Source organism: Mixophyes fleayi, chromosome 6 (genome assembly GCF_038048845.1).
Source record: "Mixophyes fleayi isolate aMixFle1 chromosome 6, aMixFle1.hap1, whole genome shotgun sequence".
Taxonomy (NCBI): domain Eukaryota; kingdom Metazoa; phylum Chordata; class Amphibia; order Anura; family Limnodynastidae; genus Mixophyes; species Mixophyes fleayi.
Genome location: NC_134407.1, coordinates 2569785 through 2828127, shown reverse-complemented (window position 1 = coordinate 2828127; position 258343 = coordinate 2569785). Strand labels below are relative to the sequence as shown.

At 41.7% G+C, this 258343-nt stretch overlaps 5 protein-coding genes across 8 annotated transcripts in view; 3 read left to right on the top strand and 2 right to left on the bottom strand.

Annotated features, from left to right (window-relative positions):
- The first annotated feature begins 8534 nt into the window (after positions 1–8534).
- Positions 8535–26544, top strand: LOC142160665 (pancreatic triacylglycerol lipase-like). Its single transcript, XM_075215525.1, has 10 exons — positions 8535–8623; positions 11248–11407; positions 11998–12123; positions 12465–12599; positions 19258–19366; positions 20366–20485; positions 22845–22961; positions 23839–23957; positions 25900–26016; positions 26435–26544. The coding sequence occupies exons 1-9, from the start codon at positions 8535–8537 to the stop codon at positions 26008–26010; spliced, it is 1086 nt and encodes a 361-aa protein (XP_075071626.1). The 3' UTR covers positions 26011–26016; positions 26435–26544.
- A 12029-nt stretch (positions 26545–38573) lies between these two features.
- On the top strand, positions 38574–64153 carry LOC142160149 (pancreatic triacylglycerol lipase-like). Its single transcript, XM_075215109.1, has 10 exons — positions 38574–38622; positions 41302–41456; positions 42731–42856; positions 43808–43942; positions 48230–48338; positions 49050–49169; positions 52456–52575; positions 54850–54968; positions 61120–61236; positions 64044–64153. The coding sequence occupies exons 1-9, from the start codon at positions 38574–38576 to the stop codon at positions 61228–61230; spliced, it is 1044 nt and encodes a 347-aa protein (XP_075071210.1). The 3' UTR covers positions 61231–61236; positions 64044–64153.
- A 12429-nt stretch (positions 64154–76582) lies between these two features.
- LOC142160148 (pancreatic triacylglycerol lipase-like) lies at positions 76583–96312 on the top strand. The gene is made up of 12 exons (XM_075215108.1): positions 76583–76631; positions 78302–78456; positions 78870–78995; positions 79066–79200; positions 79521–79629; positions 82905–83024; positions 89594–89713; positions 92661–92779; positions 93262–93388; positions 93996–94107; positions 94204–94371; positions 96230–96312. The coding sequence occupies exons 1-12, from the start codon at positions 76583–76585 to the stop codon at positions 96291–96293; spliced, it is 1404 nt and encodes a 467-aa protein (XP_075071209.1). The 3' UTR covers positions 96294–96312.
- Positions 96313–97778: 1466 nt separating this feature from the next.
- On the bottom strand, positions 97779–236017 carry LOC142160711 (alpha-2-macroglobulin-like protein 1). Of its 4 annotated transcripts, none has more exons than XM_075215594.1 (39): positions 235944–236017; positions 224751–224826; positions 223369–223461; positions 210634–210814; positions 208969–209134; positions 205743–205795; positions 205051–205071; positions 196134–196287; positions 193109–193193; positions 191277–191415; positions 189951–190065; positions 189048–189160; positions 180836–181003; positions 176510–176722; positions 168777–168840; positions 168549–168691; positions 164847–164996; positions 160884–161069; positions 153312–153375; positions 152558–152605; positions 122754–122889; positions 120312–120537; positions 119842–119968; positions 118729–118850; positions 117986–118037; positions 116106–116189; positions 115447–115623; positions 114001–114082; positions 113476–113632; positions 111493–111567; positions 111181–111343; positions 109961–110175; positions 107944–108159; positions 107202–107320; positions 104670–104760; positions 104280–104348; positions 102851–102953; positions 102119–102160; positions 97779–97981 (listed from the first exon to the last, which is right to left on the bottom strand). In XM_075215594.1, the coding sequence occupies exons 1-38, from the start codon at positions 235951–235953 to the stop codon at positions 102120–102122; spliced, it is 4497 nt and encodes a 1498-aa protein (XP_075071695.1). In that variant the 5' UTR covers positions 235954–236017; the 3' UTR covers positions 97779–97981; position 102119. The 4 variants fall into 4 exon arrangements, with proteins under 4 accessions (XP_075071695.1, XP_075071693.1, XP_075071694.1 ...); XM_075215592.1 differs by lacking the exon at positions 152558–152605 and adding an exon at positions 140714–140776; XM_075215593.1 differs by lacking the exon at positions 152558–152605 and adding an exon at positions 135295–135357.
- Positions 236018–247738: 11721 nt separating this feature from the next.
- The window catches only part of LOC142160664 (pancreatic lipase-related protein 2-like), an 11004-nt gene continuing 399 nt past the window's right edge, over positions 247739–258343 (bottom strand). The window contains exons 2-10 of the mRNA XM_075215524.1: positions 257953–258107; positions 253901–254017; positions 253478–253612; positions 252437–252545; positions 251088–251207; positions 250336–250461; positions 250132–250250; positions 249430–249556; positions 247739–247878 (exon numbers count right to left, since the gene is read on the bottom strand). Coding sequence (XP_075071625.1) covers positions 247739–247878; positions 249430–249556; positions 250132–250250; positions 250336–250461; positions 251088–251207; positions 252437–252545; positions 253478–253612; positions 253901–254017; positions 257953–258107 — 1148 coding nt within the window. The remainder of the gene's footprint in view (positions 247879–249429; positions 249557–250131; positions 250251–250335; positions 250462–251087; positions 251208–252436; positions 252546–253477; positions 253613–253900; positions 254018–257952; positions 258108–258343) is intronic.

Below are 258343 nucleotides of genomic sequence, written 5' to 3'. Positions count from 1 at the left end.
GTTTAGGACGATAATTCTGTACAACTCGGAAAATGTTCTTAAAAACATCTTTTCACCACTATGTGATTTTACATTATATTTTATTAAAATCCTTTATTTAGGATTTATCCTGTTTTAGTCCTTAAAGTAGTTTTTCCCCTGTTCTTTCTTAATGAATAGTCGTTTTGTAGGTGTCCTCTTAAGACTTGATATTTTTCTAAGTCGGAGACACAAAAATATGTATAAGAACGAAGACGTGACGCTGATTCTATAAAAGTAACTGTGGTGTTAACGAATCAACGCCCACCGTTTACTCGTTAGCATAAGGAGAAGTGGACATACAATATAACATTATAGAACATGGAGGATGACCCTATAGACAAATTAATGCAAAACTTCCATCTTCCTCTTATATAAAATATCCCTCTAAAAACCACACTCAGCCCCCAGTAAGTCCCAGACCCCCCCCCCGCCAAATTTGACTACACAGATAAAACACAGTTTATTGCTACCTAAAAATTGTGTGAGCTGCGACAATGTGTTATAGTGCTCTCACATGACGATGGATATAACCTGTCCTCGGACCTCCCTAATGGGACACATTCTCAATATCTTCCACACTCGGCATCACAGGTATTTCACTGACTACCATAAACATTTGGATGGGAGAATGTCACCTTGAGCTCGAGTACATTGATGAGTAGTGACCAGTGTGAACTAGGGGGGTTAAGCGTGGTGAGCGGGTGATTACTGGGTGAGCATATATGGTGCACAGGAGTATACAGTAATAGCAATAATAAGCAATAATGAACAGTAAACAGTATAACACAGTTGTACACAGTTGTATAGTGTTAAACAATGCAGGACAGTATCCATTTACCTGCTCAGCATTCATTTGGAATACTGTCCTGCATTGCTTAACACTATACAACTGTGTACAACTGTCTTATACTGTTTACTGTTCATTATTGCTTATTATTGCTATTACTGTATACTCCTGTGCACCATATATGCTCACCCAGTAATCACCCGCTCACCACGCTTAACCCCCAGTTCACACTGGTCACTACTCATCAATGTACTCGAGCGCAAGGTGACATCCCCCCTTCCATTAGTAAATTATGAGTGTGGTTAACTGCCTTTCACCCAGCAGCTCATACATCTCCATTGCCATAGTGCATCCACCTCCTCCACACCTCTTACCATAAACATTTGTATGACTGGGGTGTAGACTGTTTGGAAATGATTCATATTATCAGTGGTAGATCTATGGGGAAGACTTTTCATAATCACATTTCCAGTTCGGTCTTTATTTGTAAGAGTTGCACAAAGTGCAACAAAACACAATAAAATACCCCAAAAATACAGACATGAGGAACCATGAGAACCAACAAATATACATTTGATAAATACAAGACAAGGGATAATAACCAGGTGTCATCAAAATTCCATCACAAGGCGTCATTCGTAGTACTCCCCCCCCCATTATCTTTATCTCTATTGTCCTCAATATCAAACCTTTGCAGTTTCATAGATCACCTGCACATCCATGTGAAGGAAAAACACTATTCACTACACTGATGACGCCGCCGCATCGCGTGTCATGTGATGCGGCCTCCTGGTTATATATAGGTATATATATGCATCCGGGGGGGAAAGGGGGGGGAAGGGAGGCCAGCCCTAACAGGGGTTAGACTGAGCGGCCCGGGGGGGCCGATGTCCCCCTGCCCCCAAGCCCAGCCCTCCCCTGGTTCCCTTTCTTCTCCACCAAATTCATTTAGACTTCCCGGAACCTCTCACTGTAGGGTGTTTGCTTCAACTCGAGGACTTGGGGGAAGTTCAGTGGTCTCCCTCCTGCATACAGGTACCCAATCTAAAAGTCTAATCTAAAACCAGCCCCACCAAGGTCACACGAACAGTATGTGATTTGTAAATTCATACATCTATTTTTAATTTAAAATACATTTACATTTGTACTTTCCCAGTTGTTTGCCTAAGTGAGTCTGAACTGTAAGCAGTGCTGAGTGGGTAAAAGGGCTGTATATAAGCCCGGTATCCTCACTAGTACAATGATCTTTTGTTATTACAATATTTGATATAGTCATGTGCCTTGTACCAAAAGGAATTTATCTCTGGACAGTCGTACAACAAATGGTCAACAGTCCCACACCTCAAACATGGACTCCGGGCACATCTAACAAAGGAAGTCGGGTGTCTAGTACCGTCACACTAGAAAGGTATAGTTCATTTCTGTGACCTCTACCCTTAATATGTTTGTCCAATGCTATTATTAGGATATTGTGATGGCCCCTTTACTATGGTGAGCGTGACTCTGTTGACATTAACTTATCAGCTGTGGTGAGTATGAGCCATTGCACAATGTCTCATTAAATATGGTTTTGATTCTCTCCTGACCTGATTGGACCTTTGGAGTTTTAAACCCCCTCCTGTTCTGTGCAATTTTTGTCAGTTACTGAAGTTACTCTGGACTACTAAAAAACCTGCTCTCTGATATTCTTCAGTTTACCGGTTTCTGCTTCAACTCAGGCTCCACAACCTTGGCAAACAGCATACAAAGACTTCATACTCTGTACTTTGACAAAACAGCATTACTACTCCAACTCAGCATTCCAGGAATCCAGGTTACTTTAAATTCCCTTTGTGAGTACTGCAGCTTGAACATAGAACTGCATATTTAGAACAGTAGTCTGCTGGCTAGGAAGAATATCTTTCTATATCACTCTGCCTGCTGATACTGCACTGAAGGGCTCTGGGCTCGTTTCAGTTGCGCTTGGAATATTGCTGCCTTTAGGTGATCAGGAATATTGGATACTCTCCATTAACAAGATTGCATCATGTGGGTACTGTGTCTGCTTCTACTATCTGAACTTTTATTATTCTGTGTGATGTACCACAGACTGCCTACATCTCTGGAGATCTTTAATTCATTACACCTGTGAGAAACTGTTGTTACTAGAGACTTTGTTCTGTACTTTTCAATCAATAAGCAAGCTGATGTTTTTCTGTATATGATGATTGCTTACTATGGATGTTTTCAATATATTCAAATAAACTTTCAGTTGTTTGAACTTCTCTCCTGGCTCTAACTTTGCAATGAATTACCTAACAGCTATACATTCAGTTCTGCTCTTAATTATTCACTTCCTACCTGTGTGTGTATGTAGGTAGAGATGGGTATTTGAAAATGTATAGTAAATTATAAAGTAACATTATCGCCCCAAAAAACAACACAGAAGATCAAGCTGTTGGCTAAATAAAATGGTCCTTTTAATGTGCTAGAGTTTGGTGTAGAGTACACTATGATATTTGCAGCCTAGCACCCGAAGGGGAAAATGTAATATCTAGGGGCTCATGTAGAGTCGGACATATGTCCAAATTAGAAGCGTTTAACGCGCGTTTCCGTTCTGCACATGCGCAGGAAAATGAATATATATCTTAATCTTTATGCAAACTGAGATGGGGATGGAAGGGGCAGACTGGCATAGCACGAGTACAATGAGAGTGCGTGAACGCCCCTTACTAGCTATGTAGAGTTGGAATCAGGCGCAGATTCACCTATTTGGAGGAATATCTGTTGTGCCTGCTTCCTCCATTGTACAAGGTCTGTGCTCATGATGATGTAAATAACAATAATTAAAAGAAAAATGGCGAGCGGGGACCTCTCAAAAATGGCAAACCAGCTCTAGGTCTGCCAGGGTAGACTGATAAATCTTCAAGACAAAACACGTGGGTCCCCTGGAAGTTACTAATAACCAGCACTAGTCTGTGCCAGCCAGGGCTGGTAGCAGTATAGCAGGGAAACCTGCAGCATGGGCACCCCATGCCCTAGGCCAGTCAGCACAGAGCTGAATTTGCCAGGGTGATCAGACCTGCTAAAAATGCTCCCCCCACCAGGACAAACCAGCCTTGTGTGATAGCACTCTCCCACACACATAGAGCAATAGGTGTGGGGTTATTAAGTGAAAGAGTTAGTTTGTAATTTTGTCCACGGTGCACCTCCACTAGCACACCCATAGCAGCTATGGCTACCCACTTGAGGTAGAACAAGTGCCAGCATGCCAGCATGCCTTAACAAACAGGCCTGGGACTTATGGTGCACCGGGAGAAAAATGTAAAAAAAAGCATACACGCCAAATAAAAAACAAAACTAAATAAAACCACCACAAACTGCCTTTGTTATTTCCTCACCTAATTAGAAGATTGGCACCAGGACCGTTAGCATATTCATCTGTGAACAATGCCTTCTTGGCAAAATAAAAATGCCGTAATGTGCGCCGCATAACTAGCTCCATTAATAGTTTCGCTGCGAATGAGCGGCAGTGCGCTACCATTTATAACCGGGGAATTTCCCATGTTCTGAGGTACGGAAACTTGCACTCAAGGAAAGTTTTCCACAGCACATGACATTTTGGATCTTGTACCAATACGAGCAAGATTGAATTTAGACATACCACCTAGCCTCATTAAAGGGAACTTCAAACATTTGAGAGATAGTTACATTACTAAACATTATTTTACTAATTTTATTAATTAGATACATATTATTGAAACTGTAATGCAGTATCAAAAACCATTATAATCATAAAGGATTTTTTTTGGTTCTGGTAATACCACCACATACCGAAATAGGCATTTGGTAGGCGGTGGTAAAAGTTGGCAATAACCCATTTTGGTTTATAGGGTGCTATAATATTGATCCCTAATGCTAGCGTCATTTTTCCCTGGCAGTAAGATAAGAGACAACACAGTAGACGGCAGCACTCACAAGTCAACATTGCAAGACGTAGAACAGATTGTGATTGGTGAATGCTACCTGAATGATAGACTAATTTTCACATTTGGATATAACACCAATGTCGTTTTTAGATATAACTGCAATATGGAGTATAGAGGTGAGTAAGAACACCTCCCAATAGCACAACACTTCTATATTTGGTCATTTTCTTTGCATGCTCGAAACCATCCCCTAAAACAATTCAATTATGGAGAAATTGTTACTTTTTGGACTTCAGCTTACTAAATAATCGTTTACATATATTTGTATCTTGGATTCTAACTTCCAGCCAATAGAAAAAAACATGCAAAGTTCCATTACACAGCCCCACCAGCCAGTGTGTATAAACATATAACTTATAAGCTGAAGATAAGACAAACCTCCAGTGCCCTTGAGAGATCATTGGTAGTTGCTGCGGTGGAGCTTTTCTTTGTATTAGGTTAGTATTATTCCCATCTGTCAATACTTGGCATTTTCACAGGTCACAAATGCTGGTCTGACTGTCTTAACGTCGTCAAATGCGGAAATGAATGCAATGCTATAGTTTTCTCTGAACAACCTTTATTTTTGTAGAATTAACTTCACATTTACTGTACAACTGACAGCAAAACATTGGGTGAAACTTGAAATAAACAATTCACAGTTCACCCCGTGCTCGATGGGCACACAACTCAGTACTCGATGGGCAGGTATCGCCTCTGCAGCTGTTGTGGAGCTAAAGGCCTACTTGTCTACGCTCCCGGGAGACCAGGGAACCCTCCCACATCCTGCCTACTTCCTTGTGAAGTGGAGGGACAGGGGCCTCGATGTTGCTATTGTTGAAGTCGTATAATTGGATGAACGAAAGTATATTGGTTTAATATTGGTTTGCCGTGCGATTGCGAAGCGTACGCCACGTAACACGTGGCGTGATGCGATTGCACAGTAAAATACGCACGCACACACTCGCATTACAACATTTAGTTATTTATATAATTCATATTTATATTGGTTTCGTCACACTGTAATTTATGAGCAGATAATATTTGGTTTATTAGTAGAATATATATATAAATATATATATAATGATTATATGTACACTTCAGTGATATATATGGTTCAGGTTGTGGCATGTGGCATGTCTGGTATCATACTAAAACCCTATTCATCAGCAGCTGTCCGGTGCAGTCGGCGAAGAGATCGCACATTGCATACTTTAGTTATTGATATTAGGGAATAATCCTTTGTATGATGCTGGCTATGAAAGGAGCAGACCCCCTGGAGAGACGACCCCCACCTTTGGATTCCTTAGATTGAATCAACCTATGACCTGTTTACCCTGGACCCACCCAACGTCTGGACCTATAGAAACAATCTACGTCATCTATATTGTTCAAGTGTAACACTGTACTGTATATAATCATAGCTGCACACCCCCTGGCTCTCAGTCAACTCTGACACAGTATTCTAACAGATATACTGTCCACCGGGTCCCGTGGGTGCGCAGCGAGCGCATGCGATAGCATTGGTATGTACTTATCTTTTGGTATTGGCTGTACTGTACTTTGTCATAATATAATAATGTATTGAATTGTTGACTATTTACATCTGCTAAAATAAATCACTTTGTGCTTTGGAAACACATACAATTGATTGGGCAATGCTTATTTTAAAACTATGAAATTACTTTAATACTATTGTCATCAGAGATATACAATATAAAATGAGTGAAAGTTTTGTACCGTAATTGCATTAACACCAGATGGCATGGACAGAGAGGAAGTAGAGGGTGTGTATATACATGGCTGTCCATAGGTGGGAGAAGTTTTTAAGATGAGAGTGGGAAGTTATGAGAGGAGAAAAGAGTTGAAGATCATAGCCGGAGCAGAGTGGTGGAGCTGGGGTGTATCTCGTGATGAGGACATAGATGTATAAAGGGAGAGAGGGCCTTGTTGGTAAGGAAAGGCAGCTTGAATTCTGAAAGCAATTGGGAGCAAGTGAATGGATTTACAGAGGTGGGCAGCAGCCGAGGAACTGTGGGAGAGGAAGTTAGCCACAGAATTCAGGATGGGTTGTAGAGGGGAAAGGCGGGTGAGGAGCAGGATACAGAAGTCAAGGCGGGAAGTGATGTTATAGTGGATGAGGTTTTTTTTTTACTTCCTGAGTGGGGAATGGACTTATTTTGGCAACAAGATTGCGAAAAAGGACTCAATGTCAGAGGTGAAGCTGAGATAGAGAATGATACGGAGGCAGCTTGTGTAGGGGACAGGGGAGAGAGTGATGTTGACTGAGAGGGAGATGTTGGCAGGGGACAGATAACAAGCTCAGATTTGGATCTGTTGATCTTGACGAAGCATTGGATTATCCAGGTGGAGATGGCGGAGAGATATTTGGACACACATGATAGAAAAGAGGGTGAGAGATCGGAAGAGGAAAGGTAAATTTGGGTGTTATCTGTGTAGAGGTGGTAGTGGATGATGAAGGAGTGTATGAGTTTACTGACACGGGAGGTGTAGATGGAGAAGAGTAGAGGACTAAGAACAGAGCCTTGTCAGAAACAGAGAAACTGAAGAAGCGACCTGGGAGGTTGGATTCAAGCCTGGAGAGTACAGTATTGTGGAGGCCAAAGGAGTAAAGGGTATTAAAAAAGATACAGTGAGCGAGAGTGCCAAAAGTAGGTGAAAGGTCAAGAAGTACAAGAAAGGAGAAGTTGGCACTTTGACTTAGCATAAACTAGGTCATTGATCACTGTTGTTGAGGGCAAATTTGGTAGACTGGAGAGTGTGAAAGCCAGACTGAAGGGAGTCAATGATAGAGTCATGAGAAAGTGAATAAGATGGTTGAAGATAAGTCGTTAAATCATTTTGGAACCTAAGGGGAAATAAGTGCATGTTTGATGGTGGAGGGGAAGACACCAGGGCAAGCATTGAGGGAGAGAGAGCAGTGGAATTCAGAGGGAACTGGGTCAAGGAAGAAGATTGTGGAAGAAAAAGAACAGAGGAGAGTGAGGACCTCGGAGGGAAGGTGCTAAGGGTGGCAAGGTGGCAGACTCAGAGGGTAGGCACAGGGAGATCAATCTAGCGAAAGGAGATTTCATGAGGATGGTGTTAAATTTAACTTTAAATTTGTGGCAAAGTCTTCAGAGATGAGTGCAGAGTATACGAGAGGAGACAGAGGACAGTGTAGTGAATTGACAGTAATGAAGAGGCAGCTGGGATTGCTGGACTGGGGGGAAATGAAAATTTTTAAGTAGGTTTGTTTGGTGAGAGAATGGGTGGTGTAGTAAGAAGAATGGATGAATTTATAGTGGTTGTAGTCAGTGTAAGAGCTGAATTTGGGTTGGGGTTGGGGTTTGGAGTGATGCAGGTGAAGTGGAGTGGCTGGAACTGCAGCGTCAAGGGCATTAAGAGAGTGTGGTAATAAGAGAGAAAGACTTTAATGTTGGGGCAGAACTAAGAAGAAATTGAGCAAGGAGAAGTTCTAGAGTGGTTCGAGAAGAGAATAGGGTTGAGGCCATTAAGGTGCTTTGGAGTACATGCTACTTTGTGCAGGGATGGTGAACAGGAGGTAGGGAAAGGATGAAGGAGAGGAGCTTGTGATTAAAGAGGGGAAAGATTGCAGAAGTTGTAGATGTCACAAAGGTGGGAAAAGATGAGGTGCAGAGAATGACTGTAATGGTGGCCGGGAGATAATGTCCATTGGGAGGAGATGAGTGCGGGGACTTTAAAGATAGCTGTACTGACAGGAGTGTCAAAGGGAATGTTCCATTCCCAGAGAAAGAATGGGAGGTCAGTGGAGAGGAGGTGGGAAAACCAAACAGCAAAGTCACGTAGAACTGGGGGCGGAGATTGGAGCGGTTGGAGGTGCAAGGTGAGTGGGAGGTTATGTGATGGGGGCTGGGGGTGATAGTAAGGATGAGAGGGGCCAGGGGTTGGGGCTGACGTCATCAGTATCCATGATGAGGCTTTAGGAAAGGGATTTATTCATATACTGCCAACATATTCCACAGTGCAGTAACGTTATAATCACCTTTTTTTATTCTACTTTTATTCTACTTCCCTCCATAGGGCCTCATTTACAAAGTGCACTTAATCCACACAAACAAAGCTACTTGTTTTTGCATCAGGATGGACCGCCTGGTGCACAACAAGATTTGTGACTTCTGCGAACCAGATATGTTCCTGGTTGTGCAGAGTCATAGTCAACATGTCATAGTCATTGTTTACAAAATCACACGTATGTGTCTCAGCAGCTGTCACAGAACAACTGTATACATTTAATTTAAAATAATTTATGCAAAATAAACCAAAAATATATGTATTATATATATATATTTTTAAATTTATTATAACATTACCAGTTTTATTTTAGTTTATGATCAGATAAAAGTTATGTGCATTCTGAAGTGAAATTATTGTCCATACACTTGTGCATATACTTCATTCTGCGCTGTGTGTCTACCTACGGAAAGTACTGTTTATACAGAACATCTTTCCACCCAGATACAAATCGTAACGTATCTTAAGAAATGCTTTGAATTGAAGACGAGAAGAACTACGCTCTTTTTAAACAACCGTATTAAGCCCCTGATGTTTTGTGTTTCGTAAATGACCTCCATAAAATTTTTTAACAAATTACACTATTTAGGAATACAGAGAACAGAAAAAAATTATATTTTATTTTATTATTCTACACAATTGTCACTGGTTTCTGTTGTACCAGAGCTGGTAATTTCCCACATTAAAGAATCTCTGCAAAAAACATACAGTGCACTTGTCCAACATCTGCCACAGTAGCAGATATATTAATAGAATGTAGGATAAATGCTCTTAATTATTAATTGTGCTGGAGGACGTATGACCTGACTCCTCCCATCTGTACATGTGTCTATATATACTGACTCCTCCCATCTTTACATGTGTCTATATATATATAGTGTAATGTCCTTATCAATGTGCAGCTGACAGTGAGTCTGCAGGGATGAAGGTGAGTGTGAATAAAGAGCACACACAGTGATATCACACTTAATTCAGTGTAATGTATCAGTGTGATATCAGTGTGTACTGTACTCTATATTTAATGGGATATATTACTGTGTTTCCTCTCTGTTTCCTATAGATGTTGCTTGTCTGGACCATTGGTATTTTCTTCCTTGGTGCTGTGAAAGGTAGAACACTTTTTTCCTGTACAATCCGTCTATGTGTAACTTACACAGAGATGGCAATACAGAAATACATTTTTTAAAAAACAGTATTTTATGTGTTAGAGCTGCAAACAAATGGTACTCCCACTGGATGGAGTACCACAGTTACAAAGGTCCAGGTAATCCCACCCAACATTTTGCATGATATTGAATGAAATGCATAAAATGTTTAGAAACTATATAGGTAGCCAAACAAGGCAATGTCATTTTGAAAACTAGACAACCTAAAGCATCAAATAAGGGTACCGCTGAGTTTAATGTTGCTTGGATGGGGGAGATCTGGGCAATAAACCCCCCCCCCCCCCACACACACATCTCTGGACTTCTCCTGGAATGTCTGGGAGTCTGCCAAAATGTTATCCTGAACTCCCAGGAGAGCAGGCCACCCTACAGCATCCTGCCAAAATGGGCGGGTGGGGGGACTCACATCATTATGGCTCTTCCCCCCCAGCGCAATAACATGATCATTGCATTGCACCACGTCTCCCACCGCAGTAGTGTAATGTTTGCCAGCTTTGTGACAGCAGGTGAGGCAGTTTAGGAGCGAGTTGCGGGCCTCACTTAGAGTGGGTGGGGTTGAGTAGGGACATCATGCCTTTTAACACTCCGAGTTTTGTGTAGCGCCCCTCCTGTCCTGGGGATCCAGGACAGGAGGGGAAGAGGTCCTGGTATTCCTGACAATCCCGGGAGTGAGATTTTGGTGGCTGCCACGTGGTACATGTAGAAAGCGATCCCCATCAGTAGGGATACCCCAAGAAGGAGGCTCCAGAAGGGGCAGGTAATTGGCAGCTGCCATGAGAGGAGATTGTATGGAACAAAAAGGGGAGAAAGAGGGCAGAAAGAGTCCCTAATAACCAAGAGTCCCCACAAACCAAGCGGGTCCACATAAGAATGAAGGCTCTGCACCCTGGGAGTGGGTTCTTAGCCAGATGCCGCATGAAGGCAAGTGGGACTATGCCCTGAATGTGGGAGATGTTTTACATGCAATGTAGTGAGGAGTAATAAGAGGGGAGAGACCCTCATTTAAAGGGCCGCTTGAGAAGTGCCCCATAAAGAGGGTATGTTAAGCCCTGCAATTGGAGGAGAATAACCCTTAAGAGAGGAGAGTGATTTTCGCACTTTCATAAATGTGCCCCTAAAAATTCTTATAAATCACAGCACAGGATTTGAATTCTGAACACTGTCTCCAATAGTGAGGGTGTGAGCTGTGTATGGGCTAAAATAACTTACAGACTTATAATAATATAAGAATTATGATATAGAGTCTATTATTATAATGATTGTCCTGATTTTTAGGTGCCGAGGTTTGCTTCGACAGACTCGGCTGCTTTTCTGATGCCGCACCTTATTCGGGAACTGTAGAACGACCCTTTACAAGATTACCATGGACCCCGGAGCAGATTAACACACGCTTCCTGCTATTCACCAGGGATAATCAGAACCGCTACCAGGTGAGACTCCCCGGATTCAGTGTACTGAAAGCAATTAACATTCTATGTTAATGAGCAGAAGCGGAAATTGACTATAAAATATTTACAAAATAATGTAGAATTGTAAATATTGCATAAAGTAAGCCCCAACATTGAATGATTTACAGACAAAATATCAATTAAAAAAAGAGCAGTAGCGAGCCAATTTCATGTCAAAAGACAATTAAACCCAGACATTTATATTTTCATAGATGAGAGGCATAAAGCTAAAAATACTCTGCAGTGCCCTGTGCTGTCCTTGATGCATCTCCTGCAGTTGTAAGACAAAGGTGGTGCCGATACAGGACAAAAAGCTGAAGTGATCAAGCACAGCATGTCAGTAAAATCACTTCTCTGCCGCAATTTATAGTTTGTCCAGATTGTTCATATTAACGGGACACTGTAAGCTGCCCCAGAGAATGACAACCAGCCCATCTATCTGTTTTATTGGAGTTGGACAGTTTGTCAGCTATTTCCGGCATATAATTTAGTTATGTTAATATCCTAGTTTATTTGTTACCTTATTAAATGAGCCTGTACATAGTTTAACTTGTATAACTCTATTCCTGCAGGTGATCAGCGCTGTTGACCCTTCCACCATCTCCTCATCTAATTTCCGTACATCCAGGAAAACCCGCTTTGTGATCCATGGCTTTACTTCTAGTGGAGATTCCGGTTGGCGGCCCGACATGTGCAGGGTATGAAGAGCTGATTCCTGGTTGTCGTTAGACGTCCGTCTGAGTCTTCACTGCTTCACTGCCTCCCAAATAGACACAACTAAGATCTTTATATATATACAATGGTGTTGTCTTCTAATGTTGCAGTTCTGTGAGTGCGTACTCACTTTTACAGATATTATAATACAACACAATTTATATACAGTCTTGATGATCCCGGGTGAAGAGGCTGCAGACACAACAGGCACAGAAGAAATAGAGGCAGTAACATCCACATATGTGAATCTTTTCCATAATACTGTACATGTCATCACTAAATGTTCATAATATATAATGTTTCATTATATTATGTTTTCTTCCAGACACTGTTACAGGTTGAAGACTCAAACTGCATTAGCGTGGACTGGAGCGGTGGAGCCCATACTCTGTACTCACAGGCGTCTAATAACATCCGTGTGGTGGGGGCAGAAGTGGCCTATTTTGTAGACATTCTATCGGTAATGATAACCTATAAATAGTTCTATGACTAATCTGTCTTCATAGTCTTAGAAAACTGATTAAGCTAGAGTCACAATACAGATCTGTTATCACACAATTGTGCTCATCGCTACAGATACCGGGGCTGTCAGTTCTTCTTGTATGATCGATCAGAGGCTTCCATTCCTGTGTTGTCAGATGTCAGTGTAGGTCAGTACATGGCAGCAGTGGGTAGACATCTATGTAGAATGTTGGTCACACTGCTGGTTATACTACTGGTTACACTGCTGTGTCAGGATACGTGGTTCCCAATTCACTCAAACACGGTATTAGAGGAAAAATAGAAGGATGATTTACTCTGAGCAAATCAGTAGAAATAAATCCAGTGAGATATGTTCCACAAGGGCTCTCTAGCAGAACATCACCTCTTGGCTAAAGACAGCCACTCTCATGTCCAGCTCCCAGGGTAGACGCTTTTATCACTTCATAATCCCACCTTGGGAACTGCCTGCCCAGGGCAGGTGCAAAAGGTCTCGATTGGTGGGCTTCTCACCCTATCCAGCCCCCTTCCCTACCTCCCCCAGGTGTCTTCCCCAGGTGACCCCTGCTGGGTCCGGCTCCTGGATGTCTGTAGAACTCACTAGTTGATAATAGGGAGCAAACAGAAATAACAATGGTACCTTAATTCACTCAACTCCTGAGTGTTCCTTGTGGATGTGGAATTTAACTCCTGAAGTGCTTTTCCAAGGGGATGTTACATTTCAATCACTGGTACTTCCTGAAAACTACAGGGCTAAAAGTGCAGTCTGGGTATGGATTATATTAAGGAGTTGTAACACTGGTACCATACACCAAGCCTGTTGCTTTACATTCCTCCCCCCACTTTTTAGTCTGTGTACCCAGTGGTGAGAAAATCTGGCTGGACGGCTTCAGGGGTACGGTACGCCGAGGCTTGCAGTCTGGTTCCTGCTGATGGGACAGGCCATCCGCTTTCTTGTGATCTGTACCCTTTTCGTGGGAGAAAGAAATACAGTTGTAGGAACAAGCTCCGTCCATTGTCTCCTGCGGTGCGTTGTAGCCAGCAAGAGCTTGTGCCTATATAAGTGTGGCTGCAACTTTTTGAGGGCCTAAGCTAGGGCCTGGTACTCCTTTTCAATAGTTGTGTATGCAAGAAGTTTCCGGGAGAGATAGGCCACTGGGTGTTCATAACCATCCTCCCCTACTTGACTCAAGACAGCTCCTATTCCACAGCCCGAGGCATCTGTTTGCACAATGAACCACCATTGGAAGTCAGGGGCTGCTAATACTGGGAACCGGGACAAGATATCCTTAAGATATGAAAATGCCTGCTCACACTCAGGGGTCTAGTCAATTTGTCGGGTTACTCTTTGGGCGTCAAATCAGTCAGCTGCTTGGCAATGGTGCTGTACTGGGCACAAACTTGTGACAGTACCCCACCGTCCCAAGGAAGGTGCGTACTTCTTTTTAGCTGGTGGGGTGAGGCCAATTCAGAATGGCATCAATTTTTGCCGATTCCGATCAAATATATCTTCCACCAACCTTGTGCCTAAGGTACAATACTTCCGCAATCACCATCTGACATTTGTCAGTTTTGATCGTCAACCCCGCCTGGTTTATCCGGACTAAGACTTGGGCCACATGTTACAGGTGTTTCTCCCAGGTCTCACTACAAATAACTATATCATCCAGGTATGCCTGGGCGAACTCCTCACACCCTGGTCTACTGTACTCTGAAAGGTGGCCGTGGCATTCTTCATTCCAAACAAGGTGATGAACGCGGATTGCTCCTGTGCCCCCCTGGTAAGGGGTATCTGCCAGTACCCCTTACTAAGGTCCAGCATGGACACATAGCTAGTCACCCCCAGCCTGTCTAACAGCTCATCTACCCGGGGCATGGGATACGCGTCTGTCACCGTCACTTCCTATAATTCACGCAGAAGCGTGAACTCCTGTCTTTCTTGGGCAATACCACCACACTGGCCACCCAGGGACTTTTGGATTATATAAGGACCCACAGTGCCAGCATTTCATCTACCTCTTTTTTGATCATGTCAAGAACCTCGGGACTCACGCGTTAAGCTGGTTGCCGAATAGGCCGAGCCTCCTCGGTGTCAACATGATGGGCCTCTATTGAGTGCACTCAGGCCTGCTGGTGAACTGAAGCCGCTCCAATACTCCCTTCATCTGTTGAGCCTGGGCTCCTGTTAACTGCTGGCCTGCAGGCACTGTCTCCACCCCTAAGTTCTTTCTGGTTGCTGCAAGAATGTCAGGGATGGAGTCAGTCTCTGGGTCGTCCATAGGTGGGCAGCAGATTGTCACGGCCCCTATTTCCCTGGTGACGTACTCTTTTAACCGATTAATATGATAGGTACCCACCCGCTGTCCGATTCGATCTAGTGCAATAACGTAATCTACCCAGCCCTGTCTGTCCACTACGGTATAAGGCCCTGCCCAGGTCGCCTGTGATTTGTGCTTCCAGGCAGGTACTAGCACCATCACTTTCTGTACAACTTCTCACTCCCTTTCTCAAACCCCCTGGTTATAATATTGGCGCTGCTGTTCCTGCGCCCCCAGCATATGGTAATGAGCGAGCTGCATCAACCTCTGCAGTCTATCCCTCATTTCTACCACATATTCCAAGACGGAAACCTCCTGGAATAACTCTTCCCAGCTTTCCCAGACTAGGTCCCCGTACCCCTCGAGCATATAATAACTCAAAAGGAGAGATCCCAGTAGAATCCTGCGGCACTTTGCGGTACGCGAATAATAGCTGCTGCAATGACTTCTCCCAGTCTCCCCCCTCCGACTCAGGATATGCCCGCAGCAACTGCTTAAGGGTCCCATTAAATCTCTTGAAAAGCCCGTTAGTTTGGGGATGGTAGGAGTTGTGCGGAAGGGATGGACCCCAAATTTGTCCCATACTGTCTGAAGCAAGTCGCCTTAAAATTGCGTTCCCTGGTCAGTGACTACTTTTTGAGGGAATACTACACAGCTAAAGATATCCATGAGAGCCTGGGCAATATGTTCAGCTTCTATGGATTTCAATGGTGTCTCTTCATATATGCAGGGATTGCCTTCCCGATTGCCGCTACCACCTCCTCCTGATAGACTACTTGCTCCGCCTCGGGTGCATCAGGATAGTAGTACCCCACCCCACCCTCAATTGATGTTCCTTGACACACTGAAACTCGGTGCACAGCTGGTCTCGCTCCAGGAAATAGTCTTCCTCCCTGTGGGCAATCACTTTGTATATGTCCCTGTTGTTGGCAAGTGTAGCACCACCTAGGGTCAGATACTGCTCAACCATGAGGTTTGAGCTCACTAGAATGGGCAGCTGGGGTACCTGACGACATGGGGTGTGATGTAGCCAGTGGTGTATCTTGATCGGGAGGGGTCCTTCAGATAGTTGCCCATTAACCTCTACCAGGTCCTCTCCATCGGGGGCGATTCACCAGGAATTTATGGGCTAATGCTGCTGCTTTCTCTAGGTTGGTGGGATTTCTGTCCACCACCCACTTTTAGTGCCATTTTATTCAATAGCTGCTCCAATATAAATATGTTTTTAATGTCCTTTAAGGTCGTGGCTTGCTTCCCTTCTAGCCACCGATTACAGTTTCTTTGCAATAAACTGCTAAATTCCATTTAAGAAGAGTCACTGTTTCTTGCCATGGTTCTGAACTTAGTGACCGCATATTGAGCCAACAATACATTCCGAATCTCCTGGTAGTCTCTTCCTTGCTCTGGGCTCAGGGCATGGTATGCCTCCTGCCCATCAAAGTAGGTATCAAATATTTCGACCACTTCACCACATATATCATGCATTGACATCATGGATTCAAAAAACTGAAGGTGAATGTCAATGTCCGTGGCTGATTCCACAAAGCGTGGAACATCGTGATATCCTAGTCGCAGGATCTGTCTTCCTTCCAATGCTGACACTGATGCCATTGCAAGTACCATGACCGGTCTACCCAGCGCTGCTCCCAATACTGCTGCCCTCTCATGTGTGGCAGCTCCTGGTCCAAGTACATCCAACCAAATCTGCAGCTGTTCCGTGTTGCTGACGGTTTTTTCAGCTGTCTGAGTTGTCATCCCCCTGGTTCCATTACGAAGGTTCTCTGATGGGTTCTGAACCACGTCCTCCTCTTCCTCAGCAGGGTTTTCTACATCCCACTAAGCCAATTTTTCGATAAGGGAAACCCTGGTATTCGTTGAGTTGATGTAAATTTTTCTTGCCTGACAAATTTCCTGCAGGATTCCTTTCTTGGTGTTTCCATATGTTTGTGCTGCTGCCTCCATTCTGCCGTGCCTTTCCAATTCCGTGCTTGTCACTGAGTGATCCCATTGCTTGCCACCAAATATGAGAAATGTGGTTCCCAAATCATTCAGACACGGTATTAGAGGAGAAATAGAAGGATGATTTATTCTGCAGAACAGGATTAAATACAGCACGGCCCCCTTAACGATAGCAGGTCCAACAAGCGAGGAAATCAGTTCAAATAAATCCAGTGGGATATGTTCCATATCGAATCTCTGGCAGAGCATCACCTTTTGGCCAAAATCAGTCACTCTTATGTCCAGCTCTTAGGGTAGCCTCTTTTAGCCTCCTCACACTATCCAGCCCCCTCCCCTACCTCCCCCCAGGTGTTTCCCCCATGTGACTCCTGCTGGGTTCGGCTCCTGGCTGTCTGTAGAGCTCACTAGTGGACAATAGGGAGCAAACAGAAGGAACAATGGTACCTTAATTCACTCAACTCCTGTGTGTTCCCTGTGGAGGCGGAATTTAATCCCTGAAGTACTTTTCCAAGGAGATGTTACATTTCAATCACTGATACTTCTTGAGAACAACAGGGCTAAAAAGTTTACATATGGCATGTTGCTTCTCCACCAAGGGGCAACATGAAGGTGCGAAATACGTCCCTATAGTGGATGAGACCCGGCACCGCCAGCCCAGAACTGATCCAAAAATAAACTTCTTTTTGCACAAGGAAGATGGCCGTGCACCCCTGCACACAGCAAGGAGCACCCCTTAAATGTTCCCTCTTCAGGTTCCACTAAATGAAATCTTGTTTTTGAATTGAACCACAAACTAGGAGCGCAGGTGTTCCAGCACTAGCATTAGGTGAACCGAGGCTGCCACAGAAGGCGCCAATGTTTAGGAGCTGTCTAAAACTCTGAACCCTCATCGAGTGCTCTTAATGTCCCCGTGGTGCCCCCACATGGCGTGCTGGACAATGGAGGAGGAGCAGGTGACCTGTGAAGCTGTTGATTGCTGCTCCAAAATGTCAGTGATGGGCTGAGAGGGGTCAATTTCATCCACAGTGCATCAGCCAGTCCAGCTCCTGCTCCATAAGTAGCAAGGAAAGTCTTGTCTCCACCCAACTCCTCCCATCAGCCTGTATGAACTTCTCTTCTACAATTTGCACAGATTGAAGCGCACCCTGGTACCAAAGTTGATTTTTGGTCGCTGCTCTGTCATTTTACGCTTCATCAATGACCTCCTGTTAGTACCAGTCACCTCTGCTGGGAGACAGCTCTGTGGATCAGTCACCCTTTCTGTAATTAAATCCTTCCATAGGTCAGGTTTCAGTCTCCGTCTCCAGTTTCACGCGTTGGCCTCTTGTTCTTGGAATGCTCTATAACCTAAATGCTGTTACTAGAAAAAAGTTAAATAGTTGAGGCATTATAGTATGATGTAGATGGAGTCAATCCATGAAACGCGTTGGTTGACTCCAGCTACATCATATGTAGGGGGGGGGGGGGGATTTTCAAAATTGAAACAGATGGGCGGTTGCCTACTCTGGATTAATTTCAAATATAAGTGCAGGATCGCAGGAGATCCAAAATAGGTTGAACTTGATGGACTGGTGTCTTTTTTCAACCTCATCAACTATGTTACTATGTTACTATACTATCATCCACTCGTACGTATTCTTCACATTGTGCCACTACCCACTACTATTTCACAATTGTGGGGCTCCAGCCCGCTAGAATCCTAGCCATTCCGTCTGCACTACAGAAACTGCTTAGAGCATCGGCAAGGTGATAGTCAGCGTCTGGACGCTCGGAGCGCGCATGCGCCACCTCTCCACTGCACATCTTTGCGGGGCCAACGAAAACATCTACCCGTCACTAGGGTATGAAAAGGAACTCCCGACTTGCAGGAGGAGGACATTTCAAACTGACGTGACTTCAATACTACTCAAATGTGAGTTTCATATGTACTTTTGCAGTTCTTCAGATTTATGCCCCTTTATCGTTCGGATATATGTGGGAGTTAGATGGACTTGCAATTGACTTTTTTCAACATCTCCTCGTATGCTCATATTCAACCATTTTTAATACCATTGGACTTATCAGATCTATATCTGCCATTTGTCATCTCTGCACCCACTATTGTATATACTTATACTCAGCATAATATATATACAGTTGCACGCTATATTTCTCTATTATGTTTTTAAACTGTTCTGGCCAGAACGTGCTCATGTTATATAATTTAATAAATTGTTTACTTGTTTATCCATTTTTCAATGTTTATGTACAAAGTTTCATGCGCCCAGGAACCTAATCCACTATTTTATTTACTAAATGCTGTTACTATTTCACTACGGAAACCGGTAATGATATATATTAATACAATATGTTTGTTTCCAGAAAAACTTTGGCTATTCTCCTTCCAACGTCCATCTGATTGGCCACAGCTTGGGGGCACACACGGCTGGGGAGGCTGGAAAGAGGATGAGAGGCATCTCTAGGATAACAGGTGACCAATCAGGACTTAGAATTTATGACATCCACTGGAAGAGTTAAAAAAATGCCCAAAGAAAACTACAGAAGAGCAATGGCTAGCCAATGAGCTGTGGGGAAAAACTGAGAAAAGAAATTAGGCGTGAGAAAGAACAGGAAGTAATGAGCTGTGGGGATTAACTGGAAATAGCCAATGAGGTGTAGGGAGAGCTGGAAATAGCCAATGAGGTGTAGGGAGAGCTGGAAATAGCCAATGAGGTGTAGGGAGAGCTGGAAATAGCCAATGAGGTGTAGGGAGAGCTGGAAATAGCCAATGGGGTCTGGTAAGAACGTGGGATGAGCTGGAAATAGCAGATAAAGGCAGGGAACATCTAATTAGATTTGGGATGACCAGTTAAACTCATGGAAGAGGAGCGCCTGAACAGGAGAATTTTTTAAATTGGAAAATAAATAAACAGAGTGATAGAAAAGATTTATGATGCTATGATAGGAAAACAATTGAGACAATTAGTGTGTATACAAAGATAGGTGAGGACACAGTATATGTAACAATGTATGTAAAACCCGAGCAGATTGGCTTCTCACAGCTAGTTACACCTGCAGAGTGATAGAGCTGATTGGTTACACAGACAGAATGCTACTGCTGATTGGTTACAGCGACAGAACTATACACCAGCTCAATCACACTGCAGAGTAATACACCATTTTAGTTACACCTGCAGAACAAAACACCTGTTTAATTACATCTGCAGAACCAGACCCCACATTACACACCAGCAAAAGGATACACAATTTTAGTTACGTCTGTAAAAGGATACACCTGTCTAGCTACATCTACAGAGGGATACACCTGTTTAGTTGCACCTGCAGAGCGATACACAGATTTGTTACATCTGCAGAAATATACTCTATAGATACAACTGCAGAACAATACACCTGGTTGGTTACACCTGCAGAACGATACTGCTGTGTATGTCTGGTGGATTTATTCCTTCTGTCGGTTCTCACCCATCAGGTCTGGACCCAGCTGAGCCATACTTCCAGAACACACCCACAGAAGTGAGACTGGACTTGTCGGATGCTGCTCTCGTTGATGTGATCCACACAGATGCTGGTCCTCTTCTTCCCAGCTTTGGTTGGTATTTTTGTAGCTGTTTTGCATTTGATGATTGTCTTACTGCTCTGGGCCCTTTTCTGCTTATCTAAAATAACCGTACTACTATTAGAGAGGGTATTAGTACATTATCATATGTTTATTGTCTGATGTAAGAGGAAGTGCTGCCTGGGTTTAATAACAGTGATGTTCTGGTATCATTTGAAACCTTGGTCTAGAGGTCGATCTAAATCAGACGTAAGCATTGTGAAGCGCTCCATCTGCTGTGGAACTACATGTCCCAGGTTACATTGCTAGCCTAATCTTCTCATTGTTTCAGTGAGTCCAAACCATATAAAATGCACTTCTATGTGCAGACTCTTTGCGTCATCGTTGTCTATGCTTGGACTGCGCCTGTCTGTAAATGTAAAAGACTCAAAGTTCTGCCTATTGTTACTTTAGTGTCCAGCGCCCTCCATTCCTAAATACTGTTACCTCATTGTCCAGAACCCTCCATTCCTAAATACTGTTACTTCATTGTCCAGAGCCCTCCATTCCTAAATACTGTTACTTCATTGTCCAGAGCCCTCCTTTCCTAAATACTGGTATATTAGTGTCCAGCGCCCTCCATCCCTAAGTACTGTTACTTTAGTGTCCAGCATCCTACATTCCTAAATACTGTTATATTAGTGTCCAGCACCATCCATTCCTAAATACTGTTATATTAGTGTCCAGCACCATCCATTCCTCAATACTGTTATATTACTGTCCAGCATACTCCATTCCTAAATACTGTTATATTAGTGTCCAGAGCCCTCATTCCTAAATACTGTTATATTAGTGTCCAGCATTCTCCATTCCTAAATACTGTTATATTATTGTGCAGCATTCTCCATTCCTAAATACTGTTATATTAGTGTCCAACGCCCTCCATTCCTAAATACTGTTATATTAGTGTCCAGCACCATTCATTCCTAAATACTGTTATATTAGTGTCCAGCATCCTCCATTCCTAAATACTGTTATATTAGTGTCCAGCATCCTCCATTCCTAAATACTGTTATATTAGTGTCCAGCACCATCCATTCCTAAATACTGTTATATTAGTGTCCAGCATCCTCCATTCCTAAATACTGTTATATTAGTGTCCAGCATCCTCCATTCCTAAATACTGTTATATTAGTGTCCAGCATCCTCCATTCCTAAATACTGTTATATTAGTGTCCAGCATACTCCATTCCTAAATACTGTTATATTAGTGTCCAGCACCATCCATTCCTAAATACTGTTATATTAGTGTCCAGCATTCTCCATTCCTAAATACTGTTATATTAGTGTCCAGCACCATCCATTCCTAAATACTGTTATATTAGTGTCCAGCATACTCCATTCCTAAATACTGTTATATTAGTGTCCAGCACCATCCATTCCTAAATACTGTTATATTAGTGTCCAGCATTCTCCATTCCTAAATACTGTTGTATTAGTGTCCAGCGCCCTCCATTCCTAAATACTGTTATATTAGTGTTCAGCATCCTCCATTCCTAAATACTGTTATATTAGTGTCCAGCACCATCCATTCCTAAATACTGTTATATTAGTGTCCAGCATCCTCCATTCCTAAATACTGGTATATTAGTGTCCAGCATCCTCCATTCCTAAATACTGTTATATTAGTGTCCAGCATACTCCATTTCTAAATACAGTTATATTAGTGTCCAGCATTTTCCATTCCTAAATACTGTTATATTAGTGTCCAGCATCCTCCATTTCTAAATACTGGTATATTAGTGTCCAGCATCCTCCATTCCTAAATACTGTTATATTAGTGTCCAGCATACTCCATTTCTAAATACAGTTATATTAGTGTCCAGCATTTTCCATTCCTAAATACTGTTATATTAGTGTCCAGCATCCTCCATTTCTAAATACTGTTATCTTATTGTCCAGCATCCTCCATTCCTAAATACTGTTATCTTATTGTCCAGTATCCTTCATTCCTAAATACTGTTATCTTATTGTCCAGCGTCCTCCATTCGATCCAATCTGCCCAGCTTCTCCCATCCCAAAGCTACATTTTGCCCCCTGTGGTCTATGTCATCTCTGCCCACATTATGTTACAATAACGCATTGTCGGGCACCTTTTGCAGCTTTGTAAATCACCCTTTGAGTGATTCTTCTGATGGTTATATAAACCATCGTAATATTATGGACCTCTAGATATATTTCTGTGTATTGAGAAAAGAGTCTTAATACAGACTACGGTTCTCCTCCAGTATTATAGGATCTATAGCAATGACTCTGTCCCTGCTCTGTATAATTTTTGTACAATGAACTTAATACATATATAGACCATGTGCTGTAATATATAAAGCTCTAACATAAAATATTTGTCTTCTAGGCCTTGGAATGAGCCAGGTTATTGGTCATTTGGATTTCTTCCCCAATGGCGGTGTCCAAATGCCTGGGTGTCCGGGGTACCGAGAGGTGTCTGACGCTGATGTGGATGTTTGGAGCGGTAAATGATGTCTTTTTATTGCAGTCACATCACCCGTGTCCCTGATTCCATCTACCTGGGTGCTGTGCAGCCTGTACTGAATGTGCGTTGTTTGCTGAAGATCAGGTTATATAGAAGCTAAGAACATTCTTTATCATTGTGCTGTAATAACCGGGCTGTAGTGCGATTCCTGATCTTCTCCTGCCGTAAATACATCAAGGGACGTAAGTGTTGATTTTCTGCTGATCATTCACAAAATGTATCATCACATCCGCTCCTTGTAGAATTTGGGCATACGTGTACCCGATTAACTTGTGTTTTAAAGGAAACGCACATTGTGCTCAGTCCGCGTGTCTTGATGGATCGGGCCCTCAGAGTTATGTCACTATTTCTGGACCTCGACTAGAGGATGACTGAATACACCCAACATGGTTCAAAGGTGCAAATCTTCACTATACCACAGAAGCCACCATACCCCTCATTATCTAACCTGCACTAGACAGAGAGAAGCTGATGGCTGATTAGTTGCTGTGGTGCAGTGCAAATTTACACCTTGGAGCAATGATTGTAAATAAAGCTCATTGATTTTACTCATTTACAACATCCTGACACCCAAACTGTTAGGCCGTGAGCAAGGCTATAAATATACCAGCAGTAACGTATTCTACAGCAGAGTTTTACCTTTAATTTAGCCACACTTGGTCCTTTTATTTCATCTGTGCCCAGAATGAAATCTCTCTCATGAGCAGATCTGCATTTACTTAGTCTACCTTGTATGTCCCTATTTTACGTATGTCCTATTTTCCCAATCGTCCAGCTCTGCAGAACATGGTGGTACCATACAAATCAACAATAATAATGATAATAAGAATAATTGGTGTCTGGATTTTCTTTGCAGAAGCCAGTAACTTTGCCTCATGTAACCACTCGAAAGCTGTTGAGTACTACATGGACAGTATCACCAACGCTAACACCTTCGCCAGCTACCCCTGCACAAACTGGAATACCTACCAATCGGTGAGTGTGATACTTCTTACGCGGGAGTTTGTATTACAGATGTCTCCCGCTACATCTTTCATTATTATGTCGGGTACTAAGGTGTCTGGGACTCATTTCATAGTCCACGGTTTGTACGTTAGGTTATTGTGTTTCATCATTTCACTATTACTCACATTTAAATTCTTTGAGTCCATCTGTCAGACACATTGAACAGATCAACAATGCCAAAAAGACACAACAAAATTAACTGAAAAGGGCGCATGTTTAAATTATTCGAACATTTGAAGTAATCAGCATTCTGCAGTCACATAAAGTACCAGGAACTCAAATATTGGTCATAAAGCTCAATATTAACTTCAAATATCATTATTATTATTTATTCATAAGGTTCCGCAGCGCTGTAGAATGGGAGACATCAAACAGCCTGTATAGTACATACATAGTACATATAGTATTTGATTAATCCGTTGCCGTAACTCCATTTGTGTGCCGTATTTTCCGTGAAATAGCTCTATACAGGCTCAGAAATGGACCTTACGCCAGTGACGCAATTGCACGCAATTCACAACGCAAATGACACTTATGGTTGTCTATTACTTAAAGGGCGGAACAGGGGTAGGAAGGGCCGGATGAATGTAGGTCATGTACATTACGGGAGTGCTGACGTAGATGTGGCCAAGTCAAGTTCCTGGTTTTTCTTAAGTAAATTTTTTTTAGCCGTATCATTTGCACAGGCTACTGGTCAGGTGTAATTGCCGACTGATAATGATGACTGACACAGCACAGTCTTTGTATTAAAAAGCACTCGTATGTGTGTCACTAGAGGAGAAAATGAGCGGACATTTGTTACCGTATTGGCCGGCCATATGCCAGCCGAACATTGAGGCGATGTCCGGTGGCACCTTGTGGCCAATTGAATTCCCTCTCTTCCTCCTGAAATCATTGTCTCCACCCCACTTCCTCTCCAGAGTCCCCTCCCCTCTTTGCCCTCTCTGTTGAATGCACTACACTCTTCCCTGTCTCCTAAGTCAGCTGTCTTGTAGTCACCGAGAGTCTTCTCTCTCCTTCACTCCCCACAATCAGTCCCACACCACTCTAAAGGATTCTGCTACTCTTGACCCGTGTAATGCACTCTCATGTCCTATTAGATTACCCTCTAGTCTCCAAGGCTTCAAACATGCCCTTAAAACTCATTTCTTAATTCAAGTCTATCAGCCGACCTCCTCCTAATTCCTCTGTCTATCTCTCCTCCCCTACTTAATGCCACCTATTTATATCTCCCCTTCCCTCTCGGATGTCAGCCCTCTTTCCTTTTGTTTTCCTTCCTACCATTGAATGTGTCCTCTGTTCACCCCTTACGTACGGCCCTTTATAACAAAAAATGATAATAATAATAATAATAATAATAACAAAAATATAATTTCGTGCACATTGTAGTCTATATTGTAGCGTATTATACAATGTGTAGTTTATATTGTAGTTTGCAATGTAGTGTAGTATATACTCTACAGTATAGTGTAGCTTCTAATTTAGTGTATAGTGTATTATTACCAGGTGAATATACTGTAGCTTATAATTTAGTGTATAGTGTAGTATTACCAGGTGAATATACTGTACTGTAGTTTGACTCCTCAGGGTTTTGTGACCTTGGTAAAAGCTCTGATGTTTTTTTCCCTCTATATTGTCACCGACCTTATTCATAACTTCTAATATCCATATAATCTACAATACAAAATATTTCATCCTCTCCATAATTTACAGGTTTTTCTATATATAGTTGTGTTTCAAGAATGTAGGTTCACAGGGTGCCACCATACACTATAGATTGTAAGCTCTTCAGGACAGGAATTTCTGAATTTTCATGACTTTGTGAACTGAGCTGTTTTGATGATCTATAAAAGTCATATCCATACATTCCTAAAACTGACGCTCTGATGCTATTTTATCTATCATTTAACAGGGCGTCTGCAGTTCCTGCTCAAGTTACGGATGTGCCCAGATGGGTCACTATGCCGATACCTACCAAGGAGTCACCGCTACCAGCCAAGTATTTTACCTCATCACACAGTAATCAATGGTAAATGACAAACCAACAGTACATTCTAACAAGTAGTAGAGACAGGGACTGGCCTCCCAGTAGAAGCAGAATAATAGTAAGAATGTAATCACACGTACAGCTTATCTAAGACTGCAACACAGACAAGATGAACATATTATCTTTGTCTCTTTATCTCATATATAATACACATATAAGACATGCTAATATATATATATACACACATCTGTAAATATTATCAGTATAAGCAGTGACTTCTGATGTCATCACCTCAGTGATCATTAGTGAATACTTGTGTATTATAAGAAATACCTCGGCTTTGTGTGACGTATATAAAAGGTTACTCCTCTGTGACTTACAATATCTGTATCATTTACAGTAGGGAGTGAATAATCACATACTGTATATTATTAATGTTTTTCATTATATTTATTTTTAGTTACATTTACATCTTCAGAAGTCATCGGACACCACATTCCAGCAGCTAAATCCAACCAGGCAATGTGTGAATGTTACATATGACGTATAATAAAGGCTTCATTTGGAAAACCTGTGTCTCTGTTTGTACTAAATGGTTCTTACTCCGCTCACAGACCTCACATATAAATCATTGTACCCAGTACACAATATTATGTTATTCCTGATTGCTGCATATTACAGTTACCTGGGCTTATTACATTATTAAATCCCAATCGTACAAAACACCTTTTACGTCAACTAATATTTTATCCACAGGTGCAAAAAACATTAAGGCTGTACAGTAGCAGAACATTGTGTATCAGGTGAAGTGTTACAATCTAGCTGTAATTCCTTTTTATTATATACAGTCTACATCTTCCAACACTGGTTACAGAATTGAGTTACACGGGTCCAATAAGGTTTAGGACGGTAATTCTGTACAACTCGGAAAATGTTCTTAAAAACATCTTTGCACCACTATGTGATTTTACATTATATTTTATTAAAATCCTTTATTTAGGATTTATCCTGTTTTAGTCCTTAAAGTAGTTTTTCTTCTGTTCTTTCTTAATGAATAGTCGTTTTGTAGGTGTCCTCTTAAGACTGGATATTTTCCTAAGTCGGAGACACAAAAATATGTACAAGAACGACAACGTGACGCTCATTCTATAAATGTAACTGTGGTGTTAACGAATCAACGCCCACCGTTGACTCGTTAGCATAAGGAGAAGTGGACATACAATATAACGTTATAGAACATGGAGGACGACGCTATAGACAAATTAATGCAAAACTCCCATTTTCCTCTTATATAGAATATCCCTCTAAAAACCACACTCAGCCCCCAGTAAGTCCCAGACCTCCCCCCAATTTGACTACACAGATAAAACACAGTTTATTGCTACGTAAAGATTGTGTAAGCTGCGACAATGTGTTATAGTGCTCTCACATGCTGGGTGTTGTATAATGATGGATATAACCCGTCCACGGACCTCCCTAAGGTTATTTCCTTTTTATCTATTCTGTTTTTATTTGTAAGAGATGCACAAAGTGCAACAAAGCACAATAAAATACCCTAAAATACAGACATGAGGAACCATGAGAACCAACAAATATACATTTGATAAATACAAGACAAGGGATAATAACCAGGTGTCACTTATTGAAATTCCATCACAAGGCGTCATTGGTAGTCGCCCCCCCCCCCATTATCTTTATCTCTATTGTCCTCAATATCAAACCTTTGCAGTTTCATAGATTACCTGCACATCCATGTAAAGGAAACACACACTATCCACTACACTAACCAAGAACAGACAAAACACAATGAATAGGTGACAAAGAAAAAGAGCAAAAGCAAAAGCACAAAACTGCTTAAAACCTCTTAATACACTCAGTCCACTCAGATGTGTTTTTAGATCAGACTTTTCTTAAGCCCCTGTCAGCAATCTGGGGGCCGTGTAACTGAATTGTTTTATAAGAACAAGCATTCGTAACCCAATATTTATCTTTAGTATCAGCCCAAGAGTGATTGTTCTCCTCCAGCTCTCTGCCCGCTGAAACCTCTTACTGTGAGGGCGTCTGGCTTTTGCCGTTTAAGACTGATAACAGCTATTAAGTGATTAAGCAGCGAGGATGTATATATTTTATTGTCATTGCTGTTTATCTCCGCAGATAAAAGCTGTGGGTAGAGCAGTCTACCGGGCATGTTGTAATAAAGCTTTAACCCACTTGTCATCCCCTCTCTGCCAGTAAGAGAGTATTGATTAGCCGTCGGCTAAAGACTTTGCTGGACTACCTCCACTACAAGTCGGCCATGTTCGCCTGGAAGTGCTGGTCAACTGGACCACTGTCAGCTAAAAGTATACTCATAGGTTAACTCAGTGGATCCCAAACATTTTCAGTTCAAGGCACCCTTAAGCTCTCCATAATTTTTTCAAGGCACCCCTAAGCCAAAATAATTACCAAGTAGTCCCCCGCCTTGCTTACCACTGGCCCTGGCCGAGGCACCCCTGTGAGATCACTGAGGCACCCCAGGGAGCCTAGGCACACAGTTTGGGAACCACTGGGTTAACTGAAGGTTGGAACAAAGAGTTAAGCTGTCCTTTATGGGTTCCCTTTCTTCTCCACCAAATTCATTTAGACTTCCCGGAGCCTCTCACTGTAGGGTGTTTGCTGAAACCTGAGGACTTGGGGGAAGTTCAATAGTCTCCTTACTTGATACAGGTATCCAATCTAAAAGTCTAATCTAAAACCAGCGACACCAAGGTCACACCACTGGGAACAGAACCAGTACGTGATTTGTAAATACATACATCTATTTTTAATTTAAAATACATTTACATATGTGCATTTCCAGTTGTTTGCCTAAGTGAGTCTGAACTCCAAGCAAACGCTGTGTGGCTATAAGGGCTGTATATAAATCTGGTATCCTCACTAGTACAGTGATCTTTTTTTATTAGAATTATTATTATTATTATCGTAGATTTGTAAGACGCCACAGTGCTTCGCAGCGCCGTACAGAAGGGAAGACAAGGACATACATTAAACAGGACATACTTTAAATAAGAACAGACAAGGCAGACAAAATGAATGGAGACATGAACACAATGGGTATGAAGGACCCTGCTCATTACAGAGCTTACATTCTAAGTGGAAGAGGGCACAGCTGAAACAAGAGCAGTGAGTGTGGCTCAGAGTGTAGATTGGGATAGTTGTGAGGGTGCATTAGTGTGAATAGTGTTATCGGGGATAAGGTTACCTCTAAATAAGAGATAAGTTTGGAGGCATAGGGGAGAACTCTGGACTCCTAAAAAGCCTGCTCTCTGAGATTCTTCAGTTTACCGGTTTCTGCTTCAACTCAGGCTCTACAACCTTGGCAAACAGCATACAAAGACTTCATACTATGTACTTTGGCAATATAGCATTGTTACTCCAACTCAGCATTCTGGCATCCAGCTTCCTTTAAATTCTCTTTGTGAGTACTGCAGCTTGAACATAGAACTGCATATTTAGAACAATAATCTGCTTGCTAAGAAAAATATATATTTCTATATCACTCTGCCTGCTGATACTCTACTGAAGGGCTCTGGGCTCATCTCAGTTGCGCTTGGAATTTTGCTGCCTTTAGGTGATCAGGAATATTGGGTAAGCCCTTGCGGGCAGGGTCTTATCTAACTATTGTCCCACGTCTGTCTCCTGTCCCTTGTACGTCCCGTCCCATCTTTTGCTGCACTCTATGTGAGTCCCCATAGCATTACTAACACTCATCTGTGCTGCTGACATGTATTACCTCATCTATTTGTTACTTGCTTCTGTTTCCGGTGCTACGAAATCTGTGGCGCCTTATAAATAAATAAATAATAATAATAATAATAATACTCTCCATTAACAAGATTGCATCATGTGGGTACTGTGTCTGCTTCTACTATCTGAACTTTTATTATTCTGTGTGAAGTACTATAGACTGCCGATGTATCTGGAGATCTTTAATTCATTACACCTGTGAGAAACTGTTGTTACTTGAGACTCTGTTCTGTACTTTTCAATCAGTAGCAAGTTGTGTTTTTCTGTATATGATCATTGGTTACTGAGGATGTTTCAATATATTCAGATAAACCCTTAGCTCTTTGAACTTCTCTCCTGGCTCTATATTGCATTGAATTATCTAACAGCTATACATTCAGTACTACCCTTAATAATTCTTCCTATCTGTGTGTGTATGTAGGATTGGATGGGTATTTAAAAATTTATGTTAATTATAATAGTAGTAGAACAATTAAGTATTGACCCACCTACGGAGCATCTTTTGACACAATTTTCATTTTCATTATACTGCGTGTTTCCGTTCTGCTCATGCACAGGAAACAGAGTATATTTCAGTCTGAATGCAAACTGAGATGAGGGTAGGGAGGGGAAGGTTGGCATAGCCCGATTACAGTAAGGGTGTATGAATGAACATCACTAGCTATGTAGAGTTGGAAGCAGGCGCAGACTCGCCCTTATCTCTTGTGTCTGCTTCCCAACCTCTCAAAAATGTCCCACCAGCTCTAGTTCTGTCACACCAGTCAGCACAGCGCTGAATTCACTAGGGGGATCAGACCTGCAAATAATGCTGCTCCTCTTCCCCAAGACAACCAACCCTGTGTGTCTGTGTGATTGCACTTTTCCACACACATAGAGCAATAGGTGTGGGGTAATTAAGTAAAAGAAAGGTCCCGCTGGGACCTGTGGTGCAATAGAGAAAAATGTAAATAAAAACATACACGCCAATTAAAAACAAATTTAATAAATAAAAACACTCCCAAACTACTTTTTTAATTTCCTTATCTAATTAGGAGATTGGCACCAGGACCGGTAGCATGTTCATCTGTAAACAATCCGGTCTTGGCAAAATCAAAAATCCGTAATAGACACCACACAACTAGCTCTATTAATAGTTCCGCCGCAAATGAGCTCTTAGTGGCAGTCATGTTCTGTGGTCCAGAAACTTGCACTCAAAACATATTTTGCACAACACATAACATTTTGGATCTTGTACCAATACGAGTAAGAGTGAATTTACTAATATTATTTAGTAATATTTAGTAATGTAGCTATCTCTCAAATGTTTCAATGGAGTTCCCTTTAATGTACCTAGGTGTGACAGGATGGACCGCCTATGCCACCCTGTCTGTTGTGTTGTTGGGACCAGTTGGGCTTGCCTTGCCACCATCCCCTCTCTTTATCCCAATTGAGCCTTCTAAACGCAGTAGGAGAGTCTTAAGCTGCCGCCACCACTGGACTCCTTAGCGTGATCCAGAACCGCGTCCTTCTGGGTAACTGACACTGCTGGTCTACCCCCTCACTGGGCACCTGGACTGATACCCCTGACCTCTTCCTGTAGATCAGGGTTGCTGTGGATGCTTTTCGCCCTGGCCTATCACACTGGCCAGAGCTGCGGGCTAGCAGGAAGAGTGGTGGTACTAAACGCTTGGTCCAAACCTCAGAACAGCGGGAAAGTGAATTAGATTTGGGTCTAATCTGCAGGTCATAGGAATTACAGCATGGAAGAAGTTGTCAAGCAGGATCTTGAAGCAAATTATGTTTATTAGCTCAAGTGTCCTAACAAGGACAGTTCACACTGGTCTATGGTACCAGTGATCAGAAGGTCAGATGGAACATAAATACATTACATGGTCAAACAGGCATTTTATACAGTTTTTGACAAACATGTGGGCAGGGGTTAACTCCGCCCCTTCCTAGCTGGCAATAGAAAGTCTGATCACATAATTTAGCATCAGGATATAATTTAATCTTGCTTGTAACACAATTTAACTTCTTCGTCAACTTGAGTTCATCAGATTTGCTGTCTACATTGTTAGGTTTTCTGTCTGTCTAACAAGACATGCACACAGGTAAAGACCCAATGCCGGGCCTTCAGGCCAAAGCAGGTGTTTGTCACATGAAAAGACTTACTTAGCTATTAGTAAAACACACTTCCTCTATCAAAGTTACAAACCCAAATAGTGACATCCTGTCTCCAAAGTTGCAAATCACTACCTCAGAAATTAATGCATTTCCTATACAGAAATACAACACAATATAATAAAATCAGTACATTTCTAATAGACAGTATCAAAAATCAGTACTTTTGCAAAGATATAATTTGGCACACTGTGCTAATAATCTAAATATATTATTACAATAAGTAATTTATAAGTGATCCAGCCACATTCCTCCCCCCCTTATCCATGCGACAACCAGCGGGTCATATCCCCACAATTTGGCAACTGGTTCAGCAGTTTCTTGGGGTTCTTCCTGCTGAGACAGTCCATCCGCATTGCTGTGAGCCCTTCCTTGCTTGTGAATTATGTGAAAATCATAAATTTGAAGTGCAAGGCTCCAGCGCAACAGTCTGCCATTTTCTCCTGAGGTGTGTTGCAGACACTTTAAAGGATTATGATCAGTCACCACAGTAAAATGTTGTCCATACAAATAAGGCTGTTGTTTTTACTGCCCAAACAATGACCAAACATTCCTTCTCAATTGTGGCATATTCCAGTTCCGGGTTCAGCAGTTTTCTGCTCAAATAGGCTCCTGCCTCCTGCCCATCTGGACCCACCTGGCTAAGTACTGCTCCCAGTCCCAGCTCATCTGTGTCCACATGGTGCATCACCATGAAAATCCGACTGGGCTTCCTACTGAACTGAGTGGCAAAGGCCCACAACACTGCCTCAAGCTGTTCCCTCTTACGGGCATTCAACAGCTCATCCCAACTCACTTCCTCTACACCACCTTCACCTCTGGAATCCGCAAGGAGGTCCAGTTGTGGATCACTTCCTGGTTCTTCAGTTGGTATGTAGCTACCGATTCCACATGTTCGTGGTATGCCTTCAACATATTCATGTGGTAGGTCTGCTGCCACCTACCGTTGCTATCAAATGACACCACGTAAGTGATGTCACTTAGGCATTTCTAGACTGTGTACGGTCCAGCCCAGGCAGCCTGCAGCTTGTTCTGGCGCGTGGGAATCAGAACAAGGACGTCCTGCCCTACCTTAAATATTCTGGCACGTGCGCCCTTTTCATTCCAAGTTTTCTGTTTCACCTGCGCTTCCGCTAAGTTAGCCTGCTCAAGCCCCATGAGGTTCTCTAACCGATCTCTGATCTTTAAAACATACTCCACCACAGAGACATCGTGGGAAGGTAGCTCCACTTCCCAAGACTCCCGTAACAGGTCAAGCGGTCCATGAACTCTGCGGCCATATAATAGTTCAAAGGGTAAAAATCCAGTAGACTCCTGTGGCACTTCCTGATAAGCAAACAGGAGGTGCAGCAGGTAGCATTCCCTGCCTCCCCCCCCCCTTCGAAGTCAAAGTTACAAATGCCCACAGCATATGTTTTGCCATTGATCCGTTCGCACAGTCCGTTCACACTTTGCACAGAGTAACTGGACCAGTTCACTCCTGAACTGTGTCCCTTTATCGATTAGGATCTCGCTAGGGAACCCTACTTTGCTAAATACTCCAAGCAGCGCATCCACTGCCTATTCCGCAGTTATGGAGGACAGAGCTACAGCCTCTGGATACTGGTTAGCGTAGTCCACCACAGTGAGAATGAACCTCTTCCCCAATCTACTGGGCACAGACTGGGGGCCTACTATGTCCACAACCACTCACTGAAAAAGTTCCCCAACTATTGTGACCTGAGGGGAGCACAAGCACCGCGGCACCCAAACCACTGGCACACATCACAGGACTTACAGTATGTCTGGAAGTCAACCGACATTCCTGGCCAGAAAAATGTCTGTTTCAGGAGTTTCAGTGTTCGGTCTCTTCCCTGGTGTCCTTCCATAGGTATTTCGTGGGGAACTGACATCATTTGCACATGAAAGCTCCTTAGTACCACAGTTGCACTTATCCCTGGACTGGTCTATCCCCATCTACCTTCCTAGCTACACGGTACAACAACCCTTTATGCCAGATCACACTTCCCACCTCCATCCCTGGAAGGCTGCTGCCAACTTGGCACCTCATGCCTTACAGTGAGGGATCAGAGAGCTGAGCTCCCGTGAACTCTTTCCTGCGGCCCTCACTATCATCTAAGTCAGGTTATGCTGCAGGGGGGTCTTTGTTGGGGTGACTAGGGTCAGTCAGAGTGGGGTAAATCAAAGGGAGGTCACACTGGTCAGCTATACTCACCACTAGAGCTGACATACTGCTAGGGGCAGGAGCATCACCGGGCACCCCCACAAGATCAGATAGGCCGGAAACAGCATCTTCTGCATTGCTAAGGGACGTAGTCTTTCCAGAAGCAAAGAGGTGACTGGTTCCTGAAGAAATAGCAGCTTGAGACTTTTCACTGGGCTGGTTGATACTGTGGTTGCAGGTGACGGCTGTCATCTAGCAGCTGTGGTCTTCTTCTCTGGCCTGGGTTGTGCAGGTGTAGATCATGAAGAGTTAGTCTGGCAGATTTGCTCCCTGTAACAGAGTTGAGAAATGCAAGAAACACAGTAGCCGGTAGCACTCACAAGTCAACATTGCAAGACGTAGAACAGATTGTGAATGGTGGATGCTACCTGAATGACAGATATAACACCACTATTGTTTTTAGATATAACTGTAATATGGAGTATATAGGTGAGTAAGGACACCTCCCAATAACACAAAACTTCTATATTTGTCTGTGTGTGTGTATGTTGGGGAATTTAGACTGTAAGCTCCAATGGGGCAGGGACTGATGTGAGTGAGTTCTCTCTACAGTGCTGCGGAATCAGTGGCGTAATATAAATAAATGGTGATGATGATGATGATGATGATATATTTGGTTATTTTCTTTGCATGCTTGAAACCATCACCTAAAACAATTCAATTATGGAGAAATTGTTACTTTTTTATATATATTTGTATCTTGGATTCTAACTTCCAGCCAATAGGAAACATGCAAAGTTCCATTACACAGCCCCACCAGCCAGTGTGTATAAACATATAACTTATAAGCTGAAGATAAGACAAACCTCCAGTGCCCTTGAGAGATCACTGGTAGCTGCTACGGAGGAGCTTTCTCTGCATTCAGTTACGTTAGTATTATTCCCATCTGTCCATACGTGGAATTTTCACAGGTCTTAAACTCTGCCTTAAAGTCTTCAAATACTGAAATGAATGCAATGCTATATGATTATCTGAGCAATCTTTATTTTTGTAGAATTAACTTCACATTTACTGTACAACTGACAGCAAAACATTGGGTAAAACTTGAAATAAACAATTCACACTTCACAATTATGCTGGTAAAATACATGAAAACTAAGGTGCACTTTAGAAGTAATTCAGAGACGCTTTTCAGTGCGTTCCGGTTTATTGCGTTCAGTGCGTTGCGATTTACTGTACTTTCAGGGTGCATTACTGCATTAAAAAAGAGGTCACGCCACATTCTAAAATTTATATGCTGCATTAAGATTTTAGAACACAATGGTGGGAACAAGCTAATTAATAAACATCCTATTTTTAATGTGGTTTTCAGGTGTTAGCGTCCCTGCGGTCAGTGTGGAATGTCCAGGAGACTCCTGCAGATCCTTCCTACTTCCAAGTGAACTGGTGGGAACGTGGCCTCAATGACACAATTCTCTGCCAGTCGTGTCACCGTGAGCACACAACCCAGTGCTCGATGGGCAGGTATCGCCTCTGCAGCTGTTGTGGAGCTAAAGGCCTACTTGCCTATGCTCTTGGGGACCGGGGAACCTTCCTACATCCTGCCTACTTCCTTGTGAAGTGGAGGGACAGGGGCCCCAATGTTGCTATTGTCATCAGAGATATACGATAAAAAATAAGTGAACATTTTCATACCGTAATTGTATTAACACCGGATACGATGGACAGAGAGGAACTAGAGGGTGTGTATATACATGGAGGTCCATAGGTGGGAGCATCGAGGGATAAATCTTGGAGACGGGAGTGGGAGGTTTTGAGAGGAGAAAAGAGTTGAAGGTCATAGGTGAAGCAGAGTGGTCGAGCTGGGGTGTATCTCGTGAAGAGGACAGAGATGTAAGAAGAGGATGAGTTAGTTAGCACCTTGTTGGTGAACAAAGGCAGCTTGAATTCTGGAAGCAATTGGAAGCAAGTGAAGGGATTTACAGAGGTGGGCAGCAGCCGAGGAACTGTGAGAGAGGCAGTTAGCCACAGAATTCAAGATGGGTTATAGAGGGGAAAGGTGGGTGAGAAGCAGATTACAGGAGTCAAGGTGGGAAATGATGTGCAAGTGGTTCAGGGTTTTAGTTCCTTCCTGAGAGAGGAATAGGCATGTGTTGGCAACATTACAGTGGAGTATGCAACAAGATTGCAAAAGTAACTGTCAAAGGTGAAGCTGAGGGTGGAGTAGAGAATGACACTGAGGCACCTTGTGTGGGGAACAGGGGAGAAAGTGATGTTGTCGACTGAGAGGTTGGCAGGGGAAAGATTATGAGCTCAGATTTGGATATGCTGAGTACGTGTAAGCATTGGATCATCCAGGTGGAGATGGTGGGGAGACATTTGGATCGGAAAGAGAGAGCACAAGAGTAAAGGTAAATTTGGGTGTTATCTGCGTAGAGGTGAGGTGGTAGTCGTCGATGATGAAGGAGTGTATGAGTTCACTGAGACAGGAGGTGTAGATACAGGACCAAGAGCTTGGTGAGGAGAGATAAGGAGAGATAAGGAGGAGGGAAGCAAGAGAGAGAGAGAGCAAGAGTCAAAAATAGAGACACTGAAGGAGCAACGGGGGGGGGGGGGGCGTGGGGGGCGGGGGGTAGGGGGTAGAAGGCAAACCTGGAGAGTACAGTGCTGTGAAGACTAAAGGAATAAAGGGTGCCAAGAAAGATTTAGTGAGCAACTGTGATGAAAGTGGGTGAAAGGTCAAGAAGTATGAGAAAGGAGAAGTTTGCACTTTGAGCTTTAAGTAGGTCATTGGTTACTGTTGGTGAGGACAGATTTATTAGACTGGACAGTGCAAAAGCCAGACTGAAGGGAGTCAATGACAGAGTCACGAGAAAGTGAATAAGATGGTTGAAGACAAGTCGGTAAATCATTTTTGAACCTGTGGGGAGCAGAGAAATTGTCAGTTGGAGAGAGAGGAATGGTCAATAAAGGTTTCCTGTGAATAGGGGAATTAAGAGCATGTTTGAAGGTGGAGGAGAAGACACTGGTGGAGAAGGAAAGGTTAAAGAGGCAGCAAGGTGCTATCGAGCATTGGGAAGAGAGAGCAGAGGAGAGTGAGGAGCTCAGACTCAGTTACAGGAGGGAAGGTACTGAGGGTGTCAGACTGAGAGGCCGGGGGAGGTGAATCCAGCGAGAGGAGATTTTATGGGGATGCAGTAAATTTTGTCTTTAATACCATACCTTGTTTTCAACCATATATTTTACTCCTGCTACAGGGCAGATGTAAGTAGCAGATGATTGTGATGATCAACATGACATAGTTTATAAATACATACCGTACTTTGTTTACAAAATCACCTGTATGCGTCTCAGCAGCTCTCACAGAACACCTGTATGCTCTGTACTATGCATTGAATATTGAATCATTATTTTTATTATGTAAAATAATTTGTGCAAAATAAACAAAGAAAATACGTATTATATTTAAAAATTAATTTTTTTATATATTGAAATGTTAGAAGTTTTTATTTTATTTTATGATCAAATAAAAGTGCATTCTTAAGTGCAATTTTCCCATACACACGTGTATATATTTCATTCTGCGCTTTGTGTCTGCCGATTATACAGAGCGCGTTTCCAGCCTGATAGAAATCATAATGTCTCTTAAGAAACACTTTGATGTGAATACAAGAGGAACGGGTGATTTACGTCTAAGTTGTGTTCGGACTTGAGTCAGGCCCCTGATGTTTGTGTCACTGACTTCTGTTGTACCAGAGCTGGATCTTTTCCACATTAAAGAATTTCTGCAAAAAACATACAGTGCACTTATCCAACATCTGCCACAGTAACAGATATATTAATAGAATATAGGATAAATGCTCTTAATTATTAATTGTGCTGAAGGACGTACAGCAGTATACTGCCTGACTCCTCCCATCTGTACATGAGTCTATGTATACTGACTCCTCCCATCTGTACATGAGTCTATATACTGACTCCTCCCATCTGCACATGAGTCTATATACTGACTCCTCCCATCTGTACATGAGTCTATATACTGACTCCTCCCATCTGTACATGAGTCTATATACTGACTCCTCCCATCCGTACATGAGTCTATATATACAGTGCAATGTTCTTATTAATGTGCAGCTGACAGTGAGTCTGCAGGGGTGAAGGTGAGTGTGAATAATGAGCACACACAGTGATATCACACTTAATTCAGTATAATGTATCATAGTGTTTACTCTATTCAGTATAATGTATCACTGTGTGTACTCTATTCAGTATAATGTATCAATGTGTGTACTCTATTCAGTGTAATGTATCACAATGTGTACTCTATTCAGCGTAATGTATCATAGTGTTTACTCTATTCAGTATAATGTATCACAGTGTGTACTCTATTCAGTATAATGTATCACAGTGTGTACTCTATTCAGTATAATGTATCACAATGTGTAGTTTATTCCGTGTGATCACTGTGTTTCTATTCTGTTTCCTATAGATGTTACTTATCTGGACGGTTGGTATTTTCTTGCTTGGTGCTGTGAAAGGTAGAACAATATATTTTTTACTTCTGTGCATCTTTTTTTCTTTAAAAACTATGTAAATAGCTTACACAGGGAGGGCAATACAGAAATACATTATTTTAATAAAAGTGTTTTATGTGTTAGAGCCGCAAACAAATGGTACTCCCACTGGATGCAGTACCACAGTTACAAAGTGACTAATCTCAGGTTCCAGGTAATCCCATCCAATACGAGGCACTTCCTGAGTTATTGATAAGTGAACAGTGTTACCTCAGCAGCCGGGAATAAGCTCAAGCCTGTTCCTGAGTATCTATCACAAAATTATATATGGTCAATGGTTATGAGCTTTGCTACATAAACATTAATAATGGTGGAAGTATTTTCTACTTAAGCTTCACTTCCACCTCTAAATATTGGGCCAAATTTGGAAATGAATCTTAATTTGCATGTAGACAATTGAGTGGGAGGCACATGACATTTAATAAATGTCTCGTTGTCTGTAAATTAATTAGATATCTGTACAAAACATAACATTGTTCACTAAGCTGCAGTGTCGTTAATTCCATCTGGTAAATTGTAAGCTCACAGACCAAGGGGCCCATATATCGAGGTAGCGGTGATAAGGATGATTTTTATTATCACTGCTCATATATCCTGCCACAGCAAAAATAATCTACCCAAAGTGGCCAAAATGTGTTTTGCTTTTTTTATTTAAATAAACAAGAAATTGAACTAACAGTAAATGTGTGTATTATTTTTTCTAACCCCCATCTTGAAATACTTTGTGGTTCTGGTTTTGGCACAAATCTACGTCTCCAAACCATCAGAAAGCAGAATTCTACAGACAGGTTTTCATAATAAAATCTGCACTTGAAAATGATAATTCTTTTCTTGCTCTGGCATTTGGCATCATCTGGAATAAAATGCATAAAATGTTTAGAAACTATGTAGGTAGCCAAACAAGGCATGTCATTCTGTATACGAGACAACCTACAGTATCAAATAAGGGTACCGCTGAGTTTAATGATGTCAGGATGGGGTAGATCTGGCCATTATAATCCCCCCCCCTCTCACACACATCTCCGGACTTCTCCTGGAATGTCCGGGAGACTGACAACCAGTTATCCTGAACTCCCAGGAGAGCAGGACGAGGGGACCCTGTGACATTATTCACCACAAATCACATTATTTTGGCTCTAGCACAATGACATAATCATTATAAACATTTTTATTTTTAATTCTCTAAAAGCCCATCTCTTTTTTAAAGCTTTCCTTATCCCTGATAATACTACTCACACTAATACACTCTCACAGCCGCACTCTGAGCCACACTCGCACCTCTTGTCTCAGCTGTGCCCTCTTCTGGGGCAGGCTGGGCTAGGAAGCAGAGGGGCATCTACCCCCTGGGCCGGTCCCATAGTGGGCTACCTTAGGCTGGGTCACTGGGCCATCTTCATTTTTCCTTTAAATTGTTCCTAATAGGCTGCAGAGTCGAGTTTTGCCCCCTGGGCTAAAATTTGCCAGCCCTCCCTGGCCCTCTTCCCTTTAGAATGTAAGTTCTCTAATGAGCAGGGTCCTTCCTACCCTTTGTTTTCATGTCTGCATTTATTTTATCTGCCTTGTTTTATGTATTTCCTCTTTTCTCTACTGTATGGCGCTGTGAAGCACTGTGGAGCTTTACAAATCTACAATCATAATAGTTATAATAATAATAATCATTGCATTGCATCTCGGTGCAGGGCTAAAACGACACAATATAGTGCATCACGTCTTCCACCGCAGTACTGTAACGCTTGCTGGCTTTGTAAAATACACCCCCTTCCAGTGACAGCAGGTGAGGCAGTTTAGGAGCGAGTTGCAGCCTCACTTAGAGTGGACAGGGCTGAGCAGTGCTGGCTCCAGGTATAGAGCCATCACACCTTTTTAAGATTTCGGTTTCCCAAGTTTTGTGTAACGCCATCTTGTCCATGGACCCGGAACAGCAGACGACGCAGTCCCAGGCTTCCTGAGAATCCTGGGAGTGAGATTTGGGTGGTTGTCATGTGGTACATGTACAGAGCGATTCCCACCATTAGGGATACCCCAAGAAGGGAGAAGGAGCAGGTCCATGGCAGCTGCCATGAGAGGATATTGTATGTTAAAAAAGGGGGAGAGAAGAAAGAGAGAGCCCCTAATAACCAAGAGTCCCCACAAGCCAAGAGGGTCTACATAAGAAAGAAGGCTCTGCACCCTGCAAGTGGGTTTAGTGGCTAAAAGCCATGTGAAAGCAAGTGTGACTATAACCTGAATGTGGGAGATGTTTTACAGGCATTAAAGTGAGGAGAAGTAAAAGGGGAGAGACCCTCATTTAACGAGCCCCTTGAGAAATACCCCATAGAGAGGGGAGTCACTGCATGCCTACAGAGGAGTCCTATGGATGGAGTTCCCACAGTTTAAGCCCTGCGATTGGAGGAAAGTAACCCTTAAGTGAGGAGAGTGCTTTTCGCCCTTCCTTAAATGTGCCCCTAAAACTTCTTATAAATTACAGCACAGGATTTGAATTCTGAACACTGTCTCCAATAGTGAGGCTGTGAGCTGAGTATGAGCTTAGCTATCTTACAGACTTATAATAATGCAGGAATAATAACATAGTCTATAATTATAATGTTTTTGCCCTGTTCTCACATGAAACAGGTAATGATTGTGTTTTGTCCTGATTTTAAGGTACCGAGGTTTGCTTCGACAGACTCGGCTGCTTTTCTGATGCCGCACCTTATTCGGGAACTGTAGAACGACCCTTTACAAGATTACCATCGACCCCGGAGCAGATTAACACACGCTTCCTGCTATTCACCAGGGATAATCAGAACAGCTACCAGGTGAGACTCCCCAACACACACACACCCATCAGACACCCCCACAGACACTTACATCCAATTGTCGAACATGTACAAAAACTTTTTATTTTATATGTTGTGAATGCAATTGCTTTGAAGCGTCATTTAAGCCGTTTTTAATTCTTTCCTCTAACACCTGCAAATGAAACTCCTTTTTCAGCCATATCCGTCACTTTGAATCCGTACACAATGGCGGAGAGTGCACAGGGCCAACGTTTGTACAACCTCCCATCACGTCTCTTTATAGCAGCAGCTGCATACATTCACTTTCGCTAAAGTACACAAAGATACACTACGCAAACGAGCATATGTCACTCGGAATCAGGTCCTTCATCATCACATCTGTGTGTCCGACATTATCAGAGAGCAGCAGAATTATTTCTAGGTAACGTGTTTCCCGATAAGATATCAGACAACTGTATGATTCCCTCTATAGATGTATTGTACCCGAACACTGTTCTGCAGAGTTTACAGCCTCACATTCATTATATAACATACACTAAACCTAATTATTGCTGTGTAAAGAGCAGCCTGGGGGTGATTATCATGTGTTGGGAAATAGTGAATAATGCAACAATATCTTAAGTTACAAAAATAGATTCTGCAAATATTGTTCTTATAATTATAGACCAAAAAAAACAAAAAAAAAAACCCCAATCGGTTGTGACAGGGATACCTTCAACATGACGCTCACAATGTAACACTTCTCATTTATTTATCATTGTCAGGATGGCAAACAATGTTCAATCCAGTTATCTGTTATCTTCTAGCACTAATCTACCATAGTTCAACCTCTGTATTAGATCAGCTTAGGTTGTCCAGAATTGAGAGCCCCACCCACAAGCCTTTTAAGCCCTAAGCTCCTCCCCAGCTCTAGCATGACTGACAGATGTCAAGCCCATATCTTCCTCCTCCTGACCCCTCCCACCTCCCCTAGATAACGACAATAAGAACCGGTGCTCCGCTATACCTGTCCACAAGGCCTCATTGCAGCCACAATCTGCAGCCTGCTAGCGGTGAGTCTGCTAAACACAAGAGGTAGGTCACTCACTTTGACACATATTCCTCCCCCTACTGGAACTTAGTCATCTGATGCGGACCCTGCGGGGACGGAGGATATTTAGTGAATGTTTGTCATTATTTCTAAGCTGGGCCGGCTGCTAAGAGTAAAGCTGGACATGTTTGTATCTAGTTTATTTGTTACCTTATTAAATGAGCCTGTACATAGTTTAACTTGTATAACTCTTTTCCTGCAGGTGATCAGCGCTGTTGACCCTTCCACCATCTCCTCATCTAATTTCCGTACATCCAGGAAAACCCGCTTTCTGATCCATGGCTATACGGCCAGTGGAGATTCCGGCTGGCTGCCCGACATGTGCAGGGTATGAAGAGCTTATTCCTGGTTGACGTTAGACGTCCATCTGAGTTTTCACTGCCTTCCAAATAGACACAACTAAAGCTGGGTACACACTGAAGAATTGCTCAGACCGACGTGTCAAAAGATTATACCTATGACTGAAGGTCCGATCAGTCTGACGGTTCATGCATACACACTGACACGATTTACCTTCAGATCTGTGCTCTTCACCTGGTCCTTCATCTGGTCCTCTAGTACGGAGAATGACAGCTCAATATTCATTCATTCACTACTGTCACATTGTCACACTGATTAAAACCGCCTTGTTATAGCTATCCACGTGTCCTAACGTATTTCGTTAGCTTCTGTGACTCTGAAACGAAATATTCTGTCTCAGAACGAACAAATTAATTATTCCTTCTACAGCAATCTCTACATTTATTCACTCGGACATTCATCGCTAACATCGGCTGAAAAGAGCCCGACTCTGTAAACTCTATGGAGATCGTCAGCACGAGTGCATACACACTACATGATCGTTAGGTGATTGGTCGGAAAAAATTGAATGGGACGACCAACCAAATGAGGCGACAATCGTCCATTTGGGCAGACTTTCGACCATCGTGTCACTACACACACTGACGCGACTTTTGAACGAGCAGTCGTATGCCGGCTGGTTGAGCCGATTATTGGACAAAAACCCTGTAGTGTGTACCCAGCTTAAGATCATAACGGCTCTGTCTTCTAATGTTCCAGCTCTGTGAGTGGGCACACATATTGTCATACAACACAGGTTATATACAATCACTAAACTCACAATACAACACAGGTTATATACAGTCTTGACACAGCAGAGAATATGTGAGATAGAGCCAGTGATGTCCACATACATGAAGTTTCTCCATAATACTGTACGTGTCATCACCACGTGTTCATGATATATAACGGTGTATTATTATGTTATGTTTTCCTCCAGACACTGTTCCAGGTTGAAGACTCAAACTGCATTTGCGTGGACTGGAGCGGTGGATCCCGTGTTCTGTACTCACAGGCGTCTAATAACATCCGTGTGGTGGGGGCAGAAGTGGCCTATTTTGTAGACAGTCTATCGGTAATGATAACCGAGAAATAGTTCTCTGACTACTCTGTCTTCATAGTCTTAGAGAACTGATTCCTAAGCTAGAGTCACAATACAGATCTGTTATCACACAATTGTGCTCATCGCTACAAATACCGGGGCTGTCAGTTCTTCTTATATGATCGATGTCGCTCCTACGTAAATGGCAGCAGAGCTACATACACAGGATCACTGTGATTGGCAGGAACTAGAAACAGTGGGTACACATAAATCTATTTAAAGTACATTTTCACACATCTATGTAGGATGTTGGTCACACCGCTATTACTGGTTGTGCAGCTGATTTCTGGCTACTGGTTTCTTGGCTGTTACATACGGTGTCAATGGTTAGGAGATGTCTAAAACACTGAGCTCTCATCCAGTGCTTCTCTCAGTGCTCTCCCCTCGGTGCCACCACATGGAGAGCTGGACACTGGAGGAGAAGCAGCTGACAACCTATTACCTGTGAAGCTCTTAGTTGCTGCATTGATGGACTGGGAGTAGCACTGGGCTGAGAGGTGACACCGTAGTCAATGATGCCCCCTGTGCTTCCGCCAGCCCAACCCCTGCTCCATAAGTAGCAAAGAAAGTCCTATCTCCATCCAGCTCCCCCTATCAACCTGTATAAACTTCTCTTCTACAACTTGCCCAGATTGAAGTGCACATCGGTATCGAACCTGATTTTGTGTTGCTACTCAGTCACTTTGTGCTTTATCAATGACCTCCTGTTAGTACCAGTCACCTCTGCTGGAAGACTTTCTGTAAATAAGTCCTTCCATAGGTCAGCTTTGTCTCCCTGCCTCCAGTTTCACACTGCGGCCTCTTGTTCTAGGATTCCTCTATTTCTTTTTTTTTACATAAACTTTATTTTTGCAAGGTCAAATATCAACATCACCAACAAGCATCAGTAGAGAGAACAAGCATGTACACATCAGTAAAATCATAAAATATAATAAACAAATCGTCGTGAAACAATAATACGGATGGATCATGTTACGTATAAAAAGATTGACCAAGAAATCTTTTTTTTTTAAAGAAGGAAATAAGGGGGAGAACGAAGTGCCAAATGCTACGAGGACGAGGGCAAGAGGCAGAGAGTAGGAAAGAGAGACTATAGCATAGCCGAAAAGAAAAAGAAGAAGAGGAGATGGATTAAAGGGAGAAGGACGGACAAATGGATGTATACTGTCAAGTGAAAGGGGAATAGCGAGAGCCATGGGCTCCACACCTTAGTGAACGGTCTTGACGTCCTATTAATAATGCTGGTCATGTATTCCAGGCGCTGGACCTGCCATACTCTGTTAATAACGGCATGGAGTGATCGTGGAGACTGCTGCCTCCAGTCAGCTGTGATTTGGCAGGTAGCTGCTGACAAGATATGTCTAGCTAGCTTATTCTGATGTCGAGTCGCCGCGGGCGCTCCCAAGGGCAAGAGGAAAAATTTAGGTTCTAATGGTATTGTTATCTGGAGAACCGATTGGATCAAATGTTTAATCTCGGCCCAGAATTTTGTCAATTTGGGACAGGTCCACCATATGTGGATAAAGTTACCCCCGCCAACAACGATCAGAAGAGTCTGGGAGAGTTTTATGACTCCGGGAGGGAACGTAGTACCATCGGTACAATACCTTGTAGACATTCTCTTTTATTTTATCACAAAGTGAACTGGAGGCAGCATTCTCATATATTCTTAGCTCAGAAGGGTTTCCCCCAAGTCACGTTCCCAGGCCTGTTCATGTGAGTCTCTAAGGTCTGGAGAAGGTGGGGCGAGTTCATAGTATAGTGTTGAGATAAGGCCTTTCGTAGAGGACTGGTGGAGACAGAGGTTTTCAAATGTAGTAAGGGGACGAGTAGAGAGGCGAGGTTTAGCTGTGTGGGGAAAATGACGGAGCTGGAGAAGTTGGTAGAAAAATTTAGAGGGAATATCCATTCGAGATTGGATGTCAGTAAACGAGGGGAACACTACCGTGGATGTGAGATCATTTAAGAAACAGACCCCTTGTGAAGTCCACGAGTAAAATACCTTAGGGGAAAGGCCCGGTGCGAAGTCAGAGGAGTTAAATAGAGGTATTAAAGGGGAAGGATGAGGGGAGAGGCCAAATTTCTGAGAGGAAGAGTCCCACACCGCTAGAGAGTGTGTAATGACCGGGTGAAGTGAGACACGCTTTGGACGACGAGCCCGTGGGAGCCATAGGAGAGTGGATAGAGATAGCATATTCAGACTTTCGGCCTCGATCTCGACCCAGACCCTGGAGGGTGTTGAACTACACCACAGAACGCATTGAGCGAAAGGTAGTAGCGTCGGAAATCAGGGATTCCCAGTCCCCCTCCCCGCGGGGCTCTCTGTAAAAGCTTAAAACGGACTCGGGGGCGCTTACCAGACTAGATAAATTTGGATACATGAAAATGGAGAAATTTGAAAACATAGGGGGGAACCCGGATGGGAAGGGTTTGAAAGAGATAAAGGAGCCTAGGGAGTATATTCATCTTGACCGCATTAATACGGCCTATCCAAGAAATGTATAGCTGCGACCACGAGGTAAGATCCAACTTAATTTGATCTAGGGTGCGAGGAAAGTTGGCCTGGAAAAGCTGGTGAAGATGTTTAGTCAAATGTACCCCGAGGTACTTAATTTTTTGAAAACGCCAGTTAAATGGGAAGGAACCTTCTAGTGACACTTTATCTGCTGGGGAAACGTAAAAGTCCAGGACTTCTGTCTTGTCAGTATTGACTTTATATCCCGAAAAGTGGCCATAGAGATCTAGTTCGTCCACGAGAGGGGGAACAGAAAAAAATCGGGTTTGCAATAGTCAACAGGACATCGTCTGCATATAGAGCAATCTTATGAGAAGAACTACCCACCGGAATACCTGATATCTGCTGATTAGCCCGGATTCTAGCTGCTAGTGGCTCTATGATAAGGGCGAAAATGAGCGGAGAGAGGGGGCAGCCCTGTCGTGGGCCATTGGCGATAGCAAAGGGGGCCGAGGTCAGACCATTTGCAGAGACGGGGAGCGGTACAGGACTGAGATGCCAGTCATAAATTTACCAGAGAAGCCCATCGCTCTCAGCACCCCAACCATAAACGACCAGGAGATGCGATCAAACGCTTTCTTAGCATCTAGTGACATAAGAAGGAAGGGGAGCTTACCCTTATGAATAGTGTGGATAAGATCAATTGTTCTCCTAGTGTTGTCCGGGGCTTGACGCCCCGGGATAAATCCCACCTGGTCAGGATGGATGAGGTAAGGGAGGAGGGGATTCAATCTGGAAGCCAGAATTTTTGCATAAATTTTAAGGTCCACATTGAGGAGGGATATTGGTCTATAGCTAGAGTAGAGAGTTGAATCCTTCCCTGGCTTCGGAATGACGATGATGTTAGCTCTGGTAGTGGCCAGATCAAACGTAGCTCCTCCCAAGATTTCATTAAAGAAAGATGTCAAATGTGGATCCAGAGCTGCAACAAACTTCTTATAGTATTGTGGGGTGAAACCGTCAGGGCCTGGAGCTGAGGAGGGTTTCAGGGATTTAATGGCCACGAAAACCTCAGTCAAAGTAATGTCTGCATTTAAGGACTCTAGGTGAGGTAAAGTGAGCTTAGGAAGGGGGGTGGCAGCTAGATATTCGTCTAGAGTCGGCACCAAGTGAGCTCTTTGAGGGGGCGGGACTAAGTTATAAAGAGAGGAATAAAATTCCTGAAACGTCTGAACTATCTCCTTGGGATCATATGTAACTCTGCTCGTTTGTGAGCCATAAATTTTGTCTATGTGACCTAGAGCCATCTTCTTGCGAAGCTTTCTGGCTAACACAGATTCTGCTTTATCTGATTTATCGTAGTACCGTTGCTGTAATTTCTGCATAGTAATAGCAGCCCTATGGGAAAGCAGAGTGCTAAGTTGGCCTTTCAGCGAGGTAATCTGAGTGAGGAGGGCAGGGTCATGAAGAGACTGATGTTGAGAGAGAAGAGATGCAATTTTCCATTCTAAACAAGATACCTCTTCAGTAGCTTTTTTCCTAGAGGCCGCTGTTAGGCTAATCAAGTGACCACGTATAGTGGCTTTGTGTGCTTCCCAAATGATACCTGGGGGGACATCTATAGTTGAGTTATCTTGGAAATAGTTAGAGATTGAGTTGTTGAGATCTAAGAGGGTTGTCTGGTTGAGCAGGAGGGAGTCATCTAGGCGCCACTTTCCCCGGATTCCTCTATTTCTTAAATACTGTTAGTACTTCACCACTGACATCATTAACTATACATATTAATATAATATTTTTGTTACCAGAAAAACTTTGGCTATTCTCCTTCTAATGTCCATCTGATTGGCCACAGTTTGGGGGCACACACGGCTGGAGAGGCTGGAAAGAGGATCAAAGGCCTCGCTAGGATAACAGGTGACTTATCAGGAAAACTACGGAAGGGCAAGGGCTAAATGGGGTGTGGGGAAAAACTGAGAAAAGAAATTAAACATGGGAAATAACAGGAAGTACCCAATGAGCTGAGGGGAACAACTGAAAATAGACAATGAGGTGTAGGGGGAACTGAAAATAGCCAATGAGATGTAGATAGAAATGGAAATAGCCAATGAGATGTAGGGAGAACTGGAAATAGCCAATGAGATGTAGGGAGAACTGGAAATAGCCAATGAGATGTAGGGACAACTGGAAATAGCCAAAGAGATGTGGGGATGATCTGGAAATAGCCAATGAGGGAAGCAGAAGAACTGGAACTACCCGCTGGGTCTGGTAAGAACTTGGGATGAGCTGGAAATAACAGATGATGTCTAGGCAGGGAAGAACCAATTAGATATTGGGAATAAAATTAGGGGTGACCAGTTAAGCCCTTGTAAAGGGAGCTTCTGAATAAGAGAATATCAAGAATGGGAAAAGAAACAAGCAAAGTGATAGAAAAGAGGAATGATGCTTTGAGGAGGGAAATGGAGAAAACTAGTATGGTTACAAAGATAGGTGAGGACACAATATAGGTACTAATGTTTGAGATATAAACTAAAGCTGATTGGCTGCTCACAGCTAGTTACACCTGCAGAGTGATACTGCTGTATATGTCTGGTGGATTCATTCCTTCTGTTGGTTCTCACCCATCAGGTCTGGACCCAGCTGAGCCATACTTCCAGAACACACCCACAGAAGTGAGACTGGATCTGTCGGATGCTGCTCTCGTTGATGTGATCCACACAGACGCTGGTCCTTTCCTTCCTAACTTGGGTTAGTATCTTTTTAGCTATTTTACCTTTGTTGATTGTCTTACTGCTGTGGGGTCCAATTCTGCTTATCTAAAATAACACTAATACTATTATAGAACGGATATTGGTTAACCGCTATGTATGTTATCATATGTTTTATGTAAAATATAAGAGGAAATGCTTCCTGGGCTTAATAAAGTTTTTTTCTGGTATCATTGGAAACTCTCGCCGAGAGGTCGATCTACAGAAGGCTTAGGGCTAGATTTACTAAGCGGCGGGTTTGAAAAAGTGAGGATGTTGCCTATAGAAACCAATCAGATTCTAGCTATCATTTTGTAGAAGGTACTAAATAAATGAAAGCTAGAATGTGATTGGTTGCTATAGGCAACATCCCCACTTTTTCAAACCCGCTGCTTAGTAAATCTAGCCCGTAGTCTCTGTGGAGCTATCCAGCTGCTGTGTCCCAGCTTACGTTGAAAGTCTAAAAGTTCCCATTGTTTCAGTGAGTCTGAACTATATAAACAGCACCTGCAAATTTTAAAGCCTTAAAGATCTGCCTACTGTTACTTTAGTGTCCAGCGCGCACCATTCCTAAATACTGTTACTTTAGTGTCCAGCGCCCTCCATTCCTAAATACTGTTATATTAGTGTCCAGCACCATCCATTCCTAAATACTGATACTTTAGTGTCCAGCGCCCTCCATTCCTAAATACTGTTACTTTAGTGTCCAGCACCCTTCATTCCTAAATACTGTTACTTTAGGTTCCAGCACCCTCCATTCCTAAATACTGTTATATTAGTATCCAGCGCCCACCATTCCTAAATACTGTTACTTTAGGGTCCAGCATCCTCCATTCCTAAATACTGTTTCTTTAGGTTCCAGCACCCTCCATTACTAAATAGTGTTATATTAGTATCCAGCACCCTCCATTCCTAAATACTGATACTTTAGGGTCCAGCATCCTCCATTCTTAAATACTGTTACTTTAGTATCCAGCACCCTCCATTCCTAAATACTGTTATATTAGTATCCAGCACCCTCCATTCCTAAATACTGTTACTTTAGGGTCCAGCATCCTCCATTCCTAAATACTGTTACTTTAGGTTCCAGCACCCTCCATTCCTAAATACTGTTACATTAGTATCCAGCGCCCTCCATTCCTAAATACTGTTATATTAGTATCCAGTGCCCTCCAATCCTAAATACTGTTACTTTAGTGTCCAGCGCCCTCCATTCCTAAATACTGTTATATTAGTGTCCAGCACCCTCCATTCCTAAATACTGATACTTTAGTGTCCAGTGCCCTCCATTCTTAAATACTGTTACTTTAGTGTCCAGCACCCTCCATTCCTAAATACTGTTACTTTAGGTTCCAGCACCCTCCATTCCTAAATACTGTTCTATTAGTATCCAGCGCCCACCATTCCTAAATACTGTTACTTTAGGGTCCAGCATCCTCCATTCCTAAATACTGTTACTTTAGGTTCCAGCACCCTCCATTCCTAAATAGTGTTATATTAGTATCCAGCACCCTCCATTCCTAAATACTAATACTTTAGGGTCCAGCATCCTCCATTCCTAAATACTGTTACTTTAGTATCCAGCACCCTCCATTCCTAAATACTGTTATATTAGTATCCAGCACCCTCCATTCCTAAATACTGTTACTTTAGGGTCCAGCATCCTCCATTCCTAAATACTGTTACTTTAGGGTCCAGCATCCTCCATTCCTAAATACTGTTACTTTAGTGTCCAGCACCCTCCATTCCTAAATACTGTTATATTAGTATCCAGCACCCTCCATTCCTAAATACTGTTACTTTAGGTTCCAGCACCCTCCATTCCTAAATGCTGTTATATTAGTATCCAGCGCACATAATTCCTAAATACTGTTATATTAGTATCCAGCAGCCTCCATTCCTAAATACTGATACTTTAGTGTCCAGTGCCCTTCATTCCTAAATACTGTTACTTTAGTATCCGGCGCGCACCATTCCTAAATACTGTTATATTAGTATCCAGCACCCTCCATTCCTAAATACTGATAGTTTAGTATCCAGCACCCTCCATTCCTAAATACTGTTATATTAGTATGCAGCGCCCTCCATTCCTAAATACTGTTATATTAGTATCCAGCGCCCTCCATTCCTAAATACTGTTACTTTAGGGTCCAGCACCCTCCATTCCTAAATACTGTTACTTTAGGGTCCAGCACCCTCCATTCTTAAAAACTGTTATGTTAGTATCCAGTGCCCTCCATTCCTAAATACCGTTATATTAGTATCCAGCGCCCACCATTCCTAAATACTGTTACTTTAGTGTTCAGCACCCTCCATTCCTAAATACTGTTATGTTAGTATCCAGCGCCCTCCATTCCTAAATACTGTTATATTAGTATCCAGTACCCTCCATTCCTAAATAGTGTTACTTTAGGGTCCAGCACCCTCCATTCTTAAATACTGTTATATTAGTATCCAGCGCCCACCATTCCTAAATACTGTTACTTTAGGGTCCAGCACCCTCCATTCCTAAATACTGTTATATTAGTATCCAGCGTTCACCATTCCTAAATACTGATACTTTAGTGTCCAGCACCCTCCATTCCTAAATACTGATACTTTAGTATCCAGCATCCTCCATTCTTAAATACTGCTATTTTAGTATCTAGCATGCACCATTCCTAAATACTGATACTTTAGTGTCCAGCACCCTCCATTCCTAAGTACTGTTATGTTAGTATCCAGCGCCCTCCATTCCTAAATACTGTTATATTAGTATCCAGCGCCCTCCATTCCTAAATACTGTTATATTAGTATCCAGCGCCCTCCATTCCTAAATACTGTTATATTAGTATCCAGCGTTCTCCATTCCTAAATACTGTTACTTTAGGATCACTTCTTTTCCTTATTTCTATTTGTCTCCTAAAATACTATTGTAGCTCACTCAGCAATATTATGCACAACTTCTCCAATCAGGAAGAGCTAAATTGCCCCCCGTCTATGTCATCTGTGCCCACATTTGTGCAAAATGAGACACATGACTTCTTTTTTGCAACTTTGTAAATGACCCTTTATGTGAATTTCCTGACTGTTATATAAAGCGTCACATTCCCATGGACATCCAGAAATATCTCTGAGGATTGAGCAAAGAGTCTTCATGACTGTGGTTCTCCTTCAGTATAATAGGACTTACAGCAATGGCTCCGTCCTTGCTCTGTATAATACTTGTACAATAAAATCTTCTTTACACATATACAGAACATGTGTCATAATATATAATCTCCTAACATAAAATATGTGTCTTCCAGGCTTTGGAATGAGCCAGGTTATTGGTCATCTGGATTTCTTCCCCAATGGCGGTGTCCAAATGCCTGGATGTGAGCGGAACCGAGAGGTGCCTGACGCTGATGTGGAAGATGTTTGGAGTGGTAAATATTGTCTTTTATTGCAGTCACATCACCCGTGACCCTGATTCTGCCTATATGAGTGCTGTGCAGCCTGTATATACTGCATATATTGGATGATTGTTTTTCCTGAAATTATGGTTGTATAAAAGCTAAGAACATTGTTATCAATGAGCTGTAATAACCGGGCACTAGTGCAATTCCTGAGCTTCTCCTTCAGCAAAGTCTCAGAGTTATGTCACTATCTCTGAACACCAACTGCAAGATGACTGAAACCCCCAACAGGAGGTGCCCAGCAGGGGCGCACGCAGGGGGGGTTTCTGGGTCTCCAGAAACCCCTCCCCTCCGCTAACTAAGTGCCCCACATAGCGGCACTGTACTATACAGTAGCCGCGGCGCTGTCAAAGAAGCGTCCGCGGCGGTGCTGTATAGTCCAGTGTACAGTGTATAGTCCAGTGCTGCCGAAACATGCCCAGCAGGTCTCGTGTGTTTTTGGGGTTTTTTGGGTGGGGGGAAACCCCCCCTAACAATCCTGCATGCGCCCCTGCCCAGACCCCTCATTATTTAACCTGCACTAGACAGATAGAAGCTGATTGTTCATTGGTTGCTGTGATTCAGTTCAAATTTACACCATGGAGCACTGTCAGTAAATAAAGCTCATTGACTTTACTCATTTACAAACATCCTGACCCCCAAAATGTTATGCCGTGCGCAAGAACAAGGTAATAAGTACAAGTGGAAATGTTTTCTACAGCAGAGTTTAACCTGTAGTTTGCCACCTGTTTATCAATGAATCCAATATGGACAGCACGGTGGCTCAGTGGTTAGCACTTCTGCCTCACAGCGCTGGGGTTATGAGTTTGATTCCTGATCATGGCCTTATCTGTGTGGAGTTTGTATGTTCTCCCCGTGCTTGCGTGGGTTTCCTCCGGGTGCTCCGGTTTCCTTCCACACTCCAAAAACATACCAGTAGGTTAATTGGCTGTTATTAAATTGCCCTTAGCCTCTCCCGATCTGTCTGTGTGTATGTTGGAGAATTTAAACCATGCTTGCCAACTCTCCCGGAATGTCTGGGAGACTCCCGCATTTTGCGAGAATTTTCCTAGTGAAGTGGGCAGAATTAGGTCCCAAACGCCGTGATTCCCGATGAATCGCAGTGTTTGGCCCCGCCCCCCGCTGTCAAATGACGCGTTTACGTCATGATGACGCGATTTTGGCCGCCCGCCCCCCTCACACCCACTTCCACTGGCAGGCTCCCGGAAGGTTGGCAAGTATGATTTAAACTGTAAACTCCTATGGGGCAGGGACTGATGTGAGCGAGTTCTCTGTACAGCGCTGTGGAATTAGTGGCGCTATATAAATAGCTGATGATGATGAGATACGGTGAAGGACTACCATTATCTTAGGATCAGTCTGTTTATACAACAAGATAAACGATAGCAACATGGACCAGTCAGGAAGGATCCTTTTAATACATATATACATAGTTGCCCATTCCTTGAGTCCTACTCAGGACAGTAATGTGTCTGCTTCCATAAGGTGCATTCTTGGCAGAGTGGTTCATTAGAATCCAGAAGTGTATTACTTACATGGAGTTGTGGTGTTTTGTGCAGCTATAATGGAGCCAGATGGGAGATATATCTTCAGAGTACAGATATGTTTTCATGACATTAACTGTCCCAATCTCCACTTTGAGCCATGTTTGGTCCTCTTATTTCAACTGTGCCCAATTATAATATAAGCTCTCTCATGAGCAAATCTGCATTTGTTAAGTCTACCTTATATGTCCCTGTTTTATGTTTGTCACTGTTTTTGTATGTCCTGTGTTATGTATGTCCCTATTTTTATATGTCCTGTTTTATGTATGTCCCTATTTTTATATGTCCTGTTTTATGTATGTCCCTATTTGTATATGTCCTGTTTTATGTATGTCCTGTGTTATGTATGTCCCTATTTTTATATGTCCTGTTTTATGTATGTCCCTATTTTTATATGTCCTGTTTTATGTATGTCCTGTGTTATGTATGTCCCTATTTTTATATGTCCTGTTTTATGTATGTCCCTGTTTTATGAATGTCCCTGTTTTATGAATGTCCTGTTTTATGATTGCCCTGTTTTATGATTGTCCTGTGTTATGTATGTCCCTGTTTTATGTATGTCCCTGTTTTATGTACGTCCCTGTTTTATCTATATCCCTGTTATACGTATGTCCTATTTGTCTGGTGCTGTGAGCAGCACTGTGTTACCTTACAATAATAATGATAATAATAATAGTTGGTGTCTGGATTTTCTTTGCAGGAGCCCTTAACATTATCACCTGTAACCACTCTAAGGCCGTCGAGTACTACAGAGACAGTATCACCAACACCAACACCTTCGCCAGCTACCCCTGCACATACTGGAACATCTACCAGACGGTGAGTGTGATACTTCTTACCTGGGAGTTTGTATTACAGATTTCTCCCACTACATCTTTTATTATTATGTCGGGTACTAAGACATCTGGGACTCATTTCATGGTCCACAGTTTGTACGTTAATGTTGTGTGTTTCATCTTTTCATCAATACTCACATTTATATTCTCTGAGCCCATCTGTCAGACACATAGAACAGATCAGCAGGGCCAACAGAACACAACTAAATGAGTTAAAATGGTTTCATGTTTAAATTATACGGATATTAGCGATAAGCAGCATTCTGCAGTCACTTAAAGTACTAATATCTCAAATTCTGCTATTACTGTTAGATGCGTTTTTAGAACCAGACTAATAGAGGTCTTCACCTTTAGCAGCCACCTTTTCAGTAGAACGGATAATGTTTGGAGGTACTTAGATGCCCCTAGGACTTAACTCTAGGGTAGTAGAAGCTTATCAATATAACCATAGCGCAGGGTAGATGAAACCAGAATACTGGAGGCAGGTACTGGGAATAGGCTCAAGGTCGTGGGTCAGTAGCGAGCAGGAAAGCCGAGAGACAGGGTTAAAGGTCAGGGCAGGTTTCAAACACGGGAATTCGAAGAAACTGGCAGAAGTCAAAGGGCACGGGAGTTCAACAAGGTCCAAAAACAAATCAAAAGGTCACAACAGGATATCAGGTCAGAGGATGGTAAGGTATCCACAGGAATAGGAAAGCTGGTCAGCAATTGGTGCAGCACAGAGGATGCTATAACCGGCAGGGAGGCTAAGCCCTCCCTGCTTTAAATATATGGATTAGCCAATCAGAGAGTAGCCACACAGGGGAAATAATCAGCCTTCGAGGGCTGTGACTAATTAATTGACTGAGTCATGCAGGCGCCCAGCTGTCAGATTAGCCCGGCAGCGGCAGTGAAGGAGAAAGCCCTGGTAACATTTGGGACACGGAACCCGGAAGTAATGTCCCGGCTGTCAGGGAAACAGCTGGGACTGGATAGTACAGAACATGTGTATGCAAGTAAGATAAACTATAAAAATGTGTTGTATGTACAGTAAGCATTGAGAACATCCTAATTTATGTATTTACTATTAAAAAAATGGGGGGAAAAATTAAAATTCTGAATAACATTATTCAATGATTATTATCTTTATCAATGATTATAGTATTAAGAATTGTTCATTTATTTTATAAAAAATATATTTTTTTGCATGTGTTCTGGTGGGAATTTATATTGCACATACACATGTGCATATACCGAAGCCTGTTCCGTATGTCTACATACGTCAAGTAACGTTTAGCCGGAGCGTACTTGCACCAAGAATGAAATGGAAACATATATTGGGACCTGCTTGTATTTCAATACAGTCAGAACTACACTCAAGTTCTGCGCTCACTTTTTAAACGCAAGTAGTCGGCCCATAAAGCACAAAGCATGGAACAGCTACATAGTAGGACAGAAAGACTGCCAGTAACATGAGCAGATGTTAGTTGCATAGTACGAGGTGGAGGGTAGTACAGGGCAACAGGGAGCAGCGTGAGGCCGGCCAGTCCCCATTAGCAAGGGTAGAAGAGAGAGGGTTGGAGAAGATGAAATTTGGCAACTAGGATTCACTAGGTGGATAAGATGATGAAGGCAGCAAAACATGAGGAAAGAGGGTCATGCTCATGAGAGCTTACAATCTAGTGTGAGGGGGTAGCTGTATGGGATGATTTAGAAGGATGGCTGGTAAAGTTTAAAACTATTTTTTTGAGGGTGTGTTTGAAGCTTAGAAGACCACTGGATACCCTGATTTAGCATTGTAGTGAGTTCCAAAAGTGTGGAGCAGCATGGGAGAAGTCTGGCGATGGGAGTGAGACAAGGTAGACAGTGGGGAGGTGAAGCAATGGTCGGTAGCAGGACAGGGGGTGTGTGGAGAAAATTAGTTTTGAGATTTAGGGGGGAGACGAGTGGAGGCTTTATAGGTGAGGCTGAGGAATTTGAACTGGATTATATTGAGTATGGGGAACCAGTGTAGTTACTGACAGTAGCGATGAGAGGGGAAGATAAGTGAAGCAGCAGAATTGAGGACACATTGAAATGGGGAGAGGTGGGTGAGGGGAAGCACTGAGAGGTGAAGATTGCAATAATTGAGACATAACAAGAGATTGGGTGAGCGTTTGGATTGTTTCCATTGTGAGGAAGGTTCCGAAACTGGAGATGAGAGGGGATAGGTTAGAGGGACAAGTGGAGAGAGGAGAGGATGAGTGGAGAGCACAAACTACATCCCCTGAGATGGAGGGGTGTATAATAAGGTAGGTAGACTGGAGGTGGATGGTGTAAGACAAGCCTGATGGGAGAGGATATCATTACAGATATACTTGATTATGTAGGTGAGGTGAGTGGAGAATTCAAGGGCGGAGGTGGAAAAGGGGAGGATGATAAAAAGAGTTAAAGGTGGCATAGAACTAACGGGGAAATATACAATAATAATTCCCTGTAGTACAATAAGTCTTGTCACTGCTATGCATTATCTATAAAGATTTAATAACTATTAAGCTTTCACCCAAGACCTACCAGTGGGCTCAGAGCCGTGCTGACATACACCCATGATCCATAAGGTCCACTCCTCACTCGTCAGCTCCTCTCACTTCATGTCAGACAATGTTTGATTATCAGTATTACGTAGAAGAAGGCTTGGGCAATGCATCACTCCCTAGCTATTGAGGAACTACAAGTTCTACAATGATGTGGTGTAGTATAGTTTAGTGCATTAATAGTGTAGTATACAGTGTGTAGTTCGTAAAGCAGTGTAATCTATAGTGAAGTTTATAATGTAGTTTATACATTGTAATTGTATATTGTAGTGTATTATACAGTGTGTAGTTTATATTTTAATGTTTAGTGACATTTGTTATTAGCCTTCATTGATCCCCACCCCAACGATGGCATACCTCTTACCTGCTACCCACAGTAATGCTCCCTGAGCACCTATGGAGAAAGCTCTTGTGCTGATTTTCAGTATTTTCCAACTCTTTATATTTCTTCTCCATAAGATCTGCATCTTGACCCCGTTCCCCACAGTGAATTGATGCAACCACAATATTTCATTGCAGTGGGCGGTCGTTTGGGCAAAACTAAGCGATTTGCAGCAAATGGCGTCATCAAGGCCTCCATCCCGCCCACTTCACAATGACGTGAGCAGGATGCGGGAGAATTGGCCGTTCCCCTGGCGTTCTGGGACACCTACCCAGAATTTGAAAGTGTCCTGGACATTCCAGGATTGTGGGCAATTGACATTTCCTCCACTTACCAAATCATTCACTCCTCTTAGAGTTTTGTCCCTTAACTCTCTAAGAAGTCCTACTTTAAAGCTCTCATTTCCTCACAAACCTCCAATCTGTGTCGCTTCTTTGCCACATTCAACACCCTCTACTACCCTCATCCTCCCCTCATTGCTGTCTGCTCTTGACTTTGCATCCCACTTGAGTCCATACGTCACAACATCTTGTCCTATCAGTCCCCTCTCATACCATTCTCCCCATGCTGTCTGCTCACCCTGTTCACCCTCCCCCACCTCTTGTGAGGCTTCTCTATCCACTGCCGCCCACCCACATTCTCCCTTTTCCCCTGGTCTCTGCGGATGAAGTCTGCACCTATTTCGTTTCCTCTTTCCCCTCCACCTGCTCCCATGCCCCAATCCCTCTCACCACCTTCACTCCCTATCTCCTCAGGCCTGCTACCACCTTGCCCACCTCCTATTCTTCTTCTCTGGAACCTTCCCCTTCGAATATGCCCTTGTTTACCCATGGTCAAAAAACCCTCCTTTGACACTGCCTCTCTCTAAGTAGAGCCTTTGGGTTCAAGTGCTTGAGTGGGTTGTTTATAGCTGTCTCACCTCCTTCTTTTCCTCTCACTTCCTCCTTGACCTACATTAATCTGACTTTCACTATCTTCACTCCAAGGAAACTGCCCTCACCAAAGACAATAATGATCTTCTCACTGCTAAATCTGTGTCACTTATCTATTCTAATCCTTCTCAACCTCTCTCCTACCTTTGATGTCATTGACCACACCCTTCTTTTACAAGCCCTCCATTCGATTGGCTTCCATGATACTGTCTCCTAATTATTTATCTCCTACCTCAGCAACCGCTCCTTTCTGTCTTTACATCTAAATCCAATTCCCCCATCTTCCTTACATGTCAATATTCTGCATAGATCTTGATCTCTTACTCTTTCCCTCTCCCTCTATGCTTGTTGATTTCATCAGCTTTTATGGCCTCCAATATCATCTGTATGCTGATGACATCTAAGTGTATCTCTACACCCCTGCCCTCTCCCTGCTCTCTCATGTCTCCAGTTGCGATATCATTCTAGATTTCCCAGCACATTGAGAAACTTGATGGAGGGAATTCAATTGACCGCTAGGTGTCGCAATGTGTCTCAAGAATAATTGTTTCAATCCCCCCTCCCTTCAGAGTCCCCTCACCTCCCATCTTCCCCCTATCCATTCATGGTACTACACTTTTCACTGTGCCTTAAGTCCGTTGCCTTGGAGTCATCTTAGATTCTTCCCTCTCTTTCACTCCTCACATTCAGTCCCTCTGTAAATCCCGCTGCTTCCACCTCAAGGGTATCTCCAGGACCCAGCCCTTTCTCACCTTGGAAGCAACCAAAACTCTCATTCCTTCCCTCGTAATCTGTTGCCTAGACTGTTGTACCTGCTTCATTTTGGACCTTCCCTACTTCCACCTTGCCCCTCTTCAGTCTATCCTCTGCAGCCTTATTTTCGTCTCTTGTCGCTCTGTCTCTGGTGACCCTCTTTGCTAGTTACTATGCTGGCTCCCTGTCTCCAGCAGAACCAAGTTCTAACCCCTTTGCCAGTCCTCCATTCCTACCTCTCCAACCTCATCTCTACCCACTCTCTTCTGCTCTGCAAGATGTTGCTGGCTGATTACGTGGTGGAATACGTTTCAGAGGATTGTCAGATCCATCTTAGTGTTTGATAGCAGCAGCCAGTATTTTTTATTTTCTGTTGACACTTCATCATCAAAGAAACTAAAACCAACCAGTATTTCTGGAAGATAGCATTGATGGTTGGTAAAAGCCTTTTTGTCTACCATTGCAACGTCTTTGTTTGAGTACACAGACAGTGCATGTAACAAGCAAAGGTCATTCCTTGGAGCTGCAGTTGGTGATGAGCTCTGGAATCAGTATCGCACATAAATGGCAGTAATAACTAGACAAACTTCCTCCAAACTTTGTCACTGTACGATATCCCGCGAGAACCCTGGCTGCTGTGGATTGTACTGGTTGCGGAACAGCCACATCTTGATGGAGTAAATGGCCCGGGCCATCCAGCGAGCCCGATGGATAGCTCCAGGAAATATGAAATGTACTCCACATGGAGGAATGCCTCCCAAGAAAATTATGGTGAGTTACAATAGCTCACGGTAATCATCTCTCGTTTGGAATTTCAGGAGATTTAGAAACATTGTGGATACTGAATATCTCCCATATTATCTATCACTCATTGACATGACTGTAGTGCATTAGGTTACTAATGTTCACTTCTAATTGTTCCTGCAATTATACAGCATTAATAGAAATATTTATAATGCATATTCTTAGCATAAATTGTGTATTGGCAAAGTCACTATGTCTGATATTGTAGAAAATTGTATAACATCAAACTTTGACCATCTTGTGCAGGTTGTAAATATGCACTGAATAAAACAGATTTATCATTCTATGTCAGTACACCAAGTGGAACCAAATGATGGGTTGGAGAAGTATGAAAAACAAAATAAAATTGGCCATTGTAGATCGTATCACCCTACTGTACACTATAGTGTAGTTTATAATTTAGTGTATAGTTTGTGTCACGTCAGGCTTATATGACCTGTATAAAATCTTTGATGTTTTTTTTTAACCTCTGTATTGGTCACTGCACTTAGTGGTGACTTCTAATATCTGTATAATCTACAATACAAAATACTTCATTCTCTCCATAATTTACAGGTTTTTGTATATAGAGTTGTGTTTCAAGAATGTACGTTTACAGGATGCTGTCATACACGATAGAGTGTAAGCTCTTCAGGACAAGAACAACTAAAAGTCATATCCATACATTCCTAAAACTGACATTCTGATACTATTTTATCTATCATTTAACAGGCCGCCTGCAGTTCCTGCTCAAGTGAAGGTTGTGCCCAGATGGGTCACTATGCCGACACCTACCATGGAGTCACCTCTACCAGCCAAGTATTTTACCTCATCACACAGTAATCAATGGTAAATGACAAACCATCAGTACATTGCAGTGAGTAGTAGAGACCGGGACTGGCCTCCCAGTAGAAGCAGAATAATAATAAGTAAAGTGAGGACACGTACAGCTTATCTAAGAATGCACAACACTCGGAAGTCTCTATGTTCTATATTGGGATTGTCTATCTGACTCCCAGGTTCTGTTATTCAAGGTGTTTATTTAGTGGACACCTCCATAGCTCTGTTGCATGATATCTGTTTTTAAATAGGATTTGACCTACTAATAATATATTTATTACCTATATGTATTCATTGCCTGTAGACGTCTCTTCCAGTTACAATACTGAACTGCACGTTTCTGTTATACATGTATGAAATATATTAACCCGAATGTTTGGGGATTAGGGAGTTCTGGATAACAGGTATTCGTGTTCAGTTATCCATGGCAGCCATATTCCTTCCTGCTAGGTAGAGACAGGATAAATAACTGTCACCAAATAGTATATAATGCAGCCCCCCTCTTCCCCTGCTTATTTTCCTGTCTCTAGTTAGGTAGGTCAGATAGTATTTTATTGTTTTCTGTAGTGTGCAGGGACTTACCTCCTGTGTGGGTCGTGGCGGAGCACCATGTCTGGTGTAAGCTGAGGGCTGGGTTGGCTATCCGGAGAACTCCAGTCTGCTATCGTTGTGGGCTAATCTGGTTTGTAATTCAAACTGAACACCAGTACTCTGACATGGGGTCTCTGCTCATACCGTGTCAAAGGTCAAAGGGCACCAAGATGGAGGACCAGGCAGGAATACTTGTAGCGTTCCCAGTATAAATCAATCAGCCAACTGTCACCCACTCTGTATAAGCCCTAACTTACAGGTGCCTTAGTGTGTCCTGCATTACTTTTTGTTGCTATCTGTAAGTAATATACTTTCTAGTCAGTACGTGTAGATTCTGTGGAAGGGAAGAAGGAGATAAACTTAGAACAAAGTAAACTCTGTGTAGCCTGTGATAAACCTTCTGAAGGGGTATTTTGGACATTGTATAGTTCTCACACTAAAGGGAAGAATCGGCTCCCTGAGCAGTTTAAGGAACCTATAAACAGGATGTCTCTTATGACCAAGGAGGATGTATGTGTTAAGCAAGGCTTTAAAAAGAACACGAAATTTGCTCTGACAGTATGGAATTTGCAGATAGATGCTCTCAGAGTGGGTTTCTTTGTGCAATTTAGGAGACTCCTTTAGTAATGAATCTGACACAATCTAGACACTTAGGTTGTTTAGTCCAGATAATGTGAAAATGTTGTTCAAACACATGTACAAGTCTATGGTGATGAACGAAGAAACAACTTCCACAGAGGCTCAGAAATAGCTTTTTGAAGATCACAGTAAAAGGGAGAGTTTTCCCTGTACATCAAGTGGTGAATTAACTTATACATAAGGAATGAGCACAGGTGAAAATACGTCAGTCTGACTCAAAGAGAATAGACCGTACAGTATGTTTCCCTTCAGTGATGATGAAAGCAGATGCAGCTATAGCTAGTATGTGGGCCAGAACTAGTGTCTCTCTTGAATTGGTTGTCGTCTAAGGGCCGATAGAACGATGGATCATCTAGGATGACATCGAGGTCAGTCCATGACCTCAGTAACCTGTGCATTCTTGTGGGGAGAGACATACTACAGATGCCCAACAGAAGGTTAGCTTGCAGGTCCTGTGTTGAGGTTATGTATAGTGGCATAGTGCAGGTCCAGGTAAACACCTTGCAGAACAAGGTATCCATCAGAACAAAGGTGTATGAGATCCTGGCACATCAACTACTTGCTGGGTAGGTGGCATACGGAATCTCCATCTGATCTACTAACTCAGTGGGATCACAAACAGATTTCTCTGAATCCTATCTGACTGCCAAGAACCACCAAAGAGTCTCTCAGCTGGTGGCAAAGTCCAAAATAAACGAGAAGAGTAGTGTTACTTCTAAAATCAGAGTGGATAATACTCATAATGGACTCCAGGGTCACGGGCTGGGGATGATCCCACCTTCTGGCACAAATAGCTCAAGGGACATAGTTATAGATAAAGCTTCATGTAGATGTCTGAGGGCCTGATTCATTAAGGAAAGTTAAGTAAAAAAATTGAGTAAGTTTTCTCCTGGACAAAATTATGTTACAATACAAGGGGTGCAAATTATTTTTCTATTTTGCACATAAGTTAAATACTGTCAGTTTTTTCATGTAGCACACAAGTACTTGATAACTTATTTGTACACTGAAATTTAAAGTTGATATTTGTTAGCTAGATAGTTGTGAGGGTGCATTAGTGTGAAAAGTGTTATCTGGGATAAGGTCACCTCTAAAAAATAGATTTAGGGTTGAGGGTTTTCAAAGAGCATCTAAAGATTTGAAGGTTGTGGGAAAGTCTGATTGGGTGTGGTAGGGAATTCCATAAGTGGGGAGCAGTGTGGGAGCAGTCTTGTATGCGGGAGTCAGAGGTGGTTACCAGAGATGAGACAAGGCGCAGTATAGTAGTATTTTGATATTAGATTTGAGATGTATTAAGGGGTAGTGTTTCTGAGGACTTTGTAGGTAAGGGTGAGTAATATGAATTTGATTCTGGAGGACACAGGGAGCCAGTGTAGGGATTTGCAAATATCTGTATAACCAGTGAGTTCTGATGTCATCCCTTATAATTAGTGATCCCTGATGTCATCACCTCAGTGCTCATTAGGTAATACTTGTGTATTATAAGACATACCTCGTCTTTGTGTGACATAGATAAAAGGACACTCCTCAGTGACAAGTGCATTATCACATATATTATTGATGTTTTTCATTATATTTATTTTCAGATACATTTACATCTTCAGAAGTCATCGGACACCACGTTCCAGCAGCTAAATCCAACCAGGCAATGTGTGAATGTTACATGTGACGTATAATAAAGGCTTCATTTGGAAAACTCGTGTTTCTGTTTGTACTAAATGTTTCTTACCCCACTCTCACATATATTATACACAACATTGTGTTCTTCCTGATTGGTGTATATTGCAGTTACCTGAGCTTGAGAAATGTTTAAACCCGTTTATGTCAGCTCATATGTTATCCACAGGTGACTGCGAGTTGGAAAAATACTAAAACGAAATTCCTAAAATGTGAGAGTGTTTGTGGTGCTTGGAATAAGAGTTTGAGTCAGTCTGCATGTAATAATACGTTTATCAGAACAAGACAAGGTAAAATACAATGTCACAAAAACCAGCAAACAAAATGCAAATAACAAAACAATGTAACATAAGTTATATATACATCAAAGCAACAATGTATCTTATCTGGAGGTCAACACAGGCTGAGTTACTTATAGTAAAGTTGGTAACTGTCAATAGGTCGTCGGTATAAAGCAACTGCGGAGTGTAAGACTATTGCTGTAGGCAGAAGAGAACTTCATGTCCCAGAGTCTGGATAGTTGATGAGTTCAAAGAAATAGTTTATGCAAGAAGTCAAATGAACCGATTCTGAGTTGAGTATGAGATCCTGTTACAACAATCACAATCCATGTACATATAACTTTTATTACATTGTTTTGTTATTTGCTCTTTGTAGTTTTATTGCTGTTTTTGTGACATTGACTTTTGCTTTGATTTTTTCTGATAAACTTCCCCGTATTATTACATGCAGACTGACCCAAGCTCTTATTACAAGCAGCACCCACACTCTGACATCACCAGCCGGTGCCCCAGGAACTTCATTGTGTCATATAAGCCTCTCAGTCCTCTCAGCAGCAACGCTTTACACTAAAAACATTACATTTTGTAGCACATTTAAATGTAATGTTGCAAAAACTACTAAGGCCGAACAGGAGCGGAACATTGTGTATCAGGTGAAATTGGTCATGTTAGACTACAAAATGCCCCTGAATAGTATAAAACTGAATTACACAGGTCCAGTAAGGCCTATGGCGGTAATTCTATACAAGTGGAAGAGTCAGAAAATCTTCTTAAAAACACCTGTGCTCCACTATGCAATTATATGTATAATATATATATATATATATATATATATATATATATATATATATATATATATATATATATTCTATTAAAATCCTTCATTTAGGATCGGAACAATTCACCAACAACCATAAACATTTGTAAGATTGTGGTGTAGACTGTATGGAAAGATTCATATTATCAGTGGTAGATCTATGAAGACTTTTCATAATCTCATTTCCAGTTTTGTTTTTATTTGTAAGAGATGCACAAAGTACAATGATCACACAATAAAATACCCCAAAATACAGACATGAGGAATAAACTATAACTACTATTCCCTTTAGCAGGGGCTTGCAACACTCTGTGCAGGTCCATTCAGCAGTGACAGTATGCTGCCTGGCTGCTCTGATTGTGTTTTAAACACAATTAGAGCAGCGGGACAGCACATTATCACTGCTGAACGGACCTGCACATACTGTGCAGCCGTCAGCAGCCTTAGAAGTCGGAAAGGGGGCGGGGCCTAAATCCCCCCCCCCTACATCGCCCGGGGTATAGTCATTTCCTAGATCCGCCCCTGGGTCGGAGGGGAGAGATGACAAATCCCACCAGACCAGGGACCACCATACTTTAAGAGTTGGAGTAATACATCTGTGCTTACTTATTTCGCCCAACGTGACTTCATGAGGGGATGATCCACATAGCTAGAGAGTTCATTTAAATAGCAAGGTGCATGTGCCAAATGGCTTCTCCAGCGTAGAAATAGTTAAAATGATGTGTATAAATAATATATATATATATATATAATATTTTTCTCTGATGTGTATAAATGTTTATAAGCTGGGAAGAGATATGGGGATAAAAAACATTGTATATAAAACATATTTCACATGTTAAAATATTCTTTTGATAACTTAAAAATATGCTGATAGGTAATCCAAATTGCAATCTTGTTAGCAGTGAACTGTACAAAACATCATCTCTTGGGAAAGTCGCTTCAAACAGTATAAAACAATGCGGAGAACTTAGTACATAATAGGAATCTCCCTCTCTATTTCTCATCGTGGGGGGGGGGGGGACGGACGGACGTGTCCAGGACTGATTGTTTCTTTACAGTCCCAATCTGCTGGGTTCTTGAATGGTAAGGACCTGATGTCCCTTTTGCCTCATAGAGACACTAGGAATAACATTCTAGACAGGGGAAATAGGATTAGTATTCAAATACCCAGGAATGAGAAGATTTCCACTTGATGAACTCTACGCATTTCGCCTTTGTTCAGACTACCTCATGAAGCTATATCACCTATTTGAACATTATTCTATTATTATTACTGCAACATTATATAGTAATAAATGAATGTATGAAGCATGCGTCAGCTGGACCAATTGACCACTTCACTTGTGTCGGACAAACAGTTCCAGTTTAGTAGTTTATTTGAAAATGGTCGGTCATTCATACTAGCTGATAAAATGCAGATTCATAAAAGCTGGTACATATATCTGTAAAGTTGAAAAAACACATATAAATAGGGCCATAAGGAAATAATATTAACCAACAAAGTCTTAATCTAATATAATTAGTTATTAATGTGCCATTTTGGACCATTATATTAAGAATTTGGAAAATAAATGGCACATGAAAAGATATTATCATAAACTACATAATGAAGGTAAAGTTCAAAAAAAAATGTTTTTCATATATGCACTATAAAAGAATGTCAAAATTAATATATATGATTCAAAAGTGCACAAAGAAGAGAAAAACCTGAGAATATACAATAGACACACCACTCAGACACGCCCCTTATACACACATCCATTAGACACACCCCTCAGACACGACCCTCATACACATCCATTAGACACACCCCTCAGATACGCCCCTCATACACACCCATGAGGCACACCCTCAGACACGCCCCTCATACACACCCATTAGACACACCCCTCAGACATGCCCCTCAAACACACACTTTAGACGCACCCCTCAGACACGCCCCTCATACACACCCATTAGACACACCCCTCATACATGCCCCTCAAACACACACTTTAGACACACCCCTCAGACACGCCCCTCATACACACCCATTAGACACACCCCTCATACATGCCCCTCAAACACACACTTTAGACACACCCCTCAGACACGCCCCTCGTACACACCCATTAGACCCACCCCCTCAGACACGACCCTCATACACACCCATTAGACATACCCCGCAGATACGCCCCTCATACACACCCACGAGGCACACCCTCAGACACGCCCCTCATACACACCCATTAGACACACCCCTCAGACATGCCCCTCAAACACACACTTTAGACACACCCCTCAGACACGCCCCTCGTACACACCCATTAGACACACCCCTCAGACACGCCCCCTTATACACACCCATTAGGCACACCCCTCAGATATGCCCCTCATACACACACTTTAGCCACACCCCTCAGACACGCCCCCTTATACACACCCATTAGACACACCCCTCAGACACGCCCCTCATACACACCCATTAGACACACCACTCAGACACGCCCCTCAAACACACCTATGAGGCACACCCTCAGACACGCCCCTCATACACACCCATTAGACACACCCCTCAGACATGACCCTCCTACACACCCATTAGACACACCCCTCGGACACGCCCCTCATACACACCCATGAAGCACACCCTCAGACACGCCCCTCATACACACCCATTAGACACACCCCTCATACATGCCCCTCAAACACACATTTTAGACACACCCCTCAGACACGCCCCTCATACACACCCATTAGACACACCCCTCATACATGCCCCTCAAACACACACTTTAGACACACCCCTCAGACACGCCCCTCATACACACCCATTAGACACACCCCTCAGACACGCCCCTCAAACACACACTTTAGACACACCCCTCAGATACGCCCCCTTATACACACCCATTAGACACACCCATCAGAACCTTAAGTTCAACTTGTACAAAAAGCTTTTATTTCGTGAGTTACAAACACAATTGCTATAGAGTATCATTTAAACTTGAAGAACCTACCTAATACTTAGCTAACATTAGTTGTTTGCCATGATTGTGTGTCACAATGAGAATAATGCGGTGTAAACCTTTGTAGTAGTAACACATTTAGTAATTGTCACTGGTTTGACTTGTGTCAACATAATTACTTGTGTAAAAAACATACGGCCTAAATTGTGATCGATTTGATAACCATATAATGACCTTTCTGCGTGCAGGACTCATCTCTGAGCCATGTGATTATAATGTCTGCCAGATTTTATAAGTACTTATTATCTGTTATACAACAATACAAATGGTGTCAATGAACTTGATTTATCACTAAAATATTGGCACTGACTGGACTCTCCGCCTGCCAGGGGACATTGCACTTTGTAGATTAGTGTTTGGGATGTTTGTCTGAGTTTATATCTTAGTAATGATAGACAAGCAGAACATGGGCCAGTATTATCTTTACATTGTACTTTCTGGTTTGTTTGTGACAATTTAATAATGTTTCTTTTTGTGTAGATTTTAACAAAGTAGAAGAACATTTTCTGTCTATTATCTGTCTGTGTGCAGTGACCTGATATGTGTTTTGTTACTTTAGTCTTGTAAGGTTTATTAGGTAATTAGTTATTAGATAAGTTTTAGATAAAGAAGTTGAACCCTTCTGACTGAGATATTGTTAGTTAGGCTGTGCGGGCCGAGCGATTGCTGCGATCGTCCTCCTGCTATTTCCCCATGTTGCCGGGTGTCCCTGGGTGTAATGAAAGGCAGCGCTGCCAAAAGGTTTCTCCGCATCGCTCCCACGCCAGGCTCTTGGCAGCGCTGTGACATTACGACGCTGCCAGTGGAGCGAAGCCAAGAGGCTCCAGGAAGGAAGAAGAAGTGGAGATGAGGACAATAAGAAGAGAAGAAAAGGTATTTACAATAAAATGAATGGAGAGAGGGCTGGAGCAAATGGGGGCAGAGAGGGCTACGGTAAACCTTAAGAGAGGGGCTGGAGAGAATGGGGGTGGAGGGAAAGAGGGCTGCAGGAAATGGGGGGGGGGAGTGGGCTACAGAAATTGGTGGGGAAGGGGCTTATGCGACAAAAGCTGGTGGGCAGGGGGACATGTGTGAAAAAAGCTGGTAGAATGAAGGTGGCATTTGTGACAAAAGCTGATGGTGGCATGTGTAAGAATAGCTGGTGGGCAGGGGGACATGTGTAAGAATAGCTGGTGGGCAGGGGGACATGTGTAAGAATAGCTGGTGGGCAGGGGGACATGTGTAAGTGTAGCTGGTGGGCAGGGGGACATGTGTAAGAGTAGCTGGGGGGCAGGGGGACATGTGTAAGAGTAGCCGGTGGGCAGGGGGACATGTGTAAGAATAGCTGGTGGGCAGCGGAGAACCCAAGGTTCTGTCTGCTCTTGGTATATATAACAAGGGTTCTGGTTCATAGAGGATCTCACAGAAAACAGGTGAATGTGGCATGTACATTGCTTGCACTGATAAGTGAGTAATTGGTTGGTGATTGCATAGGTACCCACTTCTCACCCATCAAAGTTACAGTACTCACATGGCACAATGCTCAATGGTTTTGAAAGATTACTCTATATAGTAAAATGACAAAATTTTCACACAAAGTCACAGAACACGTCTACTACATATGGCGCAATTTTTTGATTCATATTTTGTTTGTCTACTTTTGCAACTTTATTTTTGCCTTATATATTGCATTAATGGTGTCCCTCCTAATGCTCTAAAGCTACTTTTCTAGCCAGGATTCAATCTGTGAATGTTACCAGCGAGTAAAAAATGATTTACTTTTTAATATAGATTTTAGTATCTCTAGTAATCTGACTAATGTATAGGAAAGTGTTCTATGTTATATAATGTGTTTTCAGGTTAGTGGAATCGATATGTTGTGTCCTTGCTTGTCAGTGGCTGCAGATTTGCCCTTGTCAGTTGACTACGTCCTTGGCTCGTCGTGTGTACCAGCCAGATGGTTCACACTGGTTTATATATAACATTGTATGTATGTGGGTCAGTCAGCAAATGCACACAGCTCATGTCTGCAAACATTATAATATATACATAGCAGAACTAGAATTAACCTGAACTTTCTTCAATTAATGTGTTGCACTAATGGAATAATAATGTGGTATGAGCAGGGCTGCCAAGAGGAATTCAGGGCCCCGGTACAACAAATTCATGGGGGCCCCCTCATAGTCGAGTAAGCCCAAAAATGTTTGCGCCGCCTAGCGGCGGCGCAAGCAATTACGGGGGTGTGGTCATACATTTGGGGGCATGTCAATGTGTCGTGGGGGCGTAGCTAGCCTAAATGGCGCCGCAAAATAAATTCGGGGGTGTGGTCATACATTGGGGGGCGTTGTCCACTTTCAAGATCACAGACCAAGCTTTCCCATAGGTCCCCACTGTCCCTGATATTCAAGGATTTTCAAAGATTTATCTATTTTTATTGTATTGATCAATTGCACAATAAAAAATTTTTTATGTTACATGTAGTTCTTAACATCTATCCCTACTCATATTTTTAGGCTTTAGAAGTTATTATTTGTTGAAAAAGAGTATTTAAGAGGCAAATTAACATTTTTGCAACTACTATGTCCTGCTGATTTGGATACCTAATTGCACTACATAAATATACTGGATCACATATAAAGAACTGTGATTATGTATTTAACTAAAATGAAGCTTGCTTAAGACCAAGCGGATATAATTGTTCCCATAGGTGTCTCATGTGTTTTTATAAGCACACAGCTTTCTACCTCTGGATTAAGGGCCTATACAGTTATTATTTATATATATATATAATCCCCCAGATTATTATTTTCAGTCTATCTTTACTTACCTTTTCTTAGCTTCTTTCTTTTCTTTTATTCTGTCTTCTTTTCTTTCTTCATGCTGCTTGCTTGGTCCTGTCCTGTGTCTGGCTGCGGCGCTCCTCACTGACTGTTGGGCGTGACTTGATGATGTCACGCCCAACAGTCAGTGTGACTAGAGAAGACAGGAGAGGAGGGACGCGGCGCCGCGATCACGTGGTGAGTATATATTTTCTTTTTTTTTTCTCAGCTCCCCCCACCAACGAACGAAACAGACCCCCTCCCCCCCCCCCCCCCCCCCGGAGAAAAAATAAAAATAGAAGAAATGAAAAATGAAAAAAAAAAAAACACAAGAAAAAAATGTTTAAAAAAAAATAAAAAAATAGTAGTGAAGGACCGGCCCGGGCCCCCCGGCGAGCCCGGGCCCGGGTAAAATGTACCCGCTCCCCCCCCCTCTCGGCGGCCCTGGGTATGAGCAGATACTATACGCCATGCAGATATCACCAGATAAATTTATATTACATGATAAGATATCTAGATGTATTGTATTTGTGTTTCACTGGGAAACAAGTGCTAACTCCAACATTCACAGGACTAAACCAACCTGTAGCCAATCAGATCACTAGAAAATTCATTGGGTTAGAAAAACATGTTGTCAATTAGAGCATTAGAACTGGACAATGCAATACATTATAACATTTACAGGACAAGTGCAAACTGTATCCAAATCAGATAATTAAGACATTCATAGAGCTAGACCAACCTGTACCCAATCAGATCAGTAGAACACTCATCTGACTAGACCAACATGTTGCAAATTGGAGCATTAGAACATATGATCCAGGCCAACCTGTAGCTAATCAGATGATTATAAAATGTACTGGACTACATTAATCTATAGCCAATCAGAGCATTAGAACATTCTCAGGACTAGACCAACATGTAGCCAATCAGAGCACTAGAACATTATCAGGACTAGACCAACCTGTAGCCAATCAGAGCACTAGAACATTCTCAGGACTAGACCAACCTGTAGCCAATCAGAGCATTAGATCATTCTAAGGACTAGACCAATCTGTAGCCAATCAGAGCATAAGATCATTCTCAGGACTAGACCAATCTGTAGACAAGCTGAGCATTAGAAAAGTCACAGAACTAGTGCAATCTGTATCCAAATCAAAGCATCCAAAATCTACAGAACCTGTAGCCAATCAGAGCATTAAAAAACATAGACGACCAGATCAATCTGTAGCCAATCCGAGTATTAGAACTTACAGAAGATTAGACCAACCAGTAGCCAATCCGAGTGTAAGGCTTTGAATAAATTGTAATATTCTGATAATAATATAGAACAGTGGATCCCAATAGCAGGAATAAAGATAAAATATTGTAAACAAAACTTAAACATTTATAGTACATGAAATATCAGACAGTAGAATAGTCCAAAAGGAAGCCAGGAATTGAGAAACCGAAGACTCATTAGCAAATGTCAAGGACTAAGAGGCAGAAGAATCAGTAGCCAATGTCAGGGCTAAACATGAGAGAATGAGTGAGATGGGAAGCAGGAACACCGGTTTAAAGAAGAAAGTTACACTGGTGATTTGCTGGTGGCCTGCAGTATCTTCTATCGGGAGAATTTAGTTGCCAACCTAGAAAGATGACCACTCTAAGGCACTCTTTGAGTTTCAAAATCACCTGGATGATCAGAGGTTGGTGAAATAATTTGAGGGACATGGCCTACGTGAATAGGTGCTCCTGCAGGTTAGCCAGTCAGTGTTGGATCATATTTTTGATCCTTGGGAATGATTCCCATGCACCAATTGTATTCCATAGAGCACTTAAGCCTAACGGGGCCCCAAGTGAGAGGCCAAAAGATATAATATGACTTATCCATTATTATCAATATGAGGCCCAGTTACTTAGTGACGTAGACAATGAGGTCCATGATGTAAAAACCAGTTGTTTGTAATTGGCTTTAGTCATTTCAAGATAAAAAGAGTTGTCCAGATGCAGGACTATTGGAGTGGTCGGATAACATTCCTTACTCCTGGACTTGACTTCCAAAGGCAATCGGCAGCTAGACTGGATTGGATTATATTTCCCCATTCAGATTCTTAATACTTAATTATATGTTTTCCTGGTTTTGTAATACAATGTTACATGATATATTCTGGCTTTAGAGCTTGAGAACTGGAGTATGAAAGAGTTTTCTAACATATGCAAAAAAAAGTTGTGACTTATCTTCGATAGCAGAAGGTGGATATTTGGGAGGCATGGTTAATATAACCTACGCTTCCATTATTTGTAAAGCTAGAGGTTAAAGCTATTCTAGTTAGGAAAGATATCTTTCTAGAGAAACATTAACGGATTATAGATTATGATGGCCGATTTCCACTGCTGTTTGATTTCAAGTGCTGTTTGTTTAAAGTGTGGAGTTAGATCCAGTAAGGATTGCTGTGCTGTGTTGAGAGAGTGATATAGTTTGGGGAATTATTCTGTGTGTTTATTAAGTGTCCCTTTTTTCTTCCAAATTATTATGTAACATATATGATCTCAATATATAGCATTTTTTCTTCATGTCTTGGCCCTGGGTAATCTGAGTTTGGGTGGACACTTTAACATTGTTCATTTGAACATACTCGACAGGCCATCTACATAATGAATCCTTCTATTGGGGTAACTATATTCCAAGATGAGACTATATGTGCCTGTCAAATACTCACAATACCCTTTCCAGTACAGATTTCTTACTAATCTCCTCTTCCTGTTCCCCAAGGGACATCCATGACACATATAGAGCTAATAGAAATCTCAGACCATGGATTGATATGGTTCCAGACAACCATTGGAGCTGATAAAGGACCATCTCGCCCATGCACTTTTCCTTAGGTCTGTTGAGCTGACACATTTTTCAGGGAATGCCGGAGAACACTCAGTAGAACTATCATGCGGAGAATCAGCAACATATTGATAACTCTGTCTTGTGTGTACTTAGACTATGCTTGGACTGGTTATATTGAAGTGTAATGCACAAAATACACCTACTGATCACTTCTCATGTCTAAAGAGTTGTGTGACCGACCCAGGTATTATTTTTTAAAGAGCGGGCGAGGCAGACAGAAGAATTGGATATTAACCTAGCAATTCCTTTATAAAGGGGACTTGCCACATTTTATTGAGATACTGTATGTTTTTATATTGCAATAAATATTTACAGTTCCCTGTATTTTATACCACCATATCCAGCTTTATTGTGTGATCATTCTGTACGGTTATTATCCGAGTTCTGCTTGTCAATGAAAATAAAGGAGCAATCTGCTGTAATCTCTTGTTGTTGAGGTTTATGGCTGGAGAAGGAAAAACATCTCTGATTACCATGGTCACACAGTGACCTCCATCCTCCATCTGATAAGACGTCTCTCCTCCCCCCTGGATGTATATTTCAGGATCTGGGACACCTGGAAGCATTACACAGAACGGCAGCTGTGGAATTAGATACAAGGTAAGTGATTGCCAACAGCGGACACCATGTCTGCCATATATATATATATATATAATTTCCATATTATAAATATGTTCTATTTAATTCTCTTGTATTTATTAAGTTATCACACGGAACTTTACAGTGAATATTGAATATCATGTTACTTTCTCTAATATATAAGATGCTTTATGAGACCATAGTTACTTTATAGCAATAAGAGGGTATATTTGCAGCGTATTAATAAGTAATAATATATCGTTTTATATGAGATCTTTGATTGCAAACTTCTGCAAACTGTCCCATGTCCCTCTCTTCTCCCCGTGTATATCCCAGTGTTGATGTATTTAGAGTAATATTAATGTATTTCCTTGTGTCAGTCACTACTGAGACTGGTCAGATCCTCGGTGCAGTCATTGTATTGCGGGTGTATGAGGGTACAGGATTGGAGAGGTTGGCACCATCCCGTTATCCAGGCAGAGACAGATTTCTGGGAGTCCCCTGCGTCTGCCACATTGGACAAGTCTCCAGCGCCCCTTTAATACTCAGCGCTGTAATATATGTACCTGTATTAAAAACTAAAAATATGCCGTAATAATACAAATATGTTATAAATATGTTACTGCCATGCTGTCAGGTAAGCCCCACACTCTACTAGTAATCCACAAGTCTTCCTGAAATAACTAAAAATAACTTAAATTCAAAATATGTTCCACCTATATAGAGGGCGTATCTACTGCTCAGGTGCTTAAACGTCCCCATGGTCTGGGTTACACTTTGTCACCCCCCTAGGCTATATTTGCTGTTATGCCCACCCCTCCATCTCCACTGAGGGAATATGATGTCATAGGGGGAGTGGTTATGGCATGTGATATGTAGCAGCACAGTTATATGATGTCATAGGGGGCATAGCTAGGGCATGTGATATGTAGCAGCACATTTATATGATGTAATTGACGGTCTAAGGCGACTTTTAATAATGGTAATAATTCAAGAAGGAGCTACATTATTCCTTATAAAATACAAGGTTTAATTTACAAAAATCTATTCCTTGACACACAGATCCACACTGACACACAGATTTACATTTACTTAGACTCACAGTGACAGTATCCGACACAGACGCACAATGTCAGTATCCGACACAGACGCACAATGTCAGTATCCGACACAGACATAATGTCAGTATCCGACACAAACGCACAATGTCAGTATCCGACACAGACGCACAATGTCAGTATCCGACACAGACGCACAATGTCAGTATCCGACACAGACATAATGTCAGTATCCGACACAAACGCACAATGTCAGTATCCGACACAAACGCACAATGTCAGTATCCGACACAGACGCACAATGTCAGTATCCGACACAGACATAATGTCAGTATCCGACACAAACGCGCAATGTCAGTATCCGACACAGACGCACAATGTCAGTATCCGACACAGACATAATGTCAGTATCCGACACAAACGCACAATGTCAGTATCCGACACAGACGCACAATGTCAGTATCCGACACAGATTTAGTAGCATACACATTTATTGCCCCTGATGTAAACCTGGCACATATACTATTGTTGTAGAGCTGGATACATGATGAGATGTGCCTGACGGAACATATGCATGTATATGTGGGGTTCATGTTTTCTTACGCAAATGATCACACTCTACATGAGCCCCATAGTCTCCTCAGTTGTGTGTTTCACACTTGCCTATTTTTGGACATCTCCTCCAGAAGACCGTGGAGGGGAGGTCCATGGTAGCAGGAGGCTTTCTCCAGATTATGTCCAGTCTGTCCTCAGTCTATTTCAGCTACTAGCGGTTCACGGATAGTTTCTTTCATTTTAAGGCACATTGACTCTTTTGTTGCAAGTACAGTTACATACATTTACTGAACCACTGTACAGCAGAATGTGGGAGTTCACCTGTGAATGTCCCTAGTGGTTAACTAGGTGTATTTGTGTATAAAATATGTGTGATACTTCCACATCCTCATTGTGTGGATGAAATACAAATTCTCCTTCTCTGCAACAATTCACAATGGGACATTTTTCTTTTATCTCAAATTTCAGATGCTCGGTGCTTTGCTGCCGATTGTATTCCTGCTGGGAGCTGTTAAAGGTAAGGAACTGGAGGGGCCTGTGTGGGACAAGGAACTGATGGGTGTTGATGGACAACAAACTGGAGGGGCCTGTGTGGGACAAGGAACTGATGGGTGATGAGGTACAAGGAACTGATGTGTGGTGAGGAACAAGGAACTGATGGGTGGTGAGGAACAAGGAACTGATGGGTGGTGAGGAACAAGGAACTGATGGGTGGTGAGGAACAAGGAACTGATGGGTGGTGAGGAACAAGGAACTGATGGGTGGTGAGGAACAAGGAACTGATGGGTGGGGAGGGACAAGGAACTGATGGGTGGTGAGGAACAAGGAACTGGTGTGTGGTGAGGAACAAGGAACTGATGGGTGGTGAGAAACAAGGAACTGATAGGTGGTGGTGGACAAAGAACTGATGGGTGATGAGGGACAAGGAATTGATGGGTGGTGAGGGACAAGGAACTGATTGGTGGTGAGGAACAAGGAACTGATGTGTGATGAGGGACAATGATCTGATGGGTGGTGAGGGACAAGGAACTGATGGGTGGTGAGGAACAAGGAACTGCTTGGTGATGAGGGACAGGGAACTGATGGGTGGTGAGGAGCAAGGAACTGATGGGTAATGATGGACAAGGAACTGATTGGTGGTGAAGGACAAGGAACTGATGTGTGATGAGTGACAAGGAACTGATTGGTGGTGAGAGACAAGGGACTGGTGGGTTATGAGGGACAAGGAACTGATAGGTGATGAGGGACAAGGAACTGACTGGTGGTGAGGGACAAGGAACTGATGGGTGATGGGGGACAAGGAACTGATTGGTGGTGAGGAACAAGGAACTGATTGGTGGTGAGGGACAAGGAACTGATGGGTAATGAGGGACAAGGAACTGACTGGTAGTGAGGGACAAGGAACTGATTGGTGGTGAGGAACAAGGAACTGATTGGTGGTGAGGGACAAGGAACTGACTGGTGGAGAGGGACAAGGAATTGATTGGTGGTGAGGGACAAGGAACTGATGGGTGATGAGGGACAAGGAACTGATGGGTAGCTGAGAGGTAAAGAGTTGCTGGTAGATGTGAGGGGTAATGAACTGGTAGGGTTGTGTTGGGTAAGACACTTGATGGTATAAGAGGGATGATGCAGTAGTAGAGGTTATGAGGTGTAAGGAAATTTTACAGGGTAATGAGCTGGTTTATGGTGCTGGAGGTAAGGTACTTGTGAAGCTCAGAGAGGTAAGGCACAGGTAGGGGCTGTGAGGAGTATGGAACTGGCTGGGAATGTGAGAGGTAAGGATCTGGTGAGAGTTTGATGGGTAATGCACTTGTGAGAGCTGCAAGTGTTAAGGAACTAATGGACAATGTAAGATATAAGGAACTGGTGAGTGCGGGCAAGAAGCAGATGTGGGCCGTGTTTGCACAGTATAAGAACTCTGTAAAATATATCTAAATGTATCTATAATGGGTAGATGGTATAGAGCAATGTTCTGCAGATCTCTAGAGAGGTCAGTAATGTAATAATCTGCAGAATATATCACTATGTATCTGTCAGGGGGTACATCAGAAGTGAGAACGTTTATATTAATACAGGTAGACATGGATCACTCAGCATTATAGAAATGATTAGGTTCTGGAGGATACAATGACAGTGTACTGAGTTCTACGTCAGTAATGTGTTCTGTGATGTGACATATTGCAGGCGGGGAGGTCTGTTTCGCCAGAATCGGGTGTTTTACAGACAACCACCCCTGGGCAGGAACGTTAGAGCGTCCGATCAGCCACTTACCATGGACTCCTGAAAAAATAAATACTCGTTTCTTGCTCTACACAACCGCCAACCCGAACAACTTCCAGGTGAGACCATTGTAGTTTCTTATTGTACCACATATTACTCATTAAGTAAAAAAAGATTTTATATATAAAAATATACAATAGATATAATATATAACTATTTTAAGTACTATATGATATATTTCACCCCCCACAAATATATATATATAAATATAAACAGGTGTATACCCAATGGGTGGAGCTACGGAACCCTAATAATAATAATAATAATAATAATAATAATATTCATATACAAATATGTTACTTTATTCTATAATCACAAAGTATCTCACTTTTCAATTGCACAAACAGAGATATTTATCTGTACTGTACAGGATAATGTCTGACAGTCCTGTGCTTTGTAAGCCATGGTAGACTTTGTGCGATTATAAATACTGCAGCTGGTGTAATATGAATGTGATTATTGTTATTTGCAGGAAGTGAACGCTGCTAACCCATCTACAATTTCTACATCAAACTTTAGAACCAGTAGGAAAACGCGATTCATAATCCATGGATTTATAGATAAAGGAGAGGAGAGCTGGCTCATCGACATGTGCAAGGTAAGTGTCCGTAATAAGGAGACATAACTGACTCATGAACACAAGTAATTCCCTTTATTCTTATCTTCAGGCCATGTTAGCAGTGGAAGATGTTAATTGTTTCACTGTGGATTGGAGAGGTGGCTCAATCGCCCTGTACAGTCAGGCCTCAAATAATATTCGTGTTGTGGGGGCAGAAGTGGCTTATTTCATTGACGTACTCTCGGTAGGTAATTATGGGCAGCATTGTATCAATGTGAAATAAAAATGAGGAGGAGAGAGGTTTCGCTTTAATTGTTTTTAGAATCCATATTCCATGATGTTAAATCACCTTTTTGCCAAATATGTTAATGAGCAAAACATGGGCGTGGTTAGGGTAACATCCCTTTTATAGAACACACTTTACACACTTGTTTTGTTACCTAATTTTTTGCCCCTGACCAGGTTATTCACATTAGTAAAGTAGAAAAATATCCAATCCTAATGGAATAGAACAAAAAAAATGTCAATTTTCTTAACAAAGATCATCTTGAAAATGATTTCTAGAGCAACTTTGGATACTCTCCATCCAATGTTCATGTCATCGGTCACAGTCTGGGGGCTCACGCAGCTGGAGAGGTTGGAAAGAGAAGGCGCGGACTTGCAAGAATCACTGGTAGGTTTAAAAATATATATTTTGACTAAAACATAGAAAACGGTCAACTTGCTGCAAGTGCAGAAAAACATGTCCTGTGACTGTCCCGTTCTGCATTCTCAGGATGTCTCTTCACTGAGTGACCTGTACTCTGCACTCTCCGTCTCCCCACTGAGTGACCTGTACTCTGCACTCTCCGTCTCTCCACTGAGTGACCTGTACTCTGCACTCTCTGTGTCCCCACTGAGTGACCTGTACTCTGCACTCTCCGTCTCTCCACTGAGTGACCTGTACTCTGCACTCTTCGTCTCTCCACTGAGTGACCTGTACTCTGCACTCTCCGTCTCTCCACTGAGTGACCTGTACTCTGCACTCTCCGTCTCTCCACTGAGTGACCTGTACTCTGCACTCTCCGTCTCCCCACTGAGTGACCTGTACTCTGCACTCTTCGTCTCTCCACTGAGTGACCTGTACTCTGCACTCTCCGTCTCTCCACTGAGTGACCTGTACTCTGCACTCTTCGTCTCTCCACTGAGTGACCTGTACTCTGCACTCTCCGTCTCTCCACTGAATGACCTGTACTCTGCACTCTCCATCTCTCCGCAGAGTGACCTGTACTCTGCACTCTCCGTCTCTCCACTGAATGACCTGTACTCTGCACTCTCCATCTCTCCGCAGAGTGACCTGTACTCTGCACTCTCTGTCTCTTCTCTGAGTGACCTGTACTCTGCATTCTCTGTCTCTCCACTGAGTGACCTGTACTCTGCACTCTCTGTCTCTTCAATGAGTGACCTGTACTCTGCACTCTCCGTTTCTCCACTGAGTGACCTGTACTCTGCACTCTCTGTCTCTTCTCTGAGTGACCTGTACTCTGCATTCTCTGTCTCTCCACTGAGTGACCTGTACTCTGCACTCTCTGTCTCTCCACTAAGTGACCTGTACTCTGCACTCTCTGTCTCTCCACTGAGTTACCTGTACTCTGCACTCTCTGTCTCTCCACTGAGTGACCTGTTCTCTGCACTCTATGTCTCTCCACTGAGTTACCTGTACTCTGCACTTTCTGTCTCTCCACTGAGTGACCTGTACTCTGCACTTTCTGTCTCTCCACTGAGTGACCTGTACTCTGCACTCTCCATCTTTCCACTGAGTGACCTGTACTCTGCACTTTCTGTCTCTTCACTGAGTGACCTGTACTCTGCACTCTCCATCTCTCCGCAGAGTGACCTGTACTCTGCACTCTCTGTCTCTCCACTGAGTGACCTGTACTCTGCACTCTCCATCTCTCTGCAGAGTGACCTGTACTCTGCACTCTCTGTCTCTCCACTGAGTGACCTGTACTCTGCACTCTATGTCTCTCCACTGAGTTACCTGTACTCTGCACTCTCTGTCTCTCCACTGAGTGACCTGTACTCTGCACTCTCTGTCTCTTCAATGAGTGACCTGTACTCTGCACTCTCCGTCTCTCCACTGAGTGACCTGTACTCTGCACTCTCTGTCTCTTCTCTAAATGACCTGTACTCTGCATTCTCTGTCTCTCCACTGAGTGACCTGTACTCTGCACTCTATGTCTCTCCACTGAGTTACCTGTACTCTGCACTCTCTGTCTCTCCACTGAGTGACCTGTACTCTGCACTCTCTGTCTCTTCAATGAGTGACCTGTACTCTGCACTCTCCGTCTCTCCACTGAGTGACCTGTACTCTGCACTCTCTGTCTCTTCTCTGAGTGACCTGTACTCTGCATTCTCTGTCTCTCCACTGAGTGACCTGTACTCTGCACTCTCTGTCTCTTCCCTGAGTGACCTGTACTCTGCACTCTCTGTCTCTCCACTGAGTAACCTGTACTCTGCACTCTCCGTCTCTCCGCAGAGTGACCTGTACTCTGCACTCTCCGTCTCTCCACTGAGTGACCTGTAATCTGCACTTTCTGTCTCTCCACTGAGTGACCTGTACTCTGCACTCTCCGTCTTTCCACTGAGTGACCTGTACTCTGCACTTTCTGTCTCTCCACTGAGTGACCTGTACTCTGCACTCTCCATCTCTCTGCAGAGTGACCTGTACTCTGCACTCTCCATCTCTCCACTGAGTGACCTGTACTCTGCACTCTCCGTCTTTCCACTGAGTGACCTGTACTCTGCACTTTCTGTCTCTTCACTGAGTGACCTGTACTCTGCACTCTCCATCTCTCCGCAGAGTGACCTGTACTCTGCACTCTCTGTCTCTCCACTGAGTGACCTGTACTCTGCACTCTCCATCTCTCTGCAGAGTGACCTGTACTCTGCACTCTCTGTCTCTCCACTGAGTGATCTGTACTCTGCACTCTCCGTCTCTCCACTGAGTGACCTGTACTCTGCACTCTCCGTCTCTCCACTGAGTGACCTGTACTCTGCACTTTCTGTCTCTCCACTGAGTGACCTGTACTCTGCACTCTCCGTCTCTCCACTGAGTGACCTGTACTCTGCACTCTCCGTCTCTCCACTGAGTGACTTGTACTCTGCACTCTCCGTCACTCCACTGAGTGACCTGTACTCTGCACTTTCTGTCTCTCCACTGAGTGACCTGTACTCTACACTCTCCATCTCTCTGCAGAGTGACCTGTACTCTGCACTCTCCATCTCTCCACTGAGTGACCTGTACTCTGCACTCTCCATCTCTCCGCAGAGTGACCTGTACTCTGCACTCTCTGTCTCTCCACTGAGTGACCTGTACTCTGCACTCTCCATCTCTCTGCAGAGTGACCTGTACTCTGCACTCTCTGTCTCTCCACTGAGTGATCTGTACTCTGCACTCTCCGTCTCTCCACTGAGTGACCTGTACTCTGCACTCTCCGTCTCTCCACTGAGTGACCTGTACTCTGCACTTTCTGTCTCTCCACTGAGTGACCTGTACTCTGCACTCTCCGTCTCTCCACTGAGTGACCTGTACTCTGCACTCTCCGTCTCTCCACTGAGTGACTTGTACTCTGCACTCTCCGTCACTCCACTGAGTGACCTGTACTCTGCACTTTCTGTCTCTCCACTGAGTGACCTGTACTCTGCACTCTCCGTCTCTCCACTGAGTGACCTGTACTCTGCACTCTCCGTCTCTCCACTGAGTGACCTGTACTCTGCACTTTCTGTCTCTTCACTGAGTGACCTGTACTCTGCACTCTCCGTCTCTCCACTGAGTGACCTGTACTCTGCACTCTCCGTCTCTCCACTGAGTGACCTGTACTCTGCACTTTCTGTCTCTTCACTGAGTGACCTGTACTCTGCACTCTCTGACTGTCTGTAAGTAATCAAAATCTTTTGTTCCCACAGGACTGGATCCAGCAGAACCCTATTTCATGGGGACCCCAATAGAGGTTAGATTGGACCCCTCAGACGCACCTTTTGTTGATGTCATACATACAGATGGAGCCCCAATGATCCCTAATATAGGTGAGTATATTAGAGATAAGTGAGACAACCTGTTTCTTGTGCTGTTTTTGGATTTGCAAAAAAAAAAGAAAAGTAAATCCATGTTAATTTTGGCGATTTCTTGTCCTCACATTAGTATTTATATTATTTTCATTCATTTACAGTCTGTTTTATAATGATCACTTCGGGCCTGATTCATTAAGGATCTTAAATGAAGAGGATTCTTATTTCAGTCTCCTGGACAAAACTATGTTATTTGCAAGGGGTGCAAATGTGTGTTCTGTTTTGCACATAAGTTAAATACTGCCTGTTTTTCATGTAGCACATAAATATCAACTTTAAATTTCAGTATACAAATAAGCTATCAAGTATTTGTGTGTTACATGAAAAAACAGTCAATATTTAAATTATGTGCAAAACAGAACACTCATTTGCACCCCTTGCAAATAACATGGTTTTGTCCAGGAGACTGAAATAAGAATCCTCTTCATTTAAGATCCTTAATGAATCACGCCCTTCATTCTTATCAGTGTTGTGACTCTGAGCAACTTTGGGCAACACTGCAGCAAGCTCGTTGAGAATGTTACCTTCACCCAATGCCCCTTCCCCCAAATTATTGATTTTGGACAATGGATTGTGCATCAGAAACTCATCCTTGATCCTCATGAGTATTAGCACCCAATAAAAGCTCATCCTCAATGGAGTTCATAAAAACAAGTCATAGTTTAATTTGAGGAATAACAACATTTTTGGGAGGTGACCTCCATTGACGGTCAATGTTTCCAGCTGTACTAAACAATCTTTCAGAATACACACTGGAGGGTGGGCAGCTTAGATAGATCACAGACAGTCCGTACCAGGGGCTTCTGTCCCGTTCAGTGTTTACAGGGACTGATCTCAGTTCTCTACTATCATTAAAATAATCTTCCACCATCTGAGTCAGAGAGTTTCAGTTTGAGACGTCGTAAAGGCAGCAAGATATTTGCCATCGCTTTTAAACCTGAGTGGATGTTTTCTTTGAGATGTGCCTGATCATCATCATCATTGTGATTATTATTCCTTTATTAAGTATTTTTTGCGGCGACTGTGCCAATTGATCCAGCAATTTTTTCTTATGGAGTTACAGATTTTACATTTGCTTTAAACCTAGGATCAAGCATTGATCAAAGGTAGTGATCAGACTCTAATATGCTGCAAACCCTTGGGTTGTGGCAAAGTGAATAAAGAACTTGTCCTACAAGGCCAAGATACTTGTTTTCATATAGTCCTTCAGCTTCTTCATCTGCTTCTCTATCACTTTAATGAGTGCTATGGATTATCGCAGACTGGCAGTGTCTGAACTCACTTCACTTACATAAAACTGAGAGGATTCTCCACTCTGCTGAAGTAGTCAATTCGCTCAAGTAGTTTGGAGGCAAATGGAGAGGAGAGAATTAGGGCAGTAGTTGGGAGATAGGCTGGATTGAGAGATGGTTTCTTTAGAATAGGTGAGATGAGCGCATGTTTAATGGAGGATGGAAATGTGCCAGTGGAGAGAGACAGGTTGTAGGGCGAGTTAGAGGTGGGCATGCAGTGGAGGAGAGGGAGCGGAGTAGTTTGGAGGGAATAGGGTTGAGTGGACAGGTTGTAGGGCGAGTTAGAGGTGGGCATGCAGTGGAGGAGAGGGAGCGGAGTAGTTTGGAGGGAATAGGGTGGAGTGGACAGGTTGTAGGGCGAGTTAGAGGTAGGCATGCAGTGGAGGAGAGGGAGCGGAGTAGTTTGGAGGGAATAGGGTGGAGGGGACAGGTTGTAGGGCGAGTTAGAGGTAGGCATGCAGTGGAGGAGAGGGAGCGGAGTAGTTTGGAGGGAATAGGGTGGAGTGGACAGGTTGTAGGGCGAGTTAGAGGTGGGCATGCAGTGGAGGAGAGGGAGCGGAGTAGTTTGGAGGGAATAGGGTGGAGGGGACAGGTTGTAGGGCGAGTTAGAGGTAGGCATGCAGTGGAGGAGAGGGAGCGGAGTAGTTTGGAGGGAATAGGGTGGAGGGGACAGGTTGTAGGGTGAGTTAGAAGTGGGCATGCAGTGGAGGAGAGGGAGCGGAGTAGTTTGGAGGGAATAGGGTGGAGGGGACAGGTTGTAGGGTGAGTTAGAAGTGGGCATGCAGTGGAGGAGAGGGAGCGGAGTAGTTTGGAGGGAATAGGGTGGAGTGGACAGGTTGTAGGGTGAGTTAGAGGTGGGCATGCAGTGGAGGAGAGGGAGCGGAGTAGTTTGGAGGGAATAGGGTGGAGGGGACAGGTTGTAGGGTGAGTTAGAGGTGGGCATGCAGTGGAGGAGAGGGAGCGGAGTAGTTTGGAGGGAATAGGGTGGAGGGGACAGGTTGTAGGGTGAGTTAGAGGTGGGCATGCAGTGGAGGAGAGGGAGCGGAGTAGTTTGGAGGGAATATGGTGGAGTGGACAGGTTGTAGGGTGAGTTAGAGGTGGGCATGCAGTGGAGGAGAGGGAGTGGAGTAGTTTGGAGGAAATATGGTGGAGTGGACAGGTTGTAGGGTGAGTTAGAGGTGGGCATGCAGTGGAGGAGAGGGAGCGGAGTAGTTTGGAGGGAATATGGTGGAGTGGACAGGTTGTAGGGTGAGTTAGAGGTGGGCATGCAGTGGAGGAGAGGGAGCGGAGTAGTTTGGAGGGAATAGGGTGGAGGGGACAGGTTGTAGGGTGAGTTAGAAGTGGGCATGCAGTGGAGGAGAGGGAGCGGAGTAGTTGGGAGGGAATAGGGTGGAGGGGACAGGTTGTAGGGTGAGTTAGAAGTGGGCATGCAGTGGAGGAGAGGCAGTGGAGGAGTTTGGAGGGAATAGTGTCGAGTGGACAGGTTGTAGGGCGAGTTAGAGGTGGGCATGCAGTGGAGGAGAGGGAGCGGAGTAGTTTGGAGGGAATAGGGTGGAGTGGACAGGTTGTAGGGCGAGTTAGAGGTAGGCATGCAGTGGAGGAGAGGGAGCGGAGTAGTTTGGAGGGAATAGGGTGGAGGGGACAGGTTGTAGGGCAAGTTAGAGGTAGGCATGCAGTGGAGGAGAGGGAGCGGAGTAGTTTGGAGGGAATAGGGTGGAGGGGACAGGTTGTAGGGTGAGTTAGAAGTGGGCATGCAGTGGAGGAGAGGCAGTGGAGGAGTTTGGAGGGAATAGTGTCGAGTGGACAGGTTGTAGGGTGAGATGATGAGATGAGTGCAGATACTTTGTCTTCAGTTACTGCAGAGAATGAGTAAAGGGTGGTTTGGGGAGTGTAGGTAAAGGTGGGAAGAGTGAGTGTAGTGAGTGGAATTTGGCATAAAGCAATATCTTTTCGAATGGTGTCAATCTTGTCTTTGAAATAGATAGCAAAATCATGGGCAGTGAGAGAGATAGGAGGGGTAGGTGCAGGTGGGCAGAGAAGTGAGTTGAAGGTGGCAAAGAGGTAACTTGGGTTAGTTGACTGGGTGGATATTAGAAATTTGAAGAATGTTTGTTTGGCAATTGAATGGACAGTGCTGTAAGATGAGAGGATGAATTTATAGTGAAGGAAATTGGGATAGGAATGAGATTTCCTCCACTAGCGCTCTGCAGTGTGGAAGCACTTTTGCAGAGTCTGTTGTGCCATGGCCGGGGTTTGGATCATCAGAGACTAAATAGTAGCTGCATTGTCTAGGGCTGAAGTGAGTGTTTTGTTATAGAAAGAGGCAGCCTGATTAGGGCAGGATGATGCAGTAATTGGATTATGAGTTGTGTACGTGTGTATCTGGGTGCAGGGGGAAGGGCATGAGGTAAGGTGAGGCTGAAGGAAAGGATGTTGTGGTCGAAGAGTGAGACGGCTAAATTGGAGAAACTAGAGATGGAGCAGTAACAGGAGAAGACAAGGTCAAGGAGTGTCCATCACTGTGGGTGGGAGATGTGGTCCACTGGGAGAGACCAAAGGAGAAAGTAAGTGGAATAAGTTTAGTGGCAGAAGAGACAGTGGGATTATCAATGGGAATGTTGAAATCACCTAGTATGAGAGTACACAGATCAAAGGATAGGAAATAAGTGAGCCAGACTGAAAAGTTGTCAAGGAATTGTGAAACTGGACCTGGAGGGTGAATAAGAGGATAAAATAGATGTAACGTGTGGACTTCAAATGATGAGATTGAGAGGGCGGGGTTCAGAGGGTATGACTTGGAAGGTGCAGCTTGGAGAGAGTAGAATGTCTACTCCACCCTCTTGTCTGTTTAAGGGTCTGGCAATGTGGCTAAAGAAGAGTCCCCCATAGGAGAGAGCTGCAGGGGATGTAGTGTCAGAGGAGGTGAGCCAGGTTTCTGTAATGGCGAGGAGGTTGAGGGATTTAGAAATGAATAGATCATGGATGGATGTAAGTTTGTTACAAACAGATCTAGCGTTCCATAGTGCAGAGGAGAAGGGAAGAGTGGGTAGAGGAGATATGTGGATAAGGTTGGTGGGATGGATTTAAAGGTTTGGGGTGGAGCAAGGAGCGTGAGCAGATAATGGGGATTGTACGGGGCCCAGGGTTAGGCGAGATATCACCAGCAGCCATGAGAAGGAGCAGGGTGAGAAATAGGACATTCGAGGAGGATTTGTGGGTGTGAGGTATATTTCTGTTTATGTAGCTGGTGAGTGTGGTGGGTGCAGGAGACAAAACAGTTCATGTACAGACTAGTGAGGAGGGAAGTAGTAAACGGGAAATCATAATTGGAGAGGGAGGAATAGGATGATGGAGAAAGAAGAGGAATTTGGAGAGAAGTGTGGTGACAGTAAATAGGAGAGACTGTAGTTTGAGCAGGTGCATTCTGGAGAGATGTGAATGAATGTATATTAGTTAGGGTAGGTAATGAGAGAGTAGAAAGGAACAATTGATCCAAAGTCCAGACGGCTGCTTCCCGATGAGGATCCATGACGACTGTTGTGTGAACCAACTACAACCAATCCCGATGAAGGAAGATGCAGGCGCGACTTGATGACATCAGTGAGATAGGCGGCGCTGTTAACGGTGCTTTGAAGGGGGTAATATAAGTATGCGGCCATGTACAATGTACGTTAGAAAAGGTTGTACATTGTATATAGCCGGCGTCTTCCTTCATCGGGATTGGTTGAAGTCGGTTCACACAACAGTCGTCATGGATCCTCGTCGGGAAGCAGACATCCAGACTGAAGATGTCAGGGTAAATGTTGTCCGTGTACTCAGCACCATTATGCCGTATCCCAGCCATAAACCAGCCCCCTTTCCCGGCCAGGCCCAAATGTACTTTCTAGATACACAAAAGAGAAAGAGAAGCGCCAAAACATAGTGTGATATTGGCAAAAGCAAAGCAGTGATCAGAATAATTAACAAATTAGCCTCGTACCAGATGTATAAAGTAAATTCGCTTAGCCGAAAGAGTAGCCCTCTGCGATCCCCAGGACCTTCAACTGCAGATTGAGGAACTCCAGACTATAACTCAAATAGAAAATAGCAAACAATAGTGTAATGCGTCACAACAGAAGTAAAATAACACAAATTTAATTCATAAAATTGTATCCAAACATAACAAATCAATGCCCATACATTGAATATAATCAAATCTGTGTACTGTGATCATCCAATGTCCCATACAGATCTCGCCATCCACTGGTGATCTTAGCTCCTTTACACCGATATACAGACAAGAAATAATTCCTTAGCCCCTCTGGTGACAAGCGGCAATGCGTGTTCAGCCGACAAATTGGATCACATGCACAACAGAAAAGGTCCCTTGACGCGTTTCGTCTATTAGACTTTATCAAAAGGGTTTCTTGTCTGTATATCGGTGTAAAGGAGCTAAGATCACCAGTGGATGGCGAGATCTGTATGGGACGAGGCTAATTTTTTAATTATCCTGATCGCTGCTTTGCTTTGGGAATATCACACTATGTTTTGGCGCTTCTCTTTCTCTTTTGTGTATCTAGGTTGTACATCTGCAAGCTAATGTTTTAAAGGGAAGCAGCCTACTGTATGTGATTTATAATATTTGAGCACAGTTTTTAAACACGTGATCATTGGTGTTTGCACTGAGCGCCGGTGTCTTTTCACAATTTTGTACCAAATGTACTTTCATTGAAAGATTAACATCAGAATGTGAGATGTTCTTTAAACTTGGATTTTAAATGCAACAATGTATACTTAACAATATTTACACTAATCTGTGATATACTAAATCGCATTGTTCATATGTTTCCTTTCACATTGACCAGGCAGGATAACAGTTAACGACTCCCTGCTGTGCTTTCAGGCTACAAAAATGTGTCGGTCACTTCACATGAAAACAATCAATTAGCAGGAGGCTTCGTTTAGAAATGTTACACAAATCCAATTTCCTCTACGGACTCTGTCTCAGAAATATATCAATTTCCTATAATTAAATAGAACACAATATAAAAAAATCAGTACATTTGCTATTACATAAATTGGAGCACTGCGCTATTAACTTAAATACATTTATACAATAAGTTATTTCTAAGTGATCCAGCCACACCCAGAATTGTTACACGAGGTCTGAAATCTGTGGATGTCATGTCTTATTCTTTATTATGGCAGGAACCTCTATTTATAGTATGAATAACAGTAAAAATTGTGTTGTTTCAGGATTAGGAACGAGTCAGCTGTCCGGTCACCTGGATTTCTTTCCAAACGGAGGAGAGGAAATGCCAGGATGTAAGAAAAACGCGCTGTCCCAGATTGTGGACGTTGATGGCATTTGGCAAGGTAAAGGACTCCGGCTGCTTTATAGAACGGTACAGAATACGTTGTAGCCATCAGATATGAATGGCTGTAGCGGTTATTCATAAATGAGTATATGTCATGTTAGCGGAAATTACTACATTTCTCTAAGTGTCTATAACGATGTCTAAAATCTAAGGGACATTGTGATTAATCCCAAAAAGAGCTAACATAAAATAAAAGATCGCCTAGTAAAACAAAATGGGACAGGGGGAGGGAAATGCAATTAAATGAAAATACTCTGATTAGTATAACTATAACAATATCATTTATGGACATGGAAAAAGATCTGAACAATATTAAATCAAATCAATTAATTTAGTAAAATTATAGTAAATTAAATACATAGAAAATTATTTTGTTTTAGATAACTAAATGTGAGATTCTGTAATTATAATAATGGAGAAAGACTTTAACACATAATATAAACAATCCTACAAAAAAACTAAACTAATCGATCGATCAATAAATAGTATCAATATATATAGAAATGTGGATAACCTTCTTATAATCTGTGGATAGTAAAAAGTAGGGACAGTAACGGCAACACACAATGTATCTATACACTATACACAGTGAGGACTACGTCCAGTGCTCACTCAATATTTATCTCTGGAGTAACATAGTTCACTCACCATTAACCATTAGATACAGCAAGAAAGTGAAACGGTTTAGTTTGCAGCCACTAGATGGCGATATGATATTAGATAAGTTTATCTAAGTGTAATTTCCATATCGCAAAACCTGTGGACCTGCAATGATTCATATTTTATGTGCATAAATGTCCCAATTTATCCACTAAGAGCACTTCAACATGGCTGTCGTCGGGCTCTAGGAATCTTCTCAAGTAAATGTAGCAGTCTTACATCTTGTTAAATATATGTACAAGGTAAGGGTGGAGAGACTGTAGAGTTCATAGGGAATATATAGTTCAGTGTTGGCTAACCTGTGACACTCCATGTGTTGTGAAACTACAAGTCTCAGCATACCCTTCCAGCAATAAGCTGCTATATATTGGCAAAGCATGCTGGGACTTGTAGTTTCACAACACCTGGAGTGTCACAGGTTAGCCAACACTGATATAGTTCATGGGGGGAAAAAAATGATATATATATATATATATATATATATATATATATATATATATATATTTATATATATACACAAGTTAACCCGTGCATGATACTCATGCATTCTAGTCATATCAAGCTACTTAAGGTGTTAAAAAGGTTCTTGTCATGCATTTGGGCCATAGCCCAGGCCTCAACCACCAACCACTCCCCACTGTCACCCCCGGCAACCACCAACCACTCCCCACTGTCACCCCCAGCAACCACCAACCACTCCCAACTGTCACTTCTCCTTCAAGAAATATATATATATATTTTTAAAATCTTTATAAACACTTTTAACAATTAACAAATTAAATGAACAAATTAAAAACATCTTAGTATACCAAATTTCAGCCCTTTCTGATTTTTTTCCCCACACACACTAAGAATTTAGTAGGTCAGTGTATAACTCCGCCCAGCAGGTGGCGCTGCAGCTTGGTTTTATTTTTTCCACACACACACAGACAGACTAACACACGCCACTAAGCATTTATATTATAGATAATGGGCAAAATGTGGCGGTATGAAAAAAAAATAAAATGGAATGGGAATATAAGTCAATGGAATGTGATAGTGTTACAATGAAGACAGTAGGAGATGTGGAAGTATGACATACCCCCCACTTCCACCACGGTGTGTATGTGTGTATATATATATATATAATCTATCTATCTGTCTGACTAATATCTATCTCATAATTGCCTACTCCCCTGAAATCCGGTATGTCTCCTGGACTCCTAGGAGTGCAGGCAGGTCTCCTGCATCCCGTCCCTGACAGGCCTCAATGACGCGATTCATGGCCGTGACAAAAGTGGCATTTTGCAGTGGGGGCGGGGCCACAACGATGTGATTCACTACGTCTCCTTCCGCCCTCCCACTACTTCAGAGATCCCTCAAAGTAGACAATATATACAGGCGCGGGCTGGCAAATTTCAGCCTGGGGGGCGCACAGGCGGCCGCATCACTTGACACGCAATGCGGCCGCATCATCAATGACGCGCCCGCATCGCGTGTCATGTAATGCGGCCACCTGTGCGCTGACGCGCCCGCATCGCGTGTCTTGAGGTAATATTGTATCAATGGGGGGGGCGGCCGGCCCAAACAGCGGTCAGAATGCCCCCCTGCCCGCCGGCCCAGCCCGCCCCTGAATATATATATATATAAAATTACAGAAATGGAGATTGCTCAAATAAATGCTATTTTACTTGTACATAAAAATTCAGAATTCTCAAATTTACACATACATGATAAGCCACCCGCCCCGTTAATGCGCTTATGCTAACAGTGTGGTCCTATCTCTAAGCAATGAGAGCCCCTATACTGCGTTATACATTCATGTGAGCGGGGCCTTCTTACCGCTCTTTTTGTATTACGCAGTGTTGTATTATTACTGTGTTTTTTCCTAATTGTACGGAACTTGTTGGCGCTACATAAGTAAATGTTAATGGTAATTATATAAATATACTTTTAATATTATAAAAAGTTTTGGATTGTAGGTGTTATCTCACATTAGTGTAGGGTTATTCTGCCTTTAGATCAGGATTAGGAAGAGCGCTCACTGAGGACACTTTTCACACCACTCTTCTTAAATATTTCTTATCATTACTTATTTTATCTCTCTATCACAACAGTTCTCCCTCCATAGGAGGTGAGCGCACGCCGTACCCGATATTGTGCTATTTCTTTAGTGTACCTGGATGTGTAACACAGGAGTGTAAATTTGAGTCGCTTTATATTTGTTTGTACTTTTACGATATATATTCATTTGTGTTTATTTATCCTGGATTTAATTGTTATTGTTGTGCACTTTGTTCTCACAGGAACCCGAGACTTTGTAGCCTGCAACCACCTCCGAAGTTACAAGTATTACACAGAGAGTATCCGCAGCCGCGATGGTTTTGTTGGGTTCCCCGGCTCCACATACAGTTCATTCTCATCAGTGAGTAATAACACTGTGCAGACAATATTCTCTATTATGTATATGACACCCCGTTACATTATTATATTATGTACTAATAGGGTAATATCACTACAAGCACCGCCAAGCTGCACCTTTATACTTTCTCTACAATATACTCGTTACTCCTGACGTATACCTGGTGAATATACTTCTGATGTCCGGCTGGATGCATCGGGGGATGCGGACAACAAACATGCATCTTTTCTTGCTTAGGTTCGGGTGCAAATGTGTCCAACTCTACACGAGTCCATATTAGAAGAAAAATCTACATGTAGAAATGAATGAACAGGGTGGAGGTGCATTGTGATGTGACGTTTTTACTCTCTTAGGCGCATCCCTATTTTTCCAGGGTGGGTAATCCAGCCGCGTACTGTTGGGTGTGCACCTATCTATGCGCTAGGTGGATTGTGCGACCACCATTTCTGCACAAGGGTAAATGACAATCTTCCGTTTCTCCTTAGGGTGGAGGATTTCCGTGCCCCAGCAGCGGTTGTCCGTTAATGGGACACTACGCAGATACCTACAAAGGAATCACTTCATCCAGCCAAAGGTTTTATGTCAATACCGGAGATGGTGCCAGCTTCTCCCGTAAGTCTAAAAAACCATAACTTTACTTTATTAATATTTTATAACTGCTTTATGTAATAATAAATAAACTAGAGATACACAGAGGACAGAGGACAGAAAACATTATATCCTGTATAACACAAATAATCTCTTGCTCACACCCTGTAAATTCCTCAACCGAACCCTGAGTCCATTATCATCGGGCTATCATTTCTGAACAATTATTCCCTAATTCATCATCAACACTTTAAAGGTGAATGTAATAAAAATACGTAATTAGATTTATATAAAACAAAGCTGACAAAAATAAAGGTGTGTGGAATAATATTTTCTGTACTGTAGATTATAAAGATCATTGAGGATGGAGGCTGCAGAATGTTATTATACAGGTTACAGATCAGCAAGGTGACTTCTAATATCCTGATACATTAAACAAAACAGAATACAGCATCACTCAGCTGATATTTTACTGATAAATTACAACAATAAGTGATAAATAAGTGTCTTCTACGAGTGACAGGATGAGATGTTTCTTTGAGGAAATACTGAATGTAATTTTTGCAGACATTTCTGTTGTATGATGTAATATAATATAATGTGTTATTTCCCATTGATGTCATTCCTCCAGGTTGGAGATACAAGGTGACAGTTCAGATCACTGGCACGTTGAATGTTCAGGGATATTTCCTTGTTTCTCTTTTTGGGTCCAATGGAAACACTAATCAATATCAAATCTATAAGTAAGTGAAGAATTGATGGAAATGATTCTGGAAAGTCTAATCTTACGGAGAAGAATGAAAAGCAAATATTAAATTTTCTGTCTTTTCTCCATGTAGCGGGTACATTAATACAAGGAACGAATATACAGCATATATTGATGTGTCTAACGACGTTGGACCCCTTAATAGAGCAAAATTTGTCTGGAACAATAATATTATTGACCTTCTGTTTCCTACAATCGGGGCCTCCTCTATAACTGTGCAATATGGAAAAGATGGAAAGACGTATGTACACTACACCCGTCGTTAACCATGAACAAGTCTCATTCACCCACCAGAAGGAGACAGCTCAGTACTGTGTGATATATAATGATCACTGCCCACTGCTGGCTTACCCTCACCCATTATCAACAGCCCTTCTTATCTACACCGTGATCTTACACCCACCCTCAACCGTTATCTTCAGCCCTTCTTATCTACACCATTATCTCACACCCACCATCACCTGTTATCAACAGCCCTTCTTACCTACACCATGATCTTACACCCACCCTCACCCATTATCAACAGCCCTTCTTATCTACACCATGATCTTACACCCACCCTCACCCGTTATCTTCAGCCCTACTTATCTACACCGTGAACTCACACCCACCCTCACCCGTTATCAACAGCCCTTCTTACCTACACTGTGATCTTACACCCACCCTCACCCATTATCAACAGCCCTTCTTACCTACACTGTGATCTTACACCCACCCTCACCCGTTATCCTCAGCCCTACTTATCTACACCGTGATCTCACACCCACCCTCACCCGTTATCAACAGCCCTTCTTACCTACACTGTGATCTTACACCCACCCTCACCCGTTATCAACAGCCCTTCTTACCTACACTGTGATCTTACACCCACCCTCACCCATTATCAACAGCCCTTCTTACCTACACTGTGATCTTACACCCACCCTCACCCGTTATCCTCAGCCCTACTTATCTACACCGTGATCTCACACCCACCCTCACCCGTTATCAACAGCCCTTCTTACCTACACTGTGATCTTACACCCACCCTCACCCGTTATCAACAGCCCTTCTTACCTACACTGTGATCTTACACCCACCCTCACCCATTATCAACAGCCCTTCTTACCTACACTGTGATCTCACACCCACCCTCACCCGTTATCAACAGCCCTTCTTACCTACACTGTGATCTTACACCCACCCTCACCCGTTATCCTCAGCTCTTCTTGCCTACACCGTGATCTTACACCCACCCTCACCCGTTATCCTCAGCCCTTCTTACCTACACCATGATCTTACACCCACCATCACCTGTTATCCTCAGCTCTTCTTGCCTACACCGTGATCTTGCACCCACCATCACCTGTTATCCTCAGCTCTTCTTGCCTACACCGTGATCTTACACCCACCCTCACCCGTTATCCTCAGCCCTTCTTACCTACACCATGATCTTACACCCACCCTCACCCGTTATCCTCAGCCTTTCTTATCTACACCATGATCTTACACCCACCCTCACCCGTTATCCTCAGCTCTTCTTGCCTACACCGTGATCTCACACCCACCCTCACCCGTTATCCTCAGCCCTTCTTACCTACACCATGATCTTACACCCACCCTCACCCGTTATCCTCAGCCTTTCTTACCTACACCATGATCTTACACCCACCCTCACCCGTTATCCTCAGCTCTTCTTGCCTACACCGTGATCTCACACCCACCCTCACCCGTTATCCTCAGCCCTTCTTACCTACACCATGATCTTACACCCACCCTCACCCGTTATCCTCAGCCCTTCTTACCTACACCATGATCTTACACCCACCCTCACCCGTTATCTTCAGCCCTTCTTACCTACACCATGATCTTACACCCACCCTCACCCCTCACCTATCAGTGCTGGCTGTGTGGTCTATATTCCTAGATTGGTTGCTGGGCAGCAGCCTAGCACTGCTTATTACTGCAGTCTGTGGATGTGAGAGATGGGTTTTATAACTGTAGAATTTTGCAGCTATATTTGGATCCCTGAGGTTTATTGATGTTGATACATAACATGATCTATGATGTTTCTCACCCACTATGACACATAATAACATTTGTGTTCTTGTTTTCTACAGGAATAAATTCTGCGGCAGTGGAACTGTAAGAGAAGCTGTTCTTCAGACCCTTAACCCTTGTTAAAATGTGAATATGATTGGTTTTCTACTATAAAGATCCGTTATGCAAATTCTTTCTGTCCAGCATTCTTTCCTTTACAGCCAATAACATAGAAAGGTGCATTTACAACAGTCTTCTTGGTCATTAACATAGGACACAATAGTGTCATTTTAAATTGTGTCAAAATGAAACATATTACCAAAAAGTCACAAATGTTAAATAAAGTACAAACACACTAAATTGCACAAATCTGTCTCATCGGGCGAGAATCGCATTCAGGACCCTGAAGCAGAGCGATTATGATATAAAGAATAATTGTTTCTGTCATAAGATATACAATCAGGTTTAATGTGGCGGATGGTCTTGCACACTTATGATGTCAAAATTTGAAAACATAGCGGATCAGGCAATACAAATGTTACAGGACAGTTGTAAATATTATGGAGAGGAAGATAATACTAATTAGAGCTTTTCTACAACAAAGACACTTTTATAAATGTGCCTGATGATATCTCAAGCACAATGTGCAGATCGATATGAACTATCAGGGAGATACCGTGTGTTGCACTTTATATAAACAATACATTGTTTCAGGGAGGGCTGGCAAATTTTAGTCTGGGGGCAAGACTCAACTCAGCAGCCTATTAGGAGCATTTTAAAGGGTAAAAATGGGTGGCTCAGTGATCAAGTCCAAGGTAGCCCACTATGGGACCGGGTCAGGTAGCAGATGCCCCCCTGCCCCCAGCCCAGCCTGCCCCTGCATTGTATCGGGTGGTTGGGGACAGCTGGAGTCTGTACAACAACTATGTAAGTACAATATAGTTTAGACATTTTCTAATAATAATAAAACGCTTCATCTATTGAATGTTTTACCTGGTTGATTTATAAAGTATCAGGAACATGATATCTCTGAGCCATCAGACTGCTTATTAGATTTACGAGCCTAGCCATGTACTGAGGTTTTTCTATAAACTGTTTCGTATTAAACTTGTATAATGGGGCACTGAAATCCAGGCACATATACTAAACCTCAATCAAAGGAAAAAACAAAACCGTTATTTGGATCTTCCACATAAACTTGCAATAAATCTATTACGGGGCCCGGAGGTGAGGTTAGCTTTTTCACCTATATGAGATACCATCAGGACACTATCCTACAGATGTGGGAGGAGCTTCCGCTGTTTGTTATGGAGTAAGAAAGCAACACTGACTTCTTATCAGAGATGCAGGGGAGAGTAGGGGTAACAATGTACAATGTATTTCATGTTTAATATTGAAAAATTTCACTGCTGGGTCTATTGGTCCTTCAACCTCAGGTTACATTTACAGCACCTTATAATTGTCGGTATAATTTCTATAAATTAATAGATTTCAGGACACAACTTTATCAGCTTGTTTAGCTGGTGTCTTTGTCTCACTGGTGACATTGTCATTTATACACAGTCTATTAAATAAGACAGTAACTCATCATATTAATCACATCCCGTCAATAATATACACAGACTCAAGTAACATTTTATATTAACAGAAGAGATTTATTCATTAACCGTAGATGATCAGCAGATGTCATCTCTAAGAGTGATGGAGTCTAAGTGTGTGTGAGAGAGTGTACGTGGCCAGAGGATCTCTAGGAACATGGTACAATGGGGTGCAGCTCTACAGGAATGATATTGAGTGTCGGGTCCAACTTTCCATGCGGAAAATTAACATCTCTAAAAAAGATTAAAATTGGAAATCAGTTGATCAGTCATGGTGGACAAAGTTCTTTAGTTTACATACATTCATACAGTGAGTCGGTGCTCAGCACGTACAAGAATAAGTGGGATGTTTCCAGAGCTCTACAGAGGAAAAACTTTGGACTTGTTGGTTATGATGAGAATGTGATTGGTGCTGCAAGGAATCAGTTTTCATGAGAGGGGACTCATTTATTCAAAAGTCTGCTCATCTGTGGATGCTAGTGTTTGTCAGAGAGATAATATATGAATTAATCTCGAGAAGCTTCCCTAATTATCATTATATGAACAATGTTCAATAAGTTGTTCAAAAGTATCTGCCACCTCGTCTTCTTCTTAACATTGTAACATGATATTTGGTACTCAGAAGATGTCCTACCAAGATTGTGTCTGTCCTGTGCTTAGCTAAAGGATGTTGGTAGAGATATGCAAAGTAGCTGGGAAATTCCCTGCAAATTGAGGTTCAATGTGGAACAGGCTGTTTCGCAGAGGTACAAAGTTCCATTATTGGTTTTTACATTTACATAGAATTTATAGTCTAGAAATAGAGACAGTCCATTCCTCCTGCTGTGTGGTGGTATTGGGACTGAGAGTGGGGATGAGACTAACTCAGCAAATATTTAACATTTGCAAGGCTACAGCAGCTGAAATTCATACAATTGAGTTGATATTGATTTGGTGTCAGGTGCTGGCTGGAAATTTTAGCCCGAAAGGCCAGGACTCTTCTCAACAGCCCATTAGGTACATTTTAATGGAAAAAAAATGCCGATAGCGCAGAGACTCAGCCCCAGGTAGCCCACTATGAGAGCCCCCAGTCCAGTCAGCCCCTGCTTCGTGTACTAGAATAATTGATACTACTATTATTGGTTATTTTTTTGCCTACTAGCTTGTGTGGCTAACACACCTATCACTGCTTAAATAGCTCTGTCATCAGGGACATTAACACTGCTGCTAAATTCATTGGTGCTGGTGCTCTAGTGCCTGTAGTGGAACAGTTGGCATGTCCAGCTCTGGTGCCGGTATTGGAGCAATAAACTTCTTAAAATCAATACAAGGAGAGGAAGGAAAATAGGATAAAGAATGTAAATGGAGACAGAGCCTAATGTCATCCAAGGTGACTCTCAATCAGGTGAATAATCATGAAGTACAGCCAAGCCTTGTACTTTTAGAGGACTTCATGTGACCATCTGCGACTGCAGCTGGAGGAGTTCAAAAGGGTGTTTCAGGATGCAAATGCTGGTCAGAGACCGACATCCAGATTCTGCTTCTCTGGAGACAACATCCATGCAGACACAACATTACGCATTGGCCCATTCAGAGCAAGGAAAATCCCCTCCCTCTGAAACTACTGTTGCTCCATATCAGACTCTGGCAATGTGTTCCCCATGCTTGTGGTGATGGTGACAGCATGCTGAAGGCCCGTATTCACCATATGGAGAACATCTCCTCGCAGCAGTAATGGATGTGACAGAGCTTGTTAAAGTTTATTTCAATTAAATTACTCATGATGCAGAACAAGTTAGTGTAAAACTGCGAATTTTCACAGAAAAAGTGAATATTCCTGCAAAATATTTTGTACTTTTAATTCTCTATACAAGTTGATAAGTCTTTAGACAATATATGTTCCTTCTAGATCAGATCAGTTGGGTTAATTTATTTTGTGTTAAAAATCAAGTTTTAAAAAATAAATCAAATAATCGTTAATCAATGATACAAAGGTCACCGAAATTAGCTGGAGGGTCCAATTTTGAAAAGTGAAAAGAATAAACAATGAAGATAAGGAAAAAAAATCATCCTTCCTCATAGTATAATATCTTGAATCAATGAATAGTTTACGAATAGAAGGAAATATTGTGACATAATAATAATGATGATGGAGAGCAGGATGGATGAGTTATAGGAATGGACAGTAATGATGGAGAGCAGGATGGATGAGTTATAGGAATGGTGGACAGTAACGATGGAGAGCAGGATGGATGAGTTATAGGAATGGAGGACAGTAATAATGGAGAGCAGGATGGATGAGTTATAGGAATGGAGGACAGTAACGATGGAGAGTAGGATGGATGAGTTATAGGAATGGTGGACAGTAATGATGGAGAGCAGGATGGATGAGTTATAGGAATGGTGGACAGTAATGATGGAGAGCAGGATGGATAAGTTATAGGAATGGAGGACAGTAATGATGGAGAGCAGGATAGATGAGTTATAGGAATGGTGGACAGTAATGATGGAGAGCAGGATGGATGAGTTATAGGAATGAAGGACAGTAATGATGGAGAGCAGGATGGATGAGTTATAGGAATGGACAGTAATGATGGAGAGCAGGATGGATGAGTTATAGGAATGGTGGACAGTAATGATGGAGAGCAGGATGGATGAGTTATAGGAATGGTGGACAGTGATGATGGAGAGCAGGATGTATGAGTTATAGGAATGGTGGACAGCAATGATGGAGAGCAGGATGGATGAGTTATAGGAATGGAGGACAGTAATGATGGAGAGCAGGATGGATGAGTTATAGGAATGGAGGACAGTAATGATGGAGAGCAGGATAGATGAGTTATAGGAATGTAGGGCAGTAATGATGGAGAGCAGGATGGATGAGTTATAGGAATGGAGGACAATAATGATGGAGAGCAGGATGGATGAGTTATAGGAATGGAGGACAATGATGATGGAGAGCAGGATGGATGAGTTATAGGAATGGAGGACAGTAATAATGGAGAGCAGGATGGATGAGTTATAGGAATGGAGGACAATGATAATGGAGAGCAGGATGGATGAGTTATAGGAATGGAGGACAGTAATGATGGAGAGCAGGATGGATGAGTTATAGGAATGGTGGACAGTAATGATGGAGAGCAGGATGGATGAGTTATAGGAATGGTGGACAGTAATGATGGAGAGCAGGATGGATGAGTTATAGGAATGGTGGACAGTGATGATGGAGAGCAGGATGGATGAGTTAAAGGAATGGTGGACAGTAATGACGGAGAGCAGGATGGATGAGTTATAGGAATGTTGGACAGTAATGATGTAGAGCAGGATGGATGAGTTATAGGAATGGAGGACAGTAATGACGGAGAGCAGGATGGATGAATTATAGGAATGGTGGACAGTAATGATGGAGAGCAGGATGAATGAGTTATAGGAATGGTGGACAGTAATGATGGAGAGCAGGATGGATGAGTTATAGGAATGGAGGACAGTGATGATGGAGAGCAGGATGGATGAGTTATAGGAATGGAGGACAGTAATGGTGGAGAGCAGGATGGATGAGTTATAGGAATGGAGGACAATGATGATGGAGAGCAGGATGGATGAGTTATAGGAATGGAGGACAATGATGATGGAGAGCAGGATGGATGAGTTATAGGAATGGAGGACAGTAATGATGAAGAGTAGGATGGATGAGTTATAGGAATGGAGGACAATGATGATGGAGAGCAGGATTGATGAGTTATAGGAATGGAGGACAGTAATGATGGAGAGCAGGATGGATGAGTTATAGGAATGGAGGACAGTAATGATGGAGAGCAGGATGGATGAGTTATAGGATTTGACAGTAATGATGGAGAGCAGGATGGATGAGTTATAGGAATGGTGGACAGTAATGATGGAAAGCAGGATGGATGAGTTATAGGAATGGTGGACAGTGATGATGGAGAGCAGGATGGATGAGTTAAAGGAATGGTGGACAGTAATGACGGAGAGCAGGATGGATGAGTTATAGGAATGTTGGACAGTAATGATGGAGAGCAGGATGGATGAGTTATAGGAATGGAGGACAGTAATGACGGAGAGCAGGATGGATGAATTATAGGAATGGTGGACAGTAATGATGGAGAGCAGGATAGATGAGTTATAAGAATGGAGGACAGTGATGATGGAGAGCAGGATAGATGAGTTATAGGAATGGAGGACAGTGATGATGGAGAGCAGGATGGATGAGTTATAGGAATGGTGGACAGTAATGACGGAGAGCAGGATAAATAAGTGGTAAGAATGGAGGACAGTGATGATGGAGAGCAGGATGGATAGGTTATAGGACCTCTTTGTATTGTTAGCTGTAAGCAAAGTGCAAAGAACGTAGAGCAGTGAGTGCACACTCACCTCAGGAGCAATTGTTCAGGTAGTCAATTGTCTTTTTTTCATCTGTAAGAATACAATAAATGGTCAGAAAGGTCACCTGACATTGGTCAGATCTGTCTCATGAAACAGGCAGTTGATTGAAAATAAAGCACAGTTCAAACATTCCAAAGAGAATTTCTCAATGCTGCTAAAAACAAAAAAATCACAAAACATCATATAGCATATTCTGTACATGTGGACTGGGTGACAAAGCGCTGTTTATCTAAACACATTGACTTAAACTTAGGGCTTCAATTACTGAACACCAAATGTTTGTGGCGTTATACAGTGAGCATGATATGCCTGTTTATTTTTTCTTTCTACATGTTATATTCTTCTGCACGGGAACCACTACTGAATTCTTTGTGAATGAACCATATTATATTCACTTTCCTGTATTTCAACCTTAGTGAAATTCACTAATTGCCCTAATCCACAGGAGACGCTTGAAGTCATCTGGTTGAATCTTCTTCCCCAGAACTGATGAATAAGGGAAACTAAGATCATCTGGGAAATTCATAAAGCTTCTCATAGCGCCAAAATCTTACAGTACTGACCGTGAAGTAGATTGATGAAATTTAGGCAAAATTAAGAGCAATAATTTACAGCAAATTTACACTTTGAAAAAAAAAAGATGATTTTCTAAACATGTAGATGAATGTGCCACACAGAGGTGAGGGGGTTAATGAGAGCGATGCTGTGGACTTGGGTTACCTGGCAGGTAATAGTCGAAGACTTTAATGATGGCAGGTTTGAGGTCTGTCACTGGCACTATCTGTTTAGCCACAATCTCCAGTGTCTGGGGCTCTGACGTGACCTGATGAGAGATACAGAGGTAAGAGTTAAATAATAATCCTAATAAAGGGTTAAAGAGTTAAATCCCACTGATAACAAATATACTATTTAATTAATAACACCTTGTGAAGTGGCTGTTGATGAATTATTCTTTTGATGTTGTTAGGTTCAGTTAAGAAATCAACAGGAGAGTTTCAATAGTAAGCTCTTGGGTCAAGTTTATATATAACACTTTCTTTCTGTCATTATGCTTCCTAACATCTCTCAGACACTTTCCGTATGTGAGACTCTGGAGTTTATTTGCTAACAATGTATTTAGGTGCAAAATGTACTGAAACACAACAATTTGTTGTTTTACTTTCCGAGTTAGTATTATTATCATTGTATTTATATAAGGGGAATTTGTGGTCCTCTATGAATAAATAATAATAATACTAATGGCAACATATTGCACAGTGCTTTACAGCTCCACCGATAATTATTTATTTATATCAGTCGCTGCCCCAGCGGAGCTTACAGTCTAAATTCTCTACTACACGCACCGCTAATACCAATCTTCCAGCAAATTTTTTGGAGGTTGTACAAGCACAGGGAGAACATACAAATGTCAGCTGGCCCAGGGCTGTGGGGAGGTAATGCTACCACTGTCCAACCCAATCTGGTGCAAGTCCTGACTCTGAACATCCCTGTGCAGGTTCACTATTTGTCAGAAATGTATTTTCAGTTTTATTTAAAAGTTGTTAATGGGATAAATTACAAAAAATTACTGTTAATCCGGATTTATCCAGCGACTGAATTCTAGCACACAGAAAGAATTCCGGTTGGACTGCTGGATAAACCGGGACTCCTGCTTGTGGTCATTTCCCTGCTCTGCATTAAAGGGCGCCTATCAAAATAACCAATAGACCAATATAATAAACTGTGTTTTCACACTAACATTTTATTGAAGCCAGTGTTGTGTTTTTGGTCTGTTCAAATGGTTAAACACTCTGTGAATATACTGAGAGTGTTTGTTATAGTGATCTGTGCTGAACTCAGATCAGGGCAGATAACACTGAAGTGGATGATGCATCCGTATTGGGATTACTCCCAGATCACCTCCCCGAAGCACAGAAAATGTCATCAATTAATTAGTGAGGATACAGCCACCTATTGTTATACAAGCAACTGATGAGCCGGATGGTGAAATGATTATTTATTCTCACAGAAAATATGAAATTGTAGAATTGTGCAACATTTTATCCAACAAAGATAGACTACAAATATACCGCTATAAATCTAAGTATAATGATACAGTAAATGAGCAGGGCGCAAAATCTGATATCCATACACTGTAAATTTTACTCACCTTGTCAATGTAAATGATCACAAGATCTTCTGAGGTCTCCACGCGTTTCACCAGCGGCTTTTTCTTCAACTGTAAAGAGGGAGAAACAGTTACATAATCTATTGAGGTGTTTATATCTTAATGAAGAATGCACAATATTTATATGGTTTTCACTTACATTTTTTTATTTATTCTCTTTATTTATTCTTTACAAATAATGATTCAATAGGCAGCATAATTCTTGTGTTTCTCTCTTTCTCTCTGCAGAAGAACAATCCATGCTTCCTACATGTTTTCCCCTATGCAGTCCAGTCAATACTACACTAAACATTACTCCACAGGAGTCAGCAGCAAACAGATAACATGAGCAATTTGTAATGAAAGTATTGACATGACAGTGTAAGGACTTACTTGGTCAGCGCAGTCTTCTTTGGGAACGTATCCTGACAACATTTTCACCTCCACAAGAGCCATGTTAGAAGAAGGTCGTTTCCCGGTGTACCTGTAGCAAGTGCGGATACATTATTATTATTATCTATTTAAACAGCGCTGTACATTGAAGTGATCATGACATGATAAAGACAAGTTACATACAATGACATTAAACAGGGGTAAAGGTGAGACTGGCCAAATGAGCTTACAATCTCTCTCTCTCTTTATTATATCATCTTAGAGATTCACAAAACTTACAGTACATGTTACATTATATTTAAATTCCTGGAGTAATGCCCCCTTTGTATGATGTGCCAATGTGATGCCCCTCAAGGTATGTGGCATGAAGGGAACCATCTCTGTAGTGACAGAAATAAAACATTTAAATGTCCTCTCTGGTTCCCGGAGAACAAAACTTTGACCCCAAATTGAGTTAGGTCTAGTACCTCATTCATCTTTATTCCCAGAATCTTACATGGGGGTATGAACTCCCATGTAATATGCCCGCCACCAGGTAGTCTCTAACCTGGTATCAAATTGCAGATGTGAAGTTAGTAATGTGACTTATTTCTAGTTATATTCAACATAGAATTAAATCTTCCCAGTTTCACATTATTTTAGAGTCCCGTTTAATTATTTGATATTTTAATTGTTCATCAATAAATGTAATGTAACATATAGTCCATTGCGTCACCAGAGCATAATACATAGGACAGACAACTAAAGGGTAGACATGCTTCAAATTGCCTCAAATTGGTTGAACCAGTTCTAAAGTTGGAAAATGTTTGAATTTTAGATAAATAATTTTTTTTTTAGGAAAGTGAGACAGATTGAACATGCAGGAGCTTACGTGTCTACATTGTATAGTGTTTTTAATGTTTTTTCCAAAACTTTGAACTCAAACTCAGTGATATTCAAGGTACAATTACAAAAAATTAAACATACTATAGAATATAACCTTTTAAACTCAAATTGTCCGAACAGGCAACACTTTATAGCTTTCTTGTTTAACATCAGTATTTTGAGCTTATACCAGGTGCAAAAAAATGTCCAGTAGAATATTTGCATCTTATACTACAGATAAAAAATTAGCTTATCAAAATGTACAGGTAAATTTCTGGGAAATCCTTTAATATATGAGCCCAGGATAGAGCTCCTATACCACCCTGTTGTGTTTCTGAGAACCAGCTAGGCTTGGTTTGCCACTGTTCCCTTTCTTTATCCCAAATTGTTCCCCTCTAACTGCAGTAGGTGGGACTTGCTGCTACCACCACTAGGCTCCTTCGCTGGCACATAGAGCCGCGTCCTTTTTGGTAACTTTCGCTGCTAGTTCACCCCCTTGCTGGGCACCTGGGCTAGTACCCCTGACTTCATCCTTTAGATCCGGGTTGTTGTGGATGGTTCCCCCTGGCCTATCACACTGGCCAGAGCTGCAGGTAGCGGGCAGAGTGTTGGTACTGGAATGCTGGGTCCCAGCCTCAGAACTGCCTGATAATGGATTAGATAGGTCTAATCAGCAGGTCACAGGAATTACAGCAGGTAAGTAGGTATCAAAGCAGGATCTTGAAGCAATGATGTTTATTAGCTCAAGAGTCCTAATAAGGACAGTTACACTAGTTTGTGGTACTAGTTCTCTTAGAAGGTACAGATGGTATAGTACTACATTATAATATCATCATCATCATTTATTTATATATAGCGCCACTCAAACAGTGCACTTTTTATACAGATTTACACAGATACCCTGGCAGGGGGTAATCCAGTCTCCTGCCCCTCTAACCAAGCCAAGTGCTTCATGCAGCCTGCACATATCTCAGCCTGGAGGGGTTTAACACCTTTTTACATTGCTGCTAGCGGCGCCACAACGTCTGAGGTTTTATATTGAATGTTTACCATCAGAATATAAAGTTTTCTCGAATCTTGCTTTTAGCGCAATTTAACTTGCAAAAATCATATTAATCTCTGATCACTTTCATAGGAATTCTACCAGCAAGTCTAATCACCCCTCCTGTGCTTTCAGGCTCAGTGTAGGTCACTCGGCGATGACAAGGTCTAATTAATATGAGATTACCTGTCTCCAGACAGTTGCAAAAACACATCCCCTCCACACCTATGCTTACTTGCGATTTCCTTTAGAAAAGTTACAAAGCCCAAACATGACACACTGTCTCAGAATCAATACCTCAGAAATCAGTATATTTCTAATACGCAGTATCAAAAATAAGTACATTTGCAATTTTATAAATTGGCACACTGCACTAATAATTTAAATATATTTATACAATAAGTTATCTAACCACAATATGCATGCCGTGCTTCCTCTCTGTTACCCTACAGTAGGATACTACATAAAGGCTTCAGGGTCTAAATTGAATGTAAGTTATTTGTTCCTGTTATCAGTAATTTACTGCAAAAATACTGTACATATATATTGAAGCAGGTTAGTAATAGCTCTTTTATAGAATATAGCGTGTTTATTGGAGAGGATTGATCAGCACTTGTGTTACTTACCGGATCTGCACTTTGATCTCCAGAAAGTTACTTTCTTCACGTTTTACACACACAGATTCTGCTGATAGTTCAAATGGAGCTTCTTTGTCAGAAGGTGGAGTATGATATCGCTGAACAACCTGCATAATAAATCATGGAAGATAAAGTAATGTATCTGTCTCCTAAGCAAGAAGAGCTGACACAACCAGAGCTCTGATCCTCCGCTGCCAGTCCAGGAATTACTAGCTCCATGGCCCCTCTTCTTCACCTACCCAGGAATGAAAGACACCACCAGAGCCTTGTCATCCTCATCTATCAAAGAATGAATTACTCAGCCAGAACCTGCTATCTCTCACCTATTTAAGAATGAATGACACAACCAGAACTATCTATCTTCATCTCCTTTCCAGGAATGATTGACACAACAATAACTTGGCTATCCTGACTTATCTATCACAGACTGTTTTACTCACCTAAGAAGCAATGATTGAAACACTCAGAATACACTGTTTCATCTACCATAGTTTATAGAAAATTACACACTTTGCTTTTGTTCACCTACCAGGAATGATTGACACACTCAGATCTCTATTCTCATCACCTATCAAGCAATGAGTGATACAACTGTTACTGATCTTCCTTCCTTAACCAGGGATGGCGGACAGTACAACAATGCACTGTTTGTCGTTTACCCAGGAATTAAAGACCCAACTCCAACCGTGCTCTTCCTCACCTAAGACAATCAAAGCCTCTCCCTCCATACCTGCATAAATACAGTTCCATTTCCTGTTGCAGTCACTGTATATTCTCCAGGGATATCTGTAAGCGTTGCCTTCTGCAGGAGTAGTCGGTTGTCGTTATCAACTTGGAACTGATGCTGAAACCCTTTCTCTGTGGTCACCTCCACGGTCATACCCCCTATGTTGGCAGAGGTTAAGGATGCAAATTTGGACATCGCTTGAATGGCCACAACCGTGTCCTGGGAACCACAGGGTAAAAAGTAAAAAGAGGTGGGATCTGATGGGTTGAGCTGTTTACTTAATATGAATAAATAAATAAATAAAATTAAAACAATATGTATACTGTACACATTAGGGTGGCAGAAGGTTTAGAGGTGGCACTGTTTCCTCTCGCTATATGTTTTCATTATTTACATATTATTATTATCCTAAATTCAAGCTAATTTATTTCCATTTACTCATTCATGTAAATAGGAGGAAGTGGGTGTTGGGACCACAGAGGGATTTGGCAGTGTGGAATGGGGGAGGGGGCACCAGTGGTACAGACAGAAGGGGCAATAATCTGAGCCTACCTGGCTTACTAAGCAATTTCTACAACATTATTATTAATATTATTATTATTATTAATTTTTATTTATAGGGCGCCACAAAGTATCCGTAGCGCCGTACAAGGACAAACAATGGCACAGTACAAGGTGAAACAGCACAGTACAAGTAACAGTAAGCACTATAACTCTGGGGGCTCAGGCACAGCATGAAAGAGAGGGAGGGAGGGGAAAAGTGAGTATAGGCAGGTAACTATGGCCCAAGAGGGTGGGCACGGATGACAGGTTGAGAGTCACTGAGGGGAGCGGAGAGAAGCGAGAGGAGACAGAGGGCAGAGGGACTGAGAGGAGGTGAGCTGAGTAGCTGGAGAGCGCAGTTAAAAGTGATGGAAACAGAAGGTAGGAGAGCCCTGCTCAAAGGAGCGAACAATCTAAAGGGAGGGGAAGACAGACAGACACATGGATGAGACGGAGAGATGGGAGAAACAGAGACGGAGTCGAGGAAGGGGGAGAAGGGAAGAAGGGATGAGAAAGAGAGGTAGCCGACCGGTGGGAGTTTAGGCATGAGACTGGAAGGCTTTAAGGAAAAGGTGGGTTTTTAATGTTCGTTTAAAAGAGGACAGATTAGGGGAAGTTCTGATGGAGCGGGGGAGCTTGTTCCAATGGAGGGGAGCGGCGCGGGAGAAGTCTTGGATACGTGCGTGAGAGGAGGTAATCAGAGGGGAAGAGAGGCGACGATCGTTGGACGATCGCAGTGAGCGGGAGGGAGTGTGAATAGAGATAAGGTTAGAGATGTAGGGAGCAGTGGAGTTGGCGAGGGCCTTGTAAGTCAGAGTGAGGAGCTTGAAGAGGATTCTGTAGGGGAAGGGGAGCCGGGGAAGGGCTCGGTAGAGTGGGGAAACATTGAAATGAACCTATAACTTGTGACTATACACACACAGATGGAGTAGACTTCAGTTCACATATTATTGTGAGGTTGGGTGGGAGAAACCACGGTGCAGCCATCAAATCTTCACTTGTAGATGTCAACCTGGAATAAGTGAACTAAATGTGTAATAAATCCCACTCAATCTGTGTCAGTCCTCACGTTTCCATACAATCTACTTATTGTATCTTCTCATTAATAATTGTGCAATAAAACAATACATCCCCATATTCTGTAACACTGTACATGCGGAGACACAGACGTAGTTGGGAGATTTACATAAACAGACCATGGTGAGGACTCCACGGGACCTTGGCAGGAGACTTCTTATCTTATTATTAGTTATTCTAGAGGGTTCAGGGTGTCAGTGCCGGGAATTACACAAATGAGTGGAAGTTCGGCAGAAGCATATCTGATTGACTGGCGAGGATATTAGGTGGAAGGGACGATACAGAGAAGGTTGCAGATGGGACATAATAAGTTTTTCCAGCCGTTTCCTCAGTGATTGTTCATGTATAATGAATGATTCCATGTAGGAATGTCTGACAATTATTGCTATGACTGACATACCTGAGTGGAACTGAAACCACCATTTGCATTTTGCTGTTTGCATAACCAGCGGCTACTGGCCATCATATCCCCAAGTTCCTTTTTGGAGGTCTGTTCTTTAGAGGACATGCTGAGGAGGACGTACCCAGTCATCTCCACATCCACTGACAGGGGCTTAGACCAGTAGGAATCATCAGTGTCAGGTTTGGCTTCTTGAGTCCAGTACATGAGCCCATCTGCAGAGGAAATGGTTCAAAACCACCTTCTGTATTATTAATTATATACAATGATGTCACCCTTATATGTCAAAACTAATTCAATGTGTTTAATTCATATTTCCCCATTCTTTCTGGTTCTTCCTATGGTCCTTAATTGTTCACAACTTACAACCTCCACAAAGAAAGTTTCCAGCCATGGATAAAACTTCAGGATATTTGGAATCGCATTAGAATAAGCCCCGGTCCTTTGCTAGTCAATGTGAGTGGTATCAGTATCACCTTCACAAGAGATGACGTAAGGTTGGGTGCGCTGTTACTGTATATTCCAAATAACTTGACCGAGATATTCTTGATCTTTATTACAAAACACTTTGAGTATAAGGGGTCCTGTGTCTATTAATCCACCTGGGCTAGAGGCTTGCTGTGTGTCAAAATATATCCTGAAGGTACATAAAAAAACTTATTAAAAGTGTTTATAATTCAAACTGCAAACACTACTGCGTTCAAAGTTTGCTGTTTGCGTTTGTAGTTCACAATTAAAACAATTAAAATGTATTAATGTAACCTTGAAAGTGTTTGGCCTGGTTTTACACTTCTGTGAACCAACTTGAACATGGTCAAACTGTCCCGAACATCGAAGGCATTGTTCAACTTTCTCGAATTTAGCTTGGAAGTTTTAATCAAAATTATGAGAAATTCTGGAATTTGAATTCTTCTACAGAGTGTAGCAATTATGAACCAATACAATCTAAAGTACTCTAATGTAGCTCACGCTACTGTCATTCTGAAATTTGATCACAAAAAGCCTCATCAAGCCACCAGTTATAGAGCCAATGATCACCCCACAATTGTACCACTAGCCCCATGTAGTCTTCTCCAGCCATCACATCATTTAACACCTCACAGTAATATTGTCCCTCGTTCTCGGTGATTGTCCACAAGTGACATCTCACATGTTAATGGAGATACTTTATTGCTTGTAGACAGCGTTAGACTCTACCTGTCTCCTGACCTCTTCCATACCTGTTTTGGTTGCTTGTTCTTCCAGCTTTTTCATGACAGCATCTCGGAGCTCAGTACGCTTGGCCAGTGTGAACGCATAAGATAGAAGTGCCAATTTGTAGGGACTGGCTTTATCCAGGGATTGATTCTTAATGCATTGCAGTGCATTTTGTACAACAGGATCCTGTATATCACAAACATATGTTCTATAGCCAAAAGAACGAGGCTACTTTCTGCATTTAATGCATGTAAAACACGATATAATTTAAAGAGATAAATATAGAACTTATTTTATTCTAGTACAGACAATAAGATCTATGATTACACACTTACACTGGGATCTATAAAACACTCCAGTAAGGCAGCTGTGACATAAGCTGTGAGAGAGATCTCGTCATCCACCCCACCCTGTGAGGAAGCAATGGAAACATATGATGTCATAAAGGTGACAATTAATTAATGTAACAAAATGCAACAGATAATTAAAGAACCAGCTACAGTATATAGGGTTTAATGTATCAAATACTTTTAATTAAAAGGACATAAAGGGGTCTATTGATGAAAGGGTGTAGAGCTCTATTGCTGTCGAGAATAGGTGCTTGGCTCTTCCGTCAGGTTACAGTCAGTGATAGCACCGCTCTGCATGAGGAGCCTATTTCACAAGGATTGCTGCTGTAGGTGCTTGTATATAATCATAAGAAGAAAAGTAATTAAAAAAGACTTTATTATTTTAATAAAGCATTTTTTTTTTCAATTGTCAGTAGTGTTCCAGTTATATTGCTCATATGAGCCGACTAGCCAGAGACAAGTCCCATTATTTTGAAAAATACTTCCAAGTAGTATCTGTGATTACATTGGTGCAGGTTATAGTCAGTGAACAGGGGAAGTGATGTGTCAGTATATAAACCAGGCTATGAGTAGGTGAGATCCGTCATTGTGAGCAGGACATGCTAGGATGGCCAGAGGCTTCAGTAGTGGCAGTATCCAAGGGTCTCCACTCCTGACCTTCCTGGTCCTTATATGAGAAGGACAACTGGAAGTAATGTGGAACTTTAACTCTTCCTCACCCAATCTTTACTAAACTAAGTAACAGATCAATAAACCTCTTAAATTTATGGGTTACATAGCAACCTAAACACAACAGCACTATGAGGTTTAACCCATCTGTGAGTCTAATGGACTCTCCTGTGATGGGCAGGACAGTTTTAATCTAACGTAGATGCTCACAGTAAACTAAAGTATAATAAAATCAGAAAAAAACTCATCACATACATTAGTAAGGAATATATCTATATATAGGAACATCAACTAATTATCTATCTATAGTATGTATTGCAATCTCCATTTTGAAAAAGCTCTGAAGTGCATGAGGATTTTGGACATCTGTCACTGTGGTATGTTACCTCTTTACATTAGATTTAATTTAGGAGCACTATCTTGTCTCAGTGGCAACTGTAAAACTGTGGACATGATAGGTGGAGAGGAAACACTAAGGCCATAGCAGCAGCTAAAGCTCCTCCTAGTCAGTATTGGACTCCTGAGCATGCTCTCTGCAGTACTTCAGGCCATTTCTTATTAAGTAGATTTGGTGATTATTAAGCTGTTGGGAGGAGGTGGGGGAGAAACACCAGGAGCAATCATAGAGGCATTAAACTTTGTTATGGACTGCTTGTTTTCAATATGTGCTAGTGGGACTACTTGTCTGTCGCATGCTGAAAGCAGTAAAAATGTAACATCAAGGTTGCATCAAGTTCCATACCGTCTCCCCTTTCATACCCCCACCTTCATCAACAATGTCAACTGTTTTCTGTCCAAACTACAGCTTGGCTGAGTCTCTTTTGTGTTGTAAATGCATTATGAGAGTGAGGGGACATCAGGGCTGTCCTTAAAACACATGTAGCTGCACAATGGGAAGATGAGATATGGGTCCCATTAAATGTGTAGGACAAGACCCAATCTCCATCATCTTAAAGGTGCTTTAATATCATCAAGTCCTTTCGTGATGACAACAAGGCTTCACTTCCAGAAAGCAGAGACTTCTTTGTAAATGCACCAACTCCACCATCTCTCTCCCTTAATAAATTAGATGCCCAAGATCCCATTAACCCCTCCAATCACCCCACAAATGACACTTATCCTCTAGAATCTAACTGCTTCTGTCCTATAGATTGTAAGCTTGCAAGCGGCGTCTTCTTACCTACTTATCTGCCTGTTAAAACTACTCGATTTCTAATTAAAAATAAAGTGCTGCTGAGTATGCTGGTGGTATATACAGAATGGTAAATAAAACAGATGAGAGTTGGGTGCAGTACTTACCTTCATTGCATTGTGTAGAACCCGGCCCTTTGTCTTGAAGCATCCATTCGGCTTCTGTTGTTGCTTCAACCAATCCAAGCCTTGATTTATATGGTTCTCATCAATAAACATAAAATCTTTGCCCTGACAGAAGCTCTTAAGGACGAAGGCGGTGAGCCTGGAAATATATAACATATAACGGAGATACAGGGAGCAGCAGGAATAACAGAGGAGAGGGGATCGGGGATACAGATTTGAAGAAGAGTAAAGGTGGTCAGTGTTCTACCATTATAACGTGGGATCTATGTACAGTACTTCTTTACCTGCAGAACATTGTCCTGTTGTATCTGCCTTTTTCATATACACAGTGATCTATTTTACTAGCTATCTCATACTATGAAACCTGAAATCTTCAAAAAACATTGTTTACTTTAACCCTTCCTCCTGAATTTCTATGCTACGAAAATAACTCTGTTCCTGCAGATAATAAATTTCTGGAGCTCCTTTCCCATCAGTTCTCTGCTGCTTGATAACAGCCACGCTCACCATGTGCTGCCCTCCGGATCGCTTTTGCCAAATGCGCTGTAACACCCGTCTGGGTGCTTGTACGTCAACTGTCGCTGGAGTCCTGGAAAGACAAAGGTCATTGGCCAAAAATCCATTAATCACAGAAGCGGATGGTGAAAAACTGTCCTCTGAAACCATTAACAAGTCACTCAGAGAACGGTAATACAACCCAAGTTCGATATAATGGCAGTAGTGGGCTCGAGAGAAAGATCTGTGGGTCCTAATAATTCGTACAATTGTTGGAGTTAAACTCATGTCATATACAGACTAAACTTCACCTAATATCATAGCTACATAAGGGTTAGGACTACACCTATTACACTATGTTAAGGTTTTTTTTTTATTTTACTTATATGGTCTGAGAATAACTTTAGTAAAGCAACTGAATTAATAGGGGAAACCTCCCTGTTTCAAACAAGGCGTCTCTACGTTTCCTAGGGGCAGGGATAGAAGTTCTTTGAGGACCTCACCTATCTAGGTTCCACTAATAATGGTCAAGCCATAGAAATCCCGGCCTCAGTGAAGAGGCCGAGTCATGTAGTTTGTAGAAAGTTGGGTGGAAGTAAGGTGTGTATATTGGCAGCGCTGGGTGGATGACTCCTACTGAGTTAATGACATGCTCATAGATAACTTGCTGTAGAATCTGTATAATACAGCTCATCACAATGGGTGTCAGCTAAGAGCTGGAAAGGATGCAGAAATACAAATCAACAAACAAAGGCAAAGTCCCCTCACTTTCATGAGTCACATAACACATAAATGTCATGTCTGTACGTAGGACGTCGTCACCAAGCAGCATATTTATTATTTCCTTACAGTTTTCATGACTTTCTGGATAAAGAGCCTCCAGATAAGATGCTCTGCACCGTTATATGTACAACGGCACATGATTGGGGTAATTTTTGGAAATGATTGCAGTCATTTTGACAATTTATCTACATACAATTTCGCCTTCATAACGTATTTTTTGCCCATTTTGAGGACATTTGATATTGATATTATGTAATTTCATGGTCCGTCAGTCCTGATGATGATAAATGGTTACTTTTACACAAGATTTCCAAACTCTAGATAGTGAGACCTGTATAGAAATGTGTCCTGTAAAAAGAATATTTTACAATCAAGAGCAACATTTCAGAGGTTTTAAGTACATATTAGTTAATAAGTAGTTAAACATATAGGGCCTGATTTACTAAGGACACAAAATGAACGTATTGTGCATTTTTTTCCTACAATCGGATCTGAAGTAACGTCTCTTATTGAATACAGGTCTAGGTACACTCTGCTTATTCGGCACTTGCCATGTTGAGTAGACACAATACACCAAGTAACAGAGGTAGTTTACATTTTCCATTGAATAAACAGATAATTAATTTGAATATATATATATATATAATAAAAACCGGCCTAATAATTTGTACTCACCACTCTCCAAGAACCCTTTCCCTTTCTTTAAGATATCAGGACTCAGTTGATCTGAGGTCTTCAGGAACTGGAGGACGTAGACATTTGGGGCAAAGCGGACCATGTTCTGCTCACCACAGCCAGAGGACATGGCTAGAAGATGATCCAAGTTATTCATGGCAGGTCCCATGATGTCCCCTGATTTAGGAATGAGATATCAGAGAAGGAAAGAAAAGAGAGAGGGGTAACTTTCTTTCATTTACCTCTTACATATTGTATATATGTTATTTGACCACACTTAGCTCACTTCTACTAAACATATTACGGGGAACTCAGATTAGAGAGAATACTTGAACATCTCTTATTTGTAATTTAAGGGTCTGGTGAGGTATACAAACACTGGTGTTAGTATGTGTGTGGTTTATTTAGACAGGGTACAAGCTAAACTGTACCCATCACCTACACTCAGTGGTGTCACTGGATCCTAATGGAGTGATAGGCAGCATTCTCTGAATATTGGTTCAGCCAACAAGTTGACTACCTTCACCGTGTGTTGTTTTACGGTACCCTTAACTGAATAGTTGTGTTTCATGAAGCACAAGGCTTAATGCTAATTAAGGAATGTTCTAATTGAAAACACAGCAAAATAATGTTTGGATGGACCATCGTTCCTAACTCACCAGAAATACTGAGAAATGCTTTCTCCGATCCCGGGACATGTGATGATGGGAGCTCTAACTTCACCTTCTCTGATACCGAATTACCTGGAAATGCCGACACTGTTAGACTTGTGTTTCCGAGAAGAGCGTTTTCACTGATTAAAGAACAGTTTCATATGTTTAAAAATATTGAGGATCATTCAGATAAAGCAAGAATGTAATAATGCAGCATAAATGTTTTTTGAAGATGCCAAAACACCTGTTTGTGCCACTGCACTGTGTTAATTTCAGGCCCAAGCTGGTAACGTCTTTAGGTGTGCAATATTTTGCAATATATAGATTGAGAGAATTTGGGTAGATTGAGGGTATTTCTTGCTAAGTGTGGATTAGGCTTTTAGGTGACACTAAAGTGTATAAAAAAATGTTTTGCATGATGGTATAATTTGATTTTGGAATGGTTTTCCACATGGCTGTTTGTTAAATGATATGATATTTTCTTCTATTGATTATATTTTATTATTTTTTTGTTTTTTAATGTACCTGTGAATTGGTATATGTCAGCTGTGTACTAATTAATGCACTGTTAATTAGGGTTCTGTTATAAATCTCAGAAAACTGGAGCTTTTAATATGCATCTGAAGAAGTTCAAACAGTGCAGCGAAATGCGTCAGTTTCATATTTGCTGGAGGATCCTCTAAATTTGGATTTTAATCTGTGTTCATAGTTCTTTATGTGGAAGTTTTGCAAGACATGAACATATAAATAGGGAGATTACGATTTAGTAGACAAAGTGGGTAAGTATTTTTTATTCAAGACCTTCATTGTTAGCTCTTCGGTCTCTTATTCCTAATTATTTGGTCTCTTATCGTTTTCTTTTTATATAGCTTTCAGCTATGGTGCCCTAATCATTATACATGCGTCACTTCTGCTATACTCCAGTGGTGTGATTATGTGATTATATTGTACTTTTTAATGTAATTTTAATTACTTTAGTTTTTATTACTCATGATAGTACTAAATTATATTGCTGTTGTCCACTGATGCATTTTACCTTTTTGAAATCGAATCAGCCATAAGAAAGTACGGAAGTAGTGCATGAATAAGTGAAGAAAGAGATGACATGCAACATATGATTATACTATGCCACTTCTGGTTCCCAGATGGAAACACATACCTAGACCTGCTAGGATCTGTTGGTCAAGGGACTTGGCATGTCGTTAGCAATTAACACCAGCAATCTAAAGTCAAAGCTGGAAGGACTCTGGTCACAGTTATATTACCCGTAATTAGCTATAAAGAATGGGGACCAGTATGGGGCAGGGATGAGGACAGAGTCAGTTCTCTATCACTAAAATTAGAAGACCATATAGGGTTTGTGTAAATGTAAAATTCTGATTAAGTCCTGCCCAGAGGGAGGATATCTGTGAAGATTATGACAATGTATAGTCCTTATGGGTAGATGTACATAGGAAAAAAGTCACTAATAAAGTACTAACCTGGTTTATTAGTCACCTTGTATAAACCATTGTGCTGAAATTCAATTTGTTTTACTAATTTAAAGGACTGCAAATAATATATTGAGCCTCCTCACTTGGAATTTTAACTATCCAGATATGAATCAGGAGAAGAAAACTGGTAGTTTTGGAGAAAGAAGACATTGTCTATCTATTGTAAAAGACAACAACATTTCACAGGTGGTAGAAGAACCAACTGGAGCGGGAGAGATCGGCTGGATATGAAGTTGAAGGAAATTCCAGGGCTGGATACATAGACAACACAAAACCCATGACTTATTCACATTACATTATATATCTAACAACAAGTTTCCATACTAAGATCAGTACATACATTAGTTAATTAACTATGTCTAGAGGATCTAGAAAATATTACTTTCCTGTTACCTTCACAAAGCAGCATGGAGTTGTGAGTCTGTTCCACCAAGGTCCCCTCAGGCTACAATATAAACAAAACTCTGTTTAATCCTGTGCTCCCCCCTAGTGGGTGAAAATAGGTGAGGAGGGCGTCAAGTCTCTCCTTAGAAGACCAATGTCCATCCGTTGTAAGGGCACACAGACATTGAGGCCACAGATATGTCCTTTTGTTTATTTAACTATTTATTTTTGAATAGCAATCTGAAAAAGGCAAATTTGGTAAAACGTTAATTTTAATAGCATTAACCTCCTAATCCAGTGGATGTACAGGGACTACAAAATGGAATTGTCCTGATAGATTTTGTCTATTAGGGGGAAGAAGTTAGCTTGGAACAAATGGGTGTAATAGAGATAAAGAATTCTCCTGAACACAATCATGTCACCTTTCTCTGGTTTTAGGATAAAAATAAGTTTGGATTCGGTAGATTCTGGATGAATATTATTTCCAGTAAGAATACTGAGCCAGCCTGTGCATTAGTGAAGTAAAGTCTAATAGTAAATCACTGGATAGTTGTCTGGACCAGGAGCTACAGGCTTCCTTCATATACATCAGACAAAGGGAACATGAAATGTTCTGCTTGCCCGTAATATTCTGCAGTTAGTAACTGAGCCTTAGTGACCATACGAGTTCAGTCAACGTAACTGCAAACAGTTTCAGAGTGAGATCAGCCATAATAAGTGAAGATAGATCTAACAGCTTTGTCAGTACTGACCTCCACCAGTAACGACTGGATCATAACATCTCTTTTGCCTTTTTGGGGAACTATCGTCTCCTTCCCCCCACACAGGTCCTGACTCGACACAGCCTCAGCGATGACGGAAATGTTCATTTTTCCTGAAATATGTATATATACAACTCATAGTGGAATATCAATATCCATATTATACAATCATGTATACATCATATATCATCCCATATGAATGTGCTTCTGCTATAAATGATCCAAGATTTATCCCCATGGATAAATTCCATGTGTGTTTAACCAATAACCTCCGAGGTGATGTAAATATCTGTCCGGTAACTACTTTTTTTTAAACACAATTAGTTTATTTTCCTCTCCAATTCAAAGCCCTAACAAAGCAGTCCTACTTCACATGTTTCATCTCCTCTTTGTAGACTAATCGTAAATGCCTCTTGATTAACAACAACTCACTCTTTCACCAAACTCTTCAGACTCTTATCACCAATGTAACTGCCCAAGATCAGGGAATATCAGCCTACCAACATCTCTTTATTGGGTCTTGTAACTGAAGTCTCCTACATTACTCCTTCTTCTCATCCCGCTACCTTCCTCCTGGACAACATTCCTCCTACTTCTCATCCCGCTACCTTCCTCCTGGACTACATTCCTCCTACTTCTCATCCCGCTACCTTCCTCCTGGACAACATTCCTCCTACTTCTCATCCCGCTACCTTCCTCCTGGACTACATTCCTCCTACTTCTCATCCCGCTACCTTCCTCCTGGACAACATTCCAGAAATATGCAGAATTGTGAGAGATTTCCACTCATTTTCTTTTGCTTTTCCCCAATTGATAACATGTGACTTATTCATGGTTTTGTTGCCCTGTGCCTGAAATGGTATTTAAACCTCTATGCAGTACTCAGTACAGAGTGCAGCAGCTATATTGTAACAAAGTAAAAACAAACTAACAGTGGCTGCCTGGAAGTTATATTGTACTGAATGAAGGGAAGGGATGTGAGCACTCAGACTATCATACGTGTCAGCTGAAATGTCCAACTCATATAATACATTAGAAACATTTTAAACTTATTTTTTAATCTAAATCAGCAGAAAAGGTTTCTCCATAACTTGTTTAATTTACCAATAATTTTTGGAGTCACTACCCAGGAGAGAGTTTTTCTCTCCCCCCCAGACAGGCAGAATGGATCCTCGTTGGCGATGTTATTCTTTATGGCAAATTCATTAGATGGAGGAAGAGTGGTCAAAATCTGAGACAGAGAAAAATAATAAGAAACATCCACCAGCAATATTGATATCTGGATAGGGTGTGGGATAGTGTGAGTGATTATCTGGAGGGGAGGGTATATATTGCCTTTCTCCCAAAAGAGGGTGAGGCTGTCACCTTGGGCGTTCTCATGCACATCCGTACCTGCCCCATTGGAGCTTACAGTCATAATTCCCTACCAAACACAGACACAGTCTAGGGTTCATTATTACTGGAAGCCAATTAACCTACTAGTATGATTCTGGAGGGGTAGGGTAGAGAACTATGACATATTATCTAGAGGGCCAGGATATGGTATGATAAGATAAGAGGGAATGAATATTGACCTTGGTAGGATGACTCATATAGTTGGACACTGTAGCTTTGAGTGTAAAACTCTCCCCTTGTTTCACAGAGTATGGCAGAGTCATATCCACAAACAATGGCTGGAAGGCTTTGAGTGTAACAGATTGAGAGAGTCCTAAACCTCCAGGTCCGGCACAGAACATCTGAGCGCTCCACTCGGTGATAGTGTCTGGCACAGTGACCGAGATCTCACCATGACCGGATAAACTGCATAAAACATATGGATTAAAGAGGAAATAACTATATGTTTATTGCAAATCAAATTACAGTCACATGAATTTTTGTATTACTCATTTGGACACAGCCAGTAATATAGATATTAGGCATATTGTCAAAACATGTTTGGCAATCAAAAAAGGTGGACAAGGCAACACAAAATCAAATATTCCCCTCAGTACTAATATAACCAATGTATACTTGGGATGAGTTAAATGTAACAGTATAACATATTAAAATTAATCAATGTATTAAAACATCAGCAGATGATCAAAAATAAGAATTACCATAGTCAAAGAACACATAGTTATCTGGACCTCGGTTAAGTGATTTGATCTAATACGAGATCTATATCATCCATCGGATATGAAATATATGAGTGCTCAGAGTCTTGTGGTCCACATAGGTGAGGCACACACATATATTATAAGCCGAGAGTCTCCTATTAGGAACATACCAGTTCTTTACCAGAGAAACAGAAGTCTTGACAGGTGCTATGCTCACCAGTAACGTGTGTCTAGAAAGCCTACATACAGGATCCCAATCAGGAAAGACTTCTATGTACTAACGCGTTTCTTTGCATATTGCAACTTCATCAGAGCCATAGAACACTGCATTACTATTCATCTGATGATCACTCTGAACCAGGGACAAACCCTTAAAACTTCAGGCTCTACATGAACCCCATGACAGTATTTGTGTCAGTGCACCAGAACATACAGTATATCTTTTACCAGAAACATCTTATTTTCATGATTAAGGTAAGATATGGGTCATTTGGTTCTGTCTAGAGTATACTTAAATCCTCTGTGAAAAAAAAAATATGTCTCCCTAGTTGGTTATATGAGGTTTGCACCATAGACAGATTAATAGCCTATCACAGGTGCAACTTTATCTACAGAAAATAAATTACTAACTCAACATTACAAGGTTATTGCTATAAACAGGGAGAATAAATCTGGGGCTAATAAAACCAATGGTCAGACAGAGAGGACACCTAGGCATTCCTATGTATGGGGACAGGGAATGGTTAAACACACATGGAATACCCCATTTGTCCTGAAAGTCAATGTTTATTCCAAGGGAAACTGTTTCTAGGCATGAATGATTGGATTCTATAGGGAATAGGGATAGTATTGAATAGTACTAGCCTGAATTGTCTATTGCTAGTCTGTATTGTGTTGGTCGTGAGAATACTCTGTGCATTATATAGAAGTTACTAGAATACTCTGTGCATTGTATAGAAGTTACTAGACTGCTCTGTGCATTGTATAGAAGTTACTAGAATGCCCTGTGAATTGTATAGAAGTTACTAGAATGCTCTATGCATTGTATAGAAGTTACTAGAATGCCCTGTGAATTGCATAGAAGTTACTAGAATGCCCTGTGCATTGTATAGAAGTTACTAGAATGCCCTGTGCATTGTATAGAAGTTACTAGAATGCTCTCTATATTCTCTACAGGACTTTACAAATTTCTAGATATTGTATAGAGGTCACTATAATGCCCTGTATATTGAAAATCGATAAGTAGGATGCTCTTGTGTAAAGATCATTAAAATGTCATTGTCATATAATGTCATCATTATGGATCATTAAATGTGCTGTACATTGTATCTCAATTACTGCAATGCTTTCTGCATTCTATAGAGATCAATAGAAAAGTCTCTCAATTCAAAACTAATCAGTTGGGGCTAGTAGGTATCGTACTTAATTATAGCTCTTTCACATGACAATTTGTCACATATATTTGCTTGCTATAGAAACCACACCAACATTAGAAAAACACCGCCTGCATTGTTAACGTCACACCCATTTCTCCATTGCGGCATGGGCCACTTCCTTGTGTCCGACCCAAGGCTAAAAGATTCCAGCCCTTCCCTGGTAATGTACTCAGCACTCCAAGGGGACATTTCAATAAGTCTCAGTCACTTCATTGTTAGGAGGAAAGATTTCTGAGAGCCACAAAAGTTCCAAATACATTTTTTTTAATAATTTCCTATCTGGGACTTTACTGCAACAATGATTATTTACAAAGACAAACTTTTCTGCTAGATAAGATACCGGGAAAGTTCCAGTTAGAGCGGAGTTCCTGTAAACAGACTAATGAGATACGATGGACACAAAGAACAACAGAAAGACTGAAGAAATACAAATATAATGATGGATTTACTGTGAGCAAAGAAAACACAGATCCCAGTTACTCACTTAACCGGATGCAAACACCAGATCCAAGTTTCAGGAAAATTTGTCCGAACCGTGGTCTCCCCGGAGGCTTCACCGTCACTGTCCTCAGGTGCTGAATCATCGAATGTATCATCAGCTTCCATGGGCATAGCAGCCGCTGAAAAAACCCATCATTAAAACAAAGATAGTGTCAGTATATAGAATGTAGTGTATGGGGGATATATCAGGACAGTCAGTATATAGAATGTAGTGTGTGGGGGATATATCAGGACAGTCAGTATATAGAATGTAGTATATGGAGGATATATCAGGACAGTCAGTGTATAGAATGTAGTGTGTGGAGGATATATCAGGACAGTCAGTATATAGAATGTAGTGTGTGGAGGATATATCAGGACAGTCAGTATATAGAATGTAGTGTGTGGAGGATATATCAGGACAGTCAGTATATAGAATGTAGTGTGTGGAGGATATATCCGGACACTCAATATATAGAATGTAGTGTGTGGAGGATATATCAGGACACTCAGTATATAGAATGTAGTGTGTGGAGGATATATCAGGACAGTCAGTATATATAGAATGTAGTGTGTGGGGGATATATCAGGACAGTCAGTATATAGAATGTAGTGTGTGGAGGATATATCAGGACAGTCAGTATATAGAATGTAGTGTGTGGGGGATATATCAGGACAGTCAGTATATAGAATGTAGTGTGTGGAGGATATATCAGGACAGTCAGTATATAGAATGTAGTGTGTGGAGGATATATCAGTACAGTCAGTATATAGAATGTAGTGTGTGGAGGATATATCAGTACGGTCAGTATATAGAATGTAGTGTGTGGAGGATATATCAGTACAGTCAGTATATAGAATGTAGTGTGTGGAGGATATATCAGTACAGTCAGTATATAGAATGTAGTATATGGAGGATATATCAGGACAGTCAGTATATAGAATGTAGTGTGTGGGGGATATATCAGGACAGTCAGTATATAGAATGTAGTGTGTGGAGGATATATCAGGACAGTCAGTATATAGAATGTAGTGTGTGGAGGATATATCAGTACAGTCAGTATATAGAATGTAGTGTGTGGGGGATATATCAGGACAGTCAGTATATAGAATGTAGTGTGTGGGGGATATATCAGGACAGTCAGTATATAGAATGTAATGTGTGGAGGATATATCAGGACAGTCCGTATATAGAATGTAGTGTGTGGAGGATATATCAGTACAGTCAGTATATAGAATGTAGTGTGTGGAGGATATATCAGTACGGTCAGTATATAGAATGTAGTGTGTGGAGGATATATCAGTACAGTCAGTATAGAGAATGTAGAGTGTGGGGGATATATCAGTACAGTCAGTATATAGAATGTAGTGTGTGGGGGATATATCAGGACAGTCAGTATATAGAATGTAGTGTGTGGAGAATATATCAGGACAGTCAGTATATAGAATGTAGTGTGTGGAGGATATATCAGGACAGTCAGTACATAGAATGTAGTGTGTGGAGGATATATCAGGACAGTCAGTATATAGAATGTAGTGTGTGGAGGATATATCAGGACAGTCAGTATATAGAATGTAGTGTGTGGAGGATATATCAGGACAGTCAGTATATAGAATGTAGTGTGTGGAGGATATATCAGTACAGTCAGTATATAGAATGTAGTGTGTGGTGGATATTTCAGGACAGTCAGTATATAGAATGTAGTGTGTGGAGGATATATCCGTACAGTCAGTATATAAAATTGTAGAGTGTGGGGGATATATCAGTACAGTCAGTGTATAGAATGTAGTGTGTGGAGGATATATCAGGACAGTCAGTATATAGAATGTAGTATATGGAGGATATATCAGTACAGTCAGTATATAGAATGTAGTATATGGAGGATATATCAGGACAGTCAGTATATAGAATGTAGTATATGGAGGATATATCAGGACAGTCAGTATATAGAATGTAGTGTGTGGAGGATATATCAGGACAGTCAGTATATAGAATGTAGTGTGTGGAGGATATATCAGGACAGTCAGTATATAGAATGTAGTGTGTGGTGGATATTTCAGGACAGTCAGTATATAGAATGTAGTATATGGAGGATATATCAGGACAGTCAGTATATAGAATGTAGTATATGGAGGATATATCAGTACAGTCAGTATATAGAATGTAGTATATGGAGGATATATCAGTACAGTCAGTATATAGAATGTAGTATATGGAGGATATATCAGTACAGTCAGTATATAGAATGTAGTATATGGAGGATATATCAGTACAGTCAGTATATAGAATGTAGTATATGGAGGATATATCAGGACAGTCAGTATATAGAATGTAGTATATGGAGGATATATCAGGACAGTCAGTATATAGAATGTAGTGTGTGGTGGATATTTCAGGACAGTCAGTATATAGAATGTAGTATATGGAGGATATATCAGGACAGTCAGTATATAGAATGTAGTATATGGAGGATATATCAGTACAGTCAGTATATAGAATGTAGTGTGTGGTGGATGTTTCAGGACAGTCAGTATATAGAATGTAGTATATGGAGGATATATCAGTACAGTCAGTATATAGAATGTAGTATATGGAGGATATATCAGGACAGTCAGTATATAGAATGTAGTATATGGAGGATATATCAGGACAGTCAGTATATAGAATGTAGTGTGTGGAGGATATATCAGTACAGTCAGTATATAGAATGTAGTGTGTGGAGGAAATATCAGGACAGGCAGTATATAGAATGTAGTGTGTGGAGGATATATCAGGACAGTCAGTATATAGAGTGTAGTGTGTGGAGGATATATCAGGACAGTCAGTATATAGAATGTAGTGTGCAGGGGATATATCAGGACAGTCAGTATATAGAATGTACTGTGTGGAGGATATATCAGTACAGTCAGTATATAGAATGTAGTATATGGAGGATATATCAGTACAGTCAGTATATAGAATGTAGTGTGTGGAGGATATATCAGGACAGTCAGTATATATAATGTAGTGTGTGGAGGAAATATCAGTACAGTCAGTATATAGAATGTAGTGTGTGGAGGATATATCAGTACAGTCAGTATATAGAATGTAGTATATGGAGGATATATCAGGACAGTCAGTATATAGAATGTAGTATATGGAGGATATATCAGGACAGTCAGTATATAGAATGTAGTGTGTGGAGGATATATCAGTACAGTCAGTATATAGAATGTAGTGTGTGGAGGAAATATCAGGACAGGCAGTATATAGAATGTAGTGTGTGGAGGATATATCAGTACAGTCAGTATATAGAATGTAGTATATGGAGGATATATCAGTACAGTCAGTATATAGAATGTAGTGTGTGGAGGATATATCAGTACAGTCAGTATATAGAATGTAGTGTGTGGAGGAAATATCAGGACAGTCAGTATATAGAATGTAGTGTGTGGAGGATATATCAGGACAGTCAGTATATAGAATGTAGTATATGGAGGATATATCAGTACAGTCAGTATATAGAATGTAGTGTGTGGAGGATATATCAGGACAGTCAGTATATAGAATGTAATATGATAGTGACCCCTCAGAACAGTACTTCAACAGTAAGCTAATTTCATAATCTCCCCTTTGTTCTTCTTCTAGCTTCTAACCCAAGCCCCCTCCATTGTTTATTTATCTGCCTATGAGGAGTTGAGATTATGTGGCTGTAGACTGTGTTCTTTGTCCTCTCAGTCATCCTGTGTTACCATGAAAGTTGATGTTACTGTAATATGTATCCTAATGAAGACTGGTTTTGGAAGTTTTGTCAATTAAACTCTGCAGGACAATTTTATAATGACAGGAGATTATATTCACTTAGTAGTCCCCAAATCAAGAAATATTATCCAACATGTGCAAAAAATAATAAATAAAACAGTTGAATATGTTGTCTATATTTCATGTAGAAATCAATTTGATGAAACCTACATTATAAACTGTAGTGAGTATTACAATTATTAAAATACGCAGTGGGAAATAATATGCCTCTGTATTTCAGAGAACTATTCTAATATAATCTTAGTTTACACAAACTACCGAGGGGATCCCCACAATGTATTGTGCGTAGACTTGTACAATCATATATAGAATGAATACAGAACTGAAAATCATATAGAGGGAGATGAATATGAATTACTGCTGCAGAATGTAAAACATGCAAAACAAAAAAAAAGAGGGGAGGAGGGGTTAAAAATATTATGTGTATATTTAGTGTCCTCACTCCATTCAATGGAAAACCCTACTGAATGCCATGAAAAACGTTCGACCCTCATATGTTTAGAAACAATATTAAGTTTATTTTCTTTCTCTAGAAATATATATTAAAATGATTTATATGGTCTCAGGATGAGATCATAAATCTGATATGAGGAAATAGACTATTAAATGTCAGGGCCCAAATAAAATATTGCATTGGTACATAGAAGTGAACCTGATTTTCAACTCAGATAAATGTTTGACCAAATGTTTTTTAAAAAGAAACAATTAGCCCAGTAGTAGTTAATTAGGTTGAGAAAACCCTATGTGAGGAGACCTGCTTAAGATATGCAGATCACAGACATCCATTGTTCTGATCATGTATTCCACTTCCAAATTTACTTCCTTTCAATAGGAAGTGTACTGTAAACACAGAGAACCACTAAATGTAAATGAGAGAGCCATAAGCCTAGGTGAAAATCTTGGAGACGAAGGCCACATTTGAAAGCCTAATGTTGAAAATGTCTTCATAGTTCATATTTTGGGGAATCTGGGTGCAACCCCATACTGAGGAGCAGAAATCACACCAGGGTTGTGAATGACAGGTACTTGCGCTATCAGGGAAAAGCTATAATCACATATCTTTGGAAAAGGTATGTCACATTGTCATAATTCCATCAGGTTTGTTATTTAAATGTGCGGGAGATTGTGACCGGTTTATTGAAGGGGGAGTTATGTCTTTGGGATATATCTGAGAGAAGCTACCAAAGGTCAAAACTTTAGGAATCGTTTTGAACAAACACTAGGTGACACCCAGGGGACATTTCTGCCCCCCCACATCAACATCCACACTGCCCCTGTGAATGCCGTCCCATTTCATTTTGCTTAAAAACCTGTGTTGTGAAAGGACAAGTTGTCAGACTTGTGGGAAATAAATTCACATTGATAAGCTGTCCATTTTCCAAGCCAATTTCCCTTGGCCAGAAAATGCAATTCATGTAAGTGCTACTCTGAATGTAACCCATTTTATTTTAAACTGCTTTACTTGTGTGTGTTATATCTGTTTTTATCAATTGTTTTCTTTATATTTGAATATTGCCCGTATTCAATAAGTGGTGGTAAACCTGAAGTGTGTGGGGGTGTGATTCAGTAGGTCTATAACCTGTGTGATAGGTGGAGAGAGACTGAGAGATGGAATCGTGTGTAACCTCTTACAGCAAACACCCCAAAGTCATGGCAGCTGGGAGCGTGTTTGTGATATATGGAGAGATTGGTCATCCTAATTTTAGGAAAGAGAATTTTTGAATTTCATCATATGGTTAAAAGCTGCTTATAGTCACATACACATAAATATATATTGTATAGTCGGTTATTCTAGATGATTTAATGGCTCTGGATTAAGCAGATTTTTGTAGAGCAGAATTTTTCTGATCTGTGGTATTCCCAAGGTTCTATCAAACACGGAACCAGGGTACAAACTAGCAAACCAATTTGTCTAATATCTTTGCCTGTACCAATATTTTTTTTTTTCCGAAGGTTTATATGAAATGATTGTATTAAGATTGGGGTATACATGAAGGCTGATATTTTGTTTGGATGGAATATAATTAGAGAACGTTCTTGGATATCAAATTATATGTGTGAGTTTAACTAATTATGTCTACAATGTTTACATTGAAAGCAATTCTTTACATTGGAGGAGGTCATCAAGATCTACTTAGATCGATCAATCTTCTATCTAGCAAAACAGATCTATCTATATTCTGAAATATTTAGTCAAGCATGTACTGAGTATATACTGTAATAATGGAGATTAAGAATATTGAAGTATTTAATGCTCAAACTTTAATTTGACTTGGGCTATTAGAGGGCTAAAAATATAGGTTTCTTTATTAGACCAGAAAGTATGGAGGTTTTAATTTCCATGCTTACGAATGAAAATATAATTCTGTGATGTGAGCGAGTTCTCTGTACAGTGCAGATTTAGTGGTGCTGAATTATATGATGGTGATGATGATGTTTGTTGAAATTAAATGAAACCACATTGCTTTAAAACACCGAGAGATACATTTTTTGAGAGTATTAAAATACATTGTATTGCGCTGTGAAATAAATACATTGCCTAGAATTGAATACATTTGAATTAATGTAAGTTGCTTTCATAAATTTGCATTGTTATACGTTGTGTGTAGATTTGGTATTTTATGCTTTTAAAGTAGAAAGACCGGCTTGTGACCTCTTTAAAAGGATTGACGAGTGTCAAGTGTTACGTGATTAATTAAGGAAGGGTGATTTATTTTGCTTCTAAAGACTTCTAAACTGCACAAAACACAGGAAACATAACTTTGAAAAAGTTTGGATTTGCCAAACGAAACGCGTCAGTGCAAACAAAGAATTATAACCAACATAATGTTACAACAGTATTGAGGATGTATACTGAATCTTTGTGAGTTACTGTTGAAATTGCATATGCAACAAACAGGTGGCCACTAAAGGGCTATACTAGACTGATTTCCTTCATTGTTTCCTAGGGGTTGATTAACGACAATATTATCTACTCACCATCTCTATGAGACAGATGTACCCAAAATCAAACACTCTCTGAAGGTATGTGGGACTGTCTGTGCCTGAATACACAGATCAGATGATATAAGAACTATGTAAGAGGATTAGAAGGTGCTCGCTATACAGAAATATTTTCATTGCCTCAAATGAACGACGGGTTAATTATACGTGGGACGCGGAAAAAAGGCCGGAGCACATTGTGAGATTTGTATCTATACCTGATAAATAAGAATAACTGTAGGAATGGATATAAAAAAGAAATAAACTGAGTTTTCAGCACTGTGGTTGTTTTACTTTAAACTATTTTAATGTGGATGTGTGTTTATGTATTGATTTATAGGCTTTTATTATTTATTGTAAGACATGTTGATTAATCCAATCTCCCTCTATATGACTTCCAGGCAGGCCCGGCGCTCCCATTAGGCAAGGTTAGGCACTTGCCTAGGGCGCCGGGCTCTGGAGGGCGCCCTCCAGACTGAAAATTACTTTAAAACTGTGCGGCGACCGCTGACCATGCCTGTCACGGCCGCCGCACAGCATTCAGATGCACGGGGGAGGGTGCAAGAGGCTATTGCTCACCACCGCCGCCTCTCTGCTCCGTCTCCTCCCCTCCACTCACTAGTGTCAGTCAGTGGAGGGGAGGAGACGGAGCAGAGAGGCGGCGGTGGTGAGGTAAGGAAACACGGGGTGAGGAGGGAGGAGGGCGCCGATTGTTGCGGGGGGGGGCTGGGGCGCCGATTTTGTAAAAATGCCTAGGGCGCCATGGAGGCTAGCACCGGCCCTGCTTCCAGGACTGTCTTTTGTTCTATATAAAAAAATCCTTTTATTGCTCACAGGGTTGGTGGCACCTACACTATTCTGACAGGAGCAGATAATCATAGGAGACGATCCTGTACATTTAACATAGTCTGTAGGCATCTTAGCGCTTATAAACTGTTTTTTGGTTCGACTTTTACAATCCTATGGCATATGGGGGGGGCTTTAGCTCATCTATAAACAGTGAAACCTTCAAAAACACACCTAAAAGGGGAAACAAACTCAATCTCCCGCGCTATTTTATCCACCTTCACATCACTTCCCTTTCAGCTACATTTTTTGAAATATTTTTTTCCATCCTATATAAGCCTTCTAAGTAATACAGATTTTTTGGGGAATTTTTTATTACAAGTAGTAATGTTAGAGCATGTACTGTAGAGATTAATACTCCTATTTTTACCCCTCTTCATATATATTTTGTGGGTCAAAATGTCACTTCTTTGTTTAGTCTCATACTGTCCATGGAAGTGGTCAGTCAATGACAGCCCAGGGATCCATTCCATTGGATTCCGATAAATGCAGTTTATTTATGATAGCTGGAGATCCAGGTTACACTGAATCTATTATTTGTGTGTTATGATCTATGCTCCTTGTAGGTGTCTCCTACAGTTCTTGTTCCTGGTCATGTTAATGGGAACAAGCGTTTCCTAATGATGCTGGTGCTCTATCCTGAACTCTCCTCTGATACGGCTCTGTATAATACACAGCACCATGCTGCATCACGGTGACTACATCCCGGTAGCTGCACAAGCCCCTATTTATTCATTTTTTCTTTTGGTCTCAGGCTATTTTGCCAGATCATGTTGGATCCTGGTCATCCTGCCCTGTCCAATACTTGTTCTTTTATCCTGGTCGAAATTTGTCTACTTGGAGGAGGAAAGAGTGTTCCTGTGGTGAGGATCTCCAGAACCTCTAGCAGGCCTAGTCATGTAAACGTGGCTTGGGCAGCCCAACTCTCATCATCATTTGAAGTATATGCATGTTTACTGTACACCTACTGCTATGGGACCGATGTACCTCTGACAGTAAGGCATATGCTTGGACCTTCCCTATCTCCTCATTACAGATTAAAGACCACCTGCTACAAACTCCCTCCCTGTTCTGTCTCTTTAAAAAACCTCTATCTTTTTTGCCTTTGTCTTCTGTCAGTACCAGCAGTCTCAGACATCCCTGGCCAGCCTCTAACACTCAGCAGCCACTGATTGCTGGCCTTCCCTATTAGAATCCCTAACAGAGCCCAGCTAGGCTCAGCCTCAGGCTAGAGATGTCTGAAAAATACCAAGCACTGTCTAACTCAAAAAACTATGTAAAGTACTATAGAGTGGGGTGCTGCCTTACAGGGTTTGAATGGTTTCTCCACCATTCACAAAGATGTGAGATTAAGATATATTTCCCTGGCGCTCCACCACAGTATAAATAATGTGACAGTCTAATAGTGTAATAGTATTGAAAGTTTTATATTGATAAAAATATAAACATTAAAATTTCTATGGCCAGAGTAGAATTTACCATGTGATGTCAATTGGTTATACACAAAACCATAAAATGTTCGGTAACATCCACAACAGGTGTATGCGGAGAAAAGCTTCTTGTTACAGCATTACACTGATTGTGCCTCCGTTGTACCTTGAGGTCAATTGTGAAATAAAGATGGTTTATAAAGTTACAATGAGTTCAAAGTCATGGTTTATAATCTTGCCCCAATGATATACATCCAATTTTGGACTCACGGTTTGTGAAACAGGGTTTTGTACATATCATCGGTGCTTGTCATCTGAAATCAGGAAGGGGAGCTCCGTCTTCGAGCGGCTGATATACGGAGATCCAGTGTGTGCATGCGCAGTATATTTGGATATCTTCTGGAGGGGAAACGTCTCCCTGCTTTGCGGATGTGTGTAATCTCCAACATTATTTATACTGTGGTGGAGCGCCAGGGAAATATATCTTAATCTCAGGCTAGAGATGACATAACACCTCTCTCAGGTGTTACCACTAACCTCCAGTACCAATCACCAATCAAGCAGTCACTAAAAGACCCTGCTCAGGGCTCTCCTCAGTGCCTGAGTATCAATTGTGTCCAACATTGATACTCCTGCTCCAGGATTATACTTGGAAGTATAGAGTCTCCTCGACAGCAGCACACTAATACATGTATTTCAACTTGGGGTGTTTTCAGCAGAGTCCTCATACTAGCTAAGTATTTTGCTGCTTTCACGGAGGGACCCAACTACACTGGACCTAAACCTGGGTCCTCACTGAGTGAAGGCCATATTCTCTTGCGCGTGAAGTTCAGTGGGGTAATTGGTTGTGCCAATCCGCCTGCTAGTTATTGTCATCTGTGTGTGTGTACTCCGCTACACTTGCTGTCTATCTCTGTTCTACAGGGTCACTGCAATATACTCCATTGTATCCATTTGTTTGCTGCCTTAATAGTGCCAACACATCCGCATAACATATTGCACGCTACTCAGTGTATAACCAGTGCCAACACATTCATGTGCCTTAGTACCCACTACCTACAAACTCTGTGTACTCTGTTGCACGTTACCAAACCCCCACACTTTGTGTACTCAGCTGTACCCTCAGTATTTTGCCTACAATGTCAAACACCACAGTGCATTACGGTGAAGCAACCTCTCTTTGTATCACATACATAAATCTTCTGGTGTGTTTCCCCCTAAGGATACAAATTCCCACATTCTCACATGCTGTTCCTGTAATTCCTTGTCGGTGTTAGATGTTCTGTTAACAGTGTGTCAGCCTTGCCTTCCGTTGCCGAGTTCCATAGAATTGCAGTGGTAAGTGCTGGTGGCAGTTAAGTACCAGTGTAGATCATGCTAAAGGTGAAGAAAGCGGTTATAAGCTAAAACAAATATTAAGGCCAAGACTAAAGGTGATTTTTTTCTTCTGTCCAGCGTCCGATGGGCTCATGCAACGAAATTCGCTGGACATGTCGGTTTTGAAAAGATCATTCACATTCATACATCCTCTGGTCTGGGTTCTCTTCATATTTATGGTATATGGTGCCCATCTCATTATCCCTGATTTCTCTTCACTGTTACTGTTCCGGCTTCCCACTTCATGGTCCGGAATATGGCTACGATCTGGTCCTCCACCAAAGTAAATTTACTGAAGTCTTCCCATCACTACAAATCTTTTGCGGATCATCACCGGAGACTGGTTCCTAACCTTCAGGTTGTAGATAAGGTGTCGCTGTCCACACAAAACCTTAAACTTCGGGTGCACTCTATGAAATTGGCACCACGTTTTATTGGGCCATTTCCTGTGATCCAGATTGTCAATCCGGTTACCTACAGACTGTGGCTCCCTCCCTCTCTAAGAATTCATAACACCTTCCACATTTCATTGCTTAAACCTGTGGTACTTAATAAATTTTCTCATACTCCATCTTCTTCACAACCTATTTCAACCATGGCTGGTAATGAGTAGGAGATTAGTCAAATATTAGCTGTACATAAGCTTCGGGGATGTTCCCAATACTTGGTTCACTAGAGGGGCTTTGGTCCCAAAGAGAGTTCTTGGGTGTTTGAAGAAGACTTGCATGCTCCCCGTCTTTTGGCTACCTTCCAAAAGAAGCATTTGTTGACCATTGGTTCTCCCAGTAGAGGGGGGGGGGGGGGGTACTGACAGGCACCATCCCCGCTTCTCCTTCTTTGCCGGGGACGGACGCCGCTCTCTCCTTCCTGACGGCAGTCAGCCACGCTGCTGCCGATTCCCCTGTCTACTAATGAAATTCAAGTAACCTCTATATCAGGGAGAATCTGGCACCAATAGGGTTCCAGAGTACCTAAGTCTCCCTGTGCTCCAGCACTTCCGTATCCTCTACAGTCTCCTGCCTGATCTCCTGTGTACCGAACTGGCTTGTCCTGACATTGCATTGGATCTCCCTCTGGTCTGTTTCATGTTTTCTGGTTTTGACTCGTGGCTTCCTCCCTTCGTTTTACCTATCGCCCGGTACTTCGCTTGCCCGCACGGTTACGACTCCTGTCTGTACGACTATGATTGTTCACCACTCACCTTGCTAGTAGCTTCCTTGGAGGCTCGCGACCTGCATGCCACTTGCAGCGAAACCCAAACCCCCTTGCGGGGGTTCCTGGTGAAGACCAGTAGTGTGTTAGACTCTGCACCTCCCTGTGTAGCAGTGCTAATACCTGCAGGTGATCTTCAGTCGGAAACATTCCGTGACAATCACAAAGTGAGAAGTATCACAGTAGGTTTGTAACTAGAAATGTGTGCACCCCATAGCTATATTCTGAAGGCGTCCACATAGTATCTAGGGAAGGCCACCCCACTCACCTCACTCTCTTGCTTGCCAGCTGGCCGGCCTCACTTCCTGCTCAAAGTTCCCTTCCCCTCTGACCAGAATTTAATTATGGTGGGGATTTTCTTTGGCTTCAAGTGTATTGCGGTATCAGCCGTCACACAGCTCATTAACCTCCTCCTGACCATAGACACCACAAAATTAGCTCAGAGGAGATGGCAAAGAGGTGCATGGGACCAGACAGCATAGGGGCTCTGGGGGGAGGGGGACAGGTGCTACTCTTGTTGCCATGGCAGTAATGCCCATGTATCAGAGATTTCCCTGACTCACCAATGTCTACCTTAGTTTACCTTTATTTGGGGCCATTGAGTAAAATACACAAATTAGTGACTCTACATGCACAATAATTAGTTGTTTAAAATTGCAGAGTAAAGGTCTGCAATTGTACTAGCTATGGGAAAGTAAGTATACTTATTGCCACAATACGCACTATTTGCTTTAAAATAAAATATATTAAATAAAGTAGACTAAAAAATTCTTACATTTGGTTCTAGACACAAAGCACAATAAATTGGTGAAGTCATCAAATGATTAAACACTATGGAGAATTTAAACATAATTCCTTACATTGTCACTAAATAGTAAAACAAAGCTGGTACTCACTTTCCAAAGAAAACGACCCCAAAAGGCCAGAGGTTTCACTGTAATCTATATACTGTATTTCACCTACAAAAGAGCCACATATTTACCAAAACACAGAGTCAGCACAGATATTATTCACACAGTAAAGGACTGATTAGTGGTCACGGTGCAGACCAGAGAACTGCTATCTGACTGCAAAGTAAAAGGGAAATACAAATCTACAGTCACTGGGTCATATCCTACAGGAGAGACTAAAACATTAACTGGGAAACTGAGCAAAAAACAAGATAATTAGAAAAAGATAAACATCATATAACCTGTAACAATGACAGGTCTCTGCTGACTGTTCAATATCTTTTAGAATATTAATAAATCAACTGTGACGTAGCACAATTACCACTATAAGTCAGCTGGCAGGAAGAGATACATTGAAGAATAAGTCATTTGGGATAATGTCTGAATTATTAATGTTATAATAAATGAAGAGGGGGCACGTGGGACACAGGATAGTGAGGAGGGGGCACATGGGGGCACAGATTAGTGAGAAGAGGGCATTGGGGGCACAGGTTAGTGATGAGGGGGCATATGGGGCACAGGTTAGGGAGGAGGGAGCATGTGGGGCACAGGTTAGTGATGAGGGGGCATATGGGGCACAGGTTAGGGCGGAGGGGGCATGTGGGGCACAGGTTAGTGATGAGGGGGCATATGGGGCACAGGTTAGGGTGGAGGGGGCATGTGGAGCACAGGTTAGTGAGGAGGTTGGCCGCTGAGACACTAACTGCTGAGGGGAGGTAAGTGGAGCACAGGTTGGTTGTGGGGGGTTGTGGGGCACAGGCTGGTCAGAGGGGGTCATGGCACTTAGGAGGTTGGCATGCAAGGCCCAGACTGGTGAGGGAGTCATGTTAAGCACAGACTTCAGGGAGCAGCATGTGGGGCCACGGCTGGTGAGGAGGGTACATATAGCATACTTGCCAGCTCTCCCGGAAAGTCCGGGAGACTCCCGAAATTCGGGTCAGTCTCCCGGGCTCCCGGGGGAGATGGCATTTCTCCCGCATCCCGGGGAGGAAGGGGGCGGGACGAGGCCAATCGCGTCATTTTGGTCCCGCCCCCGCGACGCAAATTACGTTTTCGCCCCCTCCCGTCCTCCAGTCTCGCCCCCTCTCCCAGAAACAAGTTTCCGGGAGTTGGCAACTATGACATATAGGGCTATGGTTGGGCAATATATGAGTTATAGAACAGCGATATTTTTTTGTATCTTTAAATGTTTATAACTGTTGCTAGTTCCTTATTGAAATGTATTTGTAATATTACAAAAAATATATTTTGGAGCATGCGGTTAACTTTGTATTTTTATACGGTTATTGAATGAAGGTGAAGTTGAGGTCGATGTTTTGTGCTTAGAAAACAGATTTCCTGCGCATTTTATTTTAGGACTCAAACAAATTGTCCTCTCCACCCTGAACACCCAGCACCTCCTCATAGTGCCGTAGCGCCGTGGTGTGACAGATGGGGTCAGGGGACACACCCTTACTGCCTCCAAACAGAGTGCCAGATATATGGTGCCTGTTGTCTCAGCTCTGGGTGACAGAGGGGGCGGCGTGGGCCCTCAACTCAAGGGGCCCCTGTGCACTGCACACCCTGCGCCCGTTATAGATACACCAGTGTTTGTAAATATTAAAATGATAATTACACATTGAAACACTATTTAATTTGGGGCTCTAACAAACATCTTCATCTACATCCCAGTTTTAAGACAAAGATATAAAATGTTTAGAACAAGCAGTGAGCTTTACTTCAGTGTCAGGTTTATAGTGTGAGCTAAAGTCCTATGGAACGTAACCTGACAGACTGCCACTGCTGTAGGCACTCACACTCAGTGCTGTAGGTTACACACTCACTCACACTCAGTGCTGTAGGTTACACACTCACTAACAGTGCTGTAGGTTATACACTCACTCGTAATTAGTGCTGTAGGTTACACACTCACTCACACTCAGTGCTTTAGGATACACACTCAGTCGTAATTAGTGCTGTAGGTTACACACTCACTCACACTCAGTGCTTTAGGATACACACTCAGTCGCACTCTGTGCTGTAGTTTACAAACTCACTCATACTCTGTGTTGTAGGTTATGCACTCACTCACACTCAGTGCTGTAGGTTACACACTCACTCACAGTTTAACAACCACCCATTGGTCAAACAACTGTATCAGGAAGAATTATGATGCTCTGCTGTACACTGCAGAAAAATTAGAATATTCTAATAAGAACAACCCTAATAATGACCACTCACTATTAATTTACAATTCTGTTAACTGTGATCAACTCAACATAGATGTAAATATAGAATGTAGTGTGTGGAGGATATATCAGGACAGTCAGTATATAGAATGTAGTGTGGGGGGGATATATCAGGACAGTCAGTATATAGAATGTAGTGTGTGGAGGATATATCAGGACAGTCAGTATATAGAATGTAGTGTGTAGAGGATATATCAGTACAGTCAGTATATAGAATGTAGTGTGTGGAGGATATATCAGGACAGTCAGTATATAGAATGTAGTGTGTGGAGGATATATCAGTACAGTCAGTATATAGAATGTAGTGTGTGGAGGATATATCAGGACAGGCAGTATATAGAATGTAGTGTATGGGGGATATATCAGGACAGTCAGTATATAGAATGTAGTGTGTGGAGGATATATCAGGACAGTCAGTATATAGAATGTAGTGTATGGAGGATATATCAGGACAGTCAGTATATAGAATGTAGTGTGCAGGGGATATATCAGGACAGTCAGTATATAGAATGTAGTGTGTGGGGGATATATCAGTACAGTCAGTATATAGAATGTAGTGTGTGGAGGATATATCAGGACAGTCAGTATATAGAATGTAGTGTGGGGGGGATATATCAGGACAGGCAGTATATAGAATGTAGTGTGTGGGGGATATATCAGTACAGTCAGTATATAGAATGTAGTGTGTGGAGGATATATCAGGACCAGAGCCGTAGCGACGGCGGTGCGACCGCCCCGGGCGCAAGCCCAAGGGGGGCGCGGCCGCCCGATACCTGCCTTCGTGCCCAGAGGAATCGCCGCTCTAATTCAGCTCCCCTACAAACAACAATCCATTCCCGGCAATGCAGTGGAACGCATGTGAAAGCAGGAAGTTCGGCATTTGGAACACATTTGCGTTCCAAATGCCGAACTTCCTGTTGTTGGAACGCGCATGCGTTCCACTGCATTGCCGGGAATGGATTGTTGTTTGTAGGGGAGCTGAATTAGAGCGGCGATTCCTCTGGGCACGAAGGCAGGTATCGGGCGGCCGCGCCCCCCTTGGGCTTGCGCCAAGTATCCTGGCAGAGTGTCAGTTTGGACATGTTTTATATGCAGGTGTGATACCTGTTGATTATAATATGAAGAGACCCTAATGTCCTGCCCTTTGTAGCAGCCACTACTATTACTTTTTATATCTAAGCTTTGCCAGTGCAGCTCATACATACAGTACTCTTTATACCACCTTCTTTATAACATCGCTCTTGTTTACCATCAGGTCTATTCTCCACACAAAAGTACATTCAAATATATTATGTCCAGTATACACCAACTTTCTATACCAGCAGTTTTGTCTATATATTTAGTGGGAATTATATGGAGCACTTTATAATGTTTACTGTATGTAGTATTTGTAGGGTATGTACAAACATAAACATGAATATTTTGGTGAAGGACAAACTTGGAAAACCTCTACATCAAAGTCCTGCTCTCGCCCCTGATAGTCTCCTTCCGTTATATTGACATCTGCTTGGGTTCATCATGAAAAGTGCCTATTTGTGTTTTGTGATTATTGTGTTTTTGATTATTTGCTAAAACATCCGGCTGTTACAGCGACAGATAAATTAAATGCTGCTTGATGTGAGCATGTCATCATTATTTGATACAACATAGACAGGAAATTTGTGCTTACAGCAAATTGCATGTCAATTTTATTTACACGTTTTGCAATATAATTTCTGTCCCCTGAGGTGTTGTGCAGAAGGTCTTGCAGAGAGTCTTAATCACAGATCACTCAATTTGGATTCATGATGAGCTATACAAGCTATGTTTTCCAGGTCATAAATATATGAGAAAAAAATAACCACACACAGAAACTGCAGTCTATCTGGAAGTAAGAAATAGCAGTACCCGTTCCCATATGAAATCCTGCAGCCTCGAGCCATCTGATCTACAGTTTCTGCCTGTTTACAAGAAGTTAATCTGTCAAGAAATATATTCAGTAAAGTGCTAGCCACACCCACATTAGGTTGGCCACACCCACTTATCAAATGCCACTCCCACTTAGATGGGGGGCGCCGGTGCCCAGTCTCACCCAGGGCACCACAATGTCTTGTTACGGCACTGATCAGGACAGTCAGTATATAGAATGTAGTGTGTGGAGGATATATCAGGACAGTCAGTATATAGAATGTAGTGTGTGGAGGATATATCAGGACAGTCAGTGTATAGAATGTAGTGTGTGGAGGATATATCAGGACAGTCAGTATATAGAATGTAGTATATGGAGGATATATCAGGACAGTCAGTATATAGAATGTAGTGTGTGGAGGATATATCAGGACAGTCAGTATATATAATGTAGTGTGTGGAGGATATATCAGGACAGTCAGTATATAGAGTGTAGTGTGTGGGGGATATATCAGGACAGTCAGTATATAGAATGTAGTGTGTTGAGGATATATCAGGACAGTCAGTATATAGAATGCAGTATGTGGAGGATATATCAGGACAGTCAGTGTATAGAAAGTAGTGTGTGGGGGATATATCAGGACAGTCAGTATATAGAATGTAGTGTGTGGAGGATATATCAGGACAGTCAGTATATAGAATGTAGTGTGTGGAGGATATATCAGGATAGTCAGTATATAGAATGTAGTATGTGGAGGATATATCAGGACAGTCAGTATATAGAATGTAGATTGGGGGATATATCAGGACAGTCAGTATATAGAATTTAGTATGTGGAGGATATATCAGGACAGTCAGTATATACAATGTAGATTGGGGGATATATCAGGACAGTCAGTATATAGAATGTAGTATGTGGAGGATATATCAGGACAGTCAGTGTATATAATGTAGTGTGTGGAGGATATATCAGGATAGACAGTATATAGAATGTAGATTGGGGGATATATCAGGACAGTCAGTATATAGAATGTAGATTGGGGGATATATCAGGATAGACAGTATATAGAATGTAGATTGGGGGATATATCAGGACAGTCAGTATATAGAATGTAGATTGGGGGATATATCAGGATAGACAGTATATAGAATGTAGTGTGTGGAGGATATATCAGGACAGTCAGTATATAGAAGGTAGATTGGGGGATATATCAGGATAGACAGTATATAGAATCTTGTGCACCATAAACCTTTCTTCATGGTCGGGGCGCTCATCAATAGTGCTGGGGATCTGCGCATAATTGGACTTATATCTGCCGGATAGACAAACCATTATATGTGGAAATTTGAAAGACTTAAAATAAACAAACTTTTCTATATATTTATTTATAAAGTAGTGCATTATACTTGGTCAACTCTGGTTCATCCCACAATCCCCTTAAAAACACTGTAATATGACCATGTGCCCCAGTTTCTCCACACATATAACCATTGGATTCATGTAGCTCTCAACTGGTGGAAGCACCTATACAACCTGAGTGTTCCTGCCCGGCCACAGAGCTTCATCCTATTGGCTGATAACACTGGAGATAACACTGAGAGTATTTTGAGATGTATGAAGGGGTGATGTTGCTGAGGGCTTTGAAGGTAAGACTGAGTAGTTTGAATTGGACACAGACACAGAACGCCAACAAAGGGATTTGATGTGATAGAGTGTGGATGGCAGATATGGACCTCTGAGAGATGAAAAACAGCCTGAGGCCTTTAAGATGAATTGAAGTGGGGATAAACGAGTCAGATAGAAAGAGGTGAGGACTGGACACTTGAGCTTAACAATAGTCCCCAGTAACTGCCAGCTTTGTGATACCCGTGTCTCTAGTACAAGGGACCCCGGGCAAGTAAGATGGGCGACGTAATGTTGTGTGATCTGGAGTACTGCTAAGGAGGACAGTGTTGAAGTCGGGTAACTCAGTGACAGTCCCGATGAAAGTGAGGGTCAAGATTTGCAGATACTGATACATTTTTATTAAAGTGCCTGTCCAGAGATCACCTATATAACACAACATTGTAAAAGGGGCAACATAGTAAGATAGCTTCACCATGGATCAAAATCAGATAAAAAAGGAATGTTAGTTGAAACAAATTACATAATCATAGCAAATAGCAGAGGAGGAATGACTAAGGCAAAGGAAGAGCGGATGAAAACAAGAGAAGATTGATGATTGATATAGAGATGATTTCATAACTGAGACCAGGAAATGAGGGAGAGCAGAGGGGGCAACAGGCAAAAATTGATCAGAAATGCACACAACATTAAAGAAAATGACTAAGATAAGGAGGAAAATTAGGAAAGATCCTAGTAGGTGCTATAGATAATCAAAAAGAATATAAATTAATGCTGCTCTGACAAAAATATCCGTCACTCCTTTTTATCTAGCACATTAAAAAAAACACAGTGCTAAAGAATTATCAAATATAAAAATTATATTAAACACATAAAAAAACGACAGAAAACAAAAAGCAGAAAATGTTCTAATACATAAAGTACAGTAGCAAACAGTGTTCAACAATAATGTCTTCAATGAGCTCTGTATATTTCATGAATTGCAATATAAACAATATTTTAATATCAATATGAAACAATTCCTCCATATCTCAATATTTCAAAACTCCAGCTCAATGTGCAACTTCGAGAATAGCAATATTGTTAGTGCCCACTTTTACATCAGCAACTCTCTCGGCCAAATTCACAATTCAGATCTTTTAGTTTCTGGAGATAAGTTAAGGATGCAATTGTCCAAACCAAGGGTACTTTATATCGTGTGTACTTTGTATAGCTGCAGTAAATTTTCAGACCACTCGATGTTAAATGTGTTTAACATACGGATTGTGTAAGCTGACCGGACTTTAACGTATTCTACTTAAAACGCAGGCTGTAAATGATTGGTTAGATATAAGATGTTGTATTGTAAGCAGCTAGCCTTGCTTTAACTTGCTGTAGCATACACTATGGGCCTGATTCATCCAAGCGTGCATCTGAGAACAACACATGTCCAGTATTATCCGCACGTATTTCTGGTTTGCGTACTTCGGAATTCATCTAGGAACGCATCTCAAGATACGTGCGCTGTTGAAATCAGGGGCAGGTCTGCTGTGCTCTAATACACAAGACGCTGCACTATATGTCCAATACCTATGTGGTTTATAAATTCGTAAATGCGCTGGAATTTTTTTTTTTAATAACTGTCACCTGTTATTAACACAGACATTAATGATAAAACAGTTTTTTTTTAAAAAAAGTGCTTTTTTCCTACCACCCATGTAATACATTTATTAGGATGATATTAATGTCTACTGAGTATAAAATGTATTTTTACAGCTGCTCGTGAAAGCAAACACATATTACAGCATGCATACGAGACTGTCATCACTAATACTCAGGACTTAAACTAGCCCTTTATCTGGCGCAAGAGATAAAGGGGAAAAACGAGTAACTATGAGATGTCCGAAGCTTAGATGGGATGTGGCTGACTATGGCTAGTTTGGCACGCCGCTACTGTACATTGACTACGGCAAAACGCCCCTTCTCCGCGACGTTCACTCACAGAAATCGTAGGCTGTAGTAAAGGTTCTTTGCGTTCGACGATGCAGCGGACAGAGCTGTGTTCACGGACGTATCTCCTGGTTCTGGGCATATGCAGAGTGATTTTGCGTACGATAAGCTCAAAATCGGCAGATACGTACCTTGATGAATCAGACCCTATTTTGTATCTTCCTGATTAGATCAAATAGAAAGATGGACTTCCTTCATTAAAGAGATAGGATTATTTTGACTTTTGGATAAAGAAGAATTCCTGAAACTTACAGTGACAAGTTGCCAGACAAGATATAAGGGGGTAGAAGTAAATTTAAAGAACCTCAAATCTATCAAATGTTTACATAAAAGTAGATAAGAATATTGTTATATACCACTTCCAACCAATCCATGGAATCCAGAGAATTAGCGAAAAGTTAAAGATCTAAATACCAAAGGGAAAATGTTTCGGATTTGAACTGGTTAAATTACAATTGTTTCTCCATTGAGAAAAGAAGAATTTTTTTCTTTTGTTTGTTTAAACACTTGAGCTATAAAAATACAAGTGTTTATGGATTATTATTTAAGCTTTGTTATGCAAGTAAGATACATTGATGGGTTTCAATTGACATTTTGCAATACTCGGATTAAGTTACAGAACATTCTGATATTATTGGTTGACACAGTGAACAAAAAGGTAACTATTACTGGATTTAACTGTGTATTGAACATAGCGGAATTACAGTTATAAGATTAACAAATAACATAATTGTGGGGAATAAGGCCTAATCATAAGTGTAAATACTGTGTATCAAATTAAGTCATTTATAATTTGTTTCTCTCTGTACGTCAAATGCAAATGACTTCAAAGCAGAGCCCTGCTCTCAAATGGCCTGTGTTTATTCAGTGGCTCTGTACATCCCTGTGTCACTAGATAACAGTTGTCACATTTAGGTAGTGAACAGTTTCAAAGACCTCATGGGTGAACTAAATCCTGGCATAAATAGTGGTTTCTGGCACCTAGAGAGACTCTAGGGAGCAGTTCACAGCTTGTGATCTTACTCAAGGATAATGACTTTCAGCATCTTATATAGACAAATATAATTCAGTTTCCAAAATGCAACTTAAATCAATATATTTAGTGATCAACCCTATCTTCATAAATAGCATGATGAAGGGCAGCCCCTACGTCAAATGAAGCATGCTGTCACACAGAGATGGTGAGGAAATCAGCTTCAACTCAGCAGATACACTGGACCTATGCTGTTTGGTATCTATAAATTTGTAAATTTATATTGAATTTATATAGAATTAGGTCTGTGTGACACTCCACAGAAAAGTAAGGTCACATAGTAGAATTATGAGATATTAAATCAGGGAACATGCAAATTGTGGTTGTAAACAGTGTCACAGACCACAACCCCTGACACACAACCCCTGGAGGTAGGGAAAGGTGTAAAAGTGTTTTTAAAAAGCTGAGACAGTTACAAGAAACTGTCAGTCTTTTGGGAAACCAATGTTTTGCTTATGTTATGTCATGTCAACTTTTATTAGTTGTCTTTATAACCTGTAAGCATTGTACTATTTGTATATTAAACCTAAAAGTTAATAAGTGCTGTTATTATTGCTCTAAACAAACTCACTGCCTGTTTAGAAGAGATAGATTGCTTGGCTGTGTTAACTCTTTAGATTCCTGTGTGTGAAGTGCTATTTTAGCTACCAGAGCACAGAGGGTGCGCAATTGGGTAATTAAGTCATAGGTTTGCTATGGGCCTTAAATGTAGCTGGTGGCAGTTACGGAGAGATGTGGAAGCGTGTGTCTGTGTTGGGAAAGAGACGACCTAAGTGTGTAACCTAAGAGAGAGGTGAGTGCGAGGTTTAGGCTGGAATACTGTGTGTTCCCTTACAGTAAGCTTGCAAGTTATGAGTTTGCAGAGTGCGGTTTGTGACAGGTCAGAGGGCCCTGATCACAATCTATAGGACAATGGTTTGTTACACAAGAGTAAGTGCTACATCATATTGCACATTTGTCCAGTTAGAATGCAAAAGTTAAAAGGCATTTAGTGGGCTGTATGCTCAGTCACACAGCTATGTCAGAGGGTTGTTGTCTTGTGTTAGCTGTGTAGAGGGGGGTATTACGGTAACCTAGGGAGATATAGAGGTTGGTTGAGGAATATTATAAGCTTGTCTGAAGAGGTGGGTTTTCAGAGAACGCTTGAAGGTTTGAAGACTAGAGGAAAGTCTTATTGTGCGAGGGAGTGAATTGCATAGTGGGTGCAGCTGGAAAAAAATCCTGTAACCGAGAATGGGAGGATGTGATGAGAGTGGAGGAGAGACGTAGATCTTGTGCAGAACGGAGGTGTCGAGTTGGGAGATATTTTGAGACAAGTGAGGAGATGTATGTCAGTTTTTTTTAATGGCCTTGTATTATAGTAAAAGAATTTAATATTGGTTTAATTGAAAAACAGGCAACCAATGTAGAGACTGACAGAGTGGCTCAGCGGAGAAAGAACGATTTGCAAGGAAAATCAATTTAGCCGCTGCGTGCAAAATAAATTGTTGGGGCTCGAGTCTGTTTTTGGGAAGACCAGTAAGGAGGGAATTACAATAGTCGATGCTGGAGATGATAAGTGCATGAATCAATGTTTTTGCAGTGTCTTGTGTGAGATATGTACTTACTCTGGAAATGTTTTTTAGATCTATGTAACATGATATAAATATAGAGTTGATGTGGGGAACAAAGGATAGGTGTGAGTCAAGGATTACACCTAGTCAGCGAGCTTGAGGGGTGGGATTTATGGTCATGTTATCTACAGAAATAGAAACGTCTGGCAGGCCTTGATAGAGCGATTGCGTCATTAAGCTCCGACCCCATAAAAATCCGGGAGGATGCCTACTGTTCTAGGGGATCGGGAGAGTAGGCAAGTATGAGCTACAGTGCAGTGTGATATCTGACACTGAAAGTTCCAGGCAGTTGCACTGCAGCACCGATGAAACTCCGCCTCCCCTAATTAATACTATTTTCAATGGCCCTACGACTACCGCCAAACACACACACACAGAAAACAATAACCAATCATCAATTGTTACCTGTTGCTATCGCAGCAGCAATCGTATGCTCCCATGATCTGCAAGTTAAGCGCCTGCTTGCAGAGCATGCGAGTTGATTCAAAGACATTGGGGAGAAGTGCCGGTATGTCATACCGACACACACCACCCAACTTTGACCACTGGCTGGATCCCTGCAGCAATTTCGCTATCAAGCAGACTGAGGGGAATTACACAGCAAAGCGAGTCTATGTGTAGAGAGGGAGACTCCTGCTATTAGCGAATTGCATGTTAGCCGAAAGGAACAACTAGCAAGATCAGGCTTACCAGTAGTCCACGACCCAACAGTGGCTGAGACCTTCATATCCATCCGGAGGGAGAGAGATAAGTAATAACACACCAAACACTGAGACAACATTATTGCTGCATTAACAAAATAACACTATACCCCTACGTTCACAAGTTAGAACTCCTAACATTAATCTGTACATATATTAGAGACTGTGTAACCTGTCAGAGATATAGAACCTGAGTCATTAAGACACTCGGGCGTCAAAAGAGGCAAGACCTCTATGTATGCCAATACCAATTACTATTGTCTACGATTTCGGGGGTGAACTGGGCTGGGAAGGGGGCGTGTGCCCATAGTTAATGCACAATGGGGGCGTGCCAAACTCAAGCGAATGCAGCCACGTCGAAATGAAGCTCTGTGCGTGTCTGAAAGTTCCTTGTTTTTCTGCCGTATCTCTTGCACCAGCTAAGGGTCTAGTCTAAGTCCTGGGTCAGCAGCGTATGCAGCTATACCATGAGTCTGCACTCAGGAGCAACTGTAACAATGTATTTTATACACAGGAGACATTAAGCCTAATAAATGTTTTTGAAGGAAATTTTTTTTTTAACTTTTTTTAATAAAATTTCCATTTCTAATCGTAAATGACTATGTTATTGACAGGTAACATTAATTGATTAATATATTTTTTTTCTGTGCATTCATTTGAGATTTCATATTGCACATACATATTGTACGCATCCTGTACAGCAGAGTGAAACCTACAACCGTAGCCAGGGCTGCCAAGAGGAATTCAGGGCCCTGGTACAACAAATTCATGGCCCCCCCCCTTATAGTTGAGCATGCTAAAAAAAATTGCGCCGCCTGACGGAGGCGCAAATTTTTTCGGAGGTGTGGTCATGCATTTGGGAGCGTGGAAAATGCGCCATTGGGGCGTGGCTAACACATCAAAATCACTAGGCTCTCAATTCGCCCGAGCGTCACATATGTCCAAGCACTCCTGACTTTCAGGACATCTAGCACTCCAGTGTGGTATAGAAAAAATGCAGTGTGTACACAAACAGTTCAGTCTTGGCCTGCACCTTACATTGGGCACAACACTCACCAAAAATTGACATTGTCCCTACTAGAATCACAACATTTTACATACTGTCCTGCTCTCTCCTACCTGTTCTTCTCACTTTAACCACCTGTGGCTGCAGGTTTCTTTAGTTGCAGCTTGTCTGGATCCTGGAATGCTGGGGGCCCTATTTGGAAAAAAATAGCTACATTTAGATAATTCCAAACAAACCTGGGTTAAATCAATAGCACCCACGATTAATAATTAGGCCTTCCTCCAGCTCCAATATTACAATAATGTGCCCCTTCATCATCGCCATGCCTTATGATCACACTGCACCCTCCATGCTGCTTTTGCCCCCTTCACCTGGCTCCCCTTCATCACACTATACTATGCTGCTCCCCCCCTTTTTCAATCCCACTGTGCCATGCCTCCCCCCTTTTTTAACCCCTCTGTCATGCTGCCTCCCCGTTTTTTAACCCCTCTGTGCCCCCCCTCATTTTTTAACCCCTCTGTCATGCTGCCCCCCCAAGTTTTTTAACCCCTCCATGCCCCCCCTCATTTTTTAACCCCTCTCTCATGCTGCCCCCCGTTTTTTAACCCCTCTGTGCCCCCACTCGTTTTTTAACCCCCCTGTCATGCTGCCCCCTTATTTTTAATCCCTCTGTGACCCCCTCATTTTTTAACCCCTCTGTCATGCTGCCCCCCCATTTTTTTAACCCCTCTGTGCCCCCACTCATTTTTTAACCCCTCGGTCATGCTGCCTCCCCATTTTTTAACCCCTCTGTGCCCCACCTCATTTTTTAACCCCTATGTCATGCTGCCCCCCGTTTTTTAACCCCTCTGTGCATCCCCTCATTTTTTAACCCCTCTGTCATGCTGCCTCCCCGTTTTTTAACCCCTTGGTGCCCCCCCTCGTTTTCCTCCTTTCATTTACCTTTTCTCCTCTCTGCTTTCTTGGTCTTCTCTGCTGCTCTGTGCTCCATTGCTCCAGACTGACTGAATGCTGGGCGTGACATGATGACATCACACCCGGCATTCAGACAGTCTGAATGGAGCACAGAGCAGCAGAGAGGAGGGATGCCGGCTCCGCGATCACGTGAGTATGTTTTGTTTTTTGTTTTTAACTACCCTGCTCCCCCCACCAACGACCAAGCCCCAGTGAATGCACGTGTGGTGGTCATCTTGTTTATTTGTCATTACTGTTCACCATGCTGTTGCATTTGAGCATTATCTTCTCCCTTTGTCCCACTTACACAGTCCAGAATCTCCCCCAATTTAAATCTGCCTTACCCATTTACTATCCCCAAAATAATACCCCAGTTGAGTACGTGGCCCACTATCATACAGAGGGTGTTATGAAGCGTCCCCACACTTCCCCTAGGTGGTGGGGACAGATGCCGGTCTCCTCTCTCTGCCTGTATCCCATTGCCTAGCAACGGAATGCTCTTCCAGGTTGCCTGTTGCTTAGCAACGGGACGCTCTCTACTTGCCACAGTCGGCGGTAAGCTGCATCTGATCGCCGAATCAATCATCCCCCAATCAGGGTCAAGTTTGGTCAGGTACAAGGGGCTTCCCTAAGTCAACCGCTGGTGGATTCAGTCACAGTCCACATCCAACCACACTGTGTAGAAGGCTCGGGTGGAGGCACTTAAGAAAGAGAACATTTCACCACCCCTTTCAGAGTGCTAGGGAAAGGGGTGTTACATAATAAAATAGTTATTAGTTGTAGTTATCATAGTGTTTCAATTGTTGTTTAATTGCTTAGTGAATAAAATGTAATGAGGAGTGTAAAACTAGAGTCAGGATGACCCAAAAATGTTTAAACTGTGTTACGGGCCACATCGGTGCCTCAAGCAGCGGTTGCTCACTGTTTACTGCTGGACTGCACCTCGGCCATCGCTATGACGACCAGGACATCACTTCCACTTTGTCCAGACCAAGCCAACGGTGTACGTTGCCTGTTGGCATCAGTGGCAGCCGGGGCATACGCAAATGATCTGATTGTCAGTGCTCTGCCTGCTGGTTCTGATTGGTTCCACTTTATATATAAGGCAGGGAGGGCTTAGCCTCCCTGCTGGTTATAGCGTTCAGTTCTGTGGATATGCTGGCCTGCTCATTTACTTCTCTGTCTCCTGATTGACCCTGTGTATGACTCTTGGCTTGTTTTTGGACTTCGGTTGTATGCTGATTGCCCCGACCTCTAGGTTGTTACTCGGATATTCCAGCTCGTTGCCAGCCCTGACCCTTAGCCTGTTTTCTGATCTTGTTACCTGCTACAGAACCCTGACCTCGGCCTCCTCCTGACTACCCGCTATCATCCTGCTCACTGCCTCCTATTTCCTGCTGCGCTACAGTCGCCAATGATAAACGTCTACTACGCTAGAGCTTAAGAGCTGGGAACACCTGAGTACCTGTAAGTCTTCAGGAAAGGCGGCTGCTAAAGGTAAAGACCTCTATTTCACCAGTTCTAAAAGTTTATCCTGGTAACTGTGAGCCATAGCAGACTGATGATACTATGTTAGTATTAATAGAGAAATCACCAGAGTAATCAGGTACCAGCCCAAAAAACTTGATTGCACCATAAAGTGTTAGCCAAATGTGCTCCATTTTAAAAAAGTAAACATTGTAATATCTCAGTTCAGTCAGTATATAGAATGTAGTGTGTGGAGGATATATCAGGACAGTCAGTATATAGAATGTAGTGTGCAGGGTATATATCAGGACAGTCAGTATATAGAATATAGAGTGTGGAGGATATATATCAGTACAGTCAGTATATAGAATGTAGTGTGCGGAGGATATATCAGAACAGTCAGTATATAGAATGTAGTATATGGAGGATATATCAGGACAGTCAGTATATAGAATGTAGTGTGTGGAGGATATATCAGGACAGTCAGTATATAGAATGTACTGTGTGGAGGATATATCAGGACAGTCAGTATATAGAATGTACTCTGTGGAGGATATATCAGGACAGTCGGTATATAGAATGTAGTCTGTGGAGGATATATCAGGACAGTCAGTATATAGATTGTAGTGTGTGGAGGATATATCAGGACGGTCAGTATATAGAATGTAGTGTGTGGGGGATATATCAGGACAGTCTGTATATAGAATGTAGTGTGTGGTGGATATATCAGGACAGTCAGTATATAGAATGTAGTGTGTGGGGGATATATCAGGACAGTCAGTATATAGAATGTAGTGTGTGTGGGATATATCAGGACAGTCAGTATATAGAATGTAGTGTGTGGAGGATATATCAGGACAATCAGTATATAGAATGTAGTGTGTGGAGGATATATCAGGACAGTCAGTACATAGAATGTAGTGTGTGGAGGATATAGCGGGATAGTCAGTATATAGAATGTAGTGTGTGGAGGATATATCAGGACAGTCAGTATATAGAATGTAGTGTATGGAGGATATATCAGGACGGTCAGTATATAGAATGTAGTGTGTGGGGGATATATCAGGACAGTCTGTATATAGAATGTAGTGTGTGGTGGATATATCAGGACAGTCAGTATATAGAATGTAGTGTGTGTGGGATATATCAGGACAGTCAGTATATAGAATGTAGTGTGTGGAGGATATATCAGGACAATCAGTATATAGAATATAGTGTGTGGAGGATATATCAGGACAGTCAGTACATAGAATGTAGTGTGTGGAGGATATATCGGGATAGTCAGTATATAGAATGTAGTGTGTGGAGGATATATCAGGAAAGTCAGTATATAGAATGTAGTGTATGGAGGATATATCAGAACAGTCAGTATATAGAATGTAGTATATGGAGGATATATCAGGACAGTCAGTATATAGAAAGTAGTGTGTGGAGGATATATCAGGACAGTCAGTATATAGAATGTAGTGTGTGTAGTGTGTGGAGGATATATCAGGACAGTCAGTATATAGAATGTACTGTGTGGAGGATATATCAGGAGAGTCAGTATATAGAATGTAGTGTGTGGAGGATATATCAGGACAGTCAGTATATAGAATGTACTGTGTGGAGGATATATCAGGACAGTCAGTATATAGAATGTAGTGTGTGGAGGATATATCAGGACAGTCAGTATGTAGAATGTAGTATGTGGAGGATATATCAGGACAGTCAGTATATAGAATGTAGTGTGTGGAGGATATATCAGGACAGTCAGTATAGAGAATGTAGAGTGTGGGGGATATATCAGGACAGTCAGTATATAGAATGTACTGTGTGGAGGATATATCAGGACAGTCAGTATATAGAATGTAGTATATGGAGGATATATCAGGACAGTCAGTATATAGAATGTAGTCTGTGGAGGATATATCAGGACAGTCAGTATATAGAATGTAGTGTGTGTAGTGTGTGGAGGATATATCAGGACAGTCAGTATATAGAATGTACTGTGTGGAGGATATATCAGGAGAGTCAGTATATAGAATGTAGTGTGTGGAGGATATATCAGGACAGTCAGTATATAGAATGTACTGTGTGGAGGATATATCAGGACAGTCAGTATATAGAATGTAGTGTGTGGAGGATATATCAGGACAGTCAGTATGTAGAATGTAGTATGTGGAGGATATATCAGGACAGTCAGTATATAGAATGTAGTGTGTGGAGGATATATCAGGACAGTCAGTATAGAGAATGTAGAGTGTGGGGGATATATCAGGACAGTCAGTATATAGAATGTACTGTGTGGAGGATATATCAGGACAGTCAGTATATAGAATGTAGTATATGGAGGATATATCAGGACAGTCAGTATATAGAATGTAGTGTGTGGAGGATATATCAGGACAGTCAGTATATAGAATGTAGTGTGTGGAGGATATATCAGGACAGTCGGTATATAGAATGTAGTCTGTGGAGGATATATCAGGACAGTCAGTATATAGAATGTAGTATATGGAGGATATATCAGGACAGTCAGTATATAGAATGTACTGTGTGGAGGATATATCAGGACAGTCAGTATATAGAATGTAGTGTGTGGAGGATATATCAGGACAGTCGGTATATAGAATGTAGTCTGTGTAGGATATATCAGTACAGTCAGTATATAGAGTAAGGTGTGGAGCGTTTATATTCTGTATATAGAATCTTGTGAGATAGAAACCTTTTCTCATTGGTTCCCCTGGAGACATGGCCATCAGCGGTGTTATTTCTGCAGGACAAATATATTATTATGGATCTGTCTGTTCTTTCTGTCATCACAAGCTATATTTTTATGCCTTTAGAAGTTTCTTCTGCATCCCTGGTTGATGCCACAAGACATGTTGCAAATGATCTTAGTTTTAGAAATATTTTTTTTTGAAAAGCTGAGAAAGAATCCAACTGCACAAAGACCCTCATAGTCTCTGCACTATTCTCTGAATATATACAGGTTATCAGCTCTATACATATCAATATTCCAATTTGTAACTCCAACATAATTCAGGGACAAAATACATTCTTGCAGCAGGAAAAGCTTGCTTTGATAATGACAATCTATTCCTTTTATGTAGGTCTGAGCAGATCTGTATATTCCACAGAACAGACGGGATTGGCTTGTGGCCATGATCTGTAGTCACAATTTGTCTCCAAAAAGTTGTCCGACACAAGAAACCTCATAATACATACAGCATATTTTTATCTAATACTATAAGATCAACGGACTGTATGCTAACTTTACTAATAAATCAGCACTTACTTGATTGGCGGATTGTCTCTTGGCACACTGCTCATGGACTGATCGTGCCTCCTACCTCTGATGACGAGATGTACCATACTATTCGTCCGAGTAAGCATTGCAACATGAGTTGCTTAGGCTGTCATAAATTAATTTAATACAAATCTAGAATCATCTTTAAAAAGATAATAATGTTACATACCATAGGGTTTACAAGTGACGGGAGCGACAATTTTCCAGTTGCTCAGAATGAGGAGTCCCATCTCCTACAAGGGAGCAAATGTTTAATATAGATAAGTATTTATACAGCAGAGGACACAGGTTCAATCACTAGATCATTGCAATTTCCAGGGTTAAATGCAAATTCGTATTGTATTCTATGACAGTGGGGCATACGTCCCCTCCCTCAACCTCCAATATCACCGGACCCATAGAAATGATCATCATATAATTATATTTTAAATACATAAGCTAAATAAATTTAACTTATACAGCGCACATTATACTGAGAATTAGACCCAGCACACAGAAACGGAGGAGGGATACAACAAAAGAGTAGTTGCTGAGAATCACATCTGACAAGGCCAGGCTGGTACAGGCAAACAGTGGCATATGCCCCCAGGGCTACTCCTATAGTGGACTGACTGGACCTCTTAGCAGGGCCAGATCAAGGCAAGGGTTAGTTAAACTGCTGCCAGGGGAACTGATAGAATGGAGGATTCTCTTCCTAGTTTCTTCTTTTATAATCGGTCAGCAGCTGGGCTGGGTAACCTGTGCATTGCTGTGCTTCCTGGTGACTGGGACCAAAGACATTATTGTAAGTGCTGTCCCATGGACCAGCCCCCTAACCCATCTCACCCTCCATTCCCTCTTCATCCATCTCACCTGCTGTACTCAGTCTTCATTACCAGAACATTTCCGGGAGAAAGGCAGAAACATCTGCCTCCCTCTAAGGGCATTCTAGAGAACACGTAAGTGTGTTACGAAGATTATTATTATACTTAGGGGAGAGAAGTTAATGGTTAATGGATATGGTGGTGTTGGGGGGGTTAAGGCATGCAGGGAACTGATGAAGAGATAATGTTATGTGGGGTGTTCGTGTGTTAAGTTTATATGGGGATGAGTGTTGGGGGTTAATATTATGTTGGAACTGGCTTTGAGGGTGGTCAAAGTTATGCTGAGACTGGTGTTAGGTGTTAACAGTGGGTGCAATGGGGGTGTATACGGTAGTATGCCATACCGCCACTTCTCCTTCTGCCTTCATTGTAAAAATATCAAATTCCATTCACTTACATTGTCATTACATTATTTATACCGCCACTTCTAAATTTCAATTTTGATGACTGGGGGTTAATATTATGCTGCATCTGGTTTTGAGGGGCACAATGTTATGCGGGGACTGGTATTGAAGAGGTTATATCATGCAGGGACTGGTGATGAGGTTGTTAATGTAATGTAGGGACTGGTATTGAAGAGGTTATATCATGCAGGGACTGGTGATGAGGTTGTTAATGTAATGTAGGGACTGGTATTGAAGAGGTTATATCATGCAGGGACTGGTGATGGGATTGTTAATGTAATGTAGGGACTGATGTTGAGAGTTTTTCTGTTATCCAGGAACTGGTGTTGGGTCTGTTAATCTTATACAGGGCATAGTTTTGGGGAGGTTAATGGTATGTGGGGAGTCATAATTCCATGTGTGGTTGGTAGGGGCTATTTATATTTTTAGGGGCTATTAATGATATGTAAAGCCTGTTTTAATTGTGAATGCTATTGATTTAAATGAAAAGTAGGCCTTTAAATATAAATTATTTTCATTAATTGTGACAGGATGGACAGCCTATGCCACCCTGTCTGTTGTTGCTGGGAACCGGCTGGGCTTACTTTGCCACCATTCCCTTTCGATATCCCAAATGCGCCCTCTAACCGCAGTAGGAGGGGCTTACAAATGCTGCCACCACTGGACTCCTTACCGGCATCCAGTAGCGGGTTTCTTCTGGGTAACTGACGCTGCTAGTGTACCCCGTTACTGGTGTACCTGGGCTGGTACCCCTGACCTCTTCCTATGGATCAGGGTTGCTGTGGATGGATCCCCCCTGGCCTATCACACAGGCCAGAGCTGCTGGGCAGCAGGCAGGGCGGTGGTACCAGAAAGCTGGGTCCAAATCTCTGAACACCCGGGAACGGATTAGAGTTGGGTCTAATCTGTAGGTCACAGGGATAGACAAGTTTCCAAGCAGGTCTTTGAAGCAAGTGATGTTTATTTGATCACCCTGGTTGAAGGTACAGTGGGCAGGTCAAATGAAACAAGAGGAACAACTTTCAATTAGAGATGGGCGGGCTCGGTTTCCTTAAACCGAACCCACCCAAACTTTGGGGTTCTGAGTACCGAGTCGAGACGCCTATTCGGATTCCAAAATGAGGCAAAACGTCATCCTGACATCGTCGGATCTCAGATCTCACGAGTTTTGGAATCAATAAATACCCGCGTCCACGGCGATCTAGCGCCATTTGAGACAGGGACAGAGAAGGGTTAATTCACAGTATAGAGCAGGCAAAGTGATAGAATAGAAATAGGAGAGTGGTAATTTTTCTGAATTTGCACTACAAAGTGTTTGGGGTCTCATATACACCCTTATAAAAGAGCTGAATTTTCTGAGTGCTGAAATCCTAATATAGTGGTCATTGCACTGTATTTTTCTGAATTTGCACTACAAAGTGTTTGAGGTCTCATATACACCCTAATAAAAGAGCTGAATTTTAACATCTGGGGGTAAATGTATCAAGGTCCAATTTTTTCAGCGTGTTAAAATCGTGGCAAATCGCGGGTGATAACCCACGATTTTAGTCAAAATTTTCTCCAATGTATTAAGCTACGATTTTGACCCTGATCTTCAAAATCGCTGGTCATCTCTGGCGATTTGCTGTGATGTAAAACACTCCCATGTTAGCCAACTCTCCTGTGTTGTAGCAGCGAGTTGTATAAACCCATCACTGTTACACTGCCTGTCATACAGCTGCTGGAGCTCCGGCAGCTGTCAAAACTGTAAAGAGTAGATCAAAGTTAAAAAAAACAAAAAAAACGCGTGGGGTCTATTTAGTCTTAACCCTAGTGCTGCCAGCCCACTGTTGGTTCCGTGAAAATCAGGGAAAAATTTTGCGTGGGGTCCCCCCTATTTTCACGAAACCAGCACTAGGCAAACCAGCCGAGGTTGGAGGCACTACAGCAGGGGGACACACGGCAGGGGTCCCCCAGCCATAATGACTAACCAACCCCAGGCTGTTCAGCGCTGGGCTGGATTCCCTAGGGAGTGGGGTCCACCGAAAAAAAAGAGCGGGTCCCCCCCTAGGGACACCCAGCCCAGTGCTGAAAGCACTAGGGCTCTTCCTACACCCTGGGCGGTGGGTGTAGGGTAATGACGGCGATAAAGTGGTAAAAAACGAACAGACGCTATTTTGTTTTGTGGAACTACAAGTCCTTGCCAGTCAGGTTGCACTAATTTGTGTGAGCATGCTGCTACTTGTATAACTACAAGCACCAGCATACCCATGGCAGCCAGGGCTGGCTGGGACCTGTAGTTCCACAAAAGAAAATGTTTAAAAATCCACAACACCCTCGTTAAAACCACTAACATTTAATAAAAATAATAAACCCACAATAAATACAGTAAACACCCTCATTTACGCCACATAATTTTATTAAAAATAATAATAAATCCCCGATATACTCACCAATAAAGTTTTCATCTGTTGTCAGCAGCTTTCAATCCAAAAATGACTGTAAACAAAGTCCAAAATAAATTTGCAATTCCCAAAGTCCATGCTTGACAAAGTCCAAAATAAATTTGTAATTCCAAAAGTCCATGCTTGAAATCTCTTCAGTTCTTCTGCCCAGGGGGGGCCCATTGTTGCTTGCAGTCTTCTGTTCTTCAGCCAGGGGGACCCCATATTTGTAACATCCCCGAATCTTCTTGCTTGATTGAAGGAAAATAAAAAAAGTGAAGGACCGTCACAAACAGCTTCTACATAGTAGAAGCTCCGATACGCAATGAGCTTAGCTCATTACGCTAGGTCTATTTATAGTATTAGGGGATTTTCCCATCAGATTTTCACGGAACCAGCAGTAGGCTGGCAGCACTAGGGTTAAGACTAAATAGAGTGTTGACCCCACGTGTTTTTTTTAAAAAAATGTATCTATTATTTACAGTTTTAACAGCTGCCGGAGCTCAGGCAGTGTAACAGTGATGTGTTTATACAACACGCTGCTAGCAAGCAGCGTGTTATATCTGGCGTGTTTTAAAGCAAACTCTCCTGAGTTTGCTTAATCGCAGCTTCATACATTTGAGACTTGTATAGCTACAGTGGCAAACAGTCGGGAGTTTTATTTCTAGCGATTTTGCAAATAACGATTCTGACAGAAGCACAACTCTAGGTATTTTACATGAAATCTCAGCTTCATACATCTGCGAGTTTCAACTCTCCCGAGAAAATCGCTGGATTTGCAAAATCGCACCTTGATACATTTACCCCCTGGTCTGGTTTGAAAGATTTTACCCAAAAAAGTGTGACCTCGGCCATAACTCCACCCGGTCCTACTATTAACATGCAAAGGATGGTGGAGGATTATTTTCAAGAGTTAAATGAAATGGAAATGTCAGACAGTCCCTTTCCATACTGAGAAGAAAAACAAGCCATTTGGAAACCCATGTACAAACTTGCTTTGCAATACCTAAGCTGCCCACTCTCCAGTGTGTACTCAGAAAGAGTTTCCAGCACAACCGGGAACCTTGTCAGTGGTCGACGTAGGAGGTTACTTCCTAAAAATGTGGAAAAAATGATGTTCATCAAAATGAACTACATCTTCCACGAGGAAGGCCTTTACCGGCAAATGCATCCAAGTACTGACACTTCTCTAATGGCGGATTCCAGTGGAGATGAATTAATAGTCTGTGATGATGATGTGCACACTGATGAGGGTGAGGATGATGCTGAAGATGATGATGACATCATCTTGACAGTGTAGAATTCATTTCACAGCTCTGTTGGTCTAACATGCCTTTAGGGCATTGATAGCTGGTTTAGTGGGGGCCAGGGCCGTAACTAAGGCTGTGCGACAGGGGCAACCGCCCAGGGCGCAATTCTGAAGAAGGGCGCAATTTAGGAATATTTTAGATTAATTTGGTTAAAACTGAGGGCTAGGGGGCGGCATTTGTCTTTCTTGCCCCAGGCGCTAGTACTCTAAGTTACGGCTCTGGTGGGGGCCCAAACAAACCAAGCACTTCAGCCACAAAAGTGGCAGCCCTTGTCGCTGAAGTGCTTGGTTTGTTAAAGTGTGCATGTCCTTTGTAAGATCCAACATATGGGTGAGTGGGAGGGCCCAAGGACAATTCCATCTTGCACCATTAATCTTTCCTGGCACTGATGTGTGTTTCTGCGTATGGGGCTAAATAGGCCTATTTATTAAATAAATTCTACCTTATGTCAGGCCTTGATGGGGGAGACGGTGACCTAAACATGGGGGTAAATGTTTTAATGGTTGGGGAATGTTCACTCGGTGCTTGGCAGGTGGGACAGAGCAATCTCTGACAACTTCCCAATTATAGTAGGACAGTTCAGATTTTGGGGATCTGTCCCGAGCAGTCAGGTACAGTTGGAAGGTATGTCCCACTTCATGCTGCTTTACTTATGAATTGAGAGCTTGTGCACTTAATGGTGGTAATTCAATGGAGAAAGCTGCCTTTCTACGCTGAATAACTGCTGAATAACTGCTGAAAAGTGAGATGGAATTATTTCCCTTCATGATACAGCTAGAATCAATGGTCTGGACATAGACCTGAATCAGGATGTGCCTTTTTTAACAAATGCTCTCCATTTTTGCTCAAAACACAAGAAGTTTGCATATGGAAATAATTAGGGGTGTAATATTTAGCATATTCTTATGGGAGGAGCTAGGTCAATGAAAACTAAATGCAGATTAGTTATACTCATGCATGCAATGTTATGTCTGCATGCTAAAAAGAAAAGTTTTGTGGAGAGAGATATAATTATTATATGTAACAATTGAACTGGGGTGCATTTTTGGGGGCCCTCCTGGTCTGTGTCCAGATGCAGAGCATTATTTATGATGTGCATATGGAGGGAGAGGGGGTTGGAGGCCAGTTTGCTGTTAGACCCTCTGCACCTTGGTTATTTATCTTCTGACAAAGGCACACACTGGTTCCATTAGTTTGCCTCCCCCATGGGTTAAAGTTGCCAGCCAGCCTCTGCTCATCCAGCATACTGATAGGGACGCCGAGATGAGGGGGCAGGAACAACGTACCGGGTCCCATGCCTGCCTGCGGGCCCTGGCCTGCCTGTGTAGTGGGAGGAGTCACCAACCTGGTGTGGCCCTGCTCCCTTTGGTGGCTATAGATGGAGCCCTAAAAGTTATTGTACCGAGCCCAAAATTTCTCTTGGCTGCCCTGCATAGAAGCAAAGTGTCACTGTACAGTTATAATTGAGCGAAACATTGCTGCGTGACTGATACCCTGCCATATCCATCATGTTAACACCATCCAGCGCTACCAGAATAAACGCATTATAAAATTTCTTTACTCTTAGAATTAAGCATTTTCCAATGCAGTTTAGTTTACAAATACTTATTTAATGACTGTAATGAAGAGCCTTTATTAATTTATGTAAAAAAAACCATTAAATACAAGTTATATATTATATATAGTGTTTTTTTATGTGGTATTTTTATTACTTTAATCATGTTATTCTAATGAATGGAACCAAAATCCTGAATCTGTCACCGCGGCCCGCGCATGTCCCCACTGCTCAGCTAGCTCTGCAATATCTAAGTGATAGGGGGGATATTAATAAATAGACCCCCATAATGATTATATACTGTCGAAGTCAGCAAATTGGATAAAGTCCTTTCAATTAATATCGAGCAAACTTGATTGTCTTTGTCTGAAAAAATGTGTAGAGCACGCTACTGCGTGGAAGGGCGTACGCAGCCGCAACACGTGGCAATAACAGTTTTTACACATTTACACACATTCGCACAAATATGCACATTTGTAAATAGTACACATTAATTGTAGTTGCAACACATAGTTATTTATGTCGAAATATAGTAGTATTCATGTTTAATATTAAAAGTTATATGCATGTTAGTAAAACATATGGTTCAGGTTAAAGGAAACGTGTCATGTCTGATAGCATTTTAATCCCCTATTCATCAGCAGCTGTCCGGTTCATTCGGCGAAGAGATCGCACATTGCATACTCTAGTTATTGATGTTAGGGAATAAACCTTTAAAGTGATACTGACTATAAAATGCTAATAGACTAGTTGAGACTGGATTCTTGGCAGGAAAGTCGAAGCACAGCCCCTGGGGAGCTGCCCCTCACCTTTGGATATTTTGGTTTGAACTAACCTATGATCTGCAACACCCTGGACCCTCCTGAAACCTGGACCAATAGAAGCCACGTCATCTGCATTGTTTCACTGTATATTTGACTGTATATAAGCAGGAGCGCTTTTCATCTAGTGAGCAGTCATCTTTGACCACAGACTTCAGACCTGAATGACTGTTCACTGGATCCAGAGTGCCTGCGATAAGTAACGGCTGTACTTACTATTATTTCACTTAAATTATTCTGCTACCTTTTGAGAATAAATATTTGTGAGTTGGAAACACAAATCGAGATTCGACAATCGTTATTGGATAGCGACAAAACGTGCATAACAATACGTAGCAGCAATCACAAGTAGAAATGTCACATACCTGAATTATGTCCTGAATATCCTTCTTCTTCTCTGGGTAAGAAGAACGCCACATCCAGGGATCATAAATCCAAAAGTCTGAAGAGTCACTGTCAGATTGTGACGGTTGTGGCGTCTTCCCCTGGCAAAGACTGTAATCCAGACGATTAGATATATAGGTGCGCTGGATCTGGACAAGGTTCTGGATCTGTAACCACACAGAGGAGGCGATGGTCAGAGATTATTTTTTTTGGAGAATTATTAAAACATTGGAACTGGAAAATATTTATTATCAGAACTTAAAGATAATTATAAGGACTGTATTGTACATTTATAAAAATATCCCATAAATGTTACCTTCACTTGTCTTCTATAATGTAGCACAGCAGATATATCTTGTGGCCACACCCCCAATGACATCATCTCAGCTTAGTGTTACATTACACATTATGTAACCACGCCCAAAAATGGCATCATATAAATGTGGACCTCTTTGCCAATGAACGCCAGTGTCCAGGTAGCACCTATAACACCCACTTTCCCTTAAAGCAAGTTGTACTTATGAGTACTTTTATGAAGCCCCCAAGTCCGTGACACAGGGAGGAGGCACCTAGGGTGTAACAAGAGACACAATTCTCACATTTATCAGAAGGAAATTGTTCAGCAGTTTTATGGTAAAGAGATTTTATTAATAACATTGCTTTAATTTTATTGAAGATGTCAGACTTTCTTCAACCTTTTCGTTGCTTGTACTTTAAATACAAATTTTCTGCGACACTAAATTGTAGGGCGCCATTATTTTGAGTTCCAAAATGATAATATACTATTGTTTTGGTAGACCAAGTGTTAGTTTGTTATTTTTAGGGACTCCAAGTGTCAGTGTGAGATTTTCCTCAACAACATGTGTTCCCTATTGAGTATTTTTTAAAAAAAATCATCAGTAAAATATTCTATGAGGAGAGTATACATGACAGTATACAGATGGATGTGTACAGTATACATGATAGTATACAGATGGATGTGTACAGTATACATGACAGTATACAGATGGATGTGTACAGTATACATGACAGTATACAGATGGATGTGTACAGTATACATGTCAGTATACAGATGGATGTGTACAGTATACATGTCAGTATACAGATGGATGTGTACAGTATACATGACAGTATACAGATGGATGTGTACAGTATACATGACAGTATACAGATGGATGTGTACAGTATACATGTCAGTATACAGATGGATGTGTACAGTATACATGTCAGTATACAGATGGATGTGTACAGTATACATGACAGTATACAGATGGATGTGTACAGTATACATGACAGTATACAGATGGATGTGTACAGTATACATGACAGTATACAGATGGATGAGGAGAGTATACATGACAGTATACAGATGGATGTGTACAGTATACATGACAGTATACAGATGGATGTGTACAGTATACATGACAGTATACAGATGGATGAGGACAGTATACATGACAGTATACAGATGGATGTGTACAGTATACATGACAGTATACAGATGGATGAGGAGAGTATACATGACAGTATACAGATGGATGAGGAGAGTATACTTGACAGTATACAGATGGATGTGTACAGTATACATGACACATGTCCGCTGAACGCCACTGGAGAAAATCTGATTTCCTCCACTTCAAGTTTATCCTCTCATCTTACAGTTCCATCCTCTCACTCGCTAAACAATCTTTATTTAAATCCCCCATCTTCTCTCAGTCCTCTAACCCCCGCCACCTCTTCACCACCTTCACCATACTCCTGCCCCCCCTTTTCCTCCCATCACTCCTAACTGCCACTGACTTTGCCTCCTTTTTCTCCTCTAAAATCGAGCCCATGAGACTTGAAATCACCTCCTCCATTCACTCTTTCGCCACCTCCCCCACTCCACCCTCTTTTTCCCTCAGCCCCCAACTCCTATACTTCTTCTGCCCTACCACAGGTGAGGAAGTCCACTCTCTCATTTCATCCCACCCCTTCAACCTGCCCGCTGGATCCTATCGCTCCCTCATCTCTAGGGTGTCTGCCTGTCTCTCTGCCATCTCCTCCTGGATGTCCTCTAGATTTCTTAAACTTAACATTGCTAAAACCGAGCTCATTGATTTTCCTCCATCTTGAACCTCCTCCCACTCTGACCTCTCTATCACTGTTGGCTATTCTTCTATCTCTCCTGTTCCCCAACTTTGCTACCTGGGCGCCATCCTCGACTCCTCTCTCTCCTTTGCCCCACACATTCATTCTATTGCTAAATCCTGCTGTTTTCAGTTACGTAACATTGCTTGCATTTGGCCCTTCCTCTCCCAGGATGCCACCAAATCTCTCATCCACTCCCTGATCATCTCCTGCTTGGACTACTGTAACCTTCCTCTTATTCGCCTTCCCCATTCTCATCTCACTCCTTTTCGATCTGTACTCAATGCTGGTGCTAGAATTATCTTCCTTTCTTGCAGCTCTACTTCTGTCTCCTCCCTCTACCAAGCCCTACACTGTCTTCCCACCTACAGAATCCTTTTCAAGCTCCTCACCCTCACATACAAGGCCCTCGCTAACTCCACTGCTCCCTATAATTCCAGCCTCATCTCTATTCACACTCCATCCCGCTGTCGGCTACCTCTCCCTCTCATTACTTCTTCCTCCTTCCACTTTCTTCCGTGTGACTCTGTCCCCGTATCACCCTTGTGTCTTTAGTATGTCTGCCCCACCTTTTTAGATTGTAAGTTCCTCTGAGCAGAGCCCTCTCCCCTCTTGTTTCCACCACTTTTAACTTTGCTCTCCAGCTACTCAGCCCCCCTCTTTCTTGGACCTTCTGCCCTTTGACTCCTTTCTTGTTTTTCTCTGCACCTTTCAGTGGCTCTTACCTGTCAGTCGCGCCCACCCTCTTGGGCACAGGTTACCAGCTTGTGCTGAATATCCCTCTCTTTCTCTCTAGCTGTGCTTTGAGCTTCCTGAGTTATAGTGTTTATTGTTATTTGTGCCGTGCTGTTTCACCTTGTATTGCGCTATTGTTTGTCTCTGTGCAGCGCTACAGAGACTTTGTGGTGCCCTAAAAATAAAAATTAATAATAATAATAATAATAATAATATACAGATGGATTAGGAGAGTATACATGACAGTATACAGATGGATGGGGGAGAGTATACATGACAGTATACAGATGGTTGTGTACAGTATACATGACAGTATACAGATGGTTGTGTACAGTATACATGACAGTATACAGATGGATGGGGGGAGTATACCTTACAGTAGACTGTGTCGCTCTGTGTCTGCTGTCACTGATCTGTGTACTATATACCGTCCCTTGGTGAATATAGTGTTGGGCCATCGGTGTACCTACATTTGCTAAGTCTTGCAAAATAATTTATTTTGAGAAGTGAGACAGTGGAAATGAGATAAATGGATATAGAGAGCACATATTTAGGGGTGTTCCCTGTGGTGCAGACAGGGTGCACGGCCATTTCCACTAAGCAAGACATTTCTCAAAGAGTCCTGTTCTTGTCCCATTATTTTAATGCAACTTATTTTGCACCTTTCAGTGGCACTTCGATGTGTAAAGCTTTGTACACACAATCATGACAAATGTTAAAAACAGCCCCAATGTCCCATCACTCCCTGGATTAAGTTAAACCATATATGAGGCCAAACAGAGGAGTATTTTTGGAGAAAACTGAAATAATTTATTCACTCAAGTGGTCAGAGGGTGAACGTATGTGACGTATACCGTGTACCCTACTACATACTGCACGTCCTCACATCTTACCACCTCCCCACATGTCACCCTGCTCACATTACTAGCACCAGAGGGAGGAGTAGGCATCTTACGTTGCGCTGGGCAGGCCATTTACTAGTGTAGAACTAAGACATCCGGCGCGGTTTGTAAATGAGAACCAATGTATGAAAAGATGCTTCTCTGTTTATGAATGTTATAAGCAGACGTTTGTCTTACCTTGCTCTCAGTCAGCTCAGCCTCTGGTTTCATCAGCACCACACTCTTGTCCACCGCACGCACTGCGCACATGGAGCCGCCGTTGGCTTTGAGATGCAGCTTAACATCCGATGCGGGCAACACTTCATCCTCTGAGAACCAGAGAATGGCCTGGAACACAATCATCGGATGTGTCACTGGGTACAGCGCTACAGAATATGTTGGCATCATATACATAAAAGATAATAAGGATTAGCAGTAGGTTTTTTTCCCTCTGATCCTTGTCCGCCTTCTATTCAAGATCCAGTTTATTCATATCCACAGTCTACTGTTATATCCATTAAGTCTAAGAACTAATCACATTATTTACCTTACACAGAATTACACTAACTAATAAAACACATCTCCAAACAATCTGACATGTTTTCTTAATTTCTTTATTTGGAAATGATTTAATAAAGGTAAAACATTTAAAAAAGGCAAATATTTATTTAAAACAACAAACCTCAACCAGGGAGCCCCTTTAAAAACTGATCTTATAGATGGAGTAGAGTTTACTGGAACAAACACTACACAAAAGTACAGAATGATTTTTTGCAAAGAACTAAAATATCCCTAAAGATTCAGAACAAAATAATCCAAATCCTACGATGGGGGTCACTCCCATCGTATCACAAGTCACACCCCTCCAGTACTATGTTTATCTCCTTTAAATAATGACTATATCCAGCCAAGGTAAGAACACACCTTAGTATGTCCTATAAGTGTGAGCATATCTCATACCATGTAGATATGGTATCATACCATGTAGGCCTGGACATCAAACGCTCACAAGAACACACAAGGACACACAGGGCCGGATTTACCACTAGGCAACCTAGGCACCTGCCTAGTGCCTAGCGGTTCTCGGGGGGCCCAGCTGGGGGGTACAAGAGAAAAAAAAATTTGGCCCCTCCCCCGACTCGCGGCACCCCGCCCCCCCCGGGTGGGGGGGGGGGTTGAGTCGGGGGAGGGGGGCGGGTTCCATGAGACTGGGGAGGGGCTACTGTGGAGGCTGGTCTCCACCCTCCCTCCTCTGTGCGGCCTGATGTGTGTCACATGGGACGTGCACCACATGACAGGTGCCGTCCCATGTGTGAAGGGGATGCACAGAAGACTGCACAGCTCCTAGATGTAAAAAGGTAAGTTGGGGGAGGGGTAGGGTAGTATATTAATAGTGTGTGTGTGTGTGTGTATATGTGTATGTATTATGTGTGAGGGGCCATTGTCTGTGTATATTATGTGTGTGTGAGGGGCCATTGTCTGTGTGTATTATGTGTGTGAGGGGCCATTGTCTGTGTGTATTATGTGTGTGTGTGAGGGGCCATTGTCTGTTTGTATTATGTGTGTGTGAGGGGCCATTTTCTGTGTGTATTATGTGTGTGTGAGGGGCCATTGTCTGTGTGTATTATGTGTGTGTGAGGGGCCATTGTCTGTGTGTATTATATGTGTGTGAGAGGCCATTGTCTGTGTGTATTATGTGTGTGTGAGGGGCCACTGTGTGTGTGTATTATGTGTGTGTGAGGGGCCACTGTGTGTGTGTGTGTGGGGGGGGGCGGCAGTGTATTTATATTATGTGTGTGTGTGAGGGGCTGTTTGTGGGAGGGAAATAGGTTTATTTTTTAAATGGTAACACTATTAATGTAATGTTCTGGTTGGAGGGAGGCCTACTTATAAAATGTGGGGGCTATATTGATTTAACACTGGGGCTGGTTGGAGTTCACTAATTTTCATGTACCCATTTTTTTTCCCAAATAGGGTCTCCAACATTCCAGGATCCAGACAAGCAGCAACTAATCTAAAGACACAGCAGCCACAAGTGATGAAAGTGACGAGAACAGGTAGGAGAGAGCAGCACAGTCTGCCAACTATCCTGAATCTGGTGGGATTTATATTATGAGGAGATCTGACTTGTTTAAATGTTGCACTATGGGACTCATGCAGAAGACTGACATATTAACATGATTATTACATTCCAGCAGTTTTTCATGTTTCTGTAGGTAGAGGGCTGCAGTCAGTAACTGTAGTGGGGACGGTCTATGATGTGGTAGTGATAGGAGACTGCTGTTTCTTCATTACTGGGCTTACTAACCCTGAACTACAGTTTCTTGACATGTTAATTATCTTTAACTAAACTTAGGTGTTAATCATAAAGTACAATTTGTGTGAACTGAAAGGTAAGCAGTGGTGGAAGTGGGGTGTATATGGTAGTCGGCCATACCGTTACTTCTGATACTGCCTTCATTGTAAAATAATAAAATTCCATTCACTTGATTACATTCCCATTACATTTTTCATACCGCCACTTCTAAACTTCTACTTTGACCACTGAGCTTAATAATCACCGTATGGAGCATATGACCAGTATAATTCAAAATTCTGGTAGATCCTTTGACAAAATACGGGGTCCATGGACATTATTCTTTAACTGCTGGGACCACAGTGTGATGCAGTGTAATGATAAAGGAGGGCACAGTGTGATGAGAGGGACAGTAATGAGGGACCACAGTGTGATGTAGTGTAATGATAAAGGAGGGCACAGTGTGATGAGAGGGACAGTAATAAGGGACCACAGTGTGATGCAGTGTAATGATAAAGGAGAGCACAGTGTGATGAGAGGTACAGTAATGAGGGACCACAGTGTGATGCAGTGTAATGATAAAGGAGGGCACGGTGTGATGAAAGGGACAGTAATGAGGGGCCGCAGTGTGATGCAGTGTAATGATAAAGGAGGGCACAGTGTGATGAGAGGGACAGTAATGAGGGACCACAGTGTGATGTAGTGTAATGATAAAGGAGGGCACAGTGTGATGAGAGGGACAGTAATGAGGGGCCACAGTGTGATGCAGTGTAATGATAAAGGAGAGCACAGTGTGATGAGAGGGACAGTAATGAGGGACCACAGTGTGATGCAGTGTAATGATAAAGGAGAGCACAGTGTGATGAGAGGGACAGTAATGAGGGACCACAGTGTGATGCAGTGTAATGATAAAGGAGAGCACAGTGTGATGAGAGGGACAGTAATGAGGGGCCACAGTGTGATGCAGTGTAATGATAAAGGTGGGCACAGTGTGATGAGAGGGACAGTAATGAGGGACCACAGTGTGATGCAGTGTAATGATAAAGGAGGGCACAGTGTGATGAGAGGGACAGTAATGAGGGGCCGCAGTGTGATGCAGTGTAATGATAAAGGAGGGCACAGTGTGATGAAAGGGACAGTAATGAGGGACCACAGTGTGATGCAGTGTAATGATAAAGGAGGGCACAGTGTGATGAGAGGGACAATAATGAGGGGCCGCATGGCGATGCAGGAGGAGCAGCGTGATGTGCGGCGGCACATAGTTTAACCTTCTACTTAACTATAGGAGTATATGCTATGCTAAAAAAAATATAGTGCTATGGGTTGTTTCAGGGAGGCGGGGGGTGTGGGGGGGCTGGGGGGGCGTGTGTTGGACAGGGGGGGTGAGTGTGGGGGGCTGGGGGGGTGCGTGTGGGGACCATGGGGGGGGGGCCCAAACCAATAACTTGCCTAGGGCACCATGAGGTCTAAATCCGGCTCTGAGGACACACAAGGACACACAAGGACACACAAGGACACACTGTAAAGTTGTTCAGTAAAAATGAATATCTGCTATTACGCAGCATTGACTCTGCTCTTGGTAAACAATGGATGGAGACACTCGCCTCATGATTCAGAAACGGAGTCACTTGGGCAGTCGTGGTATCTGCAGCTACTCCACCTGACTTAGACATAGTGAAAACCAGCAGCTTTCCTGATGGTGAGATATTCCGGACTGGGATGGAGAATTCCACTGAGCCGGAGAGGGCTGAATAGCGGGAGAAAATGAAATAATTTACAGAAGAATACGCAGGAGATTTATCACCGAATCCCAGGTTGTGGGGAGAACGTACAGTCTGTATCTATTCCTTCCACGGTCTTCTTGCCTTCATATGTGATTTTACCATTAGCCAGGACCTGGAAGAGAGAGCATGGATGTGTGGATGGGGTCAGAGATACGGAGAAACATAGAGACAGGAACAGATTATTGATCGTTTTTTTCTGCCCCCCCAGACAGCTCATAGAGGAAGGGTTTCTGGGTCTCCAGAAACCCCCCCCTCCGCTAACGAAGTGCCCCACATAGCGGCACTGTACTATACAGCAGCTGCGGCGCTGTCAAAGAAACGTCCGCGGCGGTGCTGTATTGTATACAGCTCCGCCGCGTACGCTTCTTTGACAGCGCCGCGGCTGTTGTATAGTACAGTGCTGCCGAAACGGGCACATGCGCAGCAGCTCTCTCACTGTTTTTTTTGGGGGGGTTTTGCGTGGAAACCCCCCTAAAAATCCTGTGTGCGCCCCTGATATGGTTTGTATACCTGCAATTTAAAGAGTGGTTTAAAACAGTGCAGCTTGCGACATGCGATTTTGGGATTGGTTTGACATTAATTAAATCTGACGGTTACCAAACAGTAAAAAATTTAAACAAAAATTACAGCACATTTAGTAACTTTCCCACAAAGTGTCAGTAAACATCACTTTGTACAAACACTGACAAAAATTTTTTTGGGTTAGTAACTTCAACATAAAAAGGATCTTCACAACATGTTTTTTACTGTATTTTGGTTAATTGTGTAGTAATGAGGTTTGGCCAATCTTAAATGTAAATATTTGGCTGCAAAATTGTTGAATGTGACTGAATGAAGACACGCTTAGTATCTCTATGCACTTTAAACGTATCTTGATGCAGCCACATACTAAATACGTCATAATTTTTTAACCCTCGGAATGCTTCAGGAAAGAAGAAAAGAGAATACCTAAGGATATAGGAATGCAATAAAATGACAAAAAGGGAATAGCATGAATGCAATTAATATTAAAGTATTTTTTGCTATGGTGTAACAAATGTATTTACTAGTTTACTCTGTAGAACTACAGGTTCCAGCGGACCCTCTACTCCAGGGCATATTGTCACCAGCATGCTCTGACAGCCACTGCCATTTACGGGCATGCTGTCACTTATAGTTCTACAAACGCAACCGTTCTTAAGCAGTGTATGACTGTCAGGGCTTTGTGGGACATGTTTTTCTTTTTCAATTTAATTATCTTTTCTTTTTTTACACTTATAATAATATTCGTGATGGTCATCATCATCAACATGTATCATTAGACAAGGCCTCCAAGATACTCATAATAGGCCACGCCTTTACACGCGCACGTGTAGGTGCATGCTATATATGTTTGATGGAAGTGACATCATTGCCATCCCCTTGCCAACCAGGAAGTGCTGGCTGACAGGAAATACCTGGCAGCCATCTTCAATTCTCAGTCATAGTTGCCAATTCCGCTTATAACAAGTGGAATTGGGCTTCTTTTTTTGTGAAGTTGCAGGTTTTTTTCCACTGACGCGGGTAACTTCTTTTTGGGCTTGGAGACGTTCTCCAAGTCCTTAGGCTGCATAATCGGGGTTTTTTTGGTTGTTTTTTCCCTCTGTTACTATTTTGTGATTGGTGTATTCAGGGTTTTTTTGTGGGCGGGTTGTGCAGCGACATCCTCCAATGAAGTGGTGCCTTGTGGGTGGGTGGAGTCAGAGGAGGATATGGAATAAATCACAGGAAGACAGATCTACAGCAACCTAATGAAATAAGTGGTGTGACAGACACACGATCGCTGCACTTATAGCAGGTAACACTGCTATATAACACCCTCCCCTTCCATTCAGTAATCTGCTCATGTCAGAAGACTGCTTTCAGGGCCCTATTTTATACTGTTATATCATGGGGCTGTGTGGTATAGACAGACCAGTGTCCTAAATTATAGCATTTGCTTTTTTATTTGCCATATCAGTGTATAAATGTGTCCTCTTGTGTTTATAAAGGTCTTTTAAATGGAGATTCAGTGTAGAAATTAGTGTTATAGAAAAGGACAATCCCCTGTAAGTTGGGCTTTTTTTGGGATTTTTAGGATTGGTTTGGGCTTGTTTTGGGCTTGTTTTTCATCTCAGAGTTGGCAACCCTGTTCTCAGTATATACCACACAGTAAAGACATGTTTTCACAGCTCTCCAGCCTCTGCTTTTGATTTGAACTCAGAAAGTAGTACATGGTGTCAGAAGGTTGGCTGCGATGGCACAAGGTCTCTGACACATAGATCCACTTGTTTTTGACAACGCATGGCTCAAATTCAAGAAGTAATTGTGTGTATACTGCTGTGCTGGACTCTCAGACAAATCAATAAAGGTACAGGCATACACCCTGCTCAATTTAGCTGGTGCTGAAGCTGTAGATAAAGCTGATATATGTAACCTCGAGCAACACGAGCAGCAACAAACACGCTGTGTGAATTGCGGCGGTCGCCATTCCTATGAACGTCACAGATGTCCTGCTTTCAATAAACACTGCAAGGCCTGCGGTAAACAAAATCACTTTGCTCGCTGGTGCAGGTCCAAGCCCAAAGCTGATGACAGACAACACTACAGTGCACGTTCCAGCAGCCCGCCGCAACGACTCCATACGGTAGATACACCGCCAGAAAACAATCCTGTCACCAGTCTTCACTTTGAGAGTGATGACCTCAGGGCTGAAAAGGGTGAAATATTTACCACCATAGTTGGTAAGGAGACAAATAACGCCATAAAAATGAAAACTGACACTGGTGCCAAATGCAATGTCCTGTCAGGGGAACTCCTCCAGTGTACAAACCCCAAGACACCTATTGACTGTTCTCACACAGTGAATCTAACTGCTTACGGTGGCCAGATAATCAAGACTGTGGGTATGGCCACGTTTCAGTCCACAGGTGTCCAGCTGCAGTTTCATATTAAGGATAGTAATGTCAAACTTTTGCTAAGTGTGTCAGACAGTATAAAGCTGAGGTTAATAATTTTAAGTGCTGACATTTTCGTGCTGCAACAAAATATTCTAGAGTTAGGAGACTTTGCTGATCTGTTCGATTGCGAGACCATTGGAAATCTCCCTGTCACTTATCACATACATGTTGATGAGACTGTTCCTCCTACAATGTGTGCTCCCAGGATGGTGCCTGTGGCCATGAAAGATAAGGTGATAACAGAAATAATTTGTATGACTTTATTAGGAGTCATTGCTCCAGTAGTAGAAAGCACCTCGTGGATGTCAGCCATAGTTGCTGCAGTTAAAAAGGATGGCTCAGTACGCACCAGCATTTACCCTGAGCATCTGAATAAAGCTCTGATGAGACTGCATGACCCCCTCAGGACCGTGGAGCAAGTCATTGCAGATATGCCAAATGCAAAGATATTCACCACTCTGGATGCCAAGTGCGGGTTCTGGTAAATCACATTGGACAAGGAGTCATCCTTACTCAATACATTTATGACACCTCTGGGCAGGCATGCCTTCCTCCGAATGCCCTATGGCATCTGTACTGTCAGTGAAGTGTTCCAACACAGCATGGAACACCTCTTTGAGGGATACCCTTGTGAAACCATCATTGACGACATACTTGTGTGGGTCGCACCATGGAGAAACATAGCATGCACCCCTGCAAAGATTTGTGAAATCAACATGCGGTTAAACCCTGACAAGTGTCGTTTCAGAGTTACTGAGGTCCCATATGGTGGCCACCTTCTAACCTCAGAGGGTGTCAAGCCGCATCCAGCCAAGATATGGGCCATCCAGCAAATGGCCAACCCCACAGACAAGCTCAGTTTGCAGCGATTTCTAGGTATGACAAATTGCCGTTCAAAATTTTTTCCTCACTACAGTGACGTCATAGCTCTGTTCTGCCAGCTTTAACACAATGACATTGAATGGTGTTGGTTGGACTGTCATGTTGATGCTATTGCTCTCCTCATGGTTATGATCACTTCTAGCCCAGTGCTCCAGTTCTTTGATGTACATGTTTCTGTGGTCATCTCTGCTAATTCTTCCCAGCATGGTCTTGGTGCTTTCTGTTTGCAGTGCAACAAACCCATCAGTTTGGGTCCAGAGTCCTTACAAAACACTGAGTCACCATACACTCAGATTGAAAAGGAACTGCTTGCCCTTGTCTTTGCCTGTCAAAAGTTCCATGAGTCCATCAATGGACATCCAGTGGTGGTTGAAACAGATCACCAACCACTGATGACTAATCCCCGCAACCCTATGCACACTGCTTCGGCACGTATCCAGTGATTCATGCTCAAGCTCTAAAGATACCATCTCGATGTAGTGTACAAGCATGGGAAGGACGTCTATGTAGCTGACACTTTATCACATGCTCACCTTCCAGACTCAGGTGTCTCTGATGCTGACGATGACATGGATATTATGGAGTTTGATGTCCTCTCCACCCAGCACATGGAAGACCTGAGTGATGTTACACTCAGGGATGACCTTTGCCAATGGTTGTCGCGTGTCGTCCTGCATGGTTGGCTGTCTTCCTCTAGGGAACTGCCTCGTTACCTCAAGTCATGCTTTGCTTTCCGGGATGAGTTGACTATTTCAGAGGGCATCATCTTGTGTGGTCAGCGTTTTTTAATCCCATATGCTCTTCAAATATTTTATGCCCAGCAGGCCCATCAGGGGCACCCCAAGCGGGAGACCACCTTGCGACGGCCTAATTATGCATTGTATCGGCCCTCTATGGCTGCTGACATTGAGCGGGTAGTCTCTGCTTGTGCCCCCTGCGATGCTCTACAGCCCCTTCATGACAAAGAACCATTCACTCTCCATGAGGTACCTGACCTCCCTTGGTCTATCATTGCTGCAGATCTTTTTGTGTGGAGGGGGAAAGAATCATTAGTGGAATCCTATTCCGGTTGATTCGAGATAGACCATCTTCCTAAACTGACAAGTGCCACAGTCATAAACAAAATGAAAAGACGCTTCTCTACTCATAGGGTATACCACGCAAGCTGCTCACTGACAACGCCATGCAGTTCATGAGTGGTGAGTTCCAGTCCTTCACTGATGAATGGGACATCTCACATGTCACTAGCAGTCAGTGATATCTACAATAAAATGGACTAGCAGAAAGGGCATTAAGTTCTGCCAAGCACCTGTTAAGCTAATGCTACAGAGAAGGTTCAAACATATTCATGGCACTCCTTAATTTGAGAATTACCCCAAGGCATGAGCTCCCTTCTCCTCAATGCCTTCTGTCCAGGCGCACTTGCACTATCATTCCCACTGCTAAAGCCAAGCTTACACCAACCATTGAGATCAAAGTGCAGAGTGCTCTGGAGAAGTCTAGGTTATGATTCAAAGCCAATCACGACCACACCTCTTATCAATTGAGACCGCTGTCCACAGGGCAGACCGTCCACATCCAGACCCCAGTCGTGTTTGATAGAGTCAGAACTGACTACTGGGACTATATATATAGACTCCAAGCTCCCCTGAATATCTGTGTCAGATCTTAACATCTCAGTGGTATTAAAAATTGTAACCCCAATAAGCGCATTTCTATAAGAACTGCTGTTACTTAAATCCAGAGTGGACACATTTTGCTAACTATATGTGAGAATTGACACAGTGTATCAATGAATATATGGAATGAATGAAATTAAATTTCAATAAATTGTGTTATTTAATGATACAGTGTCTATAGCAATGGGCATTTTTCCCAATTAACTACAAGTGTCACAACTATATGACTACCGGCTTCCCGGAAGGGTATTTTTAATTATCTTTATCGCTTATCTTTCATTTTTCATCACTTCTTTATTTTAATATTCGCCGACCTTAATGATGACCATAATTCAACAACCTTTCTTAGGTGACTTGTTTCACCAATTTTTGTCTTGATACAATTTTTGGTTGAGAGAGCACCCCCTCATGTTGAATTACCTACATAATTATATATAATCTTAAGGTACAGATGATGAGGAAGTCATAACCCTAGAGCGAGATGGATTCGCTTTTTCTAGAGTCAGAACTGTGCAAGGATCATCCAATAGACCTAACAGCTACGTGGTGCAATTCGACGGTGCTTTGTATGAGGGCAACAGGCGTTACCTCTTAGGGGTGTGTGAGCCAGCACCCCCATCCCACGGAATACTGCCTGAGAGTCTCAGAACACCTATTAATGTGGACTATGGGTCCTCTGAAGAAGCATCTATTGCAATGCAGGACAGTGCTATACCCATGACCAATAGTGAGCTCTGTTCAACACAGCACACATCACTATCCCCTTTCTTCATCACGAGGTATGGTAGAATCTCCAGGGCTAATACTAAATTCTAGGACTTTGTTATGTAACTTTCAGCATTACCATTTCATGTGTCTTTTCCCTTGCACACTGTTCCCACATCCAACACCTGTCACATTGTCTTGTGCGCACACACCTATTGATTGTCACTTTGTTCTATAAAAAAAGGATGTCTGCTAAATGTGTTTGATGGAAATGACATCACTACCATCTACTTGCCAACAAGGAAGTGCTGGCTGACCGGAAATACCTGGCAGCCATTTTCAGTTCTCAGTATATACCACATAGTAAAGACATGTTTTCACAGCTCTCCAGCCTCTGCTTTTGATTTGAACTCAGACAGCTCTACATGGTGTCAGAAGGTTATCTGCGATGGCACAAGGTCTCCGACGCACCTACTGTACTATGGTAACACTTGTATGCCCCTGGGGCTGTAACTGCAGCGTACACTATACTATAATCCCCACATTGTATGCATGTGCAGTAAAACCAAACAGAAGTTTACACCCTAAATCTATTAAATAAAAAGGTAAGGGAACAAATGAAAAGAAAGAAGTGTGCATTTAAGCTGTTTAAGTCTGAAGGGACTGAGGAGTCCTTCTGTATCTACAAGGAATGCTAAAAAACATGCAAAAAGAAAAATAGATTGGCTATATTAGAAAATGAAAAACAAATAGCAAAAGAAAGTAAAACAAACCTTAAAAAGTATTTTAAGTATATAAACTGCAAAAGAATTAAAAAAGACAATATAGGTCTATATAAGTTGTTGGTAAGACCTCATCTTGAATATGCAGTACAGTCCTGGGCACCACTCTATAGAAAATATATTTTGGAACTAGAAAGGGTTCAGAGAAGGGCGACAAAATTAATAAAGGTTATGGAGTCATTAAGTTATGAGGAAAGGTTAGCCAGTTTAGGAATGTTTACTTTAGAAAAGAGGCGTCTAAGAGGAGATATAATTACTATGTACAAATACATTAAGGGTCAATACAGAGAACTTCATGGGAACTTTTTACCTCAAGAACTGTACACAGGACACGCGGTCACCCCCTAAGGTTACAGGAGAGGAAGTTTCACAACCAGCAAAAGGAAGGGGTTCTTTACAGTAAGGGCAGTCAAAACATGGAATTCATTGCCATAGATAGTTGTGATGGCAGAATTATGAATTCAGATATGTTTAAGAAAGGGTTAGACACATTTTTAGCAGAAAAGAGTATCCAGAGTTACGACCGTTAATTAAAATGAAGATTACTAGTGGATCCGGGGAAAAAAGGAACTGCAATGTTGGGTCAGGAGGGATTTTCACGATTGAAACAGATTGGCGGTTGCTTTATCTGGATCAATTTTAAATATAAGGGAGGGATCGCAGGAGATCCAACTAGGTTGAACATGAAGGACTGGTGGTTTTTTTTACCCTCATCAACTATGATACTACGTTACTATGTATTGTTGTGGCAGTCACATGTACATTATTTTTATTACCAGATAGAAAATGTCCCTGTTGTCTTTCTCTTCAAAGGTATAATTCACAGTCACCATCACATCCTGGTCGCGCTGTGCTGAGCTCTTAACCGGGCAGATGTACACAGAGTCCTTCGCCTCCACATGTATGTCCTTCAGATAGAGTCTGCTTTGGCCGTATCGAACTGAGATTTTATTATAGTCATAACTTTCATTAGTTTCTTCAGAGGTGGCCTGAAATACAGACATTGTAGACTGATAAGGAAGGATAATGATGATATTAGAGATTTGACTTTGTACAAGTACATGGATCAAACACACTGGAATGCTGGGAAATGACTTGGTCACTTTCCAGACTATAAAATAAAAAACAATGAGTAAAATGATAAAATGCTGTCAGTAAATCCAAATATTCTACACAAAGTTTCTTAACGTTCCCAGTTTCACAGACAAAAACATCAGCTTTGCATTAGACAGTCGATCTCATATTCCAGGCTATATTTGTTTTGGTGGCTAAGGATAGCTTTCTTCATAAACCATTACCACCTCTAACGTGACCTCGTGAGAAACATCTCCTGCATCTCCATAACCCAGGAGGACACACACTGTTGTAGACATGTATAACCTGATTTATGGTCCAGATGTAAATCCATAAAGAACTGCTTGTCTCTGATCAGTGAGAGAAGAGACATATGGTAGTATGAATGCTCTGTTTTATTCCATTACAATGCATCTACTAGTACTTAGAAGGGCTTCTAAATGCAGCTTTCTTTTATCACTTTATTGTATTGGGGCCATACCTTTGCTCATAAATTCTGCTAATTATTACACTTAATTATTTTTAAGTAGCATATTGTATTAACTTGATTACCATTACCATACAGTATACAACACACCTACCAGGCTCTATCATTTTTGTTTCTTTGTATATATAAAGGATTTAGGACCTTTAGGATTGGCTGACAGATGGTGTGGTCTAAATTACTTAAGTTTAAATATTTTTATAATTTTTTTGAACTGCTAGGTAGAGTGCCGAGGTACGCTATATAGTAGTGGTTCCCAAACTTTTTCCGTTTCAGAGTCTCCATAATGTTTTCAAGGCACCCCTCCAAAATAATTACCGAGCAGTACCGTTTTTATAAGTAGTTGGGTCAAAATAACGTAATAAGTATTTAGGTCAGGACAGAAATAGCTGATGCAAAAGTTGTTTGCAAATATAATACACATAAATCCAAGTGAAAATAATATTTTTATATATATTTTTCAATTATTTTTCTGTCAAAGAAGAATTTACAGCTAATACTAAGAGGAATGAGATCGAACAAAATAAAACAGCAACATGTACAAAAATCATCACACTGTGTCCCTTCACAATCACACTGTGCCCCTTCATCCTCACACTGTGCCCCTTCATCCACACACTCTGTGCCCTCCTTCATCCACACACTCTGTGCCCCTTCATCCTCACACTGTGCCCCTTCATCCACACACTCTGTGCCCTCCTTCATCCACACACTCTGTGCCCTCCTTCATCCACACACTCTGTGCCCCTTCATCCATACTCTCTGTGCCCTCCTTCATCCACACACTCTGTGCCCTCCTTCATCCACACACTCTGTGCTCTCCTTCATCCACACACTCTGTGCCCTCCTTCATCCTCACACTCTGTGCCCTCCTTCATCCACACACTCTGTGCCCTCCTTCATCCACACACTCTGTGCCCCTTCATCCTCACACTGTGCCCCTTCATCCACACACTCTGTGCCCTCCTTCATCCACACACTCTGTGCCCTCCTTCATCCACACACTCTGTGCCCTCCTTCATCCACACACTCTGTGCCCCCTTCCTCCACACACTCTGTGCCCTCCTTCATCCACACACTCTGTGCCCTCCTTCATCCACACACTCTGTGCCCTCCTTCATCCACACACTCTGTGCCCTCCTTCATCCACACACTCTGTGCCCCCTTCATCCACACACTCTGTGCCCTCCTTCATCCACACACTCTGTGCCCTCCTTCATCCACACACTCTGTGCCCCTTCATCCTCACCCTCTGTGCCCTCCTTCATCCACACACTCTGTGCCCTCCTTCATCCACACACTCTGTGCCCCCTTCATCTACACACTCTGTGCCCTCCTTCATCCACACACTCTGTGCCCCCTTCATCCACACACTCTGTGCCCTCCTTCATCCACACACTCTGTGCCCCCTTCATCCACACACTCTGTGCCCTCCTTCATCCACACACTCTGTGCCCTCCTTCATCCACACACTCTGTGCCCTCCTTCATCCACACACTCTGTGCCCCCCTTCATCCACACACTCTGTGCCCCCCTTCATCCACACACTCTGTGCCCTCCTTCATCCACACACTCTGTGCCCTCCTTCATCCACACACTCTGTGCCCCCCTTCATCCACACACTCTGTGCCCTCCTTCATCCACACACTCTGTGCCCTCCTTCATCCACACACTCTGTGCCCCCCTTCATCCACACACTCTGTGCCCTCCTTCATCCACACACTCTGTGCCCCCCTTCATCCACACACTCTGTGCCCTCCTTCATCCACACACTCTGTGCCCTCCTTCATCCACACACTCTGTGCCCCCTTCATCCACACACTCTGTGCCCTCCTTCATCCTCACACTCTGTGCCCTCCTTCATCCACACACTCTGTGCCCCCTTCATCCATACTCTCTGTGCCCTCCTTCATCCACACACTCTGTGCCCTCCTTCATCCACACACTCTGTGCCCTCCTTCATCCACACACTCTGTGCCCCCTTCATCTACACACTCTGTGCCCTCCTTCATCCACACACTCTGTGCCCCTTCATCCTCACACTGTGCCCCTTCATCCACACACTCTGTGCCCTCCTTCATCCACACACTCTGTGCCCCCTTCATCCACACACTCTGTGCCCTCCTTCATCCACACACTCTGTGCCCTCCTTCATCCACACACTCTGTGCCCCCTTCATCCACACACTCTGCGCCCTCCTTCATCCACACACTGTGTGCCCTCCTTCATCCTCACACTCTGTGCCCTCCTTCATCCTCACACTCTGCGCCCTCCTTCATCCTCACACTCTCTGTGCCCTCCTTCATCCACACACTCTGTGCCCTCCTTCATCCTCACACTCTGTGCCCTCCTTCATCCACACAGTCTGTGCCCTCCTTCATCCACACACTCTGTGCCCCCTTCATCCACACACTCTGTGCCCTCCTTCATCCACACACTCTGTGCCCCCTTCATCCACACACTCTGTGCCCTCCTTCATCCACACACTCTGTGCCCTCCTTCATCCACACACTCTGTGCCCCCCTTCATCCACACACTCTGTGCCCTCCTTCATCCACACACTCTGTGCCCCCCTTCATCCACACACTCTGTGCCCTCCTTCATCCACACACTCTGTGCCCTCCTTCATCCACACACTCTGTGCCCCCTTCATCCACACACTCTGTGCCCTCCTTCATCCTCACACTCTGTGCCCTCCTTCATCCACACACTCTGTGCCCCCTTCATCCATACTCTCTGTGCCCTCCTTCATCCACACACTCTGTGCCCTCCTTCATCCACACACTCTGTGCCCTCCTTCATCCACACACTCTGTGCCCCCTTCATCTACACACTCTGTGCCCTCCTTCATCCACACACTCTGTGCCCCCTTCATCTACACACTCTGTGCCCTCCTTCATCCACACACTCTGTGCTTTCTTCATCCACACACTCTGTGCCCCCTTCATCCACACACTCTGTGCCCTCCTTCATCCTCACTCTGTGCCCCCTTCATCCATACTCTCTGTGCCCTCCTTCATCCACACACTCTGTGCCCTCCTTCATCCACACACTCTGTGCCCTCCTTCATCCTCACTCTGTGCCCCCTTCATCCATACTCTCTGTGCCCTCCTTCATCCACACACTCTGTGCCCTCCTTCATCCACACACTCTGTGCCCTCCTTCATCCACACACTCTGTGCCTCCTTCATCCACACACTCTGTGCCCCCTTCATCCACACACTCTGTGTCCTCCTTCATCCATACACTCTGTGCCCTCCTTCATCCACACACTCTGTGCCCTTCTTCATCCACACACTCTGTGCCCTCCTTCATCCACACACTCTGTGCCCTCCTTCATCCTCACATTCTGTGCCCCCTTCATCCACACACTCTGTGCCCTCCTTCATCCACACACTCTGTGCCCTCCTTCATCCACACACTCTGCTGGTATGAGATTAGGAGAGATTGTAGCTTATGGTTGGACACTTGGCTGACGGTTTACTGCACCATAAAAGTAATATTTTTTTATAACACTCATTTTTTTTTAATCCCCCTTACTCACCCGCAAGGTAACAGAGTTTTTGCCCCATTCTGAGGTGGGCAAGTGAAATGAGACCTCCCCTGCAGAGTCTGTAATAAATGTCTCTTTTATGGTCTGTCCAGTGAATGAGGTGGTGAGGTGGACTTTCTGACCACCGAGAGGCTTGCCATCATAAGACTCTAACACCAACTGAAAAAAAAAAGAAGATTATAACTGTACTTTTCAATATTGGTTACTGTATAAGCACAGAAGGGTGTGAACAAGGTTCTCTCCATCTGTGTTTTGATCCATAGGTACACCTGCAGGGCTGTCTAAAGCAAGACATATTATGGTAAACATAACTATACAAAACTGTAAACATTTCTTTTTCTGTTGACAACATGATCATAAATCCCACCCCACAAGCTCGCTGCCTAAGTGTAATCCTTGACTCACAACTATCCTTTTTTCTCCCCACATCAACTCTATATTTACATCATGCTGCATATATCTATAATCATTCTTGTAATTCCCTTCTTACTGGTCTTCCCAAAATCAGACTTGAGCCTCTACAATCTATTTTGAATGCAGCTAGCTAGATTGATCTTCCTTTCAAATCGTTCTTCCTTTGCTGAGCCACTCTGTCAGTATCTACATTGGTTGCTGGGTTTTCAACGAATCAGATATAAAATTCTTCTACTAACATACAAGGCCATCAACAAAATTGCACCAACATACATCTCCTCACTTGTGTAAAAATTAGAGATGCTCAGGCTCAGTTTCAGGAAAACCGAGCCCACACAAACATCGTCAATTCGAGTATCGAGCCACAACCTTAATACTGAAAATGAGGCAAAATGCCATCGCCGCGTCTTCGGATTTTGTGAGTTTTGGATTCTATAAGTACCGCCCTCCACGTAGATACAGCGCCATTTTACAGAGAGACACAGAAGGGGTAGCAGGGCTTTTGGTAGTCTCCAGTGCAGTTGGGCAGCGTCATTAATGAAAGTTAAAGATAAGGGTTGGCAGTGCTCCTGGCAGTCTCCAGTGATATTTACTGTGCCATAGTTCACTCAAAAATAGGAAAGGTGGGAGTGTTCAGTGCTGAAAGAGAAATAATAAGGCAGGCAGTGTTCTTAAAAGACTCCAGTCACATTCTACTGTGCCATAGCTCGCACAGAAACAGGAGAGGTGGCAGTGTTCTTGCCAGTCTACAGTGTACGTGCCATTGCTCGTTGTCAGTGCTGAAACAGAAATAATAGGGCTGGCAGTGTTCTTAAAAGTATCCAGTTACATTGTACTGTGTCATCAACATGGATTCACACCAGTCCATAGAAGACCAGGAGCAACAAGCAGCTGCTGGCACCAGTCATGATGCTAGTAATCCCTCTATGTCATCTGCAAAAGCCTATATTAAAGTGCATAGTGTTTATTTTAAGTTAGGGAAACAAAAATGTAAAAAAACACCTTTTACCTTGGTAAAGAAAGAAACACCTGTAATCAAGGCAAAGATAACTGCAGACAAAAATAAAATTGCCAACATGCCATTCTACACACGCAGTGGCAAGGAAAGAATGAGGCCTTCGCATTTCTCTATGAGTGCTAGTTCTGCAACTGTCAGTGAGGCATCTTCTTGTAAGGTCAGTCATGAAGATGCAAGACCTTATCATTCTGACTCAAAAACTGGTACCAAAATACTTTTATGTGTAAAAGCCTAGCTGGAAGAAAACAGTAAACCATTAGAAGAAACTGTATGTTCAGATTCAGAAATTACACAAATCCCTGAGGAGAGTCTATCCATGAGTACTATGTGTAATCCTGACCTATCTGATAGTGTACCCATACAGAAGCCTCCTTTCAGCATTTCTGCAGATGTGTGCATGAGCAGCCCATGTGCAGCCGGTGATAGACAAATTGAGGATGCCACTTTGGAATTGCAACAGGATGAGGGGGATATTTGAGTAGCTGACGAGGGCGCAAATCATGATGTTGATGATGTTATGATTCCTAGTGAATTCATGACGTGGCAACAGAAGTAGAAAAAACAAGTGCCTTTATTTAGGCAAAATATGTGAACAAGCATTCAGTTCATGGAATATGCTGATTTCAGTTAGCAGAATTAAAAGGTATACTCCAATATACAAGTATGAACAAGTGTGATGAATGGCAGGAATAGTCCAATGAAGCAACAAGTTCCAAGCAGTGGTTCAAATAACAAAAACAGTTCAAAATGCAGGAACAAGTAGATTAAGTTACCCAATTACCAAGAGGCACGAGGCATCAGACTAAAGATGCAAGGATCAGGATTCCAGATAGCCATAGGCACGAGGCAGTCCAGTGAAGCAGATGGACTAGCTGAGTCCAGTGACCAGGCAGAGGTCAGGGCAACAAGCGTACAAGCAGAATCCAGTAGCCAGGCAAAGGTCAGGGTCACAAGTGAACAACCATAATCCGGTAATCAGGCATGGGGTCACAATTAGAGATCAGACAGTAGTAAAGCAAATTGGAACAGGTATAAACATTAGACAAGCAGCAGCCAAGTACAAACAATGAACTGCACAGAACACTGAGTGAGGCCGGTATATGAAGCCTTGAAACAGGTGCTGGTAATAATCAGGTAGGAGATTAACTCCTACAAATGAGGTGTAAAGCTCAGGTGCAACACAGCAGCACCTCTGGTGGAACTGAGGTACTGTAGTCACATACAAAGTATAGACAGAGTAGTAACAGATGACGATGATGTTGTTTGTGTCCTGCACCAGTGGAAGCAGTTCTTGCACGATAAAAAGAATGCCATTGTCATGCCTGGGCATCAGACCAAAATATCCACCTCTTAAGTGTGGAATTATTTTTACTCAAATCCTGACAACAGTTGTCTAGCCATTTGTACTGTTCGTAAAGCCACAGTCAGTAGAAGTAGGGACCTTAACCATCTAGGAACCTCATCCATGTTACACTATTTAAAGCAAATTCATGGCAAGCTGTTGGGAAAATCTGAAACTTATGGTAAAAAAATAACAATAATCAGTCCAGCATCAGCTAGGTCCCTTCTTTCAGCTAAATCCCGGCACCTGCAATCTACACTCACAACACCTTCCTCATCAATATCCTCAGTAGCGACTGGAGTTAGTCCTGCATCTAAGTTGGTAAGGCTAGATGACTCCTCCACTATCCAGGATTCCTCATAAGAATTTTTGAGCGTTAGTCCCGCTGCTGCTGCTGGTGAAAGTGGATCTTCATCCCAGAAGCAGACCAAGAAGAAGACTACTAGTAATTTACGACAATTGACTGTAAAATAATCCTTTGTAAGAGGAAGCAAGTATGAAAACTGTCGCCGAGTCACAAAGCAAATCAAAGATGTCATGGCGACTATGCTAGTATTAGATCTGTGTCCAATATCCACTATTAATGCAGCTGGTTTTAGACAGTTAACTGAGGTCACCATTTTACTAGAAAAGCTATTCCTCACCTGTACAAGTAGGTTCGTAAAAATGTAATAAGTGGGCTACAAAATGCCATTGCACCCACTGTACACTTAACCACAGATATATGGACAAGCGGAACTGGGAAAACTAAAGATTATATGACTTTGACAGCCCACTAGGTTGGTGATTCGCTTTCACCAGCAGGAACAGCAGCAGCATGTACCCAACTACGTCACATTTTTCAGAGGCAGGCTACTCTATATATCACTGGCTTCACTAAGAGGCATACAGCTAACAATATGTTACAAAAACTAAGGGATATCATTGCAACATGGCTTATCCTGCTTGGACTCTCCTCAGGATATCTAATTTCTGATAACACCACAAATATTGTGAGAGCATTACAGCTGGGTGAATTCCATCACATTCCCTGTTTTGCTCACACAATCAACTTGGTGGTGCAGAGCTTTTTGAAAAATGACAGGGACGTGCAGGAGATGCTGTCTGTGGAGTGTAAAATATCTGGACATTTCTGGCATTTGGCAACAGCATGTAGGAGTTTTTAACAGCTACAAGAACAATTTAATTTGCCTTGCCACCAACTGAACAAGAAGTGGTAACAAGGTGGTATTCCAGCCTGTATATGCTTCTGAGGATGAAGGAACATCAAAAAGCCATCCACGCTTACTCCACAAGCCGTGACAATGGGAAAATTGGGGGAATGTATTCTACTCAAGCACAGTGGAGAATACTTTCCGTGTTGTACAAGGTGCTGAAACCATTTGAAGTAGTCACCTGTGAAGTGAATTCAGACACTGCTAGCTTGAGTTAAGTGATTCCCTTAATTAGACTTTTGGAAAAGCAGCTTGAGAAACTGAAGGAGGTGATGAAACAAAGCAATTACACAAAGTATGTCGGACTTGAAGATCAAGTACTTTATTCGCTTCGCCAGGATCCAAGAGTTATCAAAATCTTGAAATTGGATCACTTCACTTTAACGACTATGCTGATTCTAGGTTTAAAAGCTATTTCTTCTCTTTGTTTCCAACTGTCCCAGATCTCAATAGATGCAAGGAGCTCCTGGTGAGCAAGTTGACAGCTCAAGTGTTACGTTACAGGATGGTGTGTCCTCCTTCAGTTTCTCAGTCAATTGCTGCTAGTAAAAAACTTTCCCAAGAGACCCAGGGAAGATGCAGATGGCTCAGCACAACATTCTGACATCTGGTCTGGTCTAAAAGAATTGACCAAAATTCATGACACCTCTGCTGTAACTCCACCTGATCCTACTATCAACAACCAAAGGATGGTGGAGGATTATTTTAATGACAGCATAGAAATAGACATGTCAGACAGTCCCTTTACAAACTGGCAGGAAAAAAAGGCAATTTGGATACCCATGTTCCATCTTGCTTTGCAATACCTAAGCTGCCCACTCTCCCTCTTTCCTATTTGGAAACAGTTTTTAGCATAGCTGGGAACCTTTTCAGCGATCGGCGCAGAAGTCTACTTCCTCAAAATCTGCAAAAGATGATATTCATCAAAATGAACTACAATTTCCACAAGGAAGGCCTTTGTCGCCAATTAAATTAATACAAAGACTTCTGTAATGGTGGATTCCAGCGGGGATGAATTAATAATGTGTGAGGATGATGTACACACTGATGAGGTTGAGGATGAGGCTGAGGATGATGAAAACAACATCTTGCCACAGTAGAGTTCATTAACAGCACTGTTGACTTAGTTTACTTAAGCCCATTGTTAGCTTGTTTTGTGGGGGCCCAAACACACCAAGCACTTCAAGCACAAAAGTGGCACTCCTTGTCGCTGAAGTTCTTGGTTTGTTAACGTGTGCATGTCCTTTTTGCGATCCAAAATAAGGGTGGGTGGGAGGGCCCAAGGATAATTCCATCTTGCACCACTTTTCCTTGCAGCTACTGCTGTGTGCCAATGTTACCTAGATGTGCTATATACTGTTGTGTGCTTTGTAAAACTTAGCACACCATTTGGTCTGGTTTATTGTAAAAGAATTGACCAAAATTAGTGACACCTCTGCCGTAACTCCACCTGATCCTACTATCAACTTCCACTAAAAGGAGGAGGATTATTATTTATTTATTTTTAATGGTATAAAGACAACAGTTTTATTAACAAAGAACAACGTTGCTTGCAGAAGTTTTGTAAGCATGGATGTCTAAATAGACATGTATATGTATTACTCAAACCTTCCACTTTGCTGCGGTTTCATCAGTATTGCACAAAGTGTTTGTAATCTGCACTTTATGTCAAAAGTATCTAGCTATATTAATTGGGGCTGATTAGAAGCTCAGTGATGACATAACTTTTTGCTGTGAATGTCAATGGCTCTTTTTAGCGCATTGTCTGGAACAAGATCCAATATACTCATGTCAGAGTGATCACAGCCAATTTTTGGACAACTGGCAGATTTACCCTTCTGAAGTTTGTTTTCAATCATCCTTTCAATTGCTTCTCTCTCATACATGTGACCACATACTTTGTTTTTCACTGGGTTCACCATCTCCAGCTGTGTTATCAGAGTGCTCTGGGTGACGGTGATATCCTCCTCTTCATCTTCCAAAGCTTCGTCTGCAGGGGTCGGTGACACCCCCATTTGTTTTCTCTAGTCCTGTAGCTGTTCTTTAAACATGACTTATTTATTGTCCTGCCTCAAGGCCTCCTCTGTATTATTCTTCCAAAGCGCAGTGTATCTCTCTAGTACACGCTCTCTTAAATCCAGGATCTCATCCGGTGGTCACGTTTTAGTACGGTCTCCTCAACTGCATCTATATATTGCTTTAAATCTCTGTTCAATGCAGCGTATTACAACATGACAGATTCCATGCTGCCCACATGTGTCGTGTCACAGTCTGAAGGAGATCTAATGCCACTCCAGTAATATTGTAATATCCATTCCTGTGTCTACATACGTTTGGCAGTTCTTCAGGGATGAGAGGGTGGTATCCACAGAGGAGAAGAAGATTGAAGATGCAGCACGAGCAGACATGGTTTAATAATGTAGAGCTCATTGACTGCACTATTGTGCTTAAGGCAGCTAAGCTATTGGTAGTTTGTTTTGTAGGGACCCAATCAAACCAAGCACTTTAGCCACAAAAGTGGCACTCCTTGTCGCTGGAGGGCTTGGTTTGTTAAACTGTACATTTCGTTTTCAATATCTTACATAAGGGTGGGTGGGAGAGCCCAAGGGCAATTCCATATTACACCACTTTTCTTTTTTTTCGGCCACTGCTGTGTGGCAATGTTTCCTAAATGTGCCATGAACTGCCGTGTGTCTGTGTCGTTGCTCTGTCGCTTAGCATCCAGCGAGCTCGCTGCAGTCTTTGTTCCGAAAGTGTATAAAAATAATATTGTGACCTGTGAGGTGGTCAAAATTTAATGGAAATGACTGGAAATTAGTGTTATTGAGGTTAATAATAATGTAGGAACAAACAAAGAGCAAATGTAATTGTAGCATAGTTTAGCAATTTTTCAAAAAAATACAGATCCGAAACCAAAATACAAGCGGGCGGTTTTGCAAGGACCAAAACCAAAACACGAAATTAATACATATCCAAAAACCAGAACCAAAACACGGGGGTCAGTGAACATCTCTACTCAAAATGTCTCCCAACTCGACACCTCCGTTCTGCACAAGATTTGCGTCTCCCTTCCAGTCTCATCACATCCTTCCATTTTCGATTACAGGAGTTTTTCGGGCTGAACCCACTCTGTGGAATTCCCTCCCTCACACAATAAGACTTTCCTCTAGTCTGGAAACCATCAAGTGTTCTCTGAAAATCCACCTCTTCAGACAAGCTTATAATATTCCTTGACCACTCTCTTAGGGTACCCTATTACCACCCTCTACACAGCTAACACAAGTCAATTACCATCTGAACAACATAGATGTGTGACTGAACATACAGCCCACTAAATATTTTAAACCTTTGTATTCTAGCTGGACAAATGTGAAATATGATGTAGAACTTACACCTGTGTGTCAAACCATTGTCAGCTGTGCCCACTTATCTCTCTGTATATATTACTGTCAATGTTATTTTTGTGGATTAAGCCAATATATTAGTACGAAATATATATACTTTTTTGTTTTATTTGATGTGGTATTTTTTGGTCTGTTTGTGTGAGCTGGGAAGAGAGAAATGTGAGCAGCAGTAGAAGAGTTAATTTGAAAAACAGTTGTTTCTAGTCAATATCAGTGGACAAAGACATTCCAATATTCCTTAAATCCGAGGACGGACTATGAACTCAAAGGACCAAGGAATGCCCATATTCTATTTCAGCCAATTGTAGTATGCCATTTAAATTTTAAAACAGCCTACTATTCAGTGTTTATAAAAAGAACGGTTTCATTTGAAGAGGCAGAATTTCAGGACAAGTGATATTATCACAGCGCAAGCTTGTATTTTGTAAATGAACAATTCTACTTTTTTCCTTAAAGTTCGTTTGCTGTAGAAATTCAGTTAATACTTTAACAAATACTCAGTATGGTTTTATTACTGTTTGTTCACAGTTGTAAGTGCTATGGAATCTGTTGGTGCTATATAAATAAATGATGATGATGATGATGAAACATAGGGTCACTCTACAGAAAAACCAGTAATAAACTAATTTGACAGATTAGATGAGACAACAGGAATTTTACTGCTGTCAAAGCAACATTGAGTAAAATGAAGCTTTGGCAAAGAGCTGACCATTAAAGGTTTCCTCGTATTTCCTCTGTAAGCGTCAGCCAGGAAATTAATATTGTACAATATATATTTAATATATGTTTATATTGATTGTTCTCCACTCACCTTTCCTCTGTATGGAGCTCCTGGCTGAAAATATGACTTTGAGTCCTTGAATGATAACTTAGTGATTTCTGATTTGATGTCAATTTGTTTGGATGAAGCACTCAACTTCACTTCTGTGAGAAGACAGGAGAGGAAACGTGATCAGTCAGATGATGGGTTCTAAACCTGTGTCCTGAGTCCAAAACATGGACCACCCATGGGTCACGATTGAAACGCTTCATTGAGGGGCTGTTTTTTTATTACTGATTATGTTTTTAATGTGTATGTTATCATTCCCGGCCATCACATTCTTCATTCCAGAATATTTTTTTCTTCTATTTATTTCTTAATATTTTATTAACATATATTGTAATTCTCTTTTAGTTGAATTTTACTGCATTTGACCACTTATGTCATGTTTATTTAACTGATTTAGGTCATATATTTCTGTTACTAGAGTCTTGTTTGATTCTATAATTATCTATAAGGTCTTTTTTTATAAAGACTACATGTAAATGTATTATCATTACCTTCTGATCTACTTAGACCGGATGGTCAGTGTACATGCAAGTTAATAAACTTGGTTCTATTTCATTATAACATCCTTTGACTCCTTCTTTGACAACAGCTACAACACCTATATAGCTTCCATTGTTTTTATATTTATTTTCTTGTTTGACTTTTCTACAAAGGTTTGATCATGGGATTTGTCCAACTTTAGATCATCTTATGTTACTGTAGCCCTTCAATTTGTGACTGATCCATTACTATCTACATTGTCTTTGCTCGATTAATACTGATTACATGCGGTTTACTTTGTATTGGATTTTTGTTCTTTACGTTGTGTATTTATGAGATGAAACCTTTAATAATATCTATTCTGTGCTTCCGAAGCCATTTTTGTTGTTCCCCAACTCTACTTACCTGTCCCTTCCTCTTCCAGTGTTGCCTCTACTTCTAGTTGTCTGCTGTAGCCAGAATCACGCACTTTAAAGTGGGATAGACTCACTACAGTTTGTAGCTTACCAGACTGGTCCGTCTATGGGGAGGAGGGAAAATATTGCTATATTTTGTTTTGTAAATCCAACCATTTATTTTATCATCTAAAATTGTTTGCATGCATTCTGATGTATTCTTTTCTTATACATCAATTTGTGTACATACTGCATCCTATTGTGTATACTGTGGCAGATAGATTATACCTAGATTTAAATTAAAACACATCTTGAGATCCATTTGGATTTTAATATATTGGGAACTTCACACAAGTTCTGTGCTCTTCTTCAAGCTGCAAATTGCTTGCAAGTTGCATTCCAATTTGAATCAGGCCCATTGTGTTTAGGGTTGCTTAGGGGGTGCATAGAATATTGAATGGGTGACAAAATGTCTCTCATACAGTGGTTTTAATACCCCTGCGGTGGCCCCACATGGAGCAACAGCCACTGACATGAAGGAGAAGCAGCCACTTGACTAAGATGTCACAGAGGAGCAGCACCCTTAGAGTCCAAGGACCATTGACATGCCCCATGTCATTGCTTCCTAGTGATGTTGAAATAGTGCACAAAATGACTGCCTCTACCATCCGTATATTAGTTCACTTAACTCTTTGAGTTTGTCCAGTTTATATATTCAGCAAAAATGTTGACATGTTTGTATACTTTTTTTCTGTTACTTTTATCTGACATGTTGCAAAAGGAAAAGAGACTGTAATTTATAATGTAACTTATATTACAGACTTGCACGTCAATGTCCACCTGATGGGTCGCAGAGCACAGCAACATCAAACTGCAAACCGATCCACAACAGCTTAGTGTAGTGTCATCAGAGCAAAACAGGTTTGTCTACTTAGTCATAGAACCAGCGTGTAAGGAACCATTTTGTTCTGCTGCCTCTTCCTAGCAGAGCGCTCACTTTTCTGAACTTGGGACTGGACTAATTGGGACACTTGTCAGTGCCGGTATCTCTGTTCCTATAGCTATTCCTGGCCTGCATGACACAACCTTGTCTACCATTCTGTGTGTGTGTTTGTCAAGGTAAAACTACCGAGGCTCCATCTTCTGTTCTCCTGTATTCTTGAGTCATCCTTATCTTGTTACTCCGCTGTTGTATCTGCCTTGCCTTGTCCTAGTTACCATTTTTTATTCTGGACATGAATTCTTAGATCATCGATAGTCTAATCCAATGCTCCCTTTTTACAGTCTAGTTTGCCCCATGTCCACCCTCTCTGTCTTCTCCATACACATTTCTCACCTTGGCAACCTCAGTATAACAGAGATGTTTTTCCTCCTCTTCTTCATATCTCCTCGGCCAATAGTACCACCAACTCCTCGCCTGTTTCTGGCAGACCTTGAGTGTCACTTTTCCTGGGACTATTTCTCCATATGTGTATCTGTTACATAGAATAATGAAGTCAAATATGTATTAGTGCAAACCAGGAATTCTGATCAATGTCATTTCATAGTCTAAAGCTGGGCACAAACTGATGCAATTATCGCTCAGATCACACAATTGACGACTGTTTGGTCAGATATTGCAAGAGTGTGTACGCGCCCACAAACATGTCGTACCAAAACACATCGCATCTGTTGATTTGGTTCTATAACTTTCCTAAAAATCACGATCAATGATGGAACGATGTTGGCAAATGTGGAAGTGTGTACGCACTTATTACTAACACTGTAGGCAGATATCTGTACAGTGTACAGAGTCACCATCTTATCAGCAGACGGTTATAACAGATGAAGATCACAGATCTGAAGGTAAGTTGTGTAGGTGTGTGTTAGGAACTCCCAAGCCAGTACAGTGAAACTCGGGGACTACTCTGAAGGCCCGGTGTTCGCTGGAGCCCCTAGTGGTGGGGACAGACTTGGCTGCGGGCCGACCGAGGGTCGAGTAACGTATACTGACTTAAAGGAGCACCCAGGAGTGGAGTGATTGGCGGGCTGTAGTGAAGAGGAATCCAAGGTCAAAGGTCACTAGCACAGATACAAAATCCAGGGACAAGCGAAGGGTCAGACACACAGGCAAAGAAGCAAAATCCAGAATCCAGGCAAAAAGGTCAAGGTCAGAAGAGAAGGTTCTCAGGTCCAGGAACAAGCAGAGGTCAAAACACGGGTAGTCAATCCAAGATAGCAATAACCAAACAGAGAGAACAAGCAGGCAGCAGGACTGAGGGCAGAACGCTATAACCGGCAGTGAGGCTGCAGACCTCACTGCCCTAAATACCACAAGCCACCAATCAGAGCCTAGCTCTGAGCCTCACACAGCCCTCATAATTAATTACATTCATCAGCCCACAGGCTGTGTTAAATTGCGCGCATGCACCCGGCCACTAGTACCGCCGGGACGCAGCGCCAGATTAGAAGCGTCGGACCGTTGCCTTGGCAACGGCCGACCAGGAACTGGAAATGACGTCCCGGTCGTCAAGGTGACGGCCGGGACGCCAGAGGACCCAGGAAGCGAGCCGCGGCGGCTCGTAACAGTGTGTACACATGAATCAGCATACTCATCGGGACTTTCAGTCATTAGTAAAATCATTACAGAAATTGCATCTGAAGTAAGACTGCATACGTGTGTACCCAGCTTAATACTGTGTGGAAATCAGCTCATCTTTCCATTTTTTCACATTCTGTTGCCTGTTTTAATCTACACAGCACAAGGGATACATCCAACCACAGCTGAAACAAATTTTGGTGGAAGCTCATCAAGGTATGTGATAAAACTGAATATAATAACTAGAGCCCGGTATTCCTCCCAATCTATCAATGGTCCAGCAACATTCTCCATAGAGTCTATATGTAAACTGAGTTTGCTACAACAAAACTTATGAAAGTGCCTTAATCTCATGTACACTGCGTAAAAGTTTTAATAGTGGACAACCTGGCAAGCCCATCACTGATTTCCAATTTCTACTTGAATGAATAATCAAACAGTTTCCGTCATCAAAACCTTCTCAGCATGGGACTACAGAAACAATTTTGGAATAAAATTTTCAAAAGTTATTGTTTTCCTATATGAAACAATCAGACCATTGTAAGAACATTTCTTATTTCATTAGAGGTTGGAATAATGAAAGAACTCACTTGCCATACACTGACATGGAGATGTTTTTATCCAAGATTGACAGCTGCTTTGGAATGTCTGTTAACACTTCAAACTTTGGAAGCACTGGGAGAAAAGGGTACGGTTATAGGAAAATTTACAGTCACTCTTCAACAATGATTTATATGTATCTTATTACAGAAATGAAACAAAAAAATTGATTTACAAATAGAAATATGAAGAAACAGCAAGTTTAGAATGTCTGGATATCATGATCTTGCTGATAGATGATCGGTTCAGAGTCTGAACAGGAAAAAAAATCTGAATATGTTCTTTTAAATAATTTTCAAACATCAAATTCTAAAAAATAATTCAGCAAATTTACATTACAAATTACATTTTGTACCCATAAACATTTTTTGTAAAATAAATGATTTTTGTTTCAATTAGCAATAGAAGATTAATATCACTGCAAACTGAAGTACTGGTTCAATATTGAGACCTTGCTTTATATTTGCTAATCCTTTCTTTACAGAAATTCCTTACTTGGATCATTGATCACCAGACAGTCAACCACACAGTCAGAACTGTATCTATAGATATCTTTATCAATTTATGTATGCAAGTAGGTACATATATTCATTTATGTATGCATGTAGGTATATATTTATTTATAATATATATATATATATATATATATATATATATATATATATATATACATATACAAGTTAACCCGTGCATGATACTCATGCATTCTAGTCAAATCAAGCTACTTAAGGTGTTAAAAAGGTTCTTGTCATGCATTTGGGCCATAGCCCAGGCCTCCTCAGGGGAAGAGCGTTACTTCCCGACATAAGCGCCCTTTTTTAACGTGGTTTTGTCCACATGTCACCACCTCATCATTCTTCTCTATCACCTCATCCTTCATTTTCATCGCCACATCTATCCAGATGTCTATCCAGACACAGGGATCTCTCTCAGCGGTCCTGAGTATCACACTCCTCTCACTCTGTCACCACCGGCAACCACCAACCACTCCCCACTGTCACCCCCGGCAACCACCAACCACTCCCAACTGTCACCCCCGGCAACCACCAACCACTCCCAACTGTCACTTCTCCTTTAAGAAATATATATATATATATATTTTTTAAAATCTTTATAAACACTTTTAACAATTAACAAATTAAATTAACAAATTAAAAACATCTTAGTATACCAAATTTCAGCCCTTTCTGAATTTTTTTTCCCACACACACTAAGAATTTAGTAGGTCAGTGTATAACTCCGCCCAGCAGGTGGCGCTGCATCTTGGTTTTATTTTTTCCACACACACACAGACAGACTAACACACGCCACTAGACATTTATATTATAGATATATATACATAAATCTATCTATCTATCTATCTATATACTGTGGCGTGTATATTATATATATTGCGTCACGGGCACCCTTCTGGTGATGCACAACCATCTTCTTGTTTTGTACTTTGCTTTATTTGTCAGGATGGCAAAGTAACTCATAACATAAAGTTCCATACACTTTCTTGTGACCCTAATGCTAAATTAACAGAGACCAACTCCTTAAACACTGGCCCACTTATTCGGCATTGGTCACAAGGAACAATGAAAAATAAGAGGTTTAAATACTTTACACTCCTCCCACACTCTTTTATGCAAAATGTCCGGTCTATGTTCTACTGTGAACCTAAAAGATTGCAGCGCCAAAAACCAGCGGTTTACCTTGGCATTTACCTCCCGGTTGCTCTGCATTCATTGCAATGGTGCATGACCTGTTATTAATGAGAATTCTCTGCCTAAAAGATAATATCACAGAGCTTCCTTCTCTATGGCAGCATATTTTTGTTCCCTTGGAAGTAACTTCCGACTGAGATACAGTACTGGATTCTCTATGTAATCCTTTTCCTGAGATAAGACTGCACCTAAGCCGACAGCAGAGACATCGGTTTGGAGGAAGAATCTCTGGGTGAAGTCAGCTGCTTGTAGTAACGGAGAGGAATAAAGGGCTAAGCCAAGATCTGACCAAGCAGCCTCTGCAGAGTCAGAACGGGCTGACCGATCTGGACAACTTTTCTTTAACATGTTTGTAAGTGGAGCAGCTCTATTGGCGAAATGGTTTATGAATTGCCTGTAGTAACCTCAAAGGTCCAGGAAGGTCCTTAACTGCGATTTCTTTTCTGGGCTTGGTCAGTTTTTCACTGCTTCCACCTTGTATAGTTGGGGTTTCATCTGCCCTTGCCCGACAATGTACCCCAAATATCTGGCTTCTCTAACAGCTATGTAAATGTTAATAGCTATGTTACATTTTTTTGGATTAGCTGTCAAGCCTGTGGACCGCAATGAATCTAAGACTATTTAGGGATGGAGAATGCAGTCTTTTGTTTGGCTAGGTAAGTAAGGGGAAATTGCTAATAACCTTTTGTTAAGTCAAGAGTTGTCAAATAGTTACTAACTGATAGATTTTCTATGAGGTCGTCCACCCGTGGCATAGGGTAGATATCGAACTGGGACACGCTGTTTAACCGCCTAAAGTCATTGTGGAACCGAATACTGCCATTGGGTTTTGGGACAAGCACAATAGGACTGTTCCACTCACTAGTGGTTTCCTCAATCATGTACAGCTGAACCATCTTACAGTTGCCCTTCTCACCACTAGTATATATTTGTGCCAATGAGCGGACTTCTCCAGGCTCCCCACGAGGTCCATACTAATACACTCAAAGGGGACCTGAATTACAGCTATTGGTATGAGAGGTGCCCTATACATGGGTTAGAAACAGGTACTCTGAAAAATTTACACATTTTAATGGTAATTTGCAATGTGACAAATTTTAGTAAATGCTCGGTCTTCCTATCATGTCTAGTAACTGATAATATGGTAATGTAAAACACTTAAGCAGCTTACATTAAATAATGGCACATTAACCCCTACATATCCCAACAAATTGCTCTCAATCCTTTTCCAGTCTTTGCCATATATTAATTAATGTGGTCCCCATCAGCCTCATCCCATTGTCTCCATTCATTTACCCTCACTCACCATATTCCTCTATTCCAAACACTATACTCGTGTCTCCAGCCTTTATGGTGTAGAGCCCCAGCAGTGGTTCAGGAGACATCTGATACTCAAGGTCTACAATTCCATTATTGGGAGCTACATCTTTCCATTGGGCGAGACGGTTCTTCTGAGGATCCTATGAGTAGATAGAGAGACATTGAAGGCTGGGAGGATCTCAGGAAGGAATCTTAGCACTACAAATAGATAAGTGAAAATATGTCAGTATAATAAGAATACAATGGGAACAGCATAACACAGAACACAAAGCACATAGCAGATTAGACGAGTCTGAGAGTAGACACTCTGATTCCCCTTCACCTATATATATATATATCCCAATATCTCCTGCCAGCCTTGATTTATTTGTTAAATCTACCATCTATCATTGTGATGTATCTCATGTGTATATATATATGTCTCACAAATTTATGATGCTTTCTATTATATTTGCTGCATCGTTCTAGGAGTTTATTTTTTACAAATAACGTACATTTCAACTTCTTGAAAATATTCTTAGATGATTACTATCTATTCTGTCAGTGTAAATGTAGCTGTAGGTACAATAGTTACAACATTTGGAACCTTGGATATAATATGTAAAGCTATTTTTAATGTTTGAAAAGAAATGGCATACAATAGCATCACGTTCTAAGTTAAATACAGATAAAATTGTCATTGGTGAGCCAAGTCTGTTAATTGTAGCAACAAAGGCTAAGGCTAACGATCTATCAAAGGTCGTTTGTGACCAAATCTTCTATTTTTTTAGTGATTGCAATTTGCTATTAATCTGATCTACTAAACTTCAAATTGCCAGGTAAATCTCTACTTTTTAAAATCTAAAAAAAAAAAAATCGGCAAGCAATCACAGAAATCTGAGCAGAGGTAGTTTATTAAAGGACTGTTTGCAAAATCACCATACATATCTCCAAAAATAATCTCATTGGTTTCAGACAATTGAAATTGCCTGGAAACAATTGAGATCAGTGAGATTTACTATTTATTCAATGGGCAATGCATTTTAATGGGTGCATAAACTGCAATTGCAGGAACTTGAGGAACTACAACCACCAGCATGCCCTGCCAGCCTAGTTACACAGTAGTACTTCTTGTTTTGACGCCTGCCCTTGTACATTTATTGGGGTTGGAGGCTAGTGCCTGTTCAGCCAATCACAATCTGCCAGCATGTAAGCATTGCCTGTGATTGGCTGAGTTTTACTACTACAATTGAAATACATTTGTCTAGTCCAATGAATGGGAGTAAAATCACACAAATCACCTGATTTCAAACTAAATTGATGTTTAATAAATTCCAGAGAGTTTGGGGAATCAATTATCAATTTATTTATGGCGATATTGGTTTATTTTATTCTCTGATCAAAATCACCCTTTCTGTTTCCACTGATGACTAACTGTACAGTGATCATAATTAACAGCTTGTGTTATAAGCAGAGTCATGAGAGGTGAAGATTAGTTCAATTAATAAGTAGAATAACTATTAGTGCCCGGTGTTACTGCTGCTGTGTTATCAGGGCCATCTCTTCCATTGGGCACAATGGGCAGGTGCCCGGGGGCCCTGCGGGCAAGTGGGCCCGTCCCAGGCAGCACTGAAAAAAAAATACTTTGAAAAAAAAAAGAAAATACTTACCTTGCGGTCACGCTGTCACGTCAGCTAGCGATCCGGCTCCCTACCTGGTCCCCTCTTCTGTGCTGTGGTCGCAGTGAATGTTGGGCTTGATGTCACGCCCAACATTCACTGCAAGCACAGCACGGAGGAGTGCAGAAGAGAACTTGGAAAAAAGAAGAGAAGGGGATCGGACTTAGGGTAAGTTAAGGGGGCACCTATATATATAATATATATATATATATATATATATATATATATATATATATATATATATTTATTTAGGGGCCCCGGTGCACTGCATTGCCCAGGGGCCCATAATGTAGTTAAGGTGGCCCTGTGTGTTATACTTATAAGTATTATCCTGACTTATATTCGGCATTACCATCACTATACATATCAGTGGATATTACTATTGGCATTTCACTGAACATTAATGTTGCTGACCTATTACTGGGCATAACTACTGGCATATCACCAGATATTATTTCTGCTGTGCTTATTACTGTACATGACTAATGCTGGGCATATTAATTATATCTGTAATGCTGGCAAATTAAAGACCAAAAGAACTGTTATATTTATTACTCCTTAGCCAGTATATTAATGAACATTACTAAGTTTGCCCATATTAGTAAGCATTCCTGCTAACACATTACTGCCCATTAGTAATGTTACAATATTACTGTGCATTATTGATGGAATATTACTGGGGACAAACAATACTGCTCATGTACTTGTTAGTGAAACCTATCACTGATACTGCATCATGCATTCTAGATATTACAATTTCTGGGCTTTCAACTACTACTACTGGATATTTTAGTGAGCTTATTACTACTGATATCCAGCTGGGTATAGCACTACTAGTGGGTATAAAACAACACATTGGTACCCTCTTGCACAATTGACTCTACATCACAAACATGAGTGTGGTCGATGGCTAGACATTCAATTGTTCGACATTCAAAAAGTCAAAATTAGGTTGACAATTGAAATGTTGACGGTATAATTAGATTGACAATTTAAATGTAGACACTATTATATGGTTATGATTACCTACCTAATAATACTGTTTTTATTTCAATTGCTGACCTAATAATTCTGTCAATGTCATTATTGTTGATTTTCCAACCCTGTCTATAGTATGGTTTCGATCATATAAATATCGATCATGTAACTGTTGAACATATGAATCACACCCCTCTATGTAGTATGCTTGCTCTCCAGATGACTGTCTGTATGTAATACCAGTTATTTTAAAGTGTGATGCTACAACAAGCGTGGAGGTAGCAAAAAGATTAGAATCCCCCTCCCTATTGGTTATCTCATTTTATAGCAGTTTAGTGTCCAATTTGCTCTTATTTCTCTAAATAGAAATAAAACCAGAGGGCATTCTATCAACTCAGTTGTAGACTAGGTTTAATTTCCATTTTATTTGCCAAGTAATTTCTTTATGAGGTTATGCTAAAAAACTTGATTTGTGAAGATACAACCAATGTTAGTGTTTTTTGATGAACATCATTCAGTTTCAGTTATAACAGTCATTGGCAGATTGACTATAGACCTTACTGGGAGAATTCCCGATAGGCCGATGGCCTCCCACATAATGTTATGGGGCCATTTAGGGCAGAGGCAGTCTGGTTTGGTCCCAAATTCAATTAATTGTGAGGTCTTCTTTGTAGGGATGAGCCCATGCAGTCTAGAGCTTTACAGAGGTAGCGCTGCCTATTGGTGTGTGCTCGTGCGCCCCCACCAGAGCCTTTGCCAGCCTTCTATTTTGCTCTTCCCCTTCCTCCCAGTTGCTTCCTCAATTGGCAAAGAATTGCACCGCATGGTCCCAGCACAAGAAAGCAGAATGCAACATTCAATATAAGTAGCTTCCCCTCACCTCCTCTGCCAACGCCTGACTCTGTTTACCACCCATGCATGTCTCACCAACTGTGTTAGTAGCTCTGTGCTCCCCATAACCTGGGATCCTGTTACAATTGTTTCTATGAGTTTGTGTTAGTTGCCTTATTACTTACTGTATCTCATTTTTACCTGTGTGACCTGTGTTTGAAATTAACTACTTAGCTTAATTTACATTATCTCCATGGTCTTCATATTGGGAATTCTGGCAGATGGCAAGTAAAAACAATTATCTGATTTTAATAAATTTTGCTGAGTGTCTCAATAGTATATTTTTGTTATGTTATAGGTATTATTCATCATACACCCAACTCCATTGGTACATGCAGTAATGGGGGTTTGAAACACTGCTGGTCAGCAGGAGTGGATTAGGAGCTTAAAGTGGCCCTGGAAAAAGTTCTGAAAGTGGCATTGCACAGGTGGGACCAAATCAACTGTAGGTGGGGCCAATGCAAATCTAGGTGGGGTTAGCATACCGTTATCCCTAGACACATCAGTGGTAGGCGAGGCTAATGTAACATGCTATGGTAGGCAGACCTAACACAAAAGTAGGCAAAGCACTGAACTGGTAGTGGAGCAAACACAGATAGATAGAGTCAGCACACCAGTGGGTAGCATTGCTTTTCTGAGTGATGCAGATTAATCCAGCATCAGGTAGTTTTCAAGGTTATCATTAATGTGATGGTAGTTGAGTCTGAGAATTTGTTGCTGTAAGATATATTTTCTAACTAGGGTCCCATCCACTGTCAATTTACAATACAGAGAACAACCTAGTGACCACCATACAATACAGACAACTACCTAGTGACCACTATACAATACAGACAACTACCTCGTGACCACCATACAATACAGACAACTACCTAGTGACCACCATACAATACAGACAACTACCTAGTGACCACTATACAATACAGAGGACAACTACCTAGTGACCACCATACAATACAGACAACTACCTAGTGACCACTATACAATACAGACAACTACCTAGTGACCACTATACAATACAGAGAACAACCTGGTGACCACTATACAATACAGACAACTACCTAGTGACCACTATACAATACAGACAACTACCTAGTGACCACTATACAATACAGAGAACAACCTGGTGACCACTATACAATACAGAGAACAACCTGGTGACCACTATACAATACAGACAACTACCTAGTGACCACTATACAATACAGAGAACAACCTGGTGACCACTATACAATACAGACAACTACCTAGTGATCACTATACAATACAGAGAACTACCTAGTGACCACTATACAATACAGAGAACAACCTGGTGACCACTATACAATACAGACAACTACCTAGTGACCACTATACAATACAGACAACTACCTAGTGACCACTATACAATACAGAGAACAACCTGGTGACCACTATACAATACAGAGAACAACCTGGTGACCACTATACAATACAGACAACTACCTAGTGACCACTATACAATACAGAGAACAACCTGGTGACCACTATACAATACAGACAACTACCTAGTGACCACTATACAATACAGACAACTACCTAGTGACCACTATACAATACAGAGAACAACCTGGTGACCACTATACAATACAGACAACTACCTTGTGACCACTATACAATACAGACAACTACCTAGTGACCACTATACAATACAGAGAACAACCTGGTGACCACTATACAATACAGAGAACAACCTGGTGACCACTATACAATACAGACAACTACCTAGTGACCACTATACAATACAGAGAACAACCTGGTGACCACTATACAATACAGACAACTACCTAGTGACCACTATACAATACAGAGAACAACCTGGTGACCACTATACAATACAGACAACTACCTAGTGACCACTATACAATACAGACAACTACCTAGTGACCACTATACAATACAGAGAACAACCTGGTGACCACTATACAATACAGACAACTACCTTGTGACCACTATACAATACAGACAACTACCTAGTGACCACTATACAATACAGAGAACAACCTGGTGACCACTATACAATACAGAGAACAACCTGGTGACCACTATACAATACAGACAACTACCTAGTGACCACTATACAATACAGAGAACAACCTAGTGACCACTATACAATACAGAGAACAACCTGGTGACCACTATACAATACAGAGAGCATCATGTAATACAAGTAGCATATTAGTGATTGCCACTCAATATCATCTACCTCATCATTAATTAACCTCTAATTGAAATAATTAACTCCTTCATTGCTATCATAACAACCCCATTCAACATCATTAACCCCTTTATAATGATTAACTTCCTCCTCCTCATTATTAATTAATTCCCACATCATTTATATTAATTAACCTCCTCATTACCTTCCTCAATCTCATCAAAAGAAGCTTTTCATAGAAATTTAATCCATTAAGATCACCCTCGTAATCAAACCAAAGCTTATTAACTAACCTCCTTATTCTCAATATTTCTTCCCTCAATTATACTTATTCCCCCCTCCACTCTGTCACGATCGGCATCCTGCCATCTTGCAGCTCCTGTCTGCCAGGAACGATATTGGACCTTTTGTATATATATATATATATATATATATATATATATATATACACATCCTGCATAGGCCAGAGGGAGATTAACACCTGCCTCTGGCCTACAAAAGCCTGCTTGTCCCAGCAGTCTTGGCCAGATCATCTGTAGCTCTTACATGTGTTGCTGTTCCTGTGTTCTCTCCTGATTGATCTCCTGGAATTGACCTCTGCTTGTCCCTCCGTTTTTGCACCTCTGCCTGTGACCCCTGACTCGGCTTGTCTGAGTCTGTACCTGCTTTCAGCTCTCCAGTGTTACAGAGGACTAACCTGTTGCAGATTGTTACCAGCAGTCTCCACTACCTCGTGGTAAAGTCCCGCAGATCATCACATTCTGCATTTATTGTTTACTGAGTTCCTTTGCTATCTCTGCCATACCCTACCGTACTGCATCCTGAAACCTCAGTAATCAGTGTTTAATGAAAACCACTTTGTTTACTACGCTCTTTCTGTGGTTTTATATTGGGAATCCTGACACACTCCCACTAACCTGCTCCTACTTCTCTCTCTATCCCGACTCACCTACTCAGGGCCGGATTTACCGCTAGGCAACCTAGGCAACTGCCTAGGGCCTAGCGGCTCTCGGGGGGCACAGCTGGGGGGAACAGGAGCAATTTATAAATAAATAAATAAATAAATAAATAAAAAATCAGCCCCTCCCCCGACTCGCGGCACCCCCCCCCCCCCGTGACTCGTGCGGGAGGGGAAAGGGGTGTGCCACGAGTCGGGGGAAGGGGGGGTCGGGTGCCGCGAATCGGGTCCCGGCAGCCTCTTCTCCTTCCAGTGTCTCAGTGATAGAGAGAGGAGGAGAAGAGGCTTGCCGGGACCCGAAGAGCGATCACGTGACTCTTTTTTTTTTTTTTTAATCTGGACTGACCGAGGAGGAGCAGCGCGCCGGAGAAGAGAGGCAATAGAAAGGTAAGAAAACAACGGAGGGACAGAGGTGGTGATGGTGAAGGGGCACAGAGTGGTGATGGTGATGGGCACAGAGGTGGTGATGGGCACAGAGGTGGTGATGGTGAAGGGCACAGATATGGTGATTGGCACACAAGTGGTGATGGTGATTGGCACAGAAGTGGTGATGGTGAAGGGCACAGAGATGGTGAAGGGGCACAGAATTGGTGATAGTGATTGGCACCGAGGTGGTGAAGGGGCACAGAATTGGTGATGGTCATGGGCACAGAGGTGGTGATGGGCACAAAGTTGGTGATGGGCACAGAGGTGGTCATGGTGAAGGGCACAGAGGTAATGATGGTGAAGGGTACAGAAGTGGTGATGATGAAGGGCACAGAGGTGGTGATTGTGAAGGGACACAGAATTGGTGATGGTGATTGGCACAGAGGTGGTGATGGTGAAGGGCACAGAGGTGGTGATGGTGATGGGCACAGAGGTGGTGATGGGCACAGAGGTGGTGATGGTGATTGGCACAGAGGTGGAGATGGTGATTGGCACAGAGGTGGTGATGGTGAAAGGGCACAGAGGTGATGGTGAAAGGGCACATGTGATATTGTGAAGGGGCAAAAGTGACAATGAAGGGGCACAGTGTGATGATAGAGGGACAAAAGTGACAAGAGCACATACTTGGATTTATGCGTATTATTTTTGCAAACAACTTAAGTATTTCTGCCCTGACTTCAATATTTATTAAGTTGTTTTGACCCAACTACTTAAATAAACGGGACTGCTTGGTAATTATTTAGGGGCGCCTTTTTCTGCAGCAGGGTGGCCTTGCTCTTTTCACATGTTAGGTACGCCCCCAAAGATGCAAGCCACGCCCTCACCACCTGTGGCGGCGTAGCGGCAGCACATACTTTCATATCTACGTAACTATAGGGGTATATGGTAGGCTGCAAAGATATAGTGCTATGGATTGTTTCAGGGAGGGGGCCCAAAAACAGTATCCTGCCTAGGGCCCTATGAGGTCTAAATCCGGCTCTGCACCTACTCCTATTTCTCACCTTTTCCTAATCTGAATCCTGCTCCGAATTGGTGAGACACCGTACAGCGGATTGGTGGTCCCGCAGAAGCATGCTTGAAGGAGAGGCCACCAGAGTGGAGGTAGTAGCCGTGCACTGTAGCAATAGGCTACACAGCCACTACATGGGCAGGGATTAAAGCGGCAGCCAGTATGAAATAAGAGTCTGGTGGTGCGGCCTCAGACAGACTCCTGATTCGCTGCCAGATAATGTTCTCTACAGGACCTCCCGTTTTATATGTCGTGCAGGTCCTGATGGTTTAGGCAGCGGGGGCAGCACCCCCCCCAGACACCCTGCGCTGGTATGAAAATAAAATATTTAAAAAAAAACAAACACATTAGGTGGTCTCATTAGGCCACCAGCTTACCAGGAAAGTTCCTGGTAAGACCTATGGCCAATCCGCACCTGCTGGTCTGGGATTCCTCATTGCAGATTTTGCATGCATTGGGAGTCTGATTTATAGAAGGACGAAAAGCCTGACCAAATAGGGGTGTTTCTGGCTTCAAAGTGTTACAGCCGGGATAAAGATTGAAATTGTCTGGTGAACTCTATTTACCAATTATGGCGACAATATTTGAACCACATGTTCAGTTATCACCATCTCAGCTGTTTTCCCAGGTTACCACCATTGTGGCTACTACTAAAGGTGTAATAACCACGCCTACTTGGTCCCGGCTTCATGAGTCCACTTTCAGAATTTGTTCCAGTACCACTTCAAGTTCCCAGTCTGCCCCTTGTAACAGTGATAGTAAGATGAATCCGATATAAATTCAACTAATAGAACTATAAACACTCACCTGAAGCTCCACCAGGGGGTACTGCAAGACAAAGAAAATAATCTTTAGGAAAGAAATTCCCAGCCCAGAAGAAGGACATAGGCCAAGGTGCCCCTATCTTCTATTGACCATGTCAGTCTGCTCCAAACTGTTTCCTTATCCAAAATATAATATGTTGTATGCAACCCTTCTATGTACCTCAGTTGGTAACTATTGACACTTTCATATCTCTGCACTCTCTGCTGTGGACTGCACTGTATGCTGGGTCCTTCCTTGTGGAGGACACATTTTGTTAGGGATCCTCAAGGTGCAAAAGGAGGTTATCCCAGAAATGGTATCCCCACTATAAAATTACAGGGGTGTGTATTAAAATATATCCTCTATGTATCCATATCTGTATGTAAATATTATTTTTATTCTTAATGTCTTTTATTTGAAAAGGCGCCAAAGCGCTGCAAAAACAGCAGACAGTGAGGAGAACAGCATACAAAAGACAAAATAAATGCAGACGTAAAAGCTAGGGAGGGTCATATTCGGGAGAGTATACAATCTAGTGTGGAAAGGGCACCGCTGAGACAATATGAGTAAATGTGGCTCAGAGTGGGGATTGGGACACTCGTAAGGTGTATAGGTGTGAGCAGTATATAGTAGTGAGGGTGGAGTAATTATATATAAATTCCAAAACTTGAACTGTTATAATACAATATACTCACATTATCATTGCATATTTCCATGTCCTGATAAACTTTTACCATACGGATGTTGACTAAGATGGGGGAAGGAACAGCATCGTTAATATAATGCATAAAACAATATAAACTGGAATATTTTCACACAGCACAGTGTACCTTAGCATCAGGACATTTGTATAATTAAAGTGCTAATTCCATAACTGTAACATTTGTGAATCTACTAGAGACTGACAGTCCAATATTAGCCCTTATTTCTTAAAGACCTACGGTATAGGATCCACCTCACAAGCAATGCAGCTAGACCCTGGACTGGTCAGCTTTAGGCTGGATACTTGTAGCAAAGAGGAGAATCTGTTTTACATCTCAAGGGATTGAACCAAGCAGGAGACTGAAAAGGGCTCTGCCTAAACCCATGTGCCAATAAGGACTAGGATAAATAATCGTGACCATCCCAGAGGAGGTAATTATACCCCACCGGCATTATTTGGTGGGGGGGGGGGGGGGGAGATTGGTTTTCGGAATAATCAGTGCCTTAATACAACTGGTTTTAATTGTTCTAAATCTGTATATTGTTATGTTATAGGTATTATTGAATCTATATATTGCCCTAGGAAGAATAGTTATATTCTGTGAAAAGAATGGATCTTTGTTAAGAATACCAACATATTTTTGATACAGCCTATCTTATCTGACCGAAGTTAGACGCTGTCTCCAAAGTGGATTTTATTTCCGGTTTTAAAACACTCCTTACAATTAATAACCCCTGCTCTAGCTTTGGAAGAATCTATTAATGATATTGTGTAAATGTTGTTTGTAAACTGACTAAGTAATAATTGTATTCAATTGGTCAAAATCTGACAATTTAGTACAGTTTTCCAAAATAACTATTTCATTTCACAATCTTAAAAAAAAATGCTTTAGAGACAATAGTGCTCTGGTCATCATACAGCAATAAAACTGTTACAAAATGAATTTGGTTGATGTTATAATGAGAGGTGAAGGATAATATCCAATCATGCTTATTCAAATATTGGGTTAATTCTGGAAACTTAATCTAGAGCTTCTCCAGATACATATCAAATTATCAATGTATCTTTGATAAAAGACAAAATTTGTGGTAAATGGGTTATTTTGAAAGATGTTGTAATGTTTAAACAAACTCACAAACAGGCTGGCATAACGTGGTGCAAACTTTGTATCCATGGCAGTCCCCCTAACACTCGGAAAACATTGTAGATCTGTTGATAAGTTAGGAGTATGATAATTAAAAAGGAGCCAATGTGCATCTTGGCGAGCCATGTTGCACTGCAGGGGGGGGGGGGGGGATTTTAAATGTGTGGATATATTTAGCATTAGGAGGGGCGTTTAATAGATCAACTCTAAGTAGCGGTGCAAAAAAAAAAGTTGTCTAATATTTGTGTGCTGTATGGAACAGCAGCCGATATTTTCCGTGCATGCAAAAATATATTAAAAATAATTTGAACCCCTTTGCAACATGGTTCGTCCATGGAGCATGGAGCTTCCTAACTCAGCATCAGGTCATGTCCGTCAAAATAAGTTCTAGGGATTCTAAAAATGTTCATTAGTCTCCTGGGCATAATAGGTTCTTTAGATGTGTGTGTATATATATATATATATATATATATATATATATAGACTTGTCTCTATACAGTTTCTATAAGGAACATTTGAATAAAGTGCAGAAAAATCTCTAACTAACCAAAGAAAATCTTTATATGCCTCAAATATGAGTAAATAAAGGCATCTCTTTCCAATAAAAAAAATAATAAACAAAACATGAAAATTTGAAGTCAGATAATCAATACCTAAACTGACAAATGGTGGGTCTACTTGGATTTGGAGGTGTCGGTGGGGGAGTCATATTATAGATTTCTGCATTTTGGGTAAATGATAATAAAATACTATTGATGGTTTTCTAATTTATAAATCTTTCTCCAGTTAAAGACAATTTTCTAGGAATATGCTTTTCTCATGAAGTTGAGCAGGACAGTGTTCCGGTCACTGAAGGCAACTGTCAAACAGGATTGGTGCAGGCCTTCCTGAGGCGCGTACTCTCCCCGGTCTTCACCAAGAACCTCCGCAAGGCAGGATGGATTTTGCTGCTGGTAGCCTAGCCTGCAGGTTGCGACCCTCACGGTTGTCCCCTGAAGTCATACAGGGTAGATGGATGGTTGCAGCTGGATAAAGACAGGCAGGTATCGAGGTCATGGTCAATATACCAAGCCGGGTCGGATAAACTCTGAGGTACACAGAGCCGAGGACAATTCAGAAAGCAAGGTCAGTGAACGGGTCGGATACACACTGAAGTATGTGATGGCCAGGATAATTCAGAAAGCAAGGTCAGAAAACAAGCCTGGTCGGATACACACTAAAGTAACTAGCACAAGGGTTAATCCAGGAAACTTAGTCAGACAAACCAGAAGAGATTCACTAGGAGCTGAGAACCAGGGTATAGCAGCCTGTTGCTCTGACACAGACAGTGTGTCAGAGTGGATCTTATATAGTGCAGGTAGTTTCAAACTTCCCGCCCAGAGTCACATGATCGCAGCACCAAACAGGGAGAAAACAAGTGCGTGCTGGGATCAGGAGCGTGGAGCAGGAAAGCTCCTCACAGTCAGTTTGGGGTGCATCAGTCGGATCACCCTAATTTCCAATGGAAACCCTCAGCATTAATAATTCTTGAAGCCTATACCAGTCAATCATTCTTATTTTGTAACACAATACCTCCTCTCTTATCTGCAATCTCCATCAATATATCAACCTTCTGCTGTAATGATGTTTGTGTTTGTTCATCACTGGTGTTCACATTCATATGTGCAGATTTTGTTTTGCTTTTATAAAAATATAAAAAATATGAAATTAAACTTGTTCATTTGCCCCTTTACTCTGTGATGGACAACTAGTTAGTTTTGTCTTGAAACAGTTAGGACCTTGACACACCGTAAAATGTGTACACGGGTAACATGCAACATACAGATTATAGTGTCATACAACAATCTACTCCTACAGCACAGTATTACAGTATTTTACAGACATCCTATATTGCTCTTCCTGAAGTAACAAGACAGAAAATAACATAGAAACGAAAATTGCTTCTGTGTTGCTTTTCTTTATCGCACCATCTGTTGACTTCGAATTATTGCAATTAACCAACGACAGAAAAAAATTCTGACAACTACCCCCTCTGTAGAGTTCCACTCCTCACACACACCTTCTTACACCTCACCTTTTTGGCCTGGTTTATATACAGACTTGTCAGTTTGGATGAGAGTTCCTATACTTTTCCTCCAGATAGTCACAGTTTTGGTGGCCAACTGTAGCTTGTTGCCTCCGATCTCCTGTTCGTGAACCTCAATCTCTACCTTTTCTGTGTCCCCAGCAGGTTCAGGAACCTGGGAAATGGTGAGTAAATTGGTAGACTTGAAGTTTCATGTTTTAGTAAATTGCTTTAATATTAGACTTCTAAGAAGAGTGGAGAATAAAGAGCAGGGTACAGAGGAAGTTTCTGCCCTTGTCAGATACTGAACACAGTGATCACTTTTCGGCTCTTGGACTCTGAGGGTCATTTACGCATGAGGGGCAGCACATTTGTAGATGCCCAAATGCAGCTGCCATTTACAGCTTATAGTTCATCTGCAGAACCAATGTGTGCGATCACTGCAGCATGGAAGATATAATTCAAAAACAGATGTCTCACACAATTCTCACCCAACATGACCAACTATGACATGTAGCCCACCCCATTATTAATGTTAGTTGTTCCATTATACTGCTCACAACATCTCAGTCCCTTGGCAGTTACCCCAATGCCCTCAATACCTCAAGTCTCAATGCAATAGGGAGAGCAAGATATGTACTGGGCGTGGACCAATGTTTCTTGAACAACTGTGTTCTGTTTGTTACCACTCTGTCCAGCTGCACAGTGTAAATGATAGATTAGTTAGGAGAATATCGGAGAAATCATTCATCACTGAGCAACTCTGCTTATTGCTGAACCTGGCCAGTCTTACAGAAGAGTTCCACACATAATATAAATTGTGTTTATGATGGAGTCTGAAATATTCCTCAATGCTTCTCTCTGTGAAGCCTGTCAAAACTTAGAGGTTTGTGACTGTCCCTTCTTTGCTTACTGTCAGTTTGTCAGCCCTGCCACTTCCCATAACACACCAACAATAATGCCATACTAGCACTTTGTCACTAGGCCATGCCAGTGCGGTGAGGGGATTATCACACATGGCTGGAAGACTCTTTATTAATATTAATGTCAAATATTGACCTTACTTTTTCTTAAACCTATACTATAAGCTACATAAAAATAAAGATTTCGCTAACTTCCCCTAACTGCATCCTTGAGGGCTGCTATAGGCAGATGTTTTCTAAGAGCTCTGTAAATCAATTTACTAAACCACCCTTAAATGGCAGCAGAAGAGGGGTGCAAGTAGGAGGGCCAATCACAAGTAACAATCTGTTGTCTGTGGCTTGTGATTGTTCCTCCCACTCACCAGACCACCTGTATTTTGGCCTGGGCTGTAAGCGGAAGAGGGGCTGTTATATGAACCTGTAGGTGGATATTGCACCGTTAAAGAGAAGGTAGACATAATAAAATAACAATATAAATTAAATTTTGTATTCTCTGTAATTAAATAAAGTATGATACTAAGTTTCTGTGCCTTCATTTTTCTTTTGTTTTTTTCCCAAGCTGTCATGACATCATTTTATTATTATGTATAATAATTACATACATTATGTGAACTATTTTATTCAGTATTTTCAAAGTATTCAGCTTGTGTTTTTCGCACTTATTTTCCATTTTCAGTTACTTAGGCCCAATTAATTGATTGATGTTTTGAGGCTATATGTGTTTTTTCTTCAATGAGCTCTCACAATTTACCTGGAAAGACTCGCAGTGCCAAATGGGGTGGTTTGGCAGCCTCCTATACAGGGTTATGGTTCCAGATGAGGTCTTTAGATCAACTGATACATTTAAGAATCCAATGGGGTTTGATATACAGATACAAAATTTGTCTTTTGATGGGTAATACAGGTCAGGTGAAATGAACACGGCATAATTTCTAAAAATGAAAAAAAGAAAATAAATATCTCACTTGTAAAACCAACAGACTGCCCCAGATTTCATGCTAGTTCAGTCTACTACACAAATTACTTGTCTTAATTTACAACCCCAGCCATGCCAGGGGCATGAGACAGCAAACTTGGTCAGGACTCTTCATTGGCCCTTGGCAAGGAGAAAATACACACTGTTATTCTCTTACTGCAGAGGATCAGCAAAAACAACATTTCTGGTTTTCAAGTTCTACCAGATTAACCATTTACCAGCAGAATACAACATTGCCATATAGCTGGGGATAGAACATTGCAATATAGTGTGGGATATAGATTTTGTGCAAAATAGACTGTCCCGACATTGACAAAATGTCTTCTTACATATTTGTACAGAAGGAAGTTCACCTAAGGAACTACGGGACAAAAGATTCTCAGAAGACCTTTCAGGCATTTTCTTGAACCATTTGTGTCAGCCATCAAAAATGAAATTTTTGTTCTTACAGGGAAATCTGTTTCTCTTAACACAGTTGGGGGAAACTGCTCACCATGGGGGTATAGAGAGTGCTGTGTGGAGTAAGGAACTAAAAAACTTGTTTATCCTGCTCTCTGCCTTCTTTGCCCCCCCCTGTACAGAAGTCTCAGTTACTTAACTTACAAAACCTCAAGAGATGGCAAAGACACATCCAACAGAACACTCAACAGAACCGTCAGAACAAAAGGGGTGGGAGCAAAGTATCCCCCAACTGTGTTAAGAGAAAAGGATTTTACGGTAAATACAAAAATCCTATTTTCACTTGCACAAACAGTTGGGGGACACTGCTCAGCATGAGGACGTTCCAAAGCTGCCCCTATGGATTGGTACACTCAGAGTGAGCTGCATGTAAAACTATATGGGCAAAACTGGCGTCTTTGGACGGAAGACCAGGTTGCCGCTCTACACAACTCCTCAACCAAGGCCCCATTCTGGGCCAACCAAGAGGCATGAGCAGTAAGACATCAGGAACTAGAGATCCCGCAGAGATATAAGCATGATGAATAATCGCAGCAATTCATCCGGTGACCGTTTGTTTAGTGGCCAGTCAGCCAGCCACGCTTCCTAACATCATACAAACCAAGAGACTGTCTTTCATACAGAAGCCAACCAATCATCATACACAGGGCCGGATTAAGGGAATGGAGGCCCCTGGGCTAAGCGCGCCTCCATTCCCCAGTGAGGCCCCCATTGTGAGCCGCCCGCCGCCCCCATCCCCCATGAGGGCCCCCCCCAAAGCGCTTACCTGTCAGTCCAGTCCTCTGTCCCCGGCGTGCTGTATGCTCCTTACTGAGGAGATCTCGCGAGAGTTCACTCGCGAGATCTCCTCAGTAAGCAGAGTACTGAGCGCCGGGGACGGGTGACTGCACTGACAGTGCTCAGCAGCATTGATCGGGCTGGGGGCGCCCCCGCCCCCGGACCGACCAATAATGCTGCTGCGGACTTTGAAGGGCACCCTGGATGCCCGAGGCCCCTGGGCTATAGCCCAGTTAGACCTCGGGTTAATCTGGCCCTGATCATAGATTCGCAAGATGCTAACCACATCCAAAGTGAGAAGAGAATCCTGACTGTTGGATTGTGAATACCAAGGTAATGCAGGAATGACAATATCCTCTGGTTGATCTGAAGTTTAGAGACCACTTTGGGCTGAAATGAAGTCTTGGTATGCAAAACCCCTCAGTCAGCGTGAAAAATGAGAATGTCAGGTCGTAGACCTCTTGAGGATAACAAGAGCAGGACAATAACCGGTATTAGCGCTACTGAACTAACAGGTGCGGAGTCTAACGCACCCCTGGTATTCGCCAGGGACACCCACAAGGAGGTTTGGACTTTGCTGCACAGGGTACACAGGTAGCGGTCCTGCTAGCCAGTTGCCGGTGTAGTGTAGAAGGGTCAGACGGTCCGGGTCAAGCCAAATCGGGAATGCAAGGTACCAGGGAGAATCCAGGAGAAGGGTCAACAAGCCGAGGTCGCGGAGCAATATGGGTCTGTCACGGTTTGGTATTTTGGACTCTGGATCTGTTGATAGATGTTGTGGGAACAGATCCTCGGGGAGTGAGATTATGGTAGTACACTGGTAAGTGGTAATGATAGCCTGAGGTTCAATAGATGCCAGATGCAGGATAAAAGTACAATCAGAGGTTTAATGATGACTGGATGAATATACAGGAAAGTCTTGATATATGTATATATATACACACTAGAAGCGTAGTACAAGGTGGATGGAGCCACCGGCAATATCACATGCAATATGAACAATCAGCATATAATTAGATAAGGTTTTGAATGCACAGTCCAGCAATAAGGTTGAAAGAATAAGGCAGCAGGTATATGGTATCACAGTTGAGCAGCCCACATCAGAGGAGAGATTAACTGTCCAGGTAGCAGTATATGCACCTGTTACTCTGGCACCCTAATGGCGCCAGAGTCAGGTTTAAATGGAAAGGAGCAGCAGCTGATTGGAGGACTTCAGGAGGGCAGCGCGCCGAGGAGTAGTAGCATCCCGTTGCCTAGCAACGGGATGGGGGCAGGGCGCATGAGCCCGACAGCCGTCCACAGGAAGCCGCAGCGGGTCTGTTGCTAAGCAACAGAGCAGTCAGCGGAAGTCGGGCATCCGTCCGCGGCTGTCAGAGATCAGCGGGGACAGCGCCTGACAGTGAAGAGGTAACCTACAAGACAGAGCTGCAAGCTCAGAAACACGTCTGGCTGAGTAAATTGTCATTAAAAAAGTGACTTTCTGTGTGAGATGCTTCAAAGAAAGAGACTCCATTGGTTCAAAAGGCAACTTTTGCAATACTGCGAGAAGGTTTAGGTCCCATAGCGCCAGTGGAAGAACAAAGGGTGGCTGAACATGGATGACTTCCTGCAGAAAAGTGTGGATGTGTGGCATCAAAGACAAGTGACTTCTGGAAGTAAACTGTCTAGGCCAAAACATAGACCTAAGAGACGCCAATCTCAAGATCTTGTCCAAACCAACTTGCAGGAATATCGAAACCAGACGGAAGGAAGAAGTGGGATCTCCTTGCTTCTGACAACAACCAATGTATGTTCTCCAAATACAATGGTAATTGCTAGAATACATTAGTTTCCTGGCTTTAATCATAGTCTGGATGTCCTTATCTGAAAGGCATTCTTGTCTGAGAATCAAGGCTTCAACCGCCATGCCATCAAAGCTAGCCATGCTAGGTCCTGATGGAAGAACAGACCCTGGCTGATAGGATCTTCTCTGAGAGGGAATCACTAAGTTGAATCTGTTGTCATGGCAAGAAGATCTGCGTACTGTGACCTTCTCAGCCGGTCGGCGCTAAAAGAATCACTGGAACTCTCTCGCTCTTTGCCCTTTTCAACACCCAAGTCAACATTGGAATTGAAGGAACTATGTAAACCAACCTGTAATTCCAGGGAACCATCATGGCGTCCATTAGAGACGCCTGTGGATTCAAGGTCTTGGCGCAATACCTGTCCACCTTGCGGTTCAGCTGAGAGGCCATTATGTTGACCTCCGGCTGATCCCACTTGTGTACAATCTGAACGATCACCTCCGGGTGGAGGGACCATTCCCTGGGGGTGGATGGCAAGTTGGCTTAAGTAATAATTTTCCCATTTGTCCACTCCTGAGATAAAGACTGAACGCAAACAGATCTATACCTCACCTGTGCTTGGACCAGGACATTGAAGACTGCCCATAACTTGAGGACATTGATAGATAGCCTTGTCTGCTCCCAGGTTCAGAGCTCCTGTAGTGCAGAGTTACTGCACCCCAGCCTGAGAGGCTGGCGTCTGTGGTCACTATGGTCCAATTCCACACAGAAAAAGGGTGTCCCTGACTGAGGGTCCATGTCCGCAGCCACCACAACAGAGACAGGTGGTGTGGTCAACAGCTAGTAAACTGAGTCTCTAAGTCAGAGGTTTCCAAGTTCAGTCCTTAAGGGATACCAACAGTTCATATTTTCAGGATTTCTTTAATCATGCACAGGTGAATTAATCTATTTGGCTGGGTCAGTAATTATCCCACCTATTTCTATAGACAGAAATCCTGAAAACATGAACTGTTGGTAATAGCCCTTGAGCACTGAACTTGGACACCTCTGCTTCAAGTGAGGATCTGACCTTGTCCACTTTGTGAGGATCTCGCTTTGGAGGAGCCATGAGCAAAAGCGAGTGAACTGTATTGCTTATCCACCTCCCAAGATCTGAGCCAATGCGTGCGTGTAGCCACCACTGCCAGAGAAGAAGTCCAGGATAACCACAGACCTGCTTCCAGGACCATGTCACCCAAGAATTCAGCCGCATCTTTAATGTGGTCTGCCAGTGGGGACAGTTTAGCTCTAAGCACCCCTTATTTAATGTCATTAGTAAGAGAAATGGACCCTTTTTCCACTGCTTTGATCGCCCATGCCTCTGCAGCTACCAGGCAGAGGGAGGCACCAGAAGCCAAATAGATGGATTTTACAAGTTCTTCACATTTTCTATCTGTGCTGTCTTTCAAACTAGCAGCACGTGGCCATGGAATGATGGTAGATTTAGCCAAATGCGCAATAGGAGCATCCACATTTGGATGCGTCTCCCATGATGCAACTTCCGTTCCCATAAAGGGGTAAGAGAGGCGTTACCTACTAGGAATCTAGTATTAGGTTTCCATTTTCAGTCTATCCTCTTCCCAAATATCTGACAATTGTGGAGAAGATGGAAAAGAAAAAGTTTGCTTCTTTTTCATTTTACACAGAGAAATCTGAGGGGTCACCTGTTATAACTCAGTAATGTTAAGTGTCTGTCTTACTGCTAGGAAAGGACCTTCCTCTCCTTGCCTACAGGAGGAATCATCTTCCCAAGCTGAGAGATCTTCTGAATTGAAATCTTCCTGAAGTTCCCCCTCCTCCTGAAGGGAAGGGTCTGTATTTGAATCAAGCAGCTCCTGGGCCAGAGACAGCGCCATTCACTTACGCTGCCTTCCAGAAGAACATTGTAGCATCCTTTCTAAAGAGGAAGAATCTCTGACCAATCCCTGGGTCGACCTTTCCAGGTATCGCATCCAGGGAGTTTGAAGTGATGCCACTGCTGTGTCAGGGGCTTGCTGAGATGCCTGTCCCAGCAGAAGGGCATCCATAGAGTGTGCCCCCAGGAAAAGAGTAGGAAAAGCATCACTACTTACTGTCCCAGGTTGTGCCATGTCTCGTTTAAGTTCCGCAATAGATATGGCCAGTTCTCTTGCCCAGGCCAGCTCCACCCTGTCGGATACATCCTCAGACTCACAATTCATGCACAGGGTGTCCTGGCCTGACCATCTACTAGGCAATTTGGTTTGACACCAGGAACAGGGGAAATATATCACCAAGCTGGATCCAGCTGTCTTGGACTTGTCCCTTTTTCTGACATAATTGAATACTGAAAAAAAGAAGTCAAACACAAGAAGCACACTGTAGAAAACAATTGCGGTCACTCCATAACATTAGAGGAGAGGAAGTTTCACATCCGGCAAAGGAAGGGGTTCATTACAGTAAGGGCAATCAAGATAAGTAAGTCACTGCCAGGGAAGGTTGTGATGGCAGATTCAGTTGATCTGTTCAAGAAAGAGTTAGACAAATTTTTAGCAGAAAAGGGTATCCAGAGTTATGACTGCTAATTAAAATGAAGGATAATAGTGGATCCAGGGAGAAATAGGACTGCAATTTTGGGTCAGTAGGGATTTTTCCCAGCTTCCTATCAGATAATATGCCCAGCACCTGTTTAATGCTGCTGTCTAACCCTAAGTCTGAAGCAGGCAGGGACCACTGGCAGCTCCATCCCAGCCATTTAATGAAGGGACTGGAGCTGCTGCCACTGCTCCTGGCATGGCCCGTTCTGTCTTCTGGGGTGACAGCTGGGTGCTTGGTCAGTATTCAAGTGTCTGAATCACCTTTAGACCGGGGGCCTTAGGTAATAGTGAGGGACACGGCTAAAAAGCTCCACGGGCACTCTTTCATATCCGTGGAGTTCACTATGGGAATACTGCTATGCCAAAAACCTGAAGAAATAAAATGAAGATTTATCAGAAATAAAATATGCATTATTCTGTGCACTACTCTGTAGGCACTAATTAAAAAAGGTAAGCTTTTGTTCAGGGGGGGGGGGCATAGAGGGGAGGGAGCAGGCTAGACAAGTCTTGTTAGTTCCTTACTTCAAATACCGCCCTCTATACCCTATGGTGAGCAGTGTCCACCAACTGTTTGTTCACGAAAATTAACTAGATTGAGGACATTTAAGTCCCAAGAAGTATATGCTTGGTGCATTGTTTTTGACCTTCACCCACTTTGATCACCCAGAAATCCAAAAGGTGGGAGTGGGAAGAATTAATCAGTGAAGAAGTGAGGCAGTGGTCATTGGCAGAGTGGTGTGGACGGGAGTTGGTTTGTGTGGAAATGAGGTTGGCTACCTAGGGTGGAGAGGAGTACTTGAGGGTCTGGGAAGGAGTTTGAATTGGATTCTAAAGCTGACACGGGATGGGAGCAGAGATAAAGCGTCAAGCGAGGAAAATGAGATAGGCAGCAACTTCGATGAAGAATTGAAGTGGTAGAGACAGGTGTAAGGGAGGTCAGAGAGGAGAAGGTTACAGTAATGAAATCGAGAGATAATGAGTGAGTGGATGAGAGCTTTAGTTGCATTTGGTTGTAGGAAAACCTAGATGTGATGACTAAAGACTAGAGATGGGCGGGTCCGGTTCTCCGAGAACCGAACCCACCCGAACTTTGGGTATCCGAGTACCGAGCTGAGCAGCTCGGTACTCTCCCGCCCATTCCGAATCCAAATCGAGGCCGAACGTCATTGTGACGTCGTCGGATCTCGGGACTCGGTTCTCGCGATACTTCAACTTTATAAATACACGCCTCCACAGCAATCCATCGCCATTTGACAGAGGGAGAGAGCAGGGTGTAGTCATAGGCTAATTAGAGCAGGGACAGAGAATACCATATTGTTCTTGCAATTGCTCTAACCAAAATCGCTAGTGCAGAGAGGAGGATAGAGGTTTATTATTTTTTCTTCATATTTGGCACTCCCCAGCGCTTTTGGGGTGTCCCCCATAATTGTGCATTAATATTTCTGGCTGTCAAAAGTCATATCTGTCAGCAGTATCTACTAAATAATTTGTAGCACACCTCAGTGTTTTTGGGGTGTCCTCCCTAATTGTGCATTAATATTTCTGGCTGTCAAAAGTCATATCTGTCAGCAGTATCTACTCAATAATTTTTAGCACTCCTCAGTGTTTTTGGGGTGTCCTCCCTAATTGTGCATTAATATTTCTGGCTGTCAAAAGTCATATCTGTCAGCAGTATCTACTCAATAATTTGTAGCACTCCTCAGTGTTTTTGGGGTGTCCTCCCTAATTGTGCATTAATATTTCTGGCTGTCAAAAGTCATATCTGTCAGCAGTATCTACTCAATAATTTTTAGCACTCCTCAGTGTTTTTGGGGTGTCCTCCCTAATTGTGCATTAATATTTCTGGCTGTCAAAAGTCATATCTGTCAGCAGTATCTACTCAATAATTTGTAGCACTCCTCAGTGTTTTTGGGGTGTCCTCCCTAATTGTGCATTAATATTTCTGGCTGTCAAAAGTCATATCTGTCAGCAGTATCTACTCAATAATTTTTAGCACTCCTCAGTGTTTTTGGGGTGTCCTCCCTAATTGTGCATTAATATTTCTGGCTGTCAAAAGTCATATCTGTCAGCAGTATCTACTCAATAATTTTTAGCACTCCTCAGTGTTTTTGGGGTGTCCTCCCTAATTGTGCATTAATATTTCTGGCTGTCAAAAGTCATATCTGTCAGCAGTATCTACTCAATAATTTTTAGCACTCCTCAGTGTTTTTGGGGTGTCCTCCCTAATTGTGCATTAATATTTCTGGCTGTCAAAAGTCATATCTGTCAGCAGTATCTACTCAATAATTTTTAGCACTCCTCAGTGTTTTTGGGGTGTCCTCCCTAATTGTGCATTAATATTTCTGGCTGTCAAAAGTCATATCTGTCAGCAGTATCTACTCAATAATTTGTAGCACACCTCAGTGTTTTTGGGGTGTCCTCCCTAATTGTGCATTAATATTTCTGGCTGTCAAAAGTCATATCTGTCAGCAGTATCTACTCAATAATTTTTAGCACTCCTCAGTGTTTTTGGGGTGTCCTCCCTAATTGTGCATTAATATTTCTGGCTGTCAAAAGTCATATCTGTCAGCAGTATCTACTCAATAATTTTTAGCACTCCTCAGTGTTTTTGGGGTGTCCTCCCTAATTGTGCATTAATATTTCTGGCTGTCAAAAGTCATATCTGTCAGCAGTATCTACTCAATAATTTTTAGCACTCCTCAGTGTTTTTGGGGTGTCCTCCCTAATTGTGCATTAATATTTCTGGCTGTCAAAAGTCATATCTGTCAGCAGTATCTACTCAATAATTTTTAGCACTCCTCAGTGTTTTTGGGGTGTCCTCCCTAATTGTGCATTAATATTTCTGGCTGTCAAAAGTCATAACTGTCAGCAGAATCTACTAAATAATTTTTAGCACTCCCCAGTGGTTTGCGCTCAGAATGGATTCAAAGCAGTCCACATATGATCTAAATGAGCAACCAGGTTCTGTCACCAGTCCTGATGTTAGTGTTCCCAGTACGTCATCTGGCCAAGGCGATGTCAAACAACAGAGTGTTTTCAAATTAGTGCAAAAAACAAAAACCCAAAAAATTTTTACTGTATTGAAGCGAAAAAGAAGTGTAACTGAGCAAAAGTTAAGTGACGATAAAAAAAAAATTGCAAGCATGCCATTCTACACACGCAGTGGCAAAGAGAGAATGAGGCCTTCACCTTTGGCTATTAGTGGCAGATCCCAAAAAGTTACCCAGCCTACAATTGGTGCACAACTACTGTTACGCGTCAAAGCCGAGCTGCAAGATAACAGTGAGGCATTACAGGAGAATATTTGCTCTGATTCACAAATGACAACAATCCCTGTGGAGAGTCCATCCAACAGTGGGATGTCTAATCGTGACCATTCTGTTAGTCTACCCATAAAGAAGGGCCCTTTCAGCAGTTCTGCTGATGTGTGCCTGAACAGCCCGAGTGTAGCCGGTGATACACCAAGTGAGGATGACACTTTGTCTTTAGAAGAGGATGTGGGGGAGATTTGGGTATCCGACGATGAGGATGCGGTTGATTGTGTAAGTCCTGCAGCAGTGTGGCACCAGTGGGAGCAGTTCTGGCATGTGAGGTTCTGGCACCAATATGCACTTTCCAAACACAAGCAGGGATGACGCAGGGGGCAGACCACAACAGTTTGACATCTGGGCTGGTTTGAAGGATTTGTCAAAAAAATGTGTGACCTTGACCATAATTCCAACCAATCCTACTATTAACATGCAAAGGATGGTGGAGGGCCTATCAGGGATTAAACTGTATTTTTCATAATTTTCACTAATAATGTTTGGGTGTAATATACACCCAAAGACGAGTGCTCAATTGCTAAGAGTCATTGATGGAGAGGAAGACAAGCAGGCTTGTCTGTAGAATTTGCAGGCAAATTGTGCTGCGTTATATAGGTAACACCCAAAGAGAAGAGCTCCATTGCTCCATTGCTAATTGTAATTGCTGAAATAGAAATAATAGGGCTGACAGTCTTGGTCTAAATCTGCAGTTACATTTTATTGTACCATAGCTCATTGCGAAACTGGAGAGGTGGCAGGGTTTAGTGATAATCTTCCTCCAACAATACTAATTCATCCCAATATCCCAATATCATAGAAGTCTGTGTAGTATGATGTAATTGCTGATAATGGCCTTCCAAAGGGAATGACTAGTTGATTTTAGGGCAGAGCTGTCACGGTTTTTGGGCAATTCTTTTACAGCACAGCAAATATCAAAATGTTTAGCGGACTCATCTGCATCACCACTGGGTGTCTTGGGAAAGCAATTTCTTTTATTACAAGCAGTTGCCAGAGAAACTGAAGGAGAAGACGTCCCAACAAGATGTTGATAAGTCTGGGATCCTTGCAAAGAAAATTAAGTATTTCATCTACAATTAAAATATAGTTAGCACATTTACTTTGTTTTATTGCACACTATAATTTTATGTAGCACCTTTTCAAAATCTATTATTAAGGCAATCACTTGACTCAAGCTAACTGTGTCTGCACTTTCTTCACAGGTAACTACTTCGCTGGACTAAAGTATATTCCCCTCAAATGCTAGTCTTCTTGCAGCTGCTGTATTCTCCTACATGCTGTTGCAGAAACCACAAATTGACCCTAAATGTTTATGGACACAAACAGCATCTCCTGCATGTCATTTTTCAAAAGTTCTGTAACACCAAGTTGATAGTGTGTGCAAAACAGGAAATGTGATGGAATTCAGCCCCGCTGTAATGCTGGACCAATATTGGGGTCGTAATCAGAAATGACATATCCTCAGGAGACTCCAAGCAGGATTAGCCATCTTTCAATGACATCCCTTAGTTTTTGGAACAGTTTGTCAGCTGTATGCCTCTTAGTGAAGCTGCTGATACACAGAGTAGCCTACTTCTCAAAAATGTGATGCACCTGGGTACATGCTGCTGCTGTCCATGCTGGGGAAGGCGAAAGACCAACCCAGTGGGCTTTCACAGTCATATAATCTTTTGTTTGCCCAGTTCCGCTTGTACACATATCTGTGGTTAAGTGTACAGTGGGTAGAATACCATTTTGTCACCCAATAATGACATTTTTAGGAACTTTCCGGTACAGGAGAGAATAAGCTTTTCTAGTAAAATGGTATAGTGATGACATTTGCTAACAGGGACATAACACCTCAATTAAATGTCTTAAACCAACTGTATTAATAGTGGACATTGGACACAGATCTAACGCTAGCATAGTACCCAGGGCGTCTGTGATCCGCTTTGCGACTGGGTGACAGGTTTCATTCTTGCTTCCTCTTGCAGAGGATTGTTTACTTGCCAATTGTTGGGGGGGAAGATTGCAGGTGCTGGGATGTAGATGAGAGAAGGGAGGTAGATTATGCTGGAATGCTTGTTGTTAATTTTTTTTTAACCAAAGTTTCTGATTTTCCCAACAGTTTGCCAATAACTCGCTGAAAAATGACGAAACATGGATGAGGATCCCAGATGGTTAAGGTCCCTACCTCTACTGAGTGTGGCTTTCAAAATGTTACAAATGGATAGACAACTCTTGCCAGGATTCGTGTAAAAATAATTCCACACTTAAGAGGTGGATTTTTGGTCTTATGCCCAGGCATGACAATGGCCTTTTTGTTATCACTGGCAAGAACTGCAGCAATTTTTCTTTTCAAGTGTATGAAAATCATATTGTGACATAGGAGGTGTTCAAAATTGAATAAAAAATGACTGGAAATTAGTGTTACTGAGGTTAATAATAATGTAGCTACAAAATAATACCTAAATTATGTTATTTTAGCACCAATAAATGTAATTTTTATAACAAATTGCAAAACAAAACCAAACAAAACCAAAACCAAAACCAAAACACGCAATGGCGGTTTTGCAAAACCAAAACCAAAACCAAAACACGACGGTAATCCAGATCCAAAACCGAATCCAAAACCAAAACACGGGGGTCAGTGACCATCTCTACTAAAGACACAGTGGGTCATTTCTAAAGCAATGCAGGAAAAGCTGCCAGTCCTGTGTTATAAAATGACATGAATCCTTTTACATGATCTACAACTGGTTTATGCCTCTGTGCTCCAACTTGTTTAGTTGTTACTAACACATACTTCCAATATTCCCTTCATAGAAACATATGTGACTGCGTTTAAAAAGTTTAACTATTGCAAAACATGTTGACAGCATATGAACACCTCACCGCTCTGTAGCATCTTCCCCTGACATTATGAGATGCAAACTACCAGTCAAATCTCTCTATATAGTATAGCAATATGCGTACTGTGTGTTTCAAAAAAATGAATTAAACATTATCCTTATAATAAATGACTATCCACTGCAATCACCACAAAGGTGAAATGCTTCAAGCATCTGCAAGAAAACACTTCTTTTGTCAAAAATTTTGTATGAGCCCTAAATGTGCCCTGTGATTGGGGGTGGTTTGAATTAATAACAGTGCAGGGATTGTTGATAGACAGTGGCATAAGTGAAGGGGAGAGCTAATCCAAGGGTTTGCTGGTGATATAGTAAGTGCAAAGGATGAAGGATTAATGATATTTTCAGTGCAATGTGGGCTCACCATATGTTCAACAAAGTGATCTGAGAATGGAACTAGTGCAAGGTAGAAGGAGGCAATGGAATCAATGCAAGAACCACTAAAGTATCACCAGAGCTGCTATAACGCTCTGGGGGGTCCAGGGCACTTAAAACAGGGGGTTATCATTTTAGATACATTTTAGACAAATACACAGCAATAATGTGTGCACTACTGTTAGGTGCTCGCAGCTCTGCCTTCACCAGCAGTACAGTGTGAGTGGGACATACCTCCCAACTGTCCTTGTAGTCGGACCAAATCCAGACTTTTAAAACAAAATTGGCAGACTGTTCTGCTCTCTCCTACCTGTTCTTGTCACTTTCACCAGCAGTCACAGGTGGTGAAAGTGGTTTATTTAGATCAGGTGCTGCTTGTCTGGATCCTGGGATGTTGGAGGCCCTATTTGGAAAAAAAATGAGATTTAGAAAAAGCCAACTAGACCAGTCTTTAAATTAATAGCACCAACATTTAATAATTAGGCCTCTCTCCAGTCCCAACATTTAAGTAATAGTCCTTGCATTTGATAAATAGACCTATTTCCCTCCAACCAACCCCAGCAAAAGATTAATAACATTTGCGTTTAAAATGACCCTTTCCAACATCCATCCCCGGCATTAAATAATTCATATTCACATTTAGTAAATAACACTCCTCCTCAAACTCAGCCCCACATTTAATTAATAACCCCAAATTACACTAGCATTAAATTAAAGATCCCGTTACTCCATCTTAATATAATAGGCCCCACTACTAAATTAAATATGCCACTAACAAATTAAATTGCCCCACCATCACCCCACAAATAAAATAGCACCCATTAAGTAATTAGCGCCCACCTACAATCCACCATTAAATTTAAAGCTTACCTCCCATCCATGTACTAATATAACAGCCCCCTCCCTTCTCTCATATCAAACAATATATTAAGAACCCCCCCATTGCCTTTCATATTATAGCAACATACATCCCTCTTTCCTTACACATTACAGCAGCCCCCTTACTTCCCTTCACACATTATAGCAGCCCTCTCCTTTCTTTCACACATTATAGCAGCCACCCACTTTTCTTCACACAGTATAGCAGCCTCTCCTTCTTTTTTAAGGTGACTGGTCCCGGAGGAGGGGTCGGCCACCTAGTACAACACTATACCACCCACCCTACTGGCACCTGATTCGGAGGGGGGGGTCTGTGTCCGGTACCCACCCTTGCCCTTTAAGCGGGTTCTATTAATTATAATCCTAGGGGCCATGGACCGGCCACTACACATAACTGAGTAATTTTTTTTGTTCAATCCCCCCCAAAAAAAGACATCCAGCAACCTTCAGAGGCTACCGGCCTGCCCGGAAAATCCCTGCAGGTTCTATAGCCAATCCGCCCCTGCATAGTTTTTATTCTTTTGCATTCTTTTTGGATTTATATTAAACATATGTATTGGAGGTATCCTGCAGTGGTCTTGTCTATTAGATCAGAGCACACCTAGACCCGTATTCATCTCCAGACATATCTTTACATCTGCTCCTTTTTGAATATGGACAAGCGTATGCCCAGGTAATGCATTTTTAAAAAAAGGCAAAGTACATTATTTTAGGGTGCCTTAATGAAGCAGACCCTCCATGTAACATAGAAATAATAGTTGCTATTGCTGAACTTAACATAAATACACGTGATTGTTCTTGGTCTATACTTACAGTAAATCATCGCTTAAAACCAATGTCACCTCCAGGGACAGTAAGAGACATAGCAGCCTCATCATGGTGCCCAGACCTGACGGAGAGACAAAAATAGGGGTCACTTTCAGATCTGCTATCTCTTTCCCTAATATAGAAGGTCTCACTAATCATATCATACAATAGATTGGACACCTAATAACATTCCTTCCAGCTGTCCTGATCTACGGGATTTGAAAGGGGCGGCCCTTGCTCAGGAGCGGGAGGAGCTTGGTCCAAATATGTGTGGTTGGAAAGTGGGCGTGTTTGTGCGGATCTGGTTTGGGTGGATCAAGGGTGGGGCTTATATTGTCCTGCTTTTGTATTTATAAATGTTGGGAGGTATGTACCAATGGCTGCTATTTCATCAAATAATATATTACTCACTGATTACATTAATTACCTGATACCTGTTCTACAAATATTCTGCTAATGATCGCTACACACTATTAATATAATAAAATCTGTGACATTTTACAGTGCAGAACATGAGAAGGAGAGATAAACACACCATGGATGACTCTGCCCACTAAAGCATATGATCTAGAGGGAGTGCGGATTGACAAGATATAAAATATAAGGAATTCAGGAACGGCATCCATGTTTAATGATAATAATGACTTCATTGTGTAGAGTTATGGGATTTCATTTTGCAGAGGAGGATTATTGATATGACAGAATGGGTGGGATGGCACAGTGTTAGACACGTTACTTGCTACATGGAGGAGAGAACAGATAATTCAGCTCTGCCAATGGAGTTGCACCAACCCAGAGCTAGTAGGGATCAGTGGGTAAATGTATTAAGCAGCGGATCTATAAATTCACTGCTACTCTGCGATTGCGTTAGCCATATTTAAAACAACAATATTTTTAAAGGCAAATTTCCCCGGGTTTTGCAATGAATAATATTGGCATTTTAATATGGCAGTTGACAGATCTGCTGCTTAATACATCTACCCCCAGATCTCATCCTATACGTCTAACAAGACGGTTTTCACACCTAGGCTGAGAAGAACAGTTCTAGACGCAGTTTGCCCAATGTAAAACAAAGACGCAGACACGCGAAGGTCCTGCATAAAATTAAGAACGTCCTAATTATCTCTCATTTTAAGATCTAACTTAAATCATGAATGAGGCTAAAACCAGCAGTAGTTTAGGAGACAAAAAATTGGGTTTAATTAATTAAGATTAATAAAAGGGGTGGTTGGAAAGTGGTAGGAAGTTGGACTTTTAATGTGACAATTACAGTTTTGCACAATATGTGATATCTAAGGGTCAGTAGTCACCATTTGTGACTTCCCTGAGATTTCCCTGCCTTGGGCTGATGACAGAGATAGAGCTATGAATAAGGGTTTGGTTATCTCTAACAATAAGATTATTATATTGTTAACCTTTGTTCTTGTTTGACCCAGGATATATTGGGATAACCACTAGGCAGCACAGTGGCCTAGTGTTTGTGCTTCGCAGCACTGGGGTCATGAGTTCGATTCCCGACCATGGCCTTATCTGTGTGGAGTTTGTATGTTCTCCCTGTGTTCGCGTGGGTTTCCTCCGGGTGCTCCGGTTTCCTCCCACACTCCAAAAACATACTGGCAGGTTAATTGGCTGCTATCAAAAATTGACCCTAGTCTCTACCACTCTGTCTGTATGTGAGTGTGTGTCTACATTAGGGAATTTAGACTGTAAGCTCCAATGGGGCAGGGACTGATGTGGGTGAGTTCTCTGTACAGCGCTGCGGAATTAGTGGCGCTATATAAATAAATGATGCTGATGATGATGATGATGTACTATGGAAGTCATTTGACCCTGTATTCAAATAAAGAGACTCACCGATTATAAATTATCTTCCTGGGATTCTGGATAGTGGAAAATGTGGTTAATGTTCATATGGCCCATATTACTTTGAGTATACTTATATACTCCAGGTGTGGTGGGCCTCTGGCCAATACCTCTAGTTCAGTACGTCATTATCTATTAGAGATGAGCGGTTTGGATGATGTGAAATCTGACGAGATCCGTCTTTGGGGATCCAAGTGAAACCGAGTTGTGACTCGCTTTCTTCCACCAAATTCGAATCTAACAACGAAGTGAAACGTCATTTCTGTGTTTGTTTTTTTTGCAAAACTCTTTTTGGATCCTCATCTTTTGTATATATAGTCCACCCTCATTCTCACAAGTACCATTTTAGAGCAAACAGCATGCAGGGAGGAGGTTAGCTGCAGTGCTCTGCTGATTAAATAGCGTTAAAGGTGAACCAGGGACATAGGAAATCAGTAGAATCCTGTCATTATTGTAAAGCAATTCTGTAGACAATTTGATTTGCCCAAAAAAGAAAAATAGATAACATTCCATATACCACCCGCAATGGCAAGACAAGGCTCAGACTGTGTTCACCTTTTGCTAGTAGGAGTCCTGATACTGCTGGTAATGGAATATGCACTAGAATGGCCATTCCCAAATAGAGTGCCCAACGCAGTCGTGCATCTACCTCAACCTCACATGCACCACCTTGTCGCTCAGAGTGTACGTCTCTTACTGACACATTCAAAACAGAAAAATCAGTACCCGAGGATAACGCTGAGGTTAAAGAACAACTTGGGCACTCACAGAATCCTGAATAGAGTCTAAGGAGGGTATCCATGAGTGCTACATGTGAGTCTGAGGTTTCAGACTCAAACAAACACTGTAAAAATAGAGCAGCCTCCTTCAAAAAGTCCTCAATCATTTGGAAAGGTGAGGATGGGTGGTAGTAGTATTAGTAATGATAATGATGTACCCATAGAAATTGAGGATGCTACTATGGAAGTTACAAATGTGCAAGAGGATGAGGGAGAAAGTTGTGGATCTGAAAATGAATGTCAAAATAAAATAAAGAATCCTGGCGCAAAGTGAGATAAGATACAAATATAATGGGTATGGTGTTACGTATTTATATATATTGAGGCAAATGCCCTATTACATAGTGCAAATAGAAAAAGGAGTAACATATGAATTACAAATGCAAAACAACATTTAATATTGGTTAAAACCAGTGCAATGGTGGAAAACCGCATGAATATATGCGCAGATAAAAACAAAGGTCAGCCAGAGCCAGCCCTTGCTAGATGTTAACCCCCTATACCTGGGAGAAGACGTGATAACTCCGCGCATGCGCGAAAGGTTCCACTGGAAGACGCAGGAGTGTGACGTCCGCTCACACACACAGGAGTTCAGCTAGAGGCTACACTGAAGAGGACCGGACTCCCCGGGAAATCATCAGAATCCAGCGATATATACAGCCCAAGGTAATACCTAACAGGACCTACTTGTCCGGGACAAACACTGAACTCTAGCGGTGAGTGACCCCTCCTTCTCCATTCTTCACTACTTGTTGCATCTGACCCTCTATTATTCCGGATCAGGATTGAGACATACTTTATCACATTGCCTATATTGGAGGCTATTGCACTATTGACCTTTAACGGATACAGATAAGGGATCTGATTTTTCAGTGCTATTAATATTGACATTATAATCTATGTTTGCATGCACCCTTGTGTTATAAGTGTACATGTTACATGACGGTTGCTGATACCCACCTATAGTACTATCTATATGTGTATGTGACCAATTTTTAAGTTTTTATCTGCTCATATATCCATGCGGTTTTCCACCAGTGCACTGGTTTTAACCAATATTAAATGTTGTTTTGCATGTATAAATCATATGTAACTCATTTTTCTATTTGCACTATGTAATAGGGCATTTGCCTCAATATATATAAATACCTAACACCATACCCATTATATTTGTATCTTATCTTACTTTGCGCCAGGATTCTTTCTTTTATTTTGATATCTATACTAAGGGGAGGAACAACTCTTTTTTCTGAGCGGCATTGTAGATAATTAACTCCCAAGCTGCGCATATTGGTATTCTTTGTTACCTAAAAATGAATGTGTTGTAAATTGATGAGAGAATGAGGAGGAGGATGATGATGATTGTGTTGAAGTAAGGCAGCCACCAGTGTTACCACCAGCAGAAGCACTGTAGTCTTTGTCAGACCAAAATAAGTAGAGGTAGAAATGTTGAACATCTAGATCCCTCCTCCCCGTTATGTCAAGACAAGTAAGTATTTGCAAGAGGAAACAAGTATGACAGTCAGCATCCTGTTGCACATCAGATCACTAAATCCATGACAGCTATGTTAGCATTGGATCTGCACCCAATTTCCGTCATCAATGCAACAGGTTTTTAGACGACTAGTTGAGGTCATGTGTCCACCGTATAAAATTCCATCTTGATTCCATTTGATCTGGTCAGGCTTAAAAGAATTGCCCAAATGTACTTCTGGTACCTCTAGCGTGTCTCAATTGCATACACCTTGTCTTAGTAGAATGCTGGAGGATTACATTAATGCTAAGTAGAACTTAACATCTCAGACAGTGTCTATGAATTCTGGGAGGGGAAAAAGGAAATTTGGAGGCCCTTGTACAAACTAGCTATGGTGTACTTAAGCTGCCCACCTCCAGTGTCAACCTAATAAATACTGTCTGCATTTGAATTGTTGTCCTAATAATACTGTTGATGTAGTTATAGTGTCGACTTTAGAACCCTGTCTATTCTTATACCCACCAATCATTTTATGTAAATCCTGTTGCTGTCGAAACCATGTATGTATCACACCTGGGGTGGTGGCCCCAAGTACAATGCCTTCTTGCACCATTTAACATTGTGCCCTTATTGTCTCATCATCTGATAAACAATGTCTACTGATGCAGATGCTGTCCAACTTTTGAGCTCTGATACTGCCACTGCTGTACCTTCATCAGTGCATTTGCTGCTGACCCTCTGCAATATATTTGCTGCTGACCATATCCAATGTATTGTTGCTACACCTCTCCAATGTATTTGCTGCTGATGCTCTCCAATGTATTGCTGCTGACCCTTTCCAATGTATTTGCTGCTGACCCTCTCCAATGTATTGCTGCTGACACTCTCCAATGTTTTGCTGCTGACCCTTTATAATGTATTTGCTGCTGACCCTCTCCAATGTATTGCTGCTGACGCTCTCCCATGTTTTGCTGCTGACCCTTTATAATGTATTTGCTGCTGACCCTCTCCAACGTTTTGCTGCTGATCCTCAAGACTTCTCCCGAACTGCTGCCCTCCATTAGAATGATCTCCCTCATTCTATTAGAACTTTCCCCTGTGTGGTTTCAAACATTTTAAACACACTTTTTCTTAAAAGCCTATCAGTCACCTGCTTAACTACCTACCTTGTTGGATACCTCTCCCTCCCATCCCTTCTTCCCCTTTCCTCTCTCGCTCGTTGTGACTCTGTCCCCATCTTGTGTCTTCGGTATGTCTGCCTCTACCTTAGATTGTAAGTTCCTTTGAGCAGGGCCCTCTTTCCTCCTGTTTCCTCCACTTTTAATTTTGCTGTCCAACTACTCTGCCCACCTCCCTCTTAGGCCTTCTGTCCACTGACTCCTCTCTTGCTTTTCTCTGCACCCGTCAGTGGTTGTTAACCTTTTAGCTGAGCCCACCCTCTTGATCACAGGTTTCCAGCTTGTGCTTAATATCTCTCACCCTCACCCTTTCAGCCTTCTTTTTGAGCTACCTGAGCTATAGTGTTATTTGTTAATTGTATTGTGCTGTTTTGCCTTGTACTGTCCTATTGTTTGTCCCTATAAGGTGCTGCAGACATTTTGTAGCGCCCTATAAATAAAAATTGGTACAAACTGGTACATTCTTGCACCAAAATCTCCCATTTTAGGGAACTTTATGCAACTCATTACAAAGTCGAACTGTATTCAGCATGTTACTAGTGCTGCCAACTGTCAACTTACTGCTGGTTGGGTGACCGATGTGCCAAATTCTGTCTCTCTATTTCTCTGAATGTCTACTTTGAAATTCAATTGCATTGTCTTGTCAAGACAGATGTTTGACAACCAAATCTGCATCAATGTGAGTTATACATACTTGTGCGAGAAGGCCAACTATTGCCCAATCTGAACTGTCTGGTTTACATATTTTTACACTTCACTAATATCCCATATATGTATTATTTATACATTCCATATTTATATACATTCCATATTGATATACATGACATCTTTCATACATGACATCTTTCATACATGACATAGTTATAAACTTGCAAATATATATACGAGTGACGAGTCCCCTTGTTTGATTCACAAGGGCAACATTATGGCACAAACTATTTACTCATACCATAACAAACACTTATAGTAAAACAAGGTGTTCAAAAGCTCTGCACTTGGCACTCGATATATATTCTACCAAACGGACAGTGCATAGTAAATAAACAGTGCAGGCCACCTTTGTCTATTTAGTTTTATCAATGTCTAACTGTATTAATTCTATCACTGTCCAATCAATGAACTCTGCCTGTTTTTGTAGCATAAGTGTCTGTGATGGATGCTAAGTTACATTCTAAATTTATTGTATGCTTACTCTTTGAAGGTTTTTATTATGGGTGCACTCCACCTTCGTCTATCATCATCCAAATGTATTTATATAGGGCCGTCAAATTACGTTACACTTTACAATTGGGTATCTAAATACTTCTCTAAATCTCTGCTCATGTCACTGTCAATTTTTACCTAGTTAATTTCTAAAAGACATAATGCATGTTCCTTCTTTCCTAGGTCGCACCTCGGAAGATTAATCACATTACATTATTTTACCTATTTTTCACATTTTTTAATTGAATCCAAATCCAAAACCAAAACCTTTCACGTTTGTTCGATGAAACCGGTAGCAAAGCCGAAACAAGAATTTGGTTTAGAAACTGAAACACGAGGGTCAGCTCACATCTATATTATCTATATTATTATTTGTGCACTGTAATAAGTGAGGCATACAAATATCTAGATTTTTAGGCAGTCAGACCACAACACAAGGCAGGGAACACTGTAAAACCTTCTCTACAGGGGATAAACTGGTTCACAGTCTAACCAGCAAGAGAGTACGCAGAGTCTGGTATAAGAAGGAAGTTACAATCAAGTTCAAACCAAGCTACTAATACGACACCACTCACCAACTTCAGTCCAGATATATTCTAAAATAAATCCACAAAAAGACCTCAGGACAAACAATCCTCTTTAGTTCCCTACCACCCCTCCTTCTTCATTTCACCAACCCACAATTACTTTCTTTTCATACAGATCCTTCCCTGTACCGACCCACTGGTTTTATCCTAAGTAAAGACACTTTCAGCCACCAAAAATTCATCACTACCCAAAACCCCTGTCACCCTCCCCCATTGCAACCAATAAGTGTGGGACACTCCATGGTGATGTATAAATGAGTAAACAACTTTAGGTGCATGGCTACGATTTGGGAGTATTTTAAATACCTACTCTGATGCCAAGAAAAGAAAACTTTTGGGAAGGATTTCCTTCCTAGCCCTCAGGATAAGAGAGCGTCTCTTCAAGAAGTATTCCACCATTCCCCTTCAACTGCTGACTGTCAATTACCAGTGTGAGCCATAGAGAGGGACAGAGGCTCTATAACTAAGTACACACTACAGTGTTTTCAGGCCATAAAAGACTGCTTGGGACTATATTGCATAAGTGTGTACAGTTAAACGACGAACAATAGTCATTCCAAAGAACCGATCATTGTTTCATTTGATTGTTCAACAGATCTAAAAATCTCGTTTAGCTCTGGAACGACATCTTTCCAATTCTGCAGTTTGTACATACAGTACCCACTATCAGGATTTCATGATCTTTTCAACCGATGGTTATGACAGGTGTAGCACAGATTTGAAGGTAAATCTAGTGAAACATGTATAGTGCATGAATCTGCATGCTGATTGAGACCTTTCTTCTTTTTCAGTCGTTAGTACAATCGCTGTAGATAACACATTAGTTGGAAAATTCTGCAGTTTGTACCCAGCCTTAGTCATAGCCAGAGGAGCTGAAGATGCTGTAGATGGTTAATTGGGAGTAAAAGACAGTAGACAGTGCAGAATGATGTTAGCCTGACCTGTCAGGGAGCCCTGTATCATAAGCATGAAAGTCGCTCGGAGAGACCTCCGCCAGACGCAAATCATATAGTCTGTACTTTACTAGGAATACTCTCTGTTACCATTACTCATAATAATAAATATCCACATCCCTGTTATAATTACTTTTCTCACTGTATACGACGGAGGCTTGTTTTATAAAAATCAATAACAAATGTTTTAACCACAAAATTTCTGACACTATCCATATGACTCAAAGCCTGCAGGCAAATTATAGGACAGCTTTACTATATACAGTCCAAGCAAAAATGTATTATCTAAACCCTCATAAATGCACAGTGGGAGACCCCCGTCTATGCACTGGAGGCTTGCAGATCAATATTGAGCCTTCACAGAGGAACTGTTGTGCTGGGTTTGCCACCATGGAGCCTCAGGCCCCACATCACATCATCTCGATGCTTCATTTTCAAACCTAAAATTATTAAAGTTCTTCATTTCCAATAGTTGCCCTACTGGCACTTTCATGTGTTATTAGGTCAGCACACTGTAGCTGGTGGGAGGTAGGATCAGCATTACCATGCAACAACCTCCACACACATTGGGTTTTGTATTGTGAGGTCAGTGAGACCAAGCTGCGCTCCTTTATAATAATGAAATGTAAATAAAATCATTTGAGAGAGTGCAGCCAGGACAATTAAGACCACTGTGGTTGTGCAAAAAAAAAGAAAATACAGCCTGGTGCTCTGAAGCAAACAATATAGAAATCACTGTGTGTCAGCACATACATAAGTAGGAGAATTATGTTCACAATGATGCTATATTGGGATAGTTCACCTGCCAACGTCCAGGGTAGGTGAGTCCCTAGTGAGTGCAGCAACATGTGTTCTCAGGTTGTCAGATGTAAAACCTTCCTGAGACTCTATTTTAAAATTATGCAGCAACCAAGGGGGGAAGGAGTCTGAATTCTAAAAAAAAAAATTTGTATTGTGGGAATCTGATTTCATCAGTGTTTTAACATGGACTGCCCATGTCCTTTAGATTATTAAAGCAGCTCATTTCCACGAGGACATTGAGGGTTTTTTCCAATAATTTTCTGATTTTACATTGAGTGAGATAAGAGAACAACCTTCATTGGATGACACAAGCAGCGTGTCACCTTCCTGATATGTGACTGTGCTACATAAACTCGGCAATACTGAGAGGTGGATAGAATTTTTTTTTATTTTACTTTTCAAGCTTTTTATCTAGTTGTATGTATCCAGCATTCCAGAAAAGATTCCAAACTGACTAAGGTCATTTCCTGATCATACAGAGCTACTAGAATCTAGATGTCCTGGTTTTAATGGTGAGGTGTCCCTATTTTTTAATATTGACCAACTGCACATTTAAACTCTACTTTTTCTGTATTTTGGATGCAGTTCTTACACTCTGGGTTGTTAAGTTAATATATATATATATTATATAGTATTTCTGGAGAGCACAGAAATGGCCTTTGGGTATTTTTATGACATACACTATCATGAGCTCTGTTCCATCAGTACCAGCACAAGATGAGTATATAGTGAAATAATTATGCTGCTGAATTGTTTTCTATTGACTTGCTGCTATGGATGGTATAATGGAACAGCTTCATTTTGGAGTTTAAAAGTAATAATAAAGTTTATTTTTATATGGAGCGCTGGGTTCCTGTCTAGTGTTTGGACAGGAATTTATGTGCAATTTATTGAACCTGGCACCCACTATTAGTTTTTGGAGGTGATGTGTGTTTCTCATTGACATAGATCGATAGATCGATAGATAGATAGATCGATAGATAGATAGATAGATAGATAGATGTGAGATAGATAGATAGATAGATAGATGTGAGATAGATAGATAGATAGATAGATAGATAGATAGATAGATAGATAGATAGATAGATAGATAGATATGAGCTAGATAGATAAATAGATATATAGATAGATAGATAGATAGATAGATAGATAGATAGATGTGAGATAGATAGATAGATAGATAGATAGATAGATAGATAGATATGAGATAGATAGATAAATAGATATGAGATAGATCGATAGATAGATAGATAGATAGATAGATAGATAGATAGATAGATAGATAGATATATAGATAGATATGAGATAGATAGATAGATAGATATGAGATAGATAGATAGATAGATAGATATGAGATAGATAGATAGATAGATAGATAGATAAGAGATAGATAGATAGATAGATATGAGATAGATAGATAGATAGATAGATAGATAGATAGATATGAGATAGATAGATAGATAGATAGATATGAGATAGATCGATAGATAGATAGATAGATGGATAGATAGATAGATAGATAGATATGAGATAGATAGATAGATAGATAGATAGATATTTAAAGGTGGGGAAAATGCACTTATCAAATGAAGTACCATGGCATGAGGGGGACTGTGTAGTGCTCCAAGGTGCACAGAGATTGTGTTGTATGTACCCTCCATGGTTCAGAAATAAAGAGTAGCGAGAAATTACTATAACTGTCAGGAAGTTTGTATTGAGGGAACAGAGGTCATTAGAAACTAAGGTTTTGATCAGTACGCCCTCGAGTCATGGATGGTGCAAGATATTGACGCTGTCCCCTAGGAATGTTAATCAGAACTAAAACACCTTCAGCCTTGGGACCTTAGTAACTGGGAACATCGACACACAGCTTTCACATAAAGTATATCTTCATTTTAAGAGACCTCATGGTATGAGTAGGTGACTTGTGGCTCTTCAGCCTTTGCTCAACTACATATCCCAGCATGCCATGCCAGCATCTGGCACGCTTGTAACACAATAGCTGTAATCTTATAGGTTGCGTTAGATTGGACTAAGCGGTTCTCGACAAAATTCAGTGAGTTTCCTTAAGGTCTGACCCTATTTTTGCTGAGATATTGTTTCTGACCCTGACTCTGAGTATAATAGTTCTCCTTTCATCATAACAAAGAAACAACGGAAAATGACTGGAACATTGATGAACAATTCTAACTGCAGAGAAAATAAACTTATCCTAATGTCTATTAATGTTCATTCAGGAGACAATAATGTTGCAAAGAAGAACAAAGCTCATGGTATCTATCCCAAACTCCTATTGGTCCAACACTGGGTAATCTTATTGTCGTTTTACCGTCCAGCCAACATGATAATCTGTCTCCTCACCTTCTTCCATGTAACTCGGATGCTCCTCTTCAACTGTCTATCTGTTCCTTAGTCTCTGGGTTTCTTGTTTGTGGTGTGTCCCGCTGGGGTGACAACATAACAGTCTTTTCTCTTATTTACTCAATACTTTTAATTAAAGTATTGGCTGAATTCCTGAACTCTGAGCTGTTAGATAAACTGTTTGCTTGAATGTGTCACTTGCTTTGGTTACACATGACTGAAAGGGTACAATACTGTATAACAGAAGGATGTGATATTTTTGCCAGGATCATAGATAAGTGAAGCAATTCAGCATTTTTTCAGTATTCACTGGATTTTGGCTGATATAATAATCTTGGACAAATGTACAATCTGAATGGCAAAAAGTCTGAACAGAACAGAAAGGAATTGAGGGGTCAGAACTAGGGGTGTGCACCGGCCACTTTTAGTGTTTTGTGTTTTGGGTTCTGATTAGCTTGAGGTTTTGGGTTCTGATTTGTTTTGCCAAAACACCCGACGAAAGGTTTTGGTTCTGATTTAGGGTTTTGGGTTCTGATTTATTTTTAAAAAAGCATAAAAAGTGCTAAAATCCCGTTTTGTTTTTTTTTTTCCACTCCTACGCTATTATTAACCTCAATAACATTCAATAAGAATCATTTCCACTAATTTCCAGTCTATTCTGAACACCTCACAGCTATCTGGACTGCGTAGTGGAGTGGCCCCGGTACCCAATTTGGTACCGGGGCCACAATATCTCCTCCAACTGGTCTGAATTCCACTGCACAGATGGCTGCTCCTACATCCTCTGCAGCATATACAGGGTGTAGTTTGAGCGCGGCAGTACCTCTTGTTTTCGACGATGACAGGTCATTTTCATTAATTTTTGATTTGGCAGCAACAGTCAACGTATTTTAATATCTGAAACGCATCTATCTGGACTGCGTAGTGGAGTGGCCCCGGTACCCAATTTGGTACCGGGGCCACAATACCTCCTCCAACTGGTCTGAATTCCACTGCACAGATGGCGGACACCGGATGCACGTCTAACACCAACATAGCTGTTAAGGCCGCTGTTATTTTTGGGTACAGCAGCAACAGAGAACGTAGTTTGACTTTTAAATAGCAGTACCTAGTATTTTTGGGTACAGCAGCAACAGAGAACGTTGTTTGACTTTTAAATAGCAGTACCTAGTATTTTTGGGTACAGCAGCAACAGAGAACGTAGTTTGACTTTTAAATAGCAGTACCTAGTATTTTTGGGTACAGCAGCAACAGAGAACGTAGTTTGACTTTTAAATAGCAGTACCTTGTATTTTTTGGTACAGCAGCAACAGAGAACGTAGTTTGACTTTTAAATAGCAGTACCTAATATTTTTGGGTACAGCAGCAACAGAGAACGTAGTTTGACTTTTAAATAGCAGTACCTAGTATTTTTGGGTACAGCAGCAACAGAGAACGTAGTTTGACTTTTAAATAGCAGTACCTAGTTTTTTTTGGTCCAGCAGTAACAGTGAACGTAGTTTGACTTTGAAATAGCAGTACCTGATTACGATTCTGGTTCTGATCCCTGGATACGTCTGACTATGATTCTGGTTCTGATCCCTGGATACGTCTGACTATGATTCTGGTTCTGATTCCTGGGTATGTCTGATTACGATTCTGGTTCTGATCCCTGGATACGTCTGACTAGGATTCTGGTTCTGATCCCTGAATATGTCTGATTACGATTCTGGGTCTGATCTCTGGCTACGTCTGACTGCGATTCTGGTTCTGATTCCTGGATATGTCTGATTACGATTCTGGTTCTGATTCCTGGATACATCTGATTACGATTCTGGTTCTGATCTCTGGCTATGTCTGACTATGATTCTGGTTCTGATCTCTGGCTACGTCTGACTGCGATTCTGGTTCTGATCCTTGGCCACGTCTGACTATGATTCTGGTTCTTATTCCTGGCTTTGTCTGAGCGTTCGTGTTTCCAGCCTGGCTGCCAAATACTCAGTGCTCCATTCCTGTCTGAGGTGATGGTGTCATAAGAAAGCTGTGAAAGTAGTACCGTTACCATTATACAATCGGTTCTTTTTGCTGACATCTGGTGGTACATCTCTCTGGTGTTCAACTACTCCTCATCCATTCCAGCCTGCATCCCGATCATAATTTGTGCAGCTTCACTCAATTCAATAGGAGGGATAAGAGTTTGCCTTGACTTTTGTACTAATTCAAGTGTTACTGCAGCCGGCTGTCCTGAGGGACTCTGGGTCTGTCTCAGAATACTTTGGATACTTTGTTATTCACTGCTAATCAGTACACTGTGATATTCCGCTGTACCACGTCTGCTGATTTGGGTTAATCTCCTGCTCTGATATTGAGACTTTATGCTACATCTTTGCTTGTTGAATGCAGAGCCACCTGCATATGATTCTGAACTGGTAATCTGCATCAGGTTCAGAACGTTATAGTCTGCATCTGATATCCTGCATCTGATACTCTGCATATATTGCTTCTTGCTGATCAATTGTCTAATTTTAAATCGCATACCTTGTAATTTCTGTTACTAAGCAATGATTCCTTGTGTCTCTCCCCTGGGTCTTAGTGCTGGGGTAACACACTCATTCACTGGCAGGTGTGAATAACAATGCATTTCACCAGTATTGACTGTAAGTGAAACTGTCAGGTAGAATAAAAATTGTCAAAAACAATGTCCATAATGGTTGCTACAATATACTATAACCTAATAGGGAATTGTTGTATGTTTGTTTGTAAAACCTCCTTTAGGGAAAGTTTACTTCCTCTCAGCCCCTAAGGCCATTTGGAAAAGGAATTTATTAGACCTTCCACATCACCTGCAGGCACTGGATTTTCCTTTGTATCTAGGAAAGATAGAGGATTATTCCATATAAAAGTCCAAGTATCACGATCAAGAAGAAATACATTATTCCTTTGATTTCAACATTGTCTTTTCTAAGATTGACTTGAGGAATGCATATAATCTTATAAATATACAAGGAATACTCATGATGGACATTATGAATATCCCTTCAAGGCCTTCAGACAATGTAATATTAATAAAACCTTTAAAAATTGCAAGAATGAGATTCTTAGGGAATTCCTAGCAAAATCCCGAATCATATCTTGAAGATATTATTTTTTCTCATTCTCCACCTGAGCACGTTAAGATTGTTTTGCAATAGTTCAGAGAAAATCATTTGTTTGCTAAGTTGGAGAAATGTAACTTTGAATTAGAATTTTCTATTCTTTGATATATTATTTTCATTGATTTAGGACCCTTTCAAGGTACAAGCAGTCATTGATAGGTCTTTGCCTACTAATCTTAAAGTTATTCAAAAATGTTTAGGTATTGCAAATTACTATGAACGTTTCATTAGATCTTTTTCTAGCAATGTGGCTCCCATCACTGAATTAACTAAGAAAGGGTCTAATCCTGCAGTATGGTCCTTAGAGGCTCTGACAGTCTTCAAATCCTTGAAAATAGTCTTTAGTACATCTTCAGTTCTCCAACATCCCATCATCAAGACACCCGTCATTGATGAGGTTGATGCATCAGGCGTCAGGTAATAAGGATGAAAATCTGTTTAGTCAGTTTCTACGAGCTCAATGACCGGCTGCTCAGCAACCACTTTCTCACCTTATTTTTTATCTCTAAAGACCTTTGTCAGACAGTTTAGTCTGAGGCTCATGAGTGTAAACTCTCCGGTCATCCTGGCATTTTCAAAACTACAAATTATTGTCCTTAGTGGTACAGTGGTATTATTTTAAAATTAATGTCATGGAAATTGTCCTTGCTTGTGAGCACTGTGCTAGAAACAAAAACCTTAGGACACTTCAATTAGACCAGGGGTGGGCAAACCTGTCCTCAAGGGCCATATCCAGTTCATGTTTTTAGGATTTCTGTCTGTAGAAACAGGTGGGATAATTACTGACCCAGCCAAATAGATTAACTCAGCTGTACATGATTAAAGAAATCCTAAAAACATGAACTGGATATGGCCCTTGAGGACAGGTTTGCCCACCCCTGAATTAGACCAATTGAGGCCACTACCTGTACCCAGGAGACCATGAACACATTTATCCATAGAACTAATCTATGGGTTTTAATATCATTTATGTAGTAGTTTATATATTCATTAAACTTACATATTTTGTGCCTCTCACTGGATTACTTTCTGCTAAATCTCTGGCTTTACATCTTCTCAGATCTCATGGTAATCCAAAGAACATTGTTTCTGATAGAAGTTTAGTTTATTTCTAGGTTCTGAAGAATATTTTGTTCAAATTTAGCGGTCAATCTATCATTGTCATTCACATATCACCCACAGACCAATGGTCAAACTATGTGCACCAATCAAGTTTTAGAACAGTATTTAAGGCGTTACATTTCTAAGGGTTTGATTTTCATAATTCCTCTCACGTTTACACTGGTGTTTCACCTTCATATTACATTTATGGAGTCCACCATAGCACATTCTTTCTCTGTTGTACAGTTGACTGATATTCTTGAAATTAGAGGGACAATTTAACAGTGTAAAACTATGTAGAGAAAGGTTCAATTATAATTGACACACTCTTCCTATCACTATCAGGGCTTTGCTGTTCATCTTCATAGATGGTTTAAAATGAAAGTGGTTGATAAGGTTTGGTTCTCTACGAGAAATATCAAGTTGAGGCAACCCTCTGGTAAATTAAGAGAGAAATATATATATATATATATATATATATATATATATATATATATATATATATATATATATATATGAGACCTTACAAGATTATTAGTTAATTTCAATAAAGTGGGATTTACAATCATCTATGATGATTCCCAGGACATTCCATACTTTTTTTTTATTGAAACCTGATTTTTATTCTAAGTATGTTAAAAGTTCATAAAAGTCACTCCCTCAGTTTTGTTTGATGGTCATCCTGAATATGTAATTGAAAATATATTAGATTCCAAGTGATTTAGAGGTCACCTTCATTACCTTGCTTATGGGAAAGGCTATAGTACTGAGGAGATGTCCTCTGTTCCCTCTATAGTGTCAATGGTGAGGGCTTGAAAAAGTATTTTCATAAATGATTTCCAGAGAAACCCCATTTTAAGGGTCCTTTGACCCCCTCCTCAAGGGAGGTACTGCAATCCTCCACTATCTCGTCCATCTGATTGGTTGATATGAATGCTTCCAAGCAGCTGGGTGGGCTGTGCAGTAAGTGCTTGTACTGCATCAAATCAATTGTAAGTGGTAGCCTAATTGGCTACCTGCTCTTTATGGTGCAAGGAGTTCCATATTCCTGTTCCAATTATAGGTCACACTGAAGCCTGCCTGTTAATATACTTACTTGTTATTCTGGCTTTGACCCTTGATTTGAACTGTGATGTCTCTCCATTAAGCTTTACTTGTCATTTGCTTTGAACCTTGACTCCTCTCTGGATTGTTGCCAGTCCTGATCTTGCTGTGGACCTTGATTACTCTGGATTGCTGTCAGGTTTTACCTTTACTTGGATCCATACATGCTGCTGGCTCGGACCTCTATGTGGACCCTGACAGTTCGTTGGAGACTGCCTGGTTTCCGCACAGACACAACCCCTGGCCTGTGTGAGTATCTACATTTCTTACACAGTATCTTGTGACCGGTGTCTCCTATACTTACACAAGAGTCTGTCCAGAATAAGCCTTTAATATGATGTGCCTAAGATCTGGGGGCAACCAAGTACTGGTGAGACCTTCTCTAGGGGAAAGGGAACTGCTAAAGGCAAAGACCAAGAACAGCCTAGAATCAGACCAATACCTTAATACATAGATTGTAAAAACAACAACAATGGAATAAATGAGGGTAACGGATATTAATTCTATCTGTACAAATGGTCAACAAGGCATGCAACGAGACAGCAGTATAGGAGGGCAGACTTGGTCGGTATTTGTGAATATCAATTGGAAGCAGCTCAAACACAGATACGGGAGCTGTATTACAGAGACTTGAAGAGCTCCAAAATCTCTCACCAAAGGAACAATCTCAGGATCATCGTTCTTCCTGAGTCAGTGACACCAATCATCTCTATAGAGCTCCAGGAGGAACAAAGGAACAGAGCTGATTATGTTAACATATTTCTTTACAATCATGTTATTGAGAGGTAACAATTTAGACGACAACTATTTCTTATTTTCTATTGTTCACTCATTGGGCTGCTTGATACTTTTGGAATTGGTGGAGTTTCTGAATAAGTGGCTTTGGAAGAGTATTGGGCTATTTCAATGTATGGAAATTGCTCAATGCTTCCAGAAGAGAGAAGGGGGAAACTGCCTCCTCTTCATAGTTTTCCCTCTTGTTTACAAACCATGCAACAGTGAAGAACTTCATTTGTTATACTAAAACTATCAGCGGGATTATCTCCATTAAACCTATAGATTCAGGTAATACTCCCAGTTGGGGATGGATTAGATTCTCAGGGAGGTCTCATTCAAATGTTACATATGGTTCTGAGTTATACTGATCATATATATATATATATTGTTTATGGACATGTTGGTTCTACCATTATATAAAATGAAACCAAGTTTTGTGTTATGGATATATTATTATATAGTGGGGTATTCGTACAGATAATAATGGAAGGAGAGGTATGATGCACATACAGTTTCCTGAGAGATATTATGGTATATAATATATATTGTCCTACAGTTAATAACATTGTACTTTTCCTATGTTTAGACTGTTGGGTTCTTCATGTCAGAGCTCTTTTCTAAATTCATCTGGAACAATAAGAATTAGAGGCGTTAAAAATATTGACACCCTAAAGAAATCGGCAGTGGGCGACTTCACGATCGGACATGTGAGATTGGATTTCAACACAGATTTTCCAAACACATCTATTTAGCACAGGTCGGCATCTCTGTGATCATTAGAGGGATCATACAGACTAAGGTGGAGATCATTCACTGCCAGAGATTAAACAGAATTACAGAAGTTACCGTCTGATTTCCTTATGTGGACCTCTGCCATATGCTGTATAATAATTTGAGGCTTTGGTATGGACGCTGTATACTAGAACTAGGTCATAACCTACGTTTGGAATAATTTGCTGTAGGTTCCAAACATTAAGAGCTGCTCTCGTCTTTGTACTAGCATATTGCTTCTACCCTATCATAGTATAGGTCATATTTGTTCCAATGACTGTATAGCTCAAAAAAGTGATTAGTTTTGGTTTGGAAATTTTAGTGACTTCTGGACCAAATAAACCATCACTATCCTTCTTCCATACAGAAAGTAGCAAAGTATTTGCAGATGACTGGAAGTTTCTGGGCAATGCCCAGTGAGATCAGCAACCCTTATATGTGAATTCTGCTGCTCTGAATGCAGACTGGTGAGAGGTGCAATAAAAGTGTAATTCCCCCCCCCCCAAAAAAAAAAAAAAAAGGCATTAATTAAATTGCACCTCTGATAAGAATATATTGAACATACAATCAATTTACTAAGGTTTATACAATGTAGACACACATCCAAACCACCACATTAAGCCCTGTGTCAGAGATTAGAGGGATGTTGGGATTACCTCTGGATTCTGGTGACCTTTTTCTCTTCAGACTAATTTCTATACAAGCACTTCTGAGGATATAGTAACCTACTGCAGTCAGTGTATTACTATGATTTACTACTTCATTTGAATTCAGGCTCTGTTCTATAATGATGGGGCCCATTATATACCTTACTCATAGATTGTATGTCATCTAAATAATCAATATTAGGAAGTGTCTTTGTACTCATATTTTCCACATTAAAGCACATGGACATCTTTGTTTGCATTGAGGTTAATGTGGTGGGATAGAGTTAGGTGTAGTCTGACCAATGACACAGCTGCCAGTATGTGATGACACTAGAAGTGCCAGATTTTATGGGAGCACAGCTCTACTGTGTAGTGGATGGGAATGTAGTTTTAATAATCATTTTAATGGGCAGGGTGTAAGGTTTTATATGAGGGGTTCTCTTTTTTGCTTTGTTCTGATACCAGATCATTTGAAAACCTGCCTCTATAAATCCTTAGTTTGCTCCTGACTGTCCCAGAGGTATCTAAAACAGAGAGAACTAAACACAGTATATGGATTATACAAAGGATGGGCAATGGTCAGACAGTGTATAATAGACAAGCTGTGGAGAGAATTTCAGTTAAAGGTTATAGAGATTGTCAGGGAATAATGTGTGAGACGATTCCTTATAAAATAATGTGTGTGTTTAAATATATGTATTCAGATATATGATTTCTTATATGCATGCACAGATATCTTAAATAAAAAAAAATACAGTTATAAGCAACTCAAGTTTGGTGACAATAATGTGATAAGATCTGTGTTACAGAAACAAGCCTGAAAGGTGATAACATCTACCCCTGCAGTCAAGATGCGAGATCAGACATATCACAAGATGTTACACCCATAAGATGTTCTAACTGTTCCGACCACAACTGGGAGGTGTTTCTCCACAGAAGTGATATCCAATAACATGTCCATATATTAAATTGTTTAAGTGCTTTTTGCAATAATCAACAGTCTTTTTTGCTTTGTGATCTGACTATAAAAATGCTCTTTGATTAAAGACGCATCAGTGCAGTTTATCTTGACCTCAATTGCGTATGATCGATCAGTATAGGATACATACGATATCTGAAGGTAGTTGATTTCAAGGACAAGAATTGCCTTAACAAGATCATTATATATCTTTTACCTCAAACCAATGCAAAAGTATTCTTCAAAATGCTCAAACTGAACTGCAACAAGCAGGGCTACAAACAGCCTTAGAGGATAATAGGTTATTCAAACACCCACCCCTACAATTTCCTATGTGAAAGGGGATTGGGGGGGTAGTTGATAAAGTTATTCTACATATTGCAGACTTGTATATGCCAATCTGCAACTAGTATATTTAGCAATGTTCATTAGAACCTTCTGCAACCATGGAAAAAACCCCCTCACAGCAAATCTTCCCCGAGCCATTGTGCAGAGACAGAGTGCACGAGAATCTCAGGAGAGTTATGTGGATAGCATTTCTCTAACTGCATCTGTCAAACATTCCTGAGTGTAGATAGGTTGAACAGTTCAACCTATCAGTTCTGTATATAAATAGACCATATTTTCAAATTTTAAACCAAGCTGTTAAGTGTGTATTATATATTGCATTTTGATTGACACCCACTGCTTGAAGTAAATTCTACCAACAACCCAGCAGAACTGACAATCCAACATTTGATGGACAAGTTAATCCTGTACATGAGCGATTTATCTTAATGCATCTTTCCAGTCTCTCGTTTTTCAGTCAACAGAAAGTGCTTGTAATGGATGTGCATTTCCTTTAGCACCTGCCAAGGTAAATGATGATTGTTTGCACACACACATAGCGTTACAGATATGGAATAGTGACAGCATTGCAAATATTATCCCGACATCCTGAACACTTGTAAATGAACATTAGAGCACAGGGTCACCTCAGTCACCAATGTAAACAGTAGGACAGGAGAAAAACCATCTCTGCACCACAAGTCATTTTTTGCAGGTTTTCAGAAGAAAAAAAGTCTATAAACTCTAATTGTCTAATTAAATTTATTCTCACATTAGGCTGCCTGTTTACAGATTACTAGAGATGTTCAAAAATGATAAACTGTTTTGTTCGTTTTAAATGATGCAACCTCTAGAGCAATAACCAGCGCTGCCAACAACAACCGATTGTATTCCAGACTCACAGCTACAAATAAGTCCTTCAATAAGAGGTAGAAAACAAGCAATAAGATGCAGAATGGATTATGATTTCCATGATTAATATGGGAGTCATGTGGAACAGGAATCAAGAGTCTGATTCGTGTCTTCTATGGTCAGGTCACTGCCGCAGAAGGTGGACCTACAGAGAAAGCGGAGCATTATTACAGCTTTAAAGAAGAAATTAAAAGTAATAGATATCTGTTTTAACATGTAGGAGACACAAGTTGAAGCACAAATATGCTCTATAGGGAAGATTACCTCTGATAACCCCCCACTACAATACACAAACCCAACATTTACATACAGTTGCAGGATTGTGAACTTTAGCTCCACCAGGTGGAAGATTTTAGGCTTCGTTGGAGATTTTTCCCACAATATAATTAAATGCATATTTTGCATGTCACACTCAGAAGAACTCTGCAAAGAACACTTATGACCAAACACTGCTGGAGAATGAATAGTTCTATTTGTTCTTCAGTCCTCCCAACCACCCCACCAAGTAGAATTAAATTGTCATCCTGGCTCTAGACTAAATCCTGCAGACAACTACTTTGTTAAAATGGTTTAGACAAAGCAGAACTGGAATATTCATTGCAAGTTATTACCTCTGAAACTGCAGGTTCTGATGCAACATTGGATTGTGCAATATTCTATTGTGGTCTCAGTGATCTATTCAACAATTCTCAAATGTGGTTTTTAATAAAGACATTTAATGTTAGATGACCAGGGAATACTATTCAACACTATATTTATAGAATCACACTACTGAGGTCTCCAAATGTGGCAAAAAAGAATAAGCAGTTAGTTAATTGTGGGTATCCTATAAAGATACACATAGTTATGTAGCTTTTAAAGTCCCTCACTTCATTCCTTGCCAATTAGTCAGAGGATTCTATCCACCAATAGATCAGTGTGGTCATATTTAGAGCTGTAGATCAGCAATGTAAGATGAGTAGAGAAAAGGGCAAGAATTCAAGTATAGCGTGTAATCTAAATTCAGTCCTTGTTTAGAGGCCTAATTGTTTAACACTGGTGTCTGGTATAATCAAGAGACTACTATAGACTCTTTACAAACACCCAGGACAGACTCCATTCTGATGAATTTTTTTGTGAAAAATTCTGTAGCATGTTATTGATATAAATTTCGGAACGGTGGGGGGGGGGGGGGGGGGGTGCCTGACGCAAACACTTCCACAAGAGTGGAAGGGATCATGGTCCCCAACTGCACTCAGTCCATTACTTCATACCTGCCTCCATTCCTCATGACACTGCCCATCATATGCAGCCCTGACATCACTAGTTCACATAAGTGGACAGGTCAATTACTGCACAAGATTGGAACACATTTCCTGAAATATTACATTCAGTCATGAACAGTCTGAACCCTGGTCACCTAAAATGGTGAGATCTTGCTGGGGCTGAATATTGGAGACAATAAACTTCTCAGCCCCTTGTCAAATGCACAAAGGCCAACAGATTATGGAGCAATCTTGAAATTCAGCCAGATAAGGATTTTTTTAAGTAGTCAGTTCAAAGCAAGAACATTCTCCCACAGAAGGTCTAAAGGATCATGTGTGATAGGCATTTGGTCAGATAGAGTTTCAGGGCCCAGTCACAATAAAGGGTTCTGGATGTATCAGGACAAAAACAAGTTTAGGAAAAATGCACTACAACATTGTCACTGCACACGATTTCTGCTGTTCCAAGTAGGACACATGGGCCATAAAGAATTAATGCTAAACCCACTCCTGCCCACTAAAGTATATATCTCCCTTTGTTTGCTGAACTCAATATAGAAGATACGACAGGTTGTAGGAGGTGCACACATACTACTTACTTAGTTCCATTTGGTCCATATAGGACAGTGACATCTGAAGCCCCCAGTGTTGGATTAAGAAAGTAAAGTTCATCTTTGTGCCAGACAAATATCACTTTGATGACTGGATAAACATCATTCTCCACATCAAGGAACGTACTATACGATGTGTCAGGGTGAATAATTCCACTGTGAATGAAGAAAATGGTTTTAGTATAACAAGTCTATGTCCTGTTCACTGATCAGACATTCCAGAGTAGGTGAACATACTCATGTATTTCATATTGACGACTACATCCATTCCTCCCACAGAGAGATATGGCAAAGGATCCCATAGCAATCTCTGTACCAGCAATATTTACAGCCACGTTGTACCTCCAGCCTGTAGACAGAAGACATAAGGCACATAATAAATCTCACAGCTATACAGAGAGAAGTCCGCTTCCTCTACAGTTCATATTCCATCTCCTGTCCCACCACACCAAGCCCCATAATCAATATAGCTGAAGGAGATCTACAGAGTGCTCACAGCACCCAGGTAACCCATCAGATTGGAGCATGAAATGCCATCCAGTCGTATGGCCAGTGTAGAGTTGAAAATGCAAGTCTTTAGTGTATATACTTTATCCTTTATGCAAAGGATCTTCAGTGCATGCATTCATATTATTCTGGCACCTGTCTCTACCCCAGTGAGGCTTATAATCAAATAGCTCTACCATAGTGACAAGTTAATAAACCTGTTTATTTATAAGGTGCCACAGATTCCGTAGCACCGGAATAGAAGCAAGTAACAAATAGTTGAGGTAATACACAGATGAGTGTGAGTAATGCTATGGGCAAAAGACATGAGACATATGAGGGACTCAGACATGGGACAATAGGTAGAGAGAACCCTACCCATGAGAGCTTACATTCTAGAGGGAGGAGTGGTGAGACCGTAGGACCAATTGGGAAAAGATTAAAATGGCAGGCAAGGAAGAGAAGGTGATAGGCGAGCTTGAAAAGGAGAGTTTTGAGTCTGCGTTTGAAGGACTGAAGGTGGGGGTGGTGGCGGGGAGTCAAGTGAGGAGCGGTAGGGAGTTCTTATGATTAGGGGCAGCGCGGCAGAAGTCTTGGAGGCGAGCATGTGATGAGGTTATGAGATGGGAATTAAGGTGGAGGTCAGAAGAAGAGTGGAGTGCTCAGGTAGGTATGTACCTTGAGACAAGTTCAGAAAAGTAAGGGGCGAAGTGTTTAGTAAGGGCTTTGTAAGTGAGTGAAAGAAACTTGAACTGAATTCTGAAACAAATAGGGAGCCAATGAAGGGATTTACACAGAGCAAAAGCAGAATAGGTATGGTGGGAGGAGAAGATGGGCCTAGCCGCAGCATTCTGTATAAATTGAAGGTCAGAAATGTGAGAGTCAGGAAGGCCAGGGAGAAGGAGGTTGCAATAGTTGAGACAAGAGAGGATGAGTGAATGGACCAGGATTTTGGTTGCTTCCTAAGTGAGAAAGGGACGCATTTTCAAGATGTTACGGAGGAGGAGGTGCCAGGATTTGATGAGGGGCTGGATACGGGTAAAGCTGAGGGCTGAGTTAAGCGCATCTCCAAGGCAGCGGCTTGGGTGACAGTGAGCTGTTTTGAAAAGACCTAGGGATTGAAGAGTGGCGAGGAGAAGGGAATGTTTGACGGTGTCAATAGCAGCAGAGAGGTCAAGGAGTATGAGAAGGAAGTGACCTTTGGACTTAGCTGAGAGCTAGTCATTTTAGCCATCTTTAATCTATTCCTTGACTGATGTAACCCTGGACACATCTACCATGTGTCCAGAAACCCTCCATAAATCCTATGTAAGCCTGCATCATCTCAGTGACTTAACAAAATTACTTGTAAAAAATGTGAGCTACAGATATTTTCCACCAGTTTGTGCCTTCCATAGTCTCATGTAAAACATACGTAGGAAGTTATCAGCATTTCCAGTGTTCAAGTAAAACTTCTGTCTGGTGTTTGGGTCCCTGTGATAAACATCCGCATAATATCCCATCATTGAACAACTTCCATTGGAACATGGGAATCCAGCACCCTGTGGGCAAGAGGGAGATGGGTGCAAATCAGACAACTATTACAGCTGTACAAGCCCCATAATTAAGATACATTGTATGAATAGGCTCTACCCCTCTCCTTTATCTCAACACTGATCTTATCAACTGTTCTGAGTGTGCCTTCACTAGCCATTGTGCAGATAGGTGGCAGTGTGTGAAGGATTAAGTTTCTACAATATCACCTTAATATTCCATGCCTAGAAAAAAGATTACATTACCTTGATTTTGGATAGTTTTGTAAAGCAGAAACTTAGCTAGAAGTTCCTTGTGAGACCATATAGGTGAGAGATTGTGAGCAGTTTGAGAGGCAGTGGTCATCTGTAAGTCAATGACCAGACCAAGCTTGGTCAGATCATTACAGAATTAATCTCCAACTTAAAGAAAATGACAGGTACTCAGTGATAATTGAACTAGTGATTAGAAACTAGCTGGTTTACAATGATACATTGACAAAAGATATTTGAAAATATTACACCAGCTTATTGACGAAAACACGTTTGTACCCCTTGTGCAGGAAGGTCCATAACACAGATGTACTGCGCGAACTGTCACTCACTTCTTGAAATGCACTGTATGAAGGACCCATGTAACTGATAAATCCATCAGGCCTGACAATACTTTCTTGGAAAAACTGGTGGCTTCTTTGATGATTGCAAATCACCTTTTCATCAATTCCTTAAACAAAGCAAATAGCCAATCAGAATTCCCAACATTTGCTAAATTAACAATTAATTCAGTGTTTGAAGATTGAAATCTTTACCAGACATTATATCATCAATGTCATAGTGCACAAAATGCACTGTAGCACATCCGGGCATATGTTTTCCTCCATTCGGATAGAAGTCTAGATGACCAACCGGCTCCATCATGCCAAAGCCCCCTAATCCTTAATTTAAAACAAAATATATATTTACTATTTGTTAAATAAGCATTAGTTACCTTCAGTCGTTTCTAGAAAACAGTAGAGAAATTTATTGCATTAGTTTTGCAAAATATGTAGAATTCTGTTAATATGATTTTCAAGTTCTGATTTTCTTCTCCATGTCACAACATTTGTAATTCAGCATTTCATGAATAATCTATGAATAGAGATGGGTGTATGGACAGACAATCATTCTGCCATGTTATGTGGTTGAGGGTAAAGTTGGGAACATTTAAGACCTCACTAAGATGTTGCTCATCTTTATGTGGGAACAATGTTGTGGCCAACTAGAAGCTTCCAAGGTAAACAGGGCATGCACTTTAGTTTATTGGTGTATTCTCTATAGGACCAAAATTTAAATTCCACTACAATAGAAGGAAGCACCCAACAGCAGAACCACGGGGTAGTTCCAGTTCGGTCTTCACCATTCGGTCACCTGTCCTAGACACCCATGTTCCATGTCAGTGGTGTGGATTTACTGCCTCATTTATACCAGGTAACTCCTGGCTAGATTGTTCCTTTACATATTGGGAGTTGTGCTAAATGCATTGTTGGGCCATATGTGCAGATATATTACATAAATGTTGTACCTAGATCGGCGATGATGGAAGTGCCGTCACTATGAATGGCATCAACAAAAACTGCATCTGCATGGTTCAGCCTCACCTCGGGTGGGGTATCTTCAAAATAGGGTCCAGCTGGACTCAACCCTTGGGAAAGAATTCAATTTTAAAGTGTAAATTCGATGAATGTAAAAGGTTTACCTGTTACTGCATCACCTGTCAAGATGACAATTACATACAAGCTTTTGGAACTTGGGGCCCCTCTGACTGGGGATTACAGTGAGTGTCAGTTTATCTAGTGTCCCAATACTGCACTGTAACAAGAGCAGGAATATAGCTGGGAGAAGGATGAATTGTCAAATGAAGATTTTATATGCAGCAATAAAACAACTTCACTGCATGTTGTATATTGCAAGGTTGTATATATTTAAATGAAGTGCAGTAACATTTGCCTACAGATGGAACTGTTAGAATTGCAGTCTGTGTGAAGTATTTGGCTGATGTTTAGATATCAGCATCTAAAAGAGTGATACAAATAGAGGTCATTTATATTCACAATCTTTTCTAAATGACAAATATATACAATGTCATTAGGAGGACATGCTTTATCCCATTGGACAAGCTTTCTAATATCAGCCAAAGAGGAGCATTAGTGAATTGCCTGCAAACCTATGGACCACTAGTCACATGTCCAGTAAATACAGCATTATGCACATAAAGTTATATATTTAGATGAAGCAAGCGCTTGTGTCTTCAGTTTCCGGAATCTCCTTTAGATTTAACCTCTCATTGTAGGTATCTACATTGCTTAAAGGTATATTCACAAGGTCTTCCTCGTGGCACAGTGCAACTGAAGATCATTGAAGTGGAGTCAATTTAATCCAGTTATCTGGGTAGTGGTTAAACCATAAATAACCTCTGCTGCTACTTCTGCTCCCTGCACACTTATCCATTGGCTTGTTAGGTGGAACACTTCTACATTGGAATCAGGCGTTTTATTCTAGGACCCATTGGTGGGATATAAGGTGCTGGCAGCCTAAACAAGTCAGGTCTATGCAATGTCACATTTAAAACCCTAAACATTTTGCATGAATACTAATTAACAGCCTTATAAATAGCAGCCAACATCTGACAATAGTCACATCATTTCCAAGCACACTGAGACCTCGTAACTCCCTTGTTGTACTATAATGAGGTCATTATACAACACATGGTCACTTGGTTTTTAGCTTCTGCACTATGCAACCAATATGACCAGACGCCAGATTGGCCATTTATTACATTGCTGTGGTAAGCCTTATATTTAGCATTCTTCACACAAACTACAGAGAGTACTGGGTCTACGTGAGGGATCATACGCTCTATAGGAAGGACACCTGTTATTCTTGCAATTCCCGGACATCTCCTTCCAGCTTCCCCGGCTACATGTGCCCCTAGACTGTGTCCAATTAGGTAGACATTAGCCAGGTGGTAGCCATGATTGTCCTAAAGAAACACGGTAAAAGTAAGGATGTTACACGGGTGTAACATTGTCATCAAAATCACATCCTCTGCATATGGTTCCTCCAGGTGGAGGCCTATGTAAGGTCCAGCAATGAAATGTCTGTTCTGCTTCATAGAGGATTAGAAATATAGTCTTTACAATGAGACCTATTGGACACTCCATAGCTTCCACCCTCCCACTTCCAGATCACCATATGCTTTGCACAGACCAATAGCGCTCTATAAACAGAGCCTCTCACCCCAAACTAATTTAATGATTAACAGCTGCTGGCTCCAAGAGACCTCTCTAATATTACACTAAAATACCAATAGAAAGCTCAAGGAATAGCATCAAGATGCCTCTTGGCTACAGCACCCTCTACCTCACACGTACCCTTCAGAGCAGCCAATAGGTCAGTGGTGTTGATAGACATTTCATAATTTAATATAATGATGACATCAGACCTAAATGGGAGCAGCAATGTTTGTAGATGATCCAGTGTTTAGTCCTAAAATAGGCAGATTATTGTATCATCGTTCATAAAGACACTGGTATAAGGCATATTCAGCATATTTCAGCCACCATTCACATCCCATGGATTACCCTCTTACTAATCATCTATCAATATACCAGTGCCTGTTTAATAGAAGCTTTGTCTAGAGAGCTCCACTTGAATTAAACCTGAAGAACTTGCTGCATTATGAAGGCTTTGGTGACTCATTAAGATGCAGAATGCAACATTGTTGCAGACACTATGGCAGGAACAGGCTCAATTGTGATGCACTAAACAAAATTTTGTTCAAGTCTTAGAAGTGAAGAAGACCTTTAATATTGAATGCGTCATTTTCACTCTAACATCATAGTAGTCACGTTTAAAAGAGGCTGTGGTATATGAACACATTAAGATTAGGTCTTAGAATTAGAGGTTACCTACCACTAGATCTTTAATAAATAAAGAAAGTTCAGCCCCCACGACACGGACGTTGTTAGCAGCTTGTGTATAAAGAGCATGAGAACCACCACTCCAAGAAACACTGAAACAGTTCAGGTCCGACACTTGTAACAGGGTCTAGGAGAAGAGAGAGAGATACAGTTGTGGGAAGGTTCTGGATGTGAAAGATCTCAGGACTTCTGGGGCAGAGTTTGTAGCTCATAACTAGGGGCAGAACTGTGCATAGTCAGACTCAGGACCATTGCACAGTTTAGGTTGAGGTCAGTGATCCTATTCTGTCCTCCTAATAAGAGTAGAGTGATGGGGGAATGAAGCTTGTAGAGCCAGCTTTGCCAGCCCTCCTTCACCTCTGGGTCCTGTAGCCACAATAGTTAGGCACCTGCTCATAACTAGGTCCACACTTACCTTGCACATATCTATTATCCACCTCTCATATCCATTATCAAGGAACCCATGGATAATGAAGCAAGACTTCCTACTGGTCTTAAAATTGGAGGCAGACACATTGGCAGCGCTGACCACCTGAAAATAAGCATTAAACTATTTATTCATTTACCATTATTACATGAAGAATTGCACAAGGAGTTGAATACAAGTTCAGATATATATGGAATAAGATTGCAGTAATCCTGGCAGCATAAAATGACACATCCACCACTGTATCTTGGGATCTGAGCAGAGAACAGACATGTGCTGCAGAAAAGAGATTAGTGAAGTTTTATATTATAGATGGGTTTTAAAATATATTATTTATGGGAATTATGCCAGCCACACAAGAGGTACCATCAACAAATACAGTTCCATTTATACAGTTACTTATCCAGGGCCTTATTATTCTGCCCTGCCCCATCACATCCCAATATTAGCTCCACAATACCCCATAATCAAATTGGCCATGTTAAAAAAATATATATGGCCCTTATTGACCTGGGTTTGCATTTTCCAACCACACTAACATCCCTCAGTAATTTAGACCAAGCTCCAATGAGTCAGGGATGGAGGTGAATGATTAACTATATGCTAAAGTACAGCACTATAGAAGTTATGCTTTGAGTGATCCAGTCTGAATGGCCACATCTCACCACATTTGGCTAATGTGTGTGTTTATGTTGATCCTGTAACTTAGTGGCAGGATCAAACCAGCTTTTTTCAAATTTCACTAATGAGCACACTAAATCAACACAAAATCTTCAAAAACTGTCCCGTAAAGCAGAACGTCACTGGCATAAATCTCGCACCTCTAATGACTTCTTCACATATACTTCTGTCTACCGCTGCTATCGAAATGCTCTGAACACTGCAAAACAAACATACTTCCAATCTCTTATCTATGCTAAGGCTTCTAACCCCAAATGCCTTTTCAATACATTTAAATATCTTCTCAATCCTCCCACCCCGAACCCTCCATCTACTACCAGTGCTCAGGATCTTGCTTTCTACTTCAAGTACAAGATTGAGAAGATCAGACTAGAAATGGTATCCTCTTCCTCGACAAGCAATCAGCTCAATTCCTTCCCACTACCCTCTGACACCCTCTCTTCATTTGACCCCACAAATGAAGAGGAAATTTCTATTCTCTTCTTATCTTCCTACTCTACCTCCTGTCCTCTTGATCCTATTCCCTCACAAATTGGTAGATCCCTGTCTTCTGTGCTCATCTCACCTCTAACTCAAATCTGCAATCTCTCACTCTCTATTGGCATCTTTCCATCACTATACAAGCACGCAGTGATTACTCCTATTCTAAAAAAACAAAACTCTGACCCAAACTCTCTCTCTCAAATTACGGTCCCATCTCCCAGCTTCCTTGCCCCTCCAAGCTTCTAAAGAGACTTGCCTACACTCGCCTCACACGCTTTCTTTTTGCTAACAACCTGTTGGATCCTCTTCAGTCTGGCTTTCGTTCTCAACACTCCACAGAGACTGCGTTGACCAAGGTTGTCAATGATCTGATCACTGCTAAAACTAAATGCCATTACTCTCTCCTAATTCTCCTGGATCTCTCTTCTCATACAAACGCTGCAATCCCTAGGTCTTCAAGACAATGTTCTATCCTGGTTCTCATCCTACCTCTCTAATTGCTCTTTCACTGTTGATTTCTCTGGATCCACCTCTACTCCACTTCCCCTATCAGTTGGAGTACTACAAGGCTCAGTGCTAGGTCCTCTGCTATTCTCTATCTATACCGCTTCTCTTGGAAATCTAATAAGTTCCTTTGGCTTTCAGTATTATCTCTATGCGGATGATACCCAAATCTATCTATCCTCTCCTGATCTCTGGACTTCTGTGTTGTCTCGTGTAACTGACTGTCTTTCTGCCATATCATCTTGGATGTCCTCTCGCCAACTCAAACTTAATCTTTCTAAAACAGAGTTAATAATATTCCCACCCACCAACAAGAGCATATCTGATATTTCTATCTCTGTTGATAACATGACCATAATTCCCACCCCATAAGCTCGCTGCCTAGGTGTAATCCTTGACTCACACCTATCCTTTGTTCCCCACATTGACTCTATATCTAAATCCTGCTACATACATCTAAAGAACATTTCCAGAATTCGCACATATCTCATGCAAGACACTGCAAAAACCTTAATTTATGCACTTATCATCTCCCGCATTGACTATTGCAATTCCCTCCTTACTGGTCTTCCCAAAAACAGACTGAAACCCCTACAATCTATTTTGCATGCTGACGCAAGACTGATTTTCCTTGCAAATCGTTATTCCTCTGTTGAATCACTCTGTGTGTCTCTACACTGGCTGCCTGTTTTGTACCAAATCCAATATAAAATACTTTTACTAACCTATAAGGCCATCAACAAAGCTGCACCAACATACATCTCCTCTCGTCTCAAAATATCTCACAACTCGGCAATTCCGTTCTACACAACATCCGCCTCTCTTATCCACCCTCATTATATCCTCCCATTCCCGGTTACAGGACTTTTTTCGGGCTGCACCCACTCTATGTAATTCTCTCCCTCACACAGTAAACATACAAACTTTCAAGCGTTCTCTGAAAACCTACCTCTTCAGACAAGCTTATAATATTCCTCAGCCACCCTCAGCCTACCTTTAGCCTGTTACACAATTTCACACAAGACAAATACCCCCTGACCAACATTGTTGTGTGAGGGGATCATTTAGCTTATGAGTCACTTTTACCTTTGCAGTCTCGCTGGGCCGAAATGCAAAATGAAGACTTAACCTCATGTGTCAATCTCCCATTGTCCCATAGATTGTAAGCTTGCGAGCAGGGCCTTCTCACCGCTTTGTCTGTTTTACCCAGTTTGTTTATTAGTTTATTATGTTTGTCCCCAATTGTAAAGCGCTACGGAATATGTTGACGCTATATAAATAAATGATGATGATAATGAGGAGGCTGCTTATATACAGCACAGTCATTTGTTGGGCGATCAGACTGCAACTATGTTGTGTGTGACAGAAGTGAGGTGCTGCCGGATCCGTCTGCTTTAGACTACTTCACATGTGCAGAGACTTCTCCCTGTACAAAAAGATCTTCCGTTCTCTGTAGGGCTACTGCGTAGGCGATATGGGTAGCGCTACTACACAGATGTGCAGTACAGAGCCTCCTGAGACTGCTCAATAAGCTGTATCCTGTATTCCACAATAATGCCTGTAGCTAATAAACCAACAATCTGGATAAGTTGACACTGTGTGGACCAACATCCTTACTAACATCTTCTGACACCTATTAGGCATCTGTCAATACCATTAAGATGAGAATCTGCTGTAATCATGACTGCTTCTCATACATTGACCTCTGGCCATCATTTCTTCTCCACTCCAAGGTACATCCACCAAGTGCCAATTGCTTCTAGACATCTGTTGTAGATGTTGAGCCTCTTACATAGAGATGTAAGAGATGGTTTAAATGTGGGTCACAAGTCAGTTCGTTGAGTTGCTCTAATCTCATTCTACATACCTCAAATACAGTAAGGGTTACATACAAGTTAGCTGCCAACTCCAATGTTGCTGCTCATGGCAGTTGAGCCAGTCCAGAATCATTAGTACTGAGCATGTCTGAGATTCTCAAACTGGAATCTGTTCTTCATTAGAAGATAGTTTGAGTGTTTGCTAGAGATACCATTAAGCTCTCTTGTCTCCTTCCTAACAGAGCAGCTGCCACCACATCGCAGTTCCCAGAAGAGGTTGCTGATAACAAAGACTACATTATTAATTGCTGCTAGGACAAAGGAAAAATGGCTGAGTTTTCAGTTGGTTGCATTCAAGAAACTATCCTTTGCGTCAGCAACTAGGATTATTTAATAGTCATGTACAACCTGTTATTTAGAGGGTTTTTGGTTGGTGTCAATGCTAGACAGTGGTTAGAACAGCATAAATAAAATACAGACATTAGTGATGTATAAAATAAATGCAGCAATGAAAACAAAGACTTGTTAACACTTGTAATCTAGAGGGAAACTTACTTCAAAGAAGTTGGGATTTTCTTGACTGAAGAGCAGGAACTGAGTGCCAATCACTTCTGGTGACCATGGCAGGCGACTGATCGGCCTCTCCAATGTGCCAGAATACGGAGGACCATTTCTGAAGCATCCCAGCTTTCCATAACAGACCTCTTCAGCTGAGCACAGAATAAGTTAGTTGTAAGCTACAGTAGACTAGTAGGACTGACCATTGGATGATTCTGCTGCTATGGCAAAGCCTATACAGGTTGACTTCACACATAATGTGAAGTTTACTATAAATTCATTTTTTGGTGGTTTTGGGGGGAGGAGGGGGGGTTTGTTGGTGATAACACTTGTAGGCCTCCACTATTCAGCCACATACTTTCTTTCTGCCAATCCTTATGTCCACTCA

Bases quoted from the DNA above. Each gene is read 5' to 3' on its own strand.
- LOC142160665 (XM_075215525.1), top strand. From the start codon at position 8,535: ATGGGAGGTCAGTGGAGAGGAGGTGGGAAAACCAAACAGCAAAGTCAC. The intron at 11,408-11,997 runs GTGAGACTCCCC...CTATTCCTGCAG, and splicing joins ATAATCAGAACCGCTACCAG to GTGATCAGCGCTGTTGACCC. The intron at 12,600-19,257 runs GTAATGATAACC...GTTTGTTTCCAG, and splicing joins ATTTTGTAGACATTCTATCG to AAAAACTTTGGCTATTCTCC.
- LOC142160148 (XM_075215108.1), top strand. From the start codon at position 76,583: ATGCTCGGTGCTTTGCTGCCGATTGTATTCCTGCTGGGAGCTGTTAAA. The intron at 76,632-78,301 runs GTAAGGAACTGG...GACATATTGCAG, and splicing joins CCTGCTGGGAGCTGTTAAAG to GCGGGGAGGTCTGTTTCGCC. The intron at 79,630-82,904 runs GTAGGTTTAAAA...TTGTTCCCACAG, and splicing joins CGGACTTGCAAGAATCACTG to GACTGGATCCAGCAGAACCC.
- LOC142160149 (XM_075215109.1), top strand. From the start codon at position 38,574: ATGTTACTTATCTGGACGGTTGGTATTTTCTTGCTTGGTGCTGTGAAA. The intron at 38,623-41,301 runs GTAGAACAATAT...CCTGATTTTAAG, and splicing joins CTTGCTTGGTGCTGTGAAAG to GTACCGAGGTTTGCTTCGAC. The intron at 52,576-54,849 runs GTAAATATTGTC...TTTTCTTTGCAG, and splicing joins TGTGGAAGATGTTTGGAGTG to GAGCCCTTAACATTATCACC.
- LOC142160711 (XM_075215592.1), bottom strand. The intron at 209,135-210,633 runs GTAAATTGTGAG...ACCATTTCCCAG, and splicing joins GGCACTGCGAGTCTTTCCAG to GTTCCTGAACCTGCTGGGGA. The intron at 102,954-104,279 runs GTGAGTAAAATT...ATCTCTCATCAG, and splicing joins TGATCATTTACATTGACAAG to GTCACGTCAGAGCCCCAGAC.